A 288,358-nucleotide genomic window follows, 5' to 3' on the forward strand; every position below is an offset into this window, starting at 1 on the left:
CAAGTAATTGTCTAAAAATTTATAGCAAAGGACGAATTATGCAAAACAAAGAAGCGAAACGGTTTAAAAGGGGAATTAAAGTTTATGAGTTTATCGCACGTTAATTGATTTGTTTTGAAGGTTTGCTGATTAGAACAATAGAAGGAAATAATTTTATAAAAGGTGGAGAAGGAAACATTTAAGAAGGAACTGAAACGGAGATATACTTATAGACTCTATTGAATTTATGTTGTGAAACAATATTTCTAAAGTCAAATATAAAATTTCATGGGAAAATAGAATAATTAAGTAACTTGTTTAAGAGAGTACTAGTTGGACTACTTATAGTGAAGGGTTATCATAAATATTTGGAAGGTTAGGCAAAGTTATTGCAGTTAGTAGTAAAAATCACCTATCTAGTACAACAACTCTAAGGAGTTGGCTTGACAACTCGGTTAAAAGTGGCTTGGTCATTGGCCGATCAGAAAGTTCCACAAGTAACCTAAATGTAGGTATTGTGTCTATATGATGCCAGGAGGCATATTTCACGGTGGATTCCGTGCCACGGTGGATTCGGTGAGGTTTTACGGTGGATTCTGTAAACTTTGTTGACCGGGGCTCATACACAAAGTGGATTCTTTGTGCGAGAAGTTGATGGGGACGCCTATCCTTTTCGAGCGTTTCATTAATTTAGTGTGTACATGGGTGATTCCATAGCGGGTGATTCCATAAAATACATATTAAATTAATAAACGTTTATGAGTTTAGAGTGCGCACTCGTAATAAATTAAGGTTAGGATTGATTTCTAACCAGTTGATTTATTTATGTAGCTGAAGACTGCTAGGTATTCACTTTTGTCAGTTTAATTGTATTATTTTACTAACGATTGTGAATGCTTCAGTTGATGTGTAGAGATAGCAGCAGTGGTGGAGGAAAGCATTGGAGGATAGCGTGTATTCGAGTTGTCACTTATATTTTGATGGGCGCATACCTTAATCATGGCGCCTATATTTTGTCGCGCCTATTTATTGAGGCGTTGGATATTTATTTATTATTTTGTATGTGCATGGGCACACGATTATGATATTTGTATTTGGACATTATATTGGGTACGCCTGACTCTTTGGGTGCCCGCCCATTAGCTTTATTTCTATTTTGTGCTAAAGCAAACTCAAAAGCCAAAAGCGTGCTATTTTGTAATTTGGGCTATTATTTGAGTTTGAAGAGGATTAATACATAAAATACATGCTTTGTGGAGCGCTCACACAAGGCATGGGAGGAGATTGCACCCAATTGGTCTCTTGTTCATGTCGTGCATGCTTTTTACCTTGAGTTTTGTGCAAAAAGTAGAGTTCTTTTGTTCTTGGGGACCTTCCAGCATTCACTACGCGAGCATACAGCATCCGATCTACGCACCAGTGGTATCAGAGCGAAGCTGAGATCGAGAGCTTCCAATCGCTACCCATCTTGTGTGAAGGTGGAGCTCTTGGAACGATCGAGCTCTACGGTCAGTCTCATTGTGAACGGTCGATACGGGTGGATTCCTAGCGGTCAAGAACCTCTGTTTACAATCTTTGATCGCGAAGGACCGGCCTGTAACGGCGGAGGACCACTTCTACATCTTCTTCTTCAAGTCGTCTTCTCACAGTCAACATAGATAAGCCATATCTTTCAAATAGTTCAAGTTTGAGTTTAAAGCTTTAAAAAGCTTAATAAGAAGCTTATTAAGCTTCAAATTTTCCAAACGACGACAAGGCGGCAGCATCCGAAATTTTCGCGTCAGAAAAAATGGCCCCCCCCACAATTCGACGATTTCAGTCACTAAGCTTAAAGCTTAGTTACTTAAGTACTAAATCACATAAAGCTTCACAAACTCTACAAGTTTCATAAGTTCTGCAACTTCCGAAGTCTGGCAAGTAACCTGAAGTCAAAACTAACTTGTGTTCAAAACTCCTATAAGGACTATTCCTACGCAGAAGTACCGAACTGCAAAGTTGTTCCCTGGAAGGTTTTGTTCGCATACGCAAACTTGCTGAACCAGTTTCAGCACATGCAGAAGGTCAAAACGCAGATTTTTCAAAGATTTCAAATCCCATAATTGCCAAAGACGAAGATTGTGAAAGCCACACAAAAATATATAAGCCTTGTATACCCGATCTTGAGCTACGCTCATCCCGCTAATTGGATTTTGAGAGTGTGAGATCTTTTGAAGTTTTGCAGGATGACGGAACAAAATATGGATGATTTGATGGCTGAAAGCAAACTTCCTGAACCTACGATGGAGCAAAAGTTGGATTTAATTATGATGTAGTTGGACGCAGAACGATGAGCCCGTCAAGCATTGCAAGTTCAATTGGCCAATTTACAAAGATCGACTACCGACAAAGAGGAACCACAATCTGAAGATCTTATCCGACGTACCATCGATGCGAATCTCGAAGCTCAATCCATCTGCAAAGAAACAAAGATAAGTAAAAGAAATTTCAAATTTCGTACTTTCAATGGCACTCGAGAAGGAAAAACTGTTCTTGCATTCATCAGCCAGTTTGATGATTACTTTCATGAGGAAACATACGCTGAAAAAGATAAAATCAAGTGTGTCACTAATCATTTAGTGGATAGAGCATCTCTTTGGTGGACCGTGGTTCGTAAGAGCATAGATTGTCCCACTACCTAGGAGAATTTCAAGAAGAAGTTTATGCAGAATTTCCTTCCTCCACAATTCCATGAAAAAGCCATAAAGCAATGGGACCTTCTTCAGCAAAGAGATCGTGAGCCTATTCCTCAGTACACGCTTTTGGAATGCATTACTCCAGTTACGCATACTTGAAGACGTACCTGAAGCGACTCACAAGCGCAAGTATATGTCTGGATTACTTGGGCATTACTACGCTGAAGTCAATATGTTCAAGCCTGCAACTCTTAAAGATGCAATTTCTTTAGCTCATGACGCTGAAGACAAGCTTCGAGGAAGAGACAAGCGTCCACAACAATTTCAAGCAAATGGTAACTATGAATCTAAGCAATTCAATTCAATTTTTAGAAGATTCAATCAAGGTAGATTTCCTTCATCATCTTTCCATAAGTCTTGGATAAAACCACCTGCTTTGCCATCAAATATCAATCAAAACCCTAAGCCAACTTCACAGCCAAATCCTAATATTCCTAGACTTCCTGCCATTGCAAAAAATGTATCTACAGTCAAACCTATAGTGTGTTACAAATGCCATCAACCTGGACATCTAGTAGCCAATTGCCAATCGAAGAAGCCACCTGTCCATATCAATTATCTTGGAGCAATGGAAGATGAAGAACATGAAGAAATGCCTGACTTTATGGAAGATGAAGGTGACATTACTACTCCTTCGGATACTTTACTAGGTATGCCAACTCCACATTCTTTGTTGACAATGAAATGTTTAGTGCATGGAAAAGAAATGATCATTTTGCATGATGATGGTAGTACACATGATTTTATTTCTGCAAAGTTAGTGAAAGAATTGAAATTACAAACTGTTCCTACGTATTATCGCATTAAAGCAGCATTTTTAGGCACAAGGTATAATGGAACACAAGAGGTACATGATTTAGAAATTCAAATTGGTGAATATACTGAAAGAAGGAATTTTCTAGTTGTACCATTACAGTCCAGTGATATTATTTTAGGTATACCTTGGCGACATCAGCATAATCTTGATATAGATTATTCCATGCATTCAATTAATATTCATTTTCAAGAAAAACATATTACATTGTATGGTATGCATGCATCTAATGCTTTTTCACTGCTTTCTCATACTCAAGCTAAATGTGCATTACGCAAAAGTAGTAAATCTTATCTAATCTAGGTGAATGAACTGCAAGCTAAAGAAAAACATATGCACCCTAGGCATAAAGAATTTCTAGCACAATTTAAAGACTATTTTGCTCAAGATCTACCACCTGGTTTATCTCCTTCACGTCCTGAAGACCACACAATAGATTTAATTCCTGGTACACAACCACCTTGTAAAGCACCATATAGTCATAACCAGATAGAGCAAAAAGAAATTCAAAATCAAGTTGAGGAATTACTAAATAGAGGATTGATTAGACCTAGTAGTTCTCCATTTGGTGCACCTGTTTTGTTGGTAAAGAAGAAGAATAATACTTATCATATGTGCATTGATTATCGTGCTCTAAATCACTACAAGGGAATGGGGCAATAGCGACGCCGATTAGCGACGGTGGATATCGGCGTCGCTATAGGCATCGCTATAGGCGTCGCAATTGGCGTCGCAATTGGCGTCGCAAATAGCGACGCCAATTGCGACGCCGCAGGGAAAAAAAGCGCGGCCGAAACCAGAGCGTCGTTTTCATTTTCTTTTCTTCGCCTTTTGAGAGCGAGAGCGAGGGAGAGAGCGAGGGAGAGAGCCAAGGCTTTGTGGGAGAAGAGGAGGAAGAGACTTGCTGCCGCCGCCGCCGCCACCGTCGTTGTTTGCGAAGGAGAGGAGGAGCCCTCGTTGCAAAGAGAAGCCGCCCACGCTCACCATATCTCATTGGTGAGTCTCCCTCTCTCTTTCTTTTACTTGTTGAAGGTTTAAATCGTTCTCTTTTTTTTGTTTAGGAGAGGAAATGAAAGAGAAGGAGAGGGAGAGGGAGAGAGAGGGAGAGAAAGAGAGGGAGAGGGAGAGAAAGAGAGGGAGAGTGCATTCTCTCTCTCTCCCTCCCTTTTGCTTGTTTAATGTTTAAATTACTTTCTTCTTTGCTTGTTTAGGAGAGGAAACGAGAGAGTAAGAGAGAAAGAGAGGGAGAGGGAGAGGAAGAGGGAAAGAAAGAGAAAGAGAAAGAAAGAGAAAGAGAAATAGAGGGAGAGGGAGAGGGAGGGGGAGGAAATAGGAGAGGGAGAGAAAGAGAAAGAGAGGGAGAAGGAGGGAGAGTGCATTCTCTCTCTCCCTCCCTCTCCCTTTTGCTTGTTTAATGTTTGAATCACTTTATTTTTTGCTTGTTTAGGAGAGGAAATGAGAGAGAAAGAGAGTGAGAGGGAGAGGAAGGGGAAGGAAATGAGAGAGGGATAGAAAGAGAAAGAGAGGGAGAGTGCATTGTATCTCTCCCTCTCCCTTTTGCTTGGAGGATGTTTAAATCACTTTATTTTTTGCTTGTTTAGGAAATGAGAGAGAAAGAGAGATAGAGAGGGAGAGGGAGAAAAAGAGAAAGAGAAAGAGAGGGAGAGGGAGAGGGAGAGGGAGAGGGAGGGGGAGGGGAAGGAAATGAGAGAGGGAGAGAAAGAGGGAGGGGGAGGGAGAGGGAGCGAGGGAGAGGGAGAGGGAGAAAGAGGGAGGGAGAGGGAGAGGGAGGGGGAGGGAGGAAATGAGAGAGGGAGAGAAAGAGAACGAGAGGGAGAGGGAGAGGGTGAGAGAAAGATAGGAAAAGAGGGAGAGGGAGAGAAAGAGAGGGAGAGGGAAGGGAAGGAAATTTAAGATAATATACGTATTGATAATGGTATGCAATGTGCTTTGCATACGGCCAATTACTTCATCAAAATGAACCCAAAATTATTGTTATAGAAGAAGAAACCCTTAAATTGAGTATAGGATAATTTCTCTTAGGTCTTATGACTATGAGTAGAATTGATTGAAATAAATTTTATTACTATAGTTATAAAATTTCATAGATGGCGCGCATTAATTTTAAAATGGATTACTTATACTCAAAGCCGAGATATAACAAAAAATTATCTACCGGGACAAACAAATCGTTGAGCATGATACAAGGCCGAGATATAACATCGGAAAATCTCTCGACTACTATATACAATGCAAGGTTTATGGTCAACTTGCAACTTGACGTACATCTCCATAAAGCTATCGGCGATTGCAGATTTTCAGCAAACGGTAATTTGAAGTTAGCATTTTTCATGCATTGTACTCTCAAGCTAATTGAAAACCATACGCGATAAGATTGGGTCTTGTTGGCAAATTTTGTATCCAGGGGGGTGATGTCTTGACCCAAGGGGGAGTGCACCCTTTGCGGCCAATTAGAAGAGTTTGTGGACGTGCGATGGATGGATTGCAGGAGCCAATCGACCACTCACAAGGCCCATCAATACCGTCAATGCCAGAGGAGACAGACAACCTTCCCGACTTGCCTACAATCTTGGAGCCTGAGATGGAGGAAATGATCGATGCATTGATTCCCATGGATGTTGAGACATCTGACCTGCTTAGAGAGGAAGCATCCATACCATTATATGATGGGTGCCGAGTATCTCAGTTGAAGACATTGCTTGCACTCTTAAGTGTGCAAGCAAAATACGGTTGGAGCGATACGAGTGTGACTAAGTTATTCAGGTACCTTGCACACAGACTTCATTGTTTTTTTTTTTAAACAGTATTATTGCAAACATGGATGGATTTTTCAAGGTGTTTTATGATTTTTTCAGGTTATTGAAATATCATATATTGCCACCTGCAAACACCATGCCTGAGTCTCGTGATGATGCACGACATGTTTTACGGAAGCTTGGCATGGACTACAATAACATCCATGCATGTATCAACGATTGCATATTGTTTCGAGATGAATACGAGACTATGGAGACATGTCCAAAGTGTGGTGCTCACATGTATCGACAGGACTTGCAAGGGCAGACCATCCCTCAAAAAGTCCTCAGACACTTTCCGCTCATCCCCCGCATAAACCACATGTTTCGCACGTCTGCCATGGCAAGCTTGACAACGTGGCATGTGCAGAATAGGTCCACGGATGGAGTGCAACGAATATCAGCAGATTTGCGCGCATGGAGCCACATTGACTCTACCTTCCCAGGCTTTGCGCGAGAGCCAAGGAATCTTCGGCTCGGTCTCACCATGGATGGTGTGAACCCATTCGGTCTGCGCTCGACTTCTTACAGTGTGTGGCCTATAGTGCTTGTCAACTACAACATTCCTCCATGGCTTTCTACGAAGAAAGGACATCTCATCCTTAGCTTGCTCGTCCCGGGCCACTACAAAGTAAAAAATATGGACGTGTATCTTCGTCCATTAGTCGATGAGCTTAAGATTTTGTGGGAGGAGGGAGTCACGGTGCAAGATATGAGTAGGCGCGATGGTCGGCGGTCAGCCAACATTCGAGCCATTCTCATGTGGACGATGCATGACTTTCCGGGATTGGGAGAGTGCTCAGGTGAGCACACCTTTGTTCTCGCCTGTAATATCTATATTTTATTTCATTCAATCAAGTATTCATGCAGGTCGTGGATCGCCTTGCAGGTCTCGTTACCTCAGGTTATCATGCATGTCCATTGTGTGGGCCACAGTTAGACTCCCAAAGGTCACGAACCATGAAGAAGATGGTATATCTTGGACACGCCGCTTTCTTGCCGGAGGATCATGAACTCAGGGAAGGTTTTCTTGGACGACCTCCAGCACGTATGAACGCTGCAAGCTGGTACGAGCTGAAAATGGTAAACCCGGATTCACATCCAAATGGAATGCGACGGTTCTCAGTTTTCTACGAGTTGCCATATTGGACCCACTTACAGGTCAACCACTTGTTGGATCCCATGCATATTTTCAAAAATGTGGGCAGCTTGCTATGGGACCACATCACAGGAAAGAGAGACACTATAGGGTCACGAATGGATTTAAAGGAGGTAGGTAAGATGGAGGCGCTTTGGCCGCAGTCGAGTGCTGAAGGGGGAGTGCAGCTTCCTCGCGCTCCCTGGGTTTTGTCTACCAAAGAAGAGCGCATTGTGAAGCAAGTAATCAAGTCTATCCGCACTCCGACGGGTATGATGCATTCTCTGAGGTCCGCATTTTCTAAAGATGACCAAATGTTTGGGCTAGAATCCCATGATTGGCATAAGATATGTCAGGTTTGTGAACAGAATGGATTTTAATTAGCGTGGACATTTTGAAATTTGAAAAGTGACCATTATTCTTAATGCTTTCTCATTTGTGGCAGTTTGTCCTACCGATCGCGATCGCGGGATGCCTCACTCCAGAAATTCGCGGGGCCATTTACAAGCTGTCGACTTTGGTGCAATGGATCTCACAGAAAGAGATTAAGACGTCCTCTATTGAATCCGCAAGGCGGGGAGCAGTTGAGACGGTCTGTCTCTTTGAGAAATACCTGCCCACTAGCATGCTCATGATACAAGTTCACCTTCTTGTGCATCTTGTGGATGAGATGGAGATTGCTGGACCTGTCCATACGCGATGGATGTTCTTCCTGGAGCGCTTCATGAAAACCCTGAAAGGCTTTGTGTGACAACGAGCTCGTCCGGAAGGTAGCATGGCGGAAGGTTGGTTGGTGTCAGAGGCATTAGTGCATATCTCACAATGGCTACCAACGGTGGAACCAGACAATGAAATGCTATGGACGCTGAAGGACGATGACAGGCTGACTGGAGATGTGGTGGTTGGAAATGGGGTAGAAAAAAGAATGGATGCCTCAATGGAAGAGAAGGTGAATCGCTTTTGTATGTTGCACCATGCCTCCATGGAGACGTGGCTCGCCAAGTACCAGATTGCAAGGCAAGATCGAGAGGAAGCGCGAGCTGAATTCCGACGCAGTACGCGTCACCGACCGATTCGATATCCCGAAGGCATGGAGGAGATTCCGCGGTTTATGTCAACACGATGGTTGCATGGAGCCTTGACCGCAGCATCCAACGAAGGGACAGAGGTCTCAATGGAGGAGTGGGAGTTCTCGAGGGGATGTAGTCCAAAGGTAATGAGGGGTTTAGAATGTGTCGTATCTAAATTTGCTTGCTACATCTAATTTGAGTGTTTCAATGTGCAGTACAAAATATATAGTGCAGCGTGGTCGCGCGGACGGCATTTTCGGGTGGAGCGTATTGACAAAATGCGCTCCACAATGGATTGTGGTGTCATGGCAGCCGGCGACGAGCAACAGATCCGAACACGGTTGTGGATGAGATGGAGTATTTTGGGAATTTGCAAAGTATTATTACGGTGGATTACCGTAGCTTCTCCATGATAATATTCGACGTGCAGTGGTTCAAAGTGGTACTTGGAGGAGCTGGCGCAACAGTTCGACAAGGTCCATCTGGATTTCTCGAAATAGATTCCGAAAAAAAATGGATGGATTTGCGCGACACCTTTGTGTTGCCGGCCCATTGTGAACAGGTACAACTAGTCATTTGCTTGCTAATTGTAATACGACATGGTTTATGTCACAATGGTTTGAAGACGGTTTGTAAGTGTTTGTGAACAGGTAATCTTCTATCCAAATCCCCGACAACCTCGATGGTGGTATGTTATACCTTCAACTCCTCGAGGTGCGAGAGTATACGATCAAAGCGATGTTCCAGGCATAGATGAAGAAAATATGCAAATAGAGAGATCGAAATTACAAGGGGTGGAGGCCACCGCAAGCTTGGAGCCCGCATCGGCTAACAATGATGGAAATACAGAAGTCGTAGAATTTTTTGAGAACGAGGCAGACTCGTTCTTTTGTGGTGACATGTCTATCGACCTTTCAATGTATGCAGAGTTGTGTCAGGAGATTAACATGGGACCATAGAATACTTCATTCTTGGAGAATTGTATTACTCAATTCGTTGTTTAGATCTTCCATAAAGGTAGATAAGATATGCATTTTAAGAGGGATTTTTCAAAAATGATTTATATTAATGTGCTTTGTATAGTTTAAATTGATTATTCTAACATTATTTTTTATCTGTGCAGGTATCAACATTTTCAGGATGAGTCGAGGGATGAGCGATGAGGAGTTTCAGGAGATGATGGCACGTATGTCTCCAGATCAGCTCGCGAGATTCAGAGATATTGCAGATCAGGAGCTGTCTCGTTCTTCGTCAGGGCGCTCTGCTAGATCAGCTTCAGCGCGATCAGATGCTTCAGCTTCGAGCAGACGATCTCGACGCTCGCGACTTGGGCCAGAGGGAGGGACTGCGACTGCAGGAGGATTAGGGGGTGCTGCTGTGGAGACATGGACGCGGTGTCTCCGTCTTGTCGTTTAGCTGGAGCTCGGTCACCTCCAGGATTTGTCACACCTGTGGGGACGTCCACTCCAGTTACTCCGGCTTTTGCGCATCCATCGGCAGATGTCACACCTTTTGGTGGCACCCCCTCTGGTGGCACTCCTTTTGGTGGCACCCCCTCTGGTGGCACCCCTTTCAGTGGCACTCCGAGAGAGGGTACCCCCGTCGGTACACCGGATGTTCAGGGGTCTCTTGGATATGCCCAGGAGCGTGGACGGAGATGGGAGAGGGCCCATACAAGGCACACTCCTAGGGATTATGGATACCTAGTGGATGGCAGGTCAGGAGCCATCATCATGAATGATGAGGGGAGGAGGGTGATGGCTCGCATGAGGGAGTTGTGCCAACAAGTTTTTCGGCACAACGTCTTGGATCATTGGAGGAACATACCGGAGGGGAGCAAGGAGTACATAGTAGCAGCCTTGCACGAGGAGTTCCCGGTGCCAGTCGCAGTGGATAGATTCTCTACGGGCTGGATGATGGATTGCATGCGTGCATACATGTCACATAGACGATCCGACGCACGCAAGGCAATCAAGAATGGGGCTCCAAAGCCCGAGTGGTTAGATGCAGACGACTGGCGCCGACTGAGGGAGGAGGCTACAAATTCGCCAGGACGTTGGAGTCAGCAGTGGGAGGCGGCGAGGGCACGAATCGAGGCCGGATCGGTACATCATCTTGGGAGTGGCGGCCACAGGACATATTTGGAGGACTTTGTAAGTTTCTCTTTTGTTTTGCTTATTTGTTTTTTTGAGATATTATTTGTACTGACAATCATGTTTCTAACAGTTAGCATTTTGTTTTCTTTACAGCACTCCATTACAAATCGCGATCCGCAAGGCCTTGAGACTCGATATGCAGAGAGGCACGGTCTCAGATCATTGATCGACCGATTGTATAGACGCGGCGGCCCAGTAAGTCACTCATCTTTCTTGTCCGTAGTTACCATGAGATATTTGAATGCATTATTGTATGGTGGATTGATATGTTGTTTCTTTTTCTGCAGAATCCGTTTGATGCTCCTTTACAGCGGGAAGAGCTTTCGGGGGACGACGATTTGTAGCTCGCCCTTGGATCCTTAGAGCTCACATACATTTAGTTTTTAGTCGCCCGATCTATGTAGACATTTTCTATGTATTAGTGATATTGTTTTATGATTGTACCAATCGCATTTTATGCGATATCATGTATTTATTTCATCTATCAGTTTTATGATTTCAGTATACATTCTTTTTGTTTGCAAACGCTTTGTATGCAGCAGTGCAGAAACTATTTTGTATGGCTCTCATACAGCACACAGTGCCCTGCCACAAATTTTTTTTTTCTCTGTTACTGTCGCTATTTGCGTCGCAAATTTACTGCACGCGTCGCTATTGTCGTCGCTATCAGCGTCGCAAATTCTCTGTAACCGTCGCTATATGCGTCGCTATATACGTCGCATTTGCGACGTATATAGCGACGCATATAGCGACGATTCTATGGCGTCGTCAATAACGACGCTTTTTGCGACGACGGGGGCAAATTTTGTTGTTTGTATTTTCGTCGCTTTAAACGTCGCTATAAGGTCTATATCTTGTAGTGAATAAGATTACTGTAAAGAATAGATATCCAATTCCTAGAGTCAATGATCTTATGGATAAACTACAAGGTTCTGCCATATTTAGTAAAATAGATCTTAAATCTAGTTATCATCAGGTGAGATTAGATAAGTCTGACATATTCAAGACTGCATTTAGAACACAATTTGGTCATTTTGAATTTTTAGTGATACCTTTTGGATTGACTAATGCACCTGCTACATTTAGTAGAATGATGAATCGCATATTTTTGAAATATCAGCATTGTGTTATTGTATTCTTTGATGATATCTTGGTCTTTAGTAAAAATGAGAAAGAACATTATGAACATCTGTCCTTGGTTTTTAAGTTGTTGAAAGATAATCAATTGTATGCTAATCTGAAAAAGAGTGAGTTCTTTCAAACAGAAATTGAATATTTAGGTCATATTGTGTCATCAGATGGTATTAAGGTTGACCCTAAGAAGATAGAAGCAATATTGAACTGGCCTATACATAAAAATGTGCATGAGTTACGTTCTTTTCTAGGTCTTGCTAGTTTTTATAGGAAATTTGTGCGAATTTTTTCATTACTTGCTTTGCCTTTGACTAAACTTTTAAAGAAAGATATTGTTTATCATTGGTCTGATAATCAACAGAAATCCTTTGATTGAAACATGCATTAACCCATGCTCCTATATTATAACTACCTGATTTTAATAGACCATTCTTTTTAGTAGTTACTGATGCTAGCGGATCTGGAATAGGAGCCGTACTTATGCAAGATAATCATTCCGTAGCCTATTCTAGTTGTAAACTGAAACCCTCCGAACTTAAATATTCCACATATGATAAAGAATTATTAGCTGTGGTACAAGCTTTAAGACAATGGAAACATTACTTAATGGGTTTTGAGTTTATGATTAAGACTGATCAACAAAGTATTAGACATTTACTTAGTCAATCTCAAATATCTGACCGACATATCAAATGGGCAGCTTTTATTCAGAGTTTTCATCCCATTATTCAATATCAACCAGGTAAAGTAAATGTAGTGGCCGATGCATTAAGTAGAAGACCCACCATTCATAATATTTCTCTTATATCATTTGATTCTCTAACTCCTATGAAAGATACTTATCATCAAGACATTACTTTTCATGCTGATTGGAATAATTTAGTTGGAAATAACTGGATTCCTATTGATTCACTGTCTTATAATGATGGATTCATGTTTTATGAAAAGAGATTATGTGTTACAGTTCCATTCAGATCTTTTGTTTTGAATGAGATTCAGTGTCCTCCATATCAAAGTCATAGAGGTATCATATCTACTTTGCGTACATTGTGACTGAAGATTTTTATTGGCCACATATGGATACTGATGTATCTAACTTTGTTTCTGAATGTCTGATTTGTCAAAGAGTTAAGAGACATCATGGTAAACAGTATGGATTACTTATGCCTTTATCTATTCCATCAAGACCATGGGAACAGATTTCTATGGATTTTATTACTAGTTTACCTAATACTAAAGCTAACCATGACATGATTTGGACTGTAGTAGACAGGTTTAGTAAACAAGCATATTTCATTCTATGTAAGAAACTTTAATAGCATCTTAGGCAGCACAATTGTTTTTGAAAACTATTTTCACTAATCATGGATTACCAAAAGTTATTATTTTTTATCGTGATTCTAGATTTTGTAACAAGTTTTGGATTACTTTGTTTGCTAACCTAGGAACAAAGATTGATTTCTCATCTGCATTTCATCCTGAAACTAATGGACAAACAGAAGCCACTAACAGTACTATTTTAGATCTTTTACGTGCTTACACTATTTCTAAATCACAGACATGGGACATACATTTGCATTTACTACAGTTTGCATATAACAATACACCACACACATCTACAAAGAAAGCACCGTTTGAAGTGATTTATGGTTATAGATTGTCTACACGTGTTGCATCTTTATCAAATAGAATTCAGAGTACTGATGATATTGCTACTATGCACGCTACTATTTTTGATGAGGTTAAAGACATGATTGCCAAAGCCCAACAATCATATACCAAACAAGCCAATAAGAAAAGACAGGCCATGAATTTCAAAGTTAATGACTATGTTTGGTTGAGAATAGAAAAACGTAGATTACAAAGTGTAGATAAACACCCAGTTGTAAAATTAGCACCTAGATTCTATGGACCATTTAAGATTATTCACAAAAACAATGACAATGCATTCAAGTTAGAATTATCACCTCACTGGAAAATTCACAACACATTTCACATTAGTTTATTACGACCCTTTAGAGGCCAATTACCTGTACACCCTGTTTATGAAAACCCACCTTTGTTAGATGAAGAGACTGAAATACTTGAACCTAAAGCTATTCTAGATACTGACTTTATGACTACTAGAACTGGCCGAAGATATTCTAGATATTTAGTCAAGTTTAAAAACCATCCTGTAGAGGAAGCCCAATGGATGCACGCTAGAGACTTAAATGCTTTCCCCACTCTATTAGCTCCACATTGAGCTAATAGCAATTGAGGACAATTGCTATCCCACCCCGGGGGTATGATGCCAGGAGGCATATTTCATGGTGGATTCCATGCCACGGTGGATTTCGTGAGGTTTTACGGTGGATTCCATAAACTTTGTTGACCGGGGCTCATACACAAAGTGGATTCTTTGTGCGAGAAGTTGATGGGGACGCCTATCCTTTTCGGGCGTTTCATTAATTTAGTGTGTACATGGGTGATTCCATAGCGGGTGATTCCGTAAAATACATATTAAATTAATAAACGTTTATGAGTTTAGAGTGCACACTCGTAATAAATTAAGGTTAGGATTGATTTCTAACCAGTTGATTTATTTATGTAGTTGAAGACTGCTAGGTATTCACTTTTGTCGGTTTAATTGTATTATTTTACTAACGATTGTGAATGCTTCAGTTGATGTGTAGAGATACCAGCAGTGGCGGAGGAAAGCATTGGAGAATAGCGTGTATTCAAGTTATCACTTATATTTTGATGGGCTCATACCTTAGGCATGGCGCCTATATTTTGTCGCGCCTATTTATTGAGGCGTTGGATATTTATTTATTATTTTGTATGCGCATGGGCGCACGATTATGATATTTGTATTTGGACATTATATTGGGTACGCCAGACTCTTTGGGCGCCCGCCCATTAGCTTTATTTCTATTTTGTGCTAAAGCAAACTCAAAAGCCAAAAGCATGCTATTTTGTAATTTGGGCTATTATTTGAGCTTGAAGAGGATTAATACATAAAATACATGCTTTGTGGAGCGCTCACACAAGGCATGGGGGGAGATTGCACCCAATTGGTCTCTTGTTCATGTCGTGCATGCTTTTTACCTTGAGTTTTGTGCAAAAAGTAGAGTTTTTTTGTTCTTGGGGACCTTCCGGCATTCACTACGTGAGCATACAGCATCCAATCTGCGCACCACTATACCTAATTTCTTGGCACACTTTGGTGACACGAAAGAGTATGAGCTTCCATAGTCAATCACAAATTTTAAAGTACTTACTCTCATATTCTGCTAGTGTTTGAATCACTGAAAATTGGTGATTTGCACCTTTCTTATGGAGGGTGGCGTGAATTGATGCCCTCTCTATATCAGCTTCCATAGTTGGGTTTCCCTCTTTTTCAAGATCTTTAAGAATTACATCAGATGCTTTTCCTATTGCAATTGAAGCTTGGTTTTGACCTCTGTACTATCCTTGGTGAGGAATTTGGCCAACCTTTGGGCACTGTCTTTTAAAGTGGCCTAGCTCATTACAGTGGAAAGACCTAGGTACTCCTAACTTACTTCCTGTAGGTATGAAGTTTCTGACTACATTTGTTTTGGCCCTCTTTCCTTGACCAAGTGGACGCTAACCTTGGGCTCGCTTAACATTGTCCCATGAAGTCCCTTTGTTTTGATTCCAAAGCCTATTATTCAAATAAGAGGTGTTGCGTGAATCAAAGCATCTTGTAGATCACTTGGGTGCATAGATTTAAGGCATGTGTTCAGAGGAGCCTTCAATCTTTGACAAAACTTAGACACATGCTGACCAATAGTCATGGAAGCCGCATATTTAAGAAGTGAGATAAACTTTGAGTAATATACCTCCAGGATCATTCCCAACTGTCTTAAGTTAGAGAAATCATTCATTTTTAGTGTGCGATAAGCTGGTGATAAATATCGACCACGCACAGCTTCTTTCAGCTTTTTCCAGGTATTGGTTGTCTCAGCAAGTCCTTGGTCTTTACACCATTGTTTCCACCACAAGCAGGCCTCATCGGTCAATTTCAACTTGGTGATCATAGCCTAATTAGGAGGGATAGTTCCCGCGGTAGTAAAGTAGTCCTCCATGGTCTCAATCCAAATGTGTGCGTCGACTTCAATGTCTTTGCCCCTGCCATCAAATTCTAGTGGCTTAACTTGCTAAAGGAGATACTTCTTCTCTCCTGAATTTTAATCAAACTAGCGATATTTGTATTACCTTGGGTTATCATAAGTTTCACAAATTAGTTTAGTGCTTTAAACTTTTCAGCTTCATTTCCACATTAGCATATCTTACTAGTTTTGTAAAACAATGATGGGCCAAAGAGAACAATATTTTTACAAAATCTAGTCATTGTTATCTTTTTTTATCAGAGCCATATGCTATGATTTTTACAAGAGATATTTACAAATGGTAGATGTTTACACGTAGAGATACATCAACATCGATAGGATAGGCTAGATTATATGTACAATTTCCAAAGTAGGATATCATTATATCTTTCTTTTTCAGGGATGGATATCAGTTACATTCATGTAGAAGAAAGTAGGCCAATTGCTGTCTATGTCCAGAAACCTATATTGTGGAAATGGCAGATCTGGAAAACCATGGATATGGTAATCTTGATACTTGTGATGTCCTTGGATTATAATCCAGTCGGCTGGAATTATCTTCAGTACCTTGTCATAGACATAACGGTCTAGACGTATCTGCCGACCACTATTAATCATAAGTAGATTCCTTTTGGATGGACAAAAGATAAAGGCTTAAATTACTTTTAAATTTTCCATCCATTCAAGGTGTTTTAGATTATTCTGCATGTTGAGGAATCGATCGGCCTCGATGTAACAATAACGCTCATCCCAGAACCATCTTCTTTCACGATTCACGAGGGATGGATCGTATAGGCGATTGAGTATCCTTATTATTTCTCTTGTCCACTTGTCATCCATGGAGTTCAACACACATGTGTACATTGCTCCAAAAACGAGAAAATGGTTCCACAATTCATTATTCTGCCAAATTTTATCCCTTAACAATCAATAGACTAATTATTACTTAGAACAATTAGTCTTAAAAACCATAGATATTCTTAATTTCAATTATGCTCTGATACCACATGTCACGTGTCTACCTGACAATTCCCTAGCAGCACGTTTTAGTGGTCCATCGGGGAACTATCTTAGAAGGTTTCACTCGGCACTCCTGAGAATGCACAGGGTCTATCGTCTAGGTTTTCTAGAGTCCACTCCGTAGTAACAGAAAGTACGAGCCGTCCCCACGAGGATCAACCTACAAGCTCAGGGTCCTAATTCGACAACTGAGGTCTCGATGCATAGCTAGCTCCATTATCAGAGGTGTCCCACAAGGGCTTCTTGTCCAACTAGAGCGATTGTAGCTACCCTTGGTTCATGGAGTGCAATGCTTTTTTCCAACTGGTTAGGATTCAGGGAACCTTAGCGGATTTCTAGCACAGCCGACACACCTTTCCCCTAAGATAATTTCTGATCAAGGTTTTAAGACCTGACCCTAGGTAACTCAACACTCGGCTCTACCTAATTTTTTCTTATTGACATTTCATTCAATCTCTTGAAAGAAGCTCCCAGCTTACCGAGACTCCCCATCCGTAGGACAGATCTGTCAAGGATCTCGCCCACCCGCTTCCCACAAAATGGTTTTCTTTATTTTTCTAATTGCCTATCACATTAAGTTATGACATATGACAATAACTTTTGTTAATTAACCCATTATCATAGGTTCCTTCGCGTAATTTTACGACACAACACAAAGATAGAGAAAACAAATCTTTTAGCAAAACATATTTATTTATTATTTTGCAAAGTTATTTACAATTCTTTTTCCCTTCTGCCTACGCAAAAGATAAAACCTCTCTTCATCGACAAATCCCTTCTATCTGTGCAGAAGAAAACAAACCCTCCAAGATTTCCATCCCCTCACTAGTACCGAGGACTCCAAGATCCCATCTTGATTTGTGTGAGGGTCAGGCAGTTTCTAGCAGCGATCACAAGATTTACAACCAGAGCCCCCTGGCACTCTCGCCTCCTCCTGCCTAACAAATTCCTCACCGAGTGACCTCTCGCTGTCGGGGCTGATCCAAACTCCTTGTGGCAGTACAAAACGATCCCCCTTGGGGCAACGTTCCATGTCTAGCCGTGGGGGAGGCATAGCGTGATCTTTCCTCTTATTATCCGGATTATATATTTACAATCAGATCTAACTACTGCAAGCATAATTAATATTTCCTATGCAACCATCAATGCATGCACAAATAAAAAAAAGAATCAGCAACAAGTGTTTTTAGCATGGGAAGTATCCCCCACCCAAATCTAGGGTTTCTCTTTTAAGGTTCCATTTTAATCTTAGGGAGAAGCCATGCAGCAATGAGTCTTGCGGACATTCTGACTGTCATGGCACTGAGGCGAAGAGAGAAAGAAATCAAAGGAAACAAATGCATCAAACCAAAAGAAGAAGAAGAAGAAGAAAAAGAAGGAGAAGCCAAAATTGGAAATATAGATTTATGCCTTGAGCCAAATGCCATGAAAATATCCTCCTCCACCAACACCTCTTTTTTTGCACTACCCAAAAGAAGAAGCAAAAGCAGAACAAAATGGTAGAAACAATGTGTTTCTTCGCTTTCTTTCTCTTTTGCCTCATCATACACAACCTTCTCCTCTTCTCCATTAGCAACATGGCCTCCTTCCTCTCCATGGTAGCCTTCTTACCCCTTCCATACATAGACATACCATAGCAACTTCCAAGCAATCGTGTAGAGAGAGAGACAAAGAGAGATGAAAATCTCTGAAAGAGAAAGGAAAAGAAAAACATGAAGATGCACAACAGGATGAGGAAGAGGGCACCGAAAAGATGAAAATGTCTATTTCCCTATCCTTCCTCTTGCCATGGCCTTTGGTTTTTCCCTTTTGTTCAAAATTACTTTTATTGTTTCTCTCCTTCCATGTAGCACTACTGATGGGACCTAAAATGGGCCTGCACTGGCTATGGCACTAGCCAGACCTCATGCTCATAACAGACAAACACACCCTCATGGCCTCACGGACTAGGAGCGTCTATCTGCTGCTAAATGACGAGCTTCCCTAAAGCCTAATCTATGCGTTTATAGTTTTATAGTTTTGTAGTCCAACGTTTCCCTTTCTATAAACTCCACAGAGCGAGAACCCATACATTTTGGCAATAAATACCATGATAATCACATACATAGGAGGCAGCCTCTCGGTAGAAAAACCGCGGCCTCACTGCAGCTCTCCTACATCGTACAGATTAGCCCCTTGATGCGCTGCTCAACATATAAAACAAACGAACAGACTCCACTCTTTCATTTTTTCAAGTAATCTAGGAGATACCATGTGTCCTCACTAAATAATTCCCCAAGAACCAAACGTCTATCCTGCGGCTTAGGATGCCTTTCCACACTCAAACGTAGGTCATTGTCATTGAAAACAGGTGCTATGTATCCAGGTTTTTATTCCGATACCATGATCGTCATGCACATGCAAAGTGAATGATTCTAAAGTGCTCAAACATCATTTTAAATCAGACACGTGTTGCAGCATTTACTAACCCATTGCGGCGATGAAAGGATAGCACCGAGACCACACTCGTGCTACTATCCTCTTAATTAACATGCCACGAAACTCTATGACATGATGTGCATCAGAAAATTACCAACAATCAGCACGCAAATCACACCATTCAAACATTCTAGCCCCCTACGTTTAGGTATTGCTTTCGTTGCATAGGTTTAGAGGTTCATTTTATCATGTTTTGATGTATAAAAAGAAATAAATCACAAACTTTGACAAGGCGATAGGGAAAACCGAGGCCAAATCTCATGCTTTGCCACTACCATACATCCAGAAACAATCATTATATTTTTCCTTATTTTTCCAAGACGTATTTCTATTTTTTTCCTTATTTTTCCCATTTTCTTAATTTATTTGTTAATAAAATATACTATTTTCTGATTTTCCTTATTCCAATCACTTCAATATACTAATATTCAATTTATCTGTCATATTCCCCCCATGGGAACATATTTCTCCCACCCGAAACGGAAAAACTAGCATTTTACCGCTTAAAGCTCGCATTTCGGGTTTACGAGAATCAAATAAAGCATGTAAATCATCACAAAACCAAGATTTTTTGATACACAGTAATTAATCATGGTGCAAACAACACTCACACAAATTTTCATCCTATAAGAACATAATTATCATCATAAACTATAAAAAATCCTTCATTTTCTTCATAAGAATGGTCATACCGTGTTTTTACGTAACACGAGACGCCTTGAATGACTTCATAACCAGCAAACAGAGCCTCCATTGCTCTCAATCCAATGCTGTACTTCAATCGTCAGCATCTCCATCAATTTTCATCATCACTTTCTTCATTCTCCATCCCCGGATTCCTCCTTCAAGAGAGTACACATGAACAACCCATAGAGAAGAGAGAGAGGGAGGAGAGAAAAATACTAGATTGTGTTCTCTTCATCCGGATAGCCATTCCTTGCACGAAGACAAGAGATAAGATTAGCCAAGAAGGAGAAGTTCAGCCCCAATGTTTGTTCCATGGGGTACTCACAGCCCCACAATCATCCATGATGAGGATCAAGCGCAAATTTCAGCGCCATCTGCAGATGTCTTCTTCCCCACGAATTCACATTTTTTTCATCTTCATATTGCATAAAATTCTAGGGGGGGTCAAGGCTCCAAACGGCACCCCCCTTTGGTCCTCTTAATGTCCACCTCTTCGTATCTTGCCCAATTTGTGGCCTCTGCCTCGTTCGGACTCTGATTCGAGCTCTAAAAAATCCTGGGCGTCCATCTTGACATCCCACGCTGACTGACAACACTTGACATCCCGCACGATAGTCGAAAAATTATCAAAAATCCACAAGCGTCACTCCGGCGCCTTTTAAAAGCCGTCTTTCACTTGGTGCTTAATATCGTCCTAGCTGCAACCGCCGCCTTCGATGTTAAATATTTTTTTCCTAAATTTTGGATTTTTTGGCAAATTTTAGGCATATCCCGGGCTCAAAACTCCACTCTCATTGGCGACCATGGGATATTAAGCTGATACAAAATAGATACATACTAAAACACAGCACAATGCTCACCCTATCCCCTGACAAAACCAAGGCATGAAATCCACAAGGAGTAGGCCTAGCATAATCTGATAGAAGGTCCGAAGCTAGTTACTAACCGACTGCTCCAACACGGCCAAACTAAAAAGAACTATCAAAGAGGTTGCCCTAAGTGGTGGTCTGAACTACCTACCTAACTAAGGACAATACAACCAGGAGCTCCTACTAGGCGAGGACTCCTATAGTCCTGATCAAGAAATATTTTGTTTTAGCACATTTCTTCTTTTAGGTTTTATTTCCCCATACTCGAGCATGTAAAAAGGAGGGAGCTAAGCGTAGTGACCCAAGGAGAACAGGGCATCGGCCTCAGGTCCTATCTCGGTACCCAAGAACCTACCAAGCCCTCGTAAGGCGACACTTAATCCATTTCTAACACTCACTTTTATTTTCGCTCCAACCTTCCTTACTTTCTTCTTTTCCAGCGAGACGCCACCCCTAGGAAGACAAGGCATCGGCCCCGGATCTGACTCATCCCCAGGAACCTACCAGGCCTTTGCAAGGCGATGAGCAACTGCTTATAAATTTTCCTTTCTTTCCTTTTCCTTTTTTAGAGGGGTTAGAACCCCTTTTTACACACCTTTGTATATATTTATTGTCTTTAAGATATTCAGGGGTTTTTTTTTTCTTCCTCTCGATCATCCTCATTTTTCCTCGATAGGCTTCTCTAACTGCCTCACAACTAACAAGAACTCCTAGAACGGCTTCCTAGTAGGCTAGTAGAATAGGGTCACTAGAACTACTTTCTGAAACAGGTCTTTCGACGCCTGGCAATGTCTTTACAGGAGGCAACGACTACTCAAACCTCCCTCAGACATACCTAACCTAAACCTGGGACTTCATGCCTTGGACGCCGGTTCCCAATAAGAAAGGATCCCCTACAAGTACACATACACATATAGCATAAAAACACGTTACTCGTAAAGGAGAGATATCACCTGGATAGGGCCACAAGAAGCTTCCGCACAACAAAGGCTCCTTCCAAACTCTTCTTCGAACCTGTCTAGCACAAGACTAAAACAAGAAACCATTAACCACACCCGTACTAAGTAGAGGACTAGCCCTCTTGGCCTAATGAAATAAAGAATTCCACTACAAACATTGATCAGCCCTCTTGGCCTAATGAAATAAAACATTGAAAACCTTGCAAAACTGGCCCTCTTGGCCTAACGAGATCAAACAAAATAGCACCTACACATCCCTCCCCGAAATAGTACAGAGATACAGTAATATGCTCCCTTCTAAGGAGGAAAAATAGGTCTCACAACCCTAAACTAAATGCATAAGATTATGACCCATCCCTCCTGCATATATAGAAAGAGGCGTACGCATAACATGTTGTCTAATCAGCCTATGGGTCCAAGATAACAACGGTAGATCGGTCTCGGCTATTCTTTGCATCACCCATATCAACCATCACCTGCCATATATTGCATGCTCGGATAACATTCCCCACAAGCGACCAGGTCCTATCTCATTATTGATAGTAATATCCAAACTAGGACCATAGTTGAAGAAAATGTCTTCTTCATAAGCAAGATTTTCCAGTGAATCCGCAAACTGATTCCAGTAACGAGGAACCAGATGAAGAGACACTCTCTCAAAATATATTTCCCTACCCGCTAATTAATCCAAAATCTGGTCAATAAATGGCAACGGGTAGTAATCCTTAACCGTCTGCTTATTCAGCTCTCTAAAGTCTACACATAATCGGATCTGGTTGTTTTTCTTCTTCCTGATAACAACTGGTGAACATCATTTTGTGTGCTGTATAGGGAAGATTAAACCAGCTTTCCTTAACTTCTGTAACTCCTCAAACAGGCCGTCCCTCAATTTGAAAGGCATACGCCTTACTTTTTGATGCACAAGACGACTGCCTTCTTTTATAGGAATAGTATGAACAGCCAGGCTGGGAGGAATGCCTCTCAGCTCGTCATAACTCCAAGCAAAGATGTTGTGGAATTCTTGAATCAAGGACACATAGTCCTCCGTTTCTGTTGAACTGAGCATGGAATCTAATTTAATTGGCCGCAAATCATTCGGCGTGCCAAGGTCCAACTCAATCACATCCGTGTCTCTTATCCTATCTTGCGGCTCTATCGGCTCATTTAGAGTTATCTGATAAATATCATCTGTAGTGGACCCCTCTTTAGATTCATCACTGGATGATGTCTCACTACCAGATGGATCATCTACTCTTTCTAATTCCGTAGAGGATAAAGGAGCTCTCTCACTTTGAGGAGACTCATGGTAAGCATCGACTATTACTCGATTAGCACCTCTACCTAGAACCACTCGACCGATAGGTATATCGACTTGACATTCTGTTCGTAAGATCCACGGCCTACCTAGCAAGACTTGATAGCTAGGACATCCTACAAATCTTATCACCCTAAAGTCCAAAAAGCATTCTACACTTGCAACTGTAACATGGACTTTAGTAACGCAACCTTCTGGTTGCCTAAGACTATCATACCCCATTCTAAGAAGGGTGGAGCTATCTTTTTGGATGCCTAGACCCAACCTCTCCATCAACTCTGAACTCATGATATTGACGGAGGACCTAGTGTCTACGATAGCATGCTCTACTAATATTCAATCCACATATGCTAGAACCCTAGGGTAATTCTTCTCAGTATGATCAAACCAATCTTCCCCTACTCATGCTATGCCCAAAGGTTCTACAATATACCAATACATAGGATCTTTTTGAATTCCTTGCGTACTCCTGGAGATAATTTAATCAACTGTAAGAGGTTTACATCTGGTTTTACTTCGCAAAGAGAACTTGCTAAATCAAAATCATGATAGGTAGCCAAAGCTCTCTTTTCTCACCAAACCATTCTCTCTTTTGGTCTCGGGACCGACTTTGGTGCTTCTTTTTTAGCTCTTGCCTTCTTTCTTGGCACTTCCTCATCCTTCTTAGGATCGACTTTTTTGTCAATATGCCTTAGAGGTCCATCTTCCACACCAGGATTCAGGACTTGCATCCCCTTATCCCCTTGCTTAGGGTTTCCCTCGACCAGTTTTGCATTATCTCTATCACCCTCTTTAGCTTTTTGGCCTCTTGTCACGGCTCGTAGGTTAGAGGTTTCAACGCCATTGATGCGTACAGCCTCGATAAGGCTGACTCCATTGCCTTGTGGCAACTCTTCTATAGTGGTCTTTCCCCTTTGCAATATTTGTCTTGGTCCCTCATTTTGCTGGAGATTATTACCTTGCACTCTATGATTAACTGGACTTGACTGTTTACTCCCTTGTTGGAGGGAACTAATCTTACTCCAACAGGTAGTGGCTAAGTGACCCGACTTCCCACAAATATCACATTTAACATTTGGACAGTTTCTAGGAAAATGTTGTCTGCCACACCACTTACAGCTGAATCTTGATGGTCCACCCTCTTCAGGGCATCGACTCCCTATCAGATTCTATTGCTTCTTCAAGAAATTGACGTCAACAGCTATTTGTCGATATTGTTCAGAAATCATGTCGGTGTAGTGCTTTATCATATCCTTAACTTTTCCAAGGACATTAGAGGCACTCGACTCATAGCCTTGATCGTCTATATGTCGTTCCATTAGCCTAACAATTTGATTGGGCATTGGTTGTTGACTCACAGGAACAACATTAGGGTTCAAAGCCTGGCCTCCAACATTTGGTGGAGCCAACTGACTAGCCAGAGGCATAGTCACACTGGGAGGAGCTGGCAGCAAAGGTACATTTTGAACCATGCTTCCTCTCCCATTAGGGTTATTCATAGGCATCCCTTGACTTCCATTTGTCAATGGTAAATTGCCTCCAGGTACTAAACTCGCATTAAGATTTATTCGAGAGGAGTAAGCCATTTGTTCTACTCCTTCTGTCCACGTGATGGTGGTGTCTATATCAGCCAAAGCCACACTGCCCAATTGTACTTGAATATTGAAATCCAATCCATGCAAGAAGTATTGCAATTGGGCAGTCAGCAGAATAGGGATGTAAGTTTGTAACTTATGAAATACTTCCTTAAGCTTCTTGGCATAAGCTTTCACATTCTCATGGGGATCTTGGCGTGTTACATTCAAAACACGCAATCAGTATAGGTCACCTCTTTCAAGGGCATATTCTCCTCAAAAAGCTGCATAAAATTGATCGATTGTAGTAATGGTTCTAGTCTCTATGCTATGGTACCATACTGTAGCCCTTCCTTTTAATGTCATGTTAAAGAACATCATAAGATGTCCCTCATCCTGGATGCGGTAATTAAACATTAATCTTTGGAATTCACAAATGTGAAACTCCACGTCTTCTTCGACTAACCCATTAAAAATGGGCAAAGGAACTCCTAAAGCTGGTAGATCTGGCGTCCTTGTAGGAATTGCAATGGGTTGTGCCATGACGACAATCGGATTGAAAATAGGAGCTTGGACTGATGGAATCACACCCCCACTTGAAGTGGGTTGACTTGGTGGAAGAGAGGAAGAACTTACGCTTCCTCCTAGACCTAAAGGACTATGTGCAGCATTTGGGTTAATAAGAGCACTGCCTCTTATGCGTATTGAGCTACTCCTTTTAGGAGAATAGCGACTTACAATCTCCAACCGCCGTCTAGCCCTCTCAGCACGTTCTGCTTTTTGTATTTCGGCTTAACGGTCCTTGTCAGAGGACATAAACCAACTTTTTGGTCCCTAGAAACCCTAGATTTGAGAACCACCACTTGTTGGTAGCTCGTGGTAGACGCACCACTAAAGGGACCTAAAATGGGCCGGCACTGGCTATGGCACTAGCCGAACCTCAGGATCATAATAGACAAACATACCCTCACGGCCTCACGGACCAGGAGCGTCTATCTGCTGCTAAAGGACAAACTTCCCTAAAGCCTAATTTATGCGTTTATAGTTTTGTAGTTTTGTAGTCCAACGTTTCCCTTTCTATAAACTCCACAGAGGGAGAACCTATACATTTTGGCAATAAATACCACGATAATCACATACATAGGAGGCAGCCTCTCGGTAGAAACACTGCGGCCTCACTGCAGCTCTCCTACATCGCAGGGATTAGCCCCTTGATGTGCTGCTCAACATATAAAACAAATGAACAAACTCCACTCTTTTATTTTTTCAAGTAATCCAGGAGATACCATGTGTCCTCACTAAATAATTTCCCAAGAACCGAATGTCTATCCTACGGCTTAGGATCCCTTTCCACACTCAAACGTAAGTCATTGTCATTGAAAACAGGTGCTATGCATCCAGGTTTTTATTCCGATACCATGATCGTCATGCACATGCAAAGTGAATGATTCTAAAGTGCTCAAACATCATTTTAAATCAGACACGTGTTGCACAATCAGGCTTTATAATGCATTTACTAACCCGTTGCGGCGATGAAAGGATAGCACCGAGACCACACTTGTGCTACTATCCTCTTATTTAACATACCACGAAACTCTATGGCATGATATGCATCAGAAAATCAGCAACGATCAACACGCAAATCACACCATTCAAACATCCTAGCCCCCTACGTTTAGGTATTGCTTTCGTTGCATAGGTGTAGAGGTTCATTTTATCATGTTTTGATGTATAAAAAGTAATAAATCACAAACTTTGACAAGAAGATAGGCAAACTAAGGCCAAACCTCATGCTTTGCCACTATCATACATTCACAAATAATCATTATATTTTTTCTTATTTTCCCAAGATGTATTTCTATTTTTTCCCTTATTTTCCCCATTTTCTTAATTTATTTGTTAATAAAATATACTATTTTTTTATTTTTCTTATTCCAATCACTTCAGCATACTAACATTCAATTTATCTTTCATATTCCCCCCATGGGAACATATTTCTCCCACCCGAAACGGAAAAACTAGCATTTTACCGCTTAAAACCCGCATTTCGGGTTTACGAGAATCAAATAAAGCATGTAAATCATTGCAAAACCAAGATTTTCTGATACAAAGCAATTATTCATGGTGCAAACAGAACTCACACAAATTTTCATCCAATAAGAACATAATTATCATCATAAACTATAAAAAATCCTTCATTTTCTTCATAAGAATGGTCATAACGTGTTTTTACGTAACACGAGACTCCTTGAATGCTTTCATAACCAGCAAACGGAGTCTCCATTACTCTCAATCCAATGCTGCACTTCAATCTCTTCAGCATCTTCATCAATTTCCATTATCACTTTCTTCATTCTCCATCCCTGGATTCCTTCTTCAAGAGAGTACACATGAACAACCCATAGAGAAGAGAGAGAGGGAGGAGAGAGAAATACTAGATTGTGTTCTCTTCATCTGGACAGCCATTCCTCGCATGAAGACAGGCGATAAGATGAGCCAAGAAGGAGAAGTTCAGCCCCAATGTCTGTTCCATGGGGTACTCACAGCCCCACAATCATCCATCATGAGGACCAAGCGCAAATTTCGGTGCCATCTGCAGGCATCTTCTTCCCCACGAATTCACGTTTTTTTCATCTTCATGTTGCATAAAATTTTAGGGGGGGGTCAAGGCTCCAAAGGGCACCCCCCCTTTGGTTGTCTTAATGTCCACCTCTTCGTATCTTGCCCAATTTGTGGCCTCTGTCTCGTTCGGACTCCGATTCGAGCTCTAAAAATATTGGGCGTCCGTCTTGACATCCCGCACTAATTGGAAACTCCTGGCATTCCACATGGCAGTCGGAAAAATTATCAAAAATCCACAAGTGTCACTTGGGCGCCTTTTAAAAGTCGTCTTTCACTTTGTGCTTAAAATCATCCTAGGTGCAACCGCCGCCTTCGATGTTAAATATTTTTCCCCTAAATTCCGGATTTTTTGGCAAATTTTAGGCATATCCGGGGCTCAAAACTCCGCTCTCAACTACAACACTGGTCTCATATCCTATGATCATCTACTCACCATCATGATCATGATCATACCATAGCCCCACAATAAGTGCCATTGATTTCCCTTCCCTCCAAATTCTTCCCACATCCCTATTATGGCCTATGAGGGCAATTTCAAGATCCTTTACCCCTTTCATTTCAATAATGGAAAGGAATAAACCATTTTACAAAAATAAATTTTAAGTTTAATTAACCATTTAAAAATTATTATGGAAGGATTTAGACAAAATTATGACCTTTAAAGTTTGACCATGTTTCGATGATTTATCCTTTGTCCTCTACAGATGCATATTCAGTGTATGCATATTTAGAAAAGGTACAAAACATGGATCTACTTGTGGAAGAGAAATGAAAGAGAGATGAAGATAATGTAGGGACATCCAAAAGAGTGACAAGAAGAAGTGTGGATCAGGCTAAAGCTACAAATCAGCCACCTCCTGAGCATGTCATGGAAGAGGTCCATCAGGAGCAAAAATAGGATACCAAACAAGAGGGCAAGTAGCCAGGATATAAGTTCTACTCTGACATTGAGACAGCCACTGATCTTAAGAAGGTTCTTAAAGAACTGATCTTAAACAGTCGGGTGGAATTCACCTTGGGAGAGGTGCTTCGCATCGCGAAACAAGATTTTCATGATGAGATCATTGACATAATTAAGAGGAAGTGTCAGTTTCTTGGTGATACCACTAGTGCATTGCTGCAATTTGAAGAGGAAACTGGTTTGTTCGGTATTCGGGCTGAATATGAGCATGAAGTAAGTACGTGATTATCTATGCAAGATGCTACTACTCATTGGATAGCGTATGGAAAAGATAAGAAAGAGAGTGAAAATTCATTGTCTTGTAGCAATATGCATGGTGGAGTAAGGCAGATGCAACAATATGGGGAAGAGACTCTAGGATTTATTCCTCAAAGTCATTATACAAGAAATCATTGGACCAGGGCTACCACTGAAATAGTAGTGAAAATAGGGAAACATGAAACTCCTTGTGTTGCTTTGCTTGACCATGGGTTTGAGATTAATGTCATTGAGCATGGATTGTATGAAAATGGCACATGGCCTATGGACACTTATCATGGTTGGCATATGAGGGCTGCAAATAATTCCTTGAGAGAGCTTTATGCTACAGATCCTAATGTGAAAGTGATGATTAGTGATGTACAAGAAGAGCAACACTTTTTTGTGCAAGATAAATCCTCATATGTAGTGATTTTGGGACAGCCCTAAATTACAGGAGTATGTATGGAAACAAAGATACTTGATGATGGTTCTGCTTATGCAAGAGCCAAAACCAAGGATGGGAGGAAAGCAATCCAATTTCTTACTATTTTTGTTATTCATCCTAGAAATCGGGATATACCTCAAGAGTCTCCTTTGCCTCCAAATGCAAGGGAATTCAAAGACCTGGATTTTCATTAATCCGTGCTGTAATGCGAGGCTACAATAGTGTTGTTTAGAGGAAGTACTCACGTCTTGATGGAATGAATCATGTATTTACTATTGGTTATTCTCAATTTACAGCAAACAATTCATGTTGGTTTAAGCCTATGGAAGCTATGTGCAAGGCTGAACGCATATCTATGAAACGGGCTACTAAGGAACTGAGAGCATTGGGACTATTAGCTGAAAATGAAGTCACTTCAAGCATCTTTTATGGGCTGAATATTAATGATACTAAGGCTGAAATTTCAGCAACTATACATGTAGAAAATGAGGCTGAAAACAGTGTTGTCAGTATGTTCTTTGGACATGTATGATTTTATAGCATTGTTTGCTCAGCAGGAAGGATTACAATGGGTTGAAGCACTTGTGAAGACAAAGTATAAGACAATTGACAAAAAGGTGAAACCAATTGCTTTGCCACTTCCACCAGAAAGTGAGGGTTTTTATGAAAAAGTGTCAAAGCAGCCAAGCTTATAAGATCCTAAAGATGTAGGTCATCAATTTACATTTGAAACATTACAGGAATTGAAAGTTGGTGCAGAAGGGTTTCTTTTGCTTACTGAAAGAGATTGTTTTATGCAGATATTGGCTAGGTATGGAAAGGCATTTGAATTTCAACCAATTGAAATAGGTTGTGTGGATCCAAATGTTGTCTCTCCTATGATAATATTTACTATATCACATGTACCATGGAACTTGAGGCCTATTCCAGTGCCTAAAGCTTACTTGCCAAAGTTGATGGATTTGTTAAATGAAAAGATTTGCATGAAGATCTTGGAGTCCTCTTTAGCCCTGTACTCAAATCGTTGGTTTACTTTGTGCAAAAAGAATGGGACTTTAAGATTTATTGAAGACATGCAACATGTCAATAAAGTGACCATAAGAAATGTGGATATAGGTCCTATGGTTGATGAATTTGCAGAGGCTTTTGCAGGTAGAGAGATCTATTCTTTGGGTGATCTTTACTTGGGGTATGATTAGTTTCAGCTTGTAGTTGAAAGCAAGGGTATCACAACCATGAATACTCCCTTGGCGTTAGTTCAGATGTGTACTCTCCTGCAGGGTGCAACAAACTTAGTGGCACACATGACAAATGCTATGAATAGGGTACTCATGGATTTTATACCACAATTGACAATGCCCTTCTTGGATGATGTTCCAACGAAAGGGTGTGAAGTGGATGAAAATTATGAAGAGATGGATGCTCATGGGTGCAGATAGTTTGTTTGCAGACCATATTGTGGATTGTGAAAGGATTTTGATGTGTCTAGAAGAGGTGCATTTAACTCTTTCTGGACAAAAGTCTGTCTTTAGAGCTGAAGAGGTTTTGATTATTGGGCATATGTGTGGGCCCTATGGGCGAAGACCATCACTAACAAAAATAGGTGGGATTGATAGAATGCAAGTTGCATATACAAATGTATCAGAGGTGCGTCAATTCTTGGGTTCATGTGTGTTCTATTCGATATGGATTCCTCACTTTGCACATGTAGCTGATGCTCTATATTAGCTTCTGAGGAAAGGTCAAAGATTTCATTGGGAAAGGAAGCATCAAAAAGCAATGAAGAAATTGAAGCAGCTCTTTAAATTTTCTCCTACATTGAGAAAGGTTGACCATTCACACGGAAAGCCTATGATTATTAGTGTTGATACAAGCCCAATAGAGATTGGATGGGCAATTGGGAAAGATGACGAGGAAGGGAAAAGATATGCAATTCACTTTGGTGTTAAAGTATTGACTGAACGACAGAGAAGGTATCCATAGGTAAAAAGAGAACTATGGGGAATTGTGACAGCCCTTAAATGCAATAAAGAGTATTTATGGATGCTTGTGTATTCATTGAGACCTATTGTTTACCGGCAATGGGTATGATTACTAGTTGTGCTACCTTGGAAATATCTATGCTCTAGTGGATTGCATACATCAAATCTCTAAACCTTGAATTTTAACATATTGCAGGAAGAGATAACCTAGTGGCAGACATGTTATCTCAGGCACACTATGAGAATGAGATGGGATGGTGGTTGAAGAGGAAGAAGATGACTCTCTTGTTGCGGCTGAAAATGATGTTGTAAGAGTGAATTTAGCAATGCAAGGTGTTGCTACATCATTAATAGAAGCTTGGAAAACAAAGAGAAGACACTTTAGATGTTTTGCATCTTGTGTAGAAGTGTTTTTGGAAGACAAATATGCAAGAGAGTGGCTGAGAATCGATCAATACCTCAGTACATTAACAAAGAGAGATGAATGGTCAGATGAGGAGTTTAATAAGATCAAGAGGAAAGCCTATGGGTTTTTCTTAAAAGATGGATACTTATGGAAACATGCAAAAAATAAATAGGGTATGCCATTGTGAGTTTTGGGGGTGACAGAGCTTCACAAGTAAATGTTATGCAAGAATTTCATGAAAGCTTATGGGCTGGTCATAGAGGTGTTTGGGGTACTTTTGCAAAGATCAAAGAAAGATATTGGTGGAAAGGTATGTATAATGATGTTGCTCAGTTTGTGGAAACATGTATGACATGTCAAATGTATTCATGTGTGAGACATCGGGATGGATTGCAGCCCACATATCCATTGTGTCTTCATTTTAAGTGGGTGAATCATGATGCCTGCAGGTCTTTGGCAAATGAGGTATCTTGTACTTGCCCATGAAGACTTGACTAATCAAGTGGAAGGGAGAGTTATACGTACTAAGACAACAAATGCCATGTATATGTTTCTCTTAGAAGAGATCTTTTGTCGGTATGGCTATGTGAAAAAAATTATAGAAGATAGGGGTGAGCTGGATGCAGATGAAGCTCATAACACCATATTGGGGAATATGGGAATTTTCCATAAGTTTGGGACACGTGGTCAAATCTTTGGATTTGTCATAACTTGAACACTATAACTCCAAATGGAGCACTCTATAGCTCAAAAGATTCCATTTTTCAAGCTTTCCAATGATAGGTCACATCATATGGTTTTGAGAAACTTAAGGGCATGCTATCCAGGTGCCACCTTTTTAGTATTCAAAAAATGGGAATTGGGAATTCCCAAACTCACTAATATTGTGTTTCATGATTTCTTTGCAAGGTTGGGGATAAAGCTTGCTTTAAGTTCAACCTCTATAATTGTGAAGGAAATGGCAAAAGTGAAAGAGGTCATCCACCTATTGTGAAGGCATTGGCAAAAGCATGTGGAGAGAAGGTAAAAGAGTGGCCAGGATTGCTCCCTTATGCTTTGTGGCCTGATAGAACAACTCATAGTGTTGTTACAGGATATATGCATGCAAAATTGATGTATGGTCAAAAACCTATCATGCCGATAGAAGAGATGATAGTCACATGGAGTGTGCTATCTTGGGAGGAGGAGTTGAATCGAGAGGAGTTGTTGGCCTTATACATTAGACAGTTGGAAAGAAAGTTAGAAGACATAGAGGCAGCAGTTGCAAAGTTAAGGGCTGCAAGGATACAGAACAAGAAGCTGTTTGACAAAAGACATAGATTGATGCCGAGAAGCATACAAGATAGGGATTGGGTATTGGTTTATAATAGCAGTTTAGACAACTAGCATAGTGCCATGTGTAAAGTTTCCAAAGATGATTTGGACTGTATGTGGTAAGACATGTGTTTGATAATGCTACTTATGCATTAAATGAGCTGGATGGGATAGCCATAAAAGTTCTAGTAGCAGGGAAAAGAATCAAATTATTCAAGATATATGAATCTAATGCCTATGAGTTGCCATAATTGGAAGAAAATAGTGGCCATGATACATGGGCTAGCTAGGAAGATATGGTAGATGAAGAAGCGAAGGATATGGCTGCAGAGGATGAGGAGGACTCAAAATCCGATGACAACTAGGATTTTGGCACATATCGAAGGATGTGAAGATTCAGAGGGGGTGGATGTCATGCCACTATGCAGACACGGTGCGAAAAAATCTGGAGTGCATCGTCATCCAACTTTCTTATTGATCAAGAGAGTCAATGTGATCTGAGTCATTAGTACTAGTGTGAGTGGCATGAATGGTTTTTGATATTATTTATTGTAAAAATTCAAAAATTTTAAAAGAGCTTCTAGATTAGGATGGCATGCAAAAATTCAAGTTTCTTTTTTAGTCAGTTATTGGATTTTTCATAAAAAAGAAAGATGGGTGAGATCACGCAAGTCGCGATTGCTGTTGACAGGCTGAAATTGCACTTTGAACTGGAAGAAGAAGAAGGAGTGAACTGGGAGATCCTTGATTAGACATCCTAGAATTTTACTCCCCTTTCAAAGTCAACGGAGCCATCTGATTTGGGTTCCCTAGCAGTAGAGAGGAGGCTATTATTTTGATCCATGTTTTTGTTCTACGAAGAAGCTCGAGGAGATCTAATGCCTGGAGATTGCGTCTGAGTAGTGCCAAACAAGGGATTCCAGGTTATGTCAATACATATTGATTCGATTCATTGTGCTTTGTCTTTATTGTGTTTACCTGTTGTGTATTCTCTTTCTTCTCTTCCATCTCCTATCTCTACTTCCTTCCATCTCTGATCCCCGGTGGATACAAACTTTCAACAAAAACCCCTCCGATAACGCTCTCCGCCAAGTTTGGGGCATACTCTTTTGAAGTGCCGAGGTTCATTACAGTGAAAACATTGTAGGCTTTGATCACTTCTTTAAGTGGGGACAGTCACTGATTGCATTTGCCCTCGGCTTCTTCCATTGGCCTTGACTCTATCCTTGTGCCCTTTTGAATTGAGCTTTCAACATTCTTGGATTCTAGTCTTTGTGAGACCAAGGTCTATTATTCCTAGGCTTCGGCTGGACTTCTTAGGCAATGGGTCTCACTCTTATCAATGCATCTTGCAAATTTGAAGGACACATTGATTCCAACTAAGTATTCATTGGCAGGTTTAGCCCATCATAAAACTTCGAGACTTGTTAGGAAATACACATTCTCGGAGCGTATTTCAACAAGGAAACAAATCTCGAGTAGTACGCCTCTAGAGACAGACCCAACTATTTCAACTTGAAGAACGTCATTCATCTTTTGAGTTCTGTATGCAGGTGGCATGTACCTTCCCTGCACTACTTCCTTTACTTTATCCCAAGTTATTGTGCTTTCAATGACTAATTGGTCTTTACACCATTCCTTCCACCAGAGCCTAGCTTCCCCGTAAGCTTGAGCTTGGCAATCATAGTCTAGTTCACAGGTATAGTTCTTGTTGCACTGAAGTAATCTTCCATGGATTCAATCCATACTTCAGCATCAGCTTCAACAGTCTTCCCTTTTCCGTCAAATTCTGCTAATTTAATTTATTTGAGAAGAAACTTCTTCTCTTGTGCCTTTGTTGGACTTAGTGCGGAAACAAGACTCTGGTTCTATGGTTGGGATTGTATCTAGTTTTTGATTAAAACCTTCACATTAAGATTGCATTTACACAACTCTTCACAACTTATTTCAATGCATAGATTATTTTTCCATCAATACTATACAACAAATCAAATGAACATAAAATTATTATTTATCCATAAAGAAGCATAAGCCTCAAGTACAATTATTTGGGAATAGATAGAGATTGACTGGGATGATTTTATTTTCAAAAGATACATTAATGCCAAGTTAATAATTCTCTATTGGATTCAGGCTACAAGGACAGAATAGTAATATGGATTGAGGGAATGGATTCTCAGGAAGTGATAAGTCTTGGGAAGTTCAAAAAGTCCCCGTTTTTTATAGCCATGATGTTCGTTTCACCCCATTACTTTAATTTTGTTTGTTGGCAAGACTTTGACCACCTCCTCATAGATAGAGCGATTCTGTTCTACTTGCTAGTATCCGATGTATAGGATCAAATTTACACAAGCCTCATGGAAGATGAATAACTTGATAATCCTCAAGTCTTCCAACCATTTTAGCCTCTTCAGATAGTTTTGAAGATAGGCGAGTCGATTGGCATCTATATAGCAGTATCCTGCGCTCCAAGTCCAACGCCTTTCCACATACAGCGGTGAAGCGTTATAGAGTAGATCCAGGATCCCCATCATGTCGGATTGTCGGCGATAACTTGAAGAGTTCATAGCCATCTTAAACATGATGTGAAATATAAGGAACCTTATGATGCCTCGTAAGTTTGGAAGTGGCAACAATTCACAAATGAGTAACATGAAAAAAATATTTTCTAGTGAAAACATCACTTCACTCTTCCCAATTCATTCCTATCTTGGTTGTTTTATTTGTTGGTTGGCTTTGATACCAATTGTAACATGCCCTTGTTCAAGAATTTTTTAGTGGTCCATCAAGAAATGAATTTAAGTGTCACTGCCAGGCACTCCCATCAAATGTTCCAAGGTTTGTCACCTAGGGTTTCTCGAGCCCGCCTCGTAACAGAACGTTTGTGGCTGACCCACTAGGATCAACCTGAAATCTAGGTTCCTAGTTGCCAAGGTCTTCTAATAGCATTCTAGCGTTAAATCCTAGATGTGAGAAGCCTTCCAATCTTCTAGGATCACCCTTCCATAGGATGGACCCACCGTCGGTGGTTCCGCTCACTCGGTTTCCCCAATAGGCATTGTTTAGTTATCTAATTAGGTCCTATCACATTTATGTGTGACTTTTAAAATAAGCTTCCTTAATTAAGCATTTTTAGGGAACAGGGTTTGTTCATGTAACTTACAGCATTGGCATGAAAACAGCTCAAACACGTTCCTTGGAAGTAAACTTTATATTAATATTTTAATTGAGATACAAAGCTTATCCAAAAAGGACGTTTTTGCAATCCATGAGGATGTGTCTTATTTCTTCTAGGTTTTTGCCCCTTGCACCAGTAAGAAGGCCTCAAGAATCCATCTCGAGCCTCGTAGATTGTTTGAGTAGGACCTAGAGGCAGGGAATTTACAGCCAGAGCCCCAGTGGCATCCAAGCATCCTCCTACATTCAAACTAACCCACGGAGAGACATCTCATGGCGGGTTCGGCCCACGTTCCCCTCACGATTATTTAGTACTCCCTTCGGTAGGGTTGGCGGGGCTGCCGGCTGGGGGTGGCTTATCACGCCCTCCATGAATTCAACCTGATTCATTATTCAAACTTCTTTTGTGAGCTTAGGTCATACATTCCTTTCACAGGTAGTGATTCTAGATTTACAAGCACAGACATCAATGAAGGCGAATGCTCAGGACATCTGTTAAGGTGGAACTCCCATCTTTGAATGCTTAGTGTTGCCCTTCTTGGGTCTATCTTGCCTTGGTGTCAATTTCCATTATCTTTTGAGAGATAGAGAATACCCTCTTCTCGACCTTACTCCTATGTAATAGGAGCAAGCAGTTATGCTATTGGATTTATATCTGGGATGGTAGCTTCCTTGAATTGCTAATATTTGGTTCTTATCCTAAGGTCTACGTCTTCGATAATTCAAACTAGGATTTCAATTTGGTCAGTTGGTAACCATTTTCCCACCTTAGAATTTTATCGAGGTTCTAAGTTTAACCTAGGGTTTCCTTCCCTCAAGATAACATGAACTTTTGTTCATTCCTCTCGCAAGTCAAGTGTAAACTAGACCCATTTACAATCCTTAAATAGTTGCAAGCATCAAATGTAATGTGGAGAATGGTCATTCGTCTTGTGGATATGAAATTTGAGTTTTCTTGTGTTAGCTTTGAGATGTATCATATTTTGAAAATGATATACCCTAGAGTGCTTTGGACTCATCCTGGTAGGTTATTGGGCTAGAGACCAAAGAGCATGTTGACTCTAGGTCAAAATATGGTCGTAATAACATTTTGAGCTATTTACAATTAAATCCTAGATGAGTCAAATTAAATCTTAGCCTCACTTATCCTATAGGATTTCATTTACCAAACTGGCCCTTGCAATTAAGCTTAGCATTTCACATCACCTCTTAAATATACCTTTTTATATGCATCCCTATTATGTGGTGCAATTGAAGTTGTCCATGATGCCATGAAAATCTAGTTGCAAGTCTATCCTGAGTTGATGATACGATGCGAGGTTCCCGTTCATGAAAATTCCTTCTATTGCATTTATGCACATAATAAAGCATGACCTAAGTATTTAAGTGCGAGTGTACTCACTCAGACTTAACTAAATACCCAAGCTAAGAAAATATACCATTAATATGGGGAAGACTATGATAAGAAGCTCAAGTTAAGAGTATGTACTTTAGATAATGATATATGTAGTGCCAATAAGGTTATATAGCTTGATCCATCAAAGCATGTTCAAGTACAAGCCTTATCATATGGATATTACTATCCAATATAGACTACTTGTAAGGTGTAGCCCTCTTCAATATTAGGAGAGATTACTTACCCTTTAATCATGATAGTATATTGCACATGTCCCATCACAAATAGAAATTGAGCAATGAATTGAAAATAATTTATGCAAGTGTTTTTTTGCCGTGTTTTACTCTCTTATTGTCAATATGAGTTCTACTAAAATGAGGACAATGAGATAATTACCTCCATATCTTCCTTCTTGCATCCCATCAATCCTCAGCATATGCCAAAGTAATCTATGTAGATACCAAAACTTCCAACAAAATTATTTTCTATGATACATACATCACCCACTTGTGAAACTAAGCCAGGTATCTCAAAGTTATTATCGCATGTCCCATAGTGTTCAATGCATGTATGCCCAAGAGACATCAACTAAGGGTATATAAAACATGCACAGTAGATTATTTGTGGGTCCATAATCATGTATGCAAATTGGCAAGCTAATGCATGATGGTATGTGTGTCTACCTAATGTCAGTGTTCACTCATGAAAAGAGACAAATAGATGAAGGAAACTATAGGGTATGCAACCATTGCCTTATGTAGATACACTACTAGGCTATGTGTAGGCATGAGCTGCATATTTGATAATAGCATATACACGTATAAGGTGTACATGAACCCATATATCCATCTATAAGTTGAAGAAGAGCTACATATGCCATGCTTCAAGATAAGATATGGCATGAAGAAGAGTTAATATTATTTGGATAAGTAAGGCTCTATATTACTCACTGAGCATCATGTAAACAAATACCCAAGATTGATAAGAAACACACATAAAATTGATTCAAAATAGCCATAAGGCTTTCATTCTTCCTTCCCCAAGTAAAGCTAATGGTGATAGTGTATTTACATTATTGAACAAAGGACCGAACATAACATAGTAAATGGAAAATATGGTGTGAGTTTTATTGCGTTGGGGTTTGTAGGAGAGGGCCTCAAATTATGGCAATATTTTTGTAACTAAATCTCATATGTATATACTTATGTTTGGGTAAGCATTCATTAGGGTGCCTTAATGTTTTTTTTAGACAATGCTAAGGATAGGTGAACATAATAACAAGTAGAGACTTTTGATCAAGCAAAGATAAGGATATTTTTAAGCACTAGTAAGAAAACCATGGAAGGTGAATAACATGATCATCAAATGTGTGTTAAAGTTTCAAGGGAAGAGTTATGAAGGCCATACATACCCAAATTTACAATTCAGATCAAGAATGCTAGAAGTAGGCTACTGTATTAAAAGATGGGAAAAGAATTGAGTGAAGGAAAATGGTGAGTATATAAGTGATGATGCTAGATACTAAAATTGTGATTGTATTGTTATCAGTGGATAAGTTTGTTTGTATGTAAGTATGAATGCATGTATTGTGTATGAGTGTGTCTCAATCATATAGAATGCAAATGTGTATAGGAGAAATAGGGGTGTGTGTGTGTGTGTGTGTGTGTGTGTGTGTGTGTGTGTGTGTGTGTGTGTGTGTGTGTGTGTGTGTGTGTGTGTGTGTGTGTGCGCGCGTGCGTGTGCGTGTGCGTGTGCATGTGCGTGTGCGCACACGCGCGCGCGCGTGTGCGTGCGTGCGTGTGTGTGCCACTCCATTCCTAGGGGTAGGGCCACAAGGTGAGGAGCAGGGCCCACCAAGTGGCTCTACTCCCCACTAGAAATAAATGCACTACTTTGCAAATTTAATGAATCATAATGTAGTACTCAAGGGTAAACTAAAAGGGAATCATTAATAGATGAATATGGGTATCCTTGTGTTTGATATGTTCATATGTTGTGTCATATAGGAATATATAGCAAATGCTAATTTAAAAGTATACAAGATTGTACCTCATCATATCCAAGTTTTGGAAATGGTACCTCATCATATGTCAATGAATTTTACTTTGAATTTATCTATAATGTACCTACGAAATATGGGACACAAGGAGAGCAATGTTTACACTAAAGTCAATAATAACCCTTCAAAGCTTTATGATTTAGAAGACCTACATCATCCACAAGAACCATTTGGTTAATGTGGAGATAGAATTTAGGATTATCTATAAAAATATAATAGTAACACTCCCAATAGCATAGGTTTAAAGCACCATAGCTTTTGCAAAAATCAGCTGGTTAGTATAAAAGCTAGATTAGAAGTTACATGCGTCAATGTAATTTATTAATTTTCTTAAAAATCTATATGATACTAACCTAGCTAGCAGTTAAGAGTAGACAAAAGTGTGTGTGTTTTAACAATATTTCCCTTCATCGAAACTTGAATCATATACATTACTGAAGAGTTAATAAATTATCAATTTGATGATACTAATTCAAAACTACATAATAAAGTAATTAATACATCTGAAATGTTACTAAAAATTAGACCTATAAATTATACAATTAAGTTGAGTATAGAATTCATAATGTATAGTAAACACTTTGGTTAATAAAAGAAATCATTTAGAGTTTGAATATAAAAACACCAAAAATTGTCAATTGAAATTAAGTAACTATCTCAAACACATCGAGTGCTATATGAACTACAAATTAAAAATATTCATCTAAAAATTAATATTAAAAATATTTCAAAATTACAATCTCACAGAGATTCTTTTAAGTAAGATTCAGATAAAAAATAAATTGTCAAATTTTGTTGTCTTCTATGGATGATGGTAGTCCCTGGGTGTAGTCTTTCTATACGTGAATGGGTGAAAGGTCTACACTTTCCTTCATCCATACAAAAAAGATGAAGATAAGAAGCTTGCCATCTAATGCATATTGCAGGTGTCATCATAAGACTCGATTTTTATCTCGATTGCACCTACAAAGATACTAGAAAAACCACACCTTAAAGACTATATCAATTTGGTTATTAGGCTATTGCAAAACATACCACGAATATACAATTGAATAAAATGAACATAAATAAGAAATTCATCATAGTGAAGAGTCATATTCCATTGAAATGCAAAAAAAAAAAGAAACATTACTATTACCATCAAACATATGTTTTATGAATTAATTCAAATGTAGCAATATACAAGCTAAAGCACACTAGCCATATTTGCCAATATGATCATACTATTCAAAGAATTGCATCAAGGTTGGGAAGGTTTATCATTGCAATCAGTGTCAGAAAAAACTCTAAGAGGTAATAAAATATTCAAATATATATTATGCTAGCAATCATTGTACTCCATTTCATGTTTGATATCCAAAAAATGTAAACAACATTATCATATCGCAAAGCTCAAAAAGATAATATTATCATGCACAAAACTCATGTTATTAGTGGCATAAAAGGCAATGGCATACTATTAACTATTCTTTAACCATAAATAACTAACATCCAAGTCATAGTAATACTTATACAACTATACTTACTAAAATGAGCTTAAGTAACAATACTAATTGGCCTAAGCATTAATATACCATCTAAGAGTCTTGATAGTATCCAAAGATCCATAGCTTAATCAAGTTAACTAAATACCCCCAAGCTAAGCTAACATACAACTAATAGGGGGAAGACCATGATAAGAAGTTAAAATTAAGAGTAGGTACTTTAGATAATGATATCTCTAGTGCCAATAAGGTTATATAGCTTGATCCGCCAAAGCATGTTCAAGTACAAGTCTTACTTAATGGATATTACTATCCAATATGGCCTACTTGTAAGGTGTAGTCCTCTTCAATATTAGAAAATAAAGAAAAGTGGCCTATTAAGTCAAACAATGCATAAGTAAATATACTAATCAACTGGTGCAATAACAATGCCAGCTAGTAGTAGGTATATGCAACAAACTAAATATAATAAGTGATAAGTGAATGGCCATGTAAGGATCATAATGACCACTGATGGGGTAAGTGTATACATGCAGACCCATCTAACCAACTCGTTCATCATCAATGTATACACATGTTGAGCTTTCCATCTCAACACTCCCCCTCAATCTCAATTGTATCCTTACAACTCCAAGTAAGCCTCAAATTTTTTGAAGCTTCTCTACACCTAATGCCTTTGTGAAAATGTCAAGTATTTGATCATATGTGGTGCTGACGTATACCAAGTCAATCTCACCTACAAGTACCTTCTCTCTCGTAAAGTAGTAATGCCCCTCTGTGTTTTCTCCTAGCATGGAACAATGGGATTCTAGGTAGCTATATGTTGCTCATGTTGGCACAATGAATGACAATTGGACTATCTCCTTGCACATCTAAATCACCTAATGACTTTTGCAACCATACCACCTCACATGCTACCATAGCAACATCTATGTACTCAACCTCTGTACTTGATAAAGCAACTATAGGTTTCTTTTTGTTGCTCCACGTAACTACTACAATACTAAGGGAAAACATGCATCTGTTGGTAGATATTCTATCAAACATGCTACTAGCCCAATCTGCATTTGTGTATCCAAACACCTACATATCCTTACTTTCCTCAATAAAAAGTCGATAATGTAAATTGGACTTTGCATACCTCAATATGCATCTAACTGCATCCAAATGAGGCTTTCTATGCATCTGCATAAATTGACTAACAAGGCCCATAGCATAACTCAAGTCTATGGCCTTGTGATAGTCATGTAAGCCAAACTCCCTACTATCCTCTGAACATAGTAGGATCTTCTATCTCATCCCCAATATCATCATTCAATTTCTTATTTTGCTAATAGAATTGAAATAGGCCTATATATTAAATATAGTGAACTTACCTTTGAATCTAATTGATTTTTCTCTTCCCACGAATCCACCGGTAGCTCCACAATCTAAGATATGCACTCGAGCAAGCTCCATCTCCAAGACCCAAGCTTTGACCTCCATAGCCATGCACACAAGAAAGGAGAAGAGAATAAGATAAAGATGAAGAGAGGAGAAGAAGAGCTTCTCCATGGTCCCTCACTCTCTCACATGCACACACACATACACTCTCTCTCTCCCTCTCTCCTCTCTCACGCACAAGAAGGAAGCAAGACCAAGAAGCAAGAAGAGAATACATTTTTTTTCACACCAAGAATGAGCTGCTTCAATCAGTTTTTGACTTTTAAAATGTGTCATATTCCCTCCTTGGATGGCCATCCCCTTTTTGGTCCAAGGTTTGTCCATTTCTCTACTCTCTTTCCTCCTCCTTCCTATTAGCATTGGCCTTAACCCATGCCTCTTACTCTTCACAACTTGCACATGTGCTCTTTTACAAGATGAATTACAAGGTGTCTAGTGTTTTTTTTGTAAAAATATTAAAGAGCACTTATTTGTGTGCACCTTCCTATTACATTTAAACTTTTCCTACACTTTGTGTCTTCAAATTTTCCTCATTGCCCCTTTGTCCTTCATCTTACTCTTGCCTTGGAACTATCTTCCACATCTAATTTTTTTAGATTCCCTTCTTGGTCTTCCAAGGATTAGCCTTACTCCCCTCCTAGCTAAGTGCCAGTCCCATGGCACATGATGGTACGGGCTGAAAATGTTGAGGGTCAATGTGGAATGGTTTATGGTGCATTTGGAGAGGTAGATCATATTGGAGACACTCTATGAAGCAGGTTTTGAAGGTTTAGATGTTGGAGATAGATGGTTTGTTGAAGAAGGCCTCCATATTTGTTGGCTTGCTACGCTACCATACAATGTACCTGAAAAGAAAAATAGTACACTTGCTAGGGGATTGTGTCTACCTTAGCATGTAGTGCAATGTGCAAGTGATCGTGGAACTAGGAGATGGGTCAAGCCTAAGGTTTTTTCCCACACTTGAGGACCCATTTCATGTAAAGGAAGGTGCTATGAGTGACTTAGGGAGACAAGTCTATTAATATGTCTTATCCTTGATGTGCCCTAAGTTCTAAAGTGGGGGAAGGCTAGGGTGGTCCCTAGGTGGAGTGATTGTGACACTCATAGATTAGAGATGGATGGATTTCATTTTTGTTTTCCTTTTCTTTTCCACTTCTTTCTCTTCCTTTATTTTCTTTATTTTCTTTTTTCCTTCTCTTCTTTTTCTTTTTTTCATTTTCTTTTATTCTTCTTATTCTTTCTCTTTTTTTAAAAAAAGTTACAATGAGAGTACATTAAGTGGCATCCTATTCATGGGCAGGGGCCAGGTTGCATGGAGGCTTAAGGGATTTTCTTAGGAAGGCCCTACTCTTCATATAGCCCTTCAAGTTAGCTCTTACATTGAGAGGTGTAAATGAAAAAAATGAGTGGTTGCACCCAGTGAATCTATTGTCACTCATATCCTCTAATAGGCTCATACAAAATGTTGGCAAGAGGATAGCTCTCATCATGAGGTGGACCATTGCACAACTATATATTCTTACATTAATATAAAAAAAGAGGGGCGGTAACTGCTCTTCCTCTGCAATAGGCTTTTATTTTATTAGTATTTGCAAAAGATGGAGATAATTATAAGTAGTAATAAAAGTAAGATCTAGGCATGAGGAGAATTATTTGAGAAAGCTTGCTATTGTGACTGGCGAAGATCCCTTTTAGTGAAAGTTAGGCATTTTTTAGGAGACGCGGCATTCACATTCTAGATCATAGGGAATTCATACCTACCATGCATCTCCTGGTTGAAGTCAACTCCAATCCTCCATGGGTAGGGCATATAGGTAGGATCATCCCTCTCATGTGGTAGGGTGCTATTAAAAGCCATCCAGGCCTCTAAGTTAGAGTCCCACATGTTTCTGTGCCACTTAGGTTGAGCCTCATACCCTTTCACTCTCCTTGACACCTCCACTGCCTTGTCTTCCCAATAATCCACAAGCCCTTGTTTCCACCTTGTGGAGTGTCTCATTCTTTCCTCCAACCATCCCCTTCGCACCCTCATCACCAAGAGCTTTATTACATCCTCCAACTCCCTTGAAGATAGTACCATGTTGTCCAACATTTGAGGGAAGGTGAAGGCTAACTTGAAAGGGCGACTGAAAATTTTTCACTACTTCCACACTACAAGTTTGTAGCCCTAATTTACAAGGTGAAGGCTAACATATGGAACTTGCAACGGCTTGTCTTGGAATTTTTTGCCTGCTCTTTCTATTTTCTCTCTCTTCCTGTGCATCATCTCTACCATTTTTTTGGTGGTATGGCTTCCTTCCCTTACTCTTCTGGTCATGCTTGTGGTTGCACAAGGGGGCTCAATTCATGCGGTTGTTCTTTCTCCACTTGGTCATGCTCAAAGTTAGGCCCTTCTTCATGAATTGGCTCTATTGGCTCTTGTGGAAAATGCTATGCTCATTGCTCCACTCCCCAAACCCTAGCAATTCAAGTTCTTGTGTAGTTAATTTAGCTATTATCAAACAGGCCCTTTGCTTATCAACTCCTAAGCCGATGCTAGGTTTGGGTGCCTTGGCATAGAGGTCATATTGAAGCGCTCTCCTTGCCATCTCTAACTTCCTTTTGACTTCCTCAAGAGTCTCTTCTTCTCTTGACTGTGTCACATTTAGCACTATTTAAAAACACTCTTTGTTGCTCCAACATCCCCGTCTCTATGGTTGTAGCTTTGCTCTCTACCATAAGGTATTTGCTCTCTCTACATGGGCCAATCAGTAAGCTAAGTCTTTGAATCTATCCTCATTTTTGGTTGCCCATTCTTCTGCCTTCTCTTTCATCTCCACTCTAAACCTTGATTCTGGTATTGGGCTAGAGTGGCATTATATGCTCTTGCTCCCACCATAATGTATTCATTTGTTCTTTTTCTAGGTTGTGGTGCTCTACTTGCTCCTTTAGGAATGTGTGTGGTGCTCTACTTTCTCCTTTAGGAATGTGTGTTCATGAAGAGCTACTTGAAGTTGGTTATGTAGCTCTAGCAAATTCTTTATGTCCTCTTCATCTTTTTGTGTTTTTGTTGCATACAACTCTTTTATTGTCTCCTCTCTTTGCCTCTTCAACTCAGTTTCTAGCTTTAAGAATCTATTTTCCCTAGAGTTGAAGGCACACACCTCCTCTAGAGCTATACATTGTCCCTTTTCTCATCATATAGGTCTTTGAGACTTTCTTTGACTTACCTTGTCTTTAGGGATTCTTTTAATGCAATCATTTTCTTGTTTATGATAGTCATCATCCTCATTTTTTCTAGCCTCCTATAGGTTGCAAAGGCATTTTTTTTTTCTTTCAGCTCTAAAAATTGTGGCCTTTTTCTCTTTAGTCATTCTATCAAGTTAGCTTTGAAGTTATTTTACCAACTCATTGTATTCTTGTGTGTTGCATATAGCTAAGGATACCGAAGTAGTTGATACTTCTAAGTGGGATACCTTCCGTCCTTTAGGCATGATTCAACATCAGCTCTGTTACAAGGAGGGCTCCTTCACTTGTTGGTGCAGGCACAAGTTCTTGCACTTTACTCACTAAATACTACAGTCAAGCCATGGCATTGCTTTCATTCACCGCCCCTTCGGTGGTGGTTCCTTGTGTTGGGGTGACTATGACTGGTGGGATTGCATGTAGAGGGACCTTACCCTTGCCTTCCACCATTGAACTTTGTCTTGCCTCTTTTCTATTGCACTTGCGCTTTGCACATCCTCTTGTGTGGAGCTCATCCTAGCCAACTCCTAAGATCAAGAGGGTTGCTTCCCTGATCTTCTAATAGCCAAGCCTATCTACTTCTCCTCCTCCTCCTCCTCCTCTTGTCTTGGTCTTTCTTCCTCTTCCTCTTATTTCTTCTTGTGCTCCTCTTCACGCCTCCTAGATTCTTCTTTTAGAAGAGAGGGAGAGAGACAGAGTGGAGTGGAAGTTGAGCCTCGGCTCATTGTTGTTCTTCTTCCATTATTCTTCCATCATACTAATTGAAAGAGACTTACACACATAGGTATGACTAACCAATACTAACTATGGTTAAGTCATTGACTACACCGACTTATTGAATGTCACACACATGTACAGTTGTATCCGGTCACAAACGGAAAGATAGACTATTTGAAGAGTAACAGGAGCTTGATATTCTAACACTCCCCCTCAATCTCAAACCGTTTGATAAACTCCAAGTAGCTGTCTGAAGTATATGAACTTTTCTTTAACAAGAGACTTGGTAAATATATCTGCTACTTGGTCTTCAGTCTTCACATGAATCAAGTCAATTTTTCCTGTAAGAACCATTTCTCTAATGAAATGGTAGTGAACCTCAATATGTTTGGACCTAGCATGGTAGACATGATTGCTAGCCAACATATGTAATATTCCCACTCGTGAATATTGACTTCCCGCACACTGCGTAAATCCTGTGCTAGGTTATTCCCTACATCGTAATTATTGGTAGCTTAATCCATACCATGCACGCTCAAAAATGAGGCCTCCACATTGTGAATTAGAGGCTGGGGTTGAAGTCCGTAAAAGCCGCGAGGGAACACCCTTTTTGAAGGGGCAATTGGATAAATTTTAGGCAAATTTTTTTTATTATTCCTTCCCCCAGCCGATGCATGGCTGGAGGAGAGGGAGTGTGGGGAGGAATGGCCTAAGGAAGAGTGATGTAGGGAATGCATGAGGAGGGAATGGCATGAATCCTCCACGTGGTGGAGCTTCCCTTCCCTCCCCTAAGGCTATATGAACCCCCCCTGTGGACAAAGGGAGGGGGGGGAATAAAAAAAGAGGCTGCGTGCTGGAGGAAAGCGGGGAGGTCGCCAGGCTGCCGTGAAGGAGGGGGAGGTCGCCAGGCTGCCGTGAGGAGGCGACGGTGATGGAGGGCCGTGAGGAGGCGACGGTGATGGAGGGACTGTGGGGAGGCTGCCGAAGAAGGAGGAAGCAGAGAGCTGCCGTCCTACGTGGAGTGAGGAAGGACGCTGCAGTCGACGCCGTGGGAGAAGGAGGTTGTTGCATCGTGGAAGGCCGCCAACACGCCGCCAGAAGAAATCGTCTTCTCCCTCCACGTGGGTGTACCACGTTTCTTCCAGAAGCTTCATGAGCTTCTTGAAGCTTCTAAGGGCTCTCAAGCCCCCCTTCCTATGGTTTTTCCCCCCGGATCCAAAGCCCCCTTCCCGTGGGCCTTTTTCTTATTACCTTCTCAAGTGGTTTTTTCTCAAACCCGGGGATTTAAGCCTTGCTCCCCTTGCATCCCACAAAACTATTTTACCCTTCCATGGATTCCCACACTAGACGGTTTTAAGCCATTTTTCCCTTGAATCTTCGTAATTCCACTTTATTTCCCGGCTTTCTTCTAAAGGCCTTCTCGCGGACTCACACAAGCCATATTAGCCGGGTTTTAAACCCCTTCCCCATTGAATCTTCTTTAAATCCACTCTACCCTCTGTAATTTAAATCTATCCTTCCCATTGTAACTCCTACAAGCCCCCCCTAGCCCGGACTTTGAAGAGAAGAAGGGGAAGTCTACAACCCTTCCACCAATCACCCACAAGCCCATTCCTAGCCTCGGAATTTTGAAGAGAAGAAGAAGAAGCTTATAAAGCTCCCTTTCCGCGAGACCCATCCATTCATCTAAAGTCCCGCGAAGGAATTTCCTATGTACGATGGGGAAAGACAAAGATCGTAAGGCCGCATACCAAGATGAGTAAAATTGGTAGACCGCGAAGGCAAACCACAAGCCGAAATCATACCTGCGATGGCCCCAAAAAAAGTCACAAAGTGCGCCTGCGGGAGGTTCATCTCCAAGCATTCAAGTGGATATCTCCCCGAGCCCACAAGTCCAGGTTTTTTCGAGTTTATTCTCACACAAAGAAATGTTTAGGCACGCTTAATTCCATAAGGGAGAATGCATTTTACGCTTATTTTAATGCATGTGGCAGCGTTAAAAATACATTTGATAAATTATCTCTTTAAACATTAGACAAGGTTGATGCATGTCATGAAATTGAAACAGTTGCATTTCCAGAGTTGTCCGCCTTAGAAGACTAGCTGCATGTTGCTATTTTGGAGCATTATCAAAGTAATGAGTCTAAACATATAGGGCAAAGAAATGAAATTGATAAGTGCATTTGGTTACTAGACATGGTAGGAATAAGCGTGTGCCGCATTTTAGGCAACATCTTCCTTGTAATGATTCATAAGGAAGAGTTAACACCCATAAGATATTATCCGAAAAGAAATAGAAGAGTACGAAAATGATCTTATGGACTTGCAAGTAGCATGTAACATGGAATAAGTTAACACTAGCTTTAGTTTGGTATGAACTTCATTAACTACATTGTAGCTAGGGGAAAGTTGCGTGTTGCATAGTCATCATGCAAAAATTCCATTCATTAGGAGCCGTATCTAGAAAAGGTCGCATGGGTTATCAAAGCATGAGATTCTAAAGTGTAGACAACAAGGTTTTAAGCATGATTATTTGATGTAAGTCCTAGTATGTCCTAGGAAGGTTAGTATCCAGATTATCATGCATTTTTACTATACCAAGGAAAGATAGAGTTATTGTGAACCATGTGATGCGTGGGAGCAATGAAGCACATGTTTACATGTAATATGTTAGTTGCAACTATTTTTCCTCTTTTAGATCTAGTTTATTGTCTCTAGGAAGGATTCATCCTTGTCGCGAGACAAGCATAATGAATTATCCAAATCACCTAGCCACAAAGGAATCATATGGTACGATAGACACCCCGAACACTAACTAGGTTAAGGATTCGGCCAAGTTTTCCCAATGTCGCTAAGTCGAAACCTTCAAGCCAATAGTCCTAACCACATTCCCAAAATGTTGAGCTAATTGGATGCTCATGTAAACAATAATCTAGGATTCCTACCTTATGGACCAAGCGTTCAGAAGGATGAATCTCGATTTGAGTTGGACTAAACGCTGTCGATTTAGTGAAATTAAGGATGGTTGGGTAAGAAGACACCCTAAACCCTGCTACTCGGCTGGAGGTAATTCCGTGACCAGAAAACGCCATTCAATGGGTGAAATGATCCCGTGGAATAGATGCAATACATGTGCAAAAAGTTGCAACATCGCATAGACTTGTGATTTGTCCACAAGAGAGTTTTGTCATTTCTTGAAATGAGATTGGCAAGTTATGGCGCAAATTTAACTTACAAGAGGATGAGTAATCATCCTGTTACATCACCTTTCTTGGGGAATAATTGCCAAGAAAAAGGAGAGTAGGTATTTGCCTGGAAGCAAATGACCAATCAATAAATTGAAGCGACATGGTCGCCAGGATTTACTATTAATAAAACCTAACGCATTGGTTAAGTTGGGTTAACAGGGTATGGCCCTAACCCAAGGATAAAGGGGTGAACAAACAAACCCTTGGGGATCTTGCCAAGCCGCAATTTGATCCCAGATCGGATGTTGGATGCGTTCGGAGAGAAAGATTCGCTTTTTAACAGTTGGCCAAACAAACGACCACTGAATTTGATTGTGCTTGTAATAGTTTAGAAAGCACTGTTTGCATTGTTTGCTCAAGGAACTAAAGGATGAAAAGATATCTAATGCTTCAGGTTGAAGGCCTGAAGGGAGAGGCAGCTTCAGTTACCCCCGACTGCCTGCCTGACCCTAACCAAGGGGGTTGTTGACCGCGCCGGGAACGTGGACCGAACCCGCCGCGAGAGGTCTCTCCGTTGAGTTCTACTTGGAGCAGGAGGACGCTTGGGTGCCAGAGGGGGCTCTGGCCGTAAATCCCTCGCCTTCCGGGCCCTGCACAAGAGGCTAACGTGACTCGGGATTGGATCTCGAGGCCCGCATACTAGTCTACGGGCAGAAGCTTGGAATAGTGATCCCTGGTGGATTACTGGATAGCCTTCGGGCGGATTATGAACAAGCCTACGGGCGGAACTCCTTGTATTTCAAAGATAAAAGGATAAAATGATAATAAAGAAGTTGTTTGACATTGTTTTTCTATGTCACGTGATAAGATTACGTGAAGGAACCAGTGCTTAACAGGGTTAATCAAAGAAGCTGTTTGATATATGTCAAATTAATGTGGTAGGTAATTACATAACTAAAACAAACCGAGGAAAGTGCGGAGGATGGACCATGGGTCTGTCCTATGGATGGGTGGTCCCGGTTAGCCGGGAACTTTTCTCAAAGATCTGGAAGAGCAGCGGGAGGTTCATCGAAAGCAATGACCGAGAATTATGTTTTGCCCAATTTACGCTGTTTTAGGGGAACGGAATGGGACTATGCAGAGAGGTTGAGTTTTGCATCCCTCTCGTTCCCATTCTCCTTGAACCAAGTGCAGCGTGATTCCGCTTCGGACCTGCCGTTTCTGCGTAAAGTAGTTCGCTCGGGTCTGACGCTAGTTGCTGCTAGCTAATGACCAAACAGGAAAACCCAAATTCAGGTCGATCCTAAGTGGGAACGGCCAGGATGCTTCCGCTACGTGGCAGACGCAGGAAGACCTAGATCGCAAGTCCCGTAACATTCCATGGGAGTGCCGGGCGGAGCTTTCTAGACATCCTTTCCGATGGACTGCTAAGACGTGTCCGGGATGATTCTAGGGGACACGTTACAGTTGGTATCAGAGCAAACCAACAAAGGATTTGTTTTTAGAAAATTTTACGAAGTAAAGAAAATGCTACTGTCCCAAACATTTCCTTACTTCAATGCTGTCTTGCAGAATTACGAAGCATGGAACAAGTTCTTAGTGTTCCGAGTCATGTTTATGACCGCGATGCATTCCACGGATTATCGACAAAGGGTTGAGATGATGAACATCCTAGATCGCATTTACAATCCATCGCCTGTGTACGTGGAATGGAGATGGATGGGTGTTACAGGGATCTATTACATAACTGCCTATCAACCTACGTACCTTCAAATTAACTTGAAGAGAATCAAGTGGATGGAGGATTTGAAGATCATGAAGCTGTTCGTCTTTGTTGAAGCTCACGCAAACGCGACCCTACAGGTCGGAGGTCGAAGGGTTAACCAGAATAAGTATGTGTACGGGGAAGTGATTCAAAGAATCCCTGCCGACCGAATCAAGGTTTTGGGACGTCATGTGAAGAAGGGATATCAAAGGAAAAGATACCCTAATCTTCCCATGAACTATCGATTCCTGAAAATCGATGACCCCAATCCGTACTACTACTCAGTTCCTGTAGCTGAATGCAATAATATCTTATTCTCTTCGAATTAATGTATTAACTTGTTCCATCGGCCCAAGAAATAATTATACCTCGAAAGGGCTATGTTGATATGAATGGAATAAAACTTTTTTTTCCGATTGTCTTGACTATGAATATTGATAAAGAAGTAAAGTGATTTGGTCACTTGGCTGAAGGAATACGTGGACGTAGCTTCTGAAGAGTTAACAGAACTCTCGCTTCAAAGTGAAGTAGATCATAGGAGCTGCGCCAATTGCGAAGAGACCATATAGAATGTCTATATCGGAAGCAATTGAGTTGAAGGAACAACTCAAGCAACTACTAGATTAGGGCTACATCCGTCCTAACAGTCACCATGGGGAGCTCCAGTTCTATTCCAGAAGAAGAAAGATGGGACACTTCGACTATGTATTGATTACCGTGGGTTGAATCAATCAACAGTCAAGAACAAGTATCCTATTCCTAGAATAGATGAGCTTCTTGATCGCCTTCAAGGTGCAAAGATCTTCTCCAAAATTGATCTCAGGTCAGGTTATTATCAAATCAGGATCAAGGATGAGGATATTCCAAAAACAGCCTTCAATACAAGATATGGGCACTTTGAATTCTTGGTTATGTCATTCGGGCTTACAAATGCACCTGCCACCTTCAATAGATTAATGCAGGATATTTTTAGACCATATCTTGATGATTTCGTGCTTGTCTTCTTCGATGACATTTTAGTCTATTCCAAACAGGAAGAAGATCATGAACCTCAACTACGGATTGTTTTGGAGACAATGAGGTCTCATAAGCTGTATGCAAAAATGAAGAAGTGTGCATTCTTCAAACGTCAGATTGAATATCTAGGATTCATAGTATCATCAGAAGGAATATCAGTAGACCCAGCCAAAGTCAGGGATGTGCTTGAATGGCCAATACCAGTATCCGTCAAAGAAATACGCAGTTTTCTTGGCTTGACGGGATGGTATAGGGTCTTTATCAAAAACTATGCTTTGATTGCAGCACCTCTTACCGACTTACTAAAGAAGCAGACTTCTATTACATGGTCAACTCCCGAGCAAAATAGCTTCGACCAATTGAAGCAATGTTTGGTATCAGCACCTATTCTGAAACTTCCTGACCTCAATAAGGAGTTCGAGGTAGTAACTGATGCCAGCATTCTTGCCTTGGGGTGTGTTCTTATGCAGGAAGGTCATCCAGTAGCATACTCTTCAAGGAAATTGAAGAGTCACGAAAAGAATTATGCCACGCATGATCTGGAGTTATTAGCTGTCATCCATGCTCTAAAGCTTTGGAGACACTACCTGTTGGGTAACAAGTTTACTCTAGTAACAGATCATAAGAGTCTCAAATGGATTTTTTACCCAGAACGAGCTCAACATGAGGCAACGTCGATGGATCGAAGTATTGGAGGAGTATGATTTTGAAATCAAGTACCGAACTGGAAAGGAGCATGTAGTTGCTAATGCACTCAGTCACAAGGCATTCCTTAATTCTCTAAAAATCCATCAATAGCTAGATCTCTGGCTACAAAGGTATCTATGGCAAGCAATCCTACTTTCGAACTAGCTAGAGAGGAAGCATGCCATGATCTAGCCTATCAAGGATGCTAAGGGAAATCTCTATCGAGGACCAGGAACAAAAGCTAGAGGCTAAGTATCATGAATTCTCTGTCAATAATGGACATGTCTACTATAGGATGAGAGCATGTATACCGGCAAGCCAGTTACTTAAACAGAATAGATTGTGCGAAGCTCATGATTTCACTTTCTCGGGACATCAAAGCTGCGAAGGATAGACAGAAGGCATACACGGATTTGAAGTGTCAAGATAGAATATTTGAGGAAGGAGACATGGTCTTCATTCACGTATGGCCAAAGAAGAGTTCCCTATCCTTAGGGGATTGCAAGAAGCTAAGTCCAAGGTATTGTGGACCATACAAGATCCTCAAATACCTAGGACCCAATGCTTATAAACTGAAACTCCCTGAGAACCTAAAGGTTCATAATGTATTCCATATCAGCCTATTGAACAAGTATGTACCTAATCCTAGCCATGTACTTGATGACCAACAAGTTGTAATGCCTAGCCAAGGAGTCCTTGAGCTACGGCCTAACAGGATCTTAGATGTTGGGGAGAGACAATTGAGATCCATAACCTTGAGAGAATACCTCGTCCAGTGGAAAGATTATCCCGAAGAGGACGCTAACTGGATAGATGAAAGCTCTCTCAACCATCAATATCCCTAGTTCATTTCGAGATGAGGACATCTCGATTCCTCCAAGGGGGAGAGAATGTAATATTCCCACTCGTGAATATTGACTTCCCGCACATTGCGTAAATCCTGTGCAAGGTTATCCCCTACATCGTAATTATTGGTAGCTTAATCCATACCATACACTCTCAAAAATGAGGCCTCCACATTGTGAATTAGAGGCTGGGGTTGAAGTCCGTAAAAGCTGCGAGGGAACACCCTTTTTGAAGGGGCAATTGGATAAATTTTAGGCAAATTTTTTTTATTATTCCTTCCCCCAGCCGATGCATGGCTGGAGGAGAGGGAGTGTGGGGAGGAATGGCCTAAGGAAGAGTGATGTAGGGAATGCATGAGGAGGGAATGGCATGAATCCTCCACGTGGTGGAGCTTCCCTTCCCTCCCCTAAGGCTATATGAACCCCCCTTGTGGACAAAGGGAGGGGGGGGAATAAAAAAAGAGGCTGCGTGCTGGAGGAAAGCGGGGAGGTCGCCAGGCTGCCGTGAAGGAGGGGGAGGTCGCCAGGCTGCCGTGAGGAGGCGACGGTGATGGAGGGCCGTGAGGAGGCGACGGTGATGGAGGGACTGTGGGGAGGCTGCCGAAGAAGGAGGAAGCAGAGAGCTGCCGTCCTACGTGGAGTGAGGAAGGACGCTGCAGTCGACGCCGTGGGAGAAGGAGGCTGTTGCATCGTGGAAGGCCGCCAACACGCCGCCAGAAGAAATCGTCTTCTCCCTCCACGTGGGTGTACCACGTTTCTTCCAGAAGCTTCATGAGCTTCTTGAAGCTTCTAAGGGCTCTCAAGCCCCCCTTCCTATGGTTTTTCCCCCCGGATCCAAAGCCCCCTTCCCGTGGGCCTTTTTCTTATTACCTTCTTAAGTGGTTTTTTCTCAAACCCGGGGATTTAAGCCTTGCTCCCCTTGCATCCCACAAAACTATTTTTCCCTTCCATGGATTCCCACACTAGACGGTTTTAAGCCATTTTTCCCTTGAATCTTCGTAATTCCACTTTATTTCCCGGCTTTCTTCTAAAGGCCTTCTCGCGGACTCACACAAGCCATATTAGCCGGGTTTTAAACCCCTTCCCCATTGAATCTTCTTTAAATCCACTCTACCCTCTGTAATTTAAATCTATCCTTCCCATTGTAACTCCTACAAGCCCCCCCTAGCCCGGACTTTGAAGAGAAGAAGGGGAAGTCTACAACCCTTCCACCAATCACCCACAAGCCCATTCCTAGCCTCGGAATTTTGAAGAGAAGAAGAAGAAGCTTATAAAGCTCCCTTTCCGCGAGACCCATCCATTCATCTAAAGTCCCGCGAAGGAATTTCCTATGTACGATGGGGAAAGACAAAGATCGTAAGGCCGCATACCAAGATGAGTAAAATTGGTAGACCGCGAAGGCAAACCACAAGCCGAAATCATACCTGCGATGGCCCCAAAAAAAGTCACAAAGTGCGCCTGCGGGAGGTTCATCTCCAAGCATTCAAGTGGATATCTCCCCGAGCCCACAAGTCCAGGTTTTTTCGAGTTTATTCTCACACAAAGAAATGTTTAGGCACGCTTAATTCCATAAGGGAGAATGCATTTTACGCTTATTTTAATGCATGTGGCAGCGTTAAAAATACATTTGATAAATTATCTCTTTAAACATTAGACAAGGTTGATGCATGTCATGAAATTGAAACAGTTGCATTTCCAGAGTTGTCCGCCTTAGAAGACTAGCTGCATGTTGCTATTTTGGAGCATTATCAAAGTAATGAGTCTAAACATATAGGGCAAAGAAATGAAATTGATAAGTGCATTTGGTTACTAGACATGGTAGGAATAAGCGTGTGCCGCATTTTAGGCAACATCTTCCTTGTAATGATTCATAAGGAAGAGTTAACACCCATAAGATATTATCCGAAAAGAAATAGAAGAGTACGAAAATGATCTTATGGACTTGCAAGTAGCATGTAACATGGAATAAGTTAACACTAGCTTTAGTTTGGTATGAACTTCATTAACTACATTGTAGCTAGGGGAAAGTTGCGTGTTGCATAGTCATCATGCAAAAATTCCATTCATTAGGAGCCGTATCTAGAAAAGGTCGCATGGGTTATCAAAGCATGAGATTCTAAAGTGTAGACAACAAGGTTTTAAGCATGATTATTTGATGTAAGTCCTAGTATGTCCTAGGAAGGTTAGTATCTAGATTATCATGCATTTTTACTATACCAAGGAAAGATAGAGTTATTGTGAACCATGTGATGCGTGGGAGCAATGAAGCACATGTTTACATGTAATATGTTAGTTGCAACTATTTTTCCTCTTTTAGATCTAGTTTATTGTCTCTAGGAAGGATTCATCCTTGTCGCGAGACAAGCATAATGAATTATCCAAATCACCTAGCCACAAAGGAATCATATGGTACGATAGACACCCCGAACACTAACTAGGTTAAGGATTCGGCCAAGTTTTCCCAATGTCGCTAAGTCGAAACCTTCAAGCCAATAGTCCTAACCACATTCCCAAAATGTTGAGCTAATTGGATGCTCATGTAAACAATAATCTAGGATTCCTACCTTATGGACCAAGCGTTCAGAAGGATGAATCTCGATTTGAGTTGGACTAAACGCTGTCGATTTAGTGAAATTAAGGATGGTTGGGTAAGAAGACACCCTAAACCCTGCTACTCGGCTGGAGGTAATTCCGTGACCAGAAAACGCCATTCAATGCGTGAAATGATCCCGTGGAATAGATGCAATACATGTGCAAAAAGTTGCAACATCGCATAGACTTGTGATTTGTCCACAAGAGAGTTTTGTCATTTCTTGAAATGAGATTGGCAAGTTATGGCGCAAATTTAACTTACAAGAGGATGAGTAATCATCCTGTTACATCACCTTTCTTGGGGAATAATTGCCAAGAAAAAGGAGAGTAGGTATTTGCCTGGAAGCAAATGACCAATCAATAAATTGAAGCGACATGGTCGCCAGGATTTACTATTAATAAAACCTAACGCATTGGTTAAGTTGGGTTAACAGGGTATGGCCCTAACCCAAGGATAAAGGGGTGAACAAACAAACCCTTGGGGATCTTGCCAAGCCGCAATTTGATCCCAGATCGGATGTTGGATGCGTTCGGAGAGAAAGATTCGCTTTTTAACAGTTGGCCAAACAAACGACCACTGAATTTGATTGTGCTTGTAATAGTTTAGAAAGCACTGTTTGCATTGTTTGCTCAAGGAACTAAAGGATGAAAAGATATCTAATGCTTCAGGTTGAAGGCCTGAAGGGAGAGGCAGCTTCAGTTACCTCCGACTGCCTGCCTGACCCTAACCAAGGGGGTTGTTGACCGCGCCGGGAACGTGGACCGAACCCGCCGCGAGAGGTCTCTCCGTTGAGTTCTACTTGGAGCAAGAGGACGCTTGGGTGCCAGAGGGGGCTCTGGCCGTAAATCCCTCGCCTTCCGGGCCCTGCACAAGAGGCTAACGTGACTCGGGATTGGATCTCGAGGCCCGCATACTAGTCTACGGGCAGAAGCTTGGAATAGTGATCCCTGGTGGATTACTGGATAGCCTTCGGGCGGATTATGAACAAGCCTACGGGCGGAACTCCTTGTATTTCAAAGATAAAAGGATAAAATGATAATAAAGAAGTTGTTTGACATTGTTTTTCTATGTCACGTGATAAGATTACGTGAAGGAACCAGTGCTTAACAGGGTTAATCAAAGAAGCTGTTTGATATATGTCAAATTAATGTGGTAGGTAATTACATAACTAAAAAAAACCGAGGAAAGTGCGGAGGATGGACCATGGGTCTGTCCTATGGATGGGTGGTCCCGGTTAGCCGGGAACTTTTCTCAAAGATCTGGAAGAGCAGCGGGAGGTTCATCGAAAGCAATGACCGAGAATTATGTTTTGCCCAATTTACGTTGTTTTAGGGGAACGGAATGGGACTATGCAGAGAGGTTGAGTTTTGCATCCCTCTCGTTCCCATTCTCCTTGAACCAAGTGCAGCGTGATTCCGCTTCGGACCTGGCGTTTCTGCGTAAAGTAGTTCGCTCGGGTCTGACGCTAGTTGCTGCTAGCTAATGACCAAACAGGAAAACCCAAATTCAGGTCGATCCTAAGTGGGAACGGCCAGGATGCTTCCGCTACGTGGCAGACGCGGGAAGACCTAGATCGCAAGTCCCGTAACATTCCATGGGAGTGCCGGGCGGAGCTTTCTAGACATCCTTTCCAATGGACTGCTAAGACGTGTCCGGGATGATTCTAGGGGACACGTTACAACATAAGACTGCTGAGGTTATCACAATGCAATCTCACTCTGCTTTCTAGCTATATTCCCAAGTCTTTCAATAGTTTCATCAACCAAACTGCTCCGCAAGCGGCTAAGGTAGCTCCTCTATACTCAGCTTTTGTACTAGACAATGCAACAGTAGACTGTTTCTTACTCAGTCAATTGATCATACTGTTGCCCAATCCAAATACATAACCACTGGTTGCCTCCTATCATAGGCACAACTAGCCCAATCAGCATCAGTAAACCCTATCAAGTCAAGATATTTTTCATATGCATAAAACAACCCATAATTTGTAGTACCCTTTACATATATCATGATCCTCCTGACTGCATCTAAATGTGGCTTGCGAGGCTTCTACATGAACTAACTAGCCCCACTACATAACATAAGTCAGGACTAATAATAGTCAAGTATATCAAGCTTCCCACCATCTGTCGATACATGGTCACATTCTCTATGTCATTCCCAACATCAATCTATAGCTTAACATTCTATTCAAGAGTGTCCCCATAGGCTTGCATTCAACCATACCATACTTCTGTAACATGTCACGAGCATACTGCTTCTGTAGCAGCCATATACCTTGAGGCATAGAGACAACCTCAATCTCAAGAAAATACTTTAGCTCACCAAGGTCTTTGACTTTGAATTCAACCTATAAACATGATTTAATTTCAGCAATTCCCACTTCATCATCTCCAGTGATGATAAGATCATCTACATGAACCACTAGAAACACATATCCATGATCTGTCTTCTTCATGAATAGACTGTGATCTGCATCACCCAATCTAGATCCGTGTTGTTGTAAATAACTTCTAATCCGAGCATTCCATGCTCTAGGTGCCTGTTTCAATCCATATAAAGCCTTTTTCAGCTTACATACATTTGTAGGAAAGACCATGTGAACATAGCCATCACGCTGCTCCATATATACTTCCTCAACCAAATCATCATTCAAGAAAGCATTCTTGATGTCCATTTGCCATAATTTCTAGCCTTCGCATGCTGCCAAAGCAATGACAGTTTTGACTGTTGCCATTTTAGCCACTGGATTGAAAGTTTCCTCATAGTCAAAGCCATATTGATGTGCATACCCTTTTGCAACCAGCCTGGCCTTATAACATTCTAACAAACCATTTGACTTGCACTTAACCTTGTATACGCATTTGCAGCCAATGGAGACTTTGCCTTCACACAACTCAACCAATTTCCATGTCTCATTTTTAGCCAAGGCTACATACTCATCATCCATGGCAGCACACCAGTTATCATCTGTACTACATCATCAAAATTTGTAGGTTCTTTGTAACCTGTCACACTAGCCATATATGCATAATGGCGAGCTGAATAACCAGTGTATGTAAACATGTTAACTCTTTTTTTGACTCTCTCATATCTTCGTAAATGTGGCTCACTCTAAGCTTGCCTCTCATGAGACGGTACATAATGACTCTGCCTTGCTCCAAGTGTCATAATAGATAGAATGCCCAACTCACTATCCAAACTGTCGCTATTAGATGACTCATAACATGCTGTAAGTAGACCTGTCACATCCTCAAGTATCTTTTCTTTTCCCTTATCCAATCTCCCCCTCACTGACATATCCATGTCAGTGAACATAGGAGTTACGACTCCGCAAGCGTCTTGACCAAGGACTTACTGTAGGTAACCCATCACATGTAGGACCACTCATAGATGTACTCATTGTAGGTGTATTTTCAATATTACTAGTACTCGGTGATCCATTAGTAGCCACTACAATCGAATTACCATACCACAATACCAGCTCATCAAAAGCAACATCTCTACTAATCAATGTCTCATTTGTAGATGGTACATAACACTTGTAAGCTTTCTGATCTTGTGCATAACCAAGGAATACACTCTTGATAGCTTTAAGATCAAATTTCTTCCTCTTTTCATTAGGAACATGCACATATGCAATGTTGCCAAATACCTTCAAGTGTGAAATGTCAGGCTTATGACCATACAACCTCTCATATGGAGTTACATCATGAATCCCTACTGTAGGGGTTTTGTTCAGCACATAGACAGCAATCACTACTGCTTTAGCCCAATAACCATTTGGCAAACTCTTCTCATTCAGCATAGCTCTTTTTGATTCCATCAATACCCTATTTTTCCTTTCTGCTACACCCTTTTGCTTTAGTGTATAGCTGTAAGTTAATTGTCTTCTGATCCCATGTTTAGCAAGGTACCTGTCAAAGTAATTAGAGACATATTCTCCATCTCCATTTGATCTAAGACATGAAATTTTACAGCTCAACTCATTTTCAACATGATTCTTAAAGTCCTTGAATGCATCAAACACATCATCCTTATGTTTCAGTATGTAAAGCCAAGTATACTTGCTGAAATCATCAATGAAGGATACATAGTAACGAGCACCACCAAACGAAGCATTATGAGACGGACCCCATACATTTGAAATACCAACTGCAAGGGTCATGAGCTATTCCATACATGTCTCATAAATGGAAACCATGCTTGCTTTCTAAACTAACATGCATCACATACATGTCCAAAGTCATGATACTTGAGCTTCGGTAGTCCAAGCACAATCTCCTTCTACTGCATAGATTTCAGCTTTTGTACATTCACATGTCCAATCCGCTTATGTCGTATCTCAACATCCCATATAGCACCATCATCATGTGCAAACATGGCTGCTTTTAGAAATTGACACATCAAAAGTAAACATTCTGCCATCTCTTCAATCTTTAGCAATCAATTTGTAGCCATTAACATATTCTTCAACAAAGCATCCATCTCTATTAAATCTCACCTGCAAATTCTATTTTTCCATTTGTCCAACTGACAAAAGATTCTTGGTTATTGTAGGTACATGTAGCACATCATGTAGGCTCTTTTTCTTGCCATCAGGCATCAACAATGGAACAATTCTTGTGTGCTGAATGTCATGTTGGGTGTGATCCCTAGTACACACATAATCATGTGAACTTGCAACCACCTCATCAAACCATTCTCCATGGGGTGTCATATGATCTGAAGCTCTGAATCAATGAACCATCTCTCATATCTGTTCTGCCTAGATGCATTCTTAGACACATGCTGCATGGCAAACAATCTGTCAACCTACTCATCATGAGAACTGCTAGAAGATGCATAGTGCCCATGGTGTTTGCCCTTTGCCTTCATATCTCCCTACTTCTTGTAACAATCCTTTGCAATGTGTCCATATCTGCCATAGTAATGACAATCCTTATCTCTATTTGACTATTTGATTGCCATGAACCAAATCCACCACCTCTACCATGGGGTGATCTCCCCTTGCCTCTAAAGCCACCAGATCCATGCTGGCCCTGTGTATTTATGCCATGCCAGGCATTTTGTTGATGCCATCCATAAGCATTTCGAGTGTATCTTTGACCTCGAAAAGAGCCACGGCCTCTGTCCGCCTCTACCATGCTGGCTAGAGTAAAGAACAATGTCTCTGCTTTGAGACATATTAGAACCTGTATTCAATCCAAGCTTAACTTCCTCATGCAACAGCAAAGCAATCAGCTCATCCCAATCATGGGATTCAGCTCTCAAAGAAATAGATGTATCAAATGCTTTATACTCTTTGCCAATTCCATTCAATGTCACTGCAATCATATCATCCTCAGACACTGAAGATCCAATGGTGGCAAGCTGATCCATTATGTCCTTAATCTCTATAGCATAGGCCTAAATGCTTCTGCCATTCCTAGACTTGTTATTGAACTCTTGCTTTAGCTGAATCTTTCTTGTATGTGTTACATTTCCATAATTCTTCATGAGTATGTCCCATGCATCCTTTGGGGAACTGCATCCAGTAATTTGTATAACCATAGCATCTGATATACATAAGGAAAACCAATGTAACAGCTTGCATGCTCTCTCAATCCATAGCTTATGAGCCCTTGTCTGATCATTTGTCAAATTCCTTTCATGCATTTCAGGTTCAATCTCATCACCTGCACATAAGTCCCAATAACCTCTGCCAACCAAAAAATTATTCATACAAAACTTCCATAAAGCAAAACTTTTGTTGTCCAACTTTTCTCCCATAATTTGAGTGATATTGTTAGTGCCTTGAGCATTTGCCATAGTTGCAGCTTAGGTTTTCAACGATGTATATAACTTGTAAGTATCTGACTCCTTTTCCTATATTTTAGGACCAATTCCCTACTATTCATGACAATTTCCTGCAATTCAGGACAGTTTTGCTGACAACCTGCTTGCTATAAACTGTATTCCCTAGATTCCAACAATGAAAAAACATAGTCAACTGAGCATAAATCAAGCTAAATTAGTTCAAAAAATTCTATGGTAGTAGCAAAACATCCTAGCAACAAACTATGTCCATACAAGTATCAATGTTTGTACTGTATGCAAGTAGCAGTACCAAATATAGGTAGCCCACTGCTATAACGAGTAGTATTTTCTCTATTAAAATAAGAGTATTAAGACCTCAAAACAGCCCCAAAATATCTCATTCAATTGCCACTCTATGTAGGAGTTGATACATGTCCAACCGGTCAGAATATATTGCATGTATATCAAGTGAAGATGATAGGTATCCTTCCTATAGACAATAACCAATCAATACCTTGGTATAACCAGCAACATATCAGTCTAAACTTTGGACTTTCAGAACTCACAATATCCCAAAAAGCATCTACCACTCAAGTGGTGTGATCCAAGCATTTGTCACTAGCAAATAAGCATCATGGATACTTCAACCCTGTAGATATATTATTTCCAAATTTAGGACAGCAACCAGTTCACTATTTTTAGCCTGCAAATAAGCTCCAAAACTGAGCATTTAACACTCCAATATCATGCTCAAATGCATGATAATAAGGGCATATACATTGTTAGAATGAAAGCCACCAGTGCCCTGGAATCACCTGTTGTTTACTGCAGTAAATAGCCATTTTGCACAGGTGTGTGCGGAATATCTCAAAATCTGTGAGGAATTTGAAAAAACTTTCTTCTCAAAAGTTTTAGACCACGTCAAAACAGTCTCCTTTATTTAGATTTGATATTTTATTTAGATTTGATGTCTTGATGTCAAATGGCCACTACCAAGCCTTCAAGCTTCAGGTGTTCAAGTTCTGATACCATGTTGAAAGAGAGGGAGAGAGACAGAGTGGAGCGGAAGATGAGCCTAAGCTCATTGTTGTTCTTCTTCCATTATTCTTCCATCATAGTAACTGAAAGAGACTTAGACACATAGGTATGACTAACCAAGACTAATTGTGGTTAAGTCACTAACTACATCGACTTATTGAATGTCACACATGTGTATAGCTGTATCTAGCTAATGTCGATCACACACATAAAGATAGACTGGCTGAAGAGTAACGGGAGCTTGATATTCTAACATCTTCTTCCACCCTTTGTAATTCTCCATTTTCTTCTATAGTGGATTGTGTTCTCTTGGTAGGAATTTTTAGCATGATCTTTCTTCTTCCTCCTTGACTTAATAGTTCCGAGCCTTCCTATTCACTGACTATTCTTTCACTTGAGGTTCCTTAATGTGGAGTGGTGTGGTTGGCTTCTTTCTCGTTAGTATCTTTTTTTGCTTTCTTCTTTGTTGATCTCTGTTGAATTCTTCGTCTCCCTACTCTTCTGCTAAGAAAAAAATGGGAGGTCTCACTAGAGTGGGGGACTGATACTCCTCTTGGATCGATGATGGTTTTCGAGCTTCCTCTAGTAATTATTCTCTTTCCAACTCCCCCAAGGCTTCCTAGATTATAGTTGTTAGTACCCCTCCAAACCCTATGGTTGATGCCTTGGATGCTAGTTTTTCCTTTCTGACTCCATTTTTGTAGCTGAAGACTCTCCCCTTGCTACCTTGGCACTGTTGCTAGCATCTTTGCTGATGACTAGATGGTTTTTTGGATGTACGCATTCTAGTTCACCTTGTCCAATGTGTTTGCTACAAGGCTCTCAACCAATGGTACTCCTATTCTGTTCATGAGGGCATTGTATCTTTGGCTTGAGAAGAGAGTGTAGACCATCTTTGCTTGCACTCAAATGGTGGAATCTAGGATATGAGCTAAGTTGATTCTCTTGTTTGTGTAGAATTTCTTCTTATCCATTCCTAGCATCTCATAGACGTATCTCTTAGGCCTTTTCTTCTCTGGCTTGTCAACTAGTCCTAGGGCCTTCTCCACCATTTTTGGGCTAATTTTAACTTCCACCCTCCTCATGGCATCTCCTTGCCTAATTGTTACTGTGCCACTATTCTTCTGGGCATCAAAGGTCTTTAGGAACTCATTGCATTTGCTATGGTTGATGTCATGTCCCACCTTCTCTAGGTACTTGGCAAGATTACATTACTGTATTCAAATGTCACTGATCCCCCCAAGTTGTGAATGATGTAGTATTTCATTTAGTTGAATGCACGTATCTCCATGGCTAAGCCGTATTTCCTATGTTCCTCCTCAAAGAATGGGAGCCTATTGATTTTGTCATGCTACCCCGCCATTTTGGTTCCTATCACCACACAATAGCCCATAATTAGTTCTCCTTAAAGGACATTTCTTGCATGGAAGGTAAAGTGATTAGAAAAACACTATCAAACGGCAATGAAATGTATAACTCACAAAACAAGAATTTCCACATCAATCGATCCATGCATTTCACACAAAAACTTCATGGAGCATTTTTACTTTTTTTTAAAAAAAATCAATTCATCCTTTTCTTTGAAGTTCAATTCCTATTTCAATTTTTTTCATTCACCTTTCACTTTACCCCTCTTTTTTTCATTCACCTTTCACTTTATCCCTCTTCCACTTAGAAATGAGGGAAATCGTTCCTGCGATTGTGGAAGGAAAGGTGTAAGGGTCTTTACTACATCCATGGTGTGCCTTACTTTTTCAAGAGCTAGTCATAAAACATTGGGTTATACTCTAGTGTCACATAACAATCCATATACTGTGAACAAATACCCACTGTGTGATGTAAGTCAATACATTAGTCAAGAGGTCACTTGAGTTGATTTGGCTTGCAATGTGGAGTTCCTCCTCAATTAGGATTTTATCCAAGTATGGATGTAGCATGATATTGTCGTCTAATGGTCAATTTCTTGTCATGGCTAATACCCTAAATGAGGTTGGGGCCACATACATTGGGTCATACTTGGAAGTCTTGATGGCATGTCATTTCTCTGCATTGGTCATGATTTGATAACCCTCTTGGGGCCATGAAACATGTAGAGTATGCCACTTGCATAAGAAAGTGGACTCAGACTCAACTAATCATTGGACCTGAGCAAGTTCTTGTGGTGGCATGGGAATTTTATTTTTCTTGTAGGAGGTGATTAATCATTGTCTTAAGGGCTACTCTTGTGACATTTCATTGGCAATCATCTCTTTTGCAATGATGAAGGAATTAATGAAGATGATTTCATATTCTTCCCAAGAACATGGCAAGGAATGTACTTGTTTGTTATGGGTTCATCAAGTAGGCCTAGGTCTAAAACGTTTGTAACTTCTAGCAAGCAACGTGAAAGTTAAGTCCAATCACCGAATGCATGTTACTTAGTCATCCTATGTGTCCATGATCATCACTTCAAGAATGGATCATCATTGATGCGATGGCTTAAGGCTTGCCGGTGACTTTGGTTTGGTTGGGGACTTGACAAGTTGGGGTGTGGTAGTTCCACCTTGGAATTCTCATTAGGTTTGGTGAGCTTGGTTTGAGAAGTTTGGAGTTCAGTTGATGCTTTGTCATTGATTTTTGCAGTGGTGATCACATCAGAGCCATTAGGCAAGAGTTCATTCATGAGTGGCTGCTCATTGGCTCTTGGTTGAGCTTTGGGTTGATAAACCATTGGAGCACTCATGGATTGAGCACCCTTCCTTTTGGTTTTTCATGAATTGGAGCACTCATGGATTGAGCACTCTTTCTTTTGGTTGTTCTCTTCTCTTGTTTTGATTTATGTCTCTGGGCCTTAGTTTCTGGAGCATGAGATTGAGAATTGTACATGCCACTTGTGAGTTTAAGCAGGCAAACCAAGGTGTTACCTTCATAGTAGCCTTGGGCTCACAATAGGGCATTTGGAACGTAGCATGGCCTAATAACTTGTAAATTATAATGTCTAGACCTAAAACGGGCCTGACACTAGCTATAAGTACTAGCTGGGCCTCTATAACACTCACAAGACAATGCCACAGCCTTGCGACCAGGAGCATCCGAGGGCACACTACCCTAATTGCTACTAGAGATATTGCGTTTGTAATGGAACATCCCACAAGAGGAGAGAGGAAGGAGGAGAGAGAAAGACTAAAAATCATAATTTCATTCCTTTCATCATATTACACATAGTTATCATCAAAATCTTGCCCTCTCTGCATAGATCAGGGATATCACACTCTCTCTCTACATGATTGAGCATCCAAGAGGCACATAAATCCCCAAAAAATGGGATGCAAATAAAAAAACGACCCCTCCCTACACCTTGACATGTTTTTGCATGTTTTCTTCATTTATAGTTTCATTTCATTTCATTTATAAAATTTTCACTTCAAAAAAACCACTTCCACACTGCCGTGAAAGGGTTTGGGGATCCAAACGGACTCTGATTTGTGATCTAATTGGACGGCTGTCGAAATCTATAAACTTGGACCCCATTGTGCACTTTACAACTCCTAGATCTAGTAGCTGCTTTATAATGCCAAACCTTTCAAGGATTAAATGGGGGGGTCAAATGACCTCCGATCGACAAACCGAGACTTACGTTGGATTCCTGACGTCAAAATGCATCTAGGAAAACTCTAGCTCCCCCATCCGCCACTATTTGATTTTTCATGAAAATTGGCTCTTTGATGCCTCTTGGGCACTTTCTAGCTCCAAAACGGACTCCATCACTCCAAGAATGGGTCCAAATCAGGTGCCAAAATCCAGCTCTCATTAGCAACCATGGGATAGGGTGACTTAGCCCGTCAAATCCCATGAACAAACTTGCACATAAACACAACCACAATAAGCATCAAGCTGATACAAAATAGATATACAATAAAACCCATACTAGCTCTCACCCTACCCTTGACAAAACCAAGGCATGAAATCCATGAGGAGTAGGCCTAGCATAATCTGACAAAAAGCCCAAAGCTAGTCACTAACCGACTGCTCCAACATGGCCAAGCTAAAAGGAATTATTAGAGAGGTCATCCAAAGTGGTGGTCTAAACTACCTACCTAATTGAGGACAACTCAACCAGGAACTCCTCCTAGGCAAGGACTCTTATATCTTGGGCAATAAATATTTATATTTAATACATTTTTGTTTAGCTTTAATTCTTCCATACTCGAGCGTGTAAAAAGGAGGGAGCTAAGAGTAGTGACCCAAGGAGAGTAGGGCATCGGCCTCAGGTCTTGTCTCCATACCCAAGAACCTACCAAGCCCTTGCAATGCGACACTTAATCCTTTTCTGACACTCACTTTTATTTTCACTCCAACCTTCTCTTATTTTTATTTTTTCAGCTAGATGCTACTCCTAGGAAGACAAGGCATTAGCCCCGGGTCTTGTCGTGGCCCCACGAACCTACCAGGCCTTCGCAAGGTGATGAAAAACTGCTCAATCATTTTTCTTTCTTTTTTTGTCCTGTTTTTATAGGGGTTAGAATCCCTTTTTACACACCTTCGTATTTTTTTATTCTTCAACTATTTAGGATTTTGCTTCTTTGCATATATTTGGTATTTCTAACTACCTCACCACTAACAGAATCTCCTAGAACGACCCCCTAGCAGGTCAGTAGAACACGGTCACTAGGATTGCCTTCTAAAACAGGTCTTTCAGTGCCTGGCAATGCCTTTGTAGGAGGCAACAACTGCTCAGACCTCCCACTGACATACCTAACCTAAACCTGGGACTTCATGCCTTAATTTTTGGTCCCCAACAAGAAAAGAAATCCCTCATAAGTAACCAAACATATATATTATAAAAACAAGGTACTCATAAAGGAAAGACGTCACCTGGATTGGGCCATGAGAAGTGTCGGCGCAGCAAAGGCTCCCCCCAGGTTTCCGATAATTTATCTAGCATAACACTAAAACAAAACTCGTAAAACAGATTTGTACTAAACAGACAAATAGCCCTCTTGGCCTAAAATGGATTGGTCATTCTAATCCATGCAATACATGGTCTTCTTGGCATATACACCACATCCTATCAAACTAAGCAAGATACTAAGGATAACATAAAATATGAGGACTAGCCTCATGCTACTTATGCGAGTAAGCTAAAACATGATCTTGGGCTTTTGTATATCCACTAGCCCAAGCCTTTCCACTGATATCTAATCAATACGGGTCATCCCTTTGTGGGTACTATGAGTTGAATGAATGACCTCATTGGGCATATATATCTCATCTCCTTGGTTGTCATTCAAACAGATCGGTCATCCCAGCTTTCTAGAAACTCCTCCTACAGGGAGAATCGAGGATTTATGATCATTCAACCCTTCCCTATTTGGATCATTACATGTTTCAATGGTACAACCCAAACTAGGTAGAGCTTCACACCTAGGCACATCACATGGATGCAACTTAGGGCAGTGCATATTGTCAGATATGTTCTTATGTCTGGTGATCTTATCCACTTGGGATATCATCAAGGCATATCCACATGGAATTTGTGGCTCTTCATCTGACACACCAACTTGGGATATTCTCATTTCTTACTTGAAGATTTTGGCTACCAAGGTCTCCTGCATAGTGTGTCTTGGTATTAGCGAATGAATTTTGTCCTTGCAAAACTAGTTGGATATTTGGATGCACTTACAACGAGCAAGGAAAACTTCCAACAACTTTGTATATACTGCTCATAGTCAACTATGTGCATCTTGGCCTCACTTAATAACTTAGGAGCTCGCATCCTCACTTGGATTTGCGTATCAATCACTAAACCACTCATAAAGAGCTCACATAGCACATCACCTGGAAATGTAGTAGCTCTTCTTGGCCAAAGCCTAAGAATATCGTCAAAGGCTCCAGCATATTCTTTAGCAGAAGCATAGGATTCTTGTCTAATCTGCATAAGTTGACCTAAAACCTGGGTCATAGGCACCTTCTTTTCATATTCACCTAAAAATTTATCACATAGCTCCTCAAATGATTTAATTGACCCTCTTGGGAGGCTCCAGTACCATTTTCTAGCTTCTCCCTTGAGGGTGCTAGAAAATACAAGCATCCGATGAATATTGTCGAACCCACTTGCAAGGCATGTTAGGTCATATTCCTTTAAGTGAAACATCGGGTCCTCATTTACCAACCCATGAAACACTCGCATATCCCTATAAGGAGGAGGGCATTTATTCCTCTTTCTTGGGATTAGCACTAGGTCATTAAAGTCCTCATATTTGTCATGACCTAGTTCCAACCTTTTAGGGTCTCTAACCTCTTTCATTTCCACCTTTATTGGTGTATGAAGGTTAATATCATCCTTGCCATCCCTTTCTACTAACCCATAGAGTGGTCTAGGGAGTCCTATGCTACACAGTTTAGGAAGGTTAATATCATCCTTGCCATCCCTTTCTACCAACTCACAGAGTGGTCTAGGGAGTCCTATGCTACGAGGTGTAGGAAGGTTAATATCATCCTTGCCATCCCTTTCTACCAACTCATAGAGTGGTCTAGGGAGTCCTATACTACGCCTACTAGTGGTATTTTAATAATTATATCCTCATGTGCTACTATTTCCCTAGAATCAGAGGTAGGTCCCAATAGAACCTTATTGTCTAACAAAGGCTTCCCACATATATAGATATCATCCAATTCCTTATGGATTTGTAGGATTTCACTTCGGTACCCAACGGGATCAGGCCCTAGCATTGGATGTATCTCTTGCTCATAGGCATGCATCACTTCAACAAGTGGCAACACAGTCTTTTCCTTCAAAATCTTATCGCTTTTGAGGATCACAAAGGACTGTGCCATCCTAACATCACTTTTTCTCCTTAGTCTTTACTCTAGCTCCCATGGACTATTACTAAAAGTTACTCCAGGGGTGCTTCCCCACCGTGACCCAAACTTCAAGCATGGTGTCACTTTTAGGGCAAAGGGTAAAGTAATTAGCCACATTTCTAGCCAAAGATCCCACTAAGCCATTTAGAATGGACGAAGTATCTTTAGGGTTACGAGGATTCCTTGGTTTCATCGTCATGCTAATTACCATAATTGTAATTGGACAATTTTAACACTCACGACCAAGATTCGAAAACCGCCAATTGTAGGCATCTCCTGATATACGCACTACCTGTCAGGACCTATAATGGGCCTGACACTAACTATAAGCACTAGCTGGGCCTCTATAACACTCATAAGACAACCCCACACGGCCTCGCGATGAGGAGCATTTGAGGGCACACTACCCTAATTGCTACTAGAGATATTGTGTTTGTAATGGAATGTAGTCCAAAGATTTCCCTTCCTTACTCCTCAAAGGGAGATCCCACACATAATGGTATACTATACCACATAGCACAAACATAGGGAGACAACCTCTTGGTAGAATCACTGCGGCCCCACTGAGCTCTCCTACATCTCAGGGATTGGCCTCTTGATGCGTTGCTCTAACATAAAGAACAAACGTACAAGCTCCACTCTTTTCTATATCGGACGATCGAAGAGTTGATATTTTCTCACTAAACTTGCCCCAAGGAACTGCTCGTCTATCCTACAGTCTAGGAATCCTCACACACTCCATGTTGGTCATTTATTTAGGTAATCAAGTGCTATGTATCCAGATTTTATACCATGTGGCATGCAAAATGTAGAAGTGTATGACCATTGTGCAAAAACATTCTATGATTAAAAAAATCAACCACGTGTGCAAAGACAAATCTTTAATGATTTTCGATCTATACATTGTTGCTACATTGCTAGAGACTAGTAGCGAGTTTCCTTGTGCTACTAGTCTCTTTAAACTTAAATTTCTATTTGCCTATATGCTTCACATAAACCAAATGAATCTGAATTTTATGTATCTTCAACAAGCTCTCACTCTTATAGTCTCTTTTTCCTCTAACCGGTTAGGTTTTGCAACGTTGCATAAGTGTAGGGTTCATTTTTATGTATTTTTTCATGTAGAAAGCAATAAAAACCACTAAAACATACAAAACAAGGATGAGCTGAGGCTTAATCCTCATGCCTCAACCTTGTCACACATCCACAAACATGGATCCTATTTTTCCTTATTATTTATTGCGAAAAAACTAATTTTCTCCATTTTCTCTATGTATTTCTATTTATTTCTTCAAAATTTATAAAAAATCAAAATTATGAGCTCTCACTAATCAAAAGCACTCAGTCCCATTTTTATATTTATCTTTTTTTCATGGGAACTCAAAACACTCACTAAAACCCCCAATTTCCATGATTTCTTCAAAAAACTACACTTTACGGGTTTTACGTTGTTACGCGAGCGGTGATCGAGAGCAAGCCTCACTCACAACCCGATAACGAGACGTTAAGAAGTGGCGGTTGGGGAAATTGAATTTTTTTGATGCACAATGCAACACAAGATATTTTAATGTTTGTCAAAACACTACATGAACCACACCCCAAACAAACAATGCCTCTCGTAGCTCAAAACAACTTAAAACCCGAATGTGAGTAGAGCATTACTTTAACTCAAATTTCAAAAACACCAATAATTTGAAGACAAAATCAAGTAAATTGTATTCTCATACCTTGAAAGCCGACGCTTGGTACCACAAAGTTCCAATTCTTCAACTTCAGAATTAGCACATCAAGAGTATCCTCTCGCATGCGACCCTCCTCTCACCTCTCTCACAAAGTAATATTGAAATTGAGGGAGAAGGCCCCTAAGACTCCTCTCACACCTCTTGATATAGTTTCTCATTCACTCTCATATACATTAGGCTTTTTGCTTTCAGCTTTTGGCTTTTTCTTTTCTACTGCTTTTCACTATTTTTGTTTTTTCTGCCCTATGCCTGTTTGCAACTTGTTTGGATCATAACTTTGCCATATGAACTCTGAATATAGTCATTTGGGTACTCAAAATGATTGGAATGCATCTGCACGAGAATTGCAAAAATCCATAAAAAATAGGCAAAAATGTTGATTTCCGTAAATCACATCATTTTTCTCCATCTTTTATCTTGAACAACTTATTCCCTTCCTTGTCCTATTTTTCTTGTAATGGCACACACTTTTAGCACAGATCTCCTCTTTTTCTTCAAGAAATACTCGCTAACGAAGTAAAACTTACAACATTTTTCTTTGATCCTTGAGTCTTCAAAATAAACATTCTCTGGATATAAACCTGTTTTTTTTTTGCAGTGTGTCCTAGTAGGAATATGATTTTTTGAAATGAACTCCATGCCCACTCATTCATGATTTGGAAAAATATGCAATGTTGGATCGTGGTATGCAACCAATCAATCGATATGCTACACATAAAAATAATGAATGCATTGAAGAAAATGTGCTAAACCTATCTACATGTGATCATGCGTCATGCATAATGCAAACAAAGTTCCTTGATTATTTAAATCCCTAACCTCACCTCTCAACTCTCAACAAGAAAATATGTTATGCTCCACTCCACCCATCTAAAATCTCACAATCTCTCTGGAAATTATGGTCCTCAAGATGTTGACCAAATAAGAACAACCCATCTCACAATTGGCAGCATCCTTTCGGACCCTCTAACTCACCCAACCACCTTACTCACTCAACAAGAGGTTCCTAACTTTGTGATGAATATCCCAAATATAGTGCGTGCAAGAAATGTGTGTGCTCAATGATAGGTACTCTCTCATGTGTGCGTGCAACTAAGATTTACTGCATATAGCTGCAGTGGGCCTCATGCTGTGCTAGTGCTCCATGATGGTGCAAAATGTGCATAATCCCAATCTATGGCATGGAAGTATTTGATAAGAACAGGAGACGACCCCTGAGTGCAGTGCATTAAACAAGTGCATCGTGAAGTGCTCATGAACCCATAGTCCCCGTGAAGTGTAAGAGTCTCAACAAGAAATCAAACCATACTCCACAATGCTCGGTAGCTACTAGCAAATCTCCAGCTTCAACCTATCCAAAAAAATACCAAGCTCGACGAAGACTATCAAGTTTTTCACTCAACAAATCAAACAAAATGACACAAACAAATCCTAAGCTAAACAAACACAAGAAATCCAATTATGAAATGTCAAAACAAACTGTCACACAAACAACTAAGCTAGCAAAAACCAAACCAAACTACAATTCAACTAGGGGTTTTCAGTTTTCAAAAAAACACTTGACAACGTGTTTTGAGGAAACATTATTATGACATCAAAATTTTTGGTTTTTTTCTTTAATTTTAGAGATAATTCAGCATATGCAGCCAAGATCAATCATCATCAATCATTTCCTTCAATTATCTTTCATCAAACAAAGAAAAAGAACACTTACTCTGAGAGCGAAATTTTGATGCCAAGAAATTCTTAAAAATAGCTAAAAATTACGAATATCAAGGGAAAAATATTCAACGTCGAAGGCGGCGGCTCGATCTAGGACGATTTTAAGCGTCAAAGTACTTTAAAGGCGTCTGAGCGACATTTGTTGATTTTTTATAATTTTTCAAACTGTCATGCGGGTTGACAAGAGTTACTGGCCAATGCGGGATGCCAAGCCGGACGCCCAGGATTTTTCAGAGCTCAATTCGAAGTCCGGACAGGGAAATGGCCAAGAAACCGGGCAAGATACGAAGGGGTGGACAAAATTTGGCCAAAATGAGTGAGTGACCCTTGGGAGCCCAAGAATGAAATGCCACATGAAATGTTGGGAGCAAATCGTGGAGAGAGAGAGGAGAAGATGGCGCCTGCATCACACCGAAAATTGCGCCAAGAAGGATGGAGATGCCATCTCCTGCCTGCAAACAACCACTGCCACCACTGATCATTGCCCTTCAATCCCCTCTGGATGCTGGTCATTTCGCCGTGCTTCGCTCCTCCAATGGCAGTCTCTATGAAGATCTCTGATTTCAGTCTTTCTCTCTCCTCTAAGGGCAGATTCATGTGGTGAAGAAGAAGAAGAAGAATGGATGACGGATACTTGTCCAATGAAGACCGGATTGGTCGGTGGTTCAAGAGGAATGAAGATTGCTGATTGTGGACTGTCATGAGCATTAATGGCTGCTGGAAATCAGCCCCGAGACATGGCAAATAAAGACCCGCAACCCGCAAAGAACGGTAATCTCATTTTTACAAAGAAAATTGATATTTTATGCAATTTGCTTCATGAACATTTGTTCCCATGGGATGATTATGCATTATGTTGTTGCTTGCTATGAGTTTGATCAGTTTATGCTCAGAAAACCAGAAAATCATAAGTGTTGTGACTGAAATTAATAGTGTAAAACCCATAAAACACGCGAAATATGGGAAAATTGGGTGTTTTTGATATATAAATGGAAAATAAATAAGACACACCAACTAAATTTGTGTTTTTGTTGTAAATGAACCTAAGGGCCATAGCCCACAACTCATTTTGTATTTTCAGTCATTTAATATTGCTAAAAACACAAGAAAAAAAGGAAAAATTGGGAAAAATAAGGGAAAAATGGATTTTGAGTGCTGAAAATTAAGGAAAAATAAGATTCATGTTTGTGGATGTATGGGGGGTCTGAAGTATGAGGTTTGGCCTCAGTTCAGCTCTACCTTTATGTTTTGGTGAGTTTTATTGCTTTTCGTACAATAAAAACATGGAAAATGTTACCCTAAACCGATCAATAATGCACAACCTAAACGGGTGAGGGGGTAGAGTTTATAAAAGGTGTTTAAATGCTGAATGAAATGATGAAAAGCTTGCTAGTTTTTATGCATAACATTTAGGTTGGTCGATAATTAAAAAATAAGGATCTAGTAGCACGAGGGTTTCTCGGTGCTAGGTTCATGCAACGCCGTATACGAGTGATAGTCAAATTCATTGAAAGAATGCTTTTGCACTAGCACAAATGCTGATTTTTCTTTGTTTGAGCACATGGACATTCACAATTTGCATGAAGCATAAAATGATAAAAGGTATCAGACAATACCTCCTGGATGCATAGCACCTGTATTCTCTAGATCATGACCAATGTTGAGTGAGTAAGGTTGTCCCAAGCTGTAGGCTAGGCGTTGGGTCCTAGGGGAAAGTAAAGTGAGGAAAATGGTACATTCCTGGATACGATCAATTGGTACCTTGAGTGGAAATATGTGCGATATTGTGTTATATATGTTTAGCGACGCATCGAGGAGTCAATCCCCACGGTGTAGGAGAGTCGCAGTGAGGTAGCGGCAGTCAGCCGTGGGAGGACCTCCTATGTTTGTACTTCGTGATATTTGGCAATGTGTTGGGACTCCCTCTGAGGAGTGTTAATTGGGTTAGAGTTGGACTATGAGACGTGATACAAACACAAGATGTTTAGGAAGATGATGTATGTGTCATCCACGCTCCTGGCCGCGAGGCCGTGGGGTTGTTGAGTGCATGATAGAGGTCCGGCTAGTGCATGAGCCAGTGCCGGCCCGTTTTAGGTCCCATCATACTCATAGAAACCTGCGTGCTCAAGGCGTGTACCCCGAGATTGAGAGGCCGCTGATGCTTTCCTCTTGCCACTAACGCTCTCTCCATCCCCGATCTACATCCTCTACTACTTCATCAATATCGTTTGCTTCAAAACTTTCATCACCCACCACCCCCTTCTCTCTTTCATTGATGCATATGAACAACCCACAGGAGGAGAGAGGAAGGATGAGAGAGAAATACTAAAAATAATAATTTCATTACCTTCATCATATTACATATGGTTAACATCAAAATCTTGCCCTCTCTACATAGATCATGGATCTCCCTCTCTCTCTCTACATGATTGAGCATCCAAGAGGTACACAAATCCCCAAAAAATGGGGTGCAAATAAAAAAATGCCCTCTACTTGCATCTCGCAAAAACATGCATAGATCATGGATCTCCCTCTCTCTCTCTACATGATTAAGCATCCAAGAGGTACACAAATCTCCAAAAAATGGGGTGCAAATAAAAAAAATGCCCTCTACTCGTATCTCGACATGTTTTTGCATGTTTTCTTCATTTAGAGTTTCATTTCATTTCATTTATAAAAATATCCACTTCAAAAAAACCACTTTCACATTGCCACAGAAGGGTTTTTGGCCTGTTTGGGGATGCCAACAGACTCAATTCATGATCCAACTAGATAGCTGGCTTTGTGACATCAAAATCTATAAACTTGGGCCCCATCACACACTTTATGGCTCCTGGGTCTAGTAGCTGCTTTATAATGCCAAAACTTGTGAGGATTAAATGGGGGGTCAAACGACCTCCGATCGACGAACCGAGACTTGTGTTGCATTTCCGATGTCAAAATGCATTTAGGAAAACTCTAGCTTAGCTATGTACCATTGTTTTATTTTTCATAAAATTTGGCTCTTTAACGCCTCTCGAGCACTTTTTGGCTCCAAAACGGACTCCAACGCTCCAAGAACGGCCAGTGCTAAAATCCAGTTGTCATATAGGAGCGCCAACCCTCCATTTAGGTCTAGAGTGTGAGGCATGGAAACTATGAGCTCCAATTGTTGATTGGCTTTTGTGAGATTATGGTCTATGCTTGGGGACCCACTTGACTGTTTGGATTGTAGCTTTGGTTGTGGTCTCCAAATACTGGTGGGACTTTACCATGGGAGTACATAGTGGTGCACTACCCCCCTCCCTAGGGTTGACACTAGGTTTAACTATTGGTGGCTCTCCAGGCTTGTGGGTGGTTGTGATGCCCTTGCTAAAAGCCATTACTATTCTAACATTGCCGAACAACAATTTGGATGCACTGTAGGTCATAGTCAACATTACTATGAACTTTTTTTTTGAATCCATGACCCAAGATTGATTCCTTACCAACACTTTTCTTGTTAGGTAGCACATAAAAGATGATGGTAGACTCTTAGTCTCAATAGAAACCATTAATTTGCATTTTTCCAAGAGTGATCAAGACTACCCCCAAATGGGTTGAGTTTAATATTGGCTGGTTGCAATTGGGGTTGACCCATGGTAGTCCAGTGATCATATGTTAAGATATTTGAGTCAGTTTCCTCATCAATTAGCACGTCAAAATTTATGCCTTTTGAGTGGTCACAAAGTCATTCGTAGGGTCGGCTAGTGCTACTACTTCCTCATCCTCCTCCTCTAGTTTAGTGATGGTTGAAACTCTCACATTCATTGGTTGTTCTATCATCATCGAAGGTTCATGAAGTGTATGTGATAGAGGGTAATAAATTTTATGAAACTTCCATTGAAAAAGCCTATGCCCTCCCCCTCTAGGGGTTCAAGTTCCACATTGCTTGTTCTACTGATATTGCAAATCTTGAAAGGTCCCAATCCCCTAAATTTCATATTTTGCTTGTGTCCCTCAATAGAGTACATCAAGATTAGATATCCTTGCTCAAAGTCATGTTTCTTAATATGTTTGTAAAACCAACTCTTGTGCCATGCCTTCTCGCATATTAGGGCATAGGTTGCAATGAGATGAGTCTCAGATATGCATTCTAGCTCTACCAACTGATTTGACCATGCTTCTTTTCTCTCCCATGTCTTCTCGGCTACTATTCTCAAGCTTAGAATAAAGAACTCTACTGGTAGGATTGTTTCAGTTCTATAGATCAATTTGAATGGGGTTTGTCCTATAGATGTTTTGTAGGCCATTGTATATTTCCATAAAGCTGCCATGAGCTTGTTGTCCCATTCACTACATGAAGTAGAGACTATCTTTGTTGGGACATTCACCAAGATCTTGTTCATTGATTCAACATGACTGTTAGCTTGAGGATAGCAAGGTGAGGACTTCCTATGTATTATCAAAAAGGTAGATAGCAAGTGAGCAATCATTTCATTGATGAAGTGTATGTCTTGGTCATTGATCAACTCTATGGGACGACCAAACCATGAGACTAGTGGTGGGTCCCAAAGGAACTTCATGTGGTCCCAGCATAATTTTTGCTAGTTACTTGAGCCTCCATCAACTTTCTGAGATAGTCTGTGGCAACAATGATGCAGTTGGCTTGTGAGCGGTGTGTTGCAAGGCTAATTGGATCAATGAAGTCAAATTTCCAGTTCTCAAATAGTTGGTGTGCAATTGCTAGGGTCAACTCCATTTTCTTGTTATGAATAGGGACTTTGGTCTGTTGGCACTCATCACAGTGCTTCACAAACTTAGGTGCATCGTGGAATAGCATTGGCCACTACAATTGCAACTGAATTACCTTGCATGTTGTAGTGTCTCCACTAAAGTGTCCTGTGCATCCATGAACACATCCTGCATTTCATATTCACACACACATCTTCTTAAGAGCTCATCATGTCCTAACTGATTCAATTGATCAGTGTTCAATTGATAGGGTTAGATCTTCAAGATTAGTCTCCTTAACCTAGCTTTTTCTATGGGTCGTTCAAGCAATCCATTCTCTAGGATATGAACTATATAATTCAACTAATATGGTTGAGGTATGCTCTAAAAAAATCTTGTTCACACTGGATATTCTAAAAAGATGTGCATCTGGTAGGCCATCAATGATTCCCTATCCAATGGCTTTACTTGTAGATATATGGGATATGTGATTTGCTATATAGTGTTATTTTCCTTTGCATACTACCATAGAGAAGTCAAATTCCAAAAGAAAAAGTAACCATTGCGTAGTGTGTCTTGTTGCACAGGGTTTGACAAGATAAAGTAATGCTTGATGATCCACAAAGAAGGTAAAGGGCATTGTTAGAACATAGTGTCTAAACTTATTCATGGCAAACACCATCGCTAACCCTTTCCTCTCTGTTGTGGAATAGTTCATTTTTGTATCGGTGAGTTGTTTCCTAGTAAAGCTCACATGATAATCAAGGTTATGCTCACCAGGTTGGCACAACACTACCCCCACGACAAACTTTGATGCATCAATGTGCACATGGAAGGTAACGAACCAATTCGGGGGTCTTCTTCAAAAAAGGTCTTGTGATCAATGCATAATTCAGCACGATGATCCACTAGTTGTATCCAGTGTTGCCTAAGAAGCATTAAACTCCCTTGAAGTTGGTCGGAGGGGAAAGGTCTTCAATTACCCTAATTTTCAAAAAGTCTGTAGCTATCCCATTCCTCAATATAATATGCCCTAAAATACACCTATACTTCACCCAAAAGTGGCACTTCAAGGGGTTCAATGAGAGATCATTTTGTTAACACTGTTCAAAGACTATTCGTAGCTCTCCTAAGTGCTCTTCCCAGTTGGTATGGATGCACAAGTCATCAAAAAACACTTCCAACCATTCTACGAGCATGTCCTTAAAGATGACATGAGGCACTAGAAGGTAAAAGGGATGTTAGTCAGTCCAAATGGCCTGAGTATGTAGAAAAATACCCCCCATTCAAAGGCAATGGTCGTCTGGATAGACTTTCATATTGGTTATAGCCTCCTGAGAAGTAAAGTGGTGATTTTTGACTCTGTGAAGTGCTTAAAAATTGCCAAAAAATCTGTATTTCAAGGGAAAAATCAACTTCGTCAAAGGTGGCATAGGCAATTGAGTCGATTTTAAGCAACAAGCAGTCGTCGGGTTCCTAAAGTGCTTTAAAGATACACCAACTGATAGTTACAAAATTTTCATAATTTTTTCAACCGCCAAATTGGATCTCGAGAAGTGTGGGACCCAAGAAGGTCAAGCAAAAATTTATAGATCTAAAATTCGATGCCGGACTCGAGAATGGGTGTGCCCGAGGGCCAAGACTAAAGAGGTTTACTGTGAAAAAGACTAGAGGGGGAATGGGGGTGACCCTTGGGGTCTCCCACCCCCCAAAAATTTGACGAATGGGGGGGGGGCATTTTTTTCCCATGACATGAAGAAAATGAAGACGTCTTCTTGCAGGGCCCCGAATTTTTGAGAGGGAGGGGGCTATGGAGCCTCAATGTAACCCACCAAACTGATCATACTCGTCGGATGCTGTATTCTTTTGCTTTCCATCGCCACTCTCCACTCCTCCAGTGGCTGCATGGATTGACATAACCAGATTTAGTCTTTCTCTCTCCTTTCTCTCTCTCTTCTTTGTTGAGATACCTACCATGCTCTAGATCCTGCGTATTTCACATCCTCTCTATGGGCTGTTCATGCACACTACCTTGAAGGAGGATACATGAAGGTGATTGAAGAAAATGATGATGGAGATTAATGGAGATACTAAAGATTGATTTGCAGCATGGAATCAAGAGCAATGGAGGCTCCATCTGCTAGTCACGAAGTCATTCAATGCGTCTCGGGTTTCATAGAAACATTGTATGACTATTTTTTATGAAGGAAATGAAGGTTTTTCGACATTTTATGATGGATATGATGTTCTAATGCGATGAAAAATTGTTTGAGTACTGGTTGCATCATGTTTAATTATTTTTATTAGAAAATTTTGATTTCATAATGATTTACATGCGCTATTTAAATTTTGCAAAACTTGAAATGTGGTTTTTAAGGGTAAGTCATTTCGGTATGGGTGAAATGTGTTCTTATGGGGAAAAATGGAAAATAAAAGTGAATTTCAGTATGCCAAAATGATTGGTATGAAAAAAAATCAGAAAATAATAGTGATTATTGACAAATAAAAGTTAAAAAATAAGGGAAAAATAGAAATATGCTTCATAAAAATAAGGAAAAATATAATGAGTGTTTGTGAATATATGGTAGTGGCAAACCATGAAGTTTAGCCTCAATTTTCCCTATCTCTTTGTCAAATTTTGTGATTTATCACTTTTCATACATCAAAACATGACGAAATGAACCCCTACACCTATGCAACAAAAGCAATACCTAAAAGTAGGGGATGGCATGTTTGAATGATGCGATTTGGGTGCTATTTATTGCTGATTTTGCTAATGCATATCATGATATAGGGTTCATTGAATTTTAATTAAGAGGATAGTAGCATGAGCATTGTCTCGGTGCTATCCTTACATCGCCACAAGGAGTTAGTAAATGAGCATTCGAAAACCTGATTGTGCATGACATGTTTCTGATTGAAAATTATGTTTGAGCACTTTAGAATTATCAACTTTTGCATACGCATATCAACCATGGTATCAGAATACAAAGAGCTGGATGCATAGCACATGTTTTCCATTATGATGACCTATGCTTGAGCATGTGACGACCTAAGTTATAGGCTAGTTAATCATTTTCTTGAGGAATTTTTTGGTAAGAACACATGGTATCTCCTGAAATACATTCAAAATGAAATATTGGAGCTTGTATCGTGTGTACTTTATGTTGGAGTGACACATCTCGGGGCCAATCCCCGAGGTGTAGGAGTGTCAGAGTGGGGCCACGGCAATCAGCCGATGGGGTGCCTATGTATGTTCTTCGTGGTATTTATTACTAATATGTATGGGATACTCCAGTTGTTGGAGTTTGGGGAAAGGGCCGTTGGACTATACATAAGATACAATTGCATAATGAAGTCTATCTAGTGTACATCAATGTATTATAGACGTTGCTGGCCCACGAGGCAGTGTGGTGGGGTTGTCTGTTGTGTGCATGAGGTCTGGCTAGTGCCATAGCCAATGCCGGCTCATTTTAGATCCCATCAATGGTGCATGTGTTGTGATCTTCCTAAGAAGTGGCAATTTCCAAAACTTGGTCATATATGGGACCTATTAGACTTATGCTTTAATTGAGAGATGCCTGTGGATGTCAAGTTAGACTAGGTAAAATTGGTCATCATTATGATGATTAATCCAAGAAATACCCAGAACCCAAAAGATACTTTGTCTATCCTTAATGGTCTAGTGGGATCTTGGACACGTCATGTGATTGAATATTTTAGCCTTTGCCTCAAAAGTGACACCATGCTTGAGTTTGGGTCAGTATGGGAAAATATCCATGGAGCTACCTCTAAGATTAACAGCCCATGGGGATTAGAGAAATGAGAAAGTGAAAGTAATGCTAAGATTGCACAGTCATCTATTATCATTCATGATAATAATGTCATAGAAGAAAAGACTGTGACAATGATGGTCAATATGCACATAGGAGGATAGGCTGACTATGATCTCAAGAAACATCCGATGTTAGTGCCTGACGCAGTTGAGTATCCTAGTGTGATTGCTAAGATCCATAAAGCATTTGATGATGTCTATGTGTGTGGAACACCATTGTTAGCACGTAAGACTTTATAAGGATCTATCATAAGTTTGAGCAAAGTGGGGGCAGAGGAGAATAGGCTCATTAAAACACCACTACCAGATGATGGGATAGATTCCATATTGCATAGTGTTGGCCTCCCTAAACCACTTTATGAGTGGAAGAAATTAAAGACCCTAACACATTGGTACTAGATCAAGAGGAATATGAGGCTTTTAATGACCCAATGTTGATCCTGAAGGAAAGGACTAAATGCCCTCCTCCTTATAGGGATCCGCCAATGTTTTATGGGCTGGTTAATGAGGATCCAATGGTGCATTTACAAGAATAAGGCCTAACTTTCCTTGCAAGTGGGTATGATGATATTCATCGGATGCTTGTATTCTCAAGTACCCTAAAGGGAGAGGCTACAAAATGGTACTGGAGCCTCCCAAGGGGGTCTATTCAATCGTTTGAGGAGTTGAGTGATCAATTTTTAGATGAATATGAGAAGAAGGTGCCTATGACCCAAGTTTTAGGGCAGCTGATGCAGATTAGGCAAGAGTCCTATCCTTCTTTTAAAGAATACACTAGATCCTTTCATGATATTTTGAGGCTTTGGCCAAGAAGAGCTACTGCATTGCCAGGTGTTGTGTTATGTGAGCTCTTCTTGAGTGGCTTAGAGATTAACATACAAATCCAAGTGGGAATGTGGAATCCTAAGTCGTTAAGGGAAGCAACGATGCATGCCATTGATTATGAGGGAAATATTTGAAGGTGTTGGGAAAATGTTTGGAGTTTTCCCCGCTCAGTACAAGTGCATCCTAGCTTCCAACCATTTCTATAAGGAGACAGCTCACTTGTTGATACCCCAAGGTAGCTTATGAGGGGAACCTTGGGAGCCAAAATCTCCAAGCAGAAAATGGAAATAGTAGGGATAATATACCCCCTGGGGATAAAAAAAAATCCAAGCCCAATAAGTCCCATCAAGGCTTGCGATGCTCCCATGAGAGGTAGTTGTGACAGTAACATTGATAGAACCATTGGACCTGTGAGTGTGGATAAGTATCCTATGGGTGGTTCTAGTTTTGCCAATGAAAAGGCTCTAAAGAGGCCTTTTCTATCATTAAATGAGTCATGATTTTGAGTAGATGTTGTTTCTATCAGTAAGAGCATGGTTCCTATAAATAGGCAATTACAAAGTGGACAGAGGCAAGTAAAGACATGTCACGTAGAGAAGATGCGGCATGCCAAAGGTCCACATGTACTAAATAGAAGCCATAAGGCTATGAGGCCATGTGGTAATAGTGATAAATCCATAGTGAGTCCATTGGACCAATGTGGGCAATCGAGGTAGCCTAAGAATGTCAGAACGGATGTGAGATGGGTTTGGAAACCCAAGCTCTCTCAAAATGTGGCTGATGCATTAGATATAAGGTCAATAACACCATGTGGATATATTGTGATCAATTCCCACATAGGTGTGATAAAAGGACATAATGATACATCTGACAATATGCACCGCTCTAGGATACAGCCATGTGATGGGTCTTGGATTGAAATCCTACCTAGTTTGGGTTGCAACACTGATTTATGTCAAAACCCAAATAGGGAAAGTTTGATTGAGCACCAAGTTGTGATTCTTTCTGCTGAAGGAGCCTCTAAGCTTGAATGACCAGTTCATTTAGATGACAATAAATGTGGGACATGCAAGCCCAATGATGTCATTCACCTCGCCAATGGTACCCAAGGAAGGATAGGCCATATCGAGGTTATATCACTAGAAATGCTTGGGCTAGTGGATTTACAAAAGCCCAAGATCAGGCCTTGAGCTGCATGGCATGAGTAGCATGGGGCTAGCTGTCTTATTGTATGCTATCCTTGGTATCCTGGTTAGTTTGATAGGATGTGGTGTATATGCCAAGGAGACCATGTATTGCATGGATTAGAATGACACCTATCTATTTTAGGCTAGGAAGACTGGTTTCTTTGGATATTATGATCAGACTACGTTAAGCTAAGAGGGCCAGTTAGGTTGCTAGGAAATGCTTGATCTCTTTAGGCCAAGAGGGCCGTTTGTCTCTTTGGTGTGGGTACGTTTAATGTTTTTTTGTTTTAGTGATTGCATCATACAAGTTGACGAAGTTCGTGGAGGGAGTCTTTGCTGCATAGGAGCTACTTGTGACCATTCCATATGGTTTCGTTCCCCTTTCCGAGTCTTTTCCCTTTTCCCTTAAGCAATTAATGATATATGTGTATGTATGGGTTAATCTCTTTTTGTTTGTTGGGGACCAGCAATCAAGGCATGAAGTTCCAAGTATAGGTTTGTATGTCTGGGGGAGGTCTGAGTAGTCATTGCCTCCTGCAAAGGAATTGTCAAGCACTGAAAGACCTGTTTTAGAAGGTAGTTCTAGTGACCCTGTTCTGTTGACCTACTAGGTGGCTATTCTAAGAGTTTCTATTAGTTGTGAGGTAGTTATAAAAGGCTACTAGAAAAAATGATGATACAAAGAAGAAAAACCCTAAATATCTGAAAGAAAATATATAAATATACGGAGGTGGGTAAAAAGGGGCTCTAAACCCTCTAAAAATAGGGGAAAAAAGAAGAAAGAAAAATCTGTGGGCAGTTGTTCATCGCCTTGTGAAGGCCTGCTAGGTTCCTGGGAACAAATCAGACCCGAGGCCGATGCCTTGTCTTTCTAGGGGTGGCATCTAGCTAAAAAATAAGAAAAGGAAAGGAAGGTTGGAGTGAAAATAAAAGTGAGCATTAGAAAAGGATTAACTGTCACCTTGCGAGGGCTTGCTAGGTTCTTGGGTACCGATTGAGGCCGATGCCTTGTTCTCCTTGGGTCACTACGCTCAACTCCCTCCTTTTTACACGCCCAAGTATGGAATATAAAGGCCTAAAAGGAAAAAATGTGCTAAAAGACAATGCTTCTTGATCTAACTATAGGAGTCATTGCCTAGTACGAACTCTTGGTTGAGTTGTCCTTAGTTAGGTAGGTAGTTCAGACCACCAATTAGGATGACCTCTTTGATAGTTCTTGTTAGTTTGGCTGTGCTGGACTAGTTGGTTAGTAACTAGCTTTAGGATTTCTGTCAGGTTATGCTAGGCCTACTCCTCGTGAATTTCATGCCTTGGTTTTGACAGGGGGTAGGGTAAGAGTTGTGATGTGTTTTGTTGAGTATATTTTGTATCAGCTTGATGCTCTTTGTGGTTGTGTTGATGTGCATATCTGTTCGTGGCATTCAACAGGCCGAGTCGCCCTATCCCATGGTCGCCAATAACCGTTGATTTTTGACTCCGTGAAGTGCTAAAAAATTGCCAAAAAATCCATATTTCAAGGGAAAATTAAACTTCGTCGAAGGCAGTATAGGCAATCAAGTCGATTTTAAGCAGCAAGCAGCCGTCGGGTTCCTAAAGTACTTTAAAGATACACCAGCTGGAAGTTACGGATTTTTCATAATTTTTTTGACTCTGAGATTGGATTTGGAGAAGTGCCAGGTAGTGCAAGACCTCAAGATGGTCGAGCATAAATTTATAGATCTAAAATCTGACGTGGACGCGAGAATGGGGATGCTCGAAGGCCAAGACCAAAGAGGTTTAGTGTGAAAAGGACTACAGGGGGAAGGGGGGTGACCCTTGGTGTCTCCCACCCCCCAAAATTTTGATGAACAGGGGGGGGGCATTTTTTTCCCATGGTGTGAAGAAAATGAAGACATCTTCTTGCAGGGCGGCAAATTTTTTAGAGGGAGGGGGCTATGGAGCCGCCTCAATGTAACCCACCAAACTGATCATACCCGTCGGATGTTGTATTCTTTCACTCTCCATCACCACTCTCTGCTCCTCCAATGGCTGCCCAGATTGACAAAACCAGATTTAGTCTTTCTCTCTCCTCTCTATGGGTTGTTCATGCGCACTACCTTGAAGGAGGAATCGAGAAGGAGATTGAATAAAATGATGATGGGGATTGATGGATATGCTGAAGATTGATTTGCAGCATGGAGTTGAGAGAAATGGAGGCTCCATCAGATTGTCACACAGTCATTCAATGCATCTCAAGTTTCATAGAAACACATTATGACTATTTTTAATGAAGGAAATGAAAGTTTTTCGGTATTTTATGATGGAAATGATGTTCTTATGCGATGAAAATTTGTTTGAGTGTTGGTTGCATCATGTTTAATTGTTTTTATAAAAAAAATTGATTTCATAATGATTTACATGCGCTATTTAAATTTTGCAAAACCCGAAATGCGGTTTTTAATGGTGAAATGATAGTTTTGTCGTTTCGGATGGGTGAAATGTATTCCTATGGGGGAAAATGAAAAATAAAATTGAATTTCAATATGCTAAAATTATTGGTATGAAAAAAAAGTGATTATTGATAAATAAATGTTAGAAAATAAGGAAAAAATAGAAATACGCTTCATAAAAATAAGGAAAAATATAATGAGTGTTTATAAATGTATGATAGTGGTGAAGCATGAGGTTTAGGCTTAGTTTTCCCTATCTTTTTGTCAAAGTTTGTGATTTATCGCTTTTCATATATCAAAACATGACAAAATGAACCCCTACACCTATGCAACGGAAGCAATACCTAAAAGTAGGGGGTGGGGTGTTTGAATGATGCGTTTGGGGTGTTGTTTATTGCTGATTTTACTAATGCATATCATGATATAGGATTTGTTGTATTTTAATTAAGAGGATAGTAGCATGAGCATTGTCTCGATGCTATCCTTACATCGCCACAACGAGTTAGTAAATAAGCATTGGAAAGCCTGATTGTGCTCGTCATGTTTCTGATTGAAAATTATGCTTGAGCACTTTAGGATCATCCACTTTTGCATGTGCATATCAACCATGGTATTAGAATACAAAGAACCAGATGCATAACACATGTTTTCCATTATGATGACCTATGCTTGAGCGTGTGAGAGGACCTAAGCTATAGGCTAGTCAATTGTTTTCTTGGGGAATTGTTTGGTAAGGACACATGGTATCTCCTAGAATACGTTCAAAATGAAAGAGTGGAACTTGTATCGTGTGTGCTTTATGTTGAAGCGATGCATCTTGGGGCCAATCCCCAAGGTGTAGGAGAGTCACAGTGGGGCCACGGCAATCAGCTGATGGGGTGCCTCCTACATATGTTTATGGTGGTATTTATTACCGATATCTATGGGGGATACTTCATTTTTTTGAGCTTGGGGAAAGGGCCGTTGTACTATATATAAACTATAAATGCATAATTAAGTCTATCTAGTATGAATCAGTGTATTATAAATGCATCTGGCCCACGAGGCCATGTGGTGGGATTGTCTATTGTGTGCATGAGGTCCAGCTAGTGCCATAGCCAATGCCGGCCCATTTTAGGTCCCATCAGAAGCTATCCAAAAAACTATAGGCTTTCTTTCCTACCACTCTCTCTAGCATGTACTCAATGTATGGTAATGGATAGCTATCTCTCTTTGTAACTGTGTTGATCTTTTTATAGTTTACGCATGCTCAAATCTTTGCATTCTTTTTCATGACTATCAATATGGCTGATACCTAGTTTGTGTGCTCTATCTTGTAAAAATAAATCATATATTTAATAGCTTATCAATTTCTTCCTTCACTGCATGCACGCTAAGGATTCATTGCATATGGTAATTTCTTAATTGGTATTGTATCAAGGATCATAGGAATATTATGAGTCACAATACTCAGATATATTCCTTTTAGCTCATGCAAATACCTCAAAGAATTTCCTTAAGAGATTTATGAGATCATTATCCTCCTCCTTGGTTAGGTCATATGTTATGTACACGAGTCAAGGCTTGTTTCCTTTCTTTGCCAAGTTTACTTCCTTAACTTTGGATGGTCCTTCAATGGGTTCATTTGCCTTCCCTTTCTACTTGGATCCTACTAACACCACTACTCGATCACCCTTCTTGAACTTCGTGAAGCGCTTGGGAAGATCCTCAAACTTATATTTTTCAACTTCTAAAGACTTTGATTGTTTCCCACTCATCACCTTTAGTCTCTTGCGTCTTAGGTGGACAGGGAGGTCCCCCTTGGTGCATTTAGTCCTAGGTGGTTGAGGCATTTTGGGTCACTATCATAGCCCACATCTGACTAGGAGTTGTACTCACCATCCTCACTAGAAGGGGCTATCTCCTCTGGTGGCCACAACTCTAAGGTTGACCACACTCCAAATAATCATGTAGTAGTGCAATGGGCTGAACTAATCTCGTTTACTCATAATCTATTACCTTTAGGCATTCTAGTCAAGCTCAATTGCAATATACCTTGGCAACTCTTTTGTTCACTCTAAATGTATTGACCTCTCAAGGTTTAATATCTACTACAATTTTCTCAATTACTCTTCCATCCGTGTCATATTTTATAGTCTTTGCTTCCTATTCACTTTCCTCCCTAATGGAACATCAGGCTTCATATTTTATAGTCTTTGCTTCCTATTCACTTTCCTCCTTGATGGAACATCAGTCTTCATACTCATCCTCAGAATCCTCATACTCAGACTGTGTCATTTTTAGGGTTCTTGTTCTCAAGATTTTTCTCACTTGTCATGAGAGTCTAATTATATAACAGGTTTAAGTCATGCACCTTAGTCCATTGCCACTCCTCACTTTCCATGAGATCCTTGAGGGGTTTAGGTTTGCATTTGGGTTGCCAGCTAGCTCACTTGATAGGTACTATAGGATTTTATGGAGTTCCAATTTGTTAGTCAGTTGATGGAACTCCTGGCCATCATGCATATAGGGACACTATGGGTAGGTTAGAAGCTATGGTGTTGTTGGGTATACTAGTTGAGTCTACAACTTTCCTATATTCATCCTCATCCTTTGAGAATGGGAGATCAATGGTTGCCAACACATGCATCTAGCCATGCTTATCCTCAAGACAAGGAATGTACTTCATTATAGGTCCATACTCCCTTCTAGCCTTTGAGTCACCTTTTAGCATGGTAGAGATTTCATTTAGGTCCACCGATGAGGTTTTCCAAGTGTCCATCTCTACTTGAACTACTTTTAATCTATTGCCTAAGAATATCAAGCCATTACCCCAATTCTCTATCACTCGATCGTTTCTCGTCCAAGGCCTGCCTAATAAGATATCATAATCCACTCCCTTCATGACTATGAAGTTCACAGAGAATTGGATTCTCACTATCTTTAAGGGCCAATCATTCAAGACTCCAAAGGGTCTAACCTTCATTCCATTTGCCAGAGTAACATTGAATCGTGTAGTTTCTACTAGTGGATTTCCCCAAGCTTCCACGACTTCATGGCTAAGTACATTAACTCTTGCTTTTTTGTTTACTATCCCATTTTGTATAATATCTCCTAGGGCAATGATAGATAAGAATATGTGCATCTCAATGGGTTTCCAACAGGCATTCACTTTTGGGGACTTAGACATTGGACTTACTGTTAGGCTTGGTATGTGTGTCACAACATCATGATCAGGCAAGTCTTGTGGTTCATGTTTATCAATTTGGTCTACCCATTGCTTCAACCCTTTCTATAGTGTGGGGCTTTGCCTAAGCAATTCTCCTATTTACAATGTCATTGGATTTGATATTAGTGTGATTAGAAAATTTCCAATCGTCGTTCCCTCATCCACTTCATGGACTTCCTACCAATGCTCTTGGGTGGCCTGTCTATTCATGGCATCCATGCTTTACCTATATGGCTATGCATGTGTTGATGTTTCCTCTTTTGCTCTCAAGTACGTAGGAGAGAGTAGTGAGCTCATGGGGTTGAGAGTTCATTGATCTCATCCTCAATGATAGGTTCGGTATCTCATAATTGAGCTTGTGCATCCTTTATCCATTCCTTGACCTTATCCACAACCTATTAGTTTTTGGTTGGGGTCAAGGCACTCTACCTTAGCACTTCCCTTTTCCCTCATCTTAGGAGCAAGTGTTTATAATTTTGCACCTACTTTTCCTTTATTAAGATGGTCACACTCTTTGTTTTAAGTGTTACGTTTTTCTTAGTTCTCTTTGTTCTCCCTCGCTAGCTATTCTTCCTTATAGAGATTGCATCTAGGTTGCTAGGTCCAGGTAATGAGATACTGGCCTGCTTTGTTTGGGCTTGTGTCATGACATCTATAGGGATGGGTGTGGCATTGTTTGTAAGAGACTCAATACAAAAGAGTCTGAGAAACATGTATGGTATGATTGCCGAGATAGTTGGAGGTTTCCGCTGGGCAATCAATGAAAAGGTGTGTAACTCCACATTCGGGACATCTCAAGTAGGCCTTCTCTCTATTTGCTTGCTTCAATTCAAGGCAATGAGATGAGATATGCTCTGGATACTACACATCCAATATGCTATGATGGTTGTGACCTCCCCCTATACCTCTACCTCTCCTTCTACCTAAATCCATCACTAGCACAAGCCTAAGGTCCACACCATCAATATGGGATTACCCACTTTGTCATAAGAGACATAAGGGTTCACCTATGAGTCTTCCTCCAATGGTTCCTCTATAAAGTACACCAGAGTGTCACTTGATGGATGAGTCACTATAGATCTTGGAGGTGTAGGGATACATGTTGGCTTGGTGTCGATCCTTGGAGTAGCTATCTTTGAATCATTAGATGTGGGTAGAGCCAATAGGGCTCCCCTTCCAAAGTAAGGCTGCCTAACTCTTGTGAATACGACCCTTGGATTATATTTCATTTATCTTGCTCACTAGGGCTACTAATTTGCTAAGTGTTGTGGTTCTCTCATAGTTTCTAAATGTGTTTCTCCCTTGCTACATGGCCCTAGAGCTAATCTCTTTGAGAAAGTCATCCACCTGTATGGCCTCCTTAAAGACTCTTGCAAGAACATCCCTTTACGGGTTTGAGTTTCTTGTTAAGGCCTTATAGCATTCTTCATTACATATAATGTTAATTAATATGGTAGAGATCACTCTCTCATTGGATTTCTCAACTCTAGGCATCCTCTTATAGAGGCTCTTCACATGTGTGGCATGTAGCCTCATTGTCCTCATTGTCTTTTTGTTTGATACTCCTTAGCTTAACAATGAGATTATTAGAGTATCTTGCCTCCGAGTATCTCTTAATGAAGAGATCCTTTAGATGGATGAAGTTATTGCATTTGGCATTATCTAGACCTGTAAACCAAGTTTGTCCCTTATCTCCCAAGAAAAGACTAAATGCTTGTGCTCATTGAGTGGGGTCCATGAGGTTGTTAGCCTCACACACCTGCTCAAACTACTCGACAAAGGTGTAGGGTTCATTGCTTGCTTAATATTTATTGAGTTTCTTGGCAACTATGGGTATCTTTGTTTTGCTTCTAGTATTTGGGGTGACTCTCAACCTAGCTAGCAATGATGCTGCCAAGGTTTCCCCAATTTTCTCGGCACTGGTATTGTTTAGCAATCATTGTGTGAGTAGCTCGCTCACTATAAGGTCAACTTATAAGGCTCTCTCCCTATCGGCATTGCCTCTTATTCTATTTCTACCAAAGATGGCTAGGATCCTATGAAACTCATTGAGCTCTCTCTACTGGTTCAACCTCTAAGACCTTTGCTTCAAGTTATAGCTCACTATGTACTATAGTGCAATCTATCCTGGCCTCCTCTTCTCCTCAAGGTTGGCAATGATAGCATCTCTAGATCTTCCTTGATGTGTTATCCTTGTGTCTCCTAGTCATACTGAGTGATAAGTCTCTGAATGTCGTCTAGGTACTACCACGTTAAGGTCAAGGTCAAGGGCGAGGTCATTCTCATTCGAGCTTATACCTTCCATGGTAGTTGTCTGCTAATCCACTAGTATTTCATGAGGTCGACTAAGCCGACTAAAGATGTGTCTCTAATCCTAGAATTTCTCCTTCCCTTAACAATTTGATGGTTTTGTCTTTCCTAGATCTTTGTTTCGATGACTTGGGTCACTCGTCTAATTCTCGAGGGGACACTCCTATTGGTGAGATTGTTTTAGCTCAATCCCCTTTAGTGTGTCCCTTGTTAATCTAATTAGTCTAGAAATGTATGCACACTTATATGATTGAGCGGTGCGACTTGATGTGAGTTGCATTCACATGTAATTAAGTGTCTACAATGCAAAGTGTAACCTTCAATGAAGTCAATCACACCCAATCAATTTCATGCCATTGCAGCTTTTTCTCATGGATTGTGATTACTCCTAGCAGTCAATTTTGGGTCCTTCGTGGGTCTTGATAGGTGATGTGATGGGTGTTTAGGGGAGATGGTCAACTTAGATCTCTATCAGGGGTAGGTGGCCGGTGGTCAGTTATTTTAGTCACTCCAAGACTGTTAGGTCAAAGTTTTGAGTACAAGCAGCTCTATGGTCTCATATATTGGTTTGGATTCCTACTTGGGTTGCTAGGTAGCTAGTTGTAGGCCCTAACATGTATTAAAGTGGAAAAAAATAGTCAAATTGATTATTCTTAGCAACTCGTCCGAGTCCTAGACTCGGTCTTCTAAGTGGGCTTCTAATAAGATTAGTTGTTCAAGTGGTTACTCTGACTCAAACCAAGGTGCCATTTGAGCATGTGATTTGGCCATCCAAGGCCCAAGGTTTGGCTATCCAAGGCCCAAAAAAAGGTCCCATTTCTGAGTGAACTCTTGTCCAAGTTGGATTTCTAACTAGACATAAGTGTCTTGGATGTCCAAGCCCAATGGGAATTCGGCCATCTCAGGCCTATGGTCACCGTCGAGCAGCACAATAAAAGCACCAAATGACACAAATATTGATTTTATTGATTTAATGCACAACCTACAATGCACCTAGGGTTCTGACTCAATGCCACAAACATCAGTGAAGACTTAGGGTATACTTAGAGCACCCAAATGTGACAATGCCAAGGATTGTTGCTATTGTTGTCTCCGAACCTGTAGCTCTGTGTCTCTCTCTCAATAGCTCTCTCTCAATCTCACAGTGTGCAAATGAAATCTCTCTTTCCCCTTTTCACCTTACATATTCTCTTTTTCCCCTCACTCTCTATTTTCATTCCCAAATATCAAAAATCTTTTTCCTTTCTTTCTTTGTTCCCTTGTTTTCTAGTTATACACATGCTTATCTCTTCCTTCTTTTTCCTTATTTCCCAAATCTTAATTTCTCAAATTTGATCAAAATACACTTCTCCTACTCTAACCAATGCACAAAAGGCTTTCTAAAAACCTAAACTAATCTACAAGAGAGATTCAATGGCCTCCAACTCCCTCACTTCCTACCTAAAACTAAGTGTTGTTTCGGAGACAAACTCCTACTTTGTCGCTCGATTTGGAGCACTTGCAAGCACTCAAGCTTGAATCCGTTGGTCTTGGAAATAGAACCAAAATTCACTGCCCTTACAAGCACACTATTAAGACCCATGAACTACTTTTTTCTTCAAGCATTTCAAGCCGAGAGCTATGGCTACCTCTTACATAGTCTTGCACGCTCTTTCACACACAAATGTAGTGAACTTAACTTTGAATCTGATCGAGTTTCCTCCTCCCACAAATCTGTCAATAGCTCTATGATCCAATATGTGCTCTCAACAAGCAAGCTCCATCTACAAGCCCCAAGCTTCGACCTCCATAGCATTGTGCATAAGAAAGGAGTAGAGAAGAAGATGAAGATGAAGAGAGAAGAAGAAGATCTTATCCACAATCTCTCACTCTCTCACATGCACACTCTTTCTCTCTCGCACTCCATGTCTCCCTCTCTCATGCACAAGAGGGAAGAAAGAGAAAAAACAAAGAAGAGAACAAGTTGGGCCACACACTAAGAATGAGATTTTTGATTTACTTTTTGACTTTTATGCATGCCCTATATCCTCCTTAGACAGCCATTCCCTTTTTTGACTGGCCTTTGTCCATTTCTCTACTCCATTTCCTCCTCCTTCCTATTAGCATTAGTCTTAACTCATGCCTCTCATTCTTTACAACTTGCACAGCAGAGAACCCAGTGCTCTTTTACAAGATGAAACACAAGGTGCATGGTGCTCTTTTACAAAAATATTAAAGTACACTTATTCATGTGTGCCTTCCTCTTATATTTAGACTTTTCCTACGCTTTGTGTCTTCAAGTTTTTCTCATTGTACATTTATCCTCCATCTTCCTCTTGCCTTGGGACTATCTTTCGCTTTCGATTTTTTGGATTTCCAATCTTGGTCTTTCGAGGGTTAACACTCATCATCCAAACTCTTTGAACCACTAGAATCTCCATCAAACCCCAAATGACTAACAAATTCAACATTACTAGTTGACACTTTCTTCTTGTCTTTGTCTTAATCTATAACACTAGCAAATGCACTTGATGTGGGACTACTCCTTAGTCTCCCAAACCAAGGGCTATAACTGTAGATGTAGTACCAAATGATGTTTTTGGCCCAGTAAGGCTCCATGAATCTTGCTTTTTTTTTGCACATAACTATTATGATCATCATCGTCATCCAATACATCACTACTAGATGCATACCAACTACTCATCTCATAAAAAATAACATCCTTGCTCACTCTAAACTCACATGTGACAGGGTTATAACAATGATACCCCTTCCATTCTAAAGATTATCCAATAAAAACACATTTTTTAACCTTTGGATCAAGCTTCTTTTGTAGCTTATCTGGCATATGAACATATGCAATACAACGAAACACTTTCAAGTGTGACACAACGGGCTTTTTGCCTATAAAACATTCTTTGGGGGTAATCCCATGAACTCCAGCTACTATGGGAGTTATGTTTATAATATAGATAGTAATATTAACAACTTCAAATCAAACATATTTTGGAATATTATTTTCAATCATCAATGCCTGTGCAACTTTTACAATATGTCTATTTTTTTCTACAATCCCATTTTTCTGTGGGATATACCTACAAATAAACTATCTTTTTATCCCATAAGACCTCAAAAAGTCACTAAACTCATTAGAGACAGACTCTCCCCCTTCATTTGATCTCAAGTAGTTAAATTTCAAGTCTTTTTTTGCTTTAATAGCAGCCTTGAAAGTTTTGAAGTGCTCAAATACATCACTCTTTTCCTTCATGAAATATATCCACAACTTTCTTGAACAATCATTGAAAAATATGACAAAATATTTGCTACTACTAAGAGATATGTTTTGTGTAGGCCCCCACACATCTATATACACAACATCAAATATATTTCTCCTCACATCTCTAGCATGCAAAAAATATTATATCATCTACTTACCAAATTAGTATGCTTTATACACTTTATGAAATTCTACAACTCTAAAAGTAGGCCACTCCTAGTAACCAATCCTTTGGACTACATTAGTTTTAACATTTGCACGTTTGCATATCCAATACATTTGTGCCACATTTTAGTATGTCTAGAACCACTCCTTTGCCTTGAGCATACATCATAGTATTTATAATAGAAATTCCAGCATCTAAGGTGAACATATGACCAAGTATACTTCCATTTGCAAGTAATTCCTACTTATCATTAAAGTCTTTCGTAAAACAACTTATTGCATTAAATTGAACCTGTAGCCCTTGCTCTACCGCCAATAGACACTAAACTCTTTATGATGGCATATGTAGTACATCTAATAGACTCTTTGTTTGACCATCATGCAAGGATAAGAAAACTGTTCCAATGTGTGAAATTGGATGGCATGAATCATCACCCATCTGCATATAACCCAGATTCTATAAATCTTGCATCTCTCAAAACCATTCAGTATGGCTAGTGATTAGATGTGCCTAAATCAATATACCATACATAATCATGTGTCCCATTTCCTGTAACAATATTTTTTATATGTTTCATAACAAACAAATATTTATTTCTATCTTCATTTTGTCGTGAAGATGATGCATAATTTTCTTGTTGCAATTTATCATAGTGGATATAATCCTTCTTAGCATAATACTAGGCTACAATATGACATGTTTTATCACAATAATGACAAACAATACCAACATTTCTAAAACCCTTTATTCTACCATCCACCTCCTCCTCTAGAGCTCCCCTTGCCTCTAAATATTCCACTGCCTCCTAAAACCTCCCTTTCACCAAACTACTGATGTAACCTATTTTGTTAGTTATCACCAACATGTCCCATAACATGGCCTTTTTAGGAGGATCTGCCACATTCTCTTCCTAAAGCCTTCTCATTATTGAGGCCTCCCAAAGTAGATGAAACCAAATTATCATCATCAAGAATTGCATCGATAGTTACTAATGCATCTGCAATGCTTCTAACTTTCACAACAAATTCATTTATAGACATTCTCCCTTTCTTCAAAGTATTCAACTCTTTCATGAGTTGCTCGTGCCTTTTGTTTACTGAAAATATTTTTTAAAGATTGTTCGAGCTGCATATGAATTTTTTGCATTTTTTATATGCCCCAATATAGTATGATCAATTACTATAGATAGCCAATATATTATCTTTTTGTCTTTTGCATTCTATTATCTCCACACTTTGAATTCTTCTATAATCACAAGATTACTTAGCTCTTGCTCCTTTTCTTCACTCGAAACAAACTTATAGAGGCCTTTTCCAATAAGAAAGTTTATCACATGAAACTTCCATGATGTATAGTTGTTCTTGTCTAGCTTCTCAATGATGGGGTTTCCACTGTTCGCTACCATTATCACAAAATTGCTACAAACCAGCAAGTCTTTTACAATCTTTTACAACAAGTGCACAACAATACAAAAGAAACCTTTTTCACTAACTGCTCAATAGTACATGTAATCTCTATAACATGTTAGCAAATAAAACTTGTGTTTGCTTCCAAGAAGACACTCCAAAACTTACAAATGTGAAATTTATAACTATGTACCCACTTTTGATCATAACATAACCAAATTCACAATATGCTCTAAAACTGTTATATACAACCTTATAGATCTAAAACAAGACCTCAAATGGACTTAAATGGCCAAAAAAGTAGTAGGAAAGTCCTGAAGGTCTTATTTGAAAAATATACAATGCTTTACTTGCACACCAAATCTCATAACAATCTAAGATTTTCACTCTACCTTACTTCCAATGCCTCCACACACACTATCCAAGAGAAAGAATGGAAGAATGGGAGAGATTCTTTACCATCGCTTACTTAATTGAATCCTTATTTCTTCTCCTTCACTTCAACATTCAAAACCATACTCTTTCAATGGTGCCACTCTAATATCATGTCATGAATCATGTAGTGGGGGAACTTACTTATGCTATACCAAATACTCACCATACACACAAAAGAAAGCTCACTCAAGAACACAAGAAGAGAGATGGATGCCAAAACATTTTCTTTCTAATTTCTTCTTCTTCTTTCACACACAAGTATAATGTATACAAAGTATAAATAAGATATAACATAAAGGAAAGTGGCCTACTAAGTCAAACAATGCATAACTGACTATACTAATCGACTTGCACTATAACTATGCCAGTTAAGGTATGTGCAACTAAATATAATAAGTGATAAATCACTAGCCATGTGAGGATCATAATGACCACCAACCTGCTAGGTGTAGATGTGTGGATCCATCTAACCAAGTGGTCCATTAATATCCGCATGTGTGAAGCTCACCATCTCAACATGTGTGTGAAGTGATAATTAAGTGAAAACTTAAAAACTTCAATAAAATTCAATGGACCTTTAAAGTTTAAAGTTTAAAGTTTAAATTATGTATAGGCCTTCATAGTAGATTTGAACATTCAACCCTCAAGGCTCATACTAGCATTGGAGTATGGAGAATGGATACAAAAACTCAACTATTGACTATGATAATCTTAGAGAAACATAAGATTTGGCTTAAAAAGACATTTGGTCAAGGTGAGTTTCCCATAGGAATTTGTAGAATAATACAAGATCAACTAAATTGGGTTGGAATTTTAGAAGAAAATCTTGGCTATAGGGATCAAAGGCCCCCTAATTAAAAGAGATAAATCGATTTTTTTTGGGGGGCGCCATTTTGAAACGGCGTGGCGTGATGCTACCGCCCCCCATTTTTGGTAATGATTCTTGGGAGGAGCCATTGTCAAGTTAAGAAGAACCCCCACAACAGAGATTGGCCATGGATTTTTGCATTTTTTCACTCCTTATCGTCGTCTCTATTCGTGCAATGGATACCTGATCAGAAATATGAAAATCTAGTATTTCTCTCTCCTCTCTCCTCTTGATGGCTATTCATACGTTGAGAGCTAGATTTTAGGAGCCAATTCTGAGCGGGGCTTGAAGCATTTGAGGCTATTTTTGGAGCAATAAGTATTTCATGAAAAATAAAATGGTCGCAGATGGTTGAGTTGGAGTTTTCCTATATGCATTTCAACGTTAACACAATATTAGTGAGTTTGGGAATCTCCCAATTCCCATTTTTTGAATGCTAAAAATGTGGCACCCGGATAACATGCCCATAAGTTTCTCAAAACCATATGATGTGACCTATCATTGAAAAGTGCTTGAAAAATGGAATCTATTGAGCTATAGAGCGCTCGATTTGGAGTTATAGTGTTCAAGTTATGACAAATCCAAAGATTTGACCATGTGTCCAAAACTTATGGGAAATTCCCATATACCCCAATACGGTGTTCGTTAGGAATCCAACGCAAGTCTCAGTTCATCAATTAGAGGTTGTTTGACCCCCCATTTAATCCCTACAAAGTTTGGCGTTCTAAAGCAACTATTGGATCCAGGAGCCAAAAAGTGTGTAATGAAGACCATCTGTATGTATTTCAATGCTGCGAAGTCGCTTGTCTAGACAGATCTCAAATCCGAGTCCGTTTGCCCATCCAAAATCAAAATATCCACTTGCGGGACAATGTAAACACAAAAAACCAAACCAGTTATTTTAAAGTTTTAACCTTAGGCTTAATAAAGGCCTAAACTAACAAAATTTTGACGAATAGAAGGGGGGCGCAAAAATTTTTTGTGCCTCTTCCAAATCTGCTCGGTACCGCTCCAATCTTGACCCGTTTGGAGAGAGAGAAGAAGATTCTCCATCAGAATAGAGAGAGAAATAAGATGACTGTGAGTTTTCTGATTTTAATGGAGGATTTAAACATCTTATTTTCTAGTATTTCTCTCTCCTCTCTCCTCTCTCCTCTCTCTGCTCTTAGTGGCTATTCATATGCATCAATTCAAGAGAGAAGGGGGAGGGTTGTGATGAAGAATCCGGACCAAATGATGATGCTCAAGCAATGGAGGACGTAGATTGAGCTAAGACAGTACGTCAGCAGCAACTAAAAAGTGTCAGCAGTCTCCCGTCTATGAGATACGAGCCTCGGAATCACATTTCTATGCATAAGTAAGTAGTTTTTTTATTTTACAGAAAATGGTTGGATAAAGTGTTTGATTTTGTTTGTTCTTGATTTCCCATGTTGCATTCTCTCTAAAATATGAAAGAAAACCAAAAAATATGATGATATAATAAATTTTCACAAAACATGCAAAACCTGTAAGTTGTGGATTTTATGAAAATAGTGGAATTTGGGGTTTTTGTTGAGTGTTTTGGGATCATATGAAATAAAAAAATAAAAATGAAAAATATGCTGAGTGTCCTCAATCAATAAGAACTCATAATTCTAAAATATCACATTTTTATGAAGAAATAAATGGAAAAACTAAGAAAGTTTTGAAAATTTTTAATTTCTACGTCTAAAAAACTAGAAAAAAATACATTTTATGTCCATGAGTGTATAACAAGGGTGGAGAAGCCTTATTTCTATGTTATAGTGTGTTTTTATCAATTTTTATATAGAAAAATACATGAAAATGAACCCTACACCTACCCAACGAAAGCAAAACCTAAACAGTAGAGGGATGAGGGTTTGTGGAAGTGGTTAGTTGCTAAAAATGATTTCAATTCTGATTTTTTTGTCTATGCATAATATATAGGATAGATTATCGTTTGAATTAAGGAGACTAGTAGCACGAGGAAACTCGGTGCTAGTCTCTAGCAACAATGCTTGAGCACAATGATCATCCACATTTGCATTGAGCATGACATGTTAACTCTTGGATGCATAGCAATTGATTGCCAATTACATGACATACATCGAGTTGTGAGGAATCCCAAGATGTAGGCTAGACAATCGAATCTTTGGAAAATTGTCAAGTGAGGAAATTTTATCTCCTAGATCGTTCGAAATATATAAGAGTGGAGATTGTTTGTATGTTCTTTATGTTAGAGCAGAGCATCAAGGGGCCAATCCTCTCGGTGTAGGAGAGCTGCAGTGGGGCCACAACGTTTAGCCAGAGGGGTGCCTACTTTATGTTGTGTTACATGGTATATTATACCAAGATGTGTGGGATCTCCCTCTGATGAGTAAGGGCAATCGTTGGACTACGTTAGTTGTCTTGTGAGAGTTACAGAGGATCGGCTAGTGCCTATAGCCAATGTCGAGCCTATTTTAGGTCCCGACATGTGTATGGATTTATGCAAGAAAGAGAAGGAGATGGATGTGAGAGGCTAATGGAATAAGTATTCCAGGGCAGAGAAGATCATAGATCAGAGTTGGAGAGAGCATAGCAGAAAATAAGCGTCAGTGGCCTCCCAACCATTAATTACGCATCTCCAAAATCGGGTTTCTATATCTAAGCACTCATTTTATTCATTTTATGAAATATGTTTGATGAAATTGTTTGTAAATGGATTCATTTGATTGGAAATGCTGAACTTTATCAGAAATATTGAACAAAATTTTTTTTGGGTCATTTAACAATTTAAAACAAAACATGCAAAACCCGCAATTAAGCAGTTTTTATGAAAATGATAACATTTGGGGGTTTCCAAATTTCTATTCTCTAGATCTCTCTCCAAATTTTCTAGATTGTCTTCAAATTGATATTTTCTATTTCTTTCTCTCTTTAGATTTTTTATATTCTCTCTACCTAAGTTTTTTCTTTTAAGTCTCTCTCTCTTCCCCCAAAACTCTCTCTCTCTAAAATCTCTATTTGTTTCCTCTCCAAATTTATTCTCACTCCACTTTTTTCTCCTTTCCTAATTACTTTTTATTCCTAAGATTGTCTCTCTCTCTCTCTCTCTCTCTCTCTCTCTCTCTCTCTCTCTCTCTCTCTCTCTCTCTCTCTCTCTCTCTCTTTGTGTCTCTCTCTCCACCCAAAATTTTTCCCTCTCCCATGCTCTCTCCCTCTCTCTTCTTCCCCAAATTTATTTTTCCTCTTTTCCCTCTCCCATTCTCTCTTCCCCCAACCCCAAAGAAAGACTTTCCCTTATCCTCCGCACATAGATTCTCATAGTATGTCCCTACACATACAAATACACATGCACTCAAACAATTATGTAAATATGTACCTACAATATGCACACATACATATTTGGAGGTTAAAATTATACTTAAAGCATTGTAGCATGACTTGTTTAGATTGTTCAACATGTTCCTTCTCTGTTTGCTAATGGAATGTGCTAAACCAACATTCAAATTGATGGGGGATCTCTCCGATTATTGCCTTGAATCTCTATGTGAATTTTCAATTTCCCACATGATCTACAAGACATTTGACTATTTATTGGAGTGGTTTCTGCTCACAAAAAATTACTTGCTTCAAGCATTTCTTGATCTACTACTGAGCATGTGCGGATTTCATTAGCCTTCTTGGGTAGTTATTCTCAATGGATTTAATTCCCTTGTCATCAAACCCTTACGTTTAGACTATGTCTGGTCTAATACTTGCAAAATATCTAGAAATCTTTGGTTTCAATTACTTTTGGTAACATGTGATGCTTCTTGGCTCATTTAAATGTTGATTTGATTACTGGTTTTCACAAATTACATTATATGGTAGGTGTCATAAGATACAAAAATTACTGAGGTTTGATACTCTGATAATAATCCTACATGTTTATAAGGCATGACAAGATTATCATTGAATTGTTTAATAAATATGGGACATTGCCTAAGTAATGTTAATGATAATTCTTGGAAGGATGGAATTTGGTTTGATAGCCTCAAAGGACAAAATAAAAAGGTATTACCATGGTATGTGGTCATGAGCCATGTAAGCCTTTTAACAAAGATAGGCTTAATGATGGGAATTTTTGATGGATTTTCTTAATATGATCTGGAATTATTGAATAGCTAAAAATGGTCACAAATGGTCCTGGTTAAAGTTACTAGGATCTATCACTGTGCCATATAAGGTACCCTACCCTATTGACTTCGTGTCTACTATACAATGATAAATGCTTTAGGTGTACATGGATCCTTGTGTCTAGCAAGTTTCTATTAGCAAATAGGTGAAGGTTTTGGTACAATGACCGTATATTAATGGGATATTGGTAGAATAAGTAATCGAATAGCTCAAACAAAATATTGTACAAATGGGTGAAATTGTGGTTGTATTAAGCTTATACATGGCCATTTAACTGTTTGTACTACCATGGATTGGTTTTTTGAAATTAGCACGACTGGATTAGCTTCAGAATGTGGGTTGATTTATGATGGTACATCATGAAATTGATTATTTCAATACTAGAAGACATGGCAAGTCCTCTAGGATTAATCTTGGAATAAAGTTAACCTATTTCATTATTAAATCTTGTAGTATATCTGGGACCAATGTGTGTAACACTTATGGATAGTATGTGTTCGAAATATTGAGCCTTGCTTGAGGTAGAGTACATATTATTTCAAGCTAATCACAATAAGTAAAACTCTTTGTAGGGTACAATTTCATTTTTAAATTGGTACAATTAAATTCTAGTGCATGCATAGTAATTCTTGTCTATGCCTAAACTTGCTTAAGACAAACTCGTTTCACGACAAACATACATGAAATGAGTTTCTTTGGAAGTGCAAATGAGGACCATGACTGTCAATAAGTCATCTTCTATGTGGGAGTGTATTAAAAAGGTGAGGCAGCTTCGGATGCAAGTACAAAATGTAGGGAAGGTGATCACTTTTGAAGACATGGTGATAACTCTCATGTCACAGTTACCGCCCCATTTCATTGGCTTTTATTCTGCCTTGATTACTTCAGGGCGATCTGAGACTCTTCGGTGGAAAAAGTTGGTTCCTATGGTCTTGGACCAAGAATAGCCGTTGAAAAGGGACTAATGCTTCTAAATCTTGGGCCTTGGTTGGTCAGTCCTCTCAAAAGAAAGCGAAGGACCAAAAGAAAGAGTAGGAAAAATTCAAGGAGGACAAAGATAAGGAGTCCACTTGTCACATCTGTGGCAAGACAGGTCATTGGAAGAAGGATTGCCCTAATAGGGAGAAAAAGGAAAAAGAGAAGACACAAAAATCTTCAAAGGATTTTGGAGTGATGGTTGCTCCCTCATCAGCTGCTTTCCTCCACTTGGAGGTGGTTGTGGACCCGATCATGTGGCTTCTGATGTTGCTTTAATGGCCCCATACACTCACGAGTGGATTGTTGACTGTGGTGCCTCATAGCACACAAATCCTTCTTTAGCAAGTGTTGCTCATTTGTGGCCTTTGCATGGCCTGATTCTCATTGGTGATAGTTCGTCTACTCCTATTCAGGGACAGGGTGACATGCATCTTATTCTAGATGGGCGAGGTGGTGCCCATACATCTGAGGTGCTTTATGTGTTGGCCTTGGGATATCATCTACTTTTGATGCACAAGATTTTTGCCCTCGGCCTCTTGGTTGAACTTGATGTGGATTCTTTTCGGATTCTTGATCATGGATTGAGATAGGTTCTTTCTTTAGGATACAAGGAGAATGGAGTCTATTAGGTGCGGTTTTCTTCTGCCTTGACTTATCTTCTTCTTACCTCTCATACTCAATTGGATCTTTGACATGCTTGGTTTGGCCACCTCAACTACGATTACCTTCGAAAGGCGTATGTGAAGACAGGGCTGCTGAGAAGTCTATTGAGCATGCAGTTTGGTATATTGATTCGGGAGTGTTGAATCATATGACACCTCATGGTGACTGGTTTACTGACATGGTTCCTGACAAGAATGGCTATGTATGCATAGAAGATGACATGTAACATAGCATTGAGCATAAAGCCAGAGTATCTTTAGTGATTCATGATGGTAGAAAGAAGAATTTGCATGATGTATTGCATGTCCCATCTAGTACTAAAATTTTGCTATATGTGGGTCAGATGATTGAGCAGAATCTACAAGTTCATTTTAATAAGCATGGATGCTTCATTGAAGAGTTTGGTAATGGCTACAAATTGATTGCTTATGGTCATAGATAAGGTAAGATGTTTACTTTGGATGCCACTTTACCACAGCTGAAATCAGCCATGTTTGCTCATGGTTGAAGCATAGTTAGAGACTTAGCAATATGACATAAGAGAGTGGGGCATGTTAATCTTCAGTGGGGCTGCAAATGATGCAGAAGAAACAACTTGAGACAGGTCTACCCAAGTTTGCATACACTGATATTGGTCATGTTTGTGATGCTTGTCAATTTGGTAAATGCTCAAGGTTTCCTTTTTTCAAGCATGTATGGAATAATGCATGACCATTGCAACTGATTCACTTTGATGTGTGGGGGCTAGACCTTAATGCATCTATGGGAGGTTCCAAATACTATGTGACATTCATTGATGACTTTAGCCATGCTATACTTGGGTGTACATATTGAAAAAAAAAGATGAAGTGTTGGTTGTTTTTGAGCAATTTAAGAAGTAGGTTGAGAAAGAACTTGATTGCTGCATCTCTTGTTTGAGATTGGACATAATGGTGGGGAGTATGTATCACATGAGTTTGACAAATTTTTGGCTGAGAATGGCATATGTAGGCAGCTTACATGCAACTACACTCCACAACAGAATGGAGTAGCTGAACAGAAGAATAGGGTATTGATGGAAGCTACTTGTGCAATGATGAATGACAAGAATATGCCACTCTATTATTGGGATGAGGCTATTATGATAGCCATGTATATCTTGAACAGAACTCCCATCTACAGGCATTCATGATGTGACACCCTTTCAGAGGTTGTATGGTTACAAATTTGATGTCAGTCACATGAAAGCATTTGGGCGTATTGATTATGTGGATATTCCTGATGAGAAGTGAAAGAAGCTAGATCTGAAAGCACATAAGTATGTATTTATTGGTTATGCACAGAAAAAAAAGGCTTATAAATGTTATGATCCCTCTACACGGGAGACACTTGTGAGTAGGGATGTTATATTTGATGAGATGTCTACTTGGTATGTATCACCTACAATAGTACTATTTGATATGCCTTCTGCACATGCTTCTATAGTTGATTTGCAGTAGAGTATTGCATTCACAGGTCCTAGTGTGACAGATGTATCTTCCTCTATATCTCCATGGATAGGGAGATTACGTAGTTCTCATTGTCCACTGATACCACTATCTCAGTGAGGGGAAGATATGATGTGATGGACATCAAAGGGAAAGAAAATGTATTTGACAATGCATTTGGTATGATGACACATGTCATGATGACTTCAGACTATGACTTAGCTAGCAGTCCAGGCAGTGAACTTGGTATTTCAACTATGTATATGCCCGATAGTACTAGGCAGAACAGGTACATTTCGCCTCATCAGAGAGGGGAATCAAGTAGTGCACCAGAACTCAAACACTCACAGAGGGTTAGGTATCATGTGGATAGATTGACTTATAGTGATTACTTTGTGAAGCATTATTCTTATATGACAAAGGTTATGGAAGTTAAGGAACCTACCACTTATGTTGAAGCAGTGATGGATAAGAATTGGTGCACAACTATGGACGAGGAAATAAATGCCTTGGCTGAAAATAGTACTTGGGATCTTATTCCACTGCCAGATGGAAAAAAGAGCATTGGCTACAAATGGGTCTGTAATATTAAATGCAAGTCGGATGGCAATGTAGAGAGGTACAAAGCCAGGCTGGTCATCGCTAAGGGTTATGCTCAACAGTATGGACTAGACTATGAATAAACTTTCAGTCCGATTGCCAAGATGGCAAGCATACAAATAGTGATTGCAGTGGCTGTTGCTAAAGGCTAGAGATTGTAGCAAATGGATTTCAAGAATGCTTTCCTTAATGGTGACTTGGAAGAGGATGTTTATGTGGATCAGTCCGAAGGATATGTACACTCTGAATAGTGACTTGGAAGAGGATGTTTATATGGATCAGTCCGAAGGATATGTACACCTTGAATTTTAGCATTATGTATGCAAGCTAAAAAAACATTATATGGGCTGAAGCAAGCTCCGAGAGCTTGGCATGCAAGGATCAGTAATTACTTGCAAAGTTTGGGAGTCACAGTTGGCAAGACTGATCATAGTTGTTCAAAAAAGGATAGATAGAGGCTTGGTAGTGTTGGTTATTTCTGTGGATGATTTGATAATCACATGTGCTGATGACTTTGGGATATAGAATGTTATGAGAATGCTGAAATTTGAATTTGATATGAAGGAATTAGGTGAGCTAAAGTACTTCTTGGGTATTGAGGTAATCAAGGCTGAAAATGGTTTATGGCTAATGCAAAAATACTATGCCATGGAAATGCTGAAGAAATATGGCATGACTGAATGTAAACCGCTTGATACACCTCTTGATCTACTTAACCATCACCATTAGCACTGGAGCTAAAATTGTTGATGTGACTATGTACAGGCAGATGGTTGGAAACTTGATCTAATTAACCATCACTAGACCTAATTTGAGTTATGTTGTTGGGCTCATAAGTAAGTTCATGCAAAAACCCAGAAAGCCACATTTATATGTTTTTAGATGGATTATGAGATATATAAAGTCCATTGTAGATTATGGGATGTTCTATGAGAAAGATAAGGCCCTGAAACTAGTTGGGTACACGGATGCAGATTGGGCAAGATGCCCATATGATCACAAGTCTACAAGTGGTTATGCCTTTGGCTTTGGAAGTAGAATGATCAACTAAAGCGCAAGAAGCAACCAATGATTACATTGTCTAGCACACTGAGGCAGAGTAGTACAAGGGTACTGTGTTGGCAACATGTGAGATTGTTGGATGCTCAAGCTTATGGCTGATTTGGACATACAGGTGGATGCTCCAATGACTTTATTTTGTGACAATCTCACTAGTGTACTTCTGGCAACAAATCGAGTATACCATGCCAAAACTAAACACATTGAGGTGCGCAACCATTTTATCAGAGAGATGGTTCTTGCAGGTAGAATAGATCTTATGCATGTGAAGATGGATGAAAAAGTTGCAAATATCTTTACCAAGTCTTTGGGTAAAGATAAGTTCAGTGGTTTTCAATAGTTACTTGGTGTATGGATGTTGTCTTGAGCTTAAGGGGGAGTGTTTTGACTTCAAGCTCTTTCACCTTTGGTTAGTGTGTAACCAACATTTAGCTATTGTCCAACTGTCTCCATATGTGGATATTGAATAAGTCAATGACTTTAGGTTTAACCACAGTTAGTGTAGATGGTTAGCTAGACCTAAGTGTTATAGACACTTCAGTTATGAGTGATTATGAAATAATGAGAAAGAAAGAAGATAGCACACTGCTACTCTCTGTTGCCTCAACCCTTCTCTCTCTTCCAACACATTTGGGTTCTAATTTCGTGGAAAGAGCTCCCTTCAAGTATCATAATATAGCACTAACTGAACTTTCGTAAATTTGTACTTTTGAGCCCAAAGATCATGAAGGCCTTTTATTCTCCTCTTCCCTACTTCTTGATGTAGTAAAGCCTACAACCGAATCTCATCAAGATGTGCCAAAGAAGTATACCGTTCCTGCAACACTTCTTCCTCTCCTAATGAATGATTGAGGGAAAAACGCACAGTGGGGAGCTCTATTTCTAACGATAAAGCACACTCCTCCCCATACGCTAGCTTGAATGGGATGTGGTATGTGGCTCTCTTGAATGTCATATTGTAAGTCCACACTATCACATATAATTTCTTATCCTAGTCGCACTTTCTTTTTGATACTATCTTGGATGAGATTCCTACGAGTTGTTTATTTGTACTCTCAACCTAGCCGTTTGCTTGAGGATTATACAAGGTAGTCTTGTTGTGCTTAATCTTCAAAGCTTTAGTCAGGGCCACTATAACCTTGTTCAAGAAGTGTGTCTCTCAATCAGACACAATCTCCTTTGGTGGACTGAAATGGCAAACAATTTGCTCCATAATGAAACTAGCCGTCTCCTTAGCATTGTCCTTCACCGTTGCTCAAGCTTCAAACCACTTTGTAAAGTAGTCTGTTGCTACAATAATATATTGCTTTAATGTAGTTGATGAAGGGTATATTGGTCCCACAAAATCAATATCCCATTTTTCAAAGGGTAACGTGACCAAAATGGGATTCAAAGGTCGCCTATGATTTTCCCTCGCATCGTGTCTTTGAAAGACGTCATAGCACTTAAATTGAAAGCAACTTGAAAAATCGATGGCCACATGTATCCAGTACGGAGAGCTTTTTGGGCGGTCAGCTGGCTAGCAAAATGTCCCCCACATGCTGAATCATGGCACTCCTCAAGAATAAATGGTACGTCATCGAGTACTACACAATGATGATAGATATCATCTACTCCTCTAGTAGCCCAAATCCTCTTGTAGATAAATAATGCGTTATTGCCACAAACCAAGAAGGGATGGAAGCTGTATCGATTTTAAATAGACCTTCAATATCATTTCCCTCGGCCAGAATTTCCTTTGACTCCCCAAAATCCACAAGACATTCTACAATACCTTGTAGCTTTGGTGGCTTGCTCCTTATCTCATAATCAAACTCCTGCAAAGTGATTAACTACTTTGCTAATTGATCAGGTGACTGCAACTTGTTTAGCAACAATCTAAGGTCTTCCACCTTCATAAAGAATACTACCTTCTCATAGAGAATATAGTGCTTGAATTTCTTCGTTGCAAAGACTATTCCAAGGCACAATTTCTCCATGTATGGATAATTAACTTCAGGTATCCTCAATTTCCTACTAGCAAAGGCAATCAGATGATACCACTTCTCCTCCCAAATTTGAGCTAAATAGCAAACTGATACTATGCATTGTGGTTGCTAAAAATATGTAGAAAATTTCATCTCTTGTGTGTGCTTTTAGGATTGGCACTTTTGCTAATTCATGCTTCATATCCTCAAAGGATACTTGACAAGCTTTATTCCACTTAAACAGATAGTTAAAAGATAGAAGTTTATCATCATCAGCAAAGCTCTTTCTGCTAGTGCATTGATAAATCTTCGATAATATCCCACTAATGATAGAAAGTTGTGCATCTCTTTTGGAGTACATGGTGGGCAGCTCATAGAGGCTATTAACTTTATCTTTTCATGGTCAGTCGCAATACCAATTGTACAAACCACATGGCCAAGTAACAACCCATATGGCACTCCAAATATGCACTTTCTAGGATTCAGAGCAATGTAGAATTGTCTACAACACTCAAAAAAAATTCTCATAATAATCAATTGCCACTCCCTTGTAGTGACTACCCCCAGATCATCAATAAAGACTTTTAACTCCTCTGGGGAAATATCACCATCAAAGGTCTTATTAGCTATTTGTTTCTAGGACCTAGGCACATTGCATAGACCAAAGGCCATCACATGATATGCAAAGGTACCGAAGATAGTAATAAATGTCATTTTCCATTTGCCTTCCTCCGCAATAGCCATATGGTAATATCCAGCAAAGAATTCCATAAACGAATTGATTTCCCTACTTACTAACTGATCCAAGATCTAATCAATGAATGATGGCAACGTGTTATAATCCTTAACCATTTGCTTATTAAGTTCTTTGAAATCTACACAAAGGCGACTCTGATTATTCTTTTACTTCCTAATAACAACTGGTGAAAACCATTTTGTGTGTTGAATCAGAAATATCATGCCAGCCTTTTGTAGCTTTGTCAATTCTTTGAATAGCATGTCCCTTAATTCAAAAGGCATATGCCTTACTTTCTGTCGTACAAGGCGGCTCCCTTGCTTCAAAGGAATTGTATGAATAGCCAAGTTGGGAGGAATGCCTCTCAACTCATCATAACACCAAGTAAAAATATCACGTAATTCTTGAATCAAGGACACATAGTCGTTCCTTTCTTCTGAACTGAGCATGGAACCTAATTTAATTGGACGTGAATCATTCATCATACCAAGGTCGAGCTCGATTACATCTGCATCCCTTATCCTCTCCTAATCCTCCATTGGCTCATTCAAAGTCACTTGGTAGATATCCTTTGTAGTGGACCCCTCATTGGATTCATCACTTGATGACATCTCACTAGCGTATGGGGCATCTAGCATATCAAACTCTGACGATGATAAAGGAACTCTCTCACTCTGAGGAGATTCAGGATAAGCATCTACTACTACACATCTAGACCTTTGACCAAAGATCAATTGACCAATAGGTATATCCACCTGAGAGTCTACTTGTAAGATCCATGGCCTTCCTAGCAATACTTGATAGCTAGGTTGGCCTACAAACCTAATGACCCTAAAGTCTAGGATGCATTCTACATTGGCAACGATCACATGGACTTTAGTAATGCAACCTTCATGTTGTCTCAAACTGTCATTAGCCATTTGGAGGATCATGGAGGGATCTTTTTTTATTTCTAATCCTAGCCTCTCCATCAATTCCAAACTCATAACGTTGACAACAAATCCTATGTCCACAATAGCATGGTCCACTAATATTCCATCAACATATGCTGCCACCCTCAGACAATGCTTTTCAACATGCTCAAACCAATCATCTCCTACTCATGCTATTCCCAAGGGCTCAATGATATACCTAGTGCATAGAATCTTCTTAAATTCCTTACACACTCTTGGATGCAACTTAATCAACTGTAGAAGATTTACATTTGACTTAACTTTGCAAAGAGAACTCGCTAAATTAAATTCGTGATAGCTAGCAAGATCTCACTTTTCTCGCCAGACCATTCTCTCCTTTGGTCTTTGAACTGGCTTTACTACTTCTTTCTTGGCTTTTGTTTTCCTCTTTGGGGCCTCCCTATCCTTCCTGGGGTTGGCTTTACCATCTACGGCCTTAAAGGGTCTGCCACCTTCCATATTGGGATTAAGGACTTGTGTCCTCTTATCATCTTGCTTAGGGTTTCCCTTGATAGATTTTTCCTTGGCTTTGTCAACTTCTTTATCCTTTTGTCCTCTCGTAATAATATGTAGGTTTGAAGCTTCAGTGCCATTGACACAAACAGCTTCTATAAAGCTAACTCCACTGCCACTAGGTAGTTCCTCTACCATAGCTTTCCTGCTTTGTAATATTTGCTTCAGTCCTTCATCTTGCTAGAGATTTTTCCTTGTGCTCAATGATTAACTAGACCTAGCTATTTACTTCCTTGCTAGAGAGAGCTAATCTTAATCTAATAGGTACTAGCTAAATGGATGGACTTCCCACATGTGTCACTTTTAACATTTGGACAATTCCTAGGGAAATGTTGGCCACCACACCACTTACAACTGAATCTTGAGGGGACACCCTCTTTAGGGTATCGACTCCCTATCAAATTCTACTTCTTCTTAAGGAAATTAACATCAATGGCTATTTTTCTATATTGTTTGCTAATCATATTAGTATAGTGCTTCATCATATCCTTAATTTCTCCAAGGACATTCGAGGCACTTGACTCATAATCGTGATTGTCTACATGCCATTCCATTGGCCTAACCACTTGATTAGGGATTGGCTGTTGATTACTTGGAATAATGGTAGGATTTATCGTTGGGCTTCCAACAATTGGTGGAGCCATTTGACTTATCATCGGCATTGTCAGACTAGTAGGAGCTAGCAACATGGGCACATTTGAACTTATGCTTCCTCTCCCATTAGGAGGACTCATGGGCATCCCTTGACCTCTGTTTGTCAGTGCTAAAGTATTTCCACAACCCTTCGGCCTCGAGACCACCAAGAGCATATACGAGACACACTTCCCTAACTATTATCATGAATCTTGTGTTTGTTTTGAATTTTAGTCCAATGATTAAACCCCACACTCTTCACAGGGATTCCTTACACATAGATCCATATATAATACCTCATAATCACAAACAAAAGGAGTCACCCCTCTAGTTGAATGCCATGGCCCCACTACAGCTTTCTTGCACTGGGGGGATTGGCCCCTCAATGCGCCGTTAACACAAAAAACCCAAACATAACAAGCTCCACTCTTATTTTAGAATGATCTAGGAGATATAAATTTCTTCACTTGACAACTTCCCAAAGAACCCAACCGCCTAAATCTACAGCTTAGGTGCCTCACAACTCAGCGTGGGTCATAAGTATAGGTAACAAATTGCAATGCATCCATGAGTTACCATGTGATATGTGCAATGCAACTGTGAATGCCATTGTGCTCAAACAAGTTATAAATTAGCATTGTGAAGTGCAACAAACATTTCTTTTAATGATTTCAACCTATACGTCATGCTTCGTTGCTAAGGGTCAACCCCGAGCATCCTTGTGCGGTTTAACCCCTTTAAACTTAATTTATAAACTTCTTATATGGTATGCACAAACAAAAAGATTAGAATTTCCAATGTTCTCAGCAAGTAATCAACATCAAAACCCCCTTTCCGCCTATTGTTTGGGTTGTGCATCGTTGATTGGTATAGAAAGTGGGTTTTTCATATGTTTTTCTCATAAAAAGCGGTAAAAATGGACTTTAACATGAATATATTGCTGAATTGAGACTTATTCCTCATGCTATAGCCATGCCATACATTCACGGATATAAAACATATTTTTTCCTAATTCTCTAATGTAAAAAACTATTTTTTTTCATTTTTGTACTATTTTACTTCATTTATTTAATTTTTTATAGGTGACAACCTCCACTATGTCACTTTGGAGGATGGCCTATTAAATAGGTTACCTTTGATGATGGAACACCAATGCTACAACAACAATCATACATGCAATATCTCTACAAATGCTTGTGCTACAAACACATGGAAGACCCCAATGAAGATTCTTTTTTTGCAAAAAAAAAAAAAAGATCACATTGTATGGTCAATAGAAATCCTCAAATTTTTGCTCCTAAAGATGCAAACTTAAGGATTTCTATGGACTACATTTCATAGGTTTCCACAAAGAAAAGTATTGTTAATTTGCTAGTAAAGAAGCAATGCAACAATTACGCAGATACTTTTGGGGATTGCAATTCAAAGACTAGAAAAACTATGTTTATGAAAAGTTTGAGTCATCATGCAAAAACAAGGAAATGCAACTTTATCTTCGATGGGCAAGTGGTATGTGGAAGGGCATAGTATGAGATTCATGGAATCCGAATGACATCCTTTTTACAGGTACAAAATACAATTTGAGCATAGTGTGAGGAGCGCAATGCATGAAACAAGGGGTCATAAGAGCATCTTGGGATCACACATAGATGGGAAGAGCCATCCTTAAAGACTTTGTCAAGAAGAATGCAAAGCGAATGCCACATAAGAGTAGAACAATGCAATATGAATCAAGGGAGACACAATTGGTCATTCCAAATGTTTACAAGTAGGTAGATATATGGGTAGATGTAAATGCAGCATTGGATGGTATTGGATGTAAGCAAATGTCCTTGTCTATTGAGATGGCAAGCTCAACACATGCGGACATTGATGATGGACTGCCTGGCTAGATGGGTCCGCACGTCTACACTTAACACATTGATGGTTATTATGATACTCACATGGCCATTGACTTATCAATTATTATATTTATTTTGTTACACCTACCTACAGCTGGCAAAGATATAGCACCAGTCAATTAGCATAGTCTATTATGTATTGTTTGACTTAATATGCCACTTTCCTTTATGTTGTATCTTATCTATACTTTGTGTACATTGTGAAGTGTGTGGAAGAAGAAGAAGAAATTAGCAAGAAAATATTTTGATCTCCATCTCTCTTCTTGTGTTCTTGAGTTTACTTCCTCTTGTGCATACAGTGTGTGTTTGGCACAACAGCTCAAGCAACTCCCCCCATCATGTGATTGTTGGCATGGTATCAGAGCAGCACCATTGAGATAGATTGATTTGAAGGCTGAAGTGAAGGAAAAGAAGCAAGGTTGAGCAAGCAAGCAACGTGTAAGAAGCTCTCCCATGCTTCCACTCTTTCTCTTGGATAATGCTTGTGGAGGCACCAAAGATAAGGTAGAGTGAAAATCTCAGATTACTATGAGATTTAGTGTGCGAGTGTAATATTCCCACTCGTGAATATTGACTTCCCGCACACTGCGTAAATCCTGTGCAAGGTTATCCCCTACATCGTAATTATTGGTAGCTTAATCCATACCATGCACGCTCAAAAATGAGGCCTCCACATTGTGAATTAGAGGCTGGGGTTGAAGTCCGTAAAAGCCGCGAGGGAACACCCTTTTTGAAGGGGCAATTGGATAAATTTTAGGCAAATTTTTTTTATTATTCCTTCCCCCAGCCGATGCATGGCTGGAGGAGAGGGAGTGTGGGGAGGAATGGCCTAAGGAAGAGTGATGTAGGGAATGCATGAGGAGGGAATGGCATGAATCCTCCACGTGGTGGAGCTTCCCTTCCCTCCCCTAAGGCTATATGAACCCCCCCTGTGGACAAAGGGAGGGGGGGAATAAAAAAAGAGGCTGCGTGCTGGAGGAAAGCGGGGAGGTCGCCAGGCTGCCGTGAAGGAGGGGGAGGTCGCCAGGCTGCCGTGAGGAGGCGACGGTGATGGAGGGCCGTGAGGAGGCGACGGTGATGGAGGGACTGTGGGGAGGCTGCCGAAGAAGGAGGAAGCAGAGAGCTACCGTCCTACGTGGAGTGAGGAAGGACGCTGCAGTCGACGCCGTGGGAGAAGGAGGCTGTTGCATCGTGGAAGGCCGCCAACACGCCGCCAGAAGAAATCGTCTTCTCCCTCCACGTGGGTGTACCACGTTTCTTCCAGAAGCTTCATGAGCTTCTTGAAGCTTCTAAGGGCTCTCAAGCCCCCCTTCCTATGGTTTTTCCCCCCGGATCCAAAGCCCCCTTCCCGTGGGCCTTTTTCTTATTACCTTCTCAAGTGGTTTTTTCTCAAACCCGGGGATTTAAGCCTTGCTCCCCTTGCATCCCACAAAACTATTTTACCCTTCCATGGATTCCCACACTAGATGGTTTTAAGCCATTTTTCCCTTGAATCTTCGTAATTCCACTTTATTTCCCGGCTTTCTTCTAAAGGCCTTCTCGCGGACTCACACAAGCCATATTAGCCGGGTTTTAAACCCCTTCCCCATTGAATCTTCTTTAAATCCACTCTACCCTCTGTAATTTAAATCTATCCTTCCCATTGTAACTCCTACAAGCCCCCCCTAGCCCGGACTTTGAAGAGAAGAAGGGGAAGTCTACAACCCTTCCACCAATCACCCACAAGCCCATTCCTAGCCTCGGAATTTTGAAGAGAAGAAGAAGAAGCTTATAAAGCTCCCTTTCCGCGAGACCCATCCATTCATCTAAAGTCCCGCGAAGGAATTTCCTATGTACGATGGGGAAAGACAAAGATCGTAAGGCCGCATACCAAGATGAGTAAAATTGGTAGACCGCGAAGGCAAACCACAAGCCGAAATCATACCTGCGATGGCCCCAAAAAAAAGTCACAAAGTGCGCCTGCGGGAGGTTCATCTCCAAGCATTCAAGTGGATATCTCCCCGAGCCCACAAGTCCAGGTTTTTTCGAGTTTATTCTCACACAAAGAAATGTTTAGGCACGCTTAATTCCATAAGGGAGAATGCATTTTACGCTTATTTTAATGCATGTGGCAGCGTTAAAAATACATTTGATAAATTATCTCTTTAAACATTAGACAAGGTTGATGCATGTCATGAAATTGAAACAGTTGCATTTCCAGAGTTGTCCGCCTTAGAAGACTAGCTGCATGTTGCTATTTTGGAGCATTATCAAAGTAATGAGTCTAAACATATAGGGCAAAGAAATGAAATTGATAAGTGCATTTGGTTACTAGACATGGTAGGAATAAGCGTGTGCCGCATTTTAGGCAACATCTTCCTTGTAATGATTCATAAGGAAGAGTTAACACCCATAAGATATTATCCGAAAAGAAATAGAAGAGTACAAAAATGATCTTATGGACTTGCAAGTAGCATGTAACATGGAATAAGTTAACACTAGCTTTAGTTTGGTATGAACTTCATTAACTACATTGTAGCTAGGGAAAAGTTGCGTGTTGCATAGTCATCATGCAGAAATTCCATTCATTAGGAGCCGTATCTAGAAAAGGTCGCATGGGTTATCAAAGCATGAGATTCTAAAGTGTAGACAACAAGGTTGTAAGCATGATTATTTGATGTAAGTCCTAGTATGTCCTAGGAAGGTTAGTATCCAGATTATCATGCATTTTTACTATACCAAGGAAAGATAGAGTTATTGTGAACCATGTGATGCGTGGGAGCAATGAAGCACATGTTTACATGTAATATGTTAGTTGCAACTATTTTTCCTCTTTTAGATCTAGTTTATTGTCTCTAGGAAGGATTCATCCTTGTCGCGAGACAAGCATAATGAATTATCCAAATCACCTAGCCACAAAGGAATCATATGGTACGATAGACACCCCGAACACTAACTAGGTTAAGGATTCGGCCAAGTTTTCCCAATGTCGCTAAGTCGAAACCTTCAAGCCAATAGTCCTAACCACATTCCCAAAATGTTGAGCTAATTGGATGCTCATGTAAACAATAATCTAGGATTCCTACCTTATGGACCAAGCGTTCAGAAGGATGAATCTCGATTTGAGTTGGACTAAACGCTGTCGATTTAGTGAAATTAAGGATGGTTGGGTAAGAAGACACCCTAAACCCTGCTACTCGGCTGGAGGTAATTCCGTGACCAAAAAACGCCATTCAATGGGTGAAATGATCCCGTGGAATAGATGCAATACATGTGCAAAAAGTTGCAACATCGCATAGACTTGTGATTTGTCCACAAGAGAGTTTTGTCATTTCTTGAAATGAGATTGGCAAGTTATGGCGCAAATTTAACTTACAAGAGGATGAGTAATCATCCTGTTACATCACCTTTCTTGGGGAATAATTGCCAAGAAAAAGGAGAGTAGGTATTTGCCTGGAAGCAAATGACCAATCAATAAATTGAAGCGACATGGTCGCCAGGATTTACTATTAATAAAACCTAACGCATTGGTTAAGTTGGGTTAACAGGGTATAGCCCTAACCCAAGGATAAAGGGGTGAACAAACAAACCCTTGGGGATCTTGCCAAGCCGCAATTTGATCCCAGATCGGATGTTGGATGCGTTCGGAGAGAAAGATTCGCTTTTTAACAGTTGGCCAAACAAACGACCACTGAATTTGATTGTGCTTGTAATAGTTTAGAAAGCACTGTTTGCATTGTTTGCTCAAGGAACTAAAGGATGAAAAGATATCTAATGCTTCAGGTTGAAGGCCTGAAGGGAGAGGCAGCTTCAGTTACCCCCGACTGCCTGCCTGACCCTAACCAAGGGGGTTGTTGACCGCGCCGGGAACGTGGACCGAACCCGCCGCGAGAGGTCTCTCCGTTGAGTTCTACTTGGAGCAGGAGGACGCTTGGGTGCCAGAGGGGGCTCTGGCCGTAAATCCCTCGCCTTCCGGGCCCTGCACAAGAGGCTACCGTGACTCAGGATTGGATCTCGAGGCCCGCATACTAGTCTACGGGCAGAAGCTTGGAATAGTGATCCCTGGTGGATTACTGGATAGCCTTCGGGCGGATTATGAACAAGCCTACGGGCGGAACTCCTTGTATTTCAAAGATAAAAGGATAAAATGATAATAAAGAAGTTGTTTGACATTGTTTTTCTATGTCACGTGATAAGATTACGTGAAGGAACCAGTGCTTAACAGGGTTAATCAAAGAAGCTGTTTGATATATGTCAAATTAATGTGGTAGGTAATTACATAACTAAAACAAACCGAGGAAAGTGCGGAGGATGGACCATGGGTCTGTCCTATGGATGGGTGGTCCCGGTTAGCCGGGAACTTTTCTCAAAGATCTGGAAGAGCAGCGGGAGGTTCATCGAAAGCAATGACCGAGAATTATGTTTTGCCCAATTTACGCTGTTTTAGGGAAACGGAATGGGACTATGCAGAGAGGTTGAGTTTTGCATCCCTCTCGTTCCCATTCTCCTTGAACCAAGTGCAGCGTGATTCCGCTTCGGACCTGGCGTTTCTGCGTAAAGTAGTTCGCTCGGGTCTGACGCTAGTTGCTGCTAGCTAATGACCAAACAGGAAAACCCAAATTCAGGTCGATCCTAAGTGGGAACGGCCAGGATGCTTCCGCTACGTGGCAGACGCGGGAAGACCTAGATCGCAAGTCCCGTAACATTCCATGGGAGTGCCGGGCGGAGCTTTCTAGACATCCTTTCCGATGGACTGCTAAGACGTGTCCGGGATGATTCTAGGGGACACGTTACAGCGAGAAAAGCATTGTATATGCTTGCAGTTTTTTTGGGCATCTCATGCCATTTTAGGCCCTGTTTTAGGCCCGCAAGGTTGTAGACAACAGTTTTAAAGTATACTGTAGTTTCAGCTATATTGACTGAAAGTGAGTGCACATATTACAGATTTTGAATCTTAAATTTTGAGGCGTTTTCCAAGAAGAAAACATAAGGTTTATTTGCAAATAGGTTGCAAATTATATGTACTATATGAGTAATTAGTGAAAAAGGTTGCTTGGTGTATTACTGTGCACTTGTTGTGAAAGGTTGCAGAAGGCTAGCTTGATGTGTTATATCATATTTTGTGATAATGGTAGAGAAAAATGGAAATCCCATTATTGAGAAGCTTGAAAAGAACAACTACCCTTTATGGAAGTTCCGTGTGACAAACTTCCTCATTGGAAAGGGCTTTTATGAGTTTGTTTCAGGTGAAGAAAAGGAGCCACAGCTCGACTGCAATGAATTAAAGGCATGGAAAGAATAGAATGCAAAAGATAAAAAGGTGATGTATTGGCTATTTGCAGTCATTGATAATACTATGCTGGGACATATCAGGAATGTAGAAACTTCACATGTAGCTTAGACAATTTTTGAGAACATGTTTTCAGTAAATACAAAGGCATGAAAGATTCAACTCAAGGAAGAGTTCAATACCTTGATGAAGAAAGGAAAAATGTCTATCAATGAGTATGTTTTGAAGGTGAGGAGCATTGTAGATACTTCAGCAGTGATTAATGCAATGCTTGATGATGATGATTTGGTTTCATCCACTTTGAGTGGCCTTAATAATAAGAAGGCATGGAAATCATTTGTCACTTATATATACGTAGGAAAGCCATTTCTAGATTTTGATGAGATGGTCTCTCTCATGATTACCGAAGAGATCAATATGCAGGGTGACTCGTCTAAAAGAAATGGTGAATAAGTCCAAGCATTTTACTCAAGTTCAGGAAAGAGGACGTGGTAGATCCTCTTCGAGAGGCCGTGGTATGGGACATACTGACGATAACCGACAAAATAGGTTTAATCAGCAATTTGGTGAAATGCAGATTTCAAGAGGCCAATGAAATTTTAGAGGCAAGGGGGAACTCTAAAGGAAGAGGTGGAAAGTAGATTAGAGATTCTGGAAATTCTGTTGTTGTTTGCCATTATTGTGGCAAAACAGGTCATATTGAAACTCATTGTTATGCTAAGAAGGATGATATTCGCAGTGGTAAATTGCAATAAGGAAACTATGCATCATCTTCATGATAAAATGAAGACAAAAATGAGTGTCTGTTTGTTATGCAACATATGATGAATGCAGTTATAGGAAAGGGGACACATGATTATGTATGGTTTGTCAATTTAGGTGCATCTAATCATATGACCAATCATTTTGAATGGTTTGGAGAGATGCAGAACTTACAAAATCTAGGTTATGTGCATATAGGTGATGATTCATGCCACCCGATTTCACACATTGGAAAGGTTCCCTTGTCATTGCATGATGGCTAGACAAAGAGTTTGACAGATGTATTACATGCGCCATCAATCACAAAGAGCCTAGTTTCTGTTGGCCAAATGGTAGAGCAAGGTTTGCAGGATTGATTCAATGCAAAAGGTTGTTTTGTAGAAGACTTGAATGATAAGTGCAGGTTGGTCACAAAAGAAAGTAGAGTTGGCCCCATGTTCACTTTAGATGCTAGAATTTATGCAATGGATGCTGTTATGTATGCTTAAGGAAAAGGAGTGGTTGTAGACATTGAAATATGGCATAAACGTATTGGACATGTAAATGTGCAAAGGTTAAAATTAATGCAATCGAAAGGATTGGTTACACGGTTGCCTTCTTTTAGAGTTGTAGAAATTCATAAAGTCTGTGAAGCATGCCATTTTGGTAAGCATGCGAGACAATCCTTTTTGCATGACAGAGAAGTGAGCAGAAATATACTTGATGTAGTGCATACAGATGTTTAGGGGCCTACACAGAATATATCTCTTGGTGGCAACAAATACTTTGTCACATTTATCAATGACTGTTCAAGGAAGCTATGGGTATATTTCATGAAGGAAAAGAGTGATGTATTTGAGCACTTCAAATCTTTCAAGGCAACTATTGAAACAAAAACATGGTTGAAAGTTAAGTTCTTGAGATCAAATGGAGGGGGAGAGTACCTCTCTAATGAGTTTAGTGGCTTCTTGAGGACTCATGGGATAAAGATAAAATTTACTTGTTGCAAGTATAACCCACAACAAAATGGGGTTGCAAAAAGAAAAAATAGACATATTGCAAAAGCTGCACAGGCATTGATGGCTAAAAAGAATATGCCAAAATATTTTTTGTCTGAAGTTGTTTATATAGCTGTTTATATTATGAACAAAACTCCCATGCCACAATTGCAATTCATGGGATGACCCCCAAAGAATGCTTTACAGGCAAGAAGCCCGATGTATCACACTTGAAGGTATTTGGTTGTGTTGCATATGTTCATGTGCCAGATGAGCTATGAAAGAAGCTTGATCCAAAGGTTGAAAAATGTATTTTTATTGGACACTCTTTAGAGCAGAAATGAAATCCTTGTTATAATCTTGTCATAGGTGATTTTAGAGTGAGCAGGGATGTTATTTTTTATGAGATGAGCAATTGGTATGCACCTGTTGGTGATGTATTAGATTATGATAATGATCATGAAAGCTATGTGCACAAATAAAAGCAAGAATAACAGTGTCTTAGTGGACTAGAAACATCATCTGGTACTACACCTACAGTGAGCCCTTGGTCTGGGAGACTAAGGAGTATCCCCACATCTTCAGGTGGATCTATAAGTGTTGCATTCAAAGTCAAAGGAAAGAAGAAAGTGTTGGATGATAATGATGCATCTACTAGTCATTTGGGACTTGATGGATATTCTAGTGGTTCAAAGATTTTCGATGATGAGCTTGGTATTTCTTCAATCAGGACACCAGGTGTACAAAGAGCACATAGTAATGTAAAGGCTCCATTAAGTGATCTAGTGGTACACAAGTCTAGTAGGGTCCAGATACCTTGTTAAAAGATTTGGTTTTGAAGGTTATTAAACTCACCATTATTCTTATATGGTGAAGGTAGTTAAGGATGTTGAGCCCACTTGTTTTGAGGATGTTATTGGTCATGCTCATTGGGATGCAGCAATGGATGAGGAGATGGCTATATTGGAAGCCAATAAGACTTGGGTTTTGGTACCCTTTCCTAAGGGTAAGAAATCTATTGGCTGTAAGTGGGTTTATAAAGTCAAGCATAATGCAGATGGTTCCATTAATAGGTACAAGGCTAGGCTGATTGCAAAAGGCTATGCTCAAGCATATGGCATAGATTATGAAGAGACATTCAATCCAGTTGCTAGGATGGAAACTGTTAGAATGCCTGATTGCCTTGGCACCAACCAAAGGTTGGAGTTTGCAAAGAAAATGGATGTCAAGAATGCCTTCTTTCATGGTGAATTGCAAAAAGAAGCGTATATGGAGTAGCCAATAGGTTATGAGGATTTAGAGTATCCCACATATGTGTGCAAGTTAAAGAAGGTGCTCTATGGGATGAAGCAAGCACCCAGATCATGGTCTGATAAGATAGGAGATTATCTTGTCAAGATTGAATTTTGTATTTTTGATGTTGATAACTCACTTTATGTGAGAAGGGGAGGTTCAGGTTTGGTCATCATAGTCATCTATGTGGATGACTTGATTATTGCAAGTGATAGTGACAATGGGATTGCTGAAGTTAAGGACTTCTTGAAGGAGTTTGAGATGAAGGATTTGGGTGAGTTGAGATACTTTCTTGGTATTGAGGTGATCAAATGTAATGATGGTATATGGCTATTCCAAAGGCAATATGGCTTGGATATGTTATCCAAGTATGGTATGATAGCATGTAAGCCTCTTTCAGTACCATTGGAGCAACATGTGAAGTTGAGTGTTGACATTGGGGATGAGATAGAAGACCCTACTATGTTCAAGATGATAGTGGGGAGTTTGATTTACATGACTATCACAAGGTTAAACTTGAGCTGTGTTGTTGGCCTTGTCATTTAGTTTATGCAGATGCCTAGATAGCCTCATTTGGATGCAGTTAGACGTATATTGATGTATGTGAAGTCCACTTTACATTATGGGCTTTTTTATAAGGTAGGTAAGGATGTACATGTCTTTGGATACATAGATGCTGATTGGGCTGGTAGCATGTCAGACAGAAGATCTACTAGTGGATTCATGTATTCCTTGGTAGTGCAGCAATTGCATGGAGCAACAAAAAGTAACCTGAAGTTGCTTTATCAAGTACAGAGGTTGAGTATAGAGGTGCTACTATGGTAGCATGTGAGGTGTATGGCTGCAAAAGTTATTAGGTGATTTGGATGTGCATGGAGATGGTCCAATTTTCATTCATTGTGATAACATGAGTAGCATACAGCTAGCTCAAAATCAAGTGTTCCATGCTAGGACAAAACACATTGAGGTGCACTACCACTTTGTGAGAGAGAATATACTTGAAGGAGAGATTTACTTGGTATATGTCAGCACACACAAGATCAGATAGCTAACATTTTCACAAAGGCATTGGGTGTAGAGAAGCTTTGAAAGTTTCAAAGCTTACTTGGAGTTGTAGAGATAGAGTTGGGGGAGTATTGATATGGCAAGCTCAACACGTGCGGACATTGATGATGGACTGCCTGGCTAGATGGGTCTGCATGTCTACACTTAGCATGTTGGTGGTCATTATAATACTCACATGGCCACTGAATTATTACTTATTATATTTAGTTTGTTACACCTACCAATAGCTAGCAAAGTTATAGCACCAAATCAATTAGTGTAGTCTGTTATGCATTGTTTGACTTAGTAGCCCACTTTCCTTTATGTTGTATCTTATCTATAATTTGTGTAGATTGTAAATGAAATGGAAGTGGAACCCATGAGGAAGAAGCTTGGCGATGAGAGCTATGGCAGATGGAGAGCAAGAGCAAGAGAGAGAGTGAAACTCAAAGTGGGAACTCCAACAACCACAATGTGTGGCTGGGCCTTCCTTTATTCAATTTTTCACTAAAAGAATAAAGAATAAGTGACTGTGATGGGCATCCCCCACTTGCAATGTGTAGTGGCGGGTACTATTAGTGTAGTAATACACGGGCGGCTAGACAGGTGCCTTTATCCCCAACAACCTCCCACTTAAAGGCAAATCTGCCCCAGTGGAGAGAAAAAAGAAAAGATAGTACAACATGTACACATGTACAACAGGATGAGGAAAAAGACATCATCTCATCCAATGCCCATCAATCTCCTGAGGAAGGCAAAGTGCTCAGTAGTGAGGCTCTTCATGAGCAAGTATACAGGATTCTGCTCAAAGTCAAAATATTGACAAGGTCAATAGACCTGTCCTCAATGACCTCACAAATGAAGTGATACCTCACCTCAATATGTTTCATCTTCACATGGAAGACCGGATTCTTGGCCAACTGAATGGTACTCATAGAATTCGAATGCAGTGTAGGCATAGCATCTGTCATACCAAGGTCTGCAATCAAACGGCCTAACTAGATAGTCTCCTTGCAAGCCTTTGTGGCTGCAATATGCTCGGCCTCTATAGTAGAAAGGGTCGTACACTTCTGCGCCCTGGACATCCAAGAGATAGCCCCTCTAGCGTAAGTGAACACATAGCCATAAGTGGACTTCCTACTATGTGCATATCCTGCATAATCAGAGTCAGTGTACCCCACGACTCCTGTATCCTGGTTGCCATAGCAAATACACATATCTATTGTGCCCTTAAGGTACCTCATGATACCCTTCATGGCATCCCAATGTTTCTTGGCAGATGTAGCCATATAGCGTGCCACAACCCCAATTGCAAAAGCAATATCTGGACGGGTGGCTGTCATGGCATACATAAGACTACCCACGGCTGATGCATAGGGAATCTTGGCCATCTCGGCCCTCTACTCATCTGTCTATGGAAAATCGGCCTGTGAAACCTTCACATGAGAAGGTAATGGACAACCAATAGGCTTAACATCCTGCATGCGGAAGTGCTCAAGGACTTTATGAATGTACTCCCTCTATGATAGATAGAGTAGTCCCTCAGATCTATCATGCATAATGCGCATACCAAGTATATGAGAGGCTTGTTGTCCCAGATCTTTCATCTCAAAGCTCTTCTTGAGCTGAGCATTAAGTGCATCTAGCTCCTCACGAGTTTTCCCTACTAAAAGCATGTCATCCACATAGAGTACCAAAATTAGTAAATAACCATCATGAGCTTTCTTTGTGTACAAGCACGGATGCATAGCATTGCAGTTGTAGCCTTGTGACTGCATGAATGCATCAAAATTATGGTGCCATGCCCTAGGTGCATGCTTCAAGCTATATAGACTCTTCTTTAGCTTGCACACTAGGTGTTCCCTGCCAGGGTCTACAAAGCCCTTAGGCTGCTCCATGTAAATCTCATCATGCGAGTCCCCATGTAAAAAAAACACAATTTTAGTGAGTTTGGGAATCTCCCAATTCCCATTTTTTGAATACTAAAAAGGTGACACCCGGATAACATGTCCATAAGTTTCTCAAAACCATATGATGTGACCTATCATTGGAAAGCGCTTGAAAAATGGAATCTATTGAGCTATAGAGCACTTGATTTGGAGTTATAGTGTTTAAGTTATGACAAATCCAAATATTTGACCACGTGTCCCAAACTTATGGGAAATTTCCATATTCCCCAATATGGTGTTAAAAGCCATCTTGACATCCATCTGGTACAAGTCTAGGTCAAGCTGTGCAACCAAGGCCAAGACTAAGCGTAGGGTGGTCATCTTGACCATAGGAGAAAAGACTTTATCAAAGTCAACACCATGCTCTTGCTTAAAACACTTAGCAACCAATTGAGCCTTGTATGCCGGCTTGGGGTGTCCAGGGTTACTTTTCAGCTTGTACACCCACTTGCATGACAAAGCCTTCTTACCATGAGGCAAGGAAACCAAATCCCAAGTTTGACTCTTATGCAATCAGTCAAGCTCAGCCTGCATAGCCCTCTCCCAAGAGTGGAAATCACCCTTGTTCATAGCCTCATCATAAGTGAGAGGCTCTCCTGCATTTGTAACCAGTACATAATCCATAGAGGGTGCAAAACGGTCAAGAGGTTGTCTATCTCTAGTACAATGCCTCAACCCACGCTCTGTTACCCTGATCGACATCCTGTCATCTAACATCAACATGTCTAACATCGAGGCCACGAGCATCAGGGGATGCTACACACTATCTAACTGCCCGTGGAGTGGGCTGAATGGGAGCAGGTGGCTCCTCCTGAAAGGTAACTCTACGTACCTCAACCACTTTCTCAGGATACATATGCATTTTTTCCTCATGAAAGATGACATCATGGTTGCGGATCACTTTCTATGCCTGCGGATCCCATAGACAGCAACCCATCTCTCCTGCATCTCCATAGCCAATGAAAATGCATTTGACACTTTTAGGATCTAGCTTATTGTGTTTGTCCTTGGGCACATGGCAGAATGTCTCACATCCAAATACACGCAAATGTTCATAAGAGGGGGCTTCCCTGCCCATACCTCCTCTGCAACCTGAAAGTAAATGCCACTGCTAGGCAACCTGTTAATAAGATGCACTGCACTAGTAACTGCCTCATCCTAAAAGTGCTGCGGTAAGCCAACTTGGCTAAGCATGCTACGAATCCTTTCTTGAATGATCCTATTCATGCGTTTAGCCATACCATTCTAGGGAGGGGTGTAAGGGGTGGTCAATTGATGCTTAATGCCCCGCTCATAAAAAATGTGCTCAAAAGCGCGTGATACATACTCATCCCCATTATCTAACCTTAGGCATTTCAGCCTATTCCTAGACTGGTTCTCTGCTAATGCAAGCCAATGTTGAAATGTGTCTAAGACATCGGATTTTCTCTTGATGGGATAATCCCAAACCTTGCATGAGTAATCATCTATGAAAGTAATAAAGTACGTTGCCCCACCGAGTGACTGATAGGGCATGGGCCCACATACATTTGAGTCAAAATGTGAAGAGTCAAAAGGCGGAAGATAAAGCACGGAGCATTTTCATTCCTTTAAGGGACATATGCCCCAAATGAGTATGCCAAAGAGATACATGGGGAATAGAATCCATAGAAAAAACATGATCCAAGGTAGCTCCAGATACAAGTAAGGGATAGAGGATACCAGACTTGGCACCTCTTGCAAGCACAAGCCTACCACGAGTAATCTTCCATGCAGAGTCTCCAAAAGACACAAAATACCTTGCATTATCAATCTGTCCAGTTGACATAAGGCTGCGAGTCAATGTAGGTACATGGCATACATCATGCAAAACAAAAGAATTGCTAGAAGAAAACTGCAGCTTAATATCTCCAGTGCCCACAATGTAAAGAGACCTGTCATCACCAAGACGCACAGAAGCAGAGATGGTACGATAGGTATGAAACCAATCTCTACAGAGTTTCACATGAAATGATGCACCTGAATCCAAGAGCCAGCACTGTGCATATATAGAATGTATCTCAAAAGCTTGTAAGGCATTGCATGAAGAAGCTGCAAGTATATAATCATCATCTAAATCAATGGCCTACATGACATTAACCTCTTCTATCTCCACATTGGACTTTGTATGTACAATACTACGCTCAGAAGACTTTTCCTGCACTTTCTCTTTTCCCTTTTCCTTGCGCTTATCATCGCGCATCTTATGGCACTATGGCCTAATAAAGCACTCTCAACATCTTTGATTTTCAGCCCATCAAGCTTGTTCATGCATATGACAGTACGTAAGACATCCCATGATTGAGGCAAGGTGCCAAGCAGAAACAACAAGTGCAATTGTCTTTGAACTCAATACCATGTGACAACAGATTCTTCATGATAGCATGAAACTAACTGAAATGAGATGATGGGGATGTCCCCTCCTTCATGCAAAGGTCCATTAACTACTTTAGCCAATACATTTGTGATGCATGACTCTACTGCGCATAAAGCTCCTGAATCTTCTCCCATAAATCCCATGCACTCTGATTTTCATCTTCAACAAGATTATGATGGACCTCTTCTAAGAGTGACAAGATAATGGTAGACTTGCATAGCTCATCAACTTCCATCCAAACATCATCATCCATATCCTTGAGTTTAACACCCTTGAAACACAAGGGTTTAATTTGCAATTTTTGCACCAAAACCTGCCATATCTAGGACTTTCAATACCCATAGTTGGTACCATCCAACTTGGCAATGTTAAAGAGAGCTATGTCTTTTAGATGACCAGCCACACTGTCCCAAATCAAAGCAAAACAGAAAAATTGCAGGTTGTTGTAATTAGCAAAAAAATGCACTAAAACCACTGCTAAAACTGGCTAAAAGAGTGGATATCACCAAGAGAAGCACCTGTCCACCAAATATGACCAAGATAACATCAAATAGTAAGAATTATCCTCATAGAAATGCTCAAAATCTGCAGATTTTAGCTTGCTAGAATAAATGATAGTAGCATGTAAAATTGTCCCAAAGTGAAGCAATCACTGATATATATGTCACTCCAACTGCCAGATAGCAAGATACATCCAATAGTGAGTGTCAAGGGGCAAGAAGGTACCAAGAACTGTCAAACCAATAACCTGTTAGGCAAGAGACATCTCATAGGTCTAGAAGTCATGCATGTAATAGGTCTCGGGAGGTAAGAGAACATACCAAGCACAATGCATAACCATCCAAGATGCATACAAAACTGACAAACCTGTGACAAAGTTAGGTGCTTGCCCCAACAGGTGTATCAAATCAGCCCACTACAGACTAACTACAGACATAAAGCTCTCAAGAGAGCAAATGCATTAAGAAAGACTCTGTGTACATCCAAATATACCAAGGAGCTCCCACTGGAAGTAAATTCAGATGCAAATAGAGCAAGCAATGCTCAAATACATCGAGTATATAGCATCAGACATGCCGAATTCTAGTAGGGTACATCCAGAGAATAAATCCCAAGCTATCTCAGACCCGTAAAGCATAAGCCTAAAAGCATTCAAAGAGCATGTACCTGACAACCAATGTAATGCCTAGTAGGTTCAAAATTCTCAAATACATCTGAAGACAAAGCTCTAAGTAATTGTCAAGCATGGGCAAACCAAGTGGCATCTATATCTGACCAAAGCATAAATGCAAGAAGCATAAATCTCAAGCAATGACATTAGGCATAAACCGGTCCAAAGCATACCAATTGAAGCCAAATGCCAGTGAGTGACGACCAAGGCAGAGCCTATTCCAAGCTCAAAAGCATTTCGGAACCAAAAAGAAGCATTTGACAATCTCCAAATAGATCGATATGATTATTCAATCCTCCAGTAAAAAGCACCCCAAATCTAAGAACCAATGCATACACCAAGTAAATGAGCTTCAGCCCACTATATTACAACAACATATTTAGTGTTAAATGAAGCTCAATCAGTGCCCAAATTTGCTCCAAATCAGTCCTAAAGCATAGACATAGCATCCCATAACATTCAAGCATCACCGAGCATCAATAGGCATCAAATGGGCAATGCCAAGAAGCATCAAACAGTAAATGTAAAGTGCCTACCCTGTTTTTGACAGTCTTGGGACTGTATATACAGAAATCGCTGAAGGGGGAAGCACTCAAATCGATCACCAAGAGCCAAGAACTAATGCCGAGGAGTCCGGGAAGGTTTCCAAGAGTGCCAAGAAGCCAGGGAAGAAGCGGGAAATGTTAAGTATAGATTAGCACATCCCCCTAAAAATGCGTCACATTTTGCGCTGCTTGTTCCTAGGGGCTGGGGGGTCTTCAACAATGATTTGGAGCACTTGGAAATGTCGAGGGGGCTCTCATGCAGCCATGGAAGGTGCCAATGGAAGTCTGAAAGCTCGGGGAGGTGGTGGGAGATCAAAACATACCTGCAAATGAAGATGCCATGGCTGCCATTGAAGCTCGGGTTGAAGCTCTTCAAATCCGAGCTGAAGAGAATGCCAGGCAAGCTCCAATGCCTTTGCTTTGATACAAGTTGAAAGGAAAGTGAAACCCAGGAGGAAGAAGCTTGGCGGTGAGAGCTATGGCGGATGGAGAGCAAGAGCAAGAGAGAGAGTGAAACTCAAAGTGGGAACTCCAACAACCACAATGTGTGGCTAGGCCTTCCTTTATTCAAATTGTCACTAAAAGAATAAAGAATAAGTGACTGTGGCGGGCGGCCGCCACTTGCAGTGTGCAATAGTAGGTAATGTCAATATAGTAAGACACATGTGGCTAGGTGGGGGCCCCTTTATCCCCAATAGTAAAATGTGTGAAAGAAGAAGAAGAAGAAATCAACAAGAAAACGTTTTGGCCTCCATCTCTCTTCTTGTGTTCTTGAGTGAGCTTCCTCTTGTGTATACATTATGTGTTTGGTGCAATAGCTCAAGCAAGTCCCCCCCACCATGCAATTCTTGACATTGTCCACCTTCAATTGCATTTGGAACATAGAGTTCAAGCATGTAACCTTAGCAAAGACATGTAAGTTCTTCAAATGTAGTATTTTCTTAGAGATAAAAGAGCAACTTGCAACAACAAAGTGTCTTCATTAAGAGTGAAATGTGCATCTAAAAAAGTGTCAATGTCACATGCTACAACAACAAAGTTATCAAAAAATATACTATAGTTGGTGCTTGGCCTCAGCATTAAATCTAGAGAAAAACTTGTGCATCATACATGATAAGATAAACTAGCAAAATATAGCTATCCCTAGGTTAAGGCTTTGATCAAAAGAGGCTGCAAGTTCTGCTCAACTACCATTTCTTTAACATGAATGATTACACATGGATCTATGGCTTCACAATCCTAACTCCACAATTGCCTCATTGTCCTTGTGCTTTAGGAACTTGGAGTGACTGCACAAGCATGCAAATGGTGATCTATAGGTAGATGGAATATCGAGATCAACCTCTGTGCTACTTAAAACCCTCAACTCGAGAAAAGCACTAGATCACCATCAAGATGTTGTGCAAAATAAAGCATGCATGGAACATAATACACCATAGGATGGCCATCATCATTTCAATGATTACCAAAGAACTTCCTACTTCAAATTGATAATTATGGATCAAAAAATGAAAATTTCTATCTTTTTGCATATCTATCGGTGCTTGTTGCACCAGGAACATTCAAGATGATTAGCTTGGGTTTCTTATGGTGGGTCGTCATACACATGAAGACATTGATGCAATGTTTAGCGAATTTTCAGAGAAGCTAAGGACGAGAATGACTTTCACCTTTCCTCATCTTATGCAACATTTTCAATCATGCCAGATGATATGTCCTACACCTTTCTTATTGATACGTGTGCATGAATTTAAGAGATACATTGAGGGATACTTGTGTGATTCCAAAGATACACTTGTTGGTCACTTAGACCTCTTCAATTTCGGTTTTATTTTCAACGAGATACACCTATCGTGAAATACAAAATGCATCCAAAGTCCCCAAACTAGTTCCCAAGAGAAGGTGGCATTGAATTATGAAAGAGAGACTTTGCAAGAAATCCTACTCTTCCAAAGGAGGGTGTTCCAATGTTACTGCCCATGTTCGAGTACATTAACGATCATCAAGAAGTAGTAAGTGGAGTTAAATATTGTTTGAAGTATTGGGAAAGATGGTCAAATGTACAAGAACCTAAGGAAGAGTTCACAAACTTTATAACACTAGTGGTTGATTATTGGAAACATATGATCTATGCTCTTCAAACTCCAAATGTCCAAGAAGATATATTTTTCATAGATTTTTAGCTAAGAACACAAAGCGATGTAGCCAGTATAGATGTAGATAATGCATATGACTTTATTGGATAGGAAGATCTGAATGACCACTAGTATGGTCCTCTCAACACAAATAACCCAAACATGCATTTGAACCCATACTCGATGTTAAGAAAGACGACTTTGTGCTTGTTAGACCTTCGGATCTAGTATATCCAATATGGCTTGGTGTTGCACAAAGTGAGGTGGATAAATTAGAAACTCTAGAAACTTCAACAAGGTACATATACAATATTGGGCACCAAATTGTAGTCAACAAAATGCTATAGGTGCAGAGATGTATCTTAATTGTTGGGATAAATATTGGATGTCTAACAAAAAAGATCTTGAATAATGGGAAACAATAGATAGCATCATTTTCTCTTGGATGAAAAAAGGTGCAAAATCTCCCAAAATTTTTAAAATTTCCCCAAAGATTATATTGAAGGCCAAAAAAAGTCTACAAGAATCCACCGACTTAAGATTTTCCTTGAAGATTTTCAAGGACATTAAAACTAAGATGTTTATTAACACCACCTTCTTTTGCTTTTTTCAGTAAGAAATTATAAGCAATATTATGTTCCATTACACCAAGTTCCAAATTAATGAAATTCCCAAAATTCACAAAATCCATTTTGCTTTGGAATTCCCATATTGATGGGAAATCCCCGAATATGGACTACTTAGTTTTAGACATTGTGCAATAGTAGTTGGACTCCACAAACAAAGGAGTATCATAAATATCAAGAAGGCTAGCTAGAGTTAAAGAAATTAGTAATAAATCATCCCAATAGAGTGCAACAACTCTCATGAGTTGGGTTGGAAACTTGGCTAAAAGTGGCTTAGTCTTTGGTCAGTCAACAAACCCTCCCTTCCCCATACATTGGGACCCATCACAAGGTGGGTGGTAACTATGAACGACCCACATGTTTGGGTTTTTGGTCTCATAGTAGTCACCATATCAACCTATTAAGGTCTAGAGTTTTTGTTTTTCAAGTTTTCTAAGGGGTAGTCCTTTTTAAACACCTCATTGATGAGTTTTTAGAGACAGGACCTGATAAATCCATTCCTTGCAAAGTTCTTCTCACTATCACAATATTAGTGAGTTTGAGAATCTCCCAATTCCCATTCTTCGAATACTAAAAATGTGGCACCCGGATAACATGCCCATAAGTTTCTCCAAACCATATGATGTGACTTATCACCACAAGAGGAAGATTGTAATCCTCTTTGCATAGAGTGATTTCCTCCAATGTTGGGGGATTTGTGGTTGGAGGAGAAGCATCTTTCAATGAGTCTAGCTCCTTTACCTTTGATGTGGCCAAGTATTCTCTATGAACCAATATTGATCTTGAGATTGTTTGCTATCTAAAAAATAATATCATGGAACCTCTAAGTGATTTTTCATGGAATATTGTGTTGACATTGTGCATGACATACAAAATATCACGATCAAACCAAAGAATTGAATTATTTGTACATAATACCTTATGCCCAACTAAGTCACAACAACACTTAATGAATGGACTTAAGTAATTTAAGAAACCATATATAAAGTTGGAGTCCTGTCTATTATCTTTAGACTTTGTGGACTTGGTGGAAACACAAATACTATAAGCAATGTCACATCTATTATTATCAAATAGTACCATAGATAAGGGACCGTTTAGAATAGTAGTTCTAGGGAGGGAGAAAGATCCTTCATGGGAAAAACCAACATAGTTTGTTGATATATTGCAAATGTATTCCTCTCCCAATATCAAAAGACACATTTCCACTAGAATCAATGCTGCAAGTGTGAAGACACCATAGGCCCAAGGTAGTTGTTATGCAAGAGTATAAGTAAAGTTCCAATAGCCTAGCTAGAATAAAGGCATCCACATAGGAGCTTTCGTCATATCCTTTCAACCATTTGGGAGTGTCCCAAATGGCATTTAGAGAATTCATTAGGAATTAATGCCTTTTAAACCATAGGATCAATCAGAGAATGTTGAGATGTTTGCAATCACACCTACTTTATTCTCTTTGTAAGAAGAAATGAGGGCTCAGGATTAGAATCCCATATGCACAGTAGGAGAAGTGCTACCATCTAGTTTCCTATAAAGCATTGTACTTGCTCTCTTTTCTAATGAAATATCATAGTACTTTTGTCCTTGAGTAAAGTCTCTATGTCATTGTCAGTCAATACACAAGCTTGTGTTTATAAGTCCAAGCTTGCATCTTGGAACCTAATTCACTTGTGTAATAGTCAGTCATATGAGTGTCTTCATGAACTCACTCTTTCTCTTCCAACCTCCATAGCTTCTGCATCTGCCATGCTCTAGATCCCGCATATTTAACATGGTATTAGGGTGCAATTGAGCATTTCTTAGCTCTCCTCTACTCTCTCTCAGCTCATCTTAACCTCTAGTTAGCTGAGTTCAACCCATGACTTCATCTCTCAACTCTACCTTCACTTGAGCTTCCATGGTAACCATAGCCAGCAACACCCTGTCAGCTTGAATGTAATATTTCCACGTGATCATATCACTTCCCACACGCCGTGCAAACCCTGTGCAAAGGGTATTCCTCGCATTTGGATTATTGGCCGCGTAATGTGTGAGCCGCACGATAGAAATAGGGCCTCTGCGAGTGGTAAATTGAACCGGGGGATAAAAACCGCTAACCGCACGGGAACACCCTCTTGAGAGGGGCAAATTCAATTAATTAAAGGCAAATTTTTTTTAATGTTTATCCTTTCCCCCAGCCGATGCATGGCTGGAGGAAAGGGAGTGTATGTGAGGGGGATGGGAAAGTGGGGGTTGCATGGGCAGCTTCCCCCACGTGGGGGGGAGACCCCTTCCCCACCCCCACTAGCTATAAAAGCACCCCCTTGATGGGGGGTGTGTTTACGGACACACACAGAGGGAAGAGGTGAAAGTCGTGTGGGAAGGGGAGAGAGAAGGGGGAGTCTGCGAGGCCGTGTTGCTGCCAATCGCCGCCGTGTGCTACCCTCCAGCCGCCGTGTTGCCGTCCTCCTGCCTACCGTGCTGCTGCCGCCTCGCCACGGCTACCACACCATCGCCACGCTGCCGCCTAGCCCGCCGTCAGCTGCTGCCGTCCAGCTCCGCCCCCCCCCGTCCGCGCTGACCACCTCGCCAGGCCGCCAGCCGTCGACACGCCTCCACGGCCTGCACCACGTGCCAGAAGCCTTTTGGAAGCTTCTTTGGAAGCTTCCATAGGGCCCTCCCTAAAGGCCTTTCCCACGACCCCCAACCACCTATCCCTTGCCACCAACTTTAAGGCCATTTTTCCACCCTTGGCCCAAAAGGCCTTCCCACGGCGTATTTCCCAAACATCCCTTAAAGACCGGGACTCCGAAGAATGAGACGGTGAGGCCATAAAGACCTCTCAAGGACCGTCAACAAGACTTCGGACGAGATTGTTAAAACCGCAAGTAGTCCAATTACCGCGCCGATTCGAATTCGTGGAGAATCCGAAGCCTTAGTCGAAGTTCTACTCCGAAGAGGAAACCATCCGCATACGAGCACAAAGGCGGATCGTAAGTCGAAATTACGACTACGATGGCTCCTAAAAGATCCCAAGAGGCAACCGCGGGAGGTTCGTCGCCAAATGTGCAAGTGGACATCACCCCGTCACCACAAGTCCAGGTTCTTTCGTATTATATTCCGCATAGGAAATGGTTAGGCGCGCTTAGGAAGGGAAATTCAAGTTACGTTTAAATTAAAAGCATTGAAAGAAATGCATCTTTTTGAGCATTATGAAAGATTGAACGGTTAGGGAATTAGGTGCATGTAGATGGTATTTTTAAAGGTAATCCTAAGCAAGAAGACGAAGTTTATATGTGCATTAGTTGCCATCCTAGATATGATGAATTAAGCGTATGTGCACATTATGATTTCATAGGGAAAGTCTAGCACCATAAGATTTCATTCGGAAAGAACTAATAGGGCACTAAAAAAACGAACGTATGACTTGCAACATAGCTATATGATGGAATAGAGCAACACTAGTTTTCGCTTGAGTATCATCACGACTTAGTGACTAGGAGAATGTTATGAAAATTGCGTAGTCTTCATGAGAAAAGGATCAATCATTAAAGAGTCGTAACTAGGTGTAAATGCATGGGATGCCAAAGGATAAACTACAAAGTAGTAGGCTGGATTAATTAGGAAAGTTAGCGTACATATTAGTAAGTAATTTTACCTCACCTAGGAAACGGCAATCAATCGCTTGTTACGCGAATTCGATTCCGTAGATTTGGATTATCACCCTAGAAAGATCATCCTTGTCACAAACAGGCATAATTGAATTGGCTAAGTGATATGAACCTCAAGGAATCGTATAAACATAGGAATCCCAAGAGATATCTAGGATTTAGCGCAAGGATAATTTGTCCTCGCTTTAGGCAAAAACTGTGAACCTAAGGATCATGATGGAACTCCGATGAAGTTGCATATTCTAGTATCATAACCCAAACCTAATTGTAATGACTTGAAGGATACCCCAAAATCCTGTTACTCGGATAGGGTTAAAAACCCGCAGTCGGAACACTAAGGAAGGAATAGGAGGATTCCATAGAATAGATGCAATACTTGCGCACAAGCCGCAACATTGTATAGTCTTGGATTTTGTTCGCAAAGAGTATTGTCATCTCTCGAAATGAGGTTGACAATTTATTGAAGGGAGTTAAATTATTGAGGATGAGTAATCATCCTGTTATTCACTTTCCCTGGGAAAAGTTGCCAAGGAAAAGGAAAGTTAAGTAAATTGCCTTGAAGCAGTTGACCGACAATAATCTAAAGCGACATGGTCGCTGGATCCTGCCAAAATAAACCTAATGTTTTAGAAGGGTATGATTCTAACCCAAGGATGATGGGAATCTTGCTAAGTTGCAATGGATTCCGGATCGAATGCGGGTCGCATTCGGAGATAAGGAGTTACTCCTTGACAGTTTGCCAGCCAACCGGCCATTTGAATTTGATTGTGCTTGTGACAGCTAGAAAAGCACTGTTTGCATTGTTTGCTCAATGAACTAAAGGAGGAAAACATATTTAAACGCTTCAGGTGAAAGTCCTGAAGGGAGAGGCAGCTTCAGTTACCCCCGACTGCCTGCCTAACCCTAACCAAGGGGGTTGTGAACCGCGCCGGGAACGTGGACCGAACCCGCCGTGAGAGGTCTCTCCATTGAGTTCTGCTTGGAGCAGGAGGACGCTTGGGTGCCAGGGGGGGGCTCTGGCTGTAAATCCCTCGCCTTCCGGGTCCTGCACAAGAGACTAACGTGACTCGGGATTGGATCTCGAGGCCCGCATACTAGTCTACGGGCGGAAACTTGGGATAGTAATCACAGGAAGGATTACTGGATAGCCTTCGGGCGGTTTATGAATACGCCTACGGGCGGGAACTCCTTGTATTTCAAAGATAAAAGGATATAATGATAATAAAGGAGTTGTTTGGCATTGTTTTCTTTATGTCCTGTGATAAGATTACGTGAAGGAACCAGTGCTTAACAGGGTTAATCAAGGAAGCTGTTTGTATGTGTCAAACTAATGTGGTAGGTAATTACATAACTAAAACAAACTGAGGAAAGTGCGGAGGATAGACCATAGGTCTGTCCTACGGATGGGTGGTCCCGGTTAGCCGGGAACTTTTCTCAAGATCTTCGATGGACAGAGGATGATCGTCATCACCAAAGAAAGCAAGGAAAACAATGACTTGGAAGTACCGATTACCCGATTCAGGCTGTTTTAGGGGAACGGAATGGGACTATGCCTTTTGGCAGAGAGGTCGAGCCTTGCATCCCTCTCGTTTCCTATTCTCCTTGAACCAAGTGCAGCATGAATTCGCTTCAGACCGAGCGTTCTGCGTAAAGTAGTTCGATCGGGTCTGACACTAGTCGCTGTTAGCAAACGACCAAACAATTCCGTTCGATCCTAAGTGGAAAGCGCCCAGGACACTTCCGTTACGGGGCAGACGCGGAAAGTCCTAGATTACAAAACCCGCAACATTCCATGGGAGTGCCGGGTGGAGTCTTCTAGACAACCTTTCCGATGGACTGCTAAGACGTGTCCTAGAGGATGTTAGTGGACACGTTACAGTTGGTATCAGAGCCGACTTATAATGGAATTGTTTTCATAAGATTTCATTAGAAGTGAAGTAAAGAATTTGTTCCTATCCAAATATTTTCTCATCTTCAATACTGTCTTGCAGAATTACGAGGCGTGGAACAAATTTTTGGTGTTCCGGATTATGTTCATGACTGCGATGCATTCTCCGCATTATAGGCAGAGAATTGAGATGATGAACATCTTGGAGCGGATTTATAACCCATCACCTCTATATATAGAGCGAAGATGGACTGGGTCTTTAGGAATCTATTACATAGCTGCCCACCGGTTCGCCTATCTACAGACCAACTTGAAGAGAATCAAGTGGTTGGAAGATTTGAAAGTCGTGAAGCTGTTCATTTTCGTGGAAGCTCACGTGAACTCGACTTTGCATATTCGAGGTCGTAGAGTTGAGCTAAACTCATATGTATATGAAGAAGTAACCCGTGTAATCCCAGCTGATAGAATTAAGGTATTGGGCCGTCATGGAAAGTATGGTTTCCAGCGGGAAGGATATCCCGAACTTCCGATGAATTATCGATTCCTAAAGATACATGACCCAAAACCCTATTACTACACAGTTCCTGTAGACAAATCCAATACTATGTTGTTCGCCCCAAACTGAATGTAATTATCATCATTTGAGATGTGTATGAGAACGCCATATAAATAAATAAAGGACTTCTTTTCACTATCCGATTGTGCATCAAGTTATTGCAAAAAGTTCGTTGCTTCATAAGTACGAAATAAGTTGAAACAAAGATAAGATAATCATGTAATAACGTTAAGAACTTTTACTCAGGCGCAAGTTCCAAATTCGTCCCCTACGGCAAGTACGACTGTGATCCAGGAGAAGAAGTTCCTCCTCAAACAGATTAAGCCACCCGAGTTTGACGGGAGAGGCAGATTCGTCCAGACAGACGCTGAGATTTGGATTGAATCTATGGAGGACTACTTCGAAGCCGCTGGCACTGCACCTACCAATCAGGCCATGCTCGCCAAATTAAAACTCACCGGTGAAGCCAGACTATGGTGGAAACAATGGTGCAGGGATCAAGGGATTTCAGAGGGGTCCGTTACCTGGGAGAAGTTAAAGTAAGCCGTGCAAGGGAGATATTTGCCACCCGCATATCGTACACAGAAAATGAATGAGTTCTATGAGCTAAAACAGTTAGGACTCACGCTTGACGCATACTACTCTAAGTTTGTCTCACTCTTGAAGTATGCGCCACGAATGGACACGACACAGCAGGTGTCCAAATTTTGCGCAGGCTTAAATCCACCTGTAAATACTCGTCTCGAATCTATGAGACCATCAGATCTTCAGGATGCACTCATCCGAGCAGCACCTATAATTCAGGAAGTGCAAGCTAAACCAAGGAGTATTAAGAGTTGGACTTATAGCAATCCAAGCAGAGGAGCATTCAGACCTCAGGTTAAGAGAGTTCAAGGCCACAATCAGGGACAAAGAAAAAAGGCAAGGACAAATAACGTCAACAACTTTGTTCCTACTCACGGTAATGGCCGAAACATCCGATGTTTCCACTGCAATGAACTCGGTCACTACAGAAGGAAATGTCCCAAGCTTAGCGAGGGACACCATCAAGGTGTTGGCCGCGGAGGGGGAACCGCCAACCGTGGTAGAGGAAGAGCTGCCTGCATCACCCATAGGCAAAGATGTAATGCAGACGAAGAGGAAGACCCGACTATGGAAGCGGAATTCGAAAGAGCAACCGTCCATGCCGCTTTACACAGGAAGGGTCCAAACCGTCAGTTCTCGGTAATTCAAACGCCGTCGGAATATCAAGGTAAAGGGTTCAAAACCTTGGTTGATTGTGGTAGTACCCATTCTTTTATCTCACCAGCCTGTGCTAGGAGATTAGGAATAGCCACAGTAGAAGCACCTACCCTACTTGTGGAATTGGCAAATGGTCGTGAGGTAACTTGTGCTAGGCAAACTGCTAAGGAGAAATTCTATCTGGGAGGAAAGAAGACCTCGGTCAAATTCAGAGTCATGAATTTGGGTATCCATGAGTGCCTACTCGGAATGGATTGGCTTAAGCCTAATGACGCTCACATCCACTGTGGGAAGGGTCAAGTTTCCTTTCGAAACTCTGACAGGGAGTTTGTCACAACTCAAGGTGAGGCAGGAGTGCCGAGAATCCAATTAGCCAAGATATCGCGGATTATAAAAGGGGTTAGGAAAGGATTACCCGTGTACTTGATCAAACTTAACAAGTTAGATCAAAAGCAAGAGGCTCATGAGGGACCCTCTTGGCTAAAGGAATACGCTGATGTGTTCCCAGAGGAATTAACTGAACTTCCACCGCCAAGAGAAGTTGATCATGAGATAAGGCTAATGTCCGGAGCTGCGCCAATTGCAAAGAGACCTTATAGAATGTCCATTCCAGAGGCTATTGAGTTGAAGGAGCAACTCAAGCAACTGTTAGACCAAGGCTACATCAGACCAAGCAATTCGCCATGGGGAGCTCCAGTTCTATTCCAGAAAAAGAAAGATGGGACACTTCGACTATGTATTGATTACCGTGGATTGAATCAATCAACAGTCAAGAACAAGTACCCTATTCCTAGAATAGACGAGCTTCTTGATCGCCTTCAAGGTGCGAAGATCTTCTCCAAAATTGATCTCAGATCAGGCTACTATCAAATCAGGATCAAGGATGAGGATATTTCAAAAACAGCCTTCAATACAAGATATGGGCACTTTGAATTCTTGGTTATGTCATTCGGCCTTACAAATGCACCTGCCACCTTCAACAGGTTAATGCAGGATATTTTCAGGCCATATCTTGATGATTTTGTGCTTGTCTTCTTCGACGATATTTTAGTTTATTCTAAACAGGAGGAAGATCATGAACCCCAATTACGGATTGTGTTGGAGACAATGCGGTCTCATAAGCTGTATGCAAAAATGAAGAAGTGTGCATTCTTCAAACGTCAGATTGAATATCTAGGATTCATAGTATCGTCAGAAGGGATATCAGTGGATCCAGCCAAAGTCAGAGATGTGCTTGAATGGCCAATACCAGTATCTGTCAAAGAGATACGGAGTTTTCTTGGCTTGACAGGATGGTATAGGATCTTCATCAAAAACTATGCTTTGATTGCAGCACCTCTTACTGACTTGTTAAAAAAGCAGACTTCTATTACATGGTCAACTCCCGAGCAAAATAGCTTCGACCAATTGAAGCAATGTTTGGTATCAGCACCTATTCTGAAACTTCCTGATCTCAGTAAGGAGTTCGAGGTAGTAACTGATGCTAGCATCCTTGCATTGGGTTGTGTTCTTATGCAGGAAGGTCATCCAGTAGCGTATTCCTCAAGGAAATTGAAGAGTCACGAAAAGAATTATGCTACTCATGATCTGGAGTTATTAGCTGTCATCCATGCTCTAAAGCTTTGGAGACACTACTTGTTGGGAAACAAGTTCACTCTAGTAACCGATCATAAGAGTCTCAAATGGATTTTCACCCAGAACGAGCTCAACATGAGGCAACGTCGATGGATTGAGGTATTGGAAGAATATGATTTTGAAATCAAGTATCGGCCAGGAAAGGATAATGTGGTTGCCGACGCACTTAGTCGCAAGGCATTCCTAAACTCTCTAATCTTGCAGAATCCATCAACGGCCAGATCCCTAGCTACGAAGGTATCTATGCCAAGCAACCCTATACTCGAACTAGCTAGAGAGGATGCATGCCATGACTTAGCCTACCAAACAATGATAAAAGAAATATCTGCCAAGGATCAGAATCCGAAGTTGCAGGCAAAGTATCATGAATTTTCTGTTGACAATGGACTTATTTACTATAGAACAAGGCTATGTATACCAGCAAGCCAGTCACTTAAGCAGAAGATATTATGGGAAGCTCATGATTCCCCTTTCGCCGGACATCCCGGCTATGCAAAAACTCTTAATGCAGTCAGGAAAAGCTATTATTGGGAGAGACTCAAAGGCGACGTCCTCAAATATGTCACCGAATGTTTGTCTTGCCAACGCATCAAGGCTGAACATGTCATGATGCCAGGGAGATTGCAACCACTTGACATTCCCCAAATGAAATGGGAATTCATCAGTATGGATTTTGTGGTGGGTTTACCTCAAGTCCAAGGAGGATACAACTCCATTATGGTTGTAGTTGACATGCTTACTAAGGTTGCACACCTGATCCCAGTGAAGACAAATTATAAAGCTTCCGATATCGCAAGGGTGTTTATCAAGGAAATATTCAAGCTACATGGGCTACCTAGAAGGATCATTAGCGATCGAGATTCTCTTTTCACTTCTCACTTTTGGAAAGCTATCTTTGAAGCTATTGGGACCCAACTCTGTTTTAGCACTGCCTACCATCCCCAAACAGATGGACAAACAGAGCGGGTAAATCAAATCATTGAGGATATTCTTAGGGCTTACTGCTGTCGAGAGCCAAAGAGGTGGATTCAATACTTACCATTAGTAGAATTCGCCTACAATGCTTCGTATCAGCAGAGCATTCAAATGACTCCTTTTCAGGCATTGTATGGTCATGATTGTCGAAGTCCTCTAAATTTTTCTGATCCTACCCTGAGAGTGGAAGCCTCAAGACAAATGTTGGAGGACATGGATGACCAAATAAGGTCAATAAGACAAGACATACAAGCAGCCAAAGATAGACAAAAGGCATATGTGGATTTGAAGCGCCAAGAGAGGATTTTTGAAGAAGGAGACATGGTCTTCATTCGTGTACGCCCCAAGAAGAGTTCTTTATCTCTAGGTAAATGCAAGAAGCTAAGTCCAAGGTACTGTGGACCATATAAAATCCTCAAGTGCCTAGGACCCAATGCTTATAAATTGCAACTCCCTGACAACCTAAAAGTCCATAATGTATTCCATATTAGTCTTTTGAAAAAGTATGTACCCAACCCAAATCATGTACTTGATGACCAACAAATTGTAATGCCTAGTCAAGGAATCCTTGAACTAAGGCCGGAAAAGATTTTAGATGTCAGGGAGAGACAGTTGAGATCTAGAACCCTGAGAGAATGCCTCGTCCAGTGGAAAGATTACCCCGAAGAGGATGCTACCTGGATGGATGAAAGCTTTCTCAATCTTCAATATCCCCAGTTTATCTCGAGATGAGGACATCTCGATTCTTCTAAGGGGGAGAGAATGTAATATTTCCACGTGATCATATCACTTCCCACACGCCGTGCAAACCCTGTGCAAAGGGTATTCCTCGCATTTGGATTATTGGCCGCGTAATGTGTGAGCCGCACGATAGAAATAGGGCCTCTGCGAGTGGTAAATTGAACCGGGGGATAAAAACCGCTAACCGCACGGGAACACCCTCTTGAGAGGGGCAAATTCAATTAATTAAAGGCAAATTTTTTTTTATGTTTATCCTTTCCCCCAGCCGATGCATGGCTGGAGGAAAGGGAGTGTATGTGAGGGGGATGGGAAAGTGGGGGTTGCATGGGCAGCTTCCCCCACGTGGGGGAGAGACCCCTTCCCCACCCCCACTAGCTATAAAAACACCCCCTTGATGGGGGGTGTGTTTACGGACACACACAGAGGGAAGAGGTGGAAGTCGTGTGGGAAGGGGAGAGAGAAGGGGGAGTCTGCGAGGCCGTGTTGCTGCCAATCGCCGCCGTGTGCTACCCTCCAGCCGCCGTGTTGCCGTCCTCCTGCCTGCCGTGCTGCTGCCGCCTCGCCACGGCTACCACACCATCGCCACGCTGCCGCCCAGCCCGCCGTCAGCTGCTGCCGTCCAGCTCCGCCCCCCCCGTCCGCGCTGACCACCTCGCCAGGCCGCCAGCCGTCGACACGCCTCCACGGACTGCACCACGTGCCAGAAGCCTTTTGGAAGCTTCTTTGGAAGCTTCCATAGGGCCCTCCCTAAAGGCCTTTCCCACGACCCCCAACCACCTATCCCTTGCCACCAACTTTAAGGCCATTTTTCCACCCTTGGCCCAAAAGGCCTTCCCACGGCGTATTTCCCAAACATCCCTTAAAGACCGGGACTCCGAAGAATGAGACGGTGAGGCCATAAAGACCTCTCAAGGACCGTCAACAAGACTTCGGACGAGATTGTTAAAACCGCAAGTAGTCCAATTACCGCGCCGATTCGAATTCGTGGAGAATCCGAAGCCTTAGTCGAAGTTCTACTCCGAAGAGGAAACCATCCGCATACGAGCACAAAGGCGGATCGTAAGTCGAAATTACGACTACGATGGCTCCTAAAAGATCCCAAGAGGCAACCGCGGGAGGTTCGTCGCCAAATGTGCAAGTGGACATCACCCCGTCACCACAAGTCCAGGTTCTTTCGTATTATATTCCGCATAGGAAATGGTTAGGCGCGCTTAGGAAGGGAAATTCAAGTTACGTTTAAATTAAAAGCATTGAAAGAAATGCATCTTTTTGAGCATTATGAAAGATTGAACGGTTAGGGAATTAGGTGCATGTAGATGGTATTTTTAAAGGTAATCCTAAGCAAGAAGACGAAGTTTATATGTGCATTAGTTGCCATCCTAGATATGATGAATTAAGCGTATGTGCACATTATGATTTCATAGGGAAAGTCTAGCACCATAAGATTTCATTCGGAAAGAACTAATAGGGCACTAAAAAAACGAACGTATGACTTGCAACATAGCTATATGATGGAATAGAGCAACACTAGTTTTCGCTTGAGTATCATCACGACTTAGTGACTAGGAGAATGTTATGAAATTGCGTAGTCTTCATGAGAAAAGGATCAATCATTAAAGAGTCGTAACTAGGTGTAAATGCATGGGATGCCAAAGGATAAACTACAAAGTAGTAGGCTGGATTAATTAGGAAAGTTAGCGTACATATTAGTAAGTAATTTTACCTCACCTAGGAAACGGCAATCAATCGCTTATTACGCGAATTCGATTCCGTAGATTTGGATTATCACCCTAGAAAGATCATCCTTGTCACAAACAGGCATAATTGAATTGGCTAAGTGATATGAACCTCAAGGAATCGTATAAACATAGGAATCCCAAGAGATATCTAGGATTTAGCGCAAGGATAATTTGTCCTCGCTTTAGGCAAAAACTGTGAACCTAAGGATCATGATGGAACTCCGATGAAGTTGCATATTCTAGTATCATAACCCAAACCTAATTGTAATGACTTGAAGGATACCCCAAAATCCTGTTACTCGGATAGGGTTAAAAACCCGCAGTCGGAACACTAAGGAAGGAATAGGAGGATTCCATAGAATAGATGCAATACTTGCGCACAAGCCGCAACATTGTATAGTCTTGGATTTTGTTCGCAAAGAGTATTGTCATCTCTCGAAATGAGGTTGACAATTTATTGAAGGGAGTTAAATTATTGAGGATGAGTAATCATCCTGTTATTCACTTTCCCTGGGAAAAGTTGCCAAGGAAAAGGAAAGTTAAGTAAATTGCCTTGAAGCAGTTGACCGACAATAATCTAAAGCGACATGGTCGCTGGATCCTGCCAAAATAAACCTAATGTTTTAGAAGGGTATGATTCTAACCCAAGGATGATGGGAATCTTGCTAAGTTGCAATGGATTCCGGATCGAATGCGGGTCGCATTCGGAGATAAGGAGTTACTCCTTGACAGTTTGCCAGCCAACCGGCCATTTGAATTTGATTGTGCTTGTGACAGCTAGAAAAGCACTGTTTGCATTGTTTGCTCAATGAACTAAAGGAGGAAAACATATTTAAACGCTTCAGGTGAAAGTCCTGAAGGGAGAGGCAGCTTCAGTTACCCCTGACTGCCTGCCTAACCCTAACCAAGGGGGTTGTGAACCGCGCCGGGAACGTGGACCGAACCCGCCGTGAGAGGTCTCTCCGTTGAGTTCTGCTTGGAGCAGGAGGACGCTTGGGTGCCAGGGGGGGCTCTGGCTGTAAATCCCTCGCCTTCCGGGTCCTGCACAAGAGACTAACGTGACTCGGGATTGGATCTCGAGGCCCGCATAGTAGTCTACGGGCGGAAACTTGGGATAGTAATCACAGGAAGGATTACTGGATAGCCTTCGGGCGGTTTATGAATACGCCTACGGGCGGGAATTCCTTGTATTTCAAAGATAAAAGGATATAATGATAATAAAGGAGTTGTTTGGCATTGTTTTCTTTATGTCCTGTGATAAGATTACGTGAAGGAACCAGTGCTTAACAGGGTTAATCAAGGAAGCTGTTTGTATGTGTCAAACTAATGTGGTAGGTAATTACATAACTAAAACAAACTGAGGAAAGTGCGGAGGATAGACCATAGGTCTGTCCTACGGATGGGTGGTCCCGGTTAGCCGGGAACTTTTCTCAAGATCTTCGATGGACAGAGGATGATTGTCATCACCAAAGCAAGCAAGGAAAACAATGACTTGGAAGTACCGATTACCCGATTCAGGCTGTTTTAGGGGAACGGAATGGGACTATGCCTTTTGGCAGAGAGGTCGAGCCTTGCATCCCTCTCGTTTCCTATTCTCCTTGAACCAAGTGCAGCATGAATTCGCTTCAGACCGAGCGTTCTGCGTAAAGTAGTTCGATCGGGTCTGACGCTAGTCGCTGTTAGCAAACGACCAAACAATTCCGTTCGATCCTAAGTGGAAAGCGCCCAGGACACTTCCGTTACGGGGCAGACGCGGAAAGTCCTAGATTACAAAACCCGCAACATTCCATGGGAGTGCCGGGTGGAGTCTTCTAGACAACCTTTCCGATGGACTGCTAAGACGTGTCCTAGAGGATGTTAGTGGACACGTTACATTGAAGCTCATGTTTCTCTAAGCTTCCTTTTGGAAAAGTGCTTCCTAGCTGGAAATCTTCCCTATATCATATCAATCCATGATATTTGGCTATTTGGAGCTCACCATTGTCACTTTTGCTAGTTGTTGCCATAACCTCAGTTTGTGGCCTGTAGGACAACCATACCATTCATGGAGTACTTGGATCTCTCTCCAGAGGCAATATCTTTACAAGATTCCTTTTAAGGATATATTTCTAACCTCAAGGCACTCCGTCTTGTAGCCTTAAAGCCTAACATTGCTCATCATCCAGCCCATCATTATCAAATTTTATTATTATTGTCCGAAATTGCACCTCTGCTTGCATTTGTTTGCTCTGCGTATGACAACTCTGCATCAATCTAGATGATGATCATATGGCTTTTATAAATCATAAAGAGAGTTTCATTTCCATAAAAAAAGTTTTCAAAATGATCCACTGTAGCTCCTACAATCAATGAAAAACCAAGCATGGGTAAAAACCGTAATCCAATAAGCCATAGCCAAACTTCACTAAATCTCAAAAATCTCATTATTTTCTCTCTCATGCCACCTGGAGCAACCCATTTCCACTCTAATCTACTATCATAGCATCAAATCAAGAAGGGGAAGGACCTGCAAAGATTGAAGAAGGATCGATGACCCCGAACTAAGACTCAGACATAGTCTTTACATAAGTGTTTTCACACTGTCATTACTTGTGTCTCTTGGCACACTGTAATCTGCTCTTCCACTGATAAAATATGAGAATTTTGAAGTTGATTTGCTATTGTCCTTGCAAATCTAACATAGGAAAAGACTCTCCGAAAGCTCGCTTCGGAGGAGTCAGGTTTCACACCTGGCAAACCTGCATCAAACTCATCCTGATGAAGAAGGGCCTCTGGGACATTACCACTGGAAAAGAAAATAAGCCTCATGATGCGGACCTTGTAGTCACTTGGAAAAATAATGATGATAAGGCTTAGGCCATTATCAAACTGGAGCTAGACGATAGCTATATCCACCATGTGGATAACTGTGATACTTCACAGGATACATGGAAGAGACTTGACACTTTGTTTGGTGCACAGTCTAAGCCATCAAAGTATGGTCTCTTGATTGAATTTTTTAGGCTTGAAATGAAGTCCAAGACATCACTTGCCACACATCTAAATTACATGGAAGGACTTCTAACCCAGCTTGCAGGAATCAACATTAAAATGGAAGAAGATGTTTGCATTGGTGTTCTACTTAAAAGTCTGCCTCCTGAATTTACAACTCTAATCAATATGCCAAACCCTGAGCTTGTTGATATCCAGGCATCAATGTTAGAGGAGGAAAAGAAGATAAAAACTAAGGAAGAACCAAGAATCTCTAGAGATGAATATGCATTATATGTTGGCAACAAGTACAAAGGCAAGAAGGATTAGCTCTTCTGTGACTTTTGCAAAAGGACCGGACACACCAAGAAGTTTTACCATGCCAGAAAGAGGTCCCAAAAGGCCTATCTAGTCGTTGCTAAAGAAGAAGAAGGACATGGAGCAAAAGAAGAAGAAGATGATGATGACCACTAGAAGAAGAACAAACCTCATCAGTCTTATTCGGATAGACTCTTTTAGCCTTGTATTGCCTAGGCCTAATGCTTTCGAGATAAACTTGTAAGCTCTTAATGTAGTCTTGTACTATAGCTTCTGTATATTTTGTGAGGCCCCTATTATAGCCTCTAGATTACATCATGTTTGTGGTACCCACACTTAGCCTTTTCTGCGATAGCCTCTAGTGTTTTGCAATGTTTATGGTGTGCCCACACTTTGCACGTGTTTCTTTCACTAAAGCCTCTATATGCTTTGTACTTCTAGTTGTGATTGAAGAGGGGTGTTGAGATGTTTGCAATCACACATACTTTAGTCTCTTTGTAAGGAGTAGTGAGGTCTCATGACTAGAATCCCATATGCATAGTAGGAGAAGTGCTACCATCTAGTTTCCTATAAAGCATTGTACTTGCTCTCTTTTCTAATGCAATGTCATAGTACTTTTGTCCTTTAGTAAAGTATCTGTGTCATTGTAAGTCAATACACAAGATTGTGTTTATGAGTCCAAGATTTCATCTTGCAACCTAATTCACTTGTGTCAGACATGTCAGTGTCTTCATGAATTCACTCTTTGTCTTCCAACCTCCATAGCTTCCACATCTACCATGCTCTAGATCCCGCATATTTAACATAGAATGGGTGGCAAATTCTATCGATCTTCTTAGTCTTGGAGAAAAAAAGAAGAGGAAGAAAGATATGACAATTTGTCATAAATAAAAAATGACTAGGATATTAGAGATTTTGGGTCCAGTCTGGCCCTAGAAGATTCAAGGCCTATTTAAAAATACCCCAAAACACACCACATTTTTATTCAATTTATAAATGACCCTTTATATGGCACCCTTCTATATGTGAAAAAATGTATACAAATTGTATTTTTAAAATCCCTTCTTTTGAACCAACTTGATATGATATGCTTACATATTTATTGTGAGTGAACCCCCTCCCTAAAGTTTTTGAAGTTGAATGCTATATGGATGGAGAGAAAGGCCACATTTCTCCAAACTATCCTAATCCAAGAATATCAATGGGATATATGCTACTGTACAATAGGTGCAAAGCTGAAGGGCAAACTGCAAAATATTGTCCTAGTCCAACCCCTGCAACTGAAAGTGTCACTGATAGTAGCCAACATGAGGTTCAAGAGTCATAGTTCTAAAGGAAAAGAATCCCCCAAAAAAACCTATGAAATTCAAACTACTAACAGAACTTGGGAATAGTTTAGTACAAAATAGTACAACATAGAGCACTCGAGTGCAATATAGGATTCTAAGGATAGTCTAGGAGCTAGACAATGAGGTACAAGATACAAAAGCAATGGATATACCTCTAACCCTAGGAGAGAAAAAATTGCATTCCATTCTTGAAGAGAGAAAGAAGATGCAAATGGGTGTTGCCCATTTCCCCAAGATACATTCCAACCAATCTATCATTTTATTGGTTTTTGCTAATGCTATCTCCCATTTGTTTGTAAAAGTTTCAAAAGTATTCAAACCAAAAGACATGGACTAAATCTTGTGATTATTACAACCAAGGTTAATAGAGCCCTAGAGCCTATGAAGGAAGTGGATGTGGCCAACACCTTCTTGAATATTGACACTCTAAAGACTAGCATATGGATTGAAGAATTTTTCATTATATATGCTTTGATAGATGAGGGCCCTTTAATAAGCATAATGATAGATATGATTAAGGATTTGGGATTGCAAGGTGTGCCTAGTCAGTGGCTTATCCAATTGGCAAATCAAATTATGATAAAGCCTCTAGGCATCCTTCCCTGCATCAGTCATTCTAAACATTGTCTAGCTTTTGCTACCGCATTACGGTTATATTAGAAGCAAAATGTAGTAATAAACTTATCGTTCTAAACATTGTCTAGCTTTTGCTGCCGCATGTATTAGAAGCAAAATGTAATAGGTAAGTTAGGCAAGGCGAATCATCTTACATTCCGGATACTGAGTTAACCGGTCAGAAGATAAGGACCGGGACCCCAACAGGCAGTACCACTTTGGCAAGAAGAGATTGTTGGTTGACTTATATGATGGTTAAACCTAGCTCATATGAAATCTCTCTTTCACTCTTGTTGGGAATTTTATGGCTATTTGGAGAAAGGGTATTGACCGATTGGTTCAAATGTGGCCTAACCTTAGTCAAGGGAGTAAATAAGGTAATATTGTAGTTGTATGGCTCTCAGAAGGGAAACGTGTTCACTTCCCTAGAAGTCTCCTTGGATTCTAGAAGATGAAACCTCTGTAAAAGATGAGACATTAAGGTAAATCCTTCCCCCAAGAAAAACTATTGTCACTATCACTAGCAACTATTGACAGCCTATGGACCGCTTATCAACTCAAGCATTTCAAGCGATTTGAAATGGCTACCTCTCACATAATGGTGCACACTCTCACACAAGGATGTAGTGAGCTTACCATTGAATCCAATCATTGTATTCCTCTTCCTCAAATCCTTTGATAGCTCCACAATTCAAGGCGCTAGCTCAAGCAAGCTCCATCTCCATGCTCCAAGCTCCATAGCCACATGCACGAGAAAAGAAAAGAGAAGGAGAATAAGAAAAGAGGAGAAGAAAAGCTTCTCCATAGTCCCTCACTCTCACACACTCATATTGTCCCTCTCTCACACTCCCTCTCTCCCTCTCACATGCACAAGAAGGAAATAAGAGCAACAAGAAGAGAGCTAGTTTTCACACACACCAAGAACCATTCACTTTTTGACTTTTATACATGCCCTTCTCCCCTTGGGCACCCAACCCATTTCCATGACCAACCATCTGGCCTTTGTCCTTATCCACTCTTTCCTATTTTTTCCCATTCTCATAGCTCCTTTACATGTGCCTTTTCATTTATGACTTGCACATGAGGGAGTGTGGCACTCTTTCACAAGGACTAAAATGTGCTTATTCTCTTGTGCATCGTAGTCTTGATTTTAAAATTTTTCCTATGCTTCTTGGTTTTCTTTTTCCATCAGACTCTCTTTTTATGCTTCTTCCTAAGCCTTCTTTGTGCCTTGCGTTGTTGTGATTGCATCTTGTGTCACTCCGAGGGTTAAAATTCCCCCCCTTCTAAAACTGAGTGCTAGTCCCATGGAATTGGATGGTATGGATTGGAGAGTTTAGGGTATTCTAGGAAATGGTTCTTGGGGCTTTTGGGAGATTGGTCATATAGGATAAGCTTTTACATATGATCAGAGATTGTTGGTGATGAAGATATGTTGATTGATCAAAGAGGGCCTCTAGAGTTGCTGGCTAGCTACATAGCTACAAAATGTACTTGTAATAAAGAAATAATATTTGTACTACCTAGGGGGAGTGTCTGCCTTACCATATAGTGCATTGTCAAAGTGGTGGTGCAACTAGAAGATGGGTTGATGAACCACAAGCAACCACAGGTAAGCCTAAGGTGTTGTCCCACACTTAAGGACCCAGTTCGTGGAAGGGGGAGGTATTGTGTATGACTAGGGAGATAGGTCTATCACAATGTCTTGCCCTTGATGTGCCCTAACACATGCAAAACAGTGAAGAGGGCTAGGGATTTAATGGTCCCTAAATGCAATGTTCGTGGCACTCATGCATTAAAAAAGAGAAAAAATATATTTCTCTCTCTCTCTCTCTCTCTTTTTTGAATAAATTACAAGGGATGATACTAAGTTGTATCCCATTCTCCAACAAGGGCAAAGCTGGGTGGGGGTTTAAGTGACCTACTTAGGAAGGACCAGCTTAGCATATAGCCTTTTAAGTTAACCCTCATGTTCAAAGGTATAGTGGAAAAAGTGGGTGGTTACACCTTGTGAACTGACTATCACTCATGTCCTCTATGAGTTTCATACAAAAAGCTAGCAATAAGGTATCTCTCATCATGAGTCTAGTCATAGTACAACTATCTATGCCTGCATTTATATCAAAAAAGAGGGGTGGTAGTCACTCTTCCTCTCTTGGGGGCTTTTTCTTAAAGATTATTTCTTAGGAGATGTAGATAGTTACAAGTGATAATAAACTTTGGAATCTAGACATGAAGAAAACTCGTTGAGAAAGTGCATAATAGATAGGCGAAGATCTTTTTCAATGAAGGTCATGCACTCCTCAAGGGGGTCATGGCATAAACATTGTAAATTCAAGGGAAATTGTACCTTCCAAGCACGTCCAAGCACATCTAGATCAAAATATACTCCATATTTCCTTGAGTAGGGCATGTTAGATTATCCCTTTCATACGGCAATGTGTTGCAGAAGGCCATCCATACATCCATACTGCCATCCCATATGTTCCTTCTCCACTTCTGTTGGTATTCATAGCCCTTAACTATTATAGGCTCATATGGCAATGTGTTGCAGAAAGCCATTCATACATTCGTACTACCATCCCATATGTTCCCTCTCCACTTCAGTTGGGATTCATAGCCTTTAACTATTCTAGGCTCATCCATCACCTTATTCTCCCAATATCTAGTAAGTTCCCTCTACCAAAACATTGGTTGCAATGCCCTTTCTTCTAGCCACCTTTTTCCTAGCTGCATTGAAATCTTGATCACCTCCTCTACCACCCTTGGTGATGGCACTTGATCAAGTGTTCGGGGGTAGGAGAATGTGAATTTGAATGGAATGCAATGGCTTTCATATTTCTCCCATAGGGACAATTCTCGTGCCTAGTTGACTAGTAAGCATTCTTCATGTTGAGGGATAGGGGCTTTAGGCACTACTTGAGGATTGGCATTAAGATTTCTTTGTGACAGCTCTGCTAACTCCCTTCTTCTGTACCTCATTTTTCATAATTCTCTCTCTGTGACAGCAGGGTCTTCATTGTGCACTTTTTCTTTGTGATTCGATCTGTGGAGGTGGTGTTTGTATGTTAGGTAGCTCCTCCTCTTCATTCTCTTGCTCAAAATCTGGCCCTTCTTCAAGATTTGGCTCTATAGGCTCCTAAGTAGGGGGTTGTGCTTGTTTCTCTTATCCCCCAATCCTAACAGGTCAAGCTCTTGCCTAAACAACCTTGCCTTTATCAAGTGTTGAATTTTCTCTTCTATGCTTAGGCTGGTGTTAGCTCTGGGTGTCTTTTCATGGAGACCACATCTTATTGCTCTCCTTGTGACTTCTATTTTCCTTTTGAGCCCTTTGATTGTCTCTTCTCCCTCAACCTAAGTGCCATGGAACACTATGTTCAAGAAAGCCTCTTGTTGAGCCAGTATCCCCATCTCTATCACCTCTACTCTTCCTTTAGCCATTATGCACTCGCTTTCTAATAGTGCTAGGCACTTTGCTAAATCTTTGATTTATCTTTCTCTCTCATCTATTGGAGACTTTGATTTTTCTCTCATGAGAGGATGGTTACTAGCTACTCTCGCTCTTTCCATATTACAAGCATCTTTTCTTTATCTTGCCCCTAGCATTCCACATACTCGTTTAGAATGCCCTACTCAAGGAGTGTTGTCCCTAGAGTGGATATGTAGCTCCGCCATCTTCTTCATGGCCTCTCTATCTTTTTGCATCTTTGTGGCTTGCAGATCTTGTCTCAATTCATCCCTATGTTGCTTCAACTCCTTGTTTTCTAACTCCAAACTCTAGACATTTGTTTTCTTTGGAGTTTAAGGCAATAATTGGTCTAAATCCATGCGGCAGAGCTAGTGGGTCGCATAAATTTTCTTTACCTTGTCTCCCCTTCAAGGTATCTTTCAACGCTATCACTTATTTAGTGTAAATCGTCATTTTCCTTGTTTCTTCTAGTCAAAAGTTGCAAAATCATCCTTTTATCCTTCCATCTTAGCAAGCATAGCTTCTCTCTCCTCATTCATTCTCTCACACTGGATTTGGAGCTCTTTTACTAGCTCATCATACTCTTCTGTGTTGCACACTGCCAATGGTGATGAAGTGGTTGATATCTCAAGGTGGGGCTCCTTTGAACCTTGGCAAGTTTCTACATTGGTGGCTACTAATATTTTGGTTCCTATCATTGGGGTCCCTTCTAATGCTGATCTTTTGGATCCCACCATTCGGGCCCTTCTAATGCTATTGGTGCTAGCTCATGTATTTGCCCAGTAGGTATTGCACCCATGCAATCATGTTACTCTCATTGATCACTACTTTTGTGGCTCCTTGTGTTGGGGTGGTTGTGATAGCCATGGCTGATGGTATTGCATGCATGGGAGCCTTTCCCTTGCCTTCTACCACTAGTTTTTGTTCAATCCCCTCTATGACAACACTTGTACTAGGCACATCTTCACATGTCAATATCATCATCGCTACTTCTTGGGATGGAGAGGGTTTTTCTACTAGTCTTATGATGGCAATGGTCACCTACTCCTCCTCCTCTCATCTAAACCTTTCTTTCTCCTCGTCTCTTCTTACATTCCTCTTTAAGCTTCCTTGACTCTCCTTCAACCCTCTACAAATCTCTGCTTTCTTCATTGGTAGATCTAGTCTTCTTGATGGGAATCTTCATCATAATTCTTTGCCTATCCCCCTAGTGGCTTGATGGTGCTAAGTCTTGCTCCCCTTGCTCGCTCACTATTCTCTTGCTTGAGGTTCCTTGTTGTTGAGTTTGGCGGTCACCCTTCCTCTTCTTAGCCACTTACTCTACTTCTTATTGTTGAACCCTATTAGCTTCTTCTTCCCCAAAGTTCCCTATAGAGAAAGAGATGAGAGGGGTCACTAGAATGGGTAAATGATGCTCATGGATTGCCAATTGTTCCCGTTTTTCCACCCCCTCCTCTTCTCTATCCATCTCCTCCATGACCTCTTGTATTATGGCTATTAGCACTCCTCCAAGTCGTATATTTGAAGCCTTTGATGCAAGTTCTTTCCTTTTTGACTCAGCCTTCATCTCACTAGGGATTCTCTACCCATGGCCCTCAGAGCTGATGCCAACACCTTAGTTGATGTATGGATTGTTTCACGAACATAGGATTTTGGATTTACTTCGTCCAATGCCTTGGTTGTAATGCTCTTGAGCAGTCGTACCCCTACTTTATTCATGATGATTACATTGTACCTCTGGCTCAAAAAGAGAGCATACACCAACTTTGCTTGCAAACTCACAGTGGGCTCAGGGATGTCTGCTAGGTTGATTCCATCATTTGTGTGTACTTGTTGATAGATGATTTTTGATGTCGAGAAGTGCTTAAAAATAGCCAAAATTTCCAAATTTTAGGGGAAAAATAGATGTCATTGAAGGCGGTAATGGCAATACGATTTTAAGCGGCAATGCCCAAAAGTGCTTAAAAGACCCACTAGACGATAGTTGGTGAATTTTCATAAATTTTTGGCATGTTAGACAAGACCCTGGGAGATGCCCAACAGTGCGGGACTTCAAGATGAACGCCTAGGATTTTTCAGACTTCAAAACGGACACTAGACGAGGAAATGGGAGTGCTTGAGAGGCCAAGATCCAAGGTCAAGTGGGAATGGACTTTAAAAGACCAAAGGGCATGCTTTTTGGGCGCTCCCTTTAGAGAGCCCAACTAACAAATGAATTTGTGGGGGGAGGGGGGCAATTTTTTCAGTCGTGAGCTGGGAGAAGGCGCCATTTTCTTCACGCTTGATGGAGGGAGCTATGGCACCTAAAAGAAACTGCCCCAACTCACCAGATGACTGATCTACATTCAATCTTCGCTCCTCATTGCTCCAAATTGTGCATCAAATGGCTGCCTGGTTGTGGAGATCAAAATTTAGTATTTCTCTCTCCTCCCTCTCTCTTCCCTTAAGAGGTACTTCATGTGGCAAGAATCAAGAAGAGAATCGGGTGATGGATGCTTGTCCAAGAGGCTCCGGATTGTTCCAAGAGGCTTAGGAGGCTGAAGGCTGAAGATTTATGCTGAAATCGGGTGATCGATGCTTGTCCAAGAGGCACCAGATTGTTCCAAGAGGCTGAGGAGGCTGAAGGCTGAAGATCTATGCTGAGATCCATGGTTGGTTGGTCAATACACAGTCCCATTTAATTATTCAAAAAACCCAAAACACTCAAAAAGGCGGTATGCTCTATTTTATGAAAGAATTTTGCTTGTTTTTGGTTGTTCATGGTCTAAATGGTGTGCACATGGGTTGAAATTTTATTTGAATATTCCATGCAGTATTTTTGAGGGCTGCAATCACTGTTATGCAGAACCCATATTGATTTACAACAATTGTTGAGTTTTAGTTCAAATGATGAGTCTTAGAAAAAACTAGAAAATACCAATTTTCTATTAAAAATAAATAGGAAAATATTGAAAAAATGAAAAAATAAGATCTATGTATGTGAATGTCTGACGAGGCTGAAGCATGAGGTTAAGCCTTAGTTTGGCCCTTGTTTTTTGTGTTAAAGTGCATATTTACTGCTTTTACATACAAAAAAGACATAAAAGAACCTCTATACCTATGCATCGCAGCAAAATTTAAACGATGAGGGGGAGAATGATGTTATATCATAGTTTAAACGCTGAAATAGTAAAAATTTTGATTGTTCTCTTTATACATAACATTTAGGATGTGATTTATTTAGAAATAATGGATCTAGTAGTAGGAGGTTTGCCTTGGTACTAGGTTCCTACAACACAGCATTTCGTATTAGCGGAAATTCATTAAAAGGGTTGTTTTTGCACAACACATAGGCTAATTTCAAACCATAATTATTTGTGCACAATCATACACCATTGCATGAATCATATACACATGGTATCTATTCCTGGTATGCATAGCAATTGGTTGAAGTATAAATGATCTATGCTTAAGAGAGTAAGGCACTGAAGTTGTAGGTATAGAGGGTGGGTCCAAGGGGAAAAATAAGTGAGGAATTGTACATTCCTGGTGTTAGAAGTCAAGCTCTCCCATCTGTCCGTCTTTATGTATTACCGACATCTGTGACAACTAGTGTGCAGCTGTCTACATGTGACTACGTTGAATAAGTCGATTTAGCTAGTCGCTGACCTAACTAGAGTTAGTCAGTCTAGTTACACTTACACTAGGTTACTCTTTGTAGTGTGTGCATTACTCTAGTGTTGAAGAATAAAAAGAGAAGAAGAAGAACTTGATGATTTTTGGTTAGCTCCATCCCTGTCTCTCTCTCCCCTCTTTCAACATGGGATCAGAGCCTCATCCATGAGGATGTGGGAGAATGGGCATGATCACTTGCAGTGCAGAGAAGATGAAGTAAGGAATGAAGAAGAAGCTAGAAACCTGCAAATGAAGCCATAATCAAAGGGAAGGTATGTATCAATGCTTGTATGCATAGGACTGACAGGAGGTCATCAAGGCTTGAAGGAAGGGTTGAAGAGCTTGATTTGAATCATGCTATGCAGTAGATTATGACAAGCATTGGAAGCAACAAATAGTGGAAAATACATCTGAAAATCAGCGCCTGGAAAATAGCGTGAACTGTCTAAAAATCTGCACCTGTTTTGATGGTCAATGTGATGAAGCATTCACCTATATGCTTGACATCAATGGTGGCATTTCTTTTGGTGGTTGAAGAATAGTGAGCACTGATTAGTGCTTGGCATCTCCCATACCAGAAGCATCAGTAAAGACGTGAGTACATTCAGCGTGCAGGCCACACGACTCCCAGGAAAATGTGCCTGATGTATGGACAAATTGGTAGCACCATACCTCCTCAAGACAATACACAAAGGGCATGTTAGTTGAAGGTTATTGAGACTATGCAATAAGTCAGTGCTATGGGCAACATTAGCAGCTCCATGTTTAGCCTGCATATAGACATGGACTGTATGTAAGGTTGAGACAGATCTGTAATATACTAGCAGACAGCTCTTGTCATTAAATAGTAGAGTTGGCATACACAAACTTCATGGGATGCCTTATATTCATCATGGCTGGAATGAAATGCCTTTGAAGAGTTAAACTCTCAAACTTGTAGAGAGTTAACTGGCTGAAAACAGTTTTTACTCTTATGATAGTTTACATTTAGAAGTTGAGAGCCTATAGATGCTTACTTGGTCACAGTAAATGCTAGGAGGGTCTTCATAAATGCAAAGTACTTGTGAAGTACCAAGAGCATTGAATGCTCAAATCTGGACTAATTTGAAGCTGAATAGAAACTATCATTTGTGCTTATTGACTGTGGGCTGGTTACAAACAGTTGATGCAACTCTCGACTTGCCTCTTCCAGGACGGGTTTGACTCCTTGAAGATGGGTTGTCTTTGGTTAACCGAATGCTCATGTATTAAGTTTGTCATCAGGCAATGAATGGATGGAATGTATTTGCAATTCTTGGACTGAAATACACTGTGATTGAATGTCTTTGGCTGATTGAAATCTATAGCTAGATTACTATGTTTTGGTACTTGCAGTACATGCATAAAGTGTCAGATTGACTTGTTTGGAACCTCGTATGCAGAGGTCAACATCTGGACTGCTGTAGGTGTATTTTTGGATCATATACACTCATTTTTGGACTGCAAAGAAGCTATTGGTCACTCAAGTTTTATGCCTATAGACTGCATGTCTAATCATAAACAATTTGCTTGAATGCATGCTGGCTTTGCATTGATTGCAGTCCATACACACAGGTTGAAATATCTTAATGATTGCCAAGTGTCAGGGGGAGTATGTACGAGTGTTTTTTAGACTGAAATACTACGTATCTGAGCAGAGAATAACCAGCAAACTATCATAAACAACCAAGGGCTGAAGTCAATCAAGCTGACTTATTGACTTGCAGGGAGTTAGGCTCGAGTGATTCTAGGTCGAGGTGCCCATCGTGTAATAGTGGATGCTTACCTTGAGTCTCCTCAAAGTAAGAGAGCTCCATTATCCTCCACTGAACTAGAAACAGTAGATGATCCATCTGGTAGTGAGACATCATCGACTGATGGATCTAAAGAAGGGTCCACTACAGAGAATATTTATCAGATAACCTTGAATGAGTTGATAGCGCCTCAAGATCGAATAAGAGATGCGGACATTATTGAGTTGGAACTTGGCACACCTAATAATTCGTGGCCAATCAAATTAGATTCCATGCTCAGTTCAGAAGAGAGAGAGGACTATGTGTCCCTAATTCAGGAGTTTCGCGACATCTTTTCTTGGAGCTATGATGAACATAGGGGTATTGCTCCCAATCTCACTGTGCATACCATTCTTGTAAAGGAAGTAACCCTCCCTGTACGTCAGAAAGTAAGGCATATGCCTTTTGACTAAGGGACGGGTTGTTCGAAGAGCTTCAAAAGTTGTGGAAGGTGAGTTTGATCTTCCCAGTTCAGCATACTGAATGGTGTTTGCCATTTGTGATTAGAAAGAAGAAGAATAATCAAATCCGTCTTTGTGTAGAATTTAGAGAGCTAAATAAACAGATTGTTAAAGATTACTACTAGTTTCCATTTATTGACCAAATTTTGGATCAATTGGTGGATAGGGAAATATATTTGTTCATGGATTGCTTTGCAAGGTATAACCAAATGGCGATTGCTGAGCAAGTCAAGCTAAAAATGACATTTATCACTGCCTTCGGTACCTTTGCATACCATATGATGGCATTTGGGTTATGTAATGCACCTGGTTCGGGGCCAAGAATAGCTGACAAGACCTTTGGTGACATCTCCCCAAAGGAGTTGAAAGTATTCATTGATGACTTGGGGGCAGCCACCGTAAGAGGAAGGCAGTTGATTATTTTGCAAAACTATTTCGAGTGTTGCAGACAATTTTGCATAGCTCTCAACCCACGGAAGTGCGTCTTTGGAGTGCTTTATGGGATATTGTTAGGCCATGTGGTCAGTTCCATAGGGATTGTGACTGACCCTGAACAAATCAAGGTCATCGTCACCATGAGTTTGCCATGCACTCCAAAGGAAGTGCATAGCTTTTTGTCATTGGTAGGGTATTATCAGAGGTTTATCAATGCCTTGGCAGAAAGAACGTTGCCACTGACGAACCTTTTGTCCTTTAACTGCCAGTTTGCATGGAGTGACGCTTGCAAAGTATCTTTTGACGATGTGAAGCAGGAGCTTGCCAAAGCACTTGTTTTAAAAACACCTAAAAGGGGTGAAATGTTCTATATATTTTCAGCAGCAACCACATATAGTATTAGCTGCTGCTTATCCCAAATTTGGGAGGAGAAGTGGTACCATCCGATAGCTTTTGCTAGTCGGAAGTTGGGCATATCGGAAATTAACTATACCTATATGGAGAAGTTGTGCCTTGCGATGGTATTTGCGACCAAAAAGTTCAAGCACTACATTCTTTATGAGAAGGTGGGTTTTTATACGAAGGCGGAAGGGCTTTGATTGTTGTTGAATAAGTTACAGTCGCCTGATCGTTTAGCAAAGTGGTTAATTACTTTGCAGGAATTTGATTACGAGATTAAGAGCAAGCTGTCAAAGTTTCAGGGCATTGTAGAGTGTCTTGTGGATTTTGGAGAGCGAAAAGAGGTCTCAACTGAAGGAAGTGATATGGAAACTTTGTTCAAGATTGATACGGTGTCTATTCCCTCTTGATATGCTGCTATTACACACTATTTATCTATGGGAGACACTGGAGTGACTTTATCAAAATCGGAGAAGAGGAAAATTAAATAGCAGGGATTGAAATTTTCCTTGATTGTAGGCTCTATATTGGCAAGGTCTTGATGATATCTATCGCCGATGTGTGCCTGACGAGGTTTCATTTATATTGGAAGAGTGCCATGACTCCGCTTGTGGAGGACACTTTGCTGGGTGGTTGATGGCACAGAAGGCTTTGAGACCTGGATATTGGTGGCCGTCCATCTTTTGGGATTCATTTGACTATGCCAAGGGATGTGATGCATGTCAAAGACATGATATTAGAGAGAATAGAAAGCGTCCACTTACACCGACTATGGCTACCCTTCCATTTGAGAAGTGGGTCATCGATTTTGTGGGACCTATTACCCCGTTGTCTACTACTTAGAAAAGATACATTATAGTAGCAATTGATTACTTTACAAAGTGGTCAAAAGCACGGGCAACAAGGCAGGACAATGCAAAAGAGACTGTCAGTTTCCTACTTGAGCAGATCATCTGCCGTTTTGGTCCACCAAAGGAAATAGTATCGGACCGTGGAACCCATTTTTTTAACAAAAGGTGGTTAAAAACCTAACTAAAGCATGGAAAATTAAGCATAACAAGACAAACCCTTATAGTCCGTAAGCCAATGGACAAGTTGAAAGTACCAATAAGCAGCTTGTGGGTATCCTATCCAAAATAGTCTCCGAAAAGAAGCAGGACTAGGATACAAAATTATATGTGGCGGTATGGGCATATAATACAATGTTCAAACGAGCCACTGGCCACACCCCATTTAAATTAGTTTATGGGGAGGAATGTGTCTTGCCCTTAGAAATTGAGTTTCCAACCATAAGATTCGCAATCAATCATTCTTTAGGTGATGAAGATGCCTTATTTGAGCGGTTTACGACTATAGCCCACTTGGATGAACTTCAATTGCAGAGTCTGTTGCACCAAGAGGTGGCTAAGTGTCAGATGAAGCGATTGCATGATCTAAAAGCAAAGAAATATACCTTTAATAAAGGGTAGTTAGTTCCATACTATAATGCACGCAGGGAGATATTTCTAGGAAAGCTGGAACCTAGATGGCCCTTACAAGATAGTTCGGTTAGGTAAAATAAAGTCCACGGCTTTATTAGCTGATCTACAATGAGTGGCATTTAAGAATAAGGTTAATCTTAATATAATATTAAACCTTGTTATTTCTGAATATGATAACGCACTAAATGCATTAGAGGTCTATGCTGGGGTTGATTCGAGACCTACAAGAGAGCTTAAACTAGTTGATGGGGTGGTTAATCCCTTATTTGGAGCACCCATACCTCGAACAAAGATATCATCAGGGGAAGCTTATCTGGTGGAGCAAGGGACACAAAGTGATTGAGAAAGAATATGCTACCTTTGTGTGGGAGATCAAAGTTTTCTACCATCACTATTTGCAGATTTTGACAAGCATCCCTGTTGAGTTTAATGAAGAAGGTGGAATGGAGCCGTCAATTCATCCTCTAAATATGTTGAATTTTGACTATCATAATTACGAATACGGGAGTTCTTGATGGCTGGCTGTGTTACACTTTGATGGACATACACGTTATACTTTGATGGAGCGTCTCGGGGGCCTAATAAAAAAGGGAGTGTTGGAGTAGTTATTAGAGATCCCTGACGTAGGGTTGCAATGAAATTAGCTATTTATCTTAGGGTAGGATTCACCAACAACATGACAAAGTATAAAGCCTTGATTATGGGACTGAATATTGCCAAGACAGGTGATATTCGGAAGTTGTTGGTAAAGGGGGATTCCCAGCTAATCTTAAATCAACTCAATGGGACATATACAGTTTGGAATCCCATCCTTCGTATGTATCATCGAAGTGCTATAACCCTACTTGATGAATTTGAGAGCGTATCTCTTCAGCTCATTGCACATTATTGGAATCAGTTTGTGGATTCCTTAGATAATTTTTCTTATGAAGAGGACCTCTTCTTCAATTGTGGTCCTAGTCCGGATGTCGCTCTTGATAACGAGATGGGACCTGGTCGCTTGTGGGAAATGTTATTAGATCACGCATTATATGGCAGGTGATGGTTGATATGGGTAATGTGAAGAGTGGCCGAGACCCATCTACCACTATTATCCTAGACTCATAGGTTGATCAGATGACATGTTATGTGTATGCCTCTTGGTATATATGCAGGAGGTATGGGTCACAACTTGACGCATTTAGTTTGGGGCTAAGAGCCCTATTTTTCCCCTTGGAATGGAGTGTATTTTCATATATCTGCCTTCTTCCAAGGAGGGATCTATATGAGATGGTTTGCTTGATTTCTTTAGGCCAAGAGGGCCAGTTGTTTTAAGGTTTTAATGATCTATTTCCTTAGGCCAAGAGCGCCAGCTAGTTTGCAGTGAAATGTGTTATTTCTTTAGGCTAAGAAGGCCCTATGTCTGTTTGGTGCAAGTATACTTAATGGTTTTTTGTTGTAGTGATTGCATCATACAAGTTGACAAAGTCATTGGAGGGAGCCTTTGCTACGAAGGAGCTTCTTGTGGCCATTCGAAGTGGTTTCGTTCCCTTTTCGAGTCTTTTCCCTTAAGCAATTAATGATATATGTGTGTGTAAGGGTTACTTTCTTTTGTTTGTTGGAGACCAACACTCGAGGCATGAAGTACCAAGTTTAGGCTCTGTATGTCTGGGGGAGGTCTGAGTAATCATTGCCTCTTGCAAAGGCATTGTCATGCATTGAAAGACTTGTTATGGCAGGAAGTTCTAGTAACCCTGTTTTGCTGACCTGCTAGGCAGCCGTTCTAGGCTATTAGTTGTGAGGCAACTAGAGAAGCCTACTAAAATAATGATGGAAAGAGGCAAAACCCTAAATATCTGAAAGACAATATATGAATATACAGAGGTGTGCAAAAAGGGATTCTAACCCCTATAAAAATAGAAAAGGAAAGAAAGAAAAATCGTTGAGCTATTGTTTATCGCCTTGCGAAGTCCTGGTAGGTTCGTAGGGACGAGTCTAACTTGGGGCTGATGCCTCATCTTTCGAGGGGTAGCATCTAGCTGAAAAAACAAAGAATACAAGAAGCTTGGAGCAAAAATAAAAGTGAGTGTTAGAAAAGGATTCAGTGTCACCTTGCAAGAGTCAGGACTTGAGGCCAATGCCCTATTCTCCTTGGGTCACTACGCTCAGCTTCCTCCTTTTTACACACCCGAGTATGGCAAATAAGAGGCTAAAGACCCAATGTGCTAAAAGAAACTATTTGTTGATCAGGCTATAACAGTTCTCACCTAGTAGGAGCTCCTAGTTGAGTTGTCCTTAGTTAGGTAGGAAGTTCAGACCACCACTTAGGATGACCTCTTTGATAGTTCTTTTTAGCTTGGTTGTGTTGAAGCAGTTGGTTAGTGACTAGCGTTGGGCTTTCTGTCAAATTATGCTAGGCCTACTTCTTGTGGAATCATGCCTTGGTTTTGTCAAGGGGTCTATTTTGTATCAGTTTGATGCTCTTTGTGGTTGTGTTTATGTGCAGATCTCTTCGTGGGATTCGACGGGCTGAGTTGCTCTATCCTGTGATCAGCAATGACAGATGATTTTTTATGCCAAGAAGTGCTTAAAAAATAGCCAAAAATTTCGAATTTCAAGGAAAAAATAGACTTCGTTGAAGGCGGCAGTGGCAATCAGTACGATTTTAAGCGGCAATGCTTGAAAGTGCTTAAGAGACCCACTAGACAACAATTGGTAAATTTTCATAATTTTTTGGCATGTCAAACAAGACCCTAGGAGATGCCTAGTAGTGCTCGACTTCAAGACGGATGCCTAGGTTTTCTTAGACTTTGAAATAGATATCGGACGAGGAAATGGGAGTGCTCGGGAGGCCAAGACCCAAGATCAAGTGGGAATGGAGTTTAAAAGTCCAAAGGACATGCCTTTTGGGGGCTCCCTTTAGGGAGTTCAACTAAAAAACGAATTTAGGGGGGAGGGGGCATTTTTTTAAACCATGAGCAGGGAGAAGGCGCCATTTTCTTCACGCTTGATGGAGGGGGCTATGGCACCAAAAAGCAACCCCCCTAACTGACCGGATGGCTAATCTAAATTCAATATTCACTCCTCATTGCTCCAGACTGTGCATCAAATGGTTGCCTGGTTGTGGAGATCAGAATTTAGTCTTTCTCTCTCCTCCCTCTCTCTCCCCTTAAGAGGTACTTCATGTGCAAGAATCAAGAAGAGAATCGGATGATGGATGCTTGTCCGGGAGGCATCAGATTGTTCCAAGAGGCTGAGGAGGCCGAAGGCTGAAGATCTATGCTGAAATCCATGGTTGGTTGGTTGATACAAAGTCCCAACTAATTATTTAAAGAACCCGAAACATGCAAAAATGCAATATGCTCTATTTTATGAAAGAATTTTACTTGTTTTTGGTCGTTCATGGTCTAAATGGTGTGCACATGGGCTGAAATTTTATTTGAATGTTCCTTGCATTATGTTTGAGGGCTACAATCACTATTATGCAGAGCCCATATTAATTTACAACAATTATAAATTTTCAAAACTCAAAAAAACACTATTTTTAATTTTAAGTGGGAAAAAATGAGTGGACATGGGATAAAATAAGGAAAAATACCGAGTTTCACTTCAAATAATCAGTCATAAGAAAAAAACCAAAAAATATCTATTTTTTATTAAAAATAAATAGAAAAAATAGAGAAAATGGAAAAATTGGGTTTCTTGCGTTTGAAGAAAATAGAAAAATAAGATCTATGTATGTGAATGTCTGATGGGGTTGAAGCATGAGGTTAGGCCTTATTTTGGCCCTTCTCTTTTGTGTTAAAGTACGTATTTATTGCTTTTACATACAAAAAATGACATAAAAGAACCTCTACACCTATGCACCGCATCAAAATTTAAATGGTGAGGGGAAGGATGATGTTATACCATAGTTTAAATACTGAAATAATAAAAATTATGATTTTTCTCTTTATGCATAACATTTAGGATGCGGTTTATTTAGAAAATAATGGATCTAGCAGCACAAGGTTTGCCTTGGTGCTAGGTTCCTACAACGCAGCATTGTGTATTAGCGAAAATTCATTAAAAGGGTTATTTTTGCACGACACATAGGATTGGTTGAAGTATAAATGATCCACACTGAAGAGAGTAAGGCACCCAAGCTATAGGTCTAGAGGGTGGGTCCAACGGGACAAGTAAGTGAGGACTAGTACATTCTTGGAAAGATATTATATTGGTACCAAGAGTGGAGTCTGTTTCATATATGTTATATGTGTTAGCAACGCATCGAGGGGCCAATCCCCAAGGTGTAGGAGGATCGTAGTGGGGCCATGGCAAGCAGCCGAGGGGTGCCTCCTATGTTGTTCTACAAGGTAAATTACACCAAAATGTGTAGGGTCTCCCTTTGAGGAGTCTGAGAAGGTTAACGGTTGGACATACGATGGCAAGGCAAGGTGCCTTGTAGGCGCTCCTAACCGCGAGACCATGGGGTTGTCTTGTGCATGTCAGAGGTCCAACTAGTGTTGTAACCAAGTGCCAGCCCATTTTAGGTCCCATCACTTGTTTCTTATTCATCCTCATCATGTTTTCCATGTCTCTCTTTGCCCTCTTTTTTGGCTTATCCACTAACCCTAGAGCTTTCTCAACCAACTCCAAGCTAAGCACAACTTTTACTCTCTTGGTTGCATCCCTTGTTTGACCATTACTATACCATTGTTTTTCCCAGCATTAAAAAATCTGAGAAATCTTGTGCACCTATTGTGATCTATTTGTTGGCTAACCTTCTTGAGATACTTGGCTAGATTGCATCGCTCAACAATCTGCCTAGTCACATCCTCAATTGCTGCAAGTTCTTCTAGGTTGTGTATGCTTGAGTATCATAATTGGTTGAACACCTACATCTCCATGGTTAAGTGATATATGTTCCATTCTTCTTTCAGAAAATGGAAGCCCTACCATTTGGATTCTTATCATAACACAACGGCTTCACAATGAGTTCTCTTTGAAGGACAATTTTTGCTTAAAAATTAAGTGGTTAGGAAAAAAACATTATCAAATAGTAAAATGAATGTGCCAAGAAATGAACTTTTCATATCAATCAATCCATACATTTCATGTAAGAACTTTGTGAAGAGTTTTTCACTTACAAAAAAATTCACTTCGTTCTTCTCTTTGGATTTCAATCATATTTTGATTCAAACCACCTTTCACCTTACTTCATCTTTCATCTTTCCTCCCCTCTTGGAACAATGAGAATCCTTTCTAGGATTGGAGAATTAAGGGATAAGGGCATTTGGTACACTCTTGGTGTGTTCTAGTGTTTCAAGAGCCAATCGTAGAAGTTTGGGTTATACTACAATGTAGCATGGCAGTCCATGTCCTATGAGCAAATGCCCACATCTATGATATAGGTCAAGACGTTAGCAGTGTCGAAGCATTTGGGGTCAAAGTCTACTGTGGAGGTAAGAGACAGTAGAGTGAAGGGAGATTCGAGGAGAGGAGTAGACAGAAGAGAAGGGGTTGAAAGAAATAGAAGATGTAGAATAATTCTTGATGTGGAAATAGAACCTATTTTTGTGCCTTGTTTTTACCATTAATTGCTGCTAAAATTTCAGCCACTATATCAACATCAATTAGCCTTGAAAACAACCCTAAAATACTTTCATTTGCAACCATCAAACCATATACCTTCAGCTCTTTTTCAGACCATCCAACATATTTCTTTTCAGCCCTGCACATGGCTAAAATTTACTGCCAAGACTACATGCTTCCATTCTTGCAATCCACACACAAACACAATTTCCCCCTTTCTTGGAGGCATAATTATCTTCCTAGAGGCATTGCCATAGCCTCCACTTATAGCGGTGCTGTCTAAAAACTCTTAAACTCTCGTGCATTAGGTGGCATGGGATTATTCTGCAACCTATCCCAATTGCAGGGATAATTCTCAAAAACAGTGAGAAACTCTACTGCATTTGTATTGTCTTTACTCCGAACTTGAGCATATGAAGAACCATCATCCAAGGCTTTTGTTTCCAACCTTTATCTTGAAATATAGGGATACCCCAAGATCAACGGATAACTACATGAATCTTGTACAAAAAACGATATTCATCCCTAACATCTCCAATAGCCACAGGTACATTGGGACAAGCCGCATAAGATCCCCTGATGAATTGTTTGCTGCCCACATACGCCATCCTGAATCTACATCAATTAGCCAACCTCCATTCTCATACAAGCTGCATGCCATAACATTGATTTCGGAACCATGATCCAAGAGTGCTATGGCATCTCTCTTTCTCCCACTTTAAAAATTATCTATGTTGTAGCATGAGCCCAATGCATTCGTGAATAATGACTACTTGTTGGAAGGAATAAAATGAGCTTCTTCTTCTTCATGTGTTCATTGATGGATATCCCCATTATACATATCCTTCTCTCTATGATTAGTGTTGCCCATAATACCATTTTTAGCCACAAGCTTGCTATCTATACTCCCATTTATCTCATTTCAGCATCAGCCTGTTCCAAAACAGTATTACATGCATCATCATATTCCTTCTGAAGTTGTTTCTTTATGTCTTTGACAACCTGTATCAATGCTTGCAAAACTTCACCATCAAACTGTCTTTTTCGTTTCAGCATATCAATGATTGCATCATAAAATTCAAGCTTCACGATTCCAAGAACTTCGCCAAGTATGAATTCCACTAAGAAGGATGATATTTGCAGTGGTAAATTGCAATATGGAAACTATGCATTATCTTCATGATAAAATGAAGACAAAAATGAGTGTCTATTTGTTATGTAGCATATGATGAATGCAGTTATAGGAAAGGGGACACATGATTATGTATGGTTTGTCAATTTAGGTGCATCTAATCATATGACTAATCATTTTGAATGGTTTGGAGAGATGCAGAACTTACAAAATCTAGGTTATGTGCATACAGGTGATGATTCATGCCACCTGATTTCACACATTGGAAAGGTTCCCTTGTCCTTGCATGATGGCTAGACAAAGAGTTTGACATATATATTACATGGGCCATCAATCAGAAAGAGCCTAGTTTCTGTTGGCCAAATGTAGGATCGATTCAATGCAAAAGGTTGTTTTTTAGAAGACTTTAATGATAAGTGCAGGTTGGTCACAAAAGAAAGTAGAGTTGCCCGCATGTTCACTTTACATGCTAGAATTTATGCAATGGATGCTGCTATGTATGCTAAAGGAAAAGGAGTGGTTGTAGACATTGAAATATGGCATAAACATATTGGGCATGCAAATGTGCAAAGGATAAAATTAATGCAATCCAAAGAATTGATTACACGGTTGCCTTCTTTTAGAGTTGTAGAAATTCATAAAGTCTGTGAAGCATGCCATTTTGGTAAGCATGCGAGACAATCCTTTTTGCATGACAGAGAAGTGAGCAGAAATATACTTGATGTAGTGCATACAGATGTTTAGGGGCCTACACAGAATATATCTCTTTGTGGCAGCAAATACTTTGTCACATTTATCAATGACTGTTCAAGGAAGCTATGGGTATATTTCATGAAGGAAAAGAGTGATGTATTTGAGCACTTCAAATCTTTCAAGGCAACTATTGAAACAAAAACATGGTTGAAAGTTAAGTTCTTGAGATCAAATGGAGGGGGAAAGTACCTCTCTAATGAGTTTAGTGGCTTCTTGAGGACTCATGGGATAAAGAGACAATTTACTTGTTGCAAGTATACGCCACAACAAAATGGGGTTGCAAAAAGAAAAAATAGACATATTGCAAAAGCTGCACAGGCATTGATGGCTAAAAAGAATATGCCAAAACATTTTTTGTCTGAAGTTGTTTATATAGCTGTTTATATTATGAACAGAACTCCCACAATTGCAATTCATGGGATGACCCCCAAAGAATGCTTTACAGGCAAGAAGCCCGATGTATCACACTTGAAGGTATTTGGTTGTGTTGCATATGTTCATGTGCCAGATGAGCTACAGAAGAAGCTTGATCCAAAGGTTGAAAAATGTATTTTTATTGGATACTCTTTAGAGCAGAAAGGGAATCCTTGTTATAATCTTGTCATAGGTGATTTTAGAATGAGCAGGGATGTTATTTTTTATGAGATGAGCAATTGGTATGCACCTGTTGGTGATGTATTAGATTATGATAATGATCATGAAAGCTATGTGAAAAAATAAAAGCAAGAATCACAGTGTCTCAGTGGACTAGAAACATCATTTGGTACTACACCTATAGTGAGCCCTTGGTCTGGGAGACTAAGGAGCATCCCCACATCTTCAGGTGGATCTATAAGTGTTACATCCAAAGTCAAATGAAAAAAGAAAGTGTTGGACGATAATGATGCATCTACTAGTCATTTGGGACTTGATGGAGATTCTAGTGGTTCAGAGATTTTCGATGATGAGCTTGGTATTTCTTCAGTCAGGACACCAGGTGTATAGAGAGCACATAGTAATGTAAAGGCTCCATTAAGTGATCTAGTGGTACGCAAGTCTAGTAGGGTCCAAATACCCTCTTAAAAGATTTGGTTTTGAAGGTTATTAAACTCACCATTATTCTTATATGGTGAAGGTGGTTAAGGATGTTGAGCCCACTTGTTTTGAGGATGTTATTGGTCATGTTCACTGGGATGCAGCAATGGATGAGGAGATGGCTATGTTAGAAGCCAACAAGACTTGGGTTTTGGTACCCTTGCCTAAGGGTAAGAAATCTATTGGCTGTAAGTGGGTTTATAAAGTCAAGCATAATGCAGATGGTTCCATTAACAGGTACAAGGCTAGGCTGGTTGCAAAAGGCTATGCTCAAGCATATGGCATAGATTATGAAGAGACATTCAATCCAGTTGCTAGGATGGAAACTGTTAGAATGCTTGATTGCCTTGGCACCAACCAAATTTTGGAGTTTGCAAAGAAAATGGATGTCAAGAATGCCTTCTTTCATGGTGAATTGCAAGAAGAAGTGTATATGGAGTAGCCAACAGGTTATGAGGATTTAGAGTATCCCACATATGTGTGCAAGTTAAAGAAGGTGCTCTATGGGATGAAGCAAGCACCCAGATCATGGTCTGATAAGATAGGAGATTATCTTGTCAAGATTGAATTTTGTATTTTTGATGTTGATAACTCACTTTATGCGAGAAGGGGAGGTGCAAGTTTGGTCATCATAGTCATCTATGTGGATGACTTGATTATTGCAGGTGATAGTGACAATGGGATTGCTGAAGTTAAGGACTTCTTGAAGGAGTTTGAGATGAAGGATTTGGGTGACTTGAGATACTTTCTTGGTATTGAGGTGATCAAATGTAATGATGGTATATGGCTATTCCAAAGGCAGTATGGCTTGGATATGTTATCCAAGTATATTGAGGTATGTGAAGTCCACTTTACAGTATGGGCTTTTTTTATAAGGTAGGTAAGGATGTGCATGTCTTTGGATACATAGATGCAGATTGGGCTGGTAGCATGTCAGACAGAAGATCTACTAGTGGATTCATGTATTCCCTTGGTAGTGCAGAAATTGCATGGAGCAACCAAAAGTATCAAGTACAGAGGTTGAGTATAGAGGTGCTACTATGGTAGCATGTGAGGTATATGGCTGCAAAAGTTATTAGGTGATTTGGATGTGCATGGAGATGGTCCAATTTTCATTCATTGTGACAACATGAGCAGCATACAGTTAGCTCGAAATCAAGTGTTCCATGCTAGGACAAAACACATTGAGGTGCACTACCACTTTGTGAGAGGGAAGATACTTGAAGGAGAGATTTACTTGGTATATGTCAGCACACACAGGATCAGATAGCTAACATTTTCACAAAGGCTTTGGGTGTAGAGAAGCTTTGAAAGTTTCAAAGCTTACTTGGAGTTACAAAGATAGAGTTGGGGGAGTGTTGATATGGCAAGCTCAACACGTGCGGACATTGATGATGGACCGCCTGGCTAGATGGGTCTGCATGTCTACACTTAGCACGTTGGTGGTCATTATGATACTCACATGGCCACTGAATTATTACTTATTATATTTAGTTTGTTACACTTACCAATAGCTAGCAAAGTTATAGCACCAAATCGATTAGTGTAGTTTGTTATGCATTATTTGACTTAGTAGCCCACTTTCCTTTATGTTGTATCTTATCTATACTTTATGTAGATTGTAAATGAAACAGAAGTGGAACCCATGAGGAAGAAGCTTGGCGATGAGAGCTATGGCAGATGGAGAGCAAGAGCAAGAGAGAGAGTGAAACTCAAAGTGGGAACTCCAACAACCATAATGTGTAGCTGGGCCTTCGTTTATTCAAACTGTCACTAAAAGAATAAAGAATAAGTGACTGTGATGGGCACCCGCCACCTGCAGTGTGTAGTGGCGGGTACTATCAGTGTAGTAATACACGGGTGGCTAGACAGGTGCCTTTACCCCCAACAACCTCCCACTTAAAGGCGAATCTGCCCCAGTGGAGAGAAAAAAGAAAAGATAGTACAACATGTTCACATGTACAACAGGATGAGGAAAAAGACATCATCTCATCCAATGCCCATCAATCTCCTGAGGAAGGCAAAGTGCTCAATAGTGAGGTCTTCATGAGCAAGTATACAGGATTCTGCTCAGTCGGAATCTTGACAAGGTCAATAGACCTGTCCTCAATGACCTCACAAATGAAGTGATACCTCACCTCAATATGTTTCATCTTCACATGGAAGACCGGATTCTTGGCCAACTGAATGGCACTCATAGAATTCGAATGCAGTGTAGGCATAGCATCTGTCATACCAAGGTCTGCAATCAAACGGCCTAACTAGATAGCCTCCTTGCAAGCCTTTGTGGCTGCAATATACTCGGCCTCTATAGTAGAAAGGGATGTACACTTCTACGCCCTGGACATCCAAAAGATAGCCCCTCCAGCATAAGTGAACACATAGCCATAAGTGGGCTTCTTAGTATGTGCATATCCTGCATAATCAGAGTCAGTGTACCCCACGACTCTTGTATCCTGGTTGCCATAGCAAATACACATATCTATTTTGCCATTCAAGTACCTCATGCCATACCCTTCATGGTATCCCAATGTTTCTTGCCAAGTGTAGCCATATAGCGTGCCACAACCCCAACTGCAAAAGCAATATCTGGACGGATGGCTGTCATGGCATACAGAAGACTACCCACAGCTGATGCATAGGGAATCTTGGCCATCTCGGCCCTCTACTCATTTGTCTATGGAAAACCAACCTATGAAACCTTCACATGAGAAGGTAATGGACAACCAATATGCTTTATGAATGTACTCCCTCTATGATAGATAGAGTAGTCCCTCAGATCTATCATGCATAATGCGCATACCAAGTATATGAGAGGCCTGTCCTCCCAGATCTTTCATCTCAAAGCTCTTCTTGAGCTGAGCCTTAAGAGCATCTAGCTCCTCACGAGTTTTTCCTACTAAAAGCATATCATCCACATAGTGTACCAAAATTAGTAAATAACTGTCATGAGCTTTCTTTGTGTACAAGCACGGATCCATAGCACTACAGCTGTAGCCTTGTGACTGCATGAATGCATCAAAATTATGGTGCCATGCCCTAGGTGCATGCTTCAAGCTATACAGACTCTTCTTTAGCTTGCACACTAGGTGTTCCCTGCCAGGGTCTGCAAAGCCCTTAGGCTGCTCCATGTAAATCTCATCATGCAAGTCCCCATGTAAAAAAAACACAATTTTAGTGAGTTTGGGAATCTCCCAATTTCCATTTTTAAAATACTAAAAAGGCGACACCCAGATAACATGTCCATAAGTTTCTCAAAACCATATGATGTGACCTATCATTGGAAAGCGCTTGAAAAATGGAATCTATTGAGCTATCGAGTGCTCGATTTGGAGTTATAGTGTTTATGTTATGACAAATCCAAATATTTGACCACGTGTCCCAAACTTATGGGAAATTTCCATAATCCCCAATATGGTGTTGAAAGCCATCTTGACATCCATCTGGTAAAAGTCTAGGTCAAGCTGTGCAACCAAGGCCAAGACTAAGCATAGGGTGGTCATCTTGACCATAGGAGAAAATACTTCATCAAAGTCAACACCATGCTCCTGCTTAAAACACTTAACAACCAATTGAGCCTTGTATGTCGGCTTGGGGTGAGAGCGGAATTTTGGTGCCGAAAATTGCTTTAAAATAGCTAAAAATTATGAATATCAAGGGAAAAATATTCAATGTCAAAGGCAGCGGCTCGAACTAGGACGATTTTAAGCGTTAAAGTGCTCTAAGGACGCCCGGGCAACACTTGCGGATTTTTAGTAATTTTTCCATGTGCCTGTGCCGGTCAGTGGAGCTCTCAGTCAGTGCGGGATGCTGAGACGAGCTCACAGAAATTTTCAGAACTGGATTTGGACACCGTATGCGAGAGACGCCGGGAAAAGGGCCAAAAGGCCAGTCAAAATTAGAGAGGTGCCCAAAAGGAGAAGGGAAGGGGTGCCTTTGGGAAGAGGCACCCCCCCCATTAAAAAAAAAACGAAAATAGGAGGGGGGCGGCGGCTGCAGTAGGCCGTCGCGGAAAAAACGCCCCCCCCCTCAATGCAAAGATTTTTTGGAGAAGAAGCCATGGAGGTAATTGCAGCAGACAACTACATTGTTCTCACGCTCCGCATCGCTCCGTTCCGCACGAGAAATGGCAGCCTGCAAACTCATAGTGGGCTCAAGGATGTCTGCTAGGTTGATTCCATCATTTGTGTGTACTTGTTGATAGATGATTTTTGATGTCGAGAAGTGCTTAAAAATAGCCAAAATTTCCAAATTTTAGGGGAAAAATAGATGTCATTGAAGTCGGTGATGGCAATCAATATGATTTTAAGCAGCAATGCCCAAAAGCGCTTAAAAGACCCACTAGACGATAGTTGGTGAATTTTCATAAATTTTTGGCATATTAGACGAGACCCTGGGAGATGCCCAATAGTGCGGGACTTCAAGACGGACGCCCAGGATTTTTCAGACTTCAAAACGCACACTAGACGAGGAAATGGGAGTGCCCGGGAGGCCAAGATCCAAGGTCAAGTGGGAATGGACTTTAAAAGACCAAAGGGCATGCTTTTTGGGGGCTCCCTTTAGAGAGCCCAACTAAAAAACGAATTTGTGGGGGGAGGGGGGGCATTTTTTTCGGCCGTGAGCTGGGAGAAGGCGCCATTTTCTTCATGCTTGATGGAGGGAGCTATGGCACCTAAAAGCAACTGCCCCAACTCACCAGATGACTGATCTACATTCAATCTTCACTCCTCATTGCTCCAAATTGCGCATCGAATGGCTGCCTGGTTGTGGAGATCAAAATTTAGTCTTTCTCTCTCCTCCCTCTCTCTCCCCTTAAGAGGTACTTCATGTGGCAAGAATCAAGAAGAGAATCGGGTGATGGATGCTTGTCCAAGAGGCTTCGGATTGTTCCAAGAGGCTGAGGAGGCTAAAGGCTGAAGATTTATGCTGAAATCGGGTGATGGATGCTTGTCCAAGAGGCACCGGATTGTTCCAAGAGGCTGAGGAGGCCGAAGGTTGAAGATCTATGCTGAAATCCATGGCTAGTTGGTCAATACACAGTCCCATTTAATTATTCAAAAACCCAAAACACTCAAAAAGGTGGTATGCTGTATTTTATGAAAGAATTTTGCTTGTTTTTGGTTGTTCATGGTCTAAATGGTGTGCACATGGGCTGAAATTTTATTTGAGTATTCCATGCATTATGTTTGAGGGCTGCAATAACTGTTATGCAGAACCCATATTGATTTATAACAATTACACATTTTCAAAACCCAAAAAACACTAATTTTGATGGAAATTGATAGTTTTTTAAATTTTGAGTGGGAAAACATGAGTGGACATGGGATAAAATAAGGGAAAATATTGAGTTTTAGTTCAAGTGATCAGTCTTAGAAAAAATTGAAAAATACCAATTTTCTTTTAAAAATAAATAGGAAAATATTTTTTTAAAAAAGAAAAAATAAGATCTATGTATGTGAATGTCCGACGAGGCTAAAGTATGAGGTTAAGCCTTAGTTTGGCCCTTGTTCTTTGTGTTAAAGTGCATATTTATTGCTTTTACATATAAAAAATGACATAAAAGAACCTCTATACCTATGCACCACAACAAAATTTAAACGGTGAGGGGGAGGATGATGTTATACCATAGTTTAAACACTGAAATAATAAAAATTCTGATTGTTCTCTTTATGCATAACATTTAGGATGCGATTTATTTAGAAATAATAGATCTAGTAGCAGGAGGTTTGCCTTGGTACTAGGTTCCTACAACGCAACATTTCGTATTAGCGAAAATTCATTAAAATGGTTGTTTTTGCACAACACATAGGCTAATTTCAAACCATAGTTATTGGTGCACAATCATATACCATTGCATGAATCATATACACATGGTATCTATTCGTGGTATGCATAGCAATTGGTTGAAGTATAAATGACCTATGCTTAAGAGAGTAAGGCACTGAAGTTGTAGGTCTAGAGGGTGGGTCCAAGGGGACAAGTAAGTTAGGAATGGTACATTCCTGGAACGATATAATATTGGTACTAAGAGGGGAGTCTATTTTGTATGTGTTATATGTGTTAGCAATGCATCGAGGGGCCAATCCCCAATGGGTAGGAGGGTCGTAGTAGGGCCACAGCAATCAGCTGAGGGGTGTCTCCTATGTTATTCTACGTGGTGAATTACACCAAAATGTGTAGGATCTCCCTCTGAGGAGTCTGAGAAGGTTAAGGGTTGGACTATAAACATGATACAAATGCAAAATGTGCGTATGATGGCAGGGCAATGTATCCTATAGACGCTCCTGGCCGCAAGGCCGTGGGGTTGTCTTGTGCATGTTAGAGGTCCAGCTAGTGCTACAGCCAGTGCCAGTCCATTTTAGGTCCCATTAGTGGTGCGTCGGTCGAGAGCCACTAACAACTGGTGGTTTTTGAATCTAGGGTTTTTAGGGACCAAATATTTGCTTTATGTCCTCTAACAAGGACCGTCAAGCCGAAATACAAAAATTAAGAACGTATTGAGAGGGCTAGATGGCGGTTGGAGATTGTAAGACGCTATTCTCCTCAAAGAAGCAGCCTGTTACACATAAGAAATAGTGGTTCTAGTAACCTAAGTGTTGCAAGTAGCTCTTCGAGTGTGCAAGTGGAAGTCTTGGTACTTCCCTACTTCCAGTTAATCAACCCACAACAAGTGGGGATGTAGTTGCACCTACACAAACTCTTGTTGTCAATCCGGTTGTAGTCATGGCACAACCCATCGAAATTTGAGTAGGTTCATCAAATTTACCAGCATTAGGAACACCGTTGCCCATTTTCCATGGGTTAGCAGAAGAAGATGGAGAACTCCATATTAAGGAGTTTCAAACGCTCATGTTCAACTACTGAATCCAAGACGAATGACACCTAATGATGTTCTTCAACATGACGTTAAAAGGAAGAGAAGTTGTGTGGTATCACGTTCTAGAAGTCGGAACCATAACTAGCAGTGCCCAATTCTTTATGGCTTTCCGTAGAGAGTTTGCTCTTGAGAAGGGTGGACAGTGTTGGTTGCGTGTCTTGAATGTAACACGTCAAGAACCAAATGAGAATTTCTAGGCCTATGCCAAGAAACTAAAGCAAGTTCTTCGCAAACTTAATACTTATATTCCCATTCCAATGGCTAGACAATTGAAATATTTCCTATATGGCTTGGATTTTAATAGCGAGGTGCAACTTAGTAGTGTCACTTTAGTCGACATTGACATTGTTATTACCCAAGCAAAAGGAGTAGAGTCGCGCCTGCAAGCGACTTATGTAGCAAGGATAAATTGGAATGGTAATAATTCAGCCTTGACCAATGGGAGTCAAGGGGACCCCATGTCAAACGTGAATGGGAGAGGGAGTATCATGCCGAATTTTCCTATGTTACCAGCCCCTCCTAGTATGACTATGCCTATGGCTAGTCAAACGGGCCCACTAAGTGGTGGAAGCCAAACAATGAATCCTAATGTTGTCCCAGTAGGTTAGCGGCCAATTCCTAATCAAGTGGTTCGGCCGATGGGATGACAGACAGATGATCGCGGTGTCGTAGAGTTCATGCAAGGGCTGCAGAACACGGGGTTCAAGATACAGCAATGGAAGAGACTAACAAGAAGAAAATTAAAATGTTGATGCCAAAATGCAATATATTTATTTTCAGGTGAATTACATGAAAATCAGAGTGATAATGGTCAGAATGAGCATAGTAATCTTCTTTGTCAGGATCATTTGGCTAAACCATGTGCTCTGCAGATACCACACAACCATACACTTGATAGGTTCCTCTTTTTTATCTCAGAAAAGACTGATTTATTTTCTCCTTAGCTAAGGAGCATGTGAGCTTCTATCATAACTATGGCAAGAAACCTCTGGAGAGTCTGACAGCATTCCAGTAATGTTTTGCTGTATATACAGTTGTTGACATCACGTCTGCCAAAAGTGTAGATGGCTGAGCCAACAACTTGATTATTTCCATTTACAATGAGAATCCGGTGGACTGTGTTCTTCAGCATCAACACTACAGCATCTGACACAGTTTTTATCAGCTGACAATGTGATAGGAAGGGAGGTCATCACTTCCTTAATCCTTGATTTTAGCCCATTTGTGGCTTTGAATTTGTCCTTTTTAAAAAAAACCCCGATGCAGTTCAATTGTTCATTATTGACAGGTTGACCAGATATTTGATTGAAGTGGAGATCAATCTCTTCAAACAGTTGATGAGGCTCTTCAAACAGTTGATAAGGCGGATTGCACTACTTTGTGATTGCCTCTGATATTATCATTTGATGATGACAATTGCTTCTGATTTTATCAATCGATGATAACGTTTGCCTCCCTTGTAGAGCGATCGATAATATCCAATTGCGATATGTTTTACTCACCAGTCGGCAGCGTAGCAACATGCTCCACTTAGCTCCCGAAGGAAGACTTTCTTATGGCTGTAGAAATGATTGTGAATTTGTTTAAGAACTCAATTGCAAAGAGTTCGAATTTGGTGCAGCAGCGGATTAGAATAGAGATAATTCCTTGATCTCAGCCTGATAAGCATGCACTTCCGCATTCACATAGGACCAGGCTCCTGGAGTGATTGTTCTGCATTAGCAGTTTCGTGTTCTGCAGTGATAGCTCCTGTAGCTGTCGCTTCAGCCAGCTGTTTCCCAAATCTTGAGCAGAGTCCGCTTTCACGTAGCCATGGATCCTCGATCCTCGAGAAATAACCAGAGAGAGCGATGGAACGAAGAGAAGTGGCGAGACCAAGAGAGAGATGTGTGCATCTCAGACTGTCGATGGAGGCGATGGCATGATGGCGGTGCGTACGTTTGCGGTCGATCAAGCGAATTCCACTCCACTGTTCTAGCTCTGCACTCAGCACTGCCTTCCCTGACAGGGCTCTTGTTCTTGTCCTCCCCAAAGACTCAATCGACCAGGCTGTCGGGGCTATCCTTCATCGATCAGCTTCATGTCCGTTCTTGATACTGCAAGACCCAATAGTACTGCGAAGTGCGACTCCCGCAACAGCAACTTCATCCTTCCACATTATCTGCTTTCTTAGCTCTCGGTTCTCTTCGTCCGCCTTGACTCCAGACACAGTTTTTCCCAATTCAACAGCAATCACTTTCTTTCATACACTCATGAATTTGCAATACAGTGAACTTCCCCCTGCCTCTCCCAAAACAGCCTGCTTTTTTCCCTCCAAAAGCAGTTTAAAACCCAAATATAGGTTTTCCCTCTTTCTCCTTGAATAACCTTTTACACCTTTAGCTTTTTCGATAATCTTCCATTCTGCCAGTTTGCTCATTGTGAAATCCAAATGAGAATCAGTGCATGGTTTTAGATCTGATGATCCAGCACCAGTTTCATGACTCAACAACTTCTTGCTGTTGCATTGCCACTTTTCTTTACGATCTCTTTCATTTCTTTTTGTAGGCTAACCTTCAAGACCCCTTTTACTACTTTTTCCACAGCACCATCCACCTTTGAGCCTTTCTTTTAGGGTATCTTTGGAATCATCAATTGCCCCATTAAAATACAGCTTTGTGATGGGTGATCTACGCACAACTGCAACTTCAGCCTTGAAGATTGGATGGCAAAGTATTCCATCGGTGCCTGCACTTTTCTTGGAGTTCATGATTAAAATTATTAGCTTGATAATGTCCTTTGGCATCACTTATTCATATTTTTCTAACACACACACATCATGCATCCAAACAAAATCATACATATGTACTAAGGGAATATATACATTGGATGCGGATTATCGAAATGCATCACACAAACAATGAATCACACGGAGAAAATAACACAAATGCACAACAAAAGAAATGGAGGTGTATACGACTCGGATGCACAACAGCACGACATCCACCCCCTCTAAACCTGCGCATCCTCCGGATGTGCCAACTATCCAGGATCATTCAAGTCCACAAGCAGGTCGAGTCCATCATCTGTTTCTAGTAGACCTGTTTCTCCATCAGCTTCATCATCTATGTTCTCTGTTTCTACTGCTTGTCTTTCTTCTACCTGCTCTTCTTTTGTCAACGCTTCAAGTGCATATTCCTCATCTTCTCTTCTCTTGAAAATCTTAACTCGTTTTCCAGCAATGGGCACCCTCAATACTGTTCCATCTAATTCAGCCAACTCATAGGTACCATTGTCAAAAACCTGTTTCACCTCATACGGTCCAAACCATCTTTGAACCATTTTTCTCATGCTACTATGCTGATTTTCTAGACTACTGTCGTAGACTAGAACCCAATCTCCTTCTTTTATGGCTCTAGGCCTCAAGCGATGCCTTAAATCAAACCTGTCCTTATTTCTGAGACGGGCTGCCTTCAAACGATCAACTGCTAGCTGCACATTTTCTATCCTTCTCTCTAGTTGACGAATCCGAAGAGCTAGAAGCTCTTCCCTTGATAAATTCTCATGCCACGGAAGAACACTCCAAGTGAGAGCACAAATTTCTGTAGGCATGACAGGTTTTTGTCCATACATCAACTCTGCAGGCATGTATCCAGTAGTTACACTATGTGTAGAGCGATCAGCCCACAACGCAAAAGGTAGTAATCTCGGCCAATCCCCAATCCGACCTCTACAAGCTTTTGCCAATGCTTTAACTATCGGCGGATGTCCTCTTTCACTCTTGCCATTTCCCTCTGGATTATAGGCAGTAGTAAGAGCCAATTTAATCCCAAGCCGTGAGAAGAATTCTCTAGCTTCATCTGCATCTAGCTCTCCACGATCAGCTGTAATCTTGCCTATACATCCATACCTGCAAAATATTTCTTCCAACAAGAATTTACATATTGTAGAGGTGGTCTTTGTCCGCAAAGATCTGCCTTCAACATAGTTTGTAAGATCCTCTCTAGCCAAGACAAGATATCTCATCTGCCAAAGTCCCACTGTCAAAGTAACCAAGTCTACCACCCACTTATAATGCATATATAGTGGATAAGTCGGATACAACTCATCACGATGTCGCACTAAAGAGTAAAGTTGGCAGTCCCTGCAAGTCTCCACAAAATGAGAAACATCTTTATACATCCCTTTCCACCAGTATCTTTCTTTGATTTTCTCATAAGTAGCCCACACACCTCTATGTCCAGCCCAAGAGCTCTCATGAAACTCTCGCATAATCTGTATCTGCATCACTACATCACAAACTACTCTCAAGGGCAAGCCTCCTCTCTTCTTTGGATGCTTCCAAAGAAAACCATCTTTCAAGAAATACCCATAAGCCTTCCTTCTGATTTTCTTGAATTCATCATCTGTCCAATCAGCTCTTCGAGTCAATGAACTTAGATACTGTCCAATTTGCAGCCACTCGTCAACATAAAGTTCTTCAATAAAGGCTTCAACAGTAGATACATGACAATCATGAACAAGGACAGAAGCAGCAAACTCTGTCTCATCATCTTCTGCAAGCATTGACTCCTCATCCTCATATCTCGCTCTAGATAGCATGTCAGCAACTGGATTATCTTTCCCTGCTATGTGTCGAAATTCTGGATTCAATGATTTGATATAGGCAATCCACCGAAGCATCGCTATATCTGGAGTCGAGCAACTAGTAATCATGCCAAGCAAAGGCAAACAATCTGTTTCCACAATAACTGAAGCTCCAATAAAATACCCTTTGTCACACTTCAGTGCAATGACTACTCCCCACAACTCTCTTTTGATCTGCGGATATCTCCTCTGTCGCTCATTAAGAACTTTAGCTCCAAAGCGGATAGCATACCTATTTCCATCAGCATCATCCTGTCCCACAGCCCAACCTATGCCAATAGGGCTAGTATCAACTCTCAACATGATCGGCCGTCCACACTGATAATCCGCCTTGCGTAGAGTAGGAGCTGATTGCAACAGCTTCTTGAGCTTACGCATGGCTTTTGAATGCTTCTCATCCCAATGAAATTTCTGCCCCTTTCGAAGCAGCTGATAGAGAACATATGCTATATGAGCAAAATGAGGAATCCAAATCATGTAAAATACACAAGCTCCCACAAATCTCCGCACCTCTGAAGTAGTCGAGCAATACTCTGCAATCCTGTTTATGGCATCCGCCTTTGCAGGAGAAGGCTTTCTGCCATAATATCCAACCATATGCCCAACTATGATGACTTCATTAACACCAAAGACAGATTTCAGCCCTGAAAGTGTCAAATTTACCTCCTCTAATCGTGTCAATATTTGCTCGCAAGCAATCAAGTGGTCAGCCACAAACTGTCTACATCCACGCAAATCAAGACTTTCATTCTTTTCTTCTTCTGCACAACCCTTAATAGGCACATCATCTAAAAAAGGCATGGTATACTGCGGAATATAGTCTCGTAGAACTCTATGCATAGCATTCATCATATGAGCAACTGAGTTTGTGGCACCTTGAGGCAAGGTACACATCCTCACAAGACCAATAGGTGTCCGCATAGTAGTAATATCCCTGCTTTCCAAGACAAGCTGAAACTGATCATAATCTGAATACAAGTCACCTAGAGAATAGATGGCTCGTCCTGCAAAAGCCTCAGCAAATTCATCCACAACTGGACCTGTTCCCACATTCCTGATTGTCACTTTGTTCACGGGCTGCATATCCTGAATAAATCTCAAAGTACCATTCTTCTTTGGTACAGTAAACCACCTGTTAGAATAGGGTGCAGAAGAGGGTTCCAAAATCCCCATTTTAATCTTCTCATTCAGCAACTCTATCAGCTTTGGCAAGTGTGCTTTAGGCACAGGTATAGGACGTATATTCCATGGTACATGAGGAACAGTGAAGATGACTATGGGTGCAACCAATTCGGGACTAATGTAGCCAATTTCATGTGGAAAGAAAGCAAATGCCTTACCATGACGTCCAAGCATCTCTCTAAAACATTCTTTTTCCACTGGAAGCAAAAAATCATCATTTCCAATCTTCAATTCTGCAAGAGTTTCAGCTGTAAACTTATGTCCAATATTTGCAGGGTCCCTCAACATAGGCTGCTTCATAGCTTTTTCAATCTGTTCATCACTATCAGAAGGAAGCGGGCCTGCAACCGACTTAACCTTCTTATCAACTGTTTTATATTTTGTGTCAACCTTGGCATCATTCAAGCACTCTTTTCTTTGCTGCAATTTCTGCAAATTTTCAGCAACTTTCAACTCTGTTGGCTGAAAAATTTCAGCCTTTCGCTCTATGGACTGCATGGGTGCAGCCTGAAACTCTGTATGCAGAAATTTTTCTGCATTCAACTCTGTTGGCTGAATGGATTCAGCCCTCGGCTCTATGGACTGCATAGATGCATCCTGAAACTCTGTATGCAGAAATTTTTCTGCATTCAACTCTGTTGGCTAAATGGATTCAGCCCTCTGCAATTCTGTTAACTGATCAAGATCAGCCATAAATTCAGTTTGCTGAGTTTTCTCAGCCTCTAACTCTGTTTTCAGCATAAAACCAGAAATTTCCTGAAACATATCCAAGGTTTGCACAGGTATGATCTTTGAACCCTTACATTCATCAGTTTTCAGCATTGCTCCCATCTCAAACAATGTATCTGCATAATACATCCCTTTATACAATCCATCTACATGCTCTTCTGCTTGCAAAATACCTGCATTCTTCAACTCTTTCTCCTTACGACCAATGTACTGCCTGGCAGCTCTAGGCAAATCTGAAATTTTCTGATAACTCACTGAACTATCTGAATAAAAACCAACAAAATTATTGGAGAAAGACTGGCTGCTAGGAGGCGAGATCTCCTCTTTTCTCCGCTCCGTACCACTGGCGTCTCGCAAGACAGCGGTACCTAATGAAAATCCAACTCCTTTGCAGGTAGTGGTGCCTCACTCAAGGAGTCCTGTTTCTCGGATGATTTACCCCAACAGTCATAAACTGAACAGCTCGCATACCATCTTTACTGCGTATCCGCGCATAAGTTGACCCGTCATCCATCACTTTCGTTTCCATTCTTGCTTCTGTAATGAAAGGCTGTCCAAGAATAATCGAATAAGAGCAAGAATCCTGAACAAAGCAATGATAATCCTCTTCAACATTACCAATAGAAATTCTGATACTCGGACAAGCAGCATACATATCACCAGAAGTATTATTGGCGGCTCTCATGCGCCAGCCATGCTCTGCATCCATAGGCCACTTGCCACTCTCATAAACACCTCGAGCAATAAGATTAATCTCAGAACCATGATCGACTAAAGCGACCAATGGAATTTGTTTCTCTCCAATCCTTACCACTGTCTCAGTGGTCGCTCTAGCCCAATGACTTCGTGAAAAATGGCTGCGAGGAATGAGAATAGGGGTATCATCATCTTCATACTGCATAGGCTGCACTATTTTCTCCAATTGCGGATTAACAAAAGCATTCTTAACCATCACTGCATCATCATGCTCTTCCCCAAGAGCTCCATGCCACAATCCCTATAAAGCAGGTCCTTCCATTGCATGTCGTTTCCTCCGCAAAAGATCCTGCATCTGATCCTGTATTTCTCTTCTAGCAATCCCAAGAGCTTCTCCAACAGTAAAAGTAACTTCACTATTCAAAATTCTTTCATGAAAAATCTTACTCATATCCATTTGCATTTCAAGATCTGACAAAAGCTTGAATCCTGGCTCTTTTCTTGGTTGCCTCTTTTCTTTCTGCTTGTCTCCCATTGGTTGATCAAAACCTGTTTGAGCTAGAGAATTTGACATAGGTGGAGCTGTAACAGGTGGTGAAACAAAGTCACCCCCTCTAGTCTTTTTGGAGGAGCTAGGACCCTCCTCATCTCTTCTTCTCTTTTCCTCAACCATGGCATCTAAACCCTGCGTTTTAGCCATATAAGCAAAAATAGAATACATGTCAACAGGAGAATCCCATCCTGTTTCTCCTCGGATGCTAGAGCCCACACAAGTCATAGTAGATGCCTGAACTTTCCCTCTTCTCGCTATCTCCAAGGCAGAGGACTATAAAGCAGAGTCTCCATCAGATTTCTGCTCAAGCTGGACTCCAAAAGCTGAAGCATCTCCTCTAACACTCAGATAAGCTGATCGCGCAGCCATATCATCAACAAGCTTCTTCATACCTCCCTTACCGAAGTTCGTGTCAAGAGGAGCGCCAGTCTCTGTCAGCCATATCTTCCCATCTTGTCCCCAAAACACTACATTCTTCTTACGTGCTTCCTGAAAAGCATCACAATCTCTGCAGTGTTGGTGCTCTGTACTATCACACCAAATACATCGTCGCCCTTTTCTTTGACCAGTTGGAAAAGCAGTCGCTGGAGCAGGTGCTACAGTAGGTACTGACATAAGTTGCTCCTTTAACTTACCAACTTCAGCTTTGACTGCTTCAATCGTCAAATCTGCCAAGCCTTTAATAACATCATCTACAGATAAGGGCACTGGAGCAGCAGGAACTAGTGGATTCACAGCAGGAGGAGTAGACTTAGGCAAAGAAGTTGCAGCAGGGGTAGAAGAAGAAGTCTCCAAGGATTTTTCAGGAACTGATCCTGTATTACGATGCAATCTTACTCTCCTGCACTGCTTCTTAACAAGAGCATTCACAGCATCAATGACATGTCTCCACTCAGTCTTTAAACCTGAATCAGTAGCTTGATCTTCCAAAAGATCATCCAACTTTTCCTGTAAATCAGCATCTGCAGCTTGTAAAAATAACTCCACTTTTTGCATCTCCAAAGCTTGTTGTTCAGTCCCATTCAACTGATCATAACGGCTTTCTCGCAGAAGAGCGGTAACAGAAAGTCCCTTATTAGGCATAGAAACCCATGCTAAAAAATTCATGCGATTCATAAGACCTGTATCCTCCAGGAAATATTCATCTTTTCATGCCTTTTTAAATTCAGCCCAACCTGCATGTGCTTCTTGAATTTCTGTAGCGCGCACCACGATCCGCAAGAAGTAGCGGCTCCAAACATCTTGAGAAACCCCAAAAAACTTCATCTTTTCTTCATACAAATGCAGGTAAGTTGACACTTGCTGGCCATTAAACTGCTTCATCTCCTGTTGGACAGCTTTCAAGGCATCCATAGCATCACTGTCTCGTTTTGCATGAGCTTGCTGCTGCATATACATGGTAAATGACTGAAACAGGTTCTTCATGACATTATCATCTGTCATCTCTTCTTGCGAGTCTCCCATCTTGCTGAAAAAAATGACGCAGCACTTTCACGTCGGGTTCACCAGAAATGTCGTAGAGTTCATGCAAGGGCTGCAGAACACGGGGTTCAAGATACAGCAATGGAAGAGACTAACAAGAAGAAAATTGAAATGTTGATGCCAAAATGCAATATATTTCTTGTCAGGTGAATTACATGAAAATCAGAGTGATAATGGTCAGAATGAGCATAGTAATATGCTTTGTCAGGATCATTTGGCTAAACCATGTGCTCTGCAGATACCACACAACCATACACTTGATAGGTCCCTCTTTTTTATCTCAAAAAAGACTGATTTATTTTCTCCTTAGCTAAGGAGCATGTGAGCTTCTATCATAACTATGGCAAGAAACCTCTGGAGAGTCTGACAGCATTCCAGTAATGTTTTGCTGTATATACAGTTGTTGACATCACGTCTGCCAAAAGTGTAGATGGCTGAGCCAACAACTTGATTATTTCCATTTACAATGAGAACCCGGTGGACTGTGTTCTTCAGCATCAACACTACAGCATCTGACACAGTTTTTATCAGCTGACAATGTGATAGGAAGGGAGGTCATCACTTCCTTAATCCTTGATTTTAGCCCATTTGTGGCTTTGAATTTGTCCTTTTAAAAAAAAACCCCAATGCATTTCAATTGTTCATTATTGACAGGTTGACCAGATATTTGATTGAAGTGGAGATCAATCTCTTCAAACAGTTGATGAGGCTCTTCAAACAGTTGATAAGGCGGATTGCACTACTTTGTGATGGCGTCTGATATTATCATTTGATGATGACAATTACTTTTGATTTTACCAATCGATGATAACGTTTGCCTCCCCTGTAGAGCGATCGATAATATCCAATTGCGATATGTTTTACTCACCAGTCGGCAGCGTAACAACATGCTCCACTTAGCTCCCGAAGGAAGACTTTCTTATGGCTGTAGAAATGATTGTGAATTTGTTTAAGAACTCAATTGCAAAGAGTTCGAATTTGGTGCAGCAGCGGATTAGAATAGAGATAATTCCTTGATCTCAGCCTGATAAGCATGCACTTCCGCATTCACACAGGACCAGGCTCCTGGAGTGATTGTTCTGCATTAGCAGTTTCGTGTTCTGCAGTGATAGCTCCTGTAGCTGTCGCTTCAGCCAGCTGTTTCCCAAATCTTGAGCAGAGTCCGCTTTCACGTAGCCATGGATCCTCGATCCTCGAGAAATAACCAGAGCGAGCGATGGAACGAAGAGAAGTGGCGAGACCAACAGAGAGATGTGTGCGTCTCAGACTGTCGATGGAGGCGATGGCATGATGGCGGTGCGTACGTTTGCGGTCGATCGAGCGAATTCCACTCCACTGTTCTAGCTCTGCACTCAGCACTACCTTCCCTGACAGGGCTCTTGTTCTTGTCCTCCCCAAAGACTCAATCGACCAGGCTGTCGGGGCTATCCTTCATCGATCAGCTTCATGTCCATTCTTGATACTGCAAGACCCAATAGTACTGCAAAGTGCGACTCCCGCAATAGCAACTTCATCCTTCCACATTATCCGCTTTCTGAGCTCTCGGTCCTCTTCGTCCGCCCTGACTCCAGACACAGTTTTCCCCAATTCAACAGCAATCACTTTCTTTCATACACATGAATTTGCAATACAGTGAACTTCCCCCCCCTCGTATTCTGCACAGGCGACTACTGAAAAGTCCCCGTAATTCTACCTCTCCCAAAACAGCCTGCTTTTTTCCCTCCAAAAGCAGTTTAAAACCCAAATATAGGTTTTCCCTCTTTCTCCTTGAATAACCTTTTACACCTTTAGCTTTTTCAATAATCTTCCATTCTGCCAGTTTGCTCATTGTGAAATCCAAATGAGAATCAGTGCATGGTTTTAGATCTGATGATCCAGCACCAGTTTCATGACTCAACAATTTCTTGCTGTTGCATTGCCACTTTTCTTTACGATCTCTTTCATTTCTTTTTGTAGGCTAACCTTCAAGACCCCTTTTACTACTTTTTCCACAGCACCATCCACCTTTGAGCCTTTCTTTTAGGGTATCTTTGGAATCATCAATTGCCCCATTAAAATATAGCTTTGTGATGGGTGATCTACGCACAACTGCAACTTCAGCCTTCAAGATTGGATGGCAAAGTATTCCATCGGTGCCTGCACTTTTCTTGGAGTTCATGATTAAAATTATTAGCTTGATAATGTCCTTTGGCATCAGTTATTCATATTTTTCTAACACACACACATCATGCATCCAAACAAAATCATACATATGTACTAAGGGAATATATACATTGGATGCGGATTATCGAAATGCATCACACAAACAATGAATCACACGGAGAAAATAACACAAATGCACAACAAAAGAAATTGAGGTGTATACGACTCGGATGCACAGCAGCACGACATCGGCTATGAGTCGAGTGCCTCTAATGTCCTTGGCAAAGTTAAGGACATGATGAAGTACTATACCGATATGATTTTTGAACAATATAGACAAATAGTTGTGGATGTCAATTTTCTTAAGAAGTAGCAGAATTTGATAGAGATTCGACACCCTGAAGAGGGTGCCCCCTCAAGATTCAGCTGTAAGTGGTGTGGTGGCCAACATTTTCCTAGGAATTGTCTGAATGTTAAATGTGATATTTGCAGAAAGTCTGGCCACTTAGCGGCTACCTGTTGGAGTAAGATCAGTTCTCTCCAACAAGGGAGTAAATAACTAGGTCCAGTTAACCATCACGCACGAGGGAATAATCTCCAGCAAGATGAGGCACCAAGACAAATACTGCAATGAGGAAAGGCTACTGTGGAGGAGTTGCCTCATGGCAGTGGAGTCAGCCTTATTGAGGCCATATATTTGTCAATGATGCTGAAACTTCTAATCTACGAGTCGTAACAAGAGGTCAAAAGATCAAAGAGGGTGACAAAGGAATTGTAAAACCTATCGAGGGAATCCCTAAGCAAGATCCTAGGAAAAAGAAAGTCCTGAATCCTGATATGGAAGGTGGACCTTTAAGACTTGTTGGTAGTAAAGTTGATCCCGAGAAGGATGAAGGATTGCCAAGAAAGAAGGTAAAGGCTAAAAAAGAGGCACCAAAGTTGATTGAAATACCAAAGGAGAGAATGGTTTGGTGCAAGAAGAGAACTTTGGCTAACTACCACGACATTGACCTAGCAAGTTCTCTTTGTGAAGTTAAACTAGATTTAAATCTCCTACAATTGATTAAACTTTCTCCAGGAGTACACAAGGAATTCAAGAGAATCCTGCATATAGGGTATATTGTAGAACCTTTGGGCATAGCTAGAGTGGGAGAATATTGGTTCGATCATGCTGAAAAGCATTGCCCTAGGGTTCCAGTGTATGTGGATGGAATATTAGTGGAGCACACTATCATGGACACAAGATCCTCAGTCAATGTCATGAGTTCAGATTTGATGTAGAGGTTAGGTCTAGAGATCCAAAAAAGACGGCTCCACACTTCTTAGGATGGTTGATGATATCCTAAGAGAACCAGAAGGTTGCATCACTAAATTCCACATTATAGTTGAGAGCGTGGAATGCTATCTGGACTTTAGGGTGATAAGGTTTGCATGATGTCCTAGCTATCGAGTTTTGCTAGCCAGGCCATGGATTCTATGGACAGACTATCAAGTTGATATACGCACTGTGATGAGAATCAGAGTTTGCAGCATTGGAATGTGTGCACAAGAGGGAGAAGAGAGCTCAAAGTACAAGAATGAAATCTTGCTTAATAAGTTGCTTAGAGCACAACTTGGGTACACTCTCTCACTCATGATAGTGACCCATAGGTTGTTTATATAGCCCTTGCCAGCTAGGGTTAGGGTTTTCCCTGCCCCTAGGGCTATTCACACTTATCTGCCCTTATACTCCCTTGCTTACAGTGGGTTTCTATGCTTGTCTTCTAACACCCCCCCTCAATGCCAGGGTGGCATTGGATTACAAAGTATGTAAGAGATTCCCCCCCTTTTTGGGGTGCCTTTATAAATCAGGCTTACAAGGTTCTTTTAGGTAGATGATTTAAATAGTCAAAACAGTCGATCTTCAGATGAATTGGAGACATAGTTGGCCACCAATTCTTTGGGTATTTCAAGAGTGTTGGGGCATTTACTAGTGATATGTCATGTCTTCTTGCATTTGTTGCATTTCATCTTCTCGGGATACTTCTTCCAGCAGTTGTTTACAAGATGTCCTTTTTTCTTACAGAAAGAACATCTAGTGAGAACTGTATGAACCAATACTTGTTCACGGGAATTTGAAGTTGCCTGACTATTGCTGCCTTCTTTGTGGTTCCTCTTTTCTTCATCCAAACAGGATTGAATGGTACTTGCCAAAGTAGGATCTGGAATGTTGGTGAGAGTGGTTAAAAGAGTAGGAAACACCTGTTCTACAGCTTTTAGGAGAATAGCAACATCATCTTCTTCATGTATTGGAGCTTGTACAGAAGCAAGCTGTGCCATAAGTCCCTTCATATGAGAAATGAATTTTCCCAAATCTTCTCCTGAACGATAATCCTTACCATCAAACTTTCGAATTTGAGGACGGACATCAGCATATGTTGTGGTCATTGGGAAGGTCTTACCACTTGTTAGGACAAGGGCAGTGTCTAGTCCCTTACAAACTTTTCACTGAATGCGGAAGCAAATTAGACAATGTGAAGTCAAAGTTGCAATGAAGAGAAAGGCTGAAAATCATATAAGTGTAATATTTCAAAGTATGACTTTGGTGGTCCTTTCTTATGTGCAAGCTTCTTCCGAGGTTTAATAGTCTTTTTAGGTTTTAATGAAGTAAGCCTAGACTGGACTTCAGGCTCCTCCTTGTAGTTTGGCTTAGTGGATGAAGCTTGTGTTGGACATGGTTTGTTTATGATCTCAATGCTTGTTGCTGATGATTCCGAGGAGAGTACGATGACACTCATGCTATTGATTTTACTGACCAATGTACTTGAGACAAACCCACTCACAGTATGCAATACACTTCTTGTGCATGATGGTCTATGTGTTAATTTTACACATAACCTTACAACAATATATGAAGAGGACTAAAAAACTCATTGGGTTTTAGTGAATTCTCAGCAAGCAAATAACCTGATGATTCATGATTAGTGTTTAAAAAAACACTATTGTCAAGCTTAGTGAAGTGCTTGAATGGAACGCGGTTGGAAGTCGGCTTCCTGATGCTTGGTGATGTCCATTGAGTATGCCCAAGAGCTTTAGAATCTGGAATAGGCTTCAGAGACTCCGCTTCAGTGATTAGAATCACTGTTAATGAAGCTCAGATTGAAAACATGACAAAATGTCAAGCTTGGAGCTTGTTGGCTATGGCTGCCCAAAAAAACACAGTTAGGGTTTAGCAGAGATCTCTCTCTGTGAGAGGAATTTCTAGGAACCCTTTTAGCTGAGGATAGCCCACTTGGGGGGCTATCAAAACCCCAAGATAACAGTACGGATTGCGCTGCTTGCTGCGTGTACAACAGCCCGAATTCTGCGCTATCAGAAAACTGCGCCGTTTCTAGGTTTTTTGCAATGCTGGCCTCACACGTGGACAATGTCGGGGGTAGACCTGACGAGGAGCTGCGCCCTAATGTGGAGAAGAGATCTCCAGAAGAAAGCATAGGCTGATATGGCCTCCTTTGTCCTCCGCAAGTCCTCCAATGGAGGTAGGTTGCAGGCAGCTATGGAGGAAAGAAGGATAAGATGAAGAAAATGATAGCCCATGTGCACTTAGTGATAGCTTATGCTAAGGGATGGCTCTGATACCATGTTGAGAATCAGAGTTTTCAGCATTGGAATGTGTGCACAAGAGGGAGAAGAGAGCTCAAAGTACAAGAATGAAATCTTGCTTAATAAGTTGCTTAGAGTACAACTTGGGTACACTCTCTCGCTCATGATACTGACCCATAGGCTATTTATATAGCCCTTGCCAGCTAGGGTTAGGGTTTCCGCTGCCCCTAGTGCTATTCACACTCATCTGCCCTTATACTCCCTTGTTTACAGTGGGTTTCTATGCCTGTCTTCTAACACACTGGTCGAGTGATTCTAGGTCGAGGTGCCCATCGTGTAATAGTGGATGCTTACCTTGAGTCTCCTCAAAGTAAGAGAGCTCCATTATCCTCCACTGAACTAGAAACAGTAGATGATCCATCTGGTAGTGAGACATCATCGAGTGATGGATCTAAAGAAGGGTCCACTACAGAGGATATTTATCAGATAACCTTGAATGAGCTGATAGCGCCTCAAGATCGAATAAGAGATGCAGACATTATTGAGTTGGACCTTGGCACACCTAATAAATAGTGGCCAATCAAATTAGATTCCATGCTTAGTTCAGAAGAGAGAGAGGACTATGTGTCCCTGATTCAAGAGTTCTGTGACATCTTTGCTTGGAGGTATGACGAACATAGGGGTATTGCTCCCAGTCTCACTGTGCATACCATTCTTGTAAAGGAAGGAACCCTCCCTGTACGTCAGAAAGTAAGGCATATGCCTTTTGAACTAAGGGACGGGTTGTTAGAAGAGCTTCAAAAGTTGCGAAAGGCGGGTCTGATCTTCCCAGTTCAGCATACTGAATGGTGTTTGCCATTTGTGATTAGAAAGAAGAAGAATAATCAAATCTGTCTTTGTGTAGAATTTAGAGAGCTAAATAAATAGATTGTTAAAGATTACTACTAGTTTCCATTTATTGACCAAATTTTGGATTAATTGGTGGATATGGAAATATATTCGTTCATGGATTGCTTTGCAAGGTATAGCCAAATGGTGATTGTTGAGCAAGACAAGCTAAAAACGACATTTATCACTGCCTTCGGTACCTTTGCATACCATATGATGGCATTTGGGCTATGTAATGCACCTGGTTCGTGGCCAAGAATAGCCGACAAGACCTTTGGTGACATCTCCCCAAAGGAGTTAAAAGTATTCATTGATGACCCGGGGGCAGCCACCGTAAGAGGAAGGCAATTGATTATTTTGCGGAAGTGTTTCGAGTGTTGCAGACAATTTTGCATAGCTCTCAACCCACGGAAGGGCATAGATTTTTGTCATCGGTAGGGTATTATCAGAGGTTTGTCAATGCCTTGGCAGAAAGAACATTTCCATGACAAACCTATTGTCCTTTAACTGCCAGTTTGCATGGAGTGACGCTTGCAAAGTATCTTTTGATGATGTGAAGCAGGAGCTTGCCAAAGCACTTGTTTTAAAAACACCTAAAAAGGGTGAAATGTTCTATATATTTTCAGCAACAACCATATATAGTATTAGCTGCTGCTTATCCCAAATTTGGGAGGAGAAGTGGTACCATTTGATAGCTTTTGCTAGTCGGAAGTTGGGCATATCGAAAATTAACTACACCTATATGGAGAAGTTGTGCCTTGCGATGGTATTTGCGACCAAAAAGTTCAAGCACTACATTCTTTATGACAAGGTGGTTTTTTATACGAAGGCGGAAGGGCTTTGATTGTTGTTGAATAAGTTATAGTCGCTTGATCGTTTAGCAAAGTGGTTAATTACTTTGCAGGAATTTGATTACAAGATTAAGAGCAAGCTGCCGAAGCTTCAGGGCATTGTAGAGAGTCTTGTGGATTTTGGAGAGCGAAAAGAGGTCTCAGCTGAAGGAAGTGATATGGAAACTTTGTTCAAGATTGATACGGTGTCTATTCCCTCTTGATATGCTGCTATTACGCACTATTTATCTATGGGAGAGACTAGAGCGACTTTATCAAAATCGAAGAAGAGGAAAATTAAACAGCATGCATTGAAATTTTCCTTGATCGTAGAAACTCTATATTGGCAGGGTATTGATGATATCTATCGCCGATGCGTGATGCCTGACGAGGTTCCATTTATATTGGAAGAGTGCCATGACTCCACTTGTGGAGGACACTTTGCTGGGTGGTTGACGGCACAGAAGGCTTTGAGAGCTGGATATTGGTGGCTGTCCATCTTTCGGTATTCATTTGACTATGTCAAGAGATGTGATGCATGTCAAAGACATGATAATAGAGAGAATAGAAAGCGTCCACTTACACCGACTATGGCTACCCTTCCATTTGAGAAGTGGGGCATCGATTTTGTGGGACCTATTACCCCGTCGTATACTACTTAGAAAAGATACATTATAGTAGCAATTGATTACTTTACAAAGTGGTCAGAAGCACAGGCAACGAGGCAGGACCATGCAAAAGAGATTGTCAGTTTCCTACTTGAGCAGATCATCTGCCATTTTGGTCCACCAAAGGAAATAGTATCGGACCGTGGAACCCATTTTTTTAACAAAAGGTGATTAAAATCCTAACTAAAGTGTGGAAAATTATTCATAACAAGACGAACTCTTATAGTCCGTAAGCCAATGGACAAGTTGAAAGTACCAATAAGCAGCTTGTGGGTATCCTATCCAAAATAGTCTCCGAAAAGAAGTGGGACTAGGATACAAAATTATATGTGGCGGTATGGGCATATAATACGATGTTCAAACGAGCCACTGGCCACACCCCATTTAAATTAGTTTATTGGGAGGAATGTGTCTTTCCCTTATAAATTGAGTTTCCAACCATAAGATTCGCAATCAATCATTCTTTGGGTGATGAAGATGCCTTATTTGAGCGGTTTACAACTATAGCCCACTTGGATGAACTTCAATTGCAGAGTCTGTTGCACCAAGAGGTGGCTAAGTGTCAGATGAAGCGGTTGCATGATCTAAAAGCAAAGAAATATACCTTTAATAAAGGGTAGTTAGTTCCATACTATAATGCGCACAGGGAGATATTTCTAGGAAAGCTGGAACCTAGATGGGATGGCCCTTACAAGATAGTTCGGTTAGCTAAAAATAAATCCATGGCTTTATTAGTTGATCTACAAGGAGTGGAATTTAAGAATAAGGTTAATCTTAATATAATATTAAACCTTGTTATTTCTGAATATGCTAGCGCACTAAATGTATTAGATGTCTATGCTGGGGTTGATTCGAGACCTATAAGAGAGCTTAAACTAGTTGATGGGGTGGTTAATCCCTTATTTGGAGCACCCATACCTTGAACAAAGATATCATCAGGGGAAGCTTATCTGGTGGAGCAAGGGACACAAAGTGATTGAGAAAGAAGATGGTACCTTTGTGTGGGAGATCAAAGTTTTCTACCATCACTATTTGCAGATTTTGACAAGCATCCCTGTTGAGTTTAATGAAGAAGGTGGAATGGAGCCGTTAGTTCATCCTCTAAATATGTTGAATTTTGACTATCATAATTACGAATATGGGAGTTCTTGATGGCTGGCTGTGTAAACCCATTATGGACGTACACGTTATACTTTGATGGAGCATCCCGAGGGCCTAATAAAAAAGGGAGTGTTGGAGTAGTTATCAGAGATCCCTGACATAGGGTTGCAATGAAATTAGCTATTTATCTTAGGGTAGGATTCACCAACAACATGACAAAGTATAAAGCCTTGATTATGGGACTGAATATTGCCAAGATAGGTGGTATTCGACAGTTGTTGGTAAAGGGGGATTCCCAACTAATCTTAAATCAACTCAATGGGACATATACAGTTTGGAATCCCATCCTTCGTATGTATCATCGAACTGCTATAACCCTACTTGATGAATTTGAGAGCATATCTCTTCAGCTCATTGCACATTATTGGAATCAGTTTATGGATTCCTTAGATAATTTTTCTTATGAAGAGGACCTCTTCTTCAATTGTGGTCCTAGTCCGGATGTCGCTCTTGATAACGAGACGGGACCTGGTCGCTTGTGGGAAATGTTATCAGACCACACATTATATGGCAAGTGATAGTTGATATGGGTAATGCGAAGAGTGGCTGAGACCCATCTACCACTATTACCCTAGACCCATAGGTTGATCAGAAGACATGTTATGCGTGTGCCTCTTGGTATATATGCAAGAGGTATGGGTTACAACTTGACGCATTTAGTTTAGGGCTGAGAGCCCTATTTTTCCCCTTGGAATGGAGTATATTTTCATATATGTGCCTTCTTCCAAGGAGGGATCTATATGAGATGGTTTGCTTGATTTCTTTAGGCCAAGAGGGCCAGTTGTTTTAAGGTTTTAATGATCTATTTCCTTAGGCCAAGAGGGCCAACTAGTTTGCAGTGAAATGTGTTATTTCTTTAGGCTAAGAAGGCCCTATGTATGTTTGGTGCAAGTATACTTAATGGTTTTTTGTTGTAGTGATTGCATCATACGGGTTGACAAAGTCATTGGAGGGAGCCTTTGCTACGAAGGAGCTTCTTGTGGCCATTCCAGGTGGTTTTGTTCCCTTTTCGATTCTTTTCCCTTAAGCAATTAATGATATATGTGTGTGTAAGGGTTACTTTCTTTTGTTTATTGGAGACCAGCACTCGAGGCATGAAGTACCAAGTTTAGGCTCTGTATGTTTAGGGGAGGTCTGAGTAGTCATTGCCTCCTGCAAAGGCATTGTCATGCATTGAAAGACTTGTTATGGCAGGAAGTTCTAGTAACCCTGTTTTGCTGACCTGCTAGGCGGCCATTCTAGGAGTTGCTGTTAGTTGTGAGGCAGTTAGAGAAGCCTACTAAAATAATGATAGAAAGAGGAAAAACCCTAAATATCTGAAAGACAATATATGAATATAGGGAGATGTGCAAAAAGGGATTCTAACCCCTATAAAAATAGAAAAGGAAAGAAAGAAAAATCCTTGAGCTATTGTTTATCGCCTTGCGAAGGCCTGGTAGGTTCGTAGGGACGAGTCTAACTTGGGGCCGATGCCTCGTCTTTCGAGGGGTGGCATCTAGCTAAAAAAACAAAGAATATAAGAAGGTTGGAGAAAAAATAAAAGTGAGTGTTAGAAAAGGATTCAGTGTCACCTTGCAAGGGCTTGGTAGGTTCTTGGGTATTGAGTCAGGACCTGAGGCCAATGCCCTGTTCTCCTTGGGTCACTATGCTCCGCTCCCTCCTTTTTACACACCCGAGTATGGCAAATAAGAGGCTAAAGACCCAATGTGCTAAAATAAACTATTTGTTGATCAGGCTATAACAGTTCTCGCCTAGTAGGAGCTCCTAGTTGAGTTGTCCTTAGTTAGGTAGGAAGTTCAGACCACCACTTAGGATGACCTCTTTGATAGTTCTTTTTAGCTTGGTTGTGTTGAAGCGGTTGGTTAATGACTAGCTTTGGGCTTTCTGTCAGATTATGCTAGGCCTACTTCTTGTGGAATCATGCCTTGGTTTTGCCAAGGGGTCTATTTTGTATCAGTTTGATGCTCTTTGAGGTTGTGTTTATGTGCAGATCTCTTCGTGGATTCGACGGGCTGAGTTTCCCTATCCTGTGGTCGGCAAGACAGATGATTTTTGATGCCAAGAAGTGCTTAAAAAATAGCCAAAAATTTCAAATTTCAAGGAAAAAATAGACTTCGTTGAAGGCGGCAGTGGCAATCAATACGATTTTAAGCAGCAATGCTTGAAAGTGCTTAAAAGACCCAATAGACAACAATTGGTGAATTTTCATAATTTTTTGGCATGTCAAACAAGACCCTAGGAGATGCCTAGTAGTGCAGGACTTCAAGACGGATGCCTAGGAATTCTTAGACTTTGAAACAGATATCGAACGAGGAAATGGGAGTGCCCGGGACGCCAAGACCCAAGATCAAGTGGGAATGGACTTTAAAAGTCCAAAGGACATGCCTTTTGGGGACTCCCTTTAGGGAGTTCAACTAAAAAACAAATTTCGGGGGGGGGGGGCATTTTTTTTTACCATGAGCAGGGAGAAGGTGTCATTTTCTTCACACTTGATGGAGGGGGCTATGGCACCAAAAAGCAACCCCCCTAACTGACGGGATGGGTAATCTAAATTCAATCTTCACTCCTCATCACTCCAGACTATGCATCAAATGGTTGCCTTGTTGTGGAGATCAGAATTCAGTCTTTCTCTCTCCCCTTAAGAGGTACTTCATGTGCAAGAATCAAGAAGAGAATCGGATGATGGATGCTTGTCCGGGAGGCACCAGATTATTCCAAGAGGCTGAGGAGGCTGAAGGCTGAAGATCTATGCTGAAATCCATGGTTGGTTGGTTGTTACATAGTCCCAATAAATTATTCAAAGAACCTGAAACACGCAAAAAGGCAATATGCTCTATTTTATGAAATAATTTTACTTGTTTTTGGTCGTTCATGGTCTAAATGGTGTGCACATGAGCTGAAATTTTATTTGAATATTTCTTGCATTATGTTTGAGGGCTACAATCACTATTATGCAGAGGCCATATTAATTTACAACAATTATAAATTTTCAAAACTCCAAAAAACACTAATTTTGATATAAATTGATAGTTTTTTTAATTTTAAGTGGAAAAAAATGAGTGGACATGGGATAAAATAAGGAAAAATACTGAGTTTCAGTTCAAATAATCAGTCATTAGAAGAAAACCAAAAAATATCTATTTTCTATTAAAAATAAATAGAAAAAAATACAGAAAATGGAAAAATTGGGTTTCTTGCGTTTGAAGAAAATGAAAAAATAAGATCTATGTATGTGAATGTCTGATGGGGTTGAAGCGTGAGGTTAGGCCTTAGTTTGGCCCTTGTCTTTTGTGTTAAAGTACATATTTATTGCTTTTACATACAAAAAATGACGTAAAAGAACCTCTACACCTATACTCCGCAGCAAAATTTAAATGGTGAGGGGAAGGATGATGTTATACCATAGTTTAAATGTTGAAATAATAAAAATTCTGATTTTTCTCTTTATGCATAACATTTAGGATGCAGTTTATTTAGAAATAATGGATCTAGCAACACGAGGTTTTGCCTTGGTGCTAGGTTCCTACAACGCAGCATTGTGTATTAGCGAAAATTCATTAAAAGTGTTATTTTTACACGACACATAGGCTGATTTCAAACCATAATTGTTTGTGCACAATCATACACCATTGCATAAATCATATACACATGGTATCTATTCCTGGTATGCATAGCAATTGGTTGAAGTATAAATGACCCACACTGAAGAGAGTAAGGCACCCAAGTTGTAGGTCTAGAGGGTGGGTCTAAGGGGAGAAGTAAGTGAGGACTAGTACATTCTTGGAAAGATATTATATTGGTACCAAGAGTGGAGTCTGTTTCATATATGTTATATGTGTTAGCAACGCATCGAGGGGCCAATCCCCAAGGTGTAGAGGATCGTAGTGGGGCCACGGCAAGTAGCCGAGGGGTGCCTCCTATGTTGTTCTACATGGTGAATTACACCAAAATGTGTAGGGTCTCCCTCTAAGGAGTCTGAGAAGGTTAAGGGTTGGACTATAAACACAATACAAATGCAAAATGTACATATGATGGCAAGGCAATGTGTCTTGTAGACGCTCCTGACCGCGAGGCCATGGGGTTGTGTTGTGCATGTCAGAGGTCTAGCTAGTGCTATAACCAAGTGCCAGCCCATTTTAGGTCCCATCACTTGTTTCTTATTCATCCCCATCATGTTGTCCATGTCTCTCTTTGCCCTCTTTTTTGGCTTATCCACTAACCCTAGAGCTTTCTCAACCAACTCCAAGCTAAGCACAACTTTTACTCTCTTGGTTGCATCCCTTGTTTGACCGTTACTATACCACTGTTTTTCCTGGCATTAAAAGATCTGAGAAATTTTGTGCACCTATTGTGATCTATTTGTTGGTTGACCTTCTTGAGGTACTTGGCTAGATTGCATAGCTCAACAATTTGCCTAGTCACATCCTTAATTGCCGCAAATTCTTCTAGGTTGTGTATGCTTGAGTATCATAATTGGTTGAACACCTACATCTCCATGGTTAAGTGTTATATTTTCCATTCTTCTTCCGCAAAATGGAAGCCCTACCATTTGGATTCTTATCATAACACAACAGCTTCATAATGAGTTCTCTTTGAAGGACAATTTTTGCTTAAAAATGAAGTGGTTAGGAAAAAAACATTATCAAATAGTAAAATGCATGTGCCAAGAAATGAACTTTTCATATCAATCAATCCATACATTTCATGCAAGAACTTCGTGAAGAGTTTTTCACTTACAAAAAAATTCACTTTGTTCTTCTCTTTGGATTTCAATCATATTTTGATTCAAACCACCTTTCACCTTACTTCATCTTTCATCTTTCCTCCCCTCTTGGAACAATGAGAATCCTTTCTAGGATTGGAGAATTAAGGGATAAGGGCATTTGGTACACTCTTGGTGTGTTCTAGTGTTTCAAGAGCCAATCGTAGAAGTTTGGGTTATACTAAAATGTAGCATGGCAGTCCATGTCCTATGGGCAAATGCCCATATGTATGAAATAGGTCAAGACGTCAGCAGTGTCGAAGCGTTTGGGGTCGAAAGTCTACTGTGGAGGTAAGAGACAGCAGAGTGAAGGGAGATTCAAGGAGAGGAGTAGACAGAAGAGAAGGGGTTGAAAGAATGCCATTACAATCAACAGTGGTAAGCAAGGCATGAAAGAAAATGGAAAAGTACACCATACTTTCCAAGCACTACAAGTAGCCACTAGCTACCAAAAACTAAGACATCAAGAAGCTCAATTATGCTACATGGCCTTGACAAGACCATAATGATGTCTCAAGCAATCTTCAAGTGTACTCCCCGTCTTCATCGACAAAATTTTCCATCAACTTAGCCCCTTGCTTCACTGACCCATTGCTATACAAGGAACTAGGCCGACAATCTTCTAACTAAGTAATATCTAAGTATGCATAAGCACTCACATAATACCTGCACCAAAGTATATACACAGTTTGGGTCCTCAAGTGCAGGACAATACTCTCAACTTGCTTAGAGTTTGATCTGTCTCCCAAACTAATTGCACTATGTCTTGTGCACAATAGAGAAGACTAGCGCTACCCTTAGGGAGAGACCACATGAGAGGTTTTCAATTGCAGGTGTTGAAGAAGATGTAGAAGAATTCTTGATGTGGAAATAGAACCTATTTTTGTGCCTTGTTTTTAGCATTAATTGCTGCTAAAATTTCAGCCACTGTATCAACATCAATTAGCCTTGAAAACAACCCTAAAATACTTTCATTTGCAACCATCAAACCATATATCTTCAGCTCTTTTTCAGCCCATCCAACATATTTCTTTTCAGCCCTTCACATGGCTAAAATTTCTTAAAACTGCCAAGACTACATGCTTTCCATTCTTGCAATTCACACACAAACACAATTTCCCCCTTTCTTGGAGGCACAATTATCTTCCTAGAGGCATTGCCATAGCCTCCACTTATAGCGGTGCTGTCTAAAAACTCTTAAACTCTCGTGCATTAGGTGGCATGGGATTATTGTGCAACCTATCCCAATTGCAGGGATAATTCTCAAAAACAGTGAGAAACTCTACTGCATTTGTATTGTCTTTACTCCGAACTGGAGCATATGAAGAACCATCATCCACGGCTTTTGTTTCCAACCTTGATTTTGAAATATAGGGATACCCCAAGATCAACGGATAACTACATGAATCTTGTACAAAAAAACGATATTCATCCCTAACATCTTCAATAGCCACAGGTACATTGGGACAAGCTGCATAAGATCCCCTGATGAATTGTTTGCTGCCCACATACGCCATCCCAAATCTACATCAATTAGCCAACCTCCATTCTCATACAAGCTGCATGCCATAACATTGATTTCGGAACCATGATCCAAGAGTGCTATGGCATCTCTCTTTCTCCCACTTTAAAAATTATCTATGTTGTAGCATGAGCCCAATGCATTCGTGAATAATGACTACTTGTTGGAAGGAATAAAATGAGCTTCTTCTTCTTCATGTGTTCATTGATGGATATCCCCATTATACATATCCTTCTCTCTATGATTAGTGTTGCCCATAATACCATTTTTAGCCACAAGCTTGCTATCTATACTCCCATTTATCTCATTTCAGCATCAGCCTGTTCCAAAACAGTATTACATGCATCATCATATTCCTTCTGAAGTTGTTTCTCTATGTCTTTGACAACCTGTATCAATGCTTGCAAAACTTCACCATCAAACTGTCTTTTTCGTTTCAGCATATCAATGATTGCATCATAAAATTCAAGCTTCACGATTCCAAGAACTTCGCCAAGTATGAATTCCACTAAGAAGGATGATATTTGCAGTGGTAAATTGCAATATGGAAACTATGCATTATCTTCATGATAAAATGAAGACAAAAATGAGTGTCTGTTTGTTATGCAGCATATGATGAATGCAGTTATAGGAAAGGGGACACATGATTATGTATGGTTTGTCAATTTAGGTGCATCTAATCATATGACCAATCATTTTGAATGGTTTGGAGAGATGCAGAACTTACAAAATCTAGGTTATGTGCATACAGGTGATGATTCATGCCACCCGATTTCACACATTGGAAAGGTTCCCTTGTCCTTGTATGATGGCTAGACAAAGAGTTTGACAGATGTATTACATGTGCCATCAATCACAAAGAGCCTAGTTTCTATTGGCCAAATGGTAGAGCAAGGTTTGCAGGATCGATTCAATGCAAAAGGTTGTTTTGTAGAAGACTTTAATGATAAGTGCAGGTTGGTCACAAAAGAAAGTAGAGTTGGCCGCATGTTCACTTTACATGCTAGAATTTATGCAATGGATGCTGCTATGTATGCTAAAGGAAAAGGAGTGGTTGTAGACATTGAAATATGGCATAAACATATTGGACATGCAAATGTGCAAAGGCTAAAATTAATGCAATCCAAAGGATTGGTTACACGGTTGCCTTCTTTTAGAGTTGTAGAAATTCATAAAGTCTGTGAAGCATGCCATTTTGGTAAGTATGCGAGACAATCCTTTTTGCATGACAGAGAAGTGAGCAGAAATTTACTTGATGTAGTGCATACAGATGTTTAGGGGCCTACACAGAATATATCTCTTTGTGGCAGCAAATACTTTGTCACATTTATCAATGACTGTTCAAGGAAGCTATGGTTATATTTCATGAAGGAAAAGAGTGATGTATTTGAGCACTTCAAATCTTTCAAGGCAACTATTGAAACAAAAACATGGTTGAAAGTTAAGTTCTTGAGATCAAATGGAGGGGGAGAGTACCTCTCTAATGAGTTTAGTGGCTTCTTGAAGACTCATGGAATAAAGAGACAATTTACTTGTTGCAAGTATACCCCACAACAAAATGGGGTTGCAAAAAGAAAAAATAGACATATTGCAAAAGCTGCACAGGCATTGATGGCTAAAAAGAATATGCCAAAACATTTTTTGTCTGAAGTTATTTATATAGCTGTTTATATTGAACAGAACTCCCACAATTGCAATTCATGGGATGACCCCCAAAGAATGCTTTACAGGCAAGGAGCCCGATGTATCACACTTGAAGGTATTTGGTTGTGTTGCATATGTTCATGTGCCAGATGAGCTACGGAAGAAGCTTGATCCAAAGGTTGAAAAATGTATTTTTATTGGATACTCTTTAGAGCAGAAAGGGAATCCTTGTTATAATATTGTCATAGGTGATTTTAGAATGAGTAGGGATGTTATTTTTTATGAGATGAGTAATTGGTATGCACCTGTTGGTGATGTATTAGATTATGATAATGATCATGAAAGCTATGTGCAAAAATAAAAGCAAGAATCACAGTGTCTTAGTGGACTAGAAACATCATCTAGTACTGCACCTACAGTGAGCCCTTGGTCTGGGAGACTAAGGAGTCTCCCCACATCTTCAGGTGGATCTATAAGTGTTACATTCAAAGTCAAAGGAAAGAAGAAAGTGTTGTATGATAATGATGCATCTACTAGTCATTTGGGACTTGATGGAGATTCTAGTGGTTCAGAGATTTTCGATGATGAGCTTGGTATTTCTTCAGTCATGACACTAGGTGTACAGAGAGCACATAGTAATGTAAAGGCTCCATTAAGTGATCTAGTGGTATGCAAGTCTAGTAGGGTCCAGATACCCTATTAAAAGATTTGGTTTTGAAGGTTATTAAACTCACAATTATTCTTATATGGTGAAGGTATTTAGGGATGTTGAGCCCACTTGTTTTGAGGATGTTATTGGTCATGCTCATTGGGATGCAGAAATGGATGAGGAGATGGCTATATTAGAAGCCAATAAGACTTGGATTTTGGTACCCTTGCCTAAGGGTAAGAAATCTATTGGCTGTAAGTGGGTTTATAAAGTCAAGCATAATGCAGATGGTTCCATTAATAGGTACAAGGCTAGGCTGGTTGCAAAAGGCTATGCTCAAGCATATGGCATAGATTATGAAGAGACATTCAATCTAGTTGCTAGGATGGAAACTGTTAGAATGCCTGATTGCCTTGGCACCAACCAAAGGTTGGAGTTTGCAAAGAAAATGGATGTCAAAAATTCCTTCTTTCATGGTGAATTGCAAGAAGAAGTGTATATGGAGTAGCCAACAGGTTATGAGGATTTAGAGTATCCCACATATGTGTGCAAGTTAAAGAAGGTGCTCTGTGGGATGAAACAAGCACCCCGATCATGGCCTAATATGATAGGAGATTATCTTGTCAAGATTGAATTTTTTATTTTTGATGTTGATAACTCACTTTATGCAAGAAGGGGAGGTGCAGGTTTGGTCATCATAGTCATCTATCTGGATGACTTGATTATTGCAGGTGATAGTGACAATGGGATTGCTGAAGTTAAGGACTTCTTGAAGGAGTTTGAGATGAAGGATTTGGGTGAGTTGAGATACTTTCTTGGTATTGAGGTGATCAAATGTAATGATGGTATATGGCTATTCCAAAGGCAGTATGGCTTGGATATGTTATCCAAGTATGGTATGATAGCATGTAAGCCTCTTTCAATACCATTGGAGCAACATGTGAAGTTGAGTGTTGACGTTGGGGATGAGATAGAAGACCCTACTATGTTCAGGAGGATAGTAGGGAGTTTGATTTACATGACTATCACAAGGTTAAACTTGAGCTGTGTTGTTGGCCTTGTCATTTAGTTTATGCAGATGCCTAGATAGCCTCATTTGGATGCAGTTAGACGTATATTGAGGTATGTGAAGTCCACTTTACATTATGGGATTTTTTATAAGGCAGGTAAGGATGTACATGTCTTTGGATACATAGATGCAGATTGGTCTGGTAGCATGTCAGACAGAAGATCTACTAGTGGATTCATGTATTCCCTTGGTAGTGTAGCAATTGCATGGAGCAACAAAAAGTAACCTAAAGTTGCTTTATGGAGTACAGAGGTTGAGTATAGAGGTGCTACTATGGTAGCATGTGAGGTGTATGGCTGCAAAAGTTATTAGGTGATTTGGATGTGCATGGAGATGGTCCAATTTTCATTCATTGTGACAACATGAGAAGCATACAGCTAGCTCGAAATCAAGTGTTCCATGCTAGGACAAAACACATTGAGGTGCACTACCACTTTGTGAGAGAGAAGATACTTGAAGGAGAGATTTACTTGGTATATGTCAGCAGACACAGGATCAGATAGCTAACATTTTCACAAAGGCATTGGGTGTAGAGAAGCTTTGAAAGTTTCAAAGCTTACTTGGAGTTGCAGAGATAGAGTTGGGGGAGTGTTGATATGGCAAGCTCAACACGTGCGGACATTGATGATGGACCGCCTGGCTAGATGGGTCTACATGTCTACACTTAGCACGTTGGTGGTCATTATGATACTCACATGGCCACTGAATTATTACTTATTATATTTAGTTTGTTACACCTACCAATAGCTAGCAAAGTTATAGCACCAAATCGATTAGTGTAGTCTGTTATGCATTGTTTGACTTAGTAGCCCACTTTCCTTTATGTTGTATCTTATCTATACTTTGTGTAGATTGTAAATGAAACGGAAGTGGAACCCATGAGGAAGAAGCTTGGCGATGAGAGCTATGGCAGATGGAGAGCAAGAGCAAGAGAGAGAGTGAAACTCAAAGTGGGAACTCCAACAACCACAATGTGTGGCTGGGCCTTCCTTTATTCAAACTGTCACTAAAAGAATAAAGAATAAGTAACTATGACGGGCACCTGCCACCTGCAGTGTGTAGTGGTGGGTACTATTAGTGTAGTAATACACGAGCGGCTAGACAGGTGCCTTTACGCCCAACAACCTCCCACTAAAAGGCGAATCTGCCCCAGTGGAGAGAAAAAAGAAAAGATAGTACAACATGTACACATGTTTTGGATTTTTCATAACTTGAATACTATAGCTCCAAATCAAGAGCTCTATAGCTCAATAGATTCCATTTTTCAAGCACTTTCCATTGATAGGTCACATCATATGGTTTTGAGAAACTTATGGGCATGTTATCCGGGTGCCACCTTTTTAGTATTCAAAAAATGGGAATTGGGAGATTCCCAAACTCACTAATATTGTGTTATGAGGAAAAAGACATCATCTCATCCAATACCCATCAATCTCCTGAGGAAGGCAAAGTGCTCAGTAGTGAGGCTCTTCATGAGCAAGTATACAGGATTCTGCTCAGTCAGAATCTTGACAAGGTCAATAGACCTGTCCTCAATGACCTCACAAATGAAGTGATACCTCACCTCAATATGTTTCATCTTCACATGGAAGACCGAATTCTTGGCCAATTGAATGGCACTCATAGAATTCGAATGCAGTGTAGGCATAGCATCTGTCATACCAAGGTCTGCAATCAAACGGCCTAACTAGATAGCCTCCTTGCAAGCCTTTGTGGCTGTAATATACTTGGCCTCTATAGTCTAAAGGGCCGTACACTTCTGCGCCCTGGACATCCAAGAGATAGCCCCTCCAGCATAAGTGAACACATAGCCATAAGTGGGCTTCCTACTACGTGCATGTCCTGCATAATCAGAGTCAGTGTACCCCATGACTCCTGTATCCTGGTTGCCATAGCAAATACACATATCTGTTGTTCCCTTCAGGTACCTCATGATACCCTTCATGGCATCCCAATGTTTCTTGCCAGGTATAGCCATATAGCGTGCCACAACCCCAACTGCAAAAGCAATATCTGGACTGGTGGCTATCATGGCATACATAAGACTACCCACGGCTGATGCATAGGGAATCTTGGCCATCTCGGCCCTCTGCTCATCTGTCTATGGAAAATCAGCTTGTGAAACCTTCACATGAGAAGGTAATGGAAAACTAATAAGCTTAACATCATGCATGCGAAAGTGCTCAAGGACTTTATGAATGTACTCCCTCTATGATAGATAGAGTAGTCCCTCAGATCTATCATGCATAATGTGCATACCAAGTATATGAGAGGCCTGTCGTCCCAGATCTTTCATCTCAAAGCTCTTCTTGAGCTGAGCCTTAAGAGCATCTAGCTCCTCACGAGTTTTCCCTACTAAAAAGCATGTCATCCACATAGAGTAACAAAATTAGTAAATAACCGTCACGAGCTTTCTTTCTGTACAAGCACGGATCCATAGCACTTCGGCTGTAGCCTTGTGACTGCATGAATGCATCAAAATTATGGTGCCATGCCCTAGGTGCATGCTTCAAGCTATATAGACTCTTCTTTAGCTTGCACACTAGGTGTTCCTTGCCAGGGTCTACAAAGCCCTTAGGCTGCTCCATGTAAATCTCATCATGCAAGTCCCCATTTTAAAAAAACACAATTTTAGTGAGTTTGGGAATCTCCCAATTCCCATTTTTTGAATACTAAAAAGGTGACACCCGGATAACATGTCCATAAGTTTCTCAAAACCATATTATCTGACCTATCATTGAAAAGCCTTGAAAAATGGAATCTATTGAGCTATAGAGCGCTTGATTTGGAGTTATAGTGTTTAAGTTATGACAAATCCAAGTATTTTACCACGTGTCCCAAAATTATGGGAAATTTTCATATTCCCCAATATGGTGTTAAAAGCCATCTTGACATCCATCTGGTACAATTCTAGGTCAAGCTGTGCAACCAAGGCCAAGACTAAGCGTAGGGTGGCCATCTTGACCATAGGAGAAAAGACTTCATCAAAGTCAACACCATGCTCCTGCTTAAAACACTTAGCAACCAATTGAGCCTTGTATGCCGGCTTGGGGTGTCCAGGGGTACTTTTTAGCTTGTATACCCACTTGCATGGCAAAGCCTTCTTATCGTGAGGCAAGGAAACCAAATCCCAAGTCTGACTCTTATGCAATCAGTCAAGCTCAAACTGCATAGCCCTCTCCCAAGAGTGGCAATCATCCCTGTGCATAGCCTCATCATAAGTGAGAGGCTCTCCTGCATTTGTAACCAGTACATAATCCATAGAGGGCGCAAAATGGTCAAGAGGTTGTCTATCTCTAGTAGAATGCCTCAACCCAGGCTCTGTTACCCTGACTGACATCCTTTCATCTAACATCAGCATGTCTAACATCTGGGCCATGAGCGTCAGGGGATGCTGCACACTATCTAGCTGGCCGTGGAGCGGGCTGAATGGGAGCAGGTGGCTCCTCCTGAAAGGTAACTCTGCGTACCTCAACCACTTTCTCAGGATACATATGCATTTTTTCCTCATGAAAGATGACATCATGGTTGCGGATCACTTTCCATGCCTGCGGATCCGTTAGACAGCAACCCATCTCTCTTGCATCTCCATAGCCAATGAAAATGCATTTGACACTTTTAGGATCCAGCTTATTGTGTTTGTCCTTGGGCACATGGCAGAATGTCTCACATCCAAATACACGCAAATATTCATAAAAGGGAGCTTCCCTACCCATACCTCCTCTGCAACCTGAAATTCAATGCCACTACTAGGCAACCTATTAATGAGATGCACTGCACTAGTAACTACCTCAGCCCAAAAGTGCTCTGGTAAGCCAACTTGGCTAAGCATGCTACGAACCCTTTCTTGAATGATCCTATTCATGCGTTCAGCCATACCATTCTGGGGAGGGGTGTAAGGGGTGGTCAATTGATGCTTAATACCCCACTCATAACAAATGTGCTCAAAAGCACGTGATACATACTCACCCCCATTATCTAACCTTAGGCATTTCAACCTATTCCTAGACTGGTTCTCTGCTAATGCAAGCCAATGCTGAAATGTGTCTAAGACATTAGATTTTCTCTTGATGGGATAATCCCAAACCTTGCATGAGTAATCATCTATGAAAGTAATAAAGTACGTTGCCCCACCGAGTGACTGACAGGGCATGGGTCCACATACCTTTGAGTGCATAAGAGCCAAGGGCTCACCCATGCATGTCTTACTAGACTTTTTATGTGTATTTCTAGTGTGCTTGCCATATAAACAATAATCACAAGAATCAAAATGTGAAGAGTCAAAAGGCGGAAGATAAAGCACGGAGCATTTTCATTCCTTTAAGGGACATATGCCCCAAATGAGCATGCCAAAAAGATACATGGGGAATAGAACCCATAGAAAAAACATGATCCAAGGTAGCTCCAGATACAAGTAAGGGATAGAGGATGCCAGACTTGGCACCTCTTGCAAGCACAAGCCTGCCACGAGTAATCTTCCATGCAGAGTCTCCAAAAGACACAAAATACCCTGCATCATCAATCTGTCCAGTTGACATAAGGCTGCGAGTCAATGTAGGTACATGGCATACATCATGCAAAACAAAAGAATTGCTAGAAGAAAACTGCAGCTTAATATCTCCAGTGCCCACAATGTAAAGAGACCTATCATCACCAAGACGCATAGAAGTAGAGATGGTACGATATGTATGAAACCAATCTCTACAGAGTTTCACATGAAATGACGCACCCGAATCCAAGAGCCAACACTATGCATATATAGAATGTATCTCAAAAGCTTGTAAGGCATCGCATGAAGAAGCTGCAAGTATATAATCATCATCTAAATCAATGGCCTACATGACATTAACCTCTTCTATCTCCACATTGGACTTTGTAGGTACAATACTGCGCTCAGAAGACTTTTCCTACACTTTCTCTTTTCCCTTTTCCTTGCGCTTATCATCATGCATCTTATGGCACTATGGCCTAATAAAGCACTCTCAACATCTTTGATTTTCAGCCCATCAAGCTTGTTCATGCATATGACAGTACGGAAGACATCCCATGATTGAGGCAAGGTGCCAAGCAGAAACAACGAGTGCAAGTTGTCTTTGAACTCAATACCCTATGACAACAGATTCTTCATGATAGCATGAAACTAAGTCAAATGAGATGATAGGGATGTCCCCTCCTTCATGCAAAGGTCCATTAACTGCTTTAGCCAATACATCTGTGATGCAGGACTCTACTGCGCATAAAGCTCCTGAATCTTCTCCCATAAATCCCATGTACTCTGATTTTCATCTTCAACAAGATTATGATGGACCTCTTCTGAGAGTGACAAGATAATGGTAAACTTGCATAGCTCAGCAACTTCCATTCAAACATCATCATCCATATCCTTGAGTTTAACACCCTTGAAACACAAGGGTTTAATTTGCAATTTCTACACCAAAACCTACCATATCTAGGACTTCCAATACCCATAGTTGGTACCATCCAACTTGGCAATGTTAAAAAGAGCTATGTCTTTTAGATGACCAGCCATACTGTCCCAAATCAAAGCAAAAGAGAAAAATTGCAGGTTGTTGTAATTAGCAAAAAAATACACTAAAACCACTACTAAAATTGGCTAAAAGAGTGGATATCACCAAGAGAAGCACCTGTCCACCAAATATGACCAAGATAACATCAAATAGTAAGAATTACCCTCATAGAAGTACTCAAAATCTGCAGATTTTAGCTTGCTAGAATAAATGATAGCAGTATGTAAATTTGTCCCAAAGTGAAGCAATCACTGATATATATGTCACTCCAACTGCCAGATAGCAAGATGCATCCAACAATGAGTGTCAAGGGGCAAGAAGGTACCAAGAACTGTCAAACCAATAACCTATTAGGCAAGAGACATCTCATAGGTCTAGAGGTCATGCATGTAATGGGTCTCGGGGGGTAAGAGAACAGACCAAGCACAAGCACAACTGATAGAGTTAGAAACTCAATGCATAACCATCCAAGATGCATACAAAATTGACAAACCTGTGACAAAGTTAGGTGCTTGCCCCAATAGGCATATCAAATCAGCCCACTACAAACGAACTATAGACATAAATCTCTCAAGAGAGAAAATGCATGTAAATGTACCACAAGCTCAAGCTCAAGTGTAAGCAAGACTCTGTGTACATCCGTATAAGCAGCTCCCACTGGAAGTAAATTCAGATGCAAATAGAGCAAGAAACGCTCAAATACATCAAGTATATAGCATCAGACATGCCGAATTCTAGTAGGGTACATCCGGAGCATAAATCCCAAGCTATCTCAGAGCCGTAAAGCATAGGCCTAAAAGCATTCAAAGAGCATGTACCTGACAACCAAATGTAATGCCTAGTAGGTTCAAAATGCTCAAATACATCTGAAGACAAAGCTCCAAGTAACTGTCAAGCATGGGAAAACCAAGTGGCATCTATATCTGACCAAAGCATAAATGCAAGAAGCATAAATCTCAAGCAATGACATTAGGCATAAACCGGTCCAAAGCATACCAATTGAAGCCAAATGCCAGTGAATGACGACCAAGGCAGAGCCTATTCCAAGCTCAAAAGCATTTCGAAACCAAAAAGAAGCATTTGACAATCTCCAAATAGATCGATATGATTATTCAATCCTCCAGTAATAAGCATCCCAGATCTAAGAATCAATGCATACACCAAGTAAATGAGCTCCATCCCATTGTATCACAACAACATATTTAGTGTTAAATGAAGCTCATTCAGTGCCCAAATTTGCTCCAAATCAGTCCTAAAGCATAGATATAGCATCCCATAACATTTGAGCATCACCGAGCATCAATAGGCATCAAATGGGCAATGCCAAGAAGCATCAAACAGTAAATGTCAAGTGCCTACCCTGTTTTGACAGTCTTGGGACTGTGTATACAAAAATGGCTGAAGGGGGAAGCACTCAAATCGATCACCAGGAGCCAAGAACTAATGCCGAGGAGTTTGGGAAGGTTGCCAAGAGTGCCGAGAAGCTAGGGAAGAAGCGGGAAATGTCACATATAGATCAGCACATACCCCTAAAAATGCATCACATTTTGCGATGTTTGTTCCTAGGGGTTGGGGGGTCTTGAACAGTGATTTGGAGCACTTGGAAATGTCGAGGGGGCTCTCATGCAGCCCTGGAAGGTGCCAATGGAAGTCTGAAAGCTTGGGGAGGTGGCGGGAGATCAAAACATACCTGCAAATGAAGGTGCCATGGCTGCCATTGAAGCTCGGGTTGAAGCTCTTCAAATTCGAGCTGAAGAGAATGCTAGGCAAGCTCCAATGCCTTTGCTTTGATACAAGTTGAAAGGGAAGTGAAACCTAGGAGGAAGAAGCTTGGCGGTGAGAGCTATGGCGGATGGAGAGCAAGAGCAAGAGAGAGAGTGAAACTCAAAGTGGGAACTCCAACAACCACAATGTGTGGCTGGGCCTTCCTTTATTCAAATTGTCACTAAAAGAATAAAGAATAAGCGACTCTGGCGAGCGCCCGCCACTTGCAGTGTGCAATAGTGGATACTGTCAATGTAGTAATACACATGTGGCTAGGTGGGGGCCCCTTTATCCCCAATAGTAAAATGTGTGAAAGAAGAAGAAGAAATCAACAAGAAAACGTTTTGGCCTCCATCTCTCTTCTTATGTACTTGAGTGAGCTTCCTCTTGTGTATACATTGTGTGTTTGGTGCAATAGCTCAAGCAAGTCCCCCCAGCATGCGATTCTTGACATTGTCCACCTTCAATTGTATTTGGAACATAGAGTTCAAGCATGTAACCTTAGCAAAGACAAGTAAGTTCTTCAAATGTAGTATTTTCTTAGAGATAAAAGAGCAACTTGCAACAACAAAGTGTCTTCATTAAGAGTGAAATGTGCATCTAAAAAAGTATCAATGTCACATGCTACAATAATAAAGTTATCAAAAAATATACTATAGTTGGTGCTTGGCCTCAGCATTAAATCTAGAGAAAAACTTGTGCATCATACATGATAAGATGAACTAGGAAAATATAGCTATCCCTAGGTTAAGGCTTCGATCAAAAGAGGCTGAAAGATCTGCTCAACTACCATTTTCTTTAACATGAATGATTACACATGGATCTATGGCTTGACAATCCTAACTCCACAATTGCCTCATTGTCCTTGTGCTTTAGGAACTTAGAGTGACTGCACAAGCATGCAAATGGTGATCTATAGGTAGATGGAATATCGAGATCAACCTCTGTGCTACTTAAAACCCTCAACTCGAGAAAAGCACTAGATCACCATCAAGATGTTGTGCAAAATAAAGCATTCATGAAACATAATACACCATAGGATGGCCATCATCATTTCAATGATTACCAAAGAACTTCCTACTTCAACTTGATAATTATGGATCAAAAAATCAAAATTTCTATCTCTTTGCATATCTATCGGTGCTTGTTGCACCAAGAACATTCAAGATGATTAGCTTGGGTTTCTTATGGTGGGTCGTCATACACATGAAGACATTGATGCAATGTTTAGCGAATTTTCAGAGAAGCTAAGGACGAGCATGACTTTCACTTTTTCCCATCTTATGCAACATTTTCAATCATGCCAGATGATATGTCCTACACCTTTCTTATTGATACATGTGCATGAATTTAAGAGATACATTGAGGGATACTTGTGTGATTCCAAAGATACACTTGTTGGTCACTTAGACCTCTTCAATTTTGGTTTTATTTTCAACGAGATACACCTATCGTGAAATACAAAATGCATCCAAAGTCCCCAAACTAGTTCCCAAGAGAAGGTGGCATTGAATTATGAAAGAGAGACTTTGCAAGAAATCCTACTCTTCCAAAGGAGGGTGTTCCAATGTTACTGCCCATGTTCGAGTACATTAACGATCATCAAGAATTAGTAAGTGGAGTTAAATATTGTTTGAAGTATTGGGAAAGATGGTCAAATGTACAAGGACCTAAGGAAGAGTTCACAAACTTTATAACACTAGTGGTTGATTATTGGAAACATATGATCTATGCTCTTCAAAATCCAAATGTCCAAGAAGATATATTTTTCATAGATTTTTATCCAAGAACACAAAGCGATGTAGCCAGTATAGATGTAGATAATGCATATGACTTTATTGGATTGGAAGATTTGAATGACCACTATTATGGTCCTCTCAACACAAACAACCCAAACATGCATTTGAACCCATGCTCGATGTTAAGAAAGACGACTTTGTGCTTGTTAGACCTTCAGATCTAGTATATCCAATATGGCTTGGTGTTGCACAAAGTGAGGTGGATAAATTAGAAACTCTAGAAACTTCAAGAAGGCACATATACAATATTGGGCACCAAATTGTAGTCAACAAAATGCTATAGGTGCAGAGATGTATCTCAATTGTTGGGATAAATATTGGATGTCCAACAAAAAAGATCTTGAATAATGGGAAACAATAGATACCATCATCTTCTCTTGGATGAAAAAAGGTGCAAAATCTCCCAAAATTTTTAAAATTTCCCCAAAGGTTATATTGAAGGCCAAAAAAAGTCTACAAGAATCCACTGACTTAAGATTTTCCTTGAAGATTTTCAAGGACATTAAAACTAAGATGTTTATTTAACACCACCTTGTTTTGCTTTTTTCAATAAGAAATTATAAGCAATAATATGTTCCATTACACCAAGTTCCAAATTAATGAAATTCCCAAAATTCACAAAATCCATTTTGCTTTGGAATTCCCATATTGATGGGAAATCCCCGAATATGGAGTACTTAGTTTTAGACATTGTGCAATAGTAGTTGGACTCCACAAACAAAGGAGTATCATAAATATCATGAAGGCTAGGTAGAGTTAAAGAAACTAGTAATAAATCATCCCAATAGAGTGCAACAACTCTCATGAGTTGGGTTGGAAACCTGGCTAAAAGTGGCTTAGTCTTTGGTCAGTCAACAAACCCTCCCTTCCCCATACATTGGGACCCATCACAAGGTGGGTGGTAACTATGAACGGCCCACATGTTTGGGTTTTTGGTCTCATAGTAGTCACCATATCAACCTATTAAGGTCTAGAGTTTTTGTTTTTCAAGTTTTCCAAGGGGTAGTCCTTTTTAATCACCTCATTGATGAGTTGTTAGAGACAGGACCTGATAAATCCATTCCTTGCAAAGTTCTTCTCACTATCACAATATTAGTGAGTTTGGGAATCTCCCAATTCCCATTCTTTGAATACTAAAAATGTGGCACCCGGATAACATGCCCATAAGTTTCTCCAAACCATATGATGTGACTTATCATTGGAAAGTGCTTGAAAACTAGAATCTATTGAGCTATACAAGGCTCGATTTAGAGTTATAGTGTTCAAGTTATGACAAATCCAAAGATTTGAACACATGTCCCAAACTTATGGGAAATTCCCATATTCCCCGATATGGTGTTCACTAGTGAGCGTAGGCTCTCATAGGCTATGTCCACATGGTTATTGGAGTACATTATACGTCCAATAAGAGCAATGATAACTTTATGAGATTAATCAAAAGGACAATTTTTTCTAGGTGGATATACATGTTTCCTTGTAAAGTCAACTTTTTGTTTTATCATGTGTTTTGATTGTAGTATGGCCATTGTCACAAGAGATTTCCATATTCAAGAAAGTTGCATATAGAGAGATAAAGTGGCTTGATTTGAATACTAAAAAGGAGTGTTTCAAAACATTAAACTCTGGATTAGATTGTAAAGATTGAATTCTTGTCATTATGAAGAAATATTGTGTGGCTAGGAACATTGATGACAAAAGAATGTGAAAAGTGTTTGGAAATGACATATCTACCAAGGGAGGCTCATTTTTGACAAAATTTGTGCTCAAAATATTCCAAAAATAGATTGCACCATAATGGTGAGCAAGTGAATCTAATGGGAATACCTTTACATTGCCTCTTCATAATCCCCATGACCGTGATGAAGGTGTTGTTGAACATCCTAGTTTTGAGATGTAAGCATTCCTCTAGTGAGAGATGGAAAGATTCTTGTGTGATCATTCATTAGTCCAAACCCCATTATCATCTTTTTGATTGAAAATTCTTCTTTTATGTTGTAATGCCCATTTGATGATAATTTTGATAATGGTAATGAGGCCAAATTCTCCATTATGTGGATGTTCTCATAACACTTCTTTATATCGGCAAAAAATGCACTAAACATTTTGCTAGGTAGATTAATAAAGACATGCTAGCTTGAATCAGCTATCCAAAAGGATTGGATGTTGATTCCTACTAACAATGTTGTTTTCCTGTTTAATTCTATGTAGAGCCTCATTAATTCTACTTTGTAGGAGTAGAGTATTGTATTGAGGAACACATAATGTTGAGAGCATATATAGCATGCAACATTAGTGATCCATGTGAAATTCTCTTTTTTAACCTTATATATTCCCATCAAGAATGGAAGTTTCCCTTCGTAATACTCAACTTCTATATCTAGGTAGTGAAGGGAAGCTGGTTGCATTTCCCTAATCTTTTGCTCATCTAGATCACAATGATCAAATTCATTCCCATTGAAACTATTCATTGCAAGGGAGTTAACTAGTTGTTTGCAAAAGAAAGAAGTGTTATTTGGAAATTTGTCTATTCCAATATGAATTTATTAAAAAGGTCTAGAGATAGAGGTTTCTTTAGTAGATTGAAGAACTCCTTGAAGCTATTATTGGGTTTCACTGGGTCCAATAACCCATTCGTCAAACAACAAGCGTTTAGCTATTGTGCTACAATCATCTAGAAAAACCCCTTTTCTTTTGAAATTATGAGATCCTTGTGTTGAAGTAGCAATACTTCTTGTGCCAAAGTTCCTAGGCATGTATTGTCCTTGTCAAGGTCTTTGACTACCACAAGAGGAAGACTGTAATCCTCTTTGCATAGAGTGATTTCCTCCAATGTTGGGGGATTTGTGGTTGGAGGAGAAGCATCTTTCAATGAGTCTAGCTCCTTTACCTTTGATGTGGCCAAGTATTCTCTATGAACCAATATTGATCTTGAGATACTTTGCTACAATCAGGACCATTTCCTTGAAATAAGAGAAAACTACAGCTACTTTAATAGTATCATGGGATTCAATGAAATCCATCTAAAAAATAATATCATGGAACCTCTAAGTGATTTTTAATGGAATATTGTGTTGACATTGTGCATGACATACAAAATATCACGATCAAACCAAAGAATTGAATTATTTGTACATAATACCTTATGCCCAACTAAGTCACAACAACACTTAATGAATGGTCTTAAGTAATTTAAGAAACCATATATAAACTTGGAGTCCTGCCTATTATCTTTAGACTTTGTGGACTTGGTGGAAACACAAATACTATAAGCAAAGTCACATCTATTATTATCAAATAGTACCGTAGATAAGGGACCGTTTAGAATAGCAGTTCTAGAGAGGAAGAAAGATCCTTCATGGGCAAAACCAACATAGTATGTTGATATGTTGGAAATGTATTCCTCTCCCAATATCAAAAGCCACATTTCGACTAGAATCAATGCTGCAAGTGTGAAGACACCATAGGCCCAAGGTAGTTGTTATGCAAGAGTATAAGTAAAGTTCCAATAGCCTAGCTGGAATAAAGGCATCCACATAGGAGCTTTGGTCATATCCTTTCAACCATTTGGGAGTGTCCCAAATGGCATTTAGAGAATTCATTAGGAATTAATGCCTTTTAAACCATGGATCAATCAGAGAATGTTGAGATGTTTGCAATCACACCTACTTTATTCTCTTTGTAAGAAGAAATGAGGGCTCAGGATTAGAATCCCATATGCATAGTAGGAGAAGTGCTACCATCTAGTTTCCTACAAAGCATTGTACTTGCTCTCTTTTCTAATGAAATGTCATAGTACTTTTGTCCTTGAGTAAAGTCTCTATGTCATTGTGCAATACACAAGCTTGTGTTTATAAGTCCAAGCTTGCATCTTGGAACCTAATTCACTAGTGTAATAGTCAGTCATGTGAGTGTCTTCATGAACTCACTCTTTCTCTTCCAACCTCCATAGCTTCCGCATCTGCCATGCTCTAGATCCCGCATATTTAACATGGTATTAGGGTGCAATTGAGCATTTCTTAGCTCTCCTCTACTCTCTCTCGGCTCATCTTAACCTCTAGTTAGCTGAGTTCAACCCATGACTTCATCTCTCAACTCTACCTTCACTTGAGCTTCCATGGTAACCATAGCCAGCAACACCCTGTCAGCTTGAAGCTCATGTATCCCACTCAACATACTAAATCTCTCTAAGCTTCCTTTTGGAAAAGTGCTTCTAGCTTTAAATCTTCCCTATATCATATCAATCCATGATATTTGGCTATTTGGAGCTCAGCATTGTCACTTCTGCCACTGGCTACCATAACCTCAGTTTGTGGCCTGTAGGACAGACATACCCTTCATGGAGTACTTGGATCTCTCTCCAGAGGCAATATCTTTACAAGATTCCATTTAAGGATATCTTTCTAACCTCAAGACACTCCATCTTGTAGCCTTAAAGCCTAACATTGCTCATCATCCAACCCATCATTATCAAATTTTATCATTATTGTCCGAAATTGCACCTCTGCTTGCATTTGTTTGCTCTGCACATGACAACTCTGCATCAATCTAGATGATGATCATATGGCTTTTATAAAGCATAAAGAGAGTTTCATTTTCATAAAAAAAGTTTTCAAAATGATCCACTGTAGCTCCTACAATCAATGAAAAACCAGGCATGGGTAAAAACCCTAATCCAAGAAGCCATAGCCAAACTTCACTAAATCTCAAAAATCTCATTATTTTCTCTCTCCTGCCACCTGGAGCAACCCATTTCCACTCTAATCTACTATCCTAGCATCAAATCAAGAAGGGGAAGGACCTGCAAAGATTGAAGAAGGATCGATGACCCAAAACTAAGACTCAGACATAGTCTTTACATAAGTGTTTTCACACTATCATTACTTGTGTCTCTTGACACACTGTAATCTGCTCTTCCACTGATAAAATCTGAGAGTTTTGAAGTTGATTTGCTGTTGTCCCTGCAAATCTAACATAGGAAAAGACTCTCCGAAAGCCCGCTTCAAAGGAGTCAGGTTTCACACCTGGCAAACCCGCATCAAACTCATCCTGATGAAGAAGGGCCTCTGGGACATTACCACTGGAAAAGAAAATAAGCCTCATGATGCGGACCTTGTAGTCACTTGGAAAAATAATGATGATAAGGCTCTGGCCATTATCAAACTGGAGCTAGACGATAGCTATATCCACCATGTGGATAACTGTGATACTTCACAGGATACATGGAAGAGACTTGACACTTTGTTTGGTGCACAGTCTAAGCCATCAAAGTATGGTCTCTTGATTGAATTTTTTAGGCTTGAAATGAAGTCCAAGACATCACTTGCCACACATCTAAATTACATGGAAGGACTTCTAACCCAGCTTGTAGGAATCAAGATTAAAATGGAAGAAGATGTTTGCATTGGTGTTCTACTTAAAAGTCTGCCTCCTGAATTTACAACTCTAATCAATATGCCAAACCCTGAGCTTGTTGATATCCAGGCATCAATGTTAGAGGAGGAAAAGAAGATAAAAACTAAGGAAGAACCAAGAATCTCTAGAGATGAATAAGCATTATATGTTGGCAACAAGTACAAAGGCAAGAAGGATCAGCTCTTCTGTGACTTTTGCAAAAGGACCGGACACACCAAGAAGTTTTACCACGCCAGAATGAGGTCCCAAAAGGCCTATCTAGTCATTGTTAAAGAAGAAGAAGGACATGGAGCAAAAGAAGAAGAAGATGATGATGACCATCAGGAGAAGAACAAACCTCATCAGTCTTATTGGGATAGACTCTTTTAGCCTTGTATTGCCTAGGCCTAATGCTTTCGACATAAACTTGTAAGCTCTTAATCTAGCCTTGTACTATAGCTTCTGTACATTTTGTGAGGCCCCTATTACAGCCTCTGGATTACATCATGTTTGTGGTACCCACACTTAGCCTTTTCTGCAATAGCCTCTGGTGTTTTGCAATGTTTATGGTGTGCCCACACTTTGCACGTGTTGCTTTCACTAAAGCCTCTATATGCTTTGTACTTCTGGTTGTGATTGAAGAGGGGTGCTGAGATGTTTGCAATCACATATACTTTAGTCTCTTTGTGAGTAGTGAGGTCTCAGGACTAGAGTCCCATATGCACAGTAGGAGAAGTGCTACCATCTAGTTTCCTATAAAGCATTGTACTTGCTCTCTTTTCTAATGCAATGTCATAGTACTTTTGTCCTTTAGTAAAGTATATGTGTCATTGTAATTCAATACACAAGATTGTGTTTATGAGTTCAAGATTTCATCTTGGAACCTAATTCACTTGTGTAATTGTAACGTGTCCACTAGAACCATTCAGGACACGTCTTAGCAGTCCATCGGAAAGGATGTCTAGAAAACTCCGCCCGGCACTCCCATGGAATGTTACGGGTTTTGCAATCTAGGTCTTCCCGAGTCTGCCACGTAGCGGAAGTATCCTGGCCGTTCCCACTTAGGATCGACCTGAATTTGGGTTTTCCTGTTTGGTCATTAGCTAGCAACTACTAGCGTCAGACCCGAGCGAACTACTTTACGCAGAAACGCCAGGTCCGAAGCGGATTCACGCTGCACTTGGTTCAAGGAGAATGGGAAACGAGAGGGATGCAAGGCTCGACCTCTCTGCCATAAGGCATAGTCCCATTCCGTTCCCCTAAAACAGCTTGAATCGGGTAATCGGTAATTCCGAGTCATCGTTCTCATTACTTGTTCCGGTGATGTCGATCGTCCTTCTGTTCGTCGAATGCTTTGAGAAAAGTTCCCGGCTAACCGGGACCACCCATCCGTAGGACGGACCCATGGTCCATCCTCCGAACTTTCCTCGGTTTGTTTTAGTTATGTGATTACCTACCACATTAGTTTGACATATACAAACAGCTTCCTTGATTAACCCTGTTATGCACTGGTTCCTTCACGTAATCTTATCACAGGACATAAAGAAAACAATGTCAAACAACTCCTTAATTATCATCTTATCCTTTTATCTTTGAAATACAAGGAGTTCCCGCCCGTAGGCGTATTCATAATCCGCCCGAAGGCTATCCAGTAATCCACCAGGGATCACTAATCCAAGTTTCCGCCCGTAGACTAGTATGCGGGCCTCGAGATCCAATCCCGAGTCACGTTAGTCTCTTGTGCAGGGCCCGGAAGGCGAGGGATTTACAGCCAGAGCCCCCCCTGGCACCCAAGCGTCCTCCTGCTCCAAGTAGAACTCAACGGAGAGACCTCTCGCGGCGAGTTCGATCCACGTTCCCGGCGCGGCTAACAACCCCCTTGGTTAGGGTCAGGCAGGCAGTCGGGGGTAACTGAAGCTGCCTCTCCCTTCAGGCTTCAACCTGAAGTATTTAGATATCTTTTCATCCTTTAGTTCATTGAGCAAACAATGCAAACAGTCCTTTCTAAACTGTTACAAGCACAATCAATTTCAATGGTCGTTTAGCTGGCAAACTGTTAAGGAGTGACTCCTTTTCTCCGAATGCAACCCGCATTCGATCCGGAATCAATTGCAACTTTGGCAAGATTCCTATCATTCTTGGGTTAGGGTCATTCCCTACCAATACTTGTGGTAGATTCCAGCGACCATGTCGCTTTAGTTTATTGTCTGGTCATTTGCTTCAAGGCAAATACCTAACTTTCCTTTTCCTTGGCAATTATCCCCCAAGAAAAGTGAGTAACAGGATGATTACTCATCCTCTTGTAAGTTAAATTCTTTCAATAACTTGCCAACCTCATTTCGAGAGATGACGAAACTCTCTTGTGGACAAACCTCAAGTCTATACAATGTTGCAACCTTTTTGCACATGTGTTGCATCATTCCACGGGATCATTCCACCCATTGAATGGCGTCCTCCGGCCACGGAATTACCTCCAGCCGAGTAGCAGGGTTTAGGGTGTCTTCTTACCCAACCCATTCCTAATTATATTGTCCCATGGTCCTAGGAATTTCTAACTCAGTCGGAGTTTCATCATTTGTACGAGTGATCCTTAGGATAAAACCTTAGATCATTTTATGCATGAGCATCCAATTGACTCGACATTTAGTGAATGTGTGTAAGATCTTTGGATTTGCGGGTTTTGACTTGGCAACAAGTGTAAAACTAGGTCGAATTCTCCTAGTTAGCACTTGGGATACTTATCATATCGACTGAACCATGCCCATATGAATCCCTTGTGGTTTATGTGATTTAGACAACACAATATACTTGTCTTGCGACAAGGATGAACCTTTCCCAAAGGTAATAAACTAGATCAATAGTTACAACTACACCAATACGTGTAAACATGCGATTCACTGCTTCTACGCATCACATAGTTCACAATAACCCTGTCTTTCCTTGGCAAAGTAAAAATGCCTGATAATCCGGACACTAACTTCCCTAGGTCCTACTAGGACTTACATCAAATAATCATTCCACTTGCAAGTCCATAGATCATTTTCGTGCCCCTCTATTCCTTTTCGAATAACGTCTTATGGGTGTTAACTTTCCCTCATGAATCATTACAAGGAAGATCTATCTAAAAATGGGACATGCCATTAATCTTTCCGTGCCTAGTAAAAAGGTGTACCTCAATAGTTTCAACCTTGTAATGAGGCGACAGTTGTCCGTCCTAGGCTCGTCGTTTTTGAATGCACAAAAAGAAACTTACTAATAAGGTCCTACAAATGCATAGACACCTTATGCTCTTTTCATTAACTCCATTGAACGTACCAATGATCAATTTTCATATCTTAAGCTATCTCTAATAAATGTTCAAATAGCCAATTCATTTTCCAATTGCAATTAACTTGACTAGTTGCATTTGACATGCATGAGTGCCTCCTAATCCATGAAGTTATCGTGATTAATTCAATACTTCTGTGTGGAATCCAAATAGATAAAACCTGGACTTGTGGACTCGGGGAGATATCCACTTGTATACTTGGAGATGAACCTCCCGCAGTCGCACCTTGTGATCTTTTTGGGGCCATCGTAGGCGTGGATTCGGCTTCTGATTTGCCTTTGTGGTCTACGAATTGACTTGCCTCGGAATGCAGCCTCCAGATCTTGCCCTTCTCCCTCATACGTACAAGATCCCTTTTTGAAGTACGGATCCTTGAAAGAAAGAAATACCGGCTTGTGGGGTTTGGCTTATGGAAGGCCTTTAGGGATTGGAACTTGGGCTTTTTGCAGAAGAGCTGTGGAAAAAATGAAACTTAATAAATGCTTGCGGAAATTGGGGCTTTCTCGAGCAAGCTTGTGGGAATTTAAGCTTGTTATGGGAAGGAGCTCTTGCGAATGGGCCTTGCAAGAATGGGGCTTTAGAGTTCTTCTTCTCCTTCCCAAAAATCCTAGGCCCAGCCTTGTGGGTGATTGGTGGGAAGGCCTTATAGGCTTCCTCTTCGAAACCCGAGGGAAAAAATTAGACTTTTGGAGGATCTAGTGGGACGGGCTTTAAATTCGAGCCTAGAAGGCTTATGGGTGATCGGTGGGAAGGGACTTGTGTTGGGAATCCACGAGAAGGGGAGACTTAAACCGGGGCTAATATGGGCTGTGTGGAAATGCAATGGGAAAGGGGGATTGAATCCCGGGTAAAAATGGGCTTATAAGGGGACTCCACGGGAAGGGGGCTTAGAGAAGCCCCCTTAGAAGCTTCCTAGAGAAGCTTCTAAGAAGCTTCTCCCATCAGTGTCCACGTGTGGAGGAGGAGGGTCGTGATCCAGGCGGGCGGCGGCGGCTATGGCGGCTAGCAGCTGGCGGCTGGCGGACTGGCGGACTGAGGTGGCAGCGTTCCTTCCCTCCCTTACGGCGGGCAGCGGCAACCTCTCCCCCCATCTCACAGTCGTCCCTCCTCCACACGGCGACCTGGCGGCCCTTCCTTCACACGGCCGGCCTCCTCCCTTCACGTCCGGGGCCCTCCCATCCTTCCTTCCTTCCCTCACGGCAGCCTTCTGCCCATTGTTCCTCCACACGTCCACTTCCCTCACACTTCCGGCACCCCTCACGGTCCCTTCCTTCACACGGCCTTCCACAGCCTTATGTCCCTTCCTCGGCCCCCTTCAAGCAGTCTGTCGCAGCCATCTTCCTTTTTTTTTTTTCCCCCCCCAAGAGGGGGTTCTTATAGTCCAAGGGGGGAGAGGGGACCTCCCCACGTGGCCTGTTGCATGGTTCTCTCCCCCACGTCCTCATGCTCCCCTAGCCCATCCCTTTCCCCCAGCCACACATCGGCTGGGGAAAATAATAAAAAAATTTGCAATAATTCCACCTTTATCCCCTTATCCTCCTCCCAAGAGGGAGTTTTCCCGCGGCTATGTAGGATTGAATCCCCGACCTTATTTTCGTAAGGTGGAGTGTCTCCATTTCCCGCGTGTGGCTATAGATTAGCTGCTGGCACTAGTGATAATCTTTGCACGAGATTTACACGACGTGCGGGAAGTCAATATTTACGGCACGCAGTGTGCGGAAATATTACAGTAATAGTTAGACATATCAGTGTCTTCATGAACTCACTCTTTCTCTTCCAACCTCCATAGCTTCTACATCTGCCATGCTCTAGATCCCACATATTTAACATAGAATGGGTGGCAAATTCACAATCTATGAGTCCAAGATTTCATCTTGGAACCTAATTCACTTGTGTAATAGTCAGACATGTCAGTGTCTTCATGAACTCACTCTTTCTCTTCCAACCTCCATAGCTTCCACATCTGCCATGCTCTAGATCCCACATATTTAACATAGAATGGGTGGAAAATTCTATCGATCTTCTTAGTCTTTGAGAAAAAAAGAAGAGGAAGAAAGATATGACAATTTATCATAATAAAAAATGACAACTTAGGATATTAGAGATTTTGTGTCCAATCTGGCCCTAGAAGATTCAAGGCCTATTTAAAAATACCCTTATTGATAAATTTTTAAGAAATAAAACACACCACATTTTTATTCAATTTATAAATGACCCGTTATATGGCACCCTTCTATATGTGAAAAAATGTATACAAATTGTATTTTTAAAATCCCTTCTTTTGAACCAATTTGATATGATATGCTTACATATTTATTGTGAGTGAACCCCCTCCCTAAAGTTTTTGAAGTTGAATGCTATATGGATGGAGAGAAAGGCCGCATTTCTCCAAACTATCCTAATCCAAGAATATCAATGGGCTATATGCTACTATACAATAGGTGCAAAGCTAAAGGGCAAACTGCAAAAGATTGTCCTAGTCCAACCCCTGCAACTGAAAGTGTCACTGATAGTAGCCAACATGAGGTTCAAGAGTCATAGTTCTAATGGAAAAGAATCCACCAAAAAAACCTATGAAATTCAAACTACTAACAGAACCTGGGAATAGTTTAGTACAAAATAGTACAACATAGAGCACTCGAGTGCAATATAGGATTCTAAGGATAGTCTAGGAGCTAGACAATGAGGTACAAGATACAAAAGCAATGGATATACCTCTAACCCTAGGAGAGAAAAAATTCCATTCCATTCTTGAAGAGAGAAAGAAGATGCAAATGGGTGTTGCCCATTTCCCCAAGATACATTCCAACCAAATCTATCATTTTATTGGTTTTTGCTAATGTTATCTCCCATTTGTTTGTAAAAGTTTCAAAAGTATTCAAACCAAAAGACATGGACTAAATCTTGTGATTATTACAACCAAGGTTAATAGAGCCCTAGAGCCTATGAAGAAAGTGGATGTGGCCAACACCTTCTTGAATATTGACACTCTAAAGACTAGCATATGGATTGAAGAATTCTTCTTTATATATGCTTTGGTAGATGAAGGCCCTTTAATAAACATAATGATAGATATGATTAAGGATTTGGGATTGCAAGGTGTGCCTAGTCAGTGGCTTATCCAATTGGCAGATCAAATTATGATAAAGTCTCTAGGCATCCTTCCCTACATCAGTACCACTTTGGCATGAAGATATTGTTGGTTGACTTATATGATGGTTAAACCTAGCTCATATGAAATCTCTCTTTCACTCTTGTTGGGAATTTTATGGCTATTTGGAGAAAGGGTATTGACCGATTGGTTCAAATGTGGCCTAACCATAGTCAAGGGAGTAAATAAGGTAATATTGTAGTTGTATGGCTCTCAAAAGGGAAAGGTGTTCACTTCCCTAGAAGTCTCCTTGGATTCTAGAAGATGGAACCTCTGTAAAAGATGAGACATTAAGGTAAATCCTTCCCCCAAGAAAAACTATTGTCACTATCACTAGCAACTATTGAGACCCTATGGACCGCTTATCAACTCAAGCATTTCAAGCGATTTGAAATGGCTACCTCTCACATAATGGTGCACACTCTCACACAAGGATGTAGTGAGCTTACCATTGAATCCAATCATTGTATTCCTCTTCCTCAAATCCTTTGATAGCTCCACAATTCAAGGTGCTAGCTCAAGCAAGCTCCATCTCCATGCTCCAGGCTCCAAGCATAGCCACATGCACAAGAAAAGAAAAGAGAAGGAGAATAAGAAAAGAGGAGAAGAAAAGCTTCTCCATAGTCCCTCACTCTCACACACTCATACTCTCCCTCTCTCACACTCCCTCTCTCCCTCTCACATGCACAAGAAGGAAATAAGAGCAACAAGAAGAGAGCTAGTTTGCACACACACCAAGAACCATTCACTTTTTGACTTTTATACATGCCCTTCTCCCCTTGGGCACCCAACCCATTTCCATGATCAACCATCTAGCCTTTGTCCTTATCCACTCTTTCCTATTTTTTCCCATTCTCATAGCTCCTTTATTTAAAATTTTTCCTATGCTTCTTGGTTTTCTTTTTCCATCAGACTCTCTTTTTATGCTTCTTCCTAAGCCTTCTTTGTGCGTTGTGTTGTTGTGATTGCATCTTGTGTCACTCTGAGGGTTAAAATTCCCCCTCTTCTAAAACTGAGTGCTAGTCTCATGGAATTGGATGGTATGGATTGGAGAGTTTAGGGTAGTCTAGGAAATGGTACTTGGGGCTTTTGGGAGATTGGTCATATAGGATAAGCTTGTGACATATGATCAGAGATTGTTGGTGCTGAAGATATGTTGATTGATCAAAGAGGGCCTCTAGAGTTGCTGGCTAGCTACATAGCTGCAAACTGTACTTGTAATAAAGAAATAATATTTGTACTACTTAGGGGGAGTGTCTGCCTTACCATATAGTGCATTGTGAAAGTGGTGGTGCAACTAGAAGATGGGTTGATGAACCACAAGCAACCACAGGTAAGCCTAAGGTGTTCTTGAGGACCCAGTTCGTGGAAGGGGGAGGTGTTGTGTATGACCTAGGGAGATAGGTCTATCACAATGTCTTGCCCTTGATGTGCCCTAATGCGTGCAAAACAGTGAAGAGGGGTTAGGGATTTAATGGTCCCTAAATGCAATGTTCGTGGCACTCATACATTAAAAAAGAGAAAAAATATATTTCTCTCTCTCTCTCTCTCTTTTGAATAAATTACAAGGGATGATACTAAGTTGTATCCCATTCTCCAACAGGGGCAAAGTTGGGTGGGGGTTTAAGTGACCTACTTAGGAAGGACCAGCTCAGCATATAGTCTTTTAAGTTAACCCTCATGTTCAAAGGTATAGTGGAAAAAGTGGGTGGTTACACCTTGTGAACTGACTATCACTCATGTCCTCTATGAGCTTCATACAAAAAGCTAGCAATAAGGTATCTCTCATCATGAGTCTAGTCATAGTACAACTATCTATGCCTGCATTTATATCAAAAAAGAGGGGTGGTAGTCACTCTTCCTCTCTTGGGGGCTTTTGCTTAAAGATTATTTCTTAGGAGATGTAGATAGTTACAAGTGATAATAAACTTTGGAATTTAGACATGAAGAAAACTCCTTGAGAAAGTGCACAATAGATAGGCGAAGATCTTTTTCAATGAAGGTCATGCACTCCTCAAGGGGGTCATGGCATAAACATTGTAAATTCAAGGGAAATTGTACCTTTCAAGCACGTCCAAGCACATCTAGATCAAAATATACTCCATATTTCCTTGAGTAGGGCATGTTAGATTATCCCTTTCATACTGCAATGTGTTGCAGAAGGCCATCCATACATCCATACTACCATCCCATATGTTCCTTCTCCACTTCTGTTGGGATTCATAGCCCTTAACTATTATAGGCTCATATGGCAATGTGTTGCAAAAGGCCATTCATACATCCATACTACCATCCCATATGTTCCCTCTCCACTTCAGTTGGGATTCATAGCCCTTAACTGTTCTAGGCTCATCCATCACCTTATTCTCCCAATATCTAGTAAGTTCCCTCTACCAAAACATTGGCTGCAATGCCCTTTCTTCTAGCCACCTTTTTCCTAGCAGCATTGAGATCTTGATCACCTTCTCTACCACCCTTGGTGATGGCACTTGATCAAGTGTTCGGGGGTAGGAGAATGTGAATTTGAATGGAATGCAATGGCTTTCATATTTCTCCCATAGGGACAATTCTCGTGCCTAGTTGACTAGTAAGCATTCTTCATGTTGAGGGATAGGGGCTTTAGGCACTACTTGAGGCTTGACATTAAGCTTTCTTTGTGACAGCTCTGCTAACTCCCTTCTTCTATACCTCATTTTCATAATTCTCTCTCTGTGACAGTGGGGTCTTCATTGTGCACTTTTCTTTGCGATTCGATTTGTGGAGGTGGTGTTTGTATGTTAGGTAGCTCCTCCTCTTCATTCTCTAACTCAAAATCTGGCCCTTCTTTAAGATTTGGCTCTATAGGCTCCTAAGTAGGGGGTTGTGCTTGTTTCTCTTGTCCCCCAAAAGACCAAAGGGCATGCTTTTTGGGGGCTCCCTTTAGAGAGCCCAACTAAAAAACGAATTTGTGGGGGGAGGGGGGGCATTTTTTTCGGCCGTGAGCTGGGAGAAGCCGCCATTTTCTTCACGCTTGATGGAGGGAGCTATGGCACCTAAAAGCAACCGCCCCAACTCACCAGATGACTGATCTACATTCAATCTTCGCTCCTCATTGCTCCAAATTGCGCATGAAAGAATTTTGCTTGTTTTTTGTTGTTCATGGTCTAAATGGTGTGCACATGGGCTGAATTTTTATTTGAATATTCCATGCATTATGTTTGAGGGCTGCAATCACTGTTATGTAGAACCCATATTGATTTACAAAAATTACAAATTTTCAAAACCTGAAAAAACACTAATTTTGATGGAAATTGATAGTTTTTTTAAATTTGAGTGGGAAAAAATGAGTGGACATTGGATAAAATAAGGGAAAATGTTGAGTTTTAGTTCAAATGATCAATCTTAGAAAAAACCAGAAAATACCAATTTTTTATTAAAAATAAATACAAAAATATTTAAAAAAATGGAAAAATAAGATTTATGTATGTGAATGTTTGACGAGGCTGAAGCATAAGGTTAAGCCTTAGTTTGGCCCTTTTTCTTTGTGTTAAAGTGCATATTTATTGCTTTTACATACAAAAAATGACATAAAAGAACCTCTATACCTATGCACCGCAGCAAAATTTAAAGGTGAGGGGGAGGATGATGTTATACCATAGTTTAAACACTGAAATAATAAACATTCTGATTGTTCTCTTTATGCATAACATTTAGGATGCGATTTATTTAGAACTAATGGATCTAGTAGCAGGAGGTTTGCCTTGGTACTAGGTTCCTACAACGCAGCATTTCGTATTAGCGAAAATTCATTAAAAGGGCTATTTTTGCACAACACATAGGCTAATTTCAAACCATAATTATTTGTGCACAATCATACACCATTGCATGAATCATATACACATGGTATCTATTCCTGGTATGCATAGCAATTGGTTGAAGTATAAATGACCTATGCTTAAGAGAGTAAGGCACTGAAGTTGTAGGTCTAATGGGTGGGTCCAAGGGGACAAGTAAGTGAGGAATGGTACATTCCTGGAATAATATAATATTGGTACTAAGAGCGGAGTCTGTTTCGTATGTGTTATATGTGTTAGCAATGCATCGAGGGGCCAATCCCCAAGGGGTAGGAGGGTCACAGTGGGGCCGTAGCAATCAGCCGAGGGGTGTCTCCTATGTTGTTCTATGTGGTGAATTACACCAAAATGTGTAGGATCTCCCTGTGAGGAGTTTGAGAAGGTTAAGGGTTGGACTATAAACATGATACAAATGCAAAATGTACGTATGATGGCAGGGCAATGTGTCCTATAGATGCTCCTGACTGCGAGGCCGTGGGGTTGTCTTGTGCATGTTAGAGGTCCGGCTAGTGCTATAGCCAGTGCCCGTCCATTTTAGGTCCCATTAGTGGTGCGTCTGCCAGGAGCCACCAACAAGTGGTGGTTTTTGAATCTAGGGTTTTTAGGGACCAAATATTTGGTTTATGTCCTCTAACAAGGACCGTCAAGCCGAAATCAAAAAATTAGAACGTGTTGAGAGGCCTAGATGGCGGTTGGAGATTGTAAGACACTATTCTCCTCAAAGAAGCAGTCTGTTACACATAAGCAATAGTGATTCTAGTAACCTAAGTGGTACAAGTAGCTCTTCGAGTGCAAGTGGAAGTCTTGGTACTTCCCTACTTCCAGTTAATCAACCCACAACAAGTGGGGATGTAGTTGCACCTACGCAAACTCTTGTTGTCAATCTGGTTATAGCCATGGCACAACCCATCGCAATTCGAGTAGGTTCACCGAATTTACCAGTATTAGGAACACTATTGCCCATTTTCCATGGGTTAGCAGAAGAAGATGGAGAACTCCATATTAAGGAGTTTCAAACGCTCATGTTCAACTACTGAATCCAAGATGAATGACACCTAATGATGTTCTTCAGCATGACGTTAAAAGGAAGAGAAGTTGTGTGGTATCACGGTCTAGAAGTCGGAACCATAACTAGCAGTGCCCAAGTCTTTATGGCTTTCCATAGAGAGCTTGCTCCTGAGAAGGGTGGACAGTATTGGTTGCGTGTCTTGAATATAACACGTCAAGAACCAAATGAGAATTTCTAGGCCTATGCCAAGAAACTAAAGCAAGTTCTTCACAAACTTAATACTTATATTCCCATTCCAGCGGCTACACAATTGAAACATTTCCTATATGGATTGGATTTTAATAGCTAGGTGTAGTTTAGTAGTGTCACTTTGGTCAACATTGACATTGTTATTACCCAAGAAGAAGGAGTAGAGACGCGCTTGCAAGTGACTTATATAGCAAGGATAAATTGGAATGGTAATAATTCAGCCTTGACCAATGGGATTCAAGGGGACCCATGTCAAACGCGAATGGGAGAGGGAGTATCATGCTGAATTTTCCTATGTTACCAGCCCCTTCTAGCATGACTATGCCTATGACTAGTCAAACAGGCCCACTAAGTGGTGGAAGCCAAACAATGAATCCTAATGTTGTCCCAGTAGCTCAGCGGCCAATTCCTAATCAAGTGGTTCGCCCGATGGGATGATAGACAGATGATCGCGGCTATGAGTCGAGTGCCTCTAATGTCCTTGGCAAAGTTAAGGACATGATGAAGTACTATACCGATATGATTTCTGAACAATATAGACAAATAGCTGTGGATGTCAATTTTCTTAAGAAGTAGCAGAATTTGATAGAGATTCGATGCCCTGAAGAGGGTGCCCCCTCAAGATTCAGTTGTAAGTGGTGTGGTGGCCAACATTTTCCTAGGAATTGTCTGAATGTTAAATGCGATATTTGCAGAAAGTCTGGCCACTTAGTGGCTACCTGTTGGAGTAAGATCAATTCTCTCCAACAAGGGAGTAAACAAGTAGGTCCAAATAACCATCACGCACGAGGGAATAATCTCCAGCAAGATGAGGGACCAAGACAAATACTACAACGAGGAAAGGCTACTGTGAAGGAGTTGCCTCATGGTAGTGGAGTCAGCCTTATTGAGGCCGTATATGTGTCAATGATGCTGAAACTTCTAATCTACGAGTCGTAACAAGAGGTCAAAAGATCAAAGAGGGTGACAAAGGAATTGTAAAACCTATCGAGGGAATCCCTAAGCAAGATGCTAGGGAAAAGAAAGTCCTGAATCCTGATATGGAAGGTGGACCTTTAAGACTTGTTGGTAGTAAAGTCAATCTCGAGAAGGATGAAGGATTGCCAAGAAAGAAGGTAAAGGCTAAAAAAGAGGCACCAAAGCTGATTGAAAGACCAAAGGAGAGAATGGTTTGGTGCAAGAAGAGAACTTTGGCTAACTACCACGAATTTGACCTAGCAAGTTCTCTTTGTGAAGTTAAACCAGACGTAAATCTCCTACAATTGATTAAACTTTCTCCAGGAATACACAAGGAATTCAAGAGAATCGTGCATATAGGGTATATTGTAGAACCTTTGGGCATAGCTAGAGTGGGAGAAGATTGGTTCGATCATGCTGAAAAGCATTTCCCTAGGGTTCTAGCGTATGTGGATGGAATATTAGTGGAGCACACTATCATGGACACAAGATCCTCAGTCAATGTCATGAGTTTAGATTTGATGTAGAGGTTAGGTCTAGAGATCCAAAGAGACGGCTCCACACTTCTTAGGATGGTTGATGATATCCTAAGACAACCAGAAGGTTGCATCACTAAAGTCCACGTTATAGTTGAGAGTGTGGAATGCTATCTGGACTTTAGGGTGATAAGGTGGCTAGATGGATCCGCATGTCTACACTTAGCACATCGGTGGTCATTATGATCATCTCATGGCCACTAACTTATCACTTATTATATTAAGGTTAGTTATGCACTGTTTGACTTAGTAGGTTACTTTTCTTTATGTTATATCTTGTCTATACTTTGTATATATTGTGTTGTGTGTGGAAGAAGAAGAAAAAACTAGTAAGAAAATATTTTGGCCTCCATCTCTCTTCTTGTGTCATTGAGTAAGCTTCATCTTTTTTATATGGTGTGAGAAGACGGCAACTAAATGTGCCACCTCCCCTTTTCCTCAAGAAATTTGTTGCCATTATCTCCTCCTCCCTAAATTTGGGAAATTAAAAGACAAAAAAGTGTGAGATCTCCCTTCGCAAGTCTCAATAAAAGACTCTAGCAATCTCCCCCTTTCTTCAATTTAGCAACAGGCCTAAGATTAAAGGAAGATCACCTGAAAGCCAAGTGAATCACTCATGGTATCTCTAAGAGCCTCTCTAGATCTCAAAGAATAGATCGCTAGCATCAAATCTCATCTCAAAATTTTCTAGATAGTTGGATTGGCAAGATACTCTCCATAAAGAATTCTTCTTGGCCATGATTCATGAAGACCCCCTCCCTTCAATTAAATTATAAATATGGGGCATGAGAAGCCATAGAAGGCATTAGCTTGAATCAAGGGAAGAGAGTATTCTCAAATCAAGAGAGAAGAGTAAGAGAGAGAGAAGCAAGAGGATAGCAAGAGAGATAATTATTATTGCAGAGACAAGGGGGATACTCTACTACCTTTCCAAGTCGAGTCCCATCTCTTCTACCTTCTTTCCCTTGTAGAATCAAGATTCTACTCAATTTCTTCTCAATCCCTATTATCACCATCTCTATCAATCCAATTGAGGTGACCCATAGTTCTATTATTAAAGTCTTCTCTACAACATCTTGATTGAAGACCATGGCCCCAAAGAGAAAATTTACAAAGACTGTCGAAGCAAAAGATGCTAATAACACTGTAAATATGGCCCTTACAAATGGAATGGCAAGTACCAGAATTACAAATGAAGCTGCAAATACCAACAACAACCAAGCACTTGTCATAAATCATCAAGTGTTATATTTTACTTGATAAAAATTCAAGTAGAGGAAGACAAAGATGAAACAAGCACAGGTTAGGAGCTACATGTTGTCCTCCTCTTCATTATTCTTCTCTATTTCTCACAGTCCACACACACTAAAATGGTATCCTCAAAAGATAGATACCCCAAAAATAAAGACACTTTACATAAGGTTCTACTTTAGATACATACAAACATAGGATATGACATATTTATCAACACTCCCCCTAAAGCTTAGAATGAGCTTGCACACATAAGACTCCAAGTGCACTCCTGAAGTACTCAAACTTATCTTTACCTAATGCTTTGGTAAAGATATCAGCAACTTGGTCATTTGTTTTCACATGGACCAAGTCAATCTCTCCATCAATGACTTTTTCTCTAATGAAATGATAGTGCACTTCTATGTGTTTTGTTCTTGTATGGTAGACTGGGTTCTTTGCCAACATAATGCTACTAACATTGTCACAATACATAATGACTCCACCATCAATCTCTATGCCCATGTCATATAAGATCAATCTCAGCCATGTCTACTCACATGCTGCCAATGCAATGCCTCTATACTCTGCTTCAATGCTTGATAAAGCAACTGTAGGTTGCTTCTTACTGCTCCAACTTACCATGGCTGATCCAAATGAGAATGCATAGCCACTAGTAGATCTTCTATCCATAGAGCTACCTACCCAATCTGCATCTGAGTATCCAAATAATGTAGGCTTGATTCCTTTTTCATAAAACAGCCCAAATCCAGTTGTCTTCTTCACATATCTAAGAACCCTTCTCACTACATCCAAATGTGATTTGCATGGTTTCTGCATAAACTGACTTATCAATCCAACAGTGTAACTCAAGTATGGTCTTGTAATGGTCAAGTAGATAAGACTGCCAACCATCTTTCTAAACATAGTAACATCCTCAACATAAGATCCATCATCCATCAACTTAGCATTTTGATCCAATGGTGTATCAATCGGTTTGCATCCTGTCATGCCATATTTTTCCAACATCTCCAATGCATATTGCCTTTGTATCAGCCATGTACCATGAGGTGTGCCAATAACCTCAATACCCAAGAAGTATCTCAACAAACCAAGGTCCTTTATATCAAACTCTTTATGTAACCCATGCTTGACTTCAGTAATCTCCTTCTCAAGTGTACATGTAATAATGAGATCATCAACATAGATGACCACAACAACCATACCATCTTTTGTATGCCTCACATAAATTGAATAATTAGCTTTGCTTTGCTGAAATCCCATACTGCATAAGAATTTGCTGATTCTATCACGCCATGCTCTTGGTGCTTGCTTCAGTCCATATAAATCCTTCTTCAACCTGCATACATAATGTGGGTATTTTGAATCCACATAGCCCTCTGGTTGATCCATGTACACTTCCTCTTCTAAGTTGCCATTCAAAAATGCATTTTTCACATCCATTTAATAAAGCCTCCAACCATAGATAGAAGCCAAAGCAATTACCAATCTCACTGTTGTCATTTTAGCTATTGGACTGAATGTTTCTTCATAGTCCAAACCTTAAGTTTGTGCATATCCTTTTGCAACTAGCCTTGCTTTATACCTTTCAAGAGAACCATCCACCTTATAAACCCATTTACATCCAATGGACTTCTTGCCATAAGATAGTTTCACCAAATCCCAAGTCTTGTTTTTCCTTAGTGCATCCATCTCTTCATCCATTGCTTGTCTCCACTCTTTGCTCTCTACTGCTTCTTTAAAGAAAGTAGGCTCCACATGTTGTACATAAGAAACCATGTATGCATAATGCATCTTCATGAACCCATTATAAGTCAATCTATCAACTGGATACCTTGCCCTTTCTGACCTTCTCGATTGAGGTGCACTACCATGTGTCTCATCTGATCTAGCATGTGGTGGCACATACTTTCTTGCACTTCTAGTGCAAGGTGTTTTAACATGCAGAATGCCATACTCCTCATCTATAGATTCATCTTCTGAACTTTCAGTCATTGGTCTCTTACCTTTTGCAACTTATGCACTCCTTTGTGCATTTCTTAATCTACCACTCCATGGACTGTAGCTGCCACTGCTTTCCACATTCTCTTGAGGTCTTGAAGCTTCTTCCACATGCTGATTTTTAGCCTTGTTGTTTGCTGAAATTTTCCTTCCATAGACATCATCATCATTGCTTTCATAGGAATCAACATCCACTGTAATTTTGGACTTGTACCATGATTCATATTCATTGAATCTGACATCCCTGCTTATGTATACTTCCTTACTCACTGGATCATAGCATTTGTATCCCTTTTTCTTATCAGGATATCCAAGGAAAATGCATTTTACAGCCTTAGGTTCCATTTTCTTTCTCAAATCATCCAAAACATGAACATAATAGACACATCCAAAGACTCTAAGGTATGCAACAGTGGGTTTCATGCCATACATTCTCTCATATGGTGACATATTATGAATCAAGGCTATAGGTGTTCATCATTGACCTTGCAAGCTCTGCAATAATCTGATTCTTCCTTTCAGCCACACCATTTTGCTGAGGTGTATACCTGCATGTCAATTGCCTTTTGATACCATGATCTCTCAAGAAGTCACAAAACTCATATGGCATGTACTCTCCACCATTATCTGACCTCAAACATTTTATGTAGCATCCAAACTGCTTTTCAACCATAGATTTAAATTCCAAGAACTTTTCAAATGCTTCACTTTTATGCTACATAAAGTATACCCAAGTCATCCTGCTAAAATCATCAATGAAAGTGATATAGAATCTACATTTTCTGCTCATGGAAACATTCTGACATGGGCCCCAAATATCTGAGTGTATTATTTCTAAAGGATATCTGCTTATTCTCCCCCTCTTTGGAAATGTCAATCTGGACTGCTTGCCAAATTGACAAGCCTCACATACATGATCAAAATTCACATATCCTAAATGCGGTAGACCACGGACTATCTCTTTTGGTTGCATTTTATTCAATCTTTGCAAATTAACATGACCAATCCATCTATGCCATAATTCCATATCCTTATCTTGCCCATGTTCTCTCTCAACATACATAGAGTTTTGAATCACTGGAGTACTTGCATCCAAAGCAAACAATCTCCCTTTCTTTCTACCATGAGCAATCACCCTGCCAGTTCTCCCATTATGGAACTCTTCAATGAAACATCCAAACTTATTGAATCTCACCTGCAATCCTTGATCTGTCATTTTACCAACCAATGCTAGGTTCTTAGTTATTGTGGGCACATAAAGTACATCACCAAGCTTGTTCTCAATCCCATCTTTAGTAACAAGTGGCACACTACCAATATGAGTAATTTTGTGTGAAGTATCATCACCATTGGCAACATATTCATCATTCTGCATTTGCTCCTTGCTATCAAACCACTCAGCATGATGAGTCATGTGGTTTGTAGCTCCTGAATCCAAAAACTAGTCATTCTCATGAATAGGATGAGTCATGCTCCCAAGCACATGCTCCATAGCAAATAGGTGACCTCTAGGCAATCCACCTCTAGGTCCATAACCTATACCACCATAAGTGCCTGCATAGTGGCCATATTGGGTCCTTCCAGGACCCCTAGATATGGCATTCTTTTTCTGATAACAATCCCTCTCAAAGTGACCAAACTGCTGAAAAGTGGTAGTGCACCTCAATGCATTTTTTCCTAGCATGGAATATTGGGTTCTTAGGTAGTTGTATGCTACTCATGTCGTCATAGTGAATTACAACTGGACCATCTTCCTACACATCCAAATCACCTAATAACTTTTGCAACAATATGATCTCACATGATGCCATAGTAGCATCTCTATACTCAAGTCTCTGTACTCAATAAAGCAACTATATGTTTCTTTTTACTGCTCCATGTAACTAGTGCACTACCAAGGGAAAACATGAATTCACTAGTAGATCTTCTATCTAACTTGCTACCAGTCTAATCTACATTTGTGTATCCAAACACCTCTACATCCTTAAGTGCCTCATAAAAAAGTCCATAATGTAAAGTGGACTTCACATACCTCAATATGTGTCTAACTTCATCCAAATGAGGCTTTCTAGACATCTACATAAACTGACTGACAAGGCCAACAACATAGCTCAAGTCTAGTTGTGTGATAATCATGTAAATTAGACTCCCTACTATTCTCCTAAACATAGTAAGGTCTTCTATCTTATCCTCAACATCAACACTCAACTTCACATTGTCCTCCATTGGTATTGAAAGAGGCTTACATGCTGTCATACCATACTTGGATAACATATCCAAGCTATATGGCCTTTGGGATAGCAATCTACCATCATCACATCTGATCGCCTCAATACCAAGAAAGTATCTGAGCTCACCCAAATCCTTAATCTCAAACTTCTTCTTCAAAAAGTCATTCATCAATCCCATTGTCACTGTCACTTGTAATAATCAAGTCATCCACATAGATGGCTATGATGACCAAACATGCATTTCCCTTTCTCACATAAAGTGAGTGATCAACATCAGAAATATAAAATTCAATATTGACAAGACTGTCATGACCAAAAAATGGGCCTGACACTAGCTCTAGGGCTCTAGCCGGCCCTTTATGCTTAGCCAAAGCACCCCATAGCCTCGTGGCTAGGAGCATATGGACACTATGAATTGATTTAACCAAAGAATGCATTTGTAGATACTATTCTAAATCACAGTGCAACGTGTTGCCCTTTCCAACTCCAAGTAATTGGATTTTCTAAATAGATCAGTGTCTATAGCACCTCGTATCACATACATAGGGAGCTCTCCTTAGTTGATTGCTACGGTCCCACTACAGCTCTCCTACACCTCAAGAATTGGCCCTAAGTTGCACTATCCAAACATGTAGCACATGCAAAATATAGTTCTCTCTTTATAATAAACATTCTAAAATCCTTACCAAATCAAACCCTAAAGGAAAACAATCATTTAAATTCAGGCTTAGAGAATCTCATACTCAACGTGAGTCTTGAATACTCGCAAACAAGTGCTTTGTATCTAGGATTTGCTTTTCTAATACCATGTATATGTAATGAAATGCAAAGATGAATGCCTTTAAGTGCACAAACATGAAAACTTACAAATCAAATAGCATAGATTGCACACATGAGAGCAAGATTTAGATGTCCAAGACATGCCAAAAAAGAGTACAATGATGTAACTTTTAAGTAGAATTTAAAGCCCATGGATTCCACAATTTTAAGTGACCGTAGAATATGAGAATTAAAATTACATTAAAATACTAACCTTCATAGTGGTTTTGGATATTTCATAAATTTTTTGAGTGCTAGATCAAAGCAGGATGAGTTTTTAGCCATTGGGGACTTCAAGTTGGATGCGTAGGATTTTTCAGATGTGGAATCCGTCACCAGATGGAGGAGAAGCAGGAGGCCAAACTTTCAAGGGGGCCAAATAATACCCAAGATTTGAAGGGTCATAGCCCTTAGGGGCCCTTAGGCCCAAGATTAACCACATGGGCGAAGGGGGGGAGGAGGGGGGACATTTTTTTGTGACGGTGGCCTATAGGCAACGCCAATCTTGACAATTTCGAGGAAGGGATGGGGGGTAAAGAATGAGCCATCCTTTTGATCATACCTGCTGAACACTTGAATTTTTTGCTCTCTATCACTTGCCTCCACACATAAAATGAATGGAGACTTCAAAACTCAATATTTCTCTCTCCTCTTGATGCATGTTTCTATGGTTGAATCTATGAGAGAAGGGGGTGGGATAATTTGAGAGATTTCAATCAGGAGATGATGATGAGACACAATAGAGCATAGATTGATGTTTGGAGGAGTGTTATGGCTATTAGTGAGCATCAACGGCCTTCTAAATAAGAGATATGTGTGAGATAAAGCATGATTTTATGAGTAAGTGATAAATTTCATTGATGACACCAAAAGAAGCATAAAGACAAGGAATGAAAATTCTTTATCTTTTGTAAAGGAAATAATATTCATTTTTTTGCAAAAAGACTAAAATACACCGTATATGGGGGGGCCACATCCACATCCATAATTAAAAAATTGTATAGACAAAAGTGTGCGTGCATGCATTTGCAAAAAGCTAGAAAGAATTGAAATATAAAGGCTAAAGCATTACGAATACAAATGTATAAAAAAAAATCAAAGAAATAATAAAAATATGAAGGGTTGTGTGTCTTTTGGAAAAAAGGTGGGTAGAGTGTACAGCTAATTATGTGCCTCTTCCTCTCCTTTCTTCCAAGAGACACACATTCTCCTTTTGTGTGGTGCCAAAATTTCTCACTCCTTTCTCATTTGTGCAAAATTTGGCCTCTCTTTCCTCTTTTTTTTTGTGCATAATGGTTGAAGTCATGGATGAAGTTGATGAAGATAACAAATATATTCATTATTAAGAGTAAAAAAATCGTGGTTTCTTTTTAGTTTTGAGATTAATGGTAGAGCCATATGCATAGATTTTGTGTGCTATGTCCTTGATTTTGTGGTTGTTTCTATTCGTGGGAGGGATGCTTTCATTTTGGTGCGCAATGCTAGGGAAGAAGCTAATCATCTCAACAACTAGAGCTAAAGAAGGGATGAATTTTTTAGTTTTTTGGTTTGATTAGAGGAGGTCAAAGAGCTTTGCAGAGCTTTGATAAGGAAGAATAAATAAATGAGAAAAATAAGAGAGATAAGACAAGTATTCTAATCACTTGCTGTCATGAAGATTGCTGATGATGGTTATCACATGGTTGCAGTTGAAGATTTGGATGCTGAACTCTTATATCCTTTAATAGTTTGAGTTATTTTGGTTTTTTGGTATTGGAATGGTTTTTGGTATTACTGGTTTTCCTTTCATATGTGTTTTAGATGCAAGTTTTATGAAGCTAATATGTTGGGATCGTGATAGTAGCTGGTGATTTGAGTTGGATTGAAGATTCTTTTTAGCTGATATTAGAGCTTTTATTCATTTTTTTTCTGAGGTCGTGAGGATGCTTCCTTTCTAAGCATGGGAATATATTGAGTGTGGAAATAATTTGTTTTTTAGACTGATTTTTTGTTGTTTTTGTTACTGAATGGTTGTTTTTGGTGACTGATTGTTTGATTTTGAAGGTTTTTTGAAGTGTTTGGAATGTTTGAGTATGTTTGAAGGGTTTATGTTGGTTTTTGATGAGGATATGATTTTCTGAAGGGTTCTATGATTCTCTCTGTTTGGTTCTGTAAGGTCTGATTTTCTTCTGTTTTGTTCTGTTTTGGTAGGTTGAGATGGTTGAATGGATGTTTTGAGAGATGGTTGAGGTTGTGTTAAAAGATTTATGAAAGATTGAATTGGTTTTGGTTTAGATTTTATGGTTTTTATGGTCTTTGTTGATCTTTTGTAAGGTTCTAAAGCTTAAAAAGGTCTTGAGACTGCCACAAACCTTAAAAAGGTCTTGGAAGATCGCATACTTGGCAGTAGAGTGGAATTCATACTTGGCAAAGTTCTTGGAATCGTGAAGCTGGAATTTTATGATGCAATCATTGATATGCTGAAACAAAAAAGACAGTTTGATGGTGAAGTTTTGCAAGCATTGATACAGGTTGTCAAAGACATAGAGAATGTAATGTGTCCACTTGTATCTTCAGGACACGTCTTAGCAGTCCATCGGAAAGGATGTCTAGAAAGCTCCGCCCGGCACTCCCATGGAATGTTACGGGGTTTGCGATCTAGGGCTTTCTGTGTCTACCATGTAGTGGAAGTATTCCGGCCGTTCCCACTTAGGATCGACCTGAATTGGGGTTTTCCTTATTGGTTGTTTCCTAACGGAAACTAGCGTCGGACCCAAGCGAACTACTTTACGTAGAAACGCCAGGTCCGAAGCAGATTCACACTGCACTTGGTTCAAGGAGAATGGGAAACGAGAGGGATGCAAAGCTCAACCTCTCTGCCATAAGTCATAGTCCCATTCCGTTCCCCCTAAAATAGCATAAATCGAATTCAATCATAACTCTAGGTCAACGCTTTTGTTGTTCCTGATCTTAGCCTATCTTCTTGCTGTCCCTCGTGATTTGAGAAAAGTTCCCGGCCAACCGGGACCACCCATCCATAGCACGGACCTATGGCCCATCCTCCGCACTTTCCTCAGGTTGTTTTATTTATTTAATTACCTAACACATTAGTTGGACATGTAACAATCAGCTTCTTTAATTAACCAGTTAGGCACTGGTTCTTTCACGTAATCTTATCACTTGACATAGAAAAAAAATATCAGACAAGTTCCTTATTAATAGGTTATTATATTTATCTTTGAAGTGCAGAGATTCGAGCACGTAGGCTTATTCACAATCCGCCCGAAGGCTATCCAACAATCCACAGGGATTACCAATCCAAGTTTTTGCCCGTAGACTAGTATGCAAGCCTCGAGATCCAATCCCAAGTCACGTTAGCCTCTTGTGCAGGGCCCAGAAGGCGAGGGATTTACGGCCAGTGCCCCCTTTGGCACCCAAGCGTCCTCCTGCTCCAAGTAGCACTCAACGGAGAGACCTTTCGCGGCGGGTTCGGTCCACTTTTCCGGTGCGGTTAACAACTCCCTTGGTTAGGGTCAGGCAAGCAGTCGGGGGTAATTGAAGCTGCCTCTCCCTTCACGCCATCAACTTGAAGTATAGATATCCATTTATCTTTTAATTCATTGATCACACAAAGCCAAATAGTGCTCTAAAATCTGTAGCAAGCACAAACATTTCCATTGATCGTTTTTGTTGGCAAACTGCTAAGGAATGAATCCTTCCTTTTGAATGCATCTAGCTCTCGATCCGGGATGACTTGTAACTTGGCAAGATCCCCTATATCCTGGGTTAGGGCGTACCCTATTAACCCTTAAGTTCATAGGTTATTTCAGTTTATCGGCTAGTCTTTAGCTTCCAATCAATCTTCTTTACTCAAGAAAGATACTAAATTAGGATGATTATTCATCCTCTTGCAAGATAACTTGTGTAAGGACCTGCCAACCTCATTGCGAGAATTTGGCCATTTCCTTGTGATCCAATCACAAGATCATCTGACTCCACACTTTCTGCGCAAGTGTCGCATCAAACTATGAGACTTATTCTACTCATTGAGCGGAGTCACAAAACAATCTGTTCCTGATTACGTTAGGCTGACGTCGTCAGTCCTAGAGTTCCAAGTTCCATCTCGTAAGATTCTTAGGGACAAACCCTAGTTCACTTTCCAATTACATTTCACTGTCCCTACATTTCAGTGAAAGTGGGCAAGTATTTAGGGTATAAGAGTTTCAGTTTTAGCAATACGTAACGATTTGGTTATGTATTAATTCCTAGTGAATTTCTTGGAATTTAACTCATTCTAAATGAGTACTCCGGGGTTTAGATGTTTAGGTTTGTGCCAATTTGTTTATCTCTTGGAGATAGTTACGTTTAAGATTTCGTAAACACATGACTCGTTGTCTACGCGTAAATTGATTTTTCAACCTTAACTTATCGATTAAGGTCAAGCATAGGTTAGGTTAATTCCAACTAATCTTCCTAGACTTTGCAAACAAAATCCATGCTAAACAAGCAACATTTTTCTTGATAATTTATGCAGTTGACAAACGAGAATTTCCTAGAGTTATACATCGTAAGAATCATTTCATGCCTTGCATTTTCCATGATGATTCATTGCGAAGAGGATATGGGTTAATAGTGCGATATGCAGTTTATGCTTCTAGGCTTAAACGAAGTATACTATTTTAATGGACATTAATCTAATTTTTAATTCATTTCAATGCATAAAGCTATTTGCTAGAAACGCATTTATGCTTTCTTTGTTTTGCTTGTTTTATTGAAAGTATTAATGACTAAGTTCCTTCGTCGTGAGCATTTAGGACAAAAGTATATCCTATTTCTAACAATTAACCTTTCATGATTGAAATACAACAATACCAAATAAAAATTAGGAAGGAAAACCTGGGCTTGGGGTGAGATGTCCACGTGGATGCTTGGAGATGACCCTCCCGCGGCTGCGCCTTGGACTTTCTTAGGAGGCATCGCAATTGTAGTCTTTCTGTTGTGGAAGCAGCTTTACGACTCCTTTTGAAATTCCACCGTGGCTCCCTTTTGCAATAACTTGCACCGTCTGTCGAAAGCAGTTTTAGAAGGCTTCCTCCTTGAAGTAGGGAATTCGAAAGGGGTGTTTCAAAATCTTTCACGAGTAAGACCCATTAAAGCCATGGGGAAGGCTTAATGGGCTTGTTAAAACTTGCACAAACGGGGAATAAAAAGATGTGGAATCCCTCACGAGAGCTTTTGAGTGGGAAATGGAGGTGTCAAAAGACCCTCAACACTCTCTTTTCTTTTACATGTGGGGGAAAAACAAAGCTTCAAGGTGTATTTTGCATGGGGAAAGAAAAGGGCTAAGGTAAAATTTTCTTGGGGAAAAAGTGGGCCTTATAGAATCTTAAGGGTGAAACTCCAAGGGGGGAACAAAGTAGCCTTAAAGGCTATGGGCCTAAGGGTTTTTTTTTTTAAACACGGGGGAGAAAGGAAAGGCCCTTTGGAGTAACCTTTTATGGGGGGGGAAATTCCCTAAGGGAGCCTTAAAAATGAATTTTTTTATAAGGGGGGAAAAGTAGCCTTTAAAGGCTATACCTTTTGGAAGGAGGGAAAAGGCCTAAGGTCTCTTAAAGGTAAACTCGGAGGGAGGAGGGGGTAATCCTAAAATCCATAGGAAGGGGGGCTAAGGGAAATTAAAACACGAGGGGGGGTGATTCGAAAGCCTAAAGGAAGGGGACTAAAGGGGGGAAAGGGGGGCTTATGAGGCCCCTGAGAAGCTTCCCCCTAGGAAGCTTCTAAAGCTTCAGCGCCACGTGGGAGGGGGATGCTCAACGGTGACTTGGCGGTGTTTCGACAGCTGGGGGGCATGGACTGGGACGACAGAGGCCGACTGGCGTATCAGGCGGCTCCTCCTTGGCACATGCGGCGATTTGCAGGGTCTCCCCTCAGCGGCAGCAGCGCCTCAATCTCTCTTTACCTCCACGATACTACAGCACCTCCTCTCCTCTCCCTTTAAGGCCAGCCTCTCTTGGTTTATATAGGGGGAGGGGATAGGATCCTCCCCTCCCCTGCGTGTCAGCGGGCATGCCACAACGCCAAGCTCCAGCAAGGAGCTTGCCTACTTACTTGATCCCCTCTTCCTCCAGCTCGATAGTCGGCTGGAGGAGAGGGAAAATTTAAAAAATTTGCTTTTATATTTAAGAAAAATTATCCCTATGCTCCAATATAAGTAGTTCACGCGTGGTTGGTAGTGTTGGGTATATTACAGAGAAACAACTTCAGAAGGAATATAATGATGCATGTAATGTTGTTTTGGAATAGGCTGATGCTGAAATGGGCTAAATGGGAGTATAGATAGCAAGCTTGTGGCTAAAAATGGTATTATGGGAAACACTAATCATAGAGAGAAGGATATGTATAATGGGGATATCCATCAATGAGCACATGAAGAAGAAGATGCTCATTTTATTCCTTCCAACAAGTAGTCATTATTCACGAACGCATTGCGCTCGTGCTACAACATAGACAATTTTTAAAGTGGGAGAAAGAGAGATGCCTTGCATAGCACTCTTGGATCATGGTTCCGAAATCAATGTTATGGCATGCAGCTTGTATGAGAATGGAGGTTGGCTAATTGATGTAGATTTGGGATGGCGTATGTGGGCAGCAAACAATTCATCAGGGGATCTTATGCGGCTTGTCCCAATGTACCTGTGGCTATTGGAGATGTTAGGGATGAATATCATTTTTTTTGTACAAGATTCATGTACCTGTGGCTATTGGAGATGTTAGGGATGAATATCATTTTTTTGTACAAGATTCATGTAGTTATCCGTTGATCTTGGGGTATCCCTATATTTCAAAATCAAGGTTGGAAACAAAAGCCTTGGATGATGGTTCTTCATATGCTCGAGTTCGGAGTAAAGACAATACAAATGCAGTAGAGTTTCTCACTGTTTTTGTGAATTATCCCTGCAATTGGGATAGGTTGTAGAATAATCCCATGCCACCTAATGCACGAGAGTTTAAGAGTTTTTAGACAGCACTGCTATAAGTGGAGGCTATGGAAATGCCTCTAGGAAGATAATTATGCCTCCAAGAAAGGGGGAAATTGTGTTTGTGTGTGGATTGCAAGAATGGAAAGCATGTAGTCTTTGCAGTTTTAAGAAATTTTAGCCATGTGCAGGGCTGAAAAGAAATATGTTGGATGGGCTGAAAAAGAGCTGAAGATATATGGTTTGATGGTTGCAAATGAAAGTATTTTAGGGTTGTTTTTAAGGCTAATTGATGTTGATACAGTGGCTGAAATTTTAGCAGCAATTAATGCTAAAAACAAGGCACAAAAATAGGTTCTACTTCCACATCAATAATTCTTCTACATCTTCTATTTCTTTCAACCCCTTCTCTTCTGTCTACTCCTCTCCTTGAATCTCCCTTCACTCTGTTGTCTCTTACCTCCATAGTAGACTTTCGACCCCAAACGCTCCGACACTACTGACGTCTTGACCTATATCATACATGTGGGAATTTGCCCATAGGACATGGACTGCCATGTTACATTGTAGTATAACCCAAACTTCTACGACTGGCTCTTGAAACACTAGAACACACCAAGAGTGTACCAAATGCCCTTATCCCTTAATTCTCCAATCCTAGAAAGGATTCTCATTGTTCCAAGAGGGGAGGAAAGATGAAAGATGAAGTAAGGTGAAAGATGGTTTGAATCAAAATATGATTGAAATCCAAAGAGAAGAACGAAGTGAATTTTTTTTTAAGGGAAAAACTCTTCACGAAGTTCTAGCATGAAATGTATGGATTGATTGATATGAAAAGTTCATTTCTTGGCACATGCATTTTACTATTTGATAATGTTTTTTTCCTAACCACTTCATTTTTAAGCAAAAATTGTCCTTCAAAGAGAACTCATTATGAAGCCGTTGTGTTATGATAAGAATCCAAATGGCAGGGCTTCCATTTTCCGGAAGAATAATGGAACATATATCACTTAACCATGGAGATGTAGGTGTTCAACCAATTATGATACTCAAGCATACACAACCTAGAAGAACTTGCGGCAATTGAGGGTGTGACTAGGCAGATTGTTGAGCGATGCAATCTAGCCAAGTATCTCAAGAAGGTCAGCCAACAAATAGTTCACAATAGGTGCACAAAATTTTTCAGATCTTTTAATGCCGGGAAAAACAGTGGTATAGTAACGGTCAAACAAGGGATGCAACCAAGAGAGTAAAAGTTGTACTTAGCTTGGAGTTGGTTGAGAAAGCTCTAGGGTTAGTGGATAAGCCAAAAAAGAGGGCAAAGAGAGACATGGACAACATGATGGGGATGAATAAGAAACAAGTGATGGGACCTAAAATGGGCTGGCACTTGGTTATAGCACTAGCTAGACCTCTGACATGCACAACACAACCCCATGGCCTCGCGGTCAGGAGCGTCTACAAGACACATTGCCTTGCCATCATATGTACATTTTGCATTTGTATTGTGTTTATAGTCCAACCCTTAACCTTCTCAGACTCCTTAGAGGGAGACCCTACACATTTTGGTGTAATTCACCATGTAGAACAACATAGGAGGCACCCCTCGGCTACTTGCCGTGGCCCCACTACGATCCTCTACACCTTGGGGATTGGCTCCTCGATGCGTTGCTAACACATATAACATATATGAAACAGACTCCACTCTTGGTACCAATATAATATCTTTCCAAGAATGTACTAGTCCTCACTTACTTATCCCCTTGGACCCACCCTCTAGACCTACAGCTTGGGTGCCTTACTCTCTTCCGTGTGGGTCATTTATACTTCAACCAATTGCTATGCATACCAGGAATAGATACCATGTGTATATGATTTATGCAATGGTGTATGATTGTGCACAAACAATTATGGTTTGAAATCAGCCTATGTGTCGTGCAAAAATATCCCTTTTAATGAATTTTCGCTAATACACAATGCTGCATTGTAGGAACCTAGCACCAAGGCAAACCTCGTGCTACTAGATCCATTATTTCTAAATAAACCACATCCTAAATGTTATGCATAAAGAGAAAAATCAGAATTTTTATTATTTCAGCGTTTAAGCTATGGTATAACATCATCCTCCCCCTCACCATTTAAATTTTGCTGCGGTGCATAGGTGTAGAGGTTCTTTTATGTCATTTTTTGTATGTAAAAGCAATAAATACGTACTTTAACACAAAAGACAAGGGCCAAAATAAGGCTTAACCTCATGCTTCAACCCCGTCAGACATTCACATACATAGATCTTATTTTTCCATTTTTTTCAAACGTAAGAAACTTAATTTTTCAATTTTCTCTATTTTTTCTATTTATTTTTAATAGAAAATAGATATTTTTTGGTTTTTTTTATGACTAATTATTTGAACTGAAACTCAACATTTTTCCTTATTTTATCCCATGTCCACTTATTTTTTCCCACTTAAAATTAAAAAAACTATCAATTTATATCAAAATTAGTGTTTTTTTGAGTTTTGAAAATTCATAATTGTTGTAAATTAATATAGGTTCTACATAATAGTGATTGTAGCCCTCAAACATAATGCAAGGAACATTCAAGTAAAATTTCAGCCCATGTGCACACCATTTAGACCATGAACGACAAAAAACAAGTAAAATTCTTTCATAAAATAGAGCATATTGCCTTTTTGCATGTTTCGGGTTCTTTGAATAATTAATTGGGACTGTGTATCAACCAACCAACCATGGATTTTAGCATAGATCTTCAGCCTTCAGCCTCCTCAGCCTCTTGGAACAATCTGGTGCCTCCGAGACAAGCATCCATCATCCAATTCTCTTCTTGATTCTTGCACATGAAGTACCTCTTAAGGGGAGAGAGAGGGAGGAGAGAGAAAGACTGAATTCTGATCTCCACAACTAGGAAACCATTTGATGCATAGTCTGGAGTGATGAGGAGTGAAGATTGAATTTAGATTAGCCATCCGATCAGTTAGGGGGGTTGCTTTTTGGTGCCATAGCCCCCTCCATCAAGCGTAAAGAAAATGGCACCTTCTCCCTGCTCATGGTAAAAAAAAATGCCCCCTGCCCCCCCCCCTAAATTGGTTTTTTAGTTGAACTCCCTAAAGGGAGCCCCCAAAAGGCATGTCCTTTGGACTTTTAAAGTCCATTCCCACTTAATCTTGGGTCTTGGCCTCCTGGGCACTCCCATTTCCTCGTCCGATCTGTTTCAAAAAGTAAGAAATCCTAGGCATCCGTCTTGAAGTCTCGCACTACTAGGCATCTCCTAGGGTCTTGTTTGACATGCCAAAAAAGTATGAAAATTCAACAATTGTTGTTTAGTGGGTCTTTTAAGCACTTTCAAGCATTGCCGCTTAAAATCGTACTGATTGCCACTGCCGCCTTCAACGAAGTCTATTTTTATCTTGAAATTCAAAATTTTTGGATATTTTTAAAGCACTTCTTGGCATTAAAAATCATCTCTCATTGCCGACCACAGGATAGGGCAACTCAGCCTGTCGAATCCCATGAAGAGATCTGCACATAAACACAACCACAAAGAGCATCAAACTGATACAAAATAGACCCCTTGACAAAACCAAGGCATGATTCCACAAGAAGTAGGCCTAGCATAATCTGACAGAAAGCCCAACGCTAGTCACTAACCAACTGCTTCAACACAACCAAGCTAAAAAGAACTATCAAAGAGGTCATCCTAAGTGGTGGTTTGAACTTCCTACCTAACTAAGGACAACTCAACTAGGAGCTTCTACTAGGGGAGAACTGTTATAGCCTGATCAACAAATAGTTTCTTTTGGCACGTTGGGTCTTTAGCCTCTTATTTGCCATACTCGGGTGTGTAAAAAGGAGGGAGCTGAGCATAGTGACCCAAGGAGAACAGGGCATTGGCCTCAGGTCCTGACTCGGTACCCAAGAACCTACCAAGCCCTTGCAAGGTGACACAGAATCCTTTTCTAACACTCACTTTTATTTTTGCTCCAACCTTCTTGTATTCTTTGTTTTTTCAGCCAGATGCCACCCCTCAAAAGACGAGGCATCGGCCCCAAGTTAGACTCGTCCCTACGAACTTTTGGTTTTGTGATGATAGGAACGCCTATTCCTAGGCAGCGGTTGTTTGCGGCTGCTTAGGTTGCCATTGAGATCTAGGCTGTTGGGCTTTGGGTTTTGCTGTTGCGGGCTGTGATTCATGAAATCTTGGGGGTGGCGGTCACGCACTACCCCCCTCCTTGGAGTTGGTTATGGATATTTCTACCGGTGGCATTGCGGATAGTGATGAGGTCGCACAGCCCTTGCTGAAGGCTGTGACAATGCGAATGTTGCCTATTGCGAGGTGGATGCATTGCGACTCATAATCAACATTGTAGCGAGTCTGCTTTTTGAAAGGTCACCCCAACAGCGACTCAGTGCCTGCATGTTTAGCATTCGGCAACACGTAAAAAACCATTGGAACAGTCTCAGACTCGATAGAAACGGTGGCTCTGCACTTGTCGAAAAGCAAGGCATTGAAAGCGCATGTTTGTTTTGCCGTGACCGTAATATGTAGGTATGCGGGCTCTACGGCTTCCTCATCCTCATCATCAACCTCCGTGATTGTGGCCACTCGTATCTTGACAGGCGGTTCTAGCATTGAGGGATTGTGCAAAGGATGGGTGGGGGGGTAGTACTTCTTGATACGACTACCATTGAAGAATCCTATGCCCTCACCATCTAAGGTCTCAAGCTCGACATTGCCTATGCGGCTGATCACACGAACCTTGAAAGGTCCAAGACCTCTAAATTTCATTTTCTACTTGTGCCCCTTAACCGAGTAGAGGAGCACTAAGTTGCCTTGTTCAAAGTCACGCTGCTTGACATGCTTATCAAACTAAGTTTTGCGTTGGGCCTTCTCACATATAAGCACATGGATGGCTAGAAGGCGAGTCTCTGATAGGCGCTCGAGTTCGACCAGGCATTGTATCCATGCCTCCTTCCCTTCCCATCGTTCTTGAAGTACTATTCTCAAGCTAGGAACGAAGAATTCTAATGGTAGAACCGCTTCAGTTCCATAGGTCAGTCTGAAGGGGGTTTAACCGACAGCCGTTTTATAAGCTGTGCGGTAAGCCCACAGAGCTGCCATCAGCTTGTTGTCCCTGCGTGAGGCTGAGACCACCTTGGTCAGGACGTTGATAAGAATCTTATTCGTGGATTCTTCCTGGCTGTTTTCCTGAGGATAGTATGGCGAGGATTTGTGATGGATGATGAGAAAGGTGGACAGGAGATGCGCTATCACTTCGTTGATGAAGTGCGTGCCTTGGTCACTGAGTGACTAGTTCGATGGGGCAGCCGAATCGCGAGATCACTTACTCCCATAAGAACTTGGCAGTCATCCTAGCGTCGTTTTTTTGTGTTGCTCTTGCCTCTGCCCATTTTGTGAGGTAGTCCATGGTCACAATGATATACTTGGCTTGTGAATACTGTGCCGCAATATTGATGGGTCCTATGAAGTCAATTTCCCATTTTTGAAGGGTTATCATGCAATAACTGGGGTCAACTCCATCTGATCCTTGCAAATCGGGACTTTTGTCCATTGGCACTCGTCACAATGCTTGATAAATCGCGCTGCATCGTGGAAAAGTGTGGGCCACCACAGTTGAGATTGCAACACCTTTCATGCTATCGTATCTGTGCTAAAGTGCCCTCCAGCAATGCCGTTGTGTGCCTCTGAGAGCACATCGTGCATCTCATATTCGCATATGCATCTGTGCAACAATCCATCTTGTCCCAACCTGTAGAGTTGGCGTGCGATCAGCTTTTAGGGCTGGAACTTCAGGATTAATTTCCTAAGTCGGGCTTTTTCTATCGGTCGATCAGGTAGTCCGTGTTCTAGCACTTGGACTATATCATCCACCCAATATGGAATTAGATCAGCCATGAATAATTCTCTCTCGCTAGACAAGGTAAAGAGATGGGCTTCGGGTAATTTGTCAATAATGCCATGTCCAGCGGCCTCTCCTGTGGGAATGCGCGACATATGGTCAGCCATGTAGTGCTGTTTTCCTTTTCATAAAACCACAAAGAAGTCAAATTCTAAGAGCAGAAGGAGCCACCGAGCTATGCGTCCGGTAGCGTAAGGTTTGTTTACTGGCTTGATGGTCCACAAAGAAGGTAAAAGGTATGGCCAATAGATAGTGCTGGAATTTCTTCACAGCAAACACCATGGCTAACCCTTCTCTTTCTATCTTTGAGTAACTCATCTCCGTCTCAGTGAGTTGTCTCCTAGCAAAGCTCACGGGATAGTCTAAGTTGTGTTCGCCAGCTTGGCACAACACTGCGAGTTGGTCTCTTCTAGGTTCGCGCTCCTAGAGCTCCGCTCCTTTAGCTGATCATTGACTCTGATGGCTTCCTCAAACACTCTAGCTAGCGCATCTCATTGCAAGTCCGAATTGCTTGCCAAAGCCTTATATAACTCCTCATCTTGAATTCTGTTGATGAATACAGTCAAAACTGCTCTTTCAGTCGGTCGCTCGCCCATAGGGATTCTCTTAAAGAGACTCCTCACGTGGGTTACGTAGTCGCAAATATCCTCCTTCTCTTTCTGCTTGATGTTCATCAAGCGCACTAGCAGGTTGTTGGAGTATCCAGACTTGGAAAATCTCTTAATGAAGAGATCCTTGAGGCCACGGAAGTTGGCTTGTTCTGCGGCATCTAGGCTTGTATACCAAGTCCTTCCCTTGTCACCTAAGTAGAGCCCGAGCTCTTGAGAGCATTGAGTCAGGTCGTTGAGGCCATTGGCTTTGCAGACTTGTTCAAACTGCTCTACAAAGCTGTATGGATCGTCGTGGGTTGGTATTTGTCGAGCTGCTTGGCAACGATAGGGATTTTAGACTGGCTCTTTGATCCTTGGTTCGCTCCTAGTCCTGTGAGCAGAGATGTCACTAGTGCCCCAGCACTTTGCTTTGCTGGTATGTTATCTAGCAGCCGCTTCATGAGAATCTCGCTCAACGTCAAGTCTCCTTCTAGGGCTCTCTCGTGATCTATTCGGTTTCTTCCTGCTAGGTTCAGCACTCGCTGCACCTCATGCAACTCCGTGCTTTGCCTTTGGCTCCTAGCCTACTGGTCCCTATTGTATTCGACTATGCTTTGCAAAGCCTTGCGGGCTAGTTTCCTCTCTTCTTCTAGGTTTGCGATGATAGCGTCTACCGTCTTGCCGTGGTGCTCGTACCGGGCGAGTGCATCGTAGCCACTAACTAGCTTCCTGAATAGCCTCCAGGAAGACGTTCAAGTTGAATTCCTCATTAGACCTATGGTCTGAGCCTTCTTTTGCCATAGTCACTTTGTCGTGTTCCACCAAGCTCTTGATCAGGGTGAGTGGATTTGTCAGATCCACGTCGTTGACACCACCTGCTTGGTCCTACCTCACGCATTGATTGTTTGTCTATGTCTTGGGTCCTCTCCTACTGGTGGGTTCCTTGAGTGGTTTATCTGAGTGAGTTCCTTCACTTATTGAATACAATCCTCAGTTTATAGTCACTCAGCATGCGTGTCGCCCTTAGTGCACTTGTGCTCAACCAGGCTTTCAATTTCTTTTAGTGCATTCAAGTGCGGAAATTCAAGGTGAGTGCAGCAAAAAACCTCAAAGTGTCTTATGCACTCTTGCTTGTTTTGGGTCTGATAGGCTTGCTGGTCAATTTTCTGGCCGCATTGACAAGGTTCAGGTCTTTCTAGTATGTTTCCTTATTTGTTCTTGGCCAATCAGGTTTTAACTGCTCAGCGCTTTGCGTCTAGGTCTCTAGGTCTCGTTGCTACCTACTTTAAGCTGCCAAGCGGCTGCTCCCTATGATTCTATCTATTCCAAGTTCCATAATTGACTTCTGAGCGTCAGAAGGACTTTAGACAGTTTGGGCTGCTGGGTCAGGTCAAATTTTTGAGAATTTGATAAAAATTTTCACTCGGCCCAGCTGGTCCGAATTGCAGGGTCCGAGTGGGTCACTCGAACAGGCCGAAGTGCATAGGCCGAGGGCTGAATTTGGAACTTGGACAGGGTAAGCTCGTACGGACCGAGGCGTGGATTCAGACAAGGTCACTCGGACAGATTGGCTTAGACGGGCCGAGTGGCCAATTCGGATTAGGTCACTCGGACGGGCCGAGGCAATTGGGTCGAGGGTCGAATTTTGACACGTGGCAAAGGGCCGAATTGGTCGATGGTCCAAATGGTCGACTCGGACGGGCCGAGTAGGTCTGGCCGAGGGCCAATTAGGGTTTCGAGCCAAGTGGGCCGAGTGAAATAGGGCCGAGGGCCAATTCTGGGACTCGGCCCAGAAGTGACCGTTCGAACGGGCCAAGCGTGGCGCACGTCGACAGCAGAGTCTGATTTTGGTCGTTTCTTGCGATTTACTCAATTGTATCAAGGAGAAATCTCTAGATCCTATCTAGGGGGATAGGGGAAGGGATTCATATACCTGGATAGAGTGGTGGACTCGTCAATGGTGCGATCGGATCGAGTCGGGCGATAGCTCTCTCTCTCTCTCTCTCTCTCTCTCACTCACTGAAATGGTCACAAATGAGCTCTACCTTGGCCTCTTGGCTCTTATGCCCCTTCCCGGGTATGGTGTTGATGCCCTCAATCACTCACTTGCCGATCTCAGGCATCACAAGCAAGCTTTTTGCCAAGTTTTGCACGATTTTGGCCCTGTTTTGCCCTACTTTGCAATAGTAAATCCTACCCTTTTCCGGTGTGATTTCCTAATCCTAACCTATCCTAAATGAAACAAGAATCGAAAGCAAAGAACTAAACTACTTTCTCCATGTTTCCCAATCATCAAACAAACAAAATATACCAAAATACTTACTTGTTTTGAAGATCAAAAACACCCAAACTTCCTATCTATCTCAAGCTCCGTTTCGGGGATGAATTCCTTACTTCGATGCTCGATATGAGGCACGCAAGTCCTCAAGCTTGAATCTGTTGGTCCCGAAACGGAACCAAAATGTGGGAGCTTTCGCTCAACCACCAAGACCCACGGACCGCTTATTGTTTCAAGCGTTCCAAGTGAGCTCTAATGGCTATCTCTCACCTAGCCGACGTGCCGTCAATCCTATGAGTGTAGTGAGCTTACCTTGATGCCGATACGAGTTGCCTCCTCTCTCACACACACCGGTAGCTCCACGATCCTAGATGTGAGCTCAATTATTCTCAAGCCTCCTCCACCTCCAAGCTCCATCCTCCATAGCCGCGCGCACAAGAAAAGAGAAGAGAAGAGAAGAAGAGAAGAGGAGATGGTGAAGAGCTTCACCCTCTTGATCCCTCACTCTCACACACTCACACTCTCACACTCACTCTCTCAAGAGCTCACACAAGCAAGAAGATGAGGAGGAGAGAAGAATAAGAAGACTCTTGTTGCCACACACCAAAAGAATGAGCTCTCATTCACTTTTTGAACTTTATGCATACAAACCCTAAAATCCCATGGACACCCATCCCTTTTTTACATGATCGGCCCTTGTGGCAAGGTCTTTTTTTTTCCATTTCCCTCTTCTAGTCTTATGCCTCTAGCCTACACCTGTCTAGTATTTTACAATTGGCACAGGAGGGAGCCTGGCGCTCTTTTACAAGAGTTTTCCGAGTTTTTTTAGGCGCCCTTCATTTAAAATTGTGCTTTTTGCCCTGGCTTGGTTTTGGAGGTCTCCTGTGTGACTTTGCTCTTTTTCTATGTTTTTTCTGCTTTTTTCTTCCTTTTCCCGCCATCTCGACTCGGGGCCATCTCAATTTGGGGTTAACATCAAGCCACCAGAATTTGATGGTAAGGGAATGTTTACCGTGTTTACTGCAGCACAGAGGAGCGGGAAAATGGAGCAAAGGAGCGAGAAAATGGAAAAAATGAAATAGCAAAAAAGGCGCAGGATAAAAGAAGGAAAAGGCACCTTGACCGGTAACCAGACCCTGAAAATTTTAAATGTTTGGGCAAGACCCTCAGAAAGTCTCAGTGTCGCCCCGAGAAAGCAAAAGAGTAAAAAGTGCACCATTAAATGTGGAAGTGCTCTCGAATCCTTGTAAAAGAGTGCCAGGCTCGCTCCTTTGCAAATTGTATACATTAGTTGGGAATAGGGTAAATTAGAATGGTGGAAAATGAGAAATGGGCTTAGGCCAATGGCTAGGACAATGGCCAGCCATGTAAAAAAGGGGATGACCGCCCAAAGAAGGGAGGGCATGTATATAAAGTTCAAAAGTGAATGAGAAGCTCATTCTTGTGTGTCGCTAAAGCTTCTTCTTCTTCTTCTCTTGTTTCTTGCCTTCTTGCTTGTGCTTGAGAAAGGGAGTGAGGGAGTGTGAGAGGGTGAGGGAGTGAGTGTGTGAGAGTGAGGGATCGTGGAGAAGAAGCTTTCCATCTCCTCTCTCCATCTTCTTCTCTTCTCTTCTCTTCCCTTGTCTAGCGCGTGGCTATGGAGGATGGAGCTCATGGGAGAGGGATTGAGGTTGCTTGAGCTTGCCACAAGGATCGTGGAGCTACCCGTGTGCAAAAGAGAGGAGGGTACTCGATCGAGCATCAAGGTAAGCTCACTACACTCGTAAGATAGGCATGGCACGTCGGCTATGTGAGAGGTAGCCATGGCCGCTCGGCTTGAAACACTTGATCAATAAGCGGTCCGTAGGTCTCAAGGTAGAGCTTGAAGCTCCCCTTCATTTTGGTTCCGTTGCCGGGACCGACGGAATCGAGCCTTGAGCGCCGCACGCATCAAGTCAAGCATAGGAGTAGGGCCTTTTCTCGAAATGGTGCTTGAGATAGATAGGAGATTTAGGAGGTTTAATAGTTGGAACAAGTAAGTATTTTGATTTTTTTGATGAGTGCTTGAGTAGGTAAATACAACCCATGCTTGGTTTTGCGATTTTTTATTAGCATTAGGTAAGATAGGATTAAGATTCGAAACTGAAATGGTAGGGTTTTTGCTGCTGTAAATCTGGTTGCAATAAGAAAAAGAAGGCAAAAATCCTGTTTTTTAAGGGGGAAATCGCAACGGGGAAAGGCTCTAAGGTTAGAGAGTGGTTGGGCAATGCTATGTAAGGCTGAGGTAAGGGGAGAAGAGCTCATTTGCATTTTGAATTAGTTGAGAGAGAGCAAGAGAGAGTGAGAGAGCTACAGGCACAGGAGAGGAGCTGACGCCCTTCGATCACACTTCCGGGGTGCTACAGGTATACAAATCTCTTCCTCGGTATGCCTTTGTGTGTACTTAACAGCCTAGAATAGCTAATCATCAACATAACACTATATTCGTCATCATTTTCATTGTCGGAAGTGCACCCACCTCGACGCGTTCGGACATCCGAACCCCAGAATCGGGCAGTTGACTACCCCGAACCTAGGGTTCAGCGTTTGGCCTTCGGGCATTCGGCCACGTGCCATTCAGGCTTCGGGCTTCAGCCCTCCGAATGAAGGCCTTCGGGTATCGGCGTTCGGCCTTCGGGCCATCTAGCCATTCGGACCTTATCATTCGGGCTTCGGTGGTTCGGCCCCTCCAAATTCGGGATTTGGCCATTCGGTGTTCGTATGGCCAAATTGGCCCTCCCGAATCCAACCATTCGGCCCAACTCAAGTTCGGCCCTCGGACTCGGCCATTCGGGCTTCGGCCCTTGGACTCGGCCACTCAAGCTTCGGCCCGATCGAACGAGATATTCCGACTTCGGTAGTTCGGACACGCCGATTCTGGGATTCGGACCCTGCCATTCGAGCCAATTTTGGCAAAATGCATTTTTGACATTATTTTAATAATTTAAGCCCAGACCCACGTTTCCGACACTAGTGCGACCCTGTAGGTGCGAGAAAATCATAGAAAACTTGGCCATGTGGCTAGGAAACCTAGTAGAGTGTGTTGTCGCAGCTTAGTCGCAACAGCAGACCAGACATCAGACCCCCACATACCTGAGAGACGCAGCAAAGACCCAGATTTTAACCAGGCAGCCGTGTGCTGACCTCATACCTAGTGGCCAAGAGTTGAAGGTAGCATTGACATCACACTTGAGTGCCGTAATCCCACACACACAGTAGGCCACATTGGTTGTGCAATGAAAGAGCAGAAAGCCTAATTTCACACCGAACGCACAGATACCACACTGAGTGTACATAATTTGAGGATTGGTTGTAATAACAAGGAATACACTCGAACATAATCATTCAAGGAATCCACCAATAGGAGGGAACCCCAAGACTTAGCAGACAAACAGGGTTAGGACCCAGGAGGACGTTAAGTGGATGCGAGGATCCAGAAGACAACAACATAGAGGATCGGGCGCTGCCTGAACTACTCGAACTGATCGATGGCCTTGTGGAATTGGAGGCAAAAACAATGACAGGATCAAGAGGTGACCAAGGAGAGGACCGGCTAGACCTAGGAGAATTCCCAGTCTCAGTACAGGAACTAGTCCATGACTACTATTTACTTACTAGGACCGTGATCCAGGGCAGACCTGTAGAAGAAGTGGTAGCAAGCCTCGAAGAAGAGAGAAGAGCAATCAGGAGAGCGCTAGAAGGCATAGTTGCCTACAACCACGAGCAAAGGGCTAGAAAGCTACAGCAAGACGTAGATATGTACCAGGCTAGAAGGGTGCTAGACCTAGCTGGGGCAGCCAAATCTGGACCGAATGAAGAGAGGGAACGGGCAACAGAGGCTAACATGACATTGGAAAAACTTGTAGCCAAGTGACTCATGGACAATACATCCGTTGAGCAGAGTGTTACAGCCCTAGTCACCGCACTACTCTCGGGATTGGGAGTCACGCAAGGGGCTAAAGGGCAGGCTAGAATCCCTATCGTAGCAAAACAGCTAGCGAAGTATGAGCCTAGCAGTGACCCATACAGCTTCATGGAGCAGTTCGAGCAAGTATGCGAAGCAAACGGTCTTTACTGACCTTGCACAATGCTCTCAAGCTTTTGGCCTATGCTTAGGTGATAAGGGGAGAATTTGGTATTCTAGCCTCAATGACGCAGAACGTACAAACTTTGCTCGCCTTAAGGGCCTCTTCATCAAGAGATTCTCGGAGGCAGGGTATTCTGACAACCTCATCATCCGGTTGATGAATATCAGCCAAAGGGAGAAGAAAGACGTCAGGGACTATGTCACTCATGTGTGTAGCCTCTTCAAAAGGATCCCTGCCAATGAACGACCTACTGAGAGGGCAGTGTCTATAGTATTCATGAACGGAATTCGGAGTGAGGAGCTCTATAAGGCTTTGGCTAATAACTCTACCTTGCAACGAGATGTGCTAGCTAGAGTTTTCGAAGAGGCAATATGTGTAGATGATCAGCTCAGGGAATGAAGCATGAGGACTACCAGTCGAGAAAGTGTAAATCAGAGGGATCTAGAGAGATCAACTATTTTGGGAGAAAAAGCAACCGCTACTGTGCAGGAAAAGGGAAAGAGTATGGACCAAGGCCAGGAGATGGCGAAGATGAGAATGGAGATTGCACGATTGCAGGAGTTGATAAGGAAACCTGCGCGATCACATGTACAGTGTATATACTGTGGCGGCAATCACCTCCTAGCTGAATGCCAAGATCCTAGATCTAGGCCATGCTCAAATTGTGGTAGATTCGGGCATGATGCATTGCATTCCAGGATGCCGAGGAGATTCCCATACGCACAGCAGTACAATCCTCCATACTTAGGTAATAGACCACCCAATTTCTTTGGGAGGGGAACCCAATTGGCACTCCCTACACCAAATAACTCAAGACATGCCATACCTAGGCTGGAGATGAACCCAACAGGTATATCAAGACCACCAGGGCCTTTTGTAACCCACCCACCAAGCGATGCTCTAGTTCACTATGTGGAAAAGCCTAGTGAAGAGGAGACATATGTCAACCCATACATATCCTATGACGAGGAGGGCAACTCAGTCCTGATGGACTATCGGCCCCTGCCGGTGATGGCATTAGGTAGAGGAGGAGGTAGAGGCTTTGGAGGGCCAAGCCAAGATCCGATCACATGCTGGACTTGCGGCCATCCAAGCTACATTTCATCACGTTGCCTAGAGAAGGAATAGGCTAACAAGGACAAAGCGGATCTCTAATGCACAGAATGTGGGATCACTCACCTGTTTCCTGATTGTCCTAGGCGCAAACCATCAGCTAGCTCTGCCAACGTATCGTTAGTACCTCTGGGGCTGTTTGGAGTTGAAACCTTTAATAGTGAGGACACAGCTATCCCACTATAGGTTATGACGCGAGCTCAAACAAGGCAGGCAGGTATCTCCTTGCCTGGACCAAGTAACCTTGACGCAGCCTCAATAGGAAAGAAAAGCCGAAGGAGAAGGAAAAAGAGAACAGATGTGAAGATAACCCTTAAAACCGAGGAAGCCACGACGTTAGTGACAGGAAAGAAAGTCACGGATGCAGAGGGAGAGACCTCAGCCCCGAAGACAGCTGAGCTAGGGAGTGCCAAGGTAGGGGAATATCCCTATCCCAAACGGCAACTTGAAGCTATAGCCAAAGTCAAGGAGTGGGTCAAGGATGCCCAGGAGCACCTCAAGGATGCTGAACCCATACTAGAAGATCCAATGGACGATTTTTCCAGCATGAGCACACCAGTCTCACCCACAAAACCACAAACTAAAAGTGTATCCTTGCCACAGGGGGCAACTCAGCAGAAGGCCAAAGGGAGACTTACCAGGGCAGAAAGAATGCATGGCCCTGGAGTGCTAGCCTTAGGGGAAGACAAGAGCCTAGCAATCTCCTTGCAACCTTGTTGTCCACCCCTGTAACTCTAAGCGTAGAAGACCTGCTTAGGTAGAATCCTTCTTTATGGGGAAGGAGTTAAAAGATTTGGTGGAGGGACACACAGGACTTACGAGTGCTGATCAGCAAGATAATGATGCAGTTATGTAAATCCCAAGTCTAACTCTACACTCAACTCCTAAGTCATTGCACATCAATGCTTTCTGGGAAGGCACTGAAATGCATGTAGTCCTACCTGTTCTAGCCTTAGGAGATATGACATGGAAAGGAATTGTAGACACAGGCGCCGGTGTTAGCATACTAAACCATGCAATTTTAGAGGCATGGGGAAACCCTCCTGTAGAGATTGCCAGGTTCAATGTCACGTTAGCAAATGGAATGAAGGTAAGGCCATTCGGAGTCTTAAAGAATTGGTCAGTAAAGATTGCAGGTGTGCAGATTTCTATGAACTTCATTGTCATGAAGGGAGTGGACTACGACATATTGCTAGGCCGACCTTGGATGAGAAACGCTCGAGCCATTGAAGATTGGGGGAATGGTTTGATCTTCCTAGGGAGCAGAACTGGAGCAGTAAGGGTAGAGATGGACACTTGGAAAACGACCCTCGTTGACCTAAATGCCATCTCAGCCATGTTGAAAGGCGATACTCAAACGACCAAACCCTATGGATCACTCACTAAATATATTCACTTCCCTAAGGATGAGTGGGATTGGATGCACGTCTTGGCAACCATTGACCTACCATTCTCAGATGAGGAAGAACTATATCGGCAGGCTGCTAAAGCCGCAACCATACCAATAGAGGAGCCAACTGTGCCACTCTGCATGATGGCAGGAAGCTCACTCAACCCAAGGAAACCTGTCTCGTTCCATATCCCCAGCAATAAGCTAGAGCTTAAGGAAACCGTAGGATATCTGACAAACACACTGAAGGGAAACTTGGCTGCCAACCTAAAGCCTCTATGCGATCTGTTGACTAAGCCAGTATGGAAATGGACCAAAGTCCACGATCTGAATTTGTTATACAATTGGGCTTTAGTTACTGACGACAAGGAGGCTGAAGAGGAAAGCTTAGGCGATGATGAATGGTTTGAAGAGCAAGACTCTAACGACGAGGAATATGAGGACTATCGCTCTACAGGAGATGAAAGTGAGGAAGAGATAGATACAGTAGAGTATGACACAGAAGGGAGAACGATAGAACAAATCAAGGCAGACTCAAGACCCAGGAAGGAAAATACGAATTGGAGTGAAAATGGAGTCATGCAGATGGAGTGCGATAGATCCTGGCTAGAACACATAGGAGCCATGGATTACGAGCAAGCCGGAGTAGCACGACCATGGGTGATCCCAGTGCTCAAGACGGATGCACCTATTGAACTATGACTCCCTGGGGAAACTCCTTCCTCAAGAGAGGGATGTGAGTTTAACTCGGAGTCGGAAGTCAGCACTAAGAGTGATCCCGAGATACCCCAACCCTCTAAGGTCAAACATACAAAAGGGGACTTACCAGTCCACCTAAGGCGCAGGAGATTAAAGGAGGAGGCCAGGATGCAAGCGAAGGACTCAGAAGCAGAGAGGCAAAAGAAACCGCAGGATCTACCCAAACGGTTTACAAAATTTAAAAATGGTGACAGAGTAGTGATTCTGCTAGGTGTGAAGAGGCAGGGCCAAACTAGTGAACCGATCGAAGGACCTGCCAAAGTCAAGGAAGTCAACTTGGCTGGGGAGGGCGAAAAGCCAAGACCTGTATTCATTGCAGATGATTTGACCGAGGATGAGGAGGCCAAACTTGTTGTAGACTTGCAAGAGTATATTGATGTATTTTCCTGGACATTGGAAGAACTTAAAGGGGTCGACCCTAGGATTGTGACTCATAATATCCCAATGGTCCCTGATGCAATGCCAACAAAGCAACTACCTTACCCCATGAATCCCAAACACGCCCATGCAGTAAAAGAGGAGATTGATAAGCTCATGAAGGCAGGATTCATATATGAGATTGAGCACACAAACTGGGTATCACCGATTGTGATCGTGATGAAGAAGAACAGAACAATCCGAGTGTGCATTAATTACAAGAAAGTTAATGCCGCTATATGAAGAGGGATAACTACCCTTTACCATACACCCAGCACATGCTTGAGAGGGTAGCAGGTAAAGAGGCCTATAGTTTTCTGGACGGCTTCTCGGGCTACAATCATGTGCAAGTGCACCCTGATGACAGGCACAAGACTGCCTTCGCCATGAAATGGAGTGTATTCACCTACATTGTCATGCCCTTTGGGCTGATGAATGCACCTGCGACTTTCCAACGCTTAATGTGCACTATCTTCAAAGATATGCTTAGGCGTGAACTAGAGGTGTTTGTAGACGACTTATGCATATACTCTAGTTGGGCCGAACACTTAGAGAAATTGAGAGCTGTCTTTGAACGGTGTTGGTTATACAACCTCTCGTTGAACCCCTTGAAGTGCCAGTTCTGGGTGAAACATGGATGTATTCTAGGGCACATGGTGTCAAAGAACAGCATCGCCACGGAATTTTCAAAAGTTAGAGTCATTGTCGACTATCCGCCACCCAATAACTACAAGGGAGTTCAGTGTTTCTTAGGACATACTAGATACTATCACCGCTTTGTACTAAATTATGCACTGATTGCTAGACCATTGTACAAGCTGTTGATCGTGTTCGAGTGGACTGAGGAATGCCAACATGCATATGAAGAGTTGAAGAAGGCTCTTACCACTGCACCAATCTTACGAGCCCCAGACTGGAACATAACATTTCATGTGCACATAGACGCCTCTAAGTTTGCTATTGGGGCCGTGCTAAGCCATCCTGGTGAACATAACTTAGACTATCTGGTGAGTTTTTCCAGCAGGTAGCTCACAGAGACCGAGATGAATTATTCCACCACAGAAAGGGAGGGGTTGGCCATGGTATTTGCTATAAAGAAATTTAGACATTATCTGTTGGACACTCCCTTTATCTTCTTTGTTGACCATCAAGCCTTGCTCTATCTTGTGAACAAGCCTTGCACTACAGGACGCATAGCTAGATGGTTACTTCTCCTATTGGAATTTTACTTCTCTGTGGTTTTACGCAAAGGAAAGCAGCATTACATGGATGACCATATGTCTCGCATACCCACAGGAGAAACCGCTGGACAAGGCATACCTGACGATTTATCGGATGCTCATCTCTTTAACCTGTCTAGTGAGAGAGAATTGTTTAAAGCTAATCCGATGCCATATTGGGCCGATGATGTAGTTCATGCTGGAGAACGGATTACCTGAGAGAACAATTGAGAAGGCGGCTGAGGAGACTTATTTTGAAAATCTAACCATACCAATTGATAGCCGGCCAACTCTATAGGTTAGGACAAGATAGTTTGTTGCGCAAATGCATGTGTGAGCACATGGCGGAATCGCTAGAGGACACTTTAGCAGGGATACTACAGCCCGAAAGGTGCTACAATCCCAACTATGGTGGCCCACCCAATTCTATGATGCTGCTAATTTTGTGAAGCACTGTGACGAATGCCAAAGAACCAAGGTGCTCATGCGCAAAGATAAAATGGAGTTGACCCCTGTCATAACCTGACAACCCTTTGAAAAATGGGGCATCGACTTCATTGGACCTATCAGTCCCACGGCACAGTACTCTCAGGCTCGCTACATCATAGTGGGGGCAGATTACCTAACGAAGTGGGCAGAGGCAAGAGCTACAAGGAAGAATGACGCTAGAACCACTGCAAAGTTCTTGTGGGAGCAGGTCATTTCACAGTTTGGGTGTCCAATGGAATTAGTCAGTGATCAGGGCACACACTTCATTAATGAGGTGATATCGCATCTGCTCTCTACTTTTCTAATCATTCACAGAAAATCCTCGCCCTATTACCCTCAGGCTAATGGACAAGCAGAATCCACCAATAAAATCCTAGTCAATGTACTCACAAAAGTGGTATCTACATCTCGGACTGACTGGGACAACAAGTTAATGGCGGCCTTGTGGGCCTATCGTATGGCTTATAAAATGGCTATAGGCCAGACGCCCTTTAGGCTGACTTATGGAACGGAGGCCATTTTGCCCTTAGAGTTTTTTGTCCCTAGCTTAAGGATAGCAATGCAGGAGCGCTGGGAGGGAAGAGACGCTTGGACAAATCGCTTGGTAGAGCTAGAACGTCTCACGGAAACCTGGCTCTTGGCCACCCATGCGTTGATTTGTGAGAAAGCACGAAGGAAAATGTGGTTTGACAAGCATGTCAAACAATGCGACTTTGATCAAGGGGATCTCGTTCTGCTATACTCTGTGAAGGGTCACAAACAGAAAATGAAATTCCTTGGACTGGGACCTTTCCGAGTACGTGCAATTAGTCGAACGGGAAACATTGAATTAGAGACGCTCGAAGGTGAAGGAATCGGCTTTTTCAATGGCAGCCGCATAAAAAAATACTATCCTCCTTCCCACCCGCTGCATGAGCCACCTATGTTGGAAGCCCCTGTCAACCTATGTTGGAAGCCCCTGTCAACGTCTGCGTGGCTACTATTACGGAAATAACAGATCAAGATGAAGAAGCAGTGGTACCCACCTACTTACGAATCACCGTCACTGGGGAAAAGACCTATTCTTTTGATGCTTTGATTGACGAAGGTGCCGATTACAATATCTTGACGCATGACCATTGGACACGCATTGGTCAACCTAAACTGCAGCCCACCAACGCCAAACTCACCCCATTTGGGGGAAATGCTTACACGCTCTTAGGGAAGTGCAAAGTGGTCATTTCTATCGAGTCTGAACGTATACCAGCTTTCTTTCACGTGTTGCCTAACACAAAAGGGGCCGGTAATATGTCACTATTAGGTCGTACTTTTAAGAAGCACACGAATTGTAATGTGGATTATAATCTTGATTGCATCCATCTTGCTATAAGCAATGTGCGCATAGTGACGACTTTCAACAAGGGTTGTTCTGACCCTTTCAACATTGTGAAGCCACCGATAGAAATCACTACGACCACACTTATGCTCAAGTCTACACAGAAGGACACTAAGGTCTCACGCTAAGCTCTAGACCCTAGACCCAAACCCACCAAGAGTGCTCACAAGGCCAAGGATTCTAAGCTTATATGGGTGCCAAAGCGGCAAAGACCACCTCTGGATAGACCATCCAAATGTGCTTCTAAATGCCAAAACAATCAGTCATCACGGGCTAAGAGGAAATTTGGACACTATCAATGTAGGCACACAACCACGCCGCGATGGATCCCCAAAGATCTCTTGCGGGCGCAAGGCTACTATGAAGGCAACCCTTGGATTTGGGTGCCTAAGAATGGCAAGTCTAAAGGCTCATCTCCAAGCAACCTCACTCCAGTGAGAGAGGCTTGCAAACATAGCGCCCGGGCCATAGTTAGCAAACCACTGCCGGTTGTGACTAATAAGTCCCAGCTAAGTTATCGACCAAAGCAATCGCTAAAAGCCTCAAGCTTACCTCACTCAAAAGAGTTGAATACTTCCGTGACTGTGCACTCAGAACCCATCACAACTTCCATGCCACCAGAGCTTCCTACAACACTTCAAAGTGCTTCGGAGTGCAAAGCCACACCCGTGACACCAGCAATGGAGTCACTACTGTCCAGCTCAATTGCACCATCACCACCAGCAGGCCTTAGGCCTTCCTATGCGGTACAATATTTCCTTTCCTTGGCTAAAGACCTTGCTGAAACTTCGGGAGATGACCTTGTGACCTGCATTAAGGTGTTAGACCACACTTTCATCACATTTGCTAGGAGTTATGAGCAGTTGGACCTAGGTCTTCTTGATGAACCACTTGCTTTCGATGTTCGTGCATTACCATGCACTTGGGAGGAATACGAGTTTATGACCGTCAAATTCCCCAAGATTGTTGCTGAACTAATAGCAAATGAAGAAATCTCAAAGGAGCAAGCTGTTCTCAAGCGACTAATCACCTCATACCATAAGCCTCCTTGTTCTACTCTCGAACAAGAATTACAAGAGCTCACACAACTTGCAAGCTCAACTTCCTCGTTCTTACAGCAGTGGTTCACTTTGCGGACCCAATGGGAAAAGAAAGGCTGTCGTATCATGACAAATGCTGAACAAAGGAGGGCAATCAAGAGCATTGAGTATGATCCTACTTATGTGGCACCTCTTTCATTTAGAGTTTTGGCCATTACCCGGAACCAACACTTAGATGACCAGGTCCTAGCCCATCCTTACATTGACCAATTCCTTATCGAAGAAGAACTGCATGTTGCAAGCCACCTTAATACCGGAGATATTTTTCACGATATCTTGACCTATATCTCCCAAGTTTCTATACAATATGTGGAGAAGGCAGAGCAAAATGTGGATCTTGCAAGGTGTGTTGAGTTCTTATGAACTTTCGACTCTGCCTCCAAGAGTGGCACGGTGATTGTGGGAAGAGGGGATGCTGCCAGGCAAGTCACGGTACCCATAAGCAAGGAACTAGTAGAAAAGGCACTGGGCTTGGAATCAAGGGCCGTAAAGAGACCAAAAAGGGATGTCTTTGCCATGCTAAAAATGGACAGGGGCCAGGTGCGGTCCAACAAAAGAGTAAATATCCAGGACATCCCTGATGACGAAATCCGCATGCGTGCTAAAGTCATGCACACTCTCTTCTCCAGCCACATCGATACACTGCCTATATGGGCAGAATAAATGTGCATGTGCTCGAAAGCCTCGCGGCCAATGCACCAAAAGAGATCGACTGGAATGATTATGTAAAACACACAATCGAGAAGGCTGCCATAGCACTTGATCTGGGAAGCTAACCTGCTGGAGGTGAATCCCCAGCAGCAGCAAAAGACAGGAAAAAGGCTACCTCTAAAGCATCATTCATTGGATATGGAGGTGTACTAACCGCCCTAATTGAAGAAGCAGTAAAGGAGGCAAGAGCAGTAGAGGAGGAGCAGGAGAGACCGCTACCCTCACCACACAACGAAGAATCCTCTGGCTCTGACGAGGAAACATAAACTAATGAGAGTAGTGATGAAGAAGAAAAGCAAGAAGAACAGCGCCAGCAGCAGCAAAGAGAGCAGCGCACTAAGCACTTCCAACAGCAAAGGGAAGAAGAAAGGAGGAAGAAAGAGAAAGAAGAACTGCAAAAAGCGCAAAGTGTGTCAAGAGCCCATGAAATAGAGAGGAAAAGGAAAGAAAAAGAGGATGCACAGAGAGTGGAAGAGGAGTCTAGAAAGGCAGAAGAGGAGAGGAACAGAAGGGTTGAGGAGGAGGAAGAAGCCTTGAGGAAGAAGGAACAAGAAGATATAGAACTTGCAACTCACCTATCTGTGAAACAATATCAACGACAAAGAAAGCAAACCCCGCCCCAGGAGGATGAGAACCCGGACACGAGCTTGAATGTGCTAGATCCTATCCCACCGTAGAGGGCAAGGGCAAGGAGGCCATCACGCCTGTTCCTACCAGTTTTGTGCCAACTAGCCCTGCTGCTTCCGTAATAACCATCCCCACCCCAGGAACTTCGCCAAAGGTCGATGAGAGCAATATGGTCACATGGCTGCAGTTCCTGGTGGAAAGGGAGTTAGCAAGAGAAGCTGGCATAGCCACCCCAGTGTCAAAAGTGAAGAGGGTAGCCATGTTGATGTGGAGCCAAGCCCAGAGCTTAAAAGACAGAGAACAGGGGCTACTACCACTGCCGCCACCATGTCCCATCCCCCACCTCCAGCAGGCCAGTACGATGAGTACACTAAAGAGCTGCTCTTGTAGCTAGAAAAGGCCAAGGAAGGAAAGAGAACTACCATGGAAGAGTTGCCAACAGAGCGAGAATCAAGAGCCACTCTCCAGTTGGAGAAAACTAAATAGATAGTAGAGTACCAAAAGGAGATTGCTGTGCTAAAGGAGGAAGCTAGCAATAGAGATGCAGAAGAAGCAAAAACCCTAAAGGAATATGATGCTGCCTGGGAGGGAAGAAGAAAAATCCTAATGGATCGCCTCAACGGAGAGAGGGAGACCACTGCTCACTTGCGGCGCAAGAATGACCAGCTCACTGTAGTCAACTAGGAGGCACAAAACCAGCTTGAGAAGATCAAACAGGAGACTGCAGAGCTAGAAAAGCTAAGAGAAGAGTAGGTGCAAAGAATGCAGGTGCAGCTGGATCAGCTCAGTGCATAGATCGCCAATAAAGACCAGGAGCAATTCCGCCTACACCACGAGCTCGAAGACCAAGAGCAAAGACTCATGGCTATGACCCTCCATCAGGGGGAGAGCCTGGACGATATGGAGAAGAGAGTGAAGGAATGGGCTGACCACAATGAAAGGAGGGTACGAGACCTGGCACGCCGATTGGCCAAAGCAGAAGGAGATAGAGTGTTGGCTGAAAATCAGGCAGAGGCTGCCCAACTCTCTATGATGGCCCAGCAACACACTTTCCTCAACACACTGCTTCAGTCCACCAAAACAGAAGAAAACGAGGCCAATGATCTGCAGAAGAAGCTAGCCATTGCACGCAAAGCCCTAACAACAGGCCTGCACACACCATTGCAACTAGGAGGCTCGCCGCAGAGCCTGGAGGAGCAAAGAAAATACCTTACACAGGTAGGCTTGACAGTGCAAGAAATTGACGAACTTGGTTTCATAGAAGAAAAGGTGCAAGAAGAAGTGCAAGCAGAAGGGGGTGGACCAGAGTTTGATCTGGGACCTCAGGAGGAGGACTACGTCCCACCACCCTCTCCTCCACGACAAGATGAAGTGCAACCCATTGACACATCCGTTGAGAGGAAAGTAGCCCTGGCTAAGCGCAGAAGAGAAATGGTGGAGAAGGCAAGGAAGAAGCTGAACATTAGACCTGTCCCAAGGCAACCTGCTTCTCTCCCACCGCGCCTGAGGACCTCCCTGCTAGATTCCATGTAGAGCTAATCATCTGGGAACAACAAGAATGTGCCCGCAACCCCTTCGACTTGAGCTTCAAGCTTCCCACTAAACTAAATAGAGTAATGCCCATTGAAGTTGTAAGCAATGTAATCGCTATGGGTGCAAGGCTCAAGGACAAGTGGCTAGCAGAGCGAGAGGCCAACCCAACTGCTTGGGGAACCAAGGACTGCAAATTTTGGCATGATAAAGTCTTCCAGGTGCCTAGATCGGTGGAGGGCTACGATTGCCAACCCACTTGGAGAAGACACATTTTTTATGTCAACCTTGACGCTTGGATGGCATTTTGTAATACCCTTCCTTCTGAGAGAAACGACCCCACATTCATGCCGTATCCTCAAAGAGTAGGTATGAATTTTAATCCATCCATCCACAGCAGGTTTGACTTCCCTATCATCTATAACGCCAATAGCACCTCCTATAAAGATGCCCTTGTATTTACCCTCCCTAATTTGTACAGTTCCATAGATAGATTCCTTAGTGAGTTCACATCCTGTCCTGACCCCGCCTTCATAACAACCTATAATTATCTTAGACTAATTAGGGTCCTGATCTACCAAGAGCCTGCACCTCAAGAACGCCACCTTCCACCCCTTTACTTCGACCCCAATGCCATAGATAGCAGCACCATGACTCGCCTCATGATGCGTGCTACTCTTTTGCCATCCTTCTGTATTGCACTACTTGAGGATATGAGCGATAATAAATTCACACAGTGCAACCACCCTTTCCTTTCCACCACCACTCTCAAGACCCGCCTCAATCTCAAGGGCTACATGCTGAGCCGCAGATTCCTTAACAAATCCCCTCGCCCTCCACCATCCCCTACCTGCCATTCGGATGACGAGGATTAAACTCCCATCATGCCCTTGTATCACATGCATCTATGTATAGCCTCTTTCAAAAAAAAAAAACCACAAGGCAACAAAAGAAAAGGTGAACTAGAAAGAAGAGACAACAGCAAAGAATAGAAAAGCCAAGGGATGAATCTACTACTAAGCAAAGATAAGAGAGAGAAGACTTCACATGATGAGCTTGCAACTTCCCTTCGCCTTGTTGTGCACCACAGGTCACTGCAGCTAGGGTTCTCCCTAGCCGCTTCCCCACTTCACACTTAGGGCACATCAAGGGCAGGACTTTCAGACCTGTCACCCTAAGATTTGCACCGCATCTCCAATGACACACGAACTCGGTCCTCAAGTGTGGGACATTACCAAGGGCTTGCCCAAGGTTAGACCCATCTGCCAGTTCCACTGCCACGGGCACCATGCACTACACGGTGAGGCAGACACACCCCTTAGGGAGTGCAAAACTTTTCTTGCAGGTTATGTTTGTATTTCAAGAACTGGCTACTCAGCTAAAGAAAATCATCCACGGTATCCTTTAATGACCAAAACTTTTTCCATGTGTCGGACATGACACCATTGCTGCTGTTTCAGGAGCTTTTCTGCATTGGATTGGATGGACCAACATGCTTCATGTCACCAACCATCTGCAAATCTCAGGTTTGGATATTATCAGATAAGGATCAAGGAAGAAGATATCCCAAAGAGGGCATTTAGCACAAGGTATGGACACTTTGAATTCCTAGTCATGTCATTTGGGCTGACAAATGCTCCTGCTACCTTCAACAAGTTAATGTAGGATATCTTTAGGCCCTATCTTGATGACCTCGTACTCGTCTTCTTTGACGATACCCTAGTCTACTCCAAGCAGGAAGAAGATCATGAACCCCAGCTTTGCATCGTCCTTGAGACAATGAGGGCACACAAGCTTTATGCCAAGAAGAAGAAGTGTGCATTTCTCAAGCGACAAATTGAATATCTAGAATTCATTGTATTAGCGGAAGGAATTTCAGTAGATCCCAGCCAAAGTCAGAGACGTTCTGGAATGGCCAACACCAACAACTGTCAAAGAGATATGTAGTTTTCTTGGATTGACAGGATGGTACATGGTCTTTATCAAAAACTATGCTTTGATTGCAACACCTCTGAGTGATCTACTAAAGAAGCAAGTATCAATCATATGGTCACCTGCTAAACAGACCAACTTTGACAAACTAAAGAAAAGCTTGGTATCAGCACCCATCCTGAAGCTTTTGGATCTTAGTAAGAAGTTTGAAGTGATAATTGACGCTAGCACACTTTCCTTAGGATGTGTGCTTATGCAAGAAGGTCATCCCGTAGCATACTCTTCAAGGAAACTGAAGAGCCATGAAAGGAACTATGTTACCCACGATCTGGAGCTGTTGGCTGTCATCCATGCTCTCAAACTTTGGAGACACTACTTGCTGGGTAACTAATTTACCTTAGTGATGGACCACAAGAGTCTTAAGTGGATTTTCACCCAGAATGAGCTCGATATGAGGCTATGTCGATGGATTGAAGTGTTGGAAGAATATGATTTTGAAATCAAATACCGGCCTAGAAAGGAGAACGAAGTTGCTGACGCACTCAGTCGCAAGGCATTTCTAAATTCTTTGATTTTGCAAGAGCCATCAACAACAAGATCTCTAGCCATAAAGGTATCCATGCCAAACAACCTAATTCTTGAGCTAGCTAGAGAAGAGGCATGCCATGACCCAACCTATCAGAAATTGCTAAGGGAGATCCCCATCAAAGATCAAGACCCAAAGCTACAAACAAAGTATCTAGAATTCTCTATCAATAGTGGACTTTCCTACTATAGGACAAGATTATGTATCCCAACAAGCCAATCACTCAAGCAGAAGATACTTTGGGAAGCCCATAACTCCCCTTTTTCAGGACATCCTGGCTATGCCAAGACCCTTAATGTAGTCATGAAGAGCTATTACTGGGATAGGCTCAAAGGTAACATTCTCAAATATATATGTCACAAAATGTTTGTCTTGTCAATGTATTAAAACCTAACATGTCAAAATGCCACGAAAATTGCAAACACTTGACATTCCCCAAATGAAATGGGAATTAATTAGTATGGACTTTGTTGTTGGCCTGTCCCAAGTTTAGGGAGGATACAACTCCCTTATGGTCGTGGTGGATATGCTCACCAAGGTTGCACATCTTATCCCTATTAAGACAAACTATAAAGCCTCAGATATCACAAGGTTATTCATCAAGGAAATATTCAAACTGCATGGGTTACCCAGAAGAATCATTAGTGATTGTGACTCTCTCTTCACATCACACTTCTAGAGGGCTATCTTCGAGGCCATTGGAACTCAACTCTGTTTCAGTACAGCTTACCAAACGGAACGAGTCAACCAAGTCATTGAGGAAATGCTTAGAGCACACTCTTGCCACAAACCCAAAAATTGGATTCAATATTTGCCACCAGTTGAGTTTGCCTACAATGCTTCCTACCAACAAAGCATTCAGATGACCCCTTTTCAAGCATTGTATGGGCACGATTGTCGTAGTCCTTTGAGCTTTTTGGATCCAGCCTTGAGGGTTGAAGCTTCAAAGCAGATGTTGGAAGACATGGATGACCAAATCAAGTCAATAAGACAGGACATCCAAGCTGCCAAGGACAGGCAGAAGACTTATGCGGACCTAAAACGTCAAGACAGATCCTTTGATGAAGGTGATATGGTCTTCATTCGCGTACATCCAAAGAAGAGTTCCCTATCTTTGGGTGAATGCAAAATGCTAAGTCCAAGGTATTGTGGACCCTACAAGATTCTCAAGTGCCTAGGGCCTAATGCTTATAGACTGCAACTCCCTGAGAACCTAAAAGTTCATAATGTATTCCATACCAGTCTATTGAAAAAGTATGTACCTAACCCTAGTCATGTGCTTGATGATCAACAAGATGTAATGCCTAGCCAAGGAGTCCTTGAGCTATGACTTGACAGGATCTTAGATGTTAGGGAGAGGCATTTGAGATCCAGGACCTTGAGAGAATACCTCTCTAGTGGAAAGATTATCCCGAAGAGGATGCCACTTGGATGGATGAAAGTACTCTCAACCAACAATACCCCTAGATCTTCTTGAGATGAGGACATCTCAATTCCTCTAAGGGGGAGAGAACGTAATATTTCTGCAATGAAATATTAAACGACCCTGGACCTCGCGCATCCCGTGCAAGAGCAATTTTGAGTGCTCTCTTGCACAGAAAAACCTTGGGCTAAGTACTCATTCCGCGAGCATCAATAAACACAAGCCCCGCGTTGTATATTGGAAGCTGTGGCTCAATAACGTAGTCCACTGCGGGAACACCCCTTCACGGGAAAAAAAGGGATAAATTTTGTAAATTTTTTTATATTAACTCCCTCTCCTTCACCCGTTGCATGGCGGGGAGAGGGAGTATGTGTGGAGTAGGGAGGAGCATGGGGAGGGGAACATGCTGACTGCCACGTGTGTGGCTACCCCCCCCTTTCCTACCTATATGAACCCCCCCTCCCCAAGCTTGAAGGGGGGAGAGGAGGATCCTGCTGCCTGTCTGTCGCCAGGCTGCTTGCCGCCCAGAGAGCTACGTTGTCCTCGCAAGCCACTGCCGCGCCCCTGCCATCATCATCACTATCATCTTCATCATCATTAGCATCATCATCATCATCATCTTTGACATCGTCATCATCATGTCCACCCAATCATCTCCCCACCTCCATGTCATCTACCTGTAAACAAAGCTTGGAAGCTTCTAATTTGGAAGCTTCTATTGAAGCTTCTATAGGCCCTGTTCACCCATGCCTTTCCCGGTTTTCTTAAAACCGTGTCTTGCAAGGCCTGAATCCTGCGGGGAAGAGGTGATCTTGGACGGAGTGTCTTTGAAACGCGTTAGTCAACCAAGGGGAAGTTGGCTGAGTCAAAAGCTACTGCGTCAATGGCTCCAAAGCAAAAGTCAAGAGGAGCACACGCGGGAGCTTCCACCTCGAGTACGCGAGTGGACAACGTCTCGATTCTTAATGCCTAGGTTCCAATAACATTTTCGCATGAAAAGGACGCTTTAATCATGTTTTTAATTCATGTAGGAAAATTTAAATGCATTTACTCATTCGATTTACAAAGTTTAGTGGCATGTCAAGCACTTGCATTTGCTTGCACTTCCGTGGTCAAGCATAGCTACATTTTCAACGTATGACGCATAAGACAAATTTGTGCGAAGGCATCCTTGTTGCATCTCGCAAAGGATAGGACATATAAACCATAATGCATTTAGGTAATAACTTCTTGGTTGTGTCTCGTGATTAAGCAATCGTAGACAGACGTTAAATGTTGTCTAAAAAGTTGCATTGAAAGGAAAAAGATTTATGAACTTTGTCAATAAAACTCATATAATCCAATTTGCATGCAATGAATAGTTACAATTTAGATTGGGTTAAGTGATAAAGGATAGATTAAAATCAATGATGGACTCATGGCATTCACTCATGCATGAAGCTCTTTTATCAAAGTTCAAAATTGTGAAAGGATGCATTTTCATTAAAATACTAAAGCTTTGAATTTGGTGCATATACCGTTTAGGGCAAGGAAAAGAAACGATCATTGTAGATCTTATAGCTGCATAGAAAGAAAAGGTCTATGGTCTTGAAATCGCATATTTTCATGGAATGTTACATCTTGTAGTTACTTACATCCTTTAGGGGAAAGCACTTGCAAATTTAGAAGAAAGTATTTGCATCTTTAAGAGGAAATATCATTTTCAATCGTGGGTTGGTTAGATCAACTAAGTAATTTGTGGGTAAATGAGTTGCCTACTTGAAATTCATAAAGGTGTGATTAGTTAGCATTTGACGGTCACCTCAATGTGCTAGGTAGGGTTAAGTTATGATAAAATTCTACCTAATATCGCACTTGGGATGCCAATTTAAGACTTCTGATCTCCAAGGTCCTACCCACATTTCTCGAAATGTTAGGATTATCTAATCGCTGTGTAAGAATGATCTAGGGTTCCTACCCTAAGGATCAATTGAATGAATACTAGACTTTCGTATGAATTTTAGGAACCCTAGGGCCAAAGCGTTATCGGACTAGTAGGGTTAGGGGTTGGATTGGGTCAAGAGGACTTCCAAACCCTACATCTTGACCAAATGTATTCTTGACCAAGGAATATCATGTGATGGGAGAAATAATCCCACAAGTTAGGTGCGACACCTATATCGTGCAAGAAGTTGCAACGTCGCATGATTTTGTGCCTAATTCACAAAATAATATTGCCATTCCTTAGAACAATGTTCGCGAGTTCTAAGTACAAGTCAAATTTTCTAGAGGATGAGTAGTCATCCTGCTACATCACCCTTCCTTGGGACTGATTTGCCAAGTTAGGGGAGTTACGAATTCGCCAAGAAAGCAGTTGACCATCCAAGTTAGGGCGACGAGGTTGTCTAGGATTCATTGACCTTAATATAAGGAAACCTAAGGTATTGACAATTTGGGTCAACAGGGTATAAACCCTAACCCAAGGATAAAGGGTAATCAAGCAACTTAGCTTACGAAACCCTTGGGATCTTGCCAAGTTGCGATTGATCCTGGATTGAATATTGGATGTATTCAGAGAGAAGGATTCACACCTTAGCAGTTGGCCATACAAACGACCACTGGAATGCTCGTGATTGTACACTAGGAGCACTGTTTGTATTTCTTTGCTCAAGGAACTAATGCTGAAAAAATAACTAATGCTTTAGGTTAAAAGCCTGGAGGGAGAGGCAGTGTCAAGTGTTTTTCTGAAAACTGAAAAGCCCTAGTCAAACTATAGTTAGGCTTTATTTTTGCTACCTTAGTTGTTTGCGTGACAGTTTGTCTTGTTATTTCGTAGTTGGATTTCTTGTGTTTGTTTAGCCTAGGATTTACTTTTGTCATTTTGTTTGATTTGTTGAGTGTGAAACTTGATAGCCTTGATCGAGCTTGGTATTTTTTTTGGAAAGGATGAAGCTTGTGTTTGTCAATAACTATTGAACATTGAGGAGCTAGGTATGTTTTCTTGTCGAGACTTTTGCACATCACAGGGATTATGGGTTCACAAGCACTTCACATTGCACTTGTTGATGCACTGCACTCAGGGATTGTCTTCTGTTCTTATGAAATATCCATGCCATGGGTTGGAACTATGCACGCTTTACACCATCGTTGAGCACTTGCATAGCATGAGGTCCGCTGCAGCTATATGCAGTAAATTTTAGATGCACGTGCACATGAGAGAGCACCTATCATTGAGCACGCACATTTCTTGCATGCACCATTTGGGATGCTCATCACAAAGTTAGGAACCTCTGGTTGAGTGTGTAAGGAGGTTGGGTGAGTTAGAGGGTCGTGAAAGACGCCACCAATTGTGAGATGGGTTGTTCTTATCTGGTCAACATCTTGAGGACCATCATTTTCTAGAGTGATTGTGAGATTTTGGATGGGTGGAGCGGAGTATATCATATCTTTTTTATGAGAGTTGAGAGGTGAGGATAAGGAATTTTAAATTAATCAAGAAATTTTGTTTGCATTTTGCATGACGTACGATCACATGTAGATAGACTAGGCACAATTTCTTCAATGCATACATTATTTTTGTGTGTAGCATCGATTGATTGGTCGTATATCATGGATCCAACATTGCATATTTTTTCAAATCATGAATGATTGGGCACGGAGTTCCCTTTCATAGCATATTCCTGCTAGGACATACTGCATAAAAAAATAGGTTCATATCCACTAGAGAATATTTTGAAGACTCAAGGATCAAAGGAAAAGGTCATACATTTTACATCATCAGCGAGTATTTCTTGAAGAAAAAGAGGACATGTGTGCTGAAAGTGTATGCAATTACAAGAATAATAGGTCAAGTAAAGGAATAAGTCGTCTAAGATAAAAGATGGAGAAAAATGATACGATTTACGAAAATCAGTATTTTTGCCCATTTTTTATAGATTTTCGTAATTCTATTCGCGTTGGCTTGTCAATCAGATGCGTTCCAATTGTTTTGAGTATCCGAATAACTATATTCAGAGTTCAAATGACGAAGTTATGATCTAAAAGTTTGCAAACAGGCGTAAAGCAAAAAAAAACAAAAATAGTGAAAAGTAGTAGAAAAGCAAAAGCCAAAAGTTGAAAGCAAAAAGCCCAATGTGTGTGAGTGTGGATAGAAAACTATATAAGGAGAGGAGAATGGAGAGTTAAGGGCCTTCCCTCTTGATTACAATTGTATTTTGTGAGAGAGAAGAGAGGAGGGTCGCATGCTAGAGTGAGCTCTTGTTATGTTAATTCGAAAGTCAGAGCCTTTAGATGTCAAAGCGCTGAGTGTCGAATCATGGTTATTAAGGTACGAGAATATTTTCCACTTGGTTTGTTTTCAAATTGTTGGATTTTTTTTGTTGAGTTGTGGTTGTGTGATGCTCTACTCAAATTAGAGTTTTAGTTGTTTGAGCTACAAGAGGCACTTCTTTATTATTTTGTTTTTCGTGGTGTATTATTAAAGATTTGAATTTTTCAAGTTGTGTTGTGTATAAAACAAAGTCAATTATCCCAATCGGCACTCCTTAACGTCTCGTTATCGGGTTGTGAGAGAGGCTTACTCTTGATCACCGCTCGCGTAACATCTCTTTTTTGGTGCCTCCGCTGAGGAGTGCCGAAATTGACATCGTTGTTGTTTTGAATGTGAGTTTGTTTTGATTTCTTGTGATTGTTTATAATGGCTGATGAATTTCCTGAGTTCCATGGTAATCATACTGAAGATCCGGAAAGATTTTTAGAAGAAATAGAGCTGTGTTGTTTGATAGAGAGTGTGACTAATCTTGAGGATAAACTCCAGATTTTTAGATATCAATTACAGGGAGAAGCACGAAATTGGTTGCTTGACTTTGAGATAAACTTGAAATTTAAGAGACAGAATTTGGACTATGAGACCATTAAAAATGCATTTCTATCTAGGTTTAAAAAAAGAGAAAGTCAAAGTGAGATTTGGGCAAAGATAGAAACTTGTGTTCAAAAAGATGATCAGTGTGTTGAGGATTTTGCTAGGGAGTTTGAAAGATTGTGGAATCGATGGAGTTTAACATTTTTAGAAGGTGAGATAGCCCCAGTTATGTTGAAGATAATGTATTTTGTAAATGGGTTGAAATAAGAAGATTCGAGAGTGAAATTAGAGGTAAAAAACCCTAAGACTTTTGAGGAAGCGGTGAAGATAGCTCAATATCAAGAGAGGAAGACCAAAAGAAAAAAAGTGTTAGGGTTTGATGAACCAAGGGAAAAGTTGAGTTCAAGGCAAGTTGAGAGAAAAGTTTTTGAGGAGCAGAGAGTTAGTTATGTCTATCCTGAGAGAGGTATACTATATTCTCTATTTAGGAGAGATGAGTTAACTTGTGAGAAATCAATTAAAGTATGTGAGGAGAAACTCCCTAGGGTGGTTGAGGAGAAAAATCCTTGTTTGACTGATTGGAGTGAAGAGTCTAGGAGTGTGAATTCATACCCATTAACCACAGATACTTCTAGTTCAGTGATTAGTGATTTAACTAAAGAAGAGGGATCCACTGATGATACTTTGGAGCTTAAGGAATTTAGAGATGAGCTAGAGATGGATTTGAGTTGTAAAGAAGAAAATGAGAGACCATATTGTTTTAAGAACCAAGAGTTTTCATGTTCTTTGGGAGAGGATGAGAGTCAAGAAAGTTTTGATATTTCTGATGAGGGAAGGTGTGATGAAAATTCTGATAGTCATGGCAGTGTTGAAGAGAGTAAAGACAATTTAGAGAGTGATCTTGTTTGCCTTGGTGATAGTATAGATGGATCTGATTGTTTGAAAGATGAAGAGAGAATAGAGGATGAATTTTTGAGTTTGTTAGAAGACTATGAGGAGGAAGGCTTAGAAACTGCTAGTTTTCAAGAAAAAGTTGAGGGTTCGAATTTGTTGCCTAATGAGTTTGTGGAGATTTGTTGTGAGTTTGTTGATCAAGAGAGTATGGAGGTTTTAGGTTCTGACTCATATTGTGATTTTGGTGTTGGTGTTGTTGACTCTGATGACTCTTGTGAGTTGGTTGGTGATGGTTTGAGTAGCCTTAGAGAGGCTTTTGTTTGTGGTGTTGATGATGTTGTTTTGAGTAGACCTAACCTCATGTTTCTTGATAGTTGTGTGGATGATTGTTTGGTTGGTTTAGGCAGCAACATCGAAGAGAAAACTTCATCTGATAGTCTTTCAGTTTATTTGAGTTCTCCTAGGATTTGCGATGATTCTGATTTGGGTTTTGAGGATCTTGAGAGTGACGTTGATGAGGATGTAAGAGAGAATTTGAGTAAGGCTTTGAAAAGAATTAAAAATTTGAGGGAAGAGAGATTTAAAACCAAGGAAATAGAGTTGGAAGGTATTTGTGAGGAGGAAGTTAAGGATTTGGTAGTTGAGGAGTCTTTGGTTAAGGTTATTGACCCGAAATTTTTGTATAGTGAAGATGTTATTCGTGATGATGTAGAGGTGAAAGTTTATTCAATTTCTTGTGAGGTTTCTTGTAAGGATACTATGGAATGTGTTTACCACTCTTTGTGTGTAAAAGACTCGATGGAGTCTTGTATTGTTGATGAGTTGAGTGATGTGGTTGGGTGTCTTGGAGTGACCCCATTTGTGGATGTTGTTGGTTTTTGTGGTGTTATGAGTCTGTAGTTGACTCCTTTTGATGTTGTGTTTAATTTGGATATTGAGTTGGGAGATCCTTGAATATATCTTTCAAAGAAGTTGTAGATGAATCAATGGATGAATTTGACATTGGCAACAAAGAAAGGGTCAAAACTTTATTTAGAGACTCTAGAAGTAACATGGTTTTTCCTAGGGAGGATGGGTGGGATATGAACATTTTTTAGTGTGGTTGTGATTTGAGGGGTTTGAAGATTTTGGATTATGGTTGGGATTTGAAGAATTTAGAGGATTATGTATTTTCCTTAGATGGTGAGGATTGTCTCAAGGATTTTGATGAGAATTTCATGGATGAGTTTTGTCTACTTGTAAAGCAGTTTTTTGAGAGAAATGTGCCATTTATGTTTATTGAGAAGATTGTGGATAGATCGTTGGATTTGATTTTTGATTGGCTCATAAGTGTGGCATCGTTCTATGAAAGTAACTGTTGCACATGAATGTTTGCAGACTAGGGGAAGGGCTAAAAATGACACGTGTTTTTTTGAAAACTAAAAAGCCCTAGTCAAGCTGTAGTTAGGTTTTATTTTTGCTACCTTAGTTGTTTGCGTGACAGTTTGTCTTGTTATTTCGTAGTTGGATTTCTTGTGTTTGTTTAGCCTAGGATTTGCTTCTATCATTTTGTTTGATTTGTTGAGTGTGAAACTTGATAGCCTTGGTCGAGCTTGGTATTTTTTTTGGATAGGATGAAGCTTGTGTTTGTCAATAACTATTGAAAATTGAGGAGCAAGGTATGTTTTCTTGTCGAGACTTTTGCACATCACAAGGATTATGGGTTCACGAGCACTTCACGTTGCACTTGTTGATGCACTGCACTCCGGGGTGCTCTCCTGTTCTTATCAAATATCCATGCCATGGGTTGGAATTATGCACGCTTTGCACCATCATTGATCACTTGCATGGCATGAGGTCCGCTGCAGCTATATGAAGTAAATTTTAGATGCACGCACACATGAGAGAGCACCTATCATTGAGCACACACATTTCTTGCACGCAATATTTGGGATGCTCATCACAAAGTTAGGAACCTCTGGTTGAGTGTGTAAGGAGGTTGGGTGAGTTAGAGGGTCGTGAAGGACGCCACCAATTGTGAGATGGATTGTTCTTATCTGGTCAACATCTTGAGGACCATTATTTTCTAAAGTGATTGTGAGATTTTGGATGGGTGGAGCGGAGTATATCATATATTTTTTATGAGAGTTGAGAGGTGAGGATAAGGAATTTTAAATTAATCAAGAAATTTTGTTTGCATTTTGCATGACGCACGATCACATGTAGATAGACTAGGCACAATTTCTTCAATGCATACATTATTTTTGTGTATAGCATCGATTGATTGGTCGCATATCATGGATCCAACATTGCATATTTTTTCAAATCATGAATGATTGGGCACGGAGTTGTCTTTCATAGCATATTCCTGCTAGGACATACTGCATAAAAAAACAGGTTCATATCCACCAGAGAATATTTTGAAGACTCAATGATCAAAGGAAAATATCGTACATTTTACATCATCAGCGAGTATTTCTTGAAGAAAAAGAGGACATCTATGCTGAAAGTGTGTGCAATTACAAGAATAATAGGTCAAGGAAATGAATAAGTCGTCTAAGATAAAAGATGGAGAAAAATGATGCGATTTACAAAAATCAGTATTTTTGCCTATTTTTGATAGATTTTCGTAATTCTACCCGCGTTGGCTTGTCAACCAGATGCGTTGCGATCATTTTGAGTATCCGAACAACTATATGCGGAGTTCAAATGATGAAGTTATGATCCAAAAAAGTTGCAAACGTGCATAAAGCAAAAAAAAACGAAAATAGTAAAAACTAGTAGAAAAGCAAAAGCCAAAAGCTGAAAGCCAAAAGCCTAATGTGTGTGAGTGTGGATAAAAAACTATATAAGAAGAGGAGAATGGAGAGTTAAGGGCCTTCCCTCTTGATTACAATTGTATTTTGTGAGAGAGGAGAGAGGAGGGTCGTATGCTAGAGTGAGCTCTTGTTATGTTAATTCGAAAGTCGGAGCCTTTAGATGTCAAAGCGCTAAGCATCGGATCATGGTTGTTAAGGTACGAGAATATTTTCCATTTGGTTTGTTTTCAAATTGTTGGATTTTTTTTGTTGAGTTATGGTTGTGTGATGCTCTACCTGAATTAGGGTTTTAGTTGTTTGAGCTACAAGAGGCACTTCTTTATTGTTTTGTTTTTCGTGGTGTATTGTCAAAGATTTGAATTTTTCAAGTTGTGTTATGTATCCAACAAAGTCAATTATCCTAACCGGCACCCCTTAACGTCTCGTTATCGGATTGTGAGAGAGGCTTGCTCTCGATCACCGCTCGCATAACAGTGGTATAAGTTACCTCCGACTGTCTGCTTGACCCTATCAAAGGGGGTTGTTAGCCGCGCTGGGTACATGGACCGAACCCGCCGCGAGAGGTCTCTCCATGGCTGCTACTTGGAGCAGGAGGATGCTTGGGCGCCAGGGGAGGCTCTGGCCGTAAATCCCTTGTCTTCGAATCCTGCACAAGAGGCCAATGTGACTCGAGATGGGATCTCGAGGCTTGCATACTAGTCAATGGGCGGAACTTGGAATAGCGATCCCTGAGGATTGCTGGAATAGCCTTCGGGCGGATTATATGATGTATTCCAAAGACAGATAAATAAATATCAAATGTTGAAAAGGAACTTGTTTGACATTGTTTTTCTATGTCAGTGTTTAAGTTACGTGAAGGAACCAGTGATTAATTGGTTAATTAAAGAAGCTGTTTTTGCTTGTCAAACTAAATGTGGTAGGTAATTAGATAACTAAAGCAACCCGAGGAGGAAAGTGCGGTGGATGTGACCCTGGGTCCGTTCTATGGAAGGGTGGTCCCGGTTGGCCGGGAACTTTTCTCAAAGGAATTAACAGGGAGGTAGCAATGACCTAGAATCTAGAAAGCTAGAGTCCCGATTTATGCTGTTTTAGGGGAACGGAATGGGATTATGCCTTACGAGCAGAGAGGTCGAGCTTCGCATCCCTCTCGTTTTCCATTCTCCTAAGTGCAGACGTGTCCCCTTGTCAGCTTGTAGGACACGTCTTAGCAGCCCATCGGGAAGGGAGTCTAGAAAGCGCTGCCTGGCACTTCCAAGGAATGTCATGGGGTTTGCGATCTAGGTCTTCCCGAGTCTGCCACGAAGTGGCAGCATTCCAGCCATTCCCACTGAGGACCCACTTGAATCAAGGTTTCCCTAATGGTCAAGTTCCTAGAAGGTAGCTAGCGTCCAGCCCCAGACGAGAACTACTTTGTGCAAAAACGTCAGGGTTGAAGCGGATTTATACTGCACTTGGTTCAAGGAGAATGGGAAACAAGAGGGATGCGAAGCTCGATCTCTCTGCCTATAAGGCATAGTCCCATTCCATTCCCCTAAAACAGTATAAATCGGGATTCTAGCTTTCTAGATTCTAGGTCATTGTTACCTTACTGTCAATTCCTTTGAGAATAGTTCTTGGCCAACCGGGACCACCCTTTCGTAGGACGGACCTAGGGTCATATCCACCGCACTTTCCTCGGGTTGCTTTAGTTATCTAATTACCTACCACATTTAGTTTGACAAGCAAAAACAGCTTCTTTAATTAACCCTTCACCCAACTTAGGCACTGACATAGAAAAACAATGTCAAGCAAGTTTCTTTTCAACATTTGATCTTTATTTATCAGTATTTGAAATACATCATATAAACCGCCCAAAGGTTGTTCCAGCAATCCTTAGGGATCTGATGCCAGGAGGCATATTCCACGGTGGATTCCGTGAGGTTTTACGGTGGATTCCGTAAACTTAGAAGACCGGGGCTCATACGCAAAGAGGATTCTTTGTGCGAGAAGTTGATGGGGACGCCTGTCCTTTTCGGGCGTTTCATTAATTTAGTGTGTACATGGGTGATTCCATAGCGGGTGATTCCGCAAAATGCATATTAAATTAATAAACGTTTATGAGTTTAGAGTGCGCACTCGTAATAAATTAAGGTTAGGATTTATTTCTAACCAATTGATTTATTTATGTAGCTGAAGACTGCTAGGTATTCACTTTTGTTGGTTTAATTGTGTTATTTTACTAACGATTGTGAATGCTTCAGTTGATGTGTAGAGATAGCAGCAGTGGCGGAGGAAAGCATTGGAGTCTAGCGGGTTTTCGACCTTTGGACTATATTTTGATAGGCACCACGCCTATATTTTGTTATGTCTATAGAGACATCGATTATTTATTATTATTTTGTATGCGCTTATGCGCCTGGATATGTTATTTCTATTTGGACATTGAGATTGGGCGTGCCAAACTCTATGGGCACCGTCCATTAGCTTTATTTTCCTATTTTTGGTAGAAAGCAAACTCAAAAGCTAAAAGCTTGTCATATTTTTGTAATTGGGCTATTTTTGAGCATGAAGATTGGAAATATACATTAAATACATGCTTTGTGAAGCGCTCACACAAGGCATGGGGGAGATTGAACCCAATTTGTCTCTTGTCTCATGTAGTGCTTGCTTTTACATTGGTTTTTGTGCTAAAAAGTAGAGTACTTTGTTCTTGGGGACCTTTGGGAATTCACCACGTGAGCTATCTGCGACCGATCTGCGCACCAGTGGTATCAGAGCGGAGCAGAGATCAAGGGCTTCCAATCGCTACCAATCTCGGGCGAAGGCGGAGCTCCAGGAACAAACGGCCTCTACAGTCAATCTCGTCGCGAACCGTCGATACAGGCAGACTTCTGGCGATCAAGAACCCCTGTTTCCACTGTCAGATCGCGAAGGACCAAGCTCTGCAGGCGGAGGACCACGCATCCATCTCCTTCATGAAGTCGTGGAGTTACAGATAAGCTTGACTAATTTTCTCATTATTTCATTAAACAAAAAGCTTAAGACAAAGCTTAGGAAGCTTTATAAGCTTCATAATTATCAGTCGACTGGCAAGAGGAGGGCCCCGAAAATCACGCGCGGAAAAAAACGGACCCCCCCCCTCACGAAAATCGTCGACGTGCTGCTTCCTTTCATGTTTAAGCTTATTAAGCTTAAGCTTAATTTATTAAGCTTAAATCCTTCTATACTCTGCAAGTTCTACAGGACAGAGAAGTCAAAAAACTCCGGGTCCTGCGCATCAGAAGTCAAGTCTCGCAAGTCCACTCTAATCAAGTACTGCAAGTTCTGCAAGTCGGCCTAAGTCCAGCAAGTCAACAACTCTGCAAGTCTGTTAAGTCTGCAACTCTGTAAGTCAGACTAAATCAGAACTGACTAGTGCTTAAAACTCATAGAAGACTTGTTCGTATGCAAAAACTCTGAACTGGAAAGTTGTTCGCAGCAAGCTGTTTTACCTATCTGCAAGTTCGTTGAAGTACTTTCAGCAAACAGAGACAGAAATATTTCAGAATTTCTGAAAATTGAAGAAGAAAATACCCAAAAATACATAGCCTTGTAACCCCAAATTTGAGCTACGCTCATTCCGCTAACTGATTTTGAGTGAGAAAGGTTTGTTGAGTTTTACAGGATGACTACCCCACATATGGATGATCCTATGGCTGAAGACGATCTACCCGAGCCTACCATGGAACAAAAGCTGGATCTTATCATGCTGCAATTGGAAGAAGAGCGAAGAGCTAGGCAAGCCTTGCAAGCGCAATTGACAAAGCTACAAGGAGCGTCCACTGATAAAGAAGAACCTCAAGCTGAAGATTTGATTCGCCGTACCATCGACGCCACTCTTGAAGCACAAACCATTCGCAAGGAATCCAAGATAAGTAAACGAAGTTTCAAGTTTCGCACTTTCAATGGCATAAGAGAAGGAAAGACTGTTTTATCATTCATTAGCCAGTTTGATGACTATTTCCATGAGGAAACTTATCCTGAGAAAGATAAAATCAAGTGTGTTACTAATCATCTGATAGATAGAGCATCACTTTGGTGGACTGTAGTCCGCAAGAGTATAGAATGTCCTGCTACATGGGAAGATTTCAAGAAGAAGTTCATGCAAAATTTTCTACCATCGCAATTTCATGAGAAGGCTATCAAGCAATGGGATTTACTTCAACAGCGCGACCGTGAGCCTATTCCACAGTATACAGAGCGTTTTTGGAATGCACTTCTACAGCTACGCATGCTTGAAGACGTACCAGAGACGACACATAAGCGGAAGTATATGTCTGGACTTCTTGGACATTACTACGCTGAAGTGAATATGTTCAAGCCTGCTACCCTTGAAGACGCCATCTCCTTAGCTCACGACACTGAAGATAAGTTACGTGGAAGAGATCGACGACCACAGCCATTCCAAGCAAACGGTAATTATGGATCTAAACAATTCAATTCAAATTTCAGAAGGTTTAATCCAGGTCGTTTTTCATCACCATCTTTCCGCAAGAATTGGCCTAAACCACCTGCATTACCATCCACTGTCAATCCAAATCCTAAGCCTATCCAACAACCAAATCCAAATATACCCAGACTCCCAGCCATTGCAAATAATGTGACCAAAGCCAAGCCCATCGTATGCTACAAGTGTCACCAGCCAGGCCATCTCGCAGCAAATTGTCATTCAAAGAAGCCATCAGCACATATCAACTACCTTGGAGCCATGGACGAAGAAGAGCATGAGGATATGCTAGATTTCACTGAAGAAGAAGATGATCCTACTACTACTTCCGACACTTTACCAGGTATGCCTACTTTACATTCATTGTTGACTATGAAATGTATGGTGCATGGAAAAGAAAGAATTATATTACATGATGACGGTAGTACGCATGATTTTATTTCAACAAAATTGGTAAAGGAATTGAAATTGCATACTGTACCTACACACTATCGCATAAAAGCTGCATTTTTAGGTACTAGGTACAATGGCACACAAAAAGTTCAAGATTTAGAAATTCAAATTGGTCCATATATTGAAAGAAGAAATTTCTTAGTTGTCCCATTACAGTCTAGCGACATTATTCTAGGAATGCCATGGAGATACCAACATAATCCCAATATAGATTATTCCACACACACAATGAATATTAATTTTCAAGGAAAATCTATTACATTGTTTGGTATGCATGCATCTCATATGTTTCCACTGCTTTCGCATACTCAAGCAAAACGTGCACTACGCAAGAATACTAAATCATATCTCATTTGGGTGAATGAATTTCACGCAAAGGAAACTCATCTGCACCCTAGGCATAAGGAATTTCTTGCATATTTTAAGGACTATTTTGCAGAAGACCTACCACCAGGTTTACCACCATCACGTCCAGAAGACCATAAGATTGACCTAATACCTGGCACACAACCACCTTGCAAAGCCCCATATAGGCACAATCAAATAGAGCAAAAAGAAATCCAGAGTCAAGTAGAAGAATTACTAAATAGAGGTTTAATTCGACCTAGCAGTTCTCCATTCGGTGCACCTGTGCTCTTAGTCAAGAAAAAGAATAATACTTATCGGATGTGTATTGACTACCGAGCATTAAACAAGATCACTGTAAAGAATAGATATCCTATACCTAGAGTTGATGACCTTATGGACAAATTGCAAGGATCTTCTATATTTAGTAAAATTGACCTTAAGTCTGGATATCATCAGGTGAGGCTAGATAGATCCGACATATTTAAGACTGCATTCAGGACACAGTTTGGCCATTACGAATTCTTAGTCATGCCATTTGGATTAACTAACGCACCTGCTACTTTCAGTAGAATGATGAACCGTATTTTTCTAAAATATCAATATTGTGTGATTGTTTTCTTTGATGATATTTTAGTGTTCAGTCAAAGTGAAAAAAGAGCATTATGAGCATTTATCATTAGTTTTTCAATTACTGAAAGAAAATCAATTGTTTGCAAATCCTGACAAGAGTGAATTCTTTAAGACAGAAATAGAATATCTAGGTCATATTGTATCAAAAGAAGGAATAAAAGTTGATCCTAAGAAAATTGATGCAATATTGCATTGGCCTATTTCTAAAAATGTACATGAATTACGCTCATTCCTTGGTCTTGCTAGTTTCTATAGGAAGTTTGTACGTAATTTCTCATTACTTGCTTTATCACTGACCAAACTTCTTAAGAAAGGCATTGTTTATCAATGGACTGAAAACCAGCAGAAATCCTTTGATTTACTTAAACGTGCATTGACCAATGCCCCTGTTCTACAATTGCCTGACTTTAACAGACCATTCTTTCTAGTTGTGACTGATGCTAGCGGATCAGGAATAGGAGCCGTGCTTATGCAAGACAACCATCCAATAGCATATTCTAGTTCTAAGCTGAAACCCTCTGAGCTCAAATATTCCACTTATGACAAGGAACTCTTAGCAGTTGTACAAGCATTAAAACAATGGAAGCATTATTTAATGGGTTCA

This window comes from Lygodium microphyllum, chromosome 24 (genome assembly GCF_053477565.2).
Source record: "Lygodium microphyllum isolate KBCC chromosome 24, Lygodium_microphyllum_v1.1.10, whole genome shotgun sequence".
Lineage (NCBI taxonomy): Eukaryota > Viridiplantae > Streptophyta > Polypodiopsida > Schizaeales > Lygodiaceae > Lygodium > Lygodium microphyllum.